This window comes from Budorcas taxicolor, chromosome 3 (genome assembly GCF_023091745.1).
Source record: "Budorcas taxicolor isolate Tak-1 chromosome 3, Takin1.1, whole genome shotgun sequence".
NCBI classification, from domain to species: domain Eukaryota; kingdom Metazoa; phylum Chordata; class Mammalia; order Artiodactyla; family Bovidae; genus Budorcas; species Budorcas taxicolor.
In genome coordinates this window covers 39,983,763-40,272,120 of record NC_068912.1, presented here as the reverse complement: position 1 = coordinate 40,272,120, position 288,358 = coordinate 39,983,763, and the positions used below count along the sequence as shown (strand labels likewise).

At 36.7% G+C, this 288,358-nt stretch overlaps 3 protein-coding genes across 3 annotated transcripts; all 3 read left to right on the top strand.

Annotated features, from left to right (window-relative positions):
* The first annotated feature begins 65,686 nt into the window (after positions 1-65,686).
* RNPC3 (RNA binding region (RNP1, RRM) containing 3) lies at positions 65,687-155,456 on the top strand. The gene is made up of 17 exons (XM_052636574.1): positions 65,687-65,892; positions 67,041-67,088; positions 72,195-72,313; positions 73,207-73,290; positions 73,719-73,830; positions 74,901-74,969; positions 76,760-76,902; positions 81,621-81,746; positions 84,387-84,538; positions 86,455-86,616; positions 87,664-87,758; positions 87,846-87,904; positions 89,966-90,098; positions 90,798-90,869; positions 91,413-91,459; positions 93,378-93,444; positions 155,429-155,456. Exons 1-14 carry the CDS (start codon positions 65,701-65,703, stop codon positions 90,855-90,857), a joined length of 1,554 nt encoding a protein of 517 aa, XP_052492534.1. The 5' UTR covers positions 65,687-65,700; the 3' UTR covers positions 90,858-90,869; positions 91,413-91,459; positions 93,378-93,444; positions 155,429-155,456.
* On the top strand, positions 141,354-166,575 carry LOC128045550 (alpha-amylase 1B-like). The gene is made up of 11 exons (XM_052638039.1): positions 141,354-141,442; positions 155,358-155,571; positions 155,906-156,052; positions 157,117-157,314; positions 157,704-157,934; positions 158,765-158,898; positions 161,703-161,825; positions 161,919-162,018; positions 164,724-164,842; positions 164,949-165,074; positions 166,386-166,575. Exons 3-11 carry the CDS (start codon positions 156,026-156,028, stop codon positions 166,573-166,575), a joined length of 1,248 nt encoding a protein of 415 aa, XP_052493999.1. The 5' UTR covers positions 141,354-141,442; positions 155,358-155,571; positions 155,906-156,025.
* Positions 166,576-190,721: 24,146 nt separating this feature from the next.
* Positions 190,722-203,526, top strand: LOC128044657 (alpha-amylase 2B). The gene is made up of 10 exons (XM_052637012.1): positions 190,722-190,910; positions 191,265-191,411; positions 196,060-196,257; positions 196,638-196,868; positions 197,685-197,818; positions 198,656-198,778; positions 198,869-198,968; positions 200,613-200,731; positions 201,174-201,299; positions 203,337-203,526. The coding sequence occupies exons 1-10, from the start codon at positions 190,743-190,745 to the stop codon at positions 203,524-203,526; spliced, it is 1,536 nt and encodes a 511-aa protein (XP_052492972.1). The 5' UTR covers positions 190,722-190,742.
* The last annotated feature ends 84,832 nt before the right edge of the window (positions 203,527-288,358 follow it).

The window sequence follows — 288,358 nt, the reverse complement described above, 5'->3', positions numbered from 1 at the left end:
TCTCAGCCACACTGGGCCTGTCCCCGCTTGCAGTGCACACAGCTAAGGCTCTAGGTTGCTCCACCGGGAACCTTCTGAGGCCGTCCCTGGGCTGCATGCACTTCCCAGGTCTAAGCCGCTCAGGTTCAGGCACTCAGGTAGTCCTCAGTGGTGCAGACTTGGTTGGGCCTGAGTTTTGTGCCCTTCCCAGGTTGGAGTAGCTCATGTGTTTGGCAAGCGCATTCACTGCAACTTATCACCTCTCCCGTCCCTGCTGCTCAGTTTTCTGGGTGTACAACTGGCGCACCATCTCAGGCAGATAATGACTGTCCAGAACCCCAAGAAGTCTTAGTTAGCAAAGAAGCCTGCTTGCAGTTTGGCAGATAATGTCTCTCTGGGGCTGCGATTGGCCCCTTCCGGCCCTTCTGGCTCTGGCTGCCTGTCACCGGAGGGGGATGGTCTGCAGCTGGCTAATTCTGTTGCGTCCTTTATTTTGTGTGCAGTCTTGGTGGTGTCTTATGTTAGAGCTTTTTGCGTGGTAGCTATTCCATAGACTGGTTTGCTAGCCCAAGTTATTTCACACTGATCACACTCAGAGCATTCGGACCCAATCCTTACTCTAAGCAATGCAGCCTGCACCTCCCTGCCCAACCCCTACTTGCTAGTGGTGGATGCAGGCGTCTGTGCTTCTTCTCCTCTGGGGGAGTTACTGTTGGGCTCGTAATCTGCGGGTTTTAATTATTTATTTATTTTTCCTCCCTGTTATGTTGCCCTCTGAGCTTCCAGGGCTCGCCACAGACTCGGCAGTGAGAGTGTTTCTTGGTGTTTGGAAACTTCTCTCTTTTTAAGACTCCTTTCCTGGGATGGAGCTCCATCCCTACCTCTTTTGTATCTTTTTTTATCTTTTATGTTATCTTTTATATATACCTCTTTTTGAAGACAGTGGGCTTTCTGGCTGCCTGATGTCCTCTGCCACCATTCAGAAGTTGTTTTGTGGCATTTACTCAGCATTTAAATGTTCTTTTGATGAATTTTTGGGGGAGAAAGTGGTCTCCCCATCCTATTCCTCCACCGTCTTAGGACCGCTTCTCTAAAATCTTTTAATTTTTTATATTTTTTTCACTTAAAAACTGGTATTACATGAGAGCTCAAGAGAATAATCTGCCCATATTATTTTACTTACTTGACTGTATAAAGAACTATTTCAGTTCAGTTCAGTTGCTCAGTCATGTCCAACTTTTTGCAACCCCATGGACTGCAGCACGCCAGGCTTCCCTGTCCATCACCAACTCCTGGAGGTTGCTCAAATTCATGTCCATAGAGTCAGCAATGCCATCCAACCATCTCATCTTCTGTCATCCCCTTCTCTTCCTGCCTTCAACCTTTCCCAGCATCAGAGTCTTTTCCAGTGAGTCTTTTCTTCACTTCAGGTGTCCAAAGTATTGGAGTTTCAGTTTCAGTATCAGTCCTTCCAATGAATATTCAGGACTGATTTTCTTTAGAATTGACTGGTTGGATCTCCTTGCAGTCCAAGGGACTCTCAAGAGTCTTCTCCAACACCACAGTTCAAAAGCATCAATTCTTTGGTGCTCAGCTTTGTTTATGGTCCAACTCTCACATCCATACATGACTACTGGAAAAAACATAGCTTTGACTAAATGGACCTTTGTCAGTAAATTAGTGTCTCTGCTTTTTGATATGCTGTCTAGGTTCATCATAGTTTTTCTTCCAAGGAGAAAGCATATTTTAATTCCATGGCTGTAGTCACCATCTACAGTGATTTTGGAGCCCAAGAGCTCCAAAAGAGTAGATAGTTTTTAGCTAATATTTGGAATAGATATGGCTAGATTTTCTTGAATTGTATAGGATAAGGTGAACCTTGTACCTTATGTTTCTTAAATTTCTGTATTTATTTAACTAAAAATGCTACCAAGCCAAATAAAATACCAGTCTGGTGAAACTGAGTTCCAACAGAAGAACAAGAACCCATTCAGTTCAGTTTAGTTCAGTTGCTCAGTCGTGTCCAACTCTTTGCGACCCCATGAATCACAGCACACCAGGCCTCCCTGTCCATCACTAACTCCCAGAGTTCACTCAGACTCACGTCCATCGAGTTGGTGATGCCATCCAGCCATCTCATCCTCTGTCATCCCCTTCTCCTCCTGCCCCCAATCCCTCCCAGCATCAGAGTCTTTTTCAATGAGTCAACTCTTCGCATGAGGTGGCCAAAGTACTGGAGTTTCAGCTTTAGCATCATTCCTTCCTAAGAACACCCAGGACTGATTTGTTTTACGATGGACTGGTTGAATCTCCTTGCAGTCCAAAGGACTCTCAAGAGTCTTCTCCAACACCACAGTTCAAAAGCATCAATGCTTCAGTGCTCAGCCTTCTTCACACTCTCACATCCGTAATGACCACTGGGAAAACCATGGCCTTGACTAGATGAACATTTGTTGGCAAAGTAATATCTCTGCTTTTCAATATGCTATCTAGGTTCATCATAACTTTCCTTCCAAGAACCCATTATACATGTACAAATGAACGGGGTCTGGTAGAGTCTAAGTCTTATTTATCTCTTTTCATAACTACTCATTAAGAACAGTGGCTATTAAACAAAACCTAAAACTATGCAATGGAGAAAGCTAATTAAGATTTCAACTCTATTCTTCTAGAATAAATGTGCTTGAAATATCTTATTTGGTTCTTTAAGTAGCATGAAAAATTTGATCTCCAAACTGACCCACTTCACAAATATAGTTGTAAATATCAAATATCCCCAGCTCATTTTATGGTACCATGTTAAAATATTGAGTAAGATCTAATCTCTTTTTAGATTAAAACTCATTGGAAGGCAAAGACATCTTAAACATGATGCATTTTTATATAATATCCAGGAACTACAATGAAAATATCTTCCTGAACTTCTCTGGAAGAGAACCTAATCAAATGACTAAGGTCAACTGCTATCTATTTCCTTCCAAAATAATTTGACTCAAGGCTACTCAATAATGGGATGGGAAAAGTCACAATATCAAGACTGTGCTATCACTCACAGAGAGAAGTTGAAGTCATTTCTTTTTCAGTTATCAATCGCTATTTCTCTAGACTCATTGCTATATCCAAAAAGAACAAGGAAATAATTTATAAGTGCATCAAATTTTCAAAAGTGTTTTACAAATATTAATTATCAGGTCTAACAGGACAGTAGGAGGAACCAAATAACCTGCAGGGATGGTCCACAGTGGGGTAGGGGTTTCTCAAGGCACTTCTAAGGCACATATAAATACAAAAGTCTTGCAAATATTTCTACCTGGACTATTCCCTCGCAACGTTTTTAACAGGGTCCAGACACATTTGAGACCACCTGTAAATTGTTTGTATAATGTTAAAAATATGTTTATTGTCACTTGAGGAAGGCATTGAAACAATGTAAATCCAACTTTGTGGTTAAGATTACATAGATCTACATCCGTCATTCTTCCCAAGGAAATGAATCTGTCAGATTTTCAAAGAAGCAACATATTGCACAGTACATTAAAGGACAATGGCCTCATAGTGAGAGATTCTTGGCTCCAGCCATAACTATTTTTTTCTTATTTATTTATTGTTTTTATTTACTTTACAATATTGTATTGGTTCTGCCACATATCAACATGAATCTGCCACAGGCGTACGTGTGTTCCCCATCCTGAACCTCCCTCCCACCTCCCTCCCCATACCATCCCTCTGGGTCATCCCAGTGCACCAGCCCCAAGCATCCTGTATTGAACATGGACTGGTGATTCATTTCTTATATGATATTATACATGTTTCAGTGCCATTCCCCCAAATCGTCCCACCTTCTCCCTCTCCCACAGAGTGCAAAAGTCTGTTCTATACATATGTGTCTCTTTTGCTGTCTCGCATACCGGGTTATCATTACCATCTTTCTAAATTCCATATATATGTGTTAGTATACTCTATTGGTGTTTTTCTTTCTGGCTTACTTCATTCTGTATAATAGGCTCCAGTTTCATCCACCTCATTAGAACCGATTCAAATGTATTCTTTTTAATGGCTGAGTAATACTCCATTGTGTATATGTACCACAGCTTTCTTATCCATTTGTCTGCTGGATATCTAGGTTGCTTCCGTGTCCTGGCTATTATAAACAGTGCTGCAATGAACATTGGGGTACACGTGTCTCTTTCAATTCTGGTTTCCTCAGTGTGTATGCCCAGAAGTGGGATTGGTGGGTCATCAGGCAGTTCTATTTCCAGTTTTTTAAGGAATCTCCACACTGTTCTCCATAGAGGTTGTACTAGTTTGCATTCCCACCAACAGTGTAAGAGAGTTCCCTTTTCTCCACACCCTCTCCAGCATTTATTGCTTGTAGACTTTTGGATAGCAGCCATTCTGACCAGCATGAAATGGTACCTCATTGTGGTTTTGATTTGCATTTCTCTGATAATGAGTGATGTTGAGCATCTTTTCATGTGTTTGTTAGCCAACATTTCTCCAGCCATGACTTTTTTTTTACTGGCTTTTGCAAATCACTAAATCTCTGATTTCTTCAGCTTACCTATGTTTAAAATATAGAGAAAAATCAATAAACAGAAAAGAATAAAACATGTTTTTTTTTTGTTTTCACAATAAAAATAACAAACTAGAATTTACTGAATCAAAGTGAAAATTTGCAATTATTTTTTTTTCCTGTATGAAACACTTATTATTAAAGCATTTTTCTAGGATAGAGTCCTATATTATATTTAGCCCTAAGCAGCTTTTGCCAGCTTTGTTGTTTAGATTTCTTAGATGTGAATCAGACATGGGAATGTCTCTATTCCAAGCTGCAAAGGGCACTTATTGAGTTCTATTTGTATTCTTCTTGATGTTCCTCTCACTTGGCATGACATAAGTGAGAAGTCATCTATCCTCATTTACAGGAGACTAATAGAACCCTGATAATTCTTATCAGTTTCCTACTTTCTGGCTGAATTATTAATCTTCACTTACATAAACACTGACCTTTCAAAAGCTAATTTTTAATTACTTGCCTTCTAATTCCTACATGAGTTGTATTGTACCTCTCTTTACATAGTGGGAATAAAATATATACTTACAGAGAACAAATTCTGGTGCTATTGTGTTGGGTATAACTCCTGGCTTTATCATTTACTGTGTGACCTTGACCAAGTTATTTAAACTTTATGTGTCTCAGGTTCCTTGATCTGTAGCATACAGAAAATAAAATCATATGGATTTCACAGGGTTATTATGAGAATTAAATTAACTATATACACATGCCTATATACAGTTTTGTGTATATATGCTGCTGCAATACACATACAAACACAATATACACACAACTAAGAATACATATGCTATATATTATATTGCTGTTGTTGTTCAGTCACTCAGTCACGTCCAACTCTTTGCCACCCTATGGACTGCAGCATGCCAGGCTTCCTTGTCCTTCACCATCTCCTTGAGTTGATGACATGCTCAAACTCATGTCCATTGAGTCAGTGATGCCATACAATCATCTCATCCCCTGCCATCCCCTTCTTCTCCTGCCTTCAACCTTTCCCAGTATCAAGGTCTTTTCCCATCAAGTGGCCAAAGTACCAGAGCTTCAGTTTCAGCATCAGTCCTTCCAACAAATATTCAGAGTTGATTTCCTTTGGGATTGACTGATATATACTCATATCAGTATATAATATATACCAGTATATGCTTGTGTATATACTTATATACATATATATATGTATTTGTGTGTATGTTTATACATGTACTCATGTCCATTAATAATTACTATATGTTCTTGAAACCTACTACTATGTTCTTAATTATTTTACAATTTAGACTTGAGATAAAAAGTCTTGTTTTAGGATGCCATCAAAAAGTATGAATAAACAAAATATGATAAATCATAAGTTAAGTATGTTTGTGCTGTGTGTTTAAAAAAATGTCTCAAATGCATATTAATACAAATTTTAAAAATAAAAAATGCAAGCCTTTTCTTTAACAAAGTAATTTGAGTTCATAATTTTCCCTGAGAGTGATCATTATTATTTTAACTATACAATACTACATATGTATTGTACTTAATATTGAAATGTATTCATTACATCATCACATTTGCTCTAAATGACCTCATTTACAAAAAAAAAAAGGCATTTCATACAGCATTATTACATTTTTACTCTTACATGTGAAGAAGTTGACATTAAGAAAAGCTGTGAAACATAATACATAAGGTGACCCAGTACAGAAAAGTAGATAGAGCTAAGACTAAAACAGTGCTTCAGCAAGTCCTTATCCAGTGATCTTTATACTATAAGAAATTGCTCCCTAACCCAGATATAGAAATAGTCTATCTACTATGTGACTGCACAGAATTTCATACATATTTTATAAGATATACAATTAGTATATAGAACACAAGACTTATAGGATAAGTCAAAAAATCACAATTCTGTTTTATCTTCAATGCCTTTTTTTATTTTTCAGGGAAATAATTTTCTGCTTATTAATTTTTTAAAACTTTATATTTTGTTATTGGTGGTTGTGTCAGTCCAATAATTATAACATATACATTCCAGGTTATTGATTAATGTTTCAGTAGGCATTCAAATTAGGATTTCTCTTCTTCCCAAGACCTATGAGAGTGGTCCTGTGCTCTTTTTCCTTCCGTGTCTCCCTGTTCACTAACAGCTTATCAGCTTTCTCATATTCTTCCAGGGTCAAAGTAAGCAGGAAAAGTTAGAGTAAAAGTATTTTCCTTTGATTGATTGTGCCATATCCTCTGCTGGACATTGGCCAAATGTCTCTCTTATGGAACAAAACTTCCTCTCTTCTGGGACGATTTTGTGGGTTTTGTAGGTTTTCATAGCTGTGGTTTTCATTCTTCTGGCTGGACATCAGTCTCTAACTTCCCTGGAGATTTCAGTTCCATGAAAGTGAAAAAGTGAAAGTGTTAGTCAGTCACTCACTAGTGTCCTACCCTTTGTGACCCTATGGACTATAGCCCAGCAGGCTTCACTGTCCATGGGATTTCCCAGGCAAGAATACTGGAGTGGATAGCCATTCCCTTCTCCAGGGAATCTTCCTGACCCAGGGATTGCAACTGTGTCTTTTGCATCTCCTGCACTGCAGGTGATTCTTTATGATCTGAGTCACCAGGGAAGTTCCCTTTCCTTACATAACCTCAAACTATCGAAGAACCTTCAACAATCCCTATTGATCTTGGACAGTTTTTGGATGGATTTTACCCAGCTGTTGCCCACATGGCCCATAGCTGATTTAGTCACACATCCTTTGCCTCAAGCTCTAGAACAGGCTAGTCTCAAAGCAACAGCAACAGTCTCCTGGCTCTACACCAAGCAGCTAATTGTTTGTTTGTTTGTTTGTTTTCATCCTTTAGATAGATCAGGTAAGCATCTGTCTCCAGGTTGCAAGGCCTTCTATTGTTAGGAAACACATATAAAGCTCTCTGAGTGGTCTTGTTGAATACCATTCGTTTCTACAGGAAGAGCCACATTACCTTTCTGAAAAGAGAAGGTGAGATTTACTGCATCACTTTCCTGAAAGAAATTTTTCTCAAAACATCTTCTTATATTCTCACAGTTTTTTATGTCCTTGAAGTACCTGAGGGTTTCAAAAATCGGAAAACTGAGTTTCTGGATTTTCCTTTTTATATTCAGCAAACAGTCAAAGGGTAAGGTCTGTCTCATATTCATTTCATATCTCTTGAATTATTACTTCAGTCAAAATTAGGTAAAAATATTCTCATTTCAATAATCTGTTCTGCATGTATCACATTCTGCTTTGTATTATATATATGTATATAAATATTATATTCTTATGTCCCCTAAAAAATAAATTATATTCTTTTTAAAAGCAGATACTGTCATTTATTTACTTACATAATCTTCATGACATACACATCTGTTCACTAATTAACTGTTGAGTTGAATTTTCACACAGATTAGCAGGGAAAACTGGCCAAGGACTAGGGAAAACTGGCCTCCCCGAGTCTGTTGATTTTCTATACCATATCTGTGCTGCTCTCAGTTCACTGGAAAACATTCTGCTGCTGTCTGGGCTACTGTATGTATATGGAGCAAGAGATACTATAGAGTCACCTTAATGCTGTATTTTGAACACCTCATCCACCTCCATTCTTTTATTTCTCTCCATGCCAGGGGGAAGAGGTTTGAATAAGGGTAAAGGAGTAGGACAGACTTAAAGTTAAATGTATCTATAAGCTCCATTTGGGAAATATCAAGTCTCTTAGTTCTAGAATCCCAAATTTAACAGTTGGTTCTATTGTTAACTCTCTATAACTGAGGAGATGGGGAAACAAATACCCAGAATTTTTTCTCAAGTGATGCACTCTTTACCCTTTATATCTTTACCCTTTACCCTAAACACTCTTTACCTTTTATTTCTTGTTCTCTTCCTCACTCCTCAAATTTTTCTTTGTAGGTTGGGAAAACTGGTTTTGATTGATGATGTGTTAATGTATTAATGCACCTTATTTTTTTAACATGCTTTTTGTTTTTGTGCTTATTTAATTTTTTTTTTTAATTTTTGCATTTGAAACTCAAGCACTGATACTTTGGTTGTATTGTTGTTGTTCTGCTCTTTCACCTTTTTTATAAGACATAAGCTTGAGATTTCCATGGCTGTCCAGTGGTTAAGACTTTGCCTTCCAATGCAAGAGGTACCGGTTTGATCCCTAGTCAGGGAGCTAAGATCCCATTTGCCTTGTGGCCAAAGAACCAAAACATAAAACAGCAGCAATATTATAATGAGCTCAATCCCGGATGGCTCAGTGGCAAAAGAATCTCCCTGCAATGCAGGAGCAACAGGAGATGTGGGTTTGATCCCTGAGTTGGGAAGATCCCCTGGAGGAGGACATGGCAACCACTCCAGTATTCTTGTCTGGAGAATCCCATGGACAAAGGAGCCAGGTGAGCTACAATCCATCGGGTCACAAAGAGTCGGACACAACTGGAGCAACTGAGGACAGGAAAAAAAAAAAAAAAAAGACACAAGCTCAAAATACTCTGGTTGCTGCTGGAATTGAGGCCAGTGAGGGTAGTTATTACCATGTAATAACTGCAACAACTTAAAAAAAAATTTAATATTAAAATGCTACATAATGACCAGATAATCAGATTTCTTAGAGAAAGTCTATATAGAGTGATAATATCATAAATAGTTCTATTATTTATTTTTTATAATTATTTTTAATATTAACAAATAATTATTTGTAATTATTTATTATTTGTCTTTACTTCCTGAGTCTTTGGTAATCCACGTTCAAAATAAGTCTTCAAGTTAGGTTACATACTGGGTGTGTCATCAGTCTTGGGGGAATTATCAGAATTGTCAAAAAAGAAGAAAAGACTCAGTCTCTTGCTGAACAGGTACATAGACTCCCAGTTTACTAATGATGAATCTGAACTTCCATTAGTTTTCTCATTTGTGAAACTGAGTACTAAAATCCTCAGTTTATCTCATTCAATTATTGAAACATCTGCTCAGATAAAAAGTTTTCATAAAATCTATGAAATGAATTGTACATCTAAGTATGGTGATCAGTGTGGTCAAATTCTTTCAAACTAATATTGTCTATACCATCAGTTCCCAACCTTTTTGGCATCAGGGACTGGTTTTGTGGAAGATAATTTCTCCATGGAATGGGGGAAGGGGTTGGTTTTGGGATGATTCAAGTGTATTACATTTACTGTGTACCTTATTTCTATTATTATTACATCAGCTCCACCTCAGATCATCAGGCATTAGATCCCAGTAGTTGGGGATTCCTAGTCTGTACTTTCATTTATGATTCATAAACTTACCTGAATATTTTTGAATTTTTTAAATTATTGAATTACAATGAGATCTTATTTAAAACCATTTTGGAAGCAACATAAAAGCATTATATATATTCATGTAAATATGTATGTATTTAATTATATAGGTGTATGTTTATACATCTATGGGATATTTTTACCTTGTATGTCTTCCAAAATCACACACACACACACACACACACACACACACACAGGTATCAGCAATTGAATTCTTTATTTTATAGTTCTAATGTCAATATCTAATTAAAGACAAGCCAGAATACTGCTTTTCTAAGACACGAAATAAAACCCTATTTTTGTGGTTTTGCAGACCGCTCTTAAGAAAATCTAGAAAAAGAGTTGTAATGTAAGTCAAAGACAGAACATTGAAATTTATTCATATTTCACAGAGATCTGCAGAACTATGGGGTCTAGATTGCAGTTCTTAGCCACTAGCCAGCTTTGCATGCATTTCCACGATAGGCTCTGTCTTCACTTTGTAAAATACTAACAGGCTTCTTGTGGGTGGGATCAAATGACTGCCCCTTTCCCTTCACCTGTGAAATTTCAGAGCCTATTTGAAAAGGGGCATTGTTTCCCAGGAATGCCAGGCCTAGTCCAGGAAAGAAAGTCTTCATTTCAACAGGAATTTAGAGCCTGCCTGAGAAGGCCAGCCAGTTACTTGGTGAAAACTGGCAATTCATTCAAGTTCTGAACTGTTACTATCCCAGCCTTACTCTCTTACTTTCAACTTCTGAGCTTTATGACTGATACTTTTTTTTTTTTTTCCCTTAAATCATAGGGAAGTGTGTGTGTGTGTGTGTGTGTGTGTGTGTGTGTGTGTGTGGTGTGTGTGTGGGTGTGGGTATGTGTGGGTGGGTGCATGCCTGTGTGTGTGAGTCACAGCAGCAAGAAGTATGTACATACTGCAGCATGTGCATTAGCAGTGACCTGATGAAGGAAACCTGTTGCCTCAAACAGTAAGCTGCAGCCATGAATATGAGACATTGGTTCCTCTGTTCCAACATCTGCCCCTACATTTACAGCACTTGAATGCATTCATGTGAATAAGGTCATATGTTTAACAAGCATTTTGAAATAGGTTCCCAATAAAATATATTTGTACAAGAATACAAAACAAAAATACAGTACTGGCATTCAAGATCTGGACAGAAGGCCCCTGTCTGAAGCACATTAAAAATAATTTCTGAAGTAAAATTAGGACTAGAAGCCAAAAGAGTACATTGCTTTAAAAAGGAAAAAAAAAAAAACCAACACTTGATATAAAGGTACAGAATTAAATCTTTCTTGTTGAAGTCTACAAGGGCTAACTCTATGAGCTTTACTGTCTAATGTTCCTATGTTTAGAGCTCTCTGTTATTTTCCACAAATGACCTGAAAATTTTCTGAGATTTGTTTATTCTAGTAATAAGATCTTTGTTAAAAAAAATCTACCTTTGCTTCTTAAAAATTTCAAAAGATCCCCCAAGCATTCAAATTAACTAAAACGTAAAAATTTTTTTAAAAAAGTTTAGTGAACTTGAAGGCAAAGCATTCACCTTTATGTGTGATTATTAGCAGAGAAGAAAGTAGTGATGCCAATACAGCTTCAGGATAGGATTTTAGAAATATGTTTTCAAGGTAAGTGCTAGCAGTTTTGAATGTGAACTAACCCTGACATGAACTGCTTTAATCAACATATAAAAATTCTGGAAACATTTTATTATCCTTAATATATCACAATTTAATCTTTCATCTAACAAATAGTTACCATTAATTTGTGGTAAATAACCACAAAATAATTTTCCAAAGAGAATGTTCTAAAATTGGAAAACAGTGAAGCAGAGGCTAACCAAGTCAAAAGATGACATTTTTTTTTTCTTTGCTTCTCCTTCATCAGACTTTTCTTGTGATCTTGTGAAAAACCTGATGTTTGTAACATTATTACTTGTTGGACTTTAGGAAAGATGGTGCACAAAAGGAAGCTTGTCCTTTTGAGACCCGGTTTTGAATCAGTTACAGGCGACAGAAAAATACTCTTTTGTGGCTGCTAAAGTTCAGGAATGAATTCTGGCAGTCTTGCCCAATTCCCTAAAGTAGAATCCACATTACCAATGTCTAATTGGCAGGCTTCACTTGTAACTCCCACTAGGGCCACTGTAATGAATGGATTTAGTGAAGGTGTAGTCCTGAGTCATCTGTAGAGTGGCTGTTCTGGACACTGAGGCTCTTCCTTATAACCTCCCCAGATTTATCACACAAGGAAAAGACGCTATGTGCTTGCATAACAGTGACAGACGTGGTAGTTTTATTAAATTGTAGTCCCAAGGAAAGCTGTTCCCTCCATTTGATCTAGAAAAGCAAAGGGATCTTAGGAAAGCAAACATTTCTGTTAGATCTCTCCGTTCCTTAATTTTCATCCCCAAATCTTTTACATTTGGTTTAACTATCCTGCTAAATATGGCTAAATGTGACTTTTCAGACCTATGCCAGAGTATTCTTTAGGCAATCAGGTGAGAAAGTTGCTCTATTTCTGTCCAGACAGCAAAGGATCAAAAGTGACCCAGAAGTTAGATTCCCACTCTGATAAGGTGAGGTCCTGACACTAACCTTATGACATTTCTTTCTTAGCCCTTAGGCTTGCCATATGAGAATTTAATATACTAAGTAACTTGTATTCCTAAATCTGAGGGTAATTTCTTTACTCCCTCTAGTTTAGTACATATCTATAGTATCAAATCATTTGTATTGAGACATTTTTTATCTTAATGCTTTAAATCACTTATGCTAAATTCTCTCTGAAATATTTTTACATCTATCTCTTTGAAGAAATTCCACCAGTCTCTCAAATCCAGCAACCAAAATTGGATATTGACCATTTTAGTACCAATAATACTTATTGGTACCAATAATAATACAATAATAATGTCCAGCTTAAATTAAGAGTATAAGGGAGAGGTTGAGAACAAAAATAAAATTCTGACTATGACAAAAATTAATGAAAGACTTATTAGTGTTGGAGAAAGCACTCTTACTTTCTACTAAAAGACTTATGATAAAGTAATATTATTTATCTTCATGAACATTTTCAGCACTGATGTCTCTTGAACTAACCTATGAGGCACTGCAATCTGAAAGTCACATGGAATTACATCATTAGATCATTTTCATTCTTTGCTACATTCTTAAGCCCCCTCCATTTCCTAGAATCAACAATCAACAAGTACTACACTCCAAAGTTTAAAATGAATAAAAAAGATAGAGAAGTCTCAATAACAAAATCCACATTGAAAAGTTAGGTGCTTTGAACTTTCTCATCACCTTACCAGGCTTTCCGCATGGGCAGTCTAAAAGACAACTCAGCAATGTCTGAATGGAACTGCAAACAATGACTCCTTCACAAGTGGGTCTTTAATTGATTACGGCTGTGTTTATGGAAGCAGAAGAGAATTTACACAAAATGACAGATTCCCTTCATTTTAAGGAGGTTTTACTGGCATTTGCATGGTAAGGGTGGTTTCTCTGTTAAGCAGTCCTCCTCTCTTTCCCTAGATATATCCACTTGATTACCATCCAACTATATAAACATTAAAAATGGTTACTTTATATAACTTTTTATTAGAATTTTCTCAGTTTTTTTTTTTAATGGGGTAAAATTTACACTTTCTAAAGATACAGCTCATGTTTGGTTTGAGTCCAAACAAAATCCAGTTTCCATCTCTGTCTTTACCATATATTCTGATACTAAATATTAGAGAAAATAAGTAAATAATAGGAAATCATTAGAACTCAATTTAGTGGGGTCACTTTTTGTTTTCAATTTAAGTAATTGCAGAAATGGAAAGTTTTAAATCATGAGATTGTGGCTAACTGATCCAAGTAATAACATTAATTTTTATTATATAATTATCTAAAACTATTATGATTTTAAAGTTATGTCATATTTCTATGATATCTTAATATAAAGTACTGCCATGGTCTTTCCAGTGATTTGGGACAAACAGATTTTAAGTTTTAACTACATTAACCTGTAATTCTAACAGGCTTTTCATTTGCCTGTTAATAGTGACCTCTACAGGTCAACTATAACAACAACGTAACACTCAAGTAGGTGCTCTAGAGTAAAACGTTTATTTAATGAAGAATGGTGGTATAATTGCAATAATAAATTTAAAATGTATTAGACTCTCAATGCCAATTTATACTTTAAAACTTTCAACCCCACAAAAACCAACTGGTCTCATAAATATCTGTGTACTGTAATTAAAAACAAAGTAATACTTGACAAAGTCTTTGATGATTTATTCAAAAGAAAATAAAATTTGATAGCTTAGAAGCAGAAAAATTGTTAATGTATGTTAATATAAATATTCTGTAATTGGAAATTAAGAAGAAAGCATTATATTCTGGCTCTTTTTTCCTAGAAGTATGTGAACATGAAAGCAATTATAAAAGAATAAATCTATCTTACCTCAGAATATTTGATATTATTTTTTTCCTTATTCACCATAAACTTTCCTCTTTAAATCAATAGTGACAATGAGTACTTTTGAAACTTTATTTCAGGAATATACTTTTATTTTATTAGCATTTTACTTGGTTATATTGGTTTTTAAATGACAATATACTCTAAGCTGGTAAAATAGAGAATATCCCTGTTTGCTGTATCAAATTTCACAAATGTATACAAATAAACTGGGAAGTATTTTAATATTACTTAATTTATATTCACCATCTTGAATTCTCAGGGAAAAATTCTTTCTAATTCAAGTCAGCCAAAAATTTAATCAATCCAGTAATTAGGCTGCTTGTTTTTGTTCAGTCATGTGCAGCTCTGCGATTCCATTGAATGCAGCACATCAGGTTTCCCTGTCTTTCCTCATCTCCTGGTGTTTGCTCAAACTCATGTCCATTGAGTAGGTGATGCCATCTAACCATCTCATCCTCTGTCATCCCCTATTCCTTCAATCTTTCCCCTATCAGGGTCTTTTCCAATGAGGCAGCTCTTCACATCAGGTGGCCAAAGTTCTGGAACTTCAGCTTCAGCATCAGTACTTCCAGTGAATATTCAGGGTTGATTTCCTCTAGGATTGACTGGCTTGATCTCCTTGCTGTCCAAGGGGCTTTTAAAAGTCTTCTTCAACACCACAGTTCAAAAGCATCAATTATTCAGCACTCAGCCTTCTTTATGGTCCAAATCTCACATCCGTACAGGACTACTGGAAAAACCATAGCTTTGACTCTATGGGTTTTAGTTACTTTTCTCTAGTTAAACTAGATGTTCTAGAGATTTCCCTGAAGTCCAGTGGTTAGGACTCCTTGCTTCTACTGCAGGGGGCACAGGTTTGATCCTTTGTTGGGAAACTAAAATCCAAGAAGCCACATGGCACGGTGAAAAAAAACCCAAAGCCAAACAAACAAAACTAAATGTTCTCATGAATACCTAAATACCATAATATAGTACAATTTTCTGACTCCAATCCCTTATCCTTCCATCTACTTCCATTATCTTTTACCTCACTGGGCCCTCAACTTTACTGACATCTGTTTATTTTCCCTAGCTATACATCCCAACACTTCAAACACTCTGTTGTCAATATCCTACACTCATTGTATCTATGCCATTTCAAGGTTAACAACCTTGAATGACACCTATATGTCTGTTTTCTTTAGGGCTACTCTCAAGCAGAGAAGCTTAGCAATTTAAGAATATTTTGTGATCTATAAATTGTTCCCAATAAATGAGGCAGAATATCTTGAAAATAATAAGATGTGGTTTGTAAAGAACTATTGCTTTGTAAGCTTCTGAAATCTAGGATAAAATAGAATTTATAAAAAGTAGATTTTAGGGTCCTAGTCAGAGAAATTAGTCAATAAAAATAAAGGCAAGGCTTGCAAACTGGAAAGGAAGAAGTAAAACTGTCACTATTTGCAGATGACATGATACCATACATGTGCTGTGCTGTGCTGGCTTGGTTGCTCAGTCACGTCCAACTCTTTGCAACCTCATGGACTGTGACCACCAGGCTCCTCTGTCCATGGGGATTCTCCAGGCAAGAATACTGGAGTGGGTTGCCATGCCCTCCTCCAGGGGATCTTCCCAACCCAGGGATCAAAATCAGGTCTCCCCCATTTAGGTAGATTCTTCACTGTCTGAGCCACCAGGGAAGCCCCAGAATACTGGAGTAGGTACCCTATCCTTTCTCCAGGGGGTCTTCCCAAACCAGTAATCAAACTGGGGTCTCCTGCAATGCAGGCAGATTCTTCACCAGCTGAGCTACCAGGGAAGCCTGTTATCATACACAAGAAACCCTAAAGACTCCACCAAATAAAGAAAAAAAATGTTGGAACTAATAAATTCTGTAAAGTTGCAGGATACAAAATCAACATATACAAATCAGCTGCATTTATATACAGTAATAATGTACTTTCAGAAAAAGAATGTAAGGAAACAATTCCACTTACACCATCAAAAAGAATAAATACCTAACAGATGAATTTAATCAAGGTTTAAATTGAAACCTATAAACACTGATGAAAGAAATTGAAGAAGACATAATAAATGGAAAGGCACAGCATGCTTCATGGATTAGAATTAATATTGTTAAAATGTCCATACCCAAAGCAATCCACAGATTCAGGACAATCTCTATCGAAATTCCAATGGTATTTTTCACAGAAATGGAACAAAAAAATCCTAAAATTTGTATAAAACTAAAACAGACTCCAAAGAACCAAAGAAAAATGGAGAAAGAAAAACAAAGCAGGAAGTATCACATTTCCTGATTTCAAAGTAGATTACAAAGCTATAGTAATCCAAACAGTATGGTATTGGTAAAAATTTAGACACATACCCCAGTGGAACCAAAAAAGAAAGCCCAGGAATAAACTCATGCATATATGGTCAATTAATGTATAACAAAGGAACCATGGGAAAGGACAGTCTCTTCAACAAATTGTGTTGAGAAAACTGGATGATCACATGCAAAATAATGAAACTATACCACTATCTACACCATGACCAAAAATTAACTGAAAATGGATTAAAGACTTAAATAAAACCTGGAACCAAAAAACCTACTAAATAAAGCATAGAAGATATGCTTCTCAACATGGGTTTTGGCAATGATTTTTTTGAATGTGACACCAAAGGGAAAAAAAAATGCAATGAAAGCAGAAATAAACAAGATTTTCAAAAAGATTCAATACCCATCCTTCTCAAATTATTCCCCAAAATTCAAGAAGATGATATACTCCCAAATTCATTCTATGAGGCCACCATTACCTTGAAACTAAAAAAAAAAGAAATGCAAACACTACAAAAAATAAAATTATAGGCCAAAGTTGTTGTTGTTGTTGTTTTTAATATTAGCAAACCAAAATCCAACAATATATAAGAAGGGTCATACATCATGATCAAGTTGGACTTATTCCAGGGATAAAAGGATGCCTTAATATTCATAAATCATTGTGTTACACAACATTAAGAAAAGGAAGGATAAACAGCTCAAATAACTCTACATCAAAAAACAAAAAACCCCAACAAAAAATAGGCAGAAGATCTACACAGACATTTCTCCAAAGAAGACATACAGATGGCCACAAGCATATGCTCAACATCAGTAGTTCCTAGAGAAATGCACATCAAAACTACAGTGAGCTATCACCTCACATCAGTATGAATCAGTTCAGTTCGGTTCAGTCACTTAGACATGTATGACTCTCCACAACCTCATGGACTGCAACACACCACACTTCCCTGTCCATCACCAACTCCTGGAGTTTGCTCAAACTCATGTCCATCAAGTCAGTAATGCCATCCAGCCATCTCATCCTGTTGTCTCCTTCTCTTCCTGCCTTCAATCTTTCCCAGCAACAGGTTTTTTCCCAATGATTCAGTTCTTTGAATCAGGCAGCCAAAGTATTGGAGTTTCAGCTTCAGCATTAGGCCTGCCAATGAATATTCAGGAGTGATTTCCTGTAGGATCGACTGGCTTGATATCTGGTTTGATGCTGTCCAAGGGACTCTCAAGAGTCTTCTCCAAAACCACAGTTCAAAAGCATCAGTTTTTCAGCTCTCAGCTTGATAGTCCAACTCTCACATCCATATATAACTACTGGAAAAACCACTGACTTGACTAGAGACCTTCATCAGCAAAGTAATGTCACTGCTTTTTAATATCCTGTCTAGGTTGGTCATAGCTTTTCTTCCAAGGAACAAGTGTCTTTTAATTTCATGGCTGCAGTCACCATCTGCAGTGATTTTGGAGCCCAAGAAAATAAAATCTCTCACTATTTCCCTTATTTCCCCATCTATTTGCATGAAGTGATGGGACCAGATGGCATGATCTTAGTTTTCTGAATGTTGAATTTTAAGCCAATTTTTTAACTCTCCTCTTTCACTTTCATCAAGAGGCTCTTTAGTTCTTATTCTCCGCTTTCTGCCATAAGGGTGGTGTCATCTGCAAATCTGAGGTTATTGATATTTCTCCCAGCAATCTTGATTCCAGCTTGTGCTTCAAACAGTCCAGCATTTCTCATGATGTACTCTGCATACACGTTAAATAAGCAAGGTGACAATAAACAACCTTGATGTACTCCTTTCCCAAATTTAAATTTAAAAAAAAATGTAAAATCAAATTGGAACCAGTCTGTTGTTTCATGTCCAGTTATAACTGTTTTCTCTTAACCTGCATAAAGATTTCTCAGGAGGCAGGTCAGGTGATCTGGTAGCCCCATCTCTTTCAGAATTTTCCACAGTTTGTTGTGATCCGCACAGTCAAAGGCTTTGGCATAGTCATTAAAGCAGAATTTGATGTTCTTCTGGAACTCTCTTACTTTTTCAAAGATCCAAAAGATGTTGGCAATTTGATCTCTGGTTCCTCTGCCTTTTCTAAATCCAGCTTGAACATCTGGAAGTTTGTGGTTCATGTACTGTTGAAGCATGGCTTGGAAAATTTTGAGCATTACTTTGTTAGCATGTGAGATGAGTGCAATTATGCGGTAGTTTGAACAATCTTTGGCAGTGGTCTTCTTTGGGATTGGAATGAAAACTGACCTTTTCGAGTCCTGTAGCCACTGCTGAGTTTTCCAAATTTGCTGATATATTGAGTGTAGCATTTTCACAGCATCATCTTTTAGGATTTGAAATAGCTCAAATGGAATTCCATTACCTCCACTAGCTTTGTTTGCACTGATGTTTCCTAAGGATCCACTTGACTTCACATTCCAGGATGTCTGGCTCTAGGTCAGTGACCACACCGCTGTGGTTATCTGAGTCATGAAGATCTTTCTTGTATAGCTCTTCTGTGTATTCTTGCCACCTCTTCTTAATATCTTCTGCTTCTATTAGGTCCATACCATTTCTGTCCTTTATTGTGTCCATCTTTGCATGAAATATTCCCTCGGTATCTCTAATTTTCTTGAAGAGATCTCTAGTCTTTCCTATTCTATTGTTTTCCTCTATTTCTTTGCATTGATCACTGAGGAAGGCTTTCTTATATCTCATTGCTATTTTTTGGAACTCTGGATTCAAATGCGTATATCTTTCCTTTTCTCCTCTGCCTTTAGTTTCTCTTCTTTTTTCATCTATTTGTAAGGCCACCTCAGACAACCATTTTGCCTTTTTGCACTTCTTTTTGTTGGGGATGGTCTTGATCACTGCCTCCTGTACAATGTCATGAACCTCCATCCGTAGTTCTTCAGGCACTGTCTATCAGATCTAATCCCTTGAATCTATTTGTCAGTTTCACTGTATAATCTTGAGGGATTTGATTTAGGTCATACCTGAATTGTCTAGTGGTTTTCCCTACTTTCTTCAATTTAAGCCTGAATTTTGCAATAAGGTGTTCATGATTTGAGCCATAGTCAGCTCCCAGTATGAATGGCCATGATCAAAAATTCTATAAGCAACAAACACTGGAGAGGGTGTGGAGAATTGGGAACCCTCCTAAACTGTTGGTGAGAATGTAAATTGGTACAACCACTGCAGAGAACATTGTGTATGCTCCTTTAAAAACTAAAAATAGAACTACCATATGATCCAGCAATCCTACTCCTGGGCATATATCTTGAGAAAACAATAATTCTAAAAGATACATGCACCCCAAAGTTCACTGAAGCACTATTTACAATAGCCAAGACAAGGAAACAACCTAAATGTCCACCAATAGTGGAACAGATAAAGAAGATAGAGTACATATGAATATTGCTCAGCCATAAAAAAATATTGAAAAAATGCAATTTGAAACAACATGGATGGATCTAGAGATTATCATCCTAAGTGAAGTAAATCAGAAAGACAAATACCATTTGATATCACTTATAATTGCAATCTAAAAAAACATGATACAAATGAACTTATTTAAAAAACAAAACAGAATGGATTCACAGCAGTTTTACTGATCCTAGAGGAGCCATTTGTAAAATACAAGAACACATATCTGAGTCGGGTCTTACAGGATGACTGAGTTTTTCCAAAGCAGTGGAAGTGGAGAAGGGTGTTGGGACCTAGGGATGGAATAAGCAAAGTCATGGAGCCCTGCAAAGGTATAATTTGTTGGAGAAAATTAAAATGATATAAAACAGCTGAATTTATGGATACTGTGGGAGAATGTAGGACCAAGATTATAATAATGAATTAGGGAGATGGAACAAGGAAGAGGGCAAAAGCAAACTGGGAGGCAACAAGAGGTCTGAAAAAGGAAAAACAGCTATTTAGAAAGATTTGAGTTATTAGGGAAGTAGGATCAATTGGCTTTGTGCTATGGAAATTAAATGAAAAAAAAGTTCTAAAATGAACTCAAAATGTATGTCTTGAGAAGCCATTTTCCCCAATAAAGATGCGAAAGAAAAATTTATCTTTAACATCTTCAGGTGGTATGCTTGTGTGTGGGTGTGTGCATTTATGTTTATGTATATGAGGGAGACAGAGATGAGTTTGACCCATGTTTTATATTATAAGCCAACAGGTATATAGATATTCAGGGGAAAAGATGAAGTGAAAGTGTCCCCAGATTCTTAACATTTATTCAGTTCAGTTCAGTTCAGTCACTCAGTAGTGTCCTACTCTTTGCAACCCCATGAACCGCAGCACTCCAGGCCTCCCTGTCCATCACCATCTTCTGGAACCTACCGAAACCTATGTCCATTGAGTCGGTGATACCATCCAACCATCTCATCCTCTGTTGTCCCCTTCTCCTCCTGCCCTCAATCTTTCCCAGTATCAGGGTCTTTTCAAATGACTCAGCTCTTCACATCAGGTGGTCAAAGTATTGGAGTTTCAGATTCAACATCAGTCCTTCCAATGAACACCCAGGAGTGATCTCCTTTAGGATGGACTGGTTGGATCTCCTTGCAGTCCAAAGGACTCTCAAGAGTCTTCTCCAACACCACAGTTCAAAAGCATCAATGCTTCAGCACTCAGCTTTCTTTATATTCCAACTCTCACATCCATACATGACCACTGGAAAAAACCATAGCCTTGACTAGACGGACCTTTGTTGACAAAGTAATGTCTCTGCTTTTTAATATGCTGTCTAGGTTGGTCATAACCTTCCTAGAGTAAGGAGTAAGCATCTTTTAATTTCATGGCTGCAGTCACCATCTGCAGCAATCTTGGAGCCCAGAATAATATAGTCAACCACTGTTTCCACTGTTTCCCCATTATTTGCCATGAAGTGATGGGACCAGATGCCATGATCTCAGTTTTCTGAATGTTGAGCTTTAAGCCAACTTTTTCACTCTCCTCTTTCACTTTCATCAAGAAGCTTTTTAGTTCTTCCTCACTTTCTGCCATAAGGGTGGTGTCATCTGCATATCTGAGGTTATCAATATTTCTCCCAGCAATCTTCATTCCAGCTTGTGCCTCTTTCAGCCCAGAATTTCTCATGATGTACTCTGCATATAGTTAAATAAGCAGGGTGACAATATACAGCTTTGCTATACTCCTTTTCCTATTTGGAACCAATCTGTTGTTTCATGTCCAGTTCTAACTGTTGCTTCCTGACCTGCATACAGGTTTCTAAAGAGGCAGGTCAGGTGGCCTAGTGTTCTCATCTCTTTCAGAATTTTCCACAGCTTATTGTGATCCACAGAGTCAAAGGCTTTGGCATAGTCAATAAAGCAGAAATAGATGTTTTTCTGGAACTCTCTCACTTTTTTGATGATCCAGTGGATGTTGGCAATTTGATCTCTGGTTCCTCTGCCTTTTCTAAAAAAAGCTTAAACATCTGGAAGTTCACAATTCACCTACTGTTGAAGCCTGGCTTGGAAAATTTTAAGCATTACTTTACTAGTGTGTGCGGAGACGGGAATGGCACCCCACTCCAGTACTCTTGCCTGGAAAATCCCATGGACAGAGGAGCCTGGTAGGCTACAATACACGGGGTCGTGAAGTCGAATAGGACTGAGCGATTTCACTTTCACTTTTTACTTTCATGCACTAGAGAAGGAAATGGCAACCCACTCCAGTATTCTTGCCTGGAGAATTCCACGGACGGGAGCCTGGTGGGCTGCTGTCTATGGGGTTGCACAGAGTTGGACATGACTGATGTGACTTAGCAGCAGCAGCAGTTACTAGCGTGTGAGATGAGTACAATTGTGTGGTAGTTTGAGCATTCTTTGGCATTACCTCTCTTTGGGACTGGAATGAATACAACTTTTCCAGTCCTATGGCCACTGCTGAGTTTCAAAATTTATTATTAGAAACAAAAATCATCAAAACTCTTTTTATTGACAATCTTCAGAATAAAAACAAAGTTGGTAAGAGGGGCAAACCTTTTAAAATGTGATACAAAGACACTGAAGTTTATTCTTTCTAGTTTAATATTGAACAAAAAACACTGGGCCTAAAATTGTAAAATATGAGCTTCATTCACTAAATGTTACTCACTAGTTTTACAACCCTGAATAAGTCCAAGACTCAGTTTTCATATATATAGTCTAAAGAAATCTCATCAATAACTATAAAAACGATATGATTTTAATCTCTTTCCTTGTCCGTTCCCTGAACTATAAAATTTTGTCCACCTACATTTTTATAACCTTACCTATATTTTCCTGGATGAATTTCTTTAAGTCCAGATGTGGAACTATACATCTTTGAATATAATCCCCCACTTTACTCCATTTTTCAATACCTCAGTAACTAGCAAAAAATGCATTATAATTTATTTTTGTACAATATTAATGTTCATAAAATTTAGAAAAATTGTCATCTATAGAGTATACTTTAATAGGTATTTTAAGAAATTATATACACTTGGATTTTGCAATGCTGACAAAAATATAAATAAGTTCAACATGGGCATTTCTAATAACATGCAAAGTTATATAAAATATATTCATTATGTTCTACCAGTAAACACATTTTTCTGAAAGTTATCATTCTTTAGAACTTCATTTATTAAGCATCTAATGTAGTGCTTGTAATAGGTTAAGGATTATAAACAGAGGATGATGTGAATAGCTACAATAGCTAAAGCTGTGAAAAACATTTAATTACCTGAATTAAGTTTCCAAGTTTTGCCTAAAATACCCGACGGATTAATCCATGTTTAGTTCATCAGGATTTCCATTTATTTCTTGATTTATGTAAAATTCTACTGAGATTAAACACTCAGGAATGATTGTAGAAGTCTTCATATTTGATAAAACACTATTGACTCAAGTTATCAAGTGTTCTTATCAATTCCAGTAGAGAACCTAGATTTTGCAATAATAAAGGTAGAGATAAAATGGATAAATAGAATCCAAACACAATCCAAAACCTGATTTCAACTGTTTTGTTCTCCATCATAGTATTTATGAGTATTAATAAGAAATATTAAAATTCCTACATTAATAATTTTTAAAAGTTTACATCCTCTAACAAAGACTGTGTGTTAGTTACTCAATCATGCCCAACTCTTTGTGACCCCATTGACTGTTGTCCTCCAGGCTCCTCTGTCCATGGAATTCTCCAGGCAAGAATACTGAATTCCCTTCTCCAGGGTATCTTCTTGATCCAGGGACTGAACTCCAGCCTTCAGCACTGCAGGCAGATTCTTTACCACTTGAGCCATCAGTGAAAGTGTTAATCACTCAGTCATGTCCAACTCTTTGTAACCTCATGGACTGTAACCCACCAGACTCCTCTGTTCATGGAATTCTCCAGGCAAGAATAATGGAGTAGGTTGCCATTTCCTCCTCCAGGGAATCTTCCCAACCCAGGGATCAAACTTGGGTCTCCTGCCTTGCAGGTGGACTCTTTACCATATGAGCCACCAGGGAAGACTTGAGTCATCAAGGAAGCCCACTAACAAAGACTGGAAGAATTATAATGTTCAATATTCAGGAAACTTTATGTAAGTTGGTGTACTTTATTTCCAGGTTTCCCAGGTGGCTCAGTGGTAAAGAGCCTGCCTGCCAATGCAGAAGATACAGGAGACACAGGTTCAATTCCTGGATTAGGAAGATCCCCTTGAGTAGGAAATGGCAACCCACTCCAGCATTCTTTCCTGGAAAATCCCATGGAGAGAGGAGTCTGGCAGGCTGAAGTCCATGAAGGTCACAAAGAGTCAGACATGACTGTGCAACTGAGCACACACACATACATTAGATATTTTATATTAATTTACTCTTTTAATCCTCAAAACCAGCCTATAAAACAAATATTTATTCAATGCTTACTAAGAAACAGAAACTCAGAAACGTTAAAACAATTTGTTCAAAGTCATACAACTAATAATTAATAGAACCAAGATTAAAATCTAGATCTGTGTCACTGTGTACTCTATCCTCTATGTTATGATTCCCTAGTACTCGTAAAGCATGGGTAACTTTTAGAGCCAAAACAAATAACTTAGTTCTATCAAGAAGGTTTTATGACAACACAATTCATGGAAAAAGAATACATTAAGCACATTTCAATAACAATCTCTATTCCGATATGACCTGTTATTGTGATTTTTCAGGTGTCCTTTTAAATTTTCTTGGTATTCTCACCTTTAGGAAAAAAATCATTTAACAAGTGAATAAAATAATGACTTTGATTTTGCTAAATATCAATGAGAAAATTAAAAGGTCCATGGAAGACCAATTTAAAGAGTAGGGTTAATATATTTGTAGGAGAACTCATTAAAGTAAATGCTGCCCTTTAATCCTAATTGTTCAATTAAACAGAACAACTGGAAAAGAGCTATCTCACTTGGTATTCTGCTAAAAAATGAATGCAGGTAGCAGAGAAATTTTGAAAATGCCTGATTGATTTTTCTAAGATGACCAGGTTGTTTCTTTCAGGGCAGACAATCCCTCTCCTGGCCAATTATAGTATGAAGTAGATTGTGTAGTATTAGCTAAGATTTAGATAATGCTAATCATATACCAGACACTGCTTTAAATGCTTTACATATCTTATTTATCCTTAAAAAATCCTAATGAGATACTTTTATTACTATTTTCATAAGCATTTTGCAGAAGAGATAATTGAGACAGAGAGGTTCATTCTTCAAAGTCACACAACTGGTTAGTGGCAGAGTATAATTTTTTTTTTCAACCCAACCAGTCTTCTGTGTCTGCTTTAAACAATATAATCTCCCTGCATAGAACAAAGGTAAAGAGCACAGACTCTGGAGCCAGACTGCCTGAACTCAAAGACTAACTCTACTGTATACTTAGTATGTGACAATGAGCATAATTTCTCTCAGCCTCAGTTTCCTCATTTGCACATTAGAATGATAAATGGAATTATGTCTTATTCAGATCTTTGTCAGGATTCTATGACATAGCCCACAAAGAGCCCTCAGCTTAGTGCTTATTAACTGAAATAATTTAATCACTGTAAGCCATGATAATGATAATGAAGTCACTCTTCCCTTTCCTCTATATTAGATAAACAGGTGTAACACCAGATGAGCCAAAGGGATCAACCAATTCTTGGGTATCAAGATTTAAATATCACATATCCTTAAACATGGGCTTAAGACTTTTTAAAAAAGTGTTTCAAAACATTTCATTATTAGATCATGGAAGATATGATAAATTATGATATTTTATCTAATCTGATATTGATTAGAAAAATCTCACTCTTTTATGATACGATATTTGCAAATACTCCTAGTTGTACATAGTTATGCATTCTTCTAATTTTTATTGAAAACATTTATTTAGATATAGATTTTTAACATATATCACAAAGAAAATATTACTTAAGGAAATTTTTTTATTCCTAAAAACTTTTTCATTAAATCTAAATCTATAAAATCTTGTTTTTAACTTGGAATCATTGTCTTCCATGTTTTTCAACATAATCTGTTTCATCAAATTTTGTTGGTGATACAACATTTCTTAAAAGACTTCTATTTTGTTGTCTACAAGATTTATCTTCAAGTTTTTAATATCCATTTTGAAAGTTGTGATGCTGGTATTTTTCTATTTGAAAGCTCATAGTATTGTTTTTTTTCCTTAGTTGAATTATATTTTGCTGAAAGTTAAGCAGTCTGTTCAAAAATAATGAGAAGTTTTAAAACAAATTGATGTCTCAATACTTTAACAATATATTGTGTGATGAAGGGATTTGGTCATTCTTTTGGCCTTAGTTTACAATTTGTTTCATTTATTTCAATGAACTTGGTAATCTCTCCTGCTTTGGTTGCATTGTTTCATGTGCAGGAACAACAGATGTAGTTCCAATAATACACATAACTCAATTAGATAAATGAAATATAATTTAGCTATGCCAAGTTTGCATAATGAGTATAGGCATTAGCTAGTACATCACAATTGACACAATTGACAGCAATTGTAAGATGCATTCTAATTTAAATATGTTAGTATTTAGGGAATTGGAGAAGGAAATGGCTACCCATTCCATTGTTCTTGCCTGGAGAATCCCAGGGACGAGGGAGCCTGGTGGGCTGCCGTCTCTGGGGTCGCACAGAGCAGGACATGACTGAAGTGACTTAGCAGCAGCAGCAGCAGCAGTATTTGGCGGGGGGGGGGGAATGGATCTTTGATTGGATGAAATGTGATAACTTACTACACTGCTCATCTAATAACATAAACATATCTGTCACACCCTCACTGTCACTAACTTCACTATTCATAGCTTTCTAAGCCTTTCTTTCTTTGCCTACCCAACAGGAACATTTTTAACTTCCCCTAAATTTCATAGTTTAGAATAGAGACACAGATAGCCCTTCAGGCACAGGGCTACCAAGAGAAACAGAGTCTAATAACTAGGCTGCAAAAACCAATCTACATTGCTTACCAAATTTAATCATCCTACATTTGAAGGACTATGGTGTACTACATGGGCTTCCCTGGTGGTTCAGAGGTTAAAGCGTCTGCCTGCAATGCGGGAGACCCGGGTTTGATCCCTGGGTCGGGAAGATCCCCTGGAGAAGGAAATAGCAACCCACTCCAGTACTCTTGCCTGGAGAATCCCATGGAGGGAGGAGACTGGTGTAGGCTACAGTCCATGGAGTCGCAAAGAGTCGGACACGACTGAGTGACAAAGTACTACTAGTGTACTACACAGAATGATCATTTCTTCATCAGCCCTTTGCTCTTTTGTGTAAAAGCTGATGAAAAGCCTTGGGCAAAGTTGAGACTTAGACTTCTATTGGACCCTTTTACCTCCAGTGTTAGAGTAATTAACTATACATTTTGGGGGAGTGACCATTAAAATGTTGACATTTAACCTTTTAAAATCTGTACCTTTGAATATTTTGCTCCAATTTTTAAAGTTCTACTATACTTTCTCTGAATAAACTACTGAGGAAGAACCAAAACTAAATATAATTTTTCAAAGTAGCCAAACAACTTACAGATATTAACAGAACCTAGAGATCAAATAACATAAAGAATATTCTGACTAAGACTTAAATCTCAAATTGAAATCTTTAACAATCTTCCTTAACAGACTAAGCTATCCTCCATTCTTAATAAACTAAAGGGGAAAAATATTCTCTAGGAATTTGGTCTATAATTACATTTTTAAGTACAAGTTTTTTCAGTGATTTTGTTATCTCTGGGATAATACTCTTCTAAGTAGTTTACATAGCAAAGATTCATGGTAAGTACTCAAAATATGTTCATTATTATTTTCAATTCATTTCCCACATACAAATTCTTGTCCTTTAACTCAGGATAATTAAGTCCTATTAAAAGCATCTTAAAGAAGTGTATTTATCCTGTTTGCTTATGCTTCCCCTGAATAGGGTCTAGTACTGCTGATTTACAGTGGTTAATTTAAAAGATCTAGTTGACCTAAATATAAATTTAGCTTTGTTTGAAATTTCTGCAATTCCATTGAACATATTATTGTCCATCTGGATAATTAATTACTATAAATATAAAAAATATGATCTCATATTGCCATTACATATACATTTTACGACAAAGTAGAGTTAAACATAATCTTTGATAAATAAAACATTTTATTTGTAAGGATACAAATAGAAACATTATTTGTTTACACTCTCTGACATTTTATAAGAATAGGGAAAAAAAGGACTAAACTGGCTTAAATGATTAGATTAGATAGAAAAAAATTATTCATAAGAAAGCATTCCCTATTGAATTGAATTTGCAATTGATTGCAGAGTGTTAAAAAGTTCCATTTACTTAAATATTTATTTTGCTAAATATTACTGTCCTTGGAACTAGTGATTAAACAATTCTTTTAGGCAGTAGTTCAATATAAATGTTAGTGAACTGATTATATCCTATTTTGTCCTACTGAAAAGTACAGCATTATAAAGGTTTCACATTGTAATTTACAATCACAAACCATTAACTGTCTCAGCATGCTACTAAATGGTGTATTCTAATTTAGACTGTGGCTCTAATTAGCTCTTAAATGAATTTACTTTAAAAACACTAAATGCTATACAACAGCATTTGGTAAACACAGTATTTGAGGGATATTATTAAATATAAAAAAAAAAAAAAAAAAAAAAAAAACCAGTATGGCAATCACCAAATGAAGAAACAGAATGAAATTTTACAAAAGTTGTATTGAGAAATTTGATATATAACATTCTCAGGTGTACAACTTAATGATGCAATATGTGTATATACTGCAAAATGATCACCACAATAAATTTAACAGCTATTACCTAATGCACTTTTTCTTGTGATGAGAACTTTTAATATCTATTCTCTTCAGTTCAGTTCAGTCACTCAGTCGTGTCCGACTCTTAGCGAACCCATGAATCGCAGCATGCCAGGCCTCCCTGTCCATCACCAACTCATACAGTTCACTCAGATTCACATCCATCTAGTCAGTGATGCCATCCAGCTATCTCATCCTCTGTTGTCCACTTCTCCTCCTGCTCCCAATCCCTGCTAGCATCAAAGTCTTTTCCAATGAGTCAACACTTTACATGAGGTGGCCAAAGTACTGGAGTTTCAGCTTTAGCATCATTCCTTCCAAAGAAATCCCAGAGCTGATCTCCTTCAGAATGGACTGGTTGGATATCCTTGTAGTCCAAGGGACTCTCAAGAGTCTTCTCTAACTCCACAGTTCAAAAGCATCAATTCTTCGGCGCTGAGCCTTCTTCACAGTCCAACTCTCACATCCATACATGACCATTGGAAAAACAATAGACTTGACTAGACGGACCTTAGTCTGCAAAGTAATGTCTCTGCTTTTGAATATGCTATCTAGGTTGATCATAACTTTTCTTCCAAGGAGTAAGCGTCTTTAATTTCATGGCTGCAGTCACCATCTGCAGTGATTTTTCAGCCCCCCAAAATAAAGTCTGCCACTGTTTCCACTGTTTCCCCATCTATTTCCCATGAAGTGATGGGACCAGATGCCATGATCTTCATTTTCTGAATGTTGAGCTTTCAGCCAACTTTTTCACTCTCCTCTTTCACTTTCATCAAGAGGCTTTTTGGTTCCTCTTCACTTTCTGCCATAAGGATGGTGTCATTGCATATCTGAGGTTATTGATGTTTCTCCCGGCAATCTTGATTTCAGCTTGTGCTTCTTCCAGCCCAGCATTTCTCAGGATGTACTCTACATATAAGTTAAATAAGCAGGATGACAATATACAGCCTTGACGTCCTCCTTTTCCTATTTGGAACCAGGCTGTTGTTCCATGTCCAGTTCTATCTGTTGCTTCCTGACCTGCATACAGATTTCTCAAGAGGCAGGTCAGGTGGTCTGGTATTCTCATCTCTCTCAGAATTTTCCACAGTTTATTATGATCCACACAGTCAAAGGCTTTGGCATAGTCAATAAAGCAGAAATAGATGTTTTCCTGGAACTCTCTTGCTTTTTCCATGATCCAGCGGATGTTGGCAATTTGATCTCTGGTTCCTTTGCCTTTTGTAAAACCAGCTTGAATATCTGGAAGTTCATGGTTCACGTATTGCTGAAGCCTGGCTTGGAGAATTTTGAGCATTACTTTCCTAGCATGTGAGATGAGTGCAACTGTGCGGCAATGCATTCTTTGGCATTGCCTTTCTTTGGGATTGAATGAAAACTGACCTTTTCCAGTCCTGTGGCCACTGCTGAGTCTTCCAAATTTGCTGGCATACTGAGTGCAGCACTTTTACAGCATCATCTTTTAGGATTTGAAATAGCTCAACTGGAATTCCATCACCTCCACTAGCTTTGTTCGTAGTGATGCTTTCTAAGGCCCACTTGACTTCACATTCCAGAATGTCTGGCTCTAGGTGAGTGATCACACCATCGTGATTATCCAGGTCATGAAGATCTTTTTTGTACAGTTCTTCTGTGTATTCTTGCCACCTCTTCTTAATATCTTCTGCTTCTGTTAGGTCCAGACCATTTCTGTCCTTTATCGAGCCCATCTTTGCATGAACTGTTCCTTTGGTATCTCTAATTTTCTTGAAGTGATCTCTGGTCTTTCCCATTCTGTTGTTTTCTTCTATTTCTTTGCATTGATGGCTGAAGAAGGCTTTCTTATCTCTCCTTACTATTCTTTGGAACTCTGCATTCAGATGCTTATATCTTTCCTTTTCTCCTTTGCTTTTCACTTCTCTTCTTTTCACAGCTATTTGTAAGGCCTCCCCAGACAGCCATTTTGCTTTTTTGCATTTCTTATCCATGCAGATGGTCTTGATCCCTGTCTCCTGTACAATGTCACGAACCTCATTCCATAGTTCATCAGGCACTCTATCTATCAGATCTAAGCCCTTAAATTTATTTCTCACTTCCACTGTATAATCATAAGGGATTTGATTGAGGTCATATCTGAATGGTCTATCGGTTTTCCCTACCTTCTTCAATTTAAGTCTGAATTTGGTAATAAGGAGTTCATGATCTGAGCCACAGTCAGCTCCTGGTCTTTTTTTGTTGGTGACTGTATACAGCGTCTCCATCTTTGGCTGCAAAGAATATAATCAGTCTGATTTCAGTGTTGACCATCTGGTGATGTCCATGTGTAGAGTCTTCTCTTGTGTTGTTGGAAGAAAGTGTTTGCTATGACCAGTGCATTTTCTTGGCAAAACTCTATTAGTCTTTGCCCTGCTTCATTCTGCATTCCAAGGCCAAATTTGCCTGTTACTCCAGGTGTTTCTTGACTTCCCACTTTTGCATTCCAGTCCCCTATAATGAAAAGGACATCTGTTTTAGGTGTTAGTTCTAAAAGGTCTTGTAGGTCTTCTAGAACCGTCAACTTCAGCTTCTTCAGCATTACTGGTTGGGGCATAGACTTGGATTACCGTGATATTGAATGGTTTGCCTATCATTCTGTCGTTTTCGAGATTGTATCCAAGTACTGCATTTCAGACTCTTTTGTTGACCATGATGGCTACTCCATTTCTTCTGAGGGATTCCTCACCGCAGTAGTAGATATAACAGTCATCTGAGTTAATCTCATCTATTCTCTTAGTAACTTTCAAATATACAATGCAATATTTTTATCTGGAGCGATCATGCTCTACATTACATCCCCAAGACTTGTGTTTTATAACTGGAAGTTTGTACCCATTTCTCTCACCATCATCCCTTGCCTCTGGCAACCACCAATCTGTACAACTGAAATTTTTGTAGCTATTAACATGAAAACTGTAAAAAAATTTTCACAGTTTACTGTTAAATAACCAACTATGAGACCTTAAAAGTGGCCCTACTATTCAACAGAATGGATAACAGTTGATGTTGGATAAAAGTAAAGAAAGTCTGAGTAGTTGTCAGCTTTTAGGTTTTGTCATGCCCTCTAGTCAAAGACCAAATAAGGAATACGTCTACAGTTGAACAAGTTAAGTTTGTTGCTTGCTGTTGTGAGAAAGAAGGCATGCTATGGAGAACTCTGGAAGTTTTCAGAGATCTAGACTCTGGCTACACGATTTGGGGGAGGGTGCAAGCAGCAATGCCCTGAAGTTGATTGTTAGAAAATGGGACAATTTTATGATTGGGTATCTCAATAAATCTTATTTATAAGGAAGGTACACTAGAGTGGGGCTAAAGCTATACTTGGTAAAGAAGCAATAGTCATTCATATTAGCTAGAAGACTGAAGTGTTTGCTTCTATCATTCCACAGTTATTTATGTTCTTTTGTGTTCAGACATGATTAAGTGAGCTTGTTTTTGTCTTGCTCCATTATGGTCACACAGTAGCCCTGTCTAATCTTGGCATTCTGTAAAATTATTCCATGAGCAACAAAAAGAACACCAACATTTAGCTTGGAATGGCAGAGAAACTGATAAGAACACTAAGCCTATGTTGATAGTATCAAGCCAGCCCCCAAATGTTGGCAGTGGCTTTTCTCTTTATCAGTATTCATTTATGTAGACATTTAGTTGACTTTTTTCCTCTTCTTTGACAATTAGTTTATTTAATTCAGTAAAATGTATACAGTGACTTTGTTTTCACTGAATTCTGTACTATTATCATGAATATTTTAAAAATGTTTTTATTCCAGTTTTAATGAGATAAAATTGACATTCAGGCCTGGATAAGTATAAGGTGTACAGCATAATGATCTGACTTACATTTATCACGAAATGATTACCATAATAAGTTTAGTGAACATCCATCATGTAATATAGATATAAAATAAATGGAAAAAAAAGTCCTTGTAATAAAAACACAGGATTTACTCTCTTAACAAGTTTCACATATAACATTAAGCAGTGGTAATTATATTATTCATTTTGTACTTTAGATCTTTAGTACTTATTTATCTTACAGTAAAAGATTGCAACTTTTGACCATTTGTCATCACGTGTAGATGCAAATGTGCTCCTGAATAAGCAATATGGGTAGAGTGTGTGCTAAATCACTTCAGTCATGTTTGAATCTTTGCAACCCTATGAATTGTAGCCCACCAGCCTCCTCTGTCCATGGGATTATCCTGGCAAGAATACTGGACTGGGTTGCCATTTCCTCCTCCAGATGGGGTAGAGTGACTCAATATTATCTTTACTAATTAATTTTTATTACAACTAATGATGTGATCTTTTAAAAATGTTTTAATGATATTTGGTGGACTTCCAATTTATATTAAGGACTTATGTAGGGGAAATTTTATCATTAAAACTAGTAATTCAAAAGATTTGAAATAAATATGGAGAAAATAAAGCTGAGGTAGGAACTAGATTTTTTGTTAACTTTGGAGAATCAAGGTTTACATAAAGTAAAGATAATAAAGAGAAAATAGGATAGAAATAGCTAATGGCTAACATTTATTAGAATTAAATCAATAATATTAACATTTTGAGTACTAACTATGGACCAAGTACTAGACTTGCAAAAATTCATTTCCTTGCAACAACATCATGAGTTCTAGTATTATTTCAATTTTACAGATGAGGAAAAAGAATATGACAAGTTGCATAACTTATCTTAGGTCATCCAGACTAATATATAACAAACAGATATGTGATATGAAACCATGTCTGTCTGCCTTCAGTGCCAAGACTTCAATCTTTATGCTATCACTTTATTTTCTAAAGAAGTTCCTCTAGGAAGATAATAAATCATAAGATTTAAGGTTATTAGACATCAGAGTGGCTATCTAGCATGAGGATACAGAGAATATGATGCCAGTCATTAATGAGGTCATTATTTTAGACTGCTAAATCACTTCAGTCATGTCCGACTCTGTGTGACCCCATGGACGGCAGCCCACCAGGCTCCCCCATCCCTGAGATTCTCCAGGCAAGAACACTGGAGTGCCATTTCCTTCTCCAATGCATGAAAGTGAAAAGTGAAAGTGAAGTCGCTCAGTCGTGTCCGACTCTTAGCAACCTCATGGACTGCAGCCTTCCAGGCTCCTCTGTCCGTGGGATTTTCCAGGCAAGAATACTGGAGTGGGTTGCCATTGCCTTCTCTAACTAGATTTTAGATTTATTTTAGACTAGATAATATAATTTAATATTAATATAAAGAGTGAGAAAGGTAATATATAATTTTCTATTTCTAAGATGTAGAGGAACCAGAGATCAAATTTTTAACTTTTGTTGGATCATGGAGAAAGCAAGGGAGTTCCAGGAAAATATCTAATTCACCTTCTTTGACTATGCTAAAGCTTAGTAGTGGCCACAGGACTGGAAAAGGTCAGTTTTCATTCCAATCCCAAAGAAAGCCAATGCCAAAGAGTGTTCAAACTACTGCACAATTGCATTCATTTCATATGCTAGAAAGCTAATGCTCAAAATCCTTCAAGATAGGCTTCAACAGTACATGAACTGAGAACTTCCAGATGTACAAGCTAGATTTAGAAAAGGCAGAAGAACTAGAGATAAATTGTCTACATCTGTTGGATCATAAAAAAAGCAAGGGAATTCCAGGAAAGCATCTACTTCTGTTTCATTGACTATGCGAAAGCCTTTGACTGTGTAGATCACAAATTGTGGAAAATTCTGAAAGAGATGGGAATATCAGACCACCTTACCTGCCTCCTAAGAAACCTATATACAGGTCAAGTAACAGAACCAGACATGAAACGACTGACTGGTTCAAATTGGGAAAGGAGTATGACAAGGCTGTATACTGTCACCCTGCTTATTTAACTTCTATGCAGAGTACACCATGAGATATGTTGGGCTGTGTGATTCACAAGCTGGAATCAAGACTGCCGGGAGAAATATTAACCACCTCAGATATGCAGATGATACCACTCTAATGGCAGAAATCAAAGAGGAATGAAAAAACCTCTTGATGAAGGTGAAAGAGGAGAGTGAAAAAGCTGGCTTGAAACTCAACAGTAAAAAAGTAAGTTCAGGGCATCTTGTCCCATCACTTCATGGCAAATAGATGGAGAAAAAGTGGAAGCAATGACAAATTATATTTTCATGGGCACCAAAATAACTGCAGATGGTGACTATAGCCATGAAATTAAAAGATGCTTGCTACTTAGACGGAAAGCTATTGCAAAGATAGACAGCATATTAAAAATCAAAGACATCTCTTTGCTGACATAAGTCCATAAAGTCAAAGCTATGGTTTTTTCATTAATCACATATTGATGTGAGAGGGGCACCACAAAGAAGGCTAAGTGTGGAAGAACTGATGCTTTCAAACAGTGTGTTGGAGAAGACTCTTGAGAGTCCTTGGACTGCAAAGAGATCAAATCAGTCAATCATAAAGGAAATCAATCCTGAATATTTATTGGAAGGACTTATGATAAAGCTGAAACTCCAATGCTTTGACCACCTGATGTGAAGAGCTGACTCACTGGAAAAGACTTGGGTGCTAGAAAAGACTGAAGGCAAAAGGAGAAGGGAGCAGCAGAGGATGTTATGGTTAGATAGTATCACTGCCTCAATGGACAAGAATTTAAGCAAACTTTTGGAGATAGTGGAGGGCAGAGGAGCCTGGTGTGCTGCAGACAATGTGGCCACAAAGAGTTGGACATGTCTTAGTGACTGAACAACAACAACATAAAAAGCACAAGAACATAAAAAGCGCCCTGGAGCCTATGTGCTACAACTAGAAAGTCAGTGTGTGGCACAGAAGATCCCACATGATGCAATTAAGACTCAATGAAGCCAAATTAATTAATTACTTACAAATAAATTATTGTTTTAATGAATGGATAATTCACAAAAAGGTAGCTAGTACTTTTCATGATTCTGCCACTATTTCCTAGAGCATATGTTTCTTAGTGGATAAAGTACAAACCTAGATCTCTCTCCTTGAGATTAGTATTAAATTTTAACAAGATCCACTCATACTGTCAAGGATTATTATATTTCTTTAGTGCATCACTAGATCATGAGTAAAAAGGATTAACAGAAGCCATGTTGTAAAATGACATAATCCTTTCAGAAAGTTGCCAATAACTTGACAAAACTCAAAAGCATTAAAAGTCTTCATACCCAGCTTCCTTATTACATATCAATAATCTAATAAAAAAAAGATTAAAACCTAAAATGCAAAAAAATAAATAAATAAAATGCAGGAAAAAATTGTGAGCAAAGAATTTCATCAAAATAGTTATAATGTTGGAAACATACAAAATTTGTAATATCAGAGGACTAGCTAGGTGAATCACATACCCAAATAATTTAATACAATGCAGTCATTTATAATTTATCTTTTAATGTTTTTAAGGATGTAGTGAAATATTTACACTATGTTAAGTATAACAGAAAAGCAAAAATAAAAGTCTATGCACAAACATAAGATCATAATTATGCAAATGTTTATACAGAAACTGGAGAGAAATATAGTATGTTCTTTATGAATATTTAAGAATAGTAATGACATATTGGGCTTCCCTGCTGGCTCAGTTGGTAAAGAATCCACCTGTAATGTGGGACACCTGCGTTTGATCCCTGGGTTGGGAAGATCCACCGGAGGAGGGCATGGCAACCCACTCCAATATTCTTGCCTGGAGAATCCCCATGGACAGAGGAGCCTGGCTGGCTAGAGTCCATGGGGTCACAAAGAGTCAGACACGACTGAGCAACTAAGCACAGCACAATGACATATTATTTAAATATTCCTTAAAATTCTACTTTCCAAATTTTTGACAAGTATAATAGACATGTCTGTTATTTCCTTTCTTAAATACTCATTTTCTAGAATCTACTGTAAACATAGACCCTTGAAAGGCAGACCTTACAGCCTTTTAACTCACCTCCTCATATCCAACCATGGATAATCATCTATCCCAAAGCCAGTCAAGGCACTGGAAGTCCAATGCTAAATATTTCAAGAAATAAACTAAGACAAAATGATCATATCAATTACTGAAAAAAATAACATTCTTAATTTCAACTTGTTGCTGATGGTCTAACGATCATTATACAAAAGGAATAAGAAGGTGATGAGAGAAAAAGAGAAGTGCAGCAGCAGATAGGAAGGTAGAAAGCTGATTTTAGATTTCATAGGCTTTCTGAAAATAACAGAGTGGTCTCAGTTCCTGACATCCCAAATCCAGATTCCATGAAGCCCAACATCAATTATTTTGATTCTTTGGAATCCTGAGACATCTGTGGCTTTATAATAAACAACTTTTTACTTGAATTAGTTTAAGTTGGTTTCTGTACCTTGAAGCCAAAAGAATTTGACAGGATAAATGAAAGAAAATGTAGCAGAACATCTTAACATACTTCAGTTCAGTTCAGTTCAGTCAGTTGCTGACTCTTTGTGACCCCATGAATCACAGCACGCCAGGCCTCCCTGTCCATCACCAACACCCTGGGATTACTCAAACTCATGTCCATCGAGTTGGTGATGCCATCCAACCATATCATCCTCTGTCGTCCCCTTCTCCTCCTGCCCCCAATCCCTCCCAGCATCAGAGTCTTTTCCAATGAGTCAAATCTTTGCATGAGGCGGTCAAAGTATTGGAGTTTCAGCTTTAGCATCAGTCCTTCTAATGAAGGCCCAGGACTGATCTCCTTTAGGATGGACTGGTTGGATCTCCTTGCAGTCCAAGGGACTCTCAAGAGTCTTTTCCAACACCACAGTTCAAAAGCATCAATTCTTCAGCACTCAGCTTTCTTCACAGTCCAACTCTCACATCCATACATGACTAACGGAAAAACCATAGCCTTGACTAGACAGACCTTTGTTGGCAAAGTAATGTCTCTGCTTTTTAATATGCTATCTATGTTGGTCATAACTTTCCTTCCAAGGAGTAAGCGTCTTTTAATTTCATGGCTGCAATCACCATCTGCAGTGATTTTGGAGCCCCAAACAATAAAGTCTGAAGTGTCAGACTTTTCCACTGTTTCCCCATCTATTTCCCATGAAGTGATGGGACCAAATGCCATGATCTTCGTTTTCTGAATGTTGAGCTCTAAGCCAAAATTTTCACTCTCCTCTTTCCCTCTTATGAAAAAGGGAATGGAAATATCAGCTGGAAAAGTACAAGTTTCAATTGTGTCCCTGTGAATATAAAATTCAGTTGTTATTTTGAGTTCCGGAGTTAACATGTTTTCTTTTATGACTAGCTGAAATTTCATTTAAAAGCAGAAGAATGAGTCACAGAGACTGGAAGAAGGGGAAGTACAAGAGATTCCAAGCATGAGAAGGATTCAGAACACTGATGCTGGTTCTGGTATGTACAAAAAAAAAAAAAAAAATTCCTCTATTAGCTAAGATCAACCTCCAGTTAACAGAAAATGAGGATCTCTGCCCTATAACCATGAGGAATTAGATTCTGCCAACAGCCCAAAAGAGCTTGGAAGTTGATTCTCCCTTGAGTCTTCTCATAAGAACTCAGCTAGCCAATACATTGGTTTTTGTTCCTTGTGAAATCCAGAGCAGAGAAACAAGCTGAGCCAATTTAGACTTCTGACTTATGGAACTGTGAAGCAATAAATTCGTGTGTTTTAAGCCTCTAAATCTGAAGTAGTTTATTTATGGTAGCAGTAGGAAGCTAATACAGTATCTTAGGCCATCTATCCACAGTTGAACATTCAGAAGACTACAGACATACATGAATCACAGTGTGAGCCTCGACCAATTTTGATCCACAGAAATGTATGATGTTTTAACCCATCGAATATTCATATGATTCATCAGGTACTAAATAAATGATACAGATGTAAGTACTGAGAATTGAGGTCTGCTGCATTAACAATGAAAGCAAAGGTCATTGGTTTAGACACTAGGTGAAGGGTGATGCCTCGGGAAGTGGAGAGTAAGTTGTTAGTGAAGGCTGAAAATATGGTGATGAAACTGTGATAGGAAGCTATAAGTAGAAACCTAGATAATATACAGAATAATATACACAGAACCCTTCTGCCAAATCAGGCAGCAGGAGAGGTAAGAGATGCGGGTTTGATCCCTGGATTGGGAAACTCCCAGGGAGAAGGACATGGCAACTCACTCCAATATTCTTGCCTGGAAAATCTCATGGACAGAGGAGCCTAGTGGGCTATAGTCAATAGGGAGGAGGAAATGGCAACCCATCCAGTATTCTTGTCTAGAAAATCTTGTGGACAGAAGAGCCTGATGGGCTGTATTCCACAGGGTCACAAAGAGTCAGATAGGACTGAAGCAATTTAGTGCATGCACACATTCATGCGTACGTGCACATGTGCACGCACACACACACACACATGAGAATGGATAGTGAGAAGGGCATAATTAGATCCCTGGGAATCAGAAACATTTAAGGGATTCAGAGAGAAAGAGGCTATTAGTAAAGGAGATTGATTGGTAGTGTCCTAGTAAATAGGCAGAGGACCAAGAAAGAATGATTCAAGCAAATTGATAATGATGGAGGGGCCAGAAAGTTGTTTGACTATGTTAATGTATGTGTGTATCAGAAAAAATAATTATAAGTATATACAGTGAAATAGTAATGGTGATAATCTTTAGTTACTAGGATTAATATTTATTTCTTCTCCTATTTGCTGATATTTTCTATTTTTTTCCTATTAAAAATATGTGTAAGCAAAGGGTTTTTCCTATTCTAACATTAATGAAGATATCTTTCTGTACAAAGAAACACTAAAATGCCACAGAGAAATAAATAAAAATGAAAAAGGTATTGACTTGATCTGAGAATCAATACATTATTTCCAATTTAAAAAGCCATTTCATTTATCAAAAGAGAAATGGACAAAGAAGATATGGTTGTTGTTGTGGTTTAGTCGCTAAGTTGTGTCTGACTCTTTTATAACTCCATAGACTGTAACCTGCCAGGCTCCTCTGTCCATGGGATTTCCCAGGCAAGAATACTGGCATGGATTGCCATTTCCTTCTCTAGGGACTCTTCCCCATCCAGGGATCGAATCTGTGTCTCCTACATTGGCAGGTGGATTCTTTACCAATGAGGCACCAGGGAAGCCCCAATAAAACATTACTCAGCCATTAAAGAGAATGAAATAATGCCATTTGCAGCTACATTGGATGGACCTAGAGACTGTCATACTGAATGAAGTCAAGCACAGAAACACAAAAATCATAATACATCATTTATACATCAAATCTTAAAATGGGTACAAATGAACTGATCTACAAAACAGAAATAGAGTTACAGATGTAGAAAGAAATCTTATGGTTATAAGGGTCAGGGACAAATTAGGAGGTTGGGATTAACATATACATATACTATATATAAAATAGATAACCAATAAGGACCTACTGTATAGCACAGGGAACTCCACTCAGTATTCTGTAATGGCCTATATGAGAAAATAATCTAAAAATGTGTATGTATATACATAACTGATTCACTTTGCTGTATATCTGAAACAAACACAACATTATAAATCAACTATACTCCAATAGAAATTTAAAAATAAAAAATAAAAATAAGTTATTTAGGAAGTAAAAAACATTTTTAATTAAAAATGATTTTATATGAATTTGGAAGATGAATGGAGGTTGAGAAATGAATAGGAGCATCCACATCACAGAGCTGTGGTAAGTAACAAACATGAAAAAGTGGGTAAAAAGCTTGGCCAGTGCCTTAAACATATTAATAGAGTAAGCACTCAAAGAGTGAACACCAGTTAAGAATTTTAGGAAAGGATGACAATATCTATATTATGGTGAACACGTTTTGGATATAAGTTATCTTCAGCAAATCCTTTGGATTCTTTGAATCTGTTTCCTCTTCTGTAAATTGAGACTAGGAATTTCTACATATGTTTGGCCACAAGGTTAAGAACTTGATACTATGTGCAAAGCCCAAGCTCTAAACTTTGGTTTTGAAATATTTCTGAATTACTGAAATAAAGAGGTGAAGAGAGCAAGCCTATGAAATTGCTTACAAAAAGTTTGGCAGTGAAATAAAGGAGTGAGTGTGATCAAGATACACAGAGCTAAGGGAGAGTGTTTCAAGACAGGAGAAATCAAGTATATATGTTTATTTTCAGAAGGGAAGGAAATAATGAGTGATAAGATAAAGCTATGAAAAAAGAACTGATTATTAACTTATGAAACAATATTATTGAAGGAATGGGAGTAGATGAGCTCTAAAGCATGGGAAAGGCCTTTATCTCAGTGACCTTTCCTGTGAGAGCAGAAATCTGGGAAAGTATTTTCATGGTGTGTCCCAGCTTGAGTGTGGAGACACCTTAAGCTTGGAGAATATTCACTGACCCTACAAGTTTGAAAGTGAAGAAGAACTAAAGAGCCTCTTAATGAAAGTGAAAGAGGAGAGTGAAAAAGCTGGCTTAAAGCTCAACATTCAGAAAACGAAGATCATGGCATCCAGTCCCATCATTTCATGGGAAATAGATGGGGAAACAGTGGCTGACTTTATTTTGGGGGGCTCCAAAATCATTGCTGATGGTGACTGCAGCCATGAAATTAAAAGACGCTTACTCCTTGGAAGGAGAGTTATGACCAATCTAGACAGCATATTCAAAAGCAGAGCCATTACTTTGTTAACAAACGTCTGTCTAGTAAAGGCTATAGTTTTTCCAGTAGTCATGTATGGATGTAAGAGTTGGGCTATAAAGAAAGAAATTGAGGCTTTTGAACTGTGGTGTTGGAGAAGACTCTTGAGAGTCCCTTGGACTGCAAGGAGATCCAACCAGTCCATCCTAAAGGAGATCAGTCCTGGGTGTTCATTGGAAGGACTGATGTTGAAGCTGAAACTCCAGTACTTTGGCCACCTGATGCAAAGAGCTGACTCATTTGAAAAGACCCTGATGCTGGGAAAGATTGACGCCAGGAGAAGAAGGGGACGACAGAGGATGAGATGGTTGGATGACATCACCAACTCAATGAATATGGGTTTGGGTAGATCCCAGCACTTGGTGATGATAAGGAGGCCTGGAGTGCTGTGGTTCATGTGGTCACAAAGAGTCAGACATGACTGAGCGACTGAACTGACTGAACCGAGAAGTTTGCATGTGATTATAATAATAATAATCACTTCCTTGCTTTTCTTGTTGTATAATAAAAATCATCCGTTCCCCCACACAAAAAAAAGAAATTTAGAAAGATATTTGATTGAATAAAAAAATGAAAGAAATATATTTACTTGAGTAATGCCTTATACAAATACCTTACCCCCAAATTATTGCTAGATTCCAGATATCCTTATACAATTAAGCCTCAGTAATTTGAATTCCCACTTCATATAAACACTGATTAGCACAAGGTATGTGCTTGTTCCTTCAGTACTCTGAATTAACATTTAAGCACTTTTAATTTTGGCGGTTGTGTAAAGGAATGATTTTAAGGTATTTTTGGCAGGTGCTTTGGCTAGCTTAACTGAATCTATTCATTAGTACAAGGGGACATTTTCCACTAGTTGCAGAAGAACCCAAAGGTAAAGCTTACTGAGTAAACATTTCTGTTTACTTGTCATGGTAAATTATTTTATTTACATTTGAACTAGTTTGCTATAGACAATAATTTTGCTTGATAAATTAATAAATAACACATAGGGGCCAAGATACATGGCTGGTAATATGTTAAGGACAACATAACATTGAAAGGTTTTAAATAAAGTGAATAATAATATAATTCAGTTCAGTTCAGTCGCTCAGTCGTGTCTGATTCTGTGTGACCTCATGAATTGCAGAATGCCAGGCCTCCCTGTCCATCACTAACTTCCAGAGTTCACTCAAACTCACGTCCATCGAGTTGGTGATGCCATCCAGCCATCTCATCCTCTGTTGTCCCCTTCCCCTCCTGCCCCCAATCCCTCCCAGCATCAGACTCTTTTCTAATAAGGCAACACTTTGCATGAGGTAGCCAAAGTACTGGAGTTTCAGCTTTAGCATCAGTCCTTCCAAAGAACAGCCAGGACTGATCTCCTTTAGGATGGACTGGTTGGATCTCCTTGCAGTCCAAGAGTCTCTCAAGAGTCTTCTCCAACACCACAGTTCAAAAATATCAATTCTTCGGTGCTCAGGTTTCTTCACAGTCCAACTCTCACATCCATACATGACTACTGGAAAAACTATAGCCTTGACTAGACAGACCTTTGTTGACAAAGTAATGTCTTTGCTTTTGAATATGCTATCTAGGTTAGTCGTAACTTTACTTCCAAGGAGTAAGCGTTCTTTAGTTTCATGGCTGCAATCATCTGCAGTGATTATGGAGCCAAAAAAAAAAAAAAAGTCAGCCACTGTTTTCACTGTTTCTCCATCTCTTTTCCATGAAGTGATGGGACTAGATGCCATGATCTCAGTTTTCTGAATGTTGAGCTTTCAGCCAACTTTTTCACTCTCCTCTTTCACTTTCATCAAGAGGCTTTTTAGTTTCTCTTCACTTTCTGCCATAAGGGTGGTGTCATCTGCAAATCTGAGGTTATTGATATTTCTCCTGAAAATCTTGATTCCAGCTTGTGCTTCGTTCAGCCCAGCGTTTTTCATAATGTACTCTGCATAGAAGTTAAATAAGCAGGGTGACAATATACAGCCTTGAGCTACTCCTTTTCCTATTTGGAACCAGTCTGTTGTTCCATGTCCAGTTCTAACTGTTGCTTCCTGACCTGCATACAGGTTTCTCAAGAGGCAGGTCAGATGGTCTGGTATTCCCATCTCTTTCAGAATTTTCCACAGCTTATTGTGATCTACACAGTCAAAGGCTTTGGCATAGAAAATAAAGCAGTAATAGATATTTTTATGGAACTCTCTTGCTTTTTCCATGATCCAGCAGATGTTGGCAATTTGATCTCTGGTTCCTCTGCCTTTTCTAAAACCAGCTTGAACATCTGAAAGTTCAAGGTTCAGGTATTGTTGAAGCCTGGCTTGGAGAATTTTGAGCATTATTTTATTAGCGTGTGAGATGAGTGCAATTGTGTGGTAGTTTAAGCATATTTTGGCATTGCCTTTCTTTGGGATTGGAATGAAAACCGACCTTTCCCAGTCCTGTAGCCACTGCTGAGTTTTCCAAATTTGCTGGCATATTGAGTGCAGCACGTTTACAGCATCCTCTTTCAGGATTTGAAATAGCTCAACTGGAATTCCATCACCTCCTCTAGCTTTGTTTGCAGTGATGTTTTCTAAGGCCCACTTGACTTCACATTCCAGGATGTCTGGCTCTAGGTGAGTGACCACAAAATCATCATTATCTTGGTTGTGAAGATCTTTTTTTTATACAGTTTTTCTGTGCATTCTTGCCACCTCTTCTTAATATCTTCTGCTTCTGTTAGGTCCAGACCATTTCTGTCCTTTATCTAGCCAATCTTTGCATGAAATGTTCCCTTGGTATCTCTAATTTTCTTGAAGAGATCTCTAGTCTTTCCCATTCTGTTCTTTTCCTCTATTTCTTTGCAATGTTTGCTGAGGAAGGTTTTCTTATCTCTCCTTTCTATTCTTTGGAACTCTGCATTCAGACGCTTATATCTATCCTTTTGTCCTTTGCTTTTCACTTCTCTTCCTCTCACGGTTATTTGTAAGGCCTCCCCAGACAGCCATTTTGCTTTTTTGCATTTCTTTTCCATGCAGATGGTCTTGATCCCTGTCTCCTGTACCATGTCATGAACCTCCATCCATAGTTCAACAGGCACTCTATCTATCAGATCTAGTTCCTTAAATCTGTTTCTCACTTCCACTGTATAATCATAAGGGATTTGATTTAGGTCATACCTGAATGGTCTAGTGGTTTTCCCTATTTTCTTCAATTTAAGTCCAAATTTGGCAGTAAGGAGTTCATGATCTGAGCCACTGTCTGATCCCTGTCTTGTTTTTGCTTACTGTATAGAGCTTCTCCATCTTTGGCTGCAAAGAATATAATCCATCTGATTTCGGTGTTGACCATCTGGTGATGTCCATGTGTAGAGCTTCCTCTTGTGTTGTTGGAAGGGGGTGTTTGCTATGACCAGTGTGTTCTCTTGGCAGAACTCTATTAGTCTTTGCCCTGCTTCATTCTGCATTCCAAGGCCAAATTGCCTGTTACTCCAGATATTTCTTGACTTCCTTCTTTTGCATTCCAGTCCCCTATAATGAAAAGGACATATTTTGGGGGTGTTAGTTCTAAAAGGTCTTGGAGGTCTTCATAGAACCATTTAACTTCATCTTCTTCAGTGTTACTGGTTGGGGCATAGACTTGGATTACTGTGATACTGAATGGTTTGCCTTGGAAATGAACAGAGATCATTCTGTCATTTTGAGATTGCATCCAAGTACTGCATTTTGGACTCTTTTGTTGACCATGATGGCTACTCCATTTCTTCTAAGGGATTCCTGTCTGCAGTAGTAGATATAGTGGTCATCTGAGTTAAATTCACCCATTCCAGTCCATTTTAGTTCACTGATTCCTAGAATGTCGACGTTCACTCTTGCTATCTACTGTTTGACCACTTCCAATTTGCCTTGATTCATAGATCTGACATTCCAGGTTCCTATGCAATATTGCTTTTTACAGCATCAGACCTTGCTTCTATCACAAGTCACATCCACAACTGGGTATTGTTTTTGCTTTGGCTCCATCCCTTCATTCTTTCTGGAGTTATTTCTCCACTGATCCTCAGCAGCATATTGGGCACCTACTGACCTGGGGAGTCCCTCTTTCAGTATCCTATCATTTTGCCTTTTCATACTGTTCATGGGGTTCTCAAGGCAAGAATACTGAAGTGGTTTGCCATTCTCTTCTCCAGTGGACCACATTCTGTCAGACCTCTCCACCATGACCCGCCCATCTTGGGTGGCCCCACATGGCATGGCTTAATTTCATTGAGTTAGACAAGGCTGTGGTCCTAGTATGATTAGACTGACTAGTTTTCTGTGATTATGGTTTCAGTGTGTCTTCCCTCTGATGCAGTCTCACAACACCTGCTGTGTTACTTGGGTTTCTCTTACCTTAGAAGTAGGGTATATTACATTATAATAATATAATTAGTATGGCTATATTGCAATTATCACCACCATCATCATTTTACCTTCATGTGGAGTTGAAATTTCTTATAGAAAATGAATATGAACATAATTCATATTTAGTAAGTATTTCAGTTATGCCTTTGTATTGGCCAGGGTTCTCTCTGAATATATGAAGATATTTGTTTTAAGAAACTGGCTTACCTGATTATGGAGGTTAACAAGTCCAAAATTGGCAGAGTTTTCAGGCAGAGAGGCTGGAGACTCAGGAAAGAATCAATGCTACAGTTCAACTCAAAAGCAGAATTCCCTTTTACTTGGGGGAGGTCTGTCTGTTTTTCTATCTAAACCTTAAACTGATTAGATGAACCCTATCCACTTTGAATCCATTCCATTCAAACTTCACCAATTTAAATATTAATCTCATCTGGAAAACACCCTCACAGAAATAACTAAAATAATGTTTGAATATGTATTTGGCACCATAGCCCAGCCAAACTGACACATAAAATTAGTCATCATGCCCATTTTTAATTGTAATCAGGTTTATTGCAACTTTTAAAACTGAGTTAGAAGGATACATATCTGTCAGAAATAGAGATGACTGTAGTAAATTACTACCAGTGAGAAAGTTGTCAGATGCTCATACTTAATCATTTCTGCTATTCTGGATAAGCAAGTTGTCTGCAAAACACTTCACCCTGACTTTTTTGATTTCCACTCCCACTCCCTAACCCTTAGACCTACATTGAAGATATTAATCCTATTGTTTCTGTTGCTTTAGTCACCAAGTCATCTTACTCTTTGCGACCTCATGGACTGTAGTCCACCAGGCTTCTCTGTCCATAGTATGACCCAGGCAAGAATACTGGAGCAGGTTGCCATTTCCTTCTCCAGGGGATCTTCCTGTCCAAGAATCAAACTCGCATCTCCAGCATTGGCAGGTGATTCTTTACCGCTGAGACACTAGGGAAGCCTCAAAGTTAATCTTATGTCAGCCTTAAAAAATGCAAGCAGGCAATAAGTGGCATGTCATGTGTTTCTCCCCTGCTCCCACTCCCCTTCTCTTCTCCTCTGCTTCTGTCCTCTCCCCTCTTCTCTTTGGCAGCCTCTAAGCCCAGGGACTTGTGAACACTGTTCTGGAGAGGTGTGTTTTACATTAATACCTTACACAGGAGGGAATGAAAACATTACAACTGGCTTTGTCAGGCAAGTGCAATAACAGCACCAAACTCTTAAGACCAGTACTAGACAAGAGAGTGCAGAGGGTAAGATTTCTGATTTCTTACTCAATGCATAAGCACACTAACACATATATTTTGTAATTTTTTAAAATATGTAAAACATTAAACCATCTAATTGGAATAACTCAGATGACTATGATATGCATTTTTATGATACACATTTCAAATATAGCGTTACCAATGGCACAAATAAAAAAGAAATTTATTCTCACACAAGTTAAGGGCCCATGCTGGTGTGGCAGTTGTGCTACACAAATTAATCACAGAGTCAGCCTATGTATGTGTCTATCTATGTGTCTATCTATGTATTCATAGAAGATTCACTACCACCTATACAAAAGTAAAAAGGAAAGAGGGAAGGAAAGATATTTCCTTTTTCTTTAAGGGTATTATTTACAGGAGGTAGAGAGTAGGTCTGTTTATATGCCACTGTCCAGTACATAAATATATTTAGCTTGGAGGGAGCTTGAAAACTTCTTTTCCAGTCTAGATGATGTATCATTATTATAAGGGGAAAGAAAATGGATGAGGGGAATTAATAAATAGCAGTGTTGACCACGTATCTAAATTTTAGCTTAGTAATTATTATATGCATATATAATATTATATATGTTGTTTATATTATTTATGTATAATTATTCTATTACATATATGTAAAAAATTAGGAACTTTAGCCTAATTTTCATTTTCACAGCGGTCAAAGTTTAAGTAATCCAAGTCTATGCCCCAAACACTAATGCCGAAAAGCTGAAGTTGAATGGTTCTATGATGACATACAAGACCTTCTAGGATTAACACCAAAACAAGATGTCCTTGTGATCATAGGGGACTGGAATGCAAGTGTTGGAAGTCAAGAGATACCTGGAATAATCAGGCAAGTTTGGTCTGGGAGTACAAAATGAAGCAGGGCAAAGGCTAACAGAATTTTGCCAAGAGAACACAATGGTCATAGCAAACACCCTCTTCCAACAACACAAGAGATGACTCTACATATGGACATCATCAGATGGTCAATGCCAAAATCAGATTTATTATATTCTTTGCAGCCAAAGTTGTAGAAATACTATGCAGTCAGCAAAATAAAGCCTGAGACCTGACTGTGGCTCAGATCATGAATTTCTTACTGCAAAATTCAGACTTAAACTGAAGAAAGTAGGGACAACCACTAGACCATTCAGCTATGACCTAAATCAAATCCCTTAAGATTATACACTGTAAGTGACAAATATATTAAAAGGATTAGATTTCATAGACAGTCACTGAAGAATTATGAACGAAGGTTGATAACATTGTACAGGAGGTAGTGATCAAGAACATCCTCCCCTCAGAAAATAAAAAAGGGAAAATGGTTGTCTGAAGAGGTCTTACAAATAGCTGAGAAACGAATAGAGGCTTAAGGCAAAGGAAAAGAGGAAAGATTTACCCATCTGAGTGCAGAGTTCCAGAGAACAGCAAGGAGAAACAAGAAAGCCTTCCTCAGTGATCAGTGCAAAGGAATAGAGGAAAACAACAGAATGGGAAAGAAAATTAGAGATAACAAGGGAAATTTTCATGCAAAGATGGGCACAATAAAGGACAGAAATGGTATGGACCTAACAGAAGCAGAAGATATTAAGAAAAGGTGGCAAGAATACATAGAACTATACAAAAAAGATTGTAATGACCCAGATAACAATGATGATGTGATCACTCACCTAGAGCCACACATCCTGGAATGGGAACTCAAGTGGGCCTTAGGAAGCACCACTACAAACAAAACTATTGGAGGTGATGGAATTCCAGTTGAGCTATTTCAAATCCTAAAAGATGAAGCTGTGAAAGTGCTGCACTCAATATGTCAGCAAATTTGAAAAACCATAGCAGTGGCTACAGGACTAGAAAAGGTCAGTTTTCATTCCAATCCCAAAGAAAGACAATGCCAAAGAATGTTCAAACTACCAGACAATTGCACTCATCTCACTCTAGCACAGTAATGCTCAAAATTCTCCAAGCAATGCTTCAACAATACATGAACCAAGAAATTCCAGATGTGGTGTTGGAGAAGAAAGGACATCTTTTTTAGGTGTTAGTTCTAAAAGGTCTTGGAGGTCTTCATAGAACCATTCAACTTCAGCTTCTTCAGCATTACTGGTCAGGGCATAGACTTGGATTACCGTGATATTGAATGGTTTGCCTTGGAAATGAACAGAGATCATTCTGTCGTTTTTGAGATTACATCCAAGTACTGCATTTTGGACTCTTTTGTTGACTATGATGGCTACTCCATTTCTTCTAAGGGATTCCTGCCCACAGCAGTAGATATAATGGTCATCTGAGTTAAATTCACCCATTTCAGTCCATTTTAGTTTGCTGACTTCTAGAATGTCGATGTTCACTTTTGCCATCTCCTGTTTGACCACTTCCAATTTGCCTTGATTTATGGACCTAACATTCCATTAACTTCCATTCCTAGTTAATATTGCTCTTTATAACATCAGACCTTTCTTCTATCACCAGTCACATCCACATCTGGGTGTTGTTTTGCTTTGGCACCATCCTTTCATTCTTTCTGGAGTTATTTCTCCACTGATCTCGAGTAGCATAGGAGAAAAGGAAAGATACACCCATTTGAATGCAGAGTTCCAAAGAATAGCAAGGAGAGATAAACACCCTTCCTCAGTGATCAATGAGGAAATAGAGGAAAACAATAGAATGGGAAATACTAGCTGCTGCTGCTGCTAAGTCGCTTCAGTCATGTCCGACTCTGTGCAACCCCATAGACGGCAGCCCACCAGGCTCTGCCGTCCCTGGGATTCTCCAGGCAAGAACACTGGAGTGGGTTGCCATTTCCTTCTCCATGGGAAATACTAGAGACCTCTCCAAAAAATTAGAGATACCAACAGAACATTTCACACAAAGATGTGCTCAATAAAGGACAGAAATAAAGGACAGAAATGGTATGGACCTAACAGAAGCAGAAGATTTTAAGAAGAGGTGCAAGAGTAAACAGAAGAACTGTACAAAAAAGATTTTCACAACCCAAATAATGATGATGGTGTGATCACTCACCTAGAGCCAGACATCCTGGAATGTGAAGTCAACTGGGCCTTAGAAAGCATCACTACAAACAAAGCGAGTGGAGGTGATGGAATTCCAGTTGAGCTATTTCAAATTCTGAAAGATGTTGCTGTGAAAGTACTGCACTCAATATGCCAGCAAATTGGAAAACTCAGCAGTGGCCACAGGACTGAAAAAGGTCAGTTTTCCTTCCAATCCCAAAGAAAGGCAATGCCAAAGAATGCTCAAACTACGGCACAATTGCACTCATCTCACATGCTAGTAAAGTAATGCTCAAAATTCTTCAAGCTAGGCTTCAGCAATATGTGAACTTCCAGATGTTCCAGCTGTATTTAGAAAAGGCAATGAACGAGAGATCAAATTGCCAACATCCACTGGATCATCAAAAAAGCAAGAGACTTCCAGAAAAACATCTATTTCCGCTTTATTGACTATGCCAAAACCTTTGACTGTGTGGATCACAATACGCTGTGGAAAATTCTGAAAGATGTGGGAATACCAGGCCACTTGACCTGCCTCTTGAGAAACCTGTATGCAGGTCAGGAAGCAACAGTTAGAACTGGACATGGAACAACAGGCTGGTTCCAAATAGGAAAAGAAGTATATAAAGGCTGTACATTATCACCCTGCTTATTTAACTTATATGCAGAGTACATCATGAGAAATGCTGGGCTGGAAGAAGCACAAGTTGGAATCAAGATTTCCAGGAGAAATATCAATAACCTCAGATATGCTGATGAGACCACCCTTATGGCAGAAAGTGAAGAAAAACTAAAGAGCCACTTGATGAAAGTGAAAGAGGAAAGTGAAAAAGCTGGCTTAAAGCTCAACATTCAGAAAAATAATATCATGGTAACCAGTCTCATCACTTTATGGCAAATAGATGTGGAAACAGTGGCTGACTTTATTTTTTTTTTGGCTCCAAAATCACTGCAGATGGTGACTGCAGGCATGAAATTAAAAGACGCTTAATCTTTGGAAGGACAGTTATGACCAACCTAGACAGCATATTAAAAAGCAGAGACATTACCTTGTCAACAAAGGTCCGTCTAGTCAAGGGTATGGTTTTTGCAGTAGTCATGTATGGATGTGAGAGTTGGACTATAAACAAAGCTGAGTGCCAAAGAATTGATGCTTTTGAACTGTGGTGTTGGAGAAGCCTCTTGAGAGTCTCCTGGACAGCAAGGAGATCAAACGAGTCCATCCTCAAGGAGATCAGTCCTGGGTGTCCATTGGAAGGACTGATGTTGAAGCTGAAACTCCAGTACTTTGACCACCTGATGCGAAGAACTAATTCATTTGAAAAGACCCTGATGCTGGGAAAGATTGAGGGCAGGAGAAGAATGGGACGACAGAGGATGAGATGGTTGAATGGCATCCTGGACTTAAGGGACATGAGTTTGGGTAAACTCCCCGAGTTGATGATGGACAGGGAGGCCTGGCATGCTGCAGTTCATGCGGTTGCAACGAGTCAGACATGACTGAACGACTGAACTGAACTGAGATTAACTAAGAGACCTTTTTAAACATTGTTTTTAACAGACAACTTTAACAAAAATTTTAAGAAAAATTATAAATATAATAATAAGTGATTGGTGGAATGATAGAAATGCTAAAATGCATTACTATATAAAAAGATGAGCTAGTCAGAGGGTAAAGTATACAATGAAATGAAGCTGAATAAAATATATGCAATTCTTATTTTATGCTTAAACTTTCAGATTCCTTTCATCTCACCAGCCTTACAAACACGTATATGACATTTGCCCCTATTTTGGGCCCTCATCCTTCTGTCTGAGGGCTTAATACCAGCACATTTGCCTTGTCTATGACAAGTCTGCCATCTAGTGACAATTATGTGTAACTACAGAATATGGGAATGTATTTAGTGCCTACAAACATGGATGTGCTTGTGCTTGTGTTTGTGCTTAGTCACTAGGTCCTGTCCAACTCTTTGCAGCCTGCCAGGCTACTCTGCCCTGGGGATTGTTCAGGCAAGAATATTCGAGTGGGTTGCCATGCTCTCCTCCAGGAGATCTTCCCAACCCAGGGATCAAACCCAGGTTTCCCACATTACAGGCAGATTCTTTACCAACTGAGCCACTAGGGAAGCCCACAAACATGCATGCTTTACCTCAAAACAAACAATTGTATCTGAGAACACATTATCTGACTCTTTACACTTGGGTAGGAAATTGAGGCTACTTCTCTGTATCAAAGTAGCCACACAGTTTATTCCTCAGGAAATATGAGGTGTTCCCATCTCACTAACGTGATTGCAAAAAAGCAAAGTTTCTTGTTGTCTATTATTTTAGGGAATAAAGTTTTTTCAGTGGTACATCACTGGAGTTAATTAACAAAGAGGTTTTTATTTATTTTACAGTTTTTCACCTTTGTGCATAGCTCTTAACATTATTATTTCATTTATTAGAGCACAATTTTAAAATGCTACTTTTGCCTAAAATGTTGAAGTTCAATTTAAGAAAGCTCTTGAGAGTCCCTTGGACTGCAAGGAGATCCAACCAGTCCATCCTAAAGGAGATCAGTCCTGGGTGTTCATTAGAAGGACTGATGCTAAAGCTGAAAGTCCAATACTTCGGCCACCTCACGTGAAGAGTTGACTCATTGGAAAAGACCCTGATGCTGCGAGGGATTGGGAGCAGGAGGAGCAGAGGATGATAGAGGATGAGATGGCTGGATGGCATCACTGACTCAATGGACATGAGTTTGAGTGAACTCCAGGAGTTGGTGATGGACAGGGAGGCCTGGCATGCTGTGATTCATGGGGTCGCAAAGAGTTGGACACGACTGAGCTACTGAACTGAACTGAACTGAGTTGATGAAGCAGTCACATGCCTGTCTTGGGAATGAATGAATGAGAAGAACAGCAGTTTAGAGGTGAGTGGAGACATCTGCCATTTGCTCAGACCACTTGTGAGCTAGTCATAAGAATGCTGAAACTTCCTAGAAAGTAACTGACATTTAAGCTGGCATTTAACTGTAGGAAATAGCTGGATTACTTGTGGATAGCGTCTATCCAACAGGGTCATTTGCTTGAATGAATGGCTGCAAGTGATTAGAAGCAGTAACTGAAGGGGAATCATAAGTAGTCAGCTAGAAGTGGAGTGGAGTGTTAGTTGCTCTTTGTAACTCAATGGACTGTAGCCCATCAGGCTCATCTATCCATGGATTTCTCCATGCAAGTGGGTTACCGTTCTCTTCTCAAGGGGATCTTCCCAACCCAGGGATTAAATCCAGGTCTCTAGCATTGCAGGCAGATTCTTTACCTTCTGAGTCATCAGGGAACCATCAATACCATGAAGTTGTATGGCAGAGATCTTGCCCTTTAAAGGTCCACCAGAATGACCCATATACTAGGATTATCTGCCACAAAGAGGAAACCAAGAGCCAAGAAAGAATGATGTCTTTTTCCAGGGGCTCTTAAAGCAGAAAGAGGAGGTGAAGGAACACTGAAAGAAAAGATTATCCTAGCTTCTTCACTACAGATTTCCACAGAGAAGGGTATATATAAGCTTAGAACTGAGATTACTATTTTAACTAGACTGAATGATAAATAATAGTTCGTTTTTAAAATCAAACTTTAGGAAATCTAAGGGACATGTCAGGGAATGCAGATACAATAAAACATGTTTGAAGATGTAAAATACATATATATTTATTGCCATGATTTATGTCTTGAAGAAATAGCAGATAAAGTTTATTTAGAACTTAGTTATGTCAACAAATTGGAATTACAGGAAATGTACATGTTGTGAACAGAGGTCAGTACCCACATATTCATAATACAAAGGTAGATGATTATACAAGGCAAAGGTTTTTCAAAAACAGATCACAAAATTATTTTTAAATAATATTTTTATTCCATATTTCTTCCAGAGACTTGAACTCATTTATCTCAAAAGAGAAACATTAAATCCATAAAGAGACTAGTAGAATTATATATGTGTAAGCGGATGAAAAAGGAAGAGATGGTTGGATGGCATCACCAACTCGATGAACATGAGTTTGGGCAACCTCTGGGATTTGGTGATGGACAGGGAAGCCTGGCATGCTGCTGTCTATGGGGTTGCAAAGAGTCAGACATGACTGAGCAACTGAACTGAACTGAACTGAAGGTTCGTGTGCAGAAAGCTAGTTTACTTATTACTGAGTAAACTAAGCTGTTAAGTGACAGGTGTAAGTTGTTAGGTCACAAAGAAAAGCTTGATTTGGGTCTCAGAAACATATATAATTAATTAAAATATATATATGTAATTAGGTTAAGATGAACTCATGAAGGTGGGGCCCTCATGATGGGATTATGCCCTTTTAAGAGTTATACCAGAACATTCACTCTATCTCCCTCTCCCTCTCTCTTCTACCATGTGAGAACACAGCTTGAAGGCCAGCCAGGAAAAGAGTTACCACAAAAACTTGACAATGCTGACACTGATCCTGGACTTTCAGCTTCCAAAACAGTAAGGAAATAAATTTCTTTAGGTAACCCACTCAGTTTATGGTATCTTTTTTTGTGGCAGCCCAAGCTATCTAATGTGAATTCTGAAAACAGAATTGCTAGATGAAAAGGTGCATTTATATTTTACTTAAGCAAAGGTTAAGGATTTACTCTTCTGAAAGCTATGACAAAATTTACCTTCATATGCATGCCAACATAAGATTTCACAGCTGGTTAAAAGGCTTATTTTACCCAGAAGTAAATCTACATAGGCTATCCATGAGATCCACACATCATCTGAAGCGACTTAGCAGCAGCAGCAGCAGCAGACAGAAATAGATTCAAGGGATTAGATGTGATAGACAAAGTGCCTGAAGAACTATGCGTGGAAGTTCATGACATTGTAAGGAGGCAGGGATCAAGACCATCCCCAGGAAAAAGAAATGCAAAAAGGTAAAACGGTCATCTGAGGAGGCCTTACAAATAGCTGAGAAAAGAAGAGAAGCAAAAGGCAAAGGAGAAAAGGAAAGATATACCCATCTGAATGCAGAATTCCAAAGAATAGCAAGGAGAGATAAGAAAGCCTTCCTCAGTGATCAATACAAAGAAATAGAGGAAAACAATAGAAAGGAAAGACTAGGGATCTCTTCAAGAAAATTAGAGATACCAAGGGAACTCTTCAAAGACGGGCACAATTAAGGACAGAAATGGTATGGACCTCACAGAAGCAGAAGATTTTAAGAAAAGGGGGCAAGAATACACAGTAGAACTATACACAAGATCTTCATGACCCAGATAATCACAATGGTATGATCACTGACCTAGAGCCAGACATCCTGGAATGTGAAGTCAAATGGGCCTTAGGAAGCATCAGTGAGAACAAAGCTAGTGGAGGTGATAGAATTCCAGCTGAGCTATTTCAAATCTTAAAAGACAAAGTTGTGAAAGTGTTGCACTCAATATGCCACCAAATTTGGAAAACTCAGCAGTAGCTACAGGACTAGAACTGCAAATTTCCAGATGTTCAAGCTGGATTTAGAAAAGGCAGAGGAACCATATATCAAATTGGCAACATCCGTTGGATCATCAAAAAAGTAATAGAGTTCCAGAAAAACATCCACTTCTTTTATTGACTACGCCAAAGTCTTTGTGCAGATCACAACAAACTGTGGAAAATTCTGAAAGAGATGGGAATACCAGACCACCTGACCTATTTCTTGAGAAATCTGTATGCAGGTCAGGAAGCAACAGTTAAAACTGGACATGGAACAACAGACTGGTTCTAAATTGGGAAAGGTGTACGTCAAGGCTGTATATTGTCACCCTGCTTAGTTAACTTATATGCAGAAACGCTGGGCTGGATGAAGCACAAGCTCTGGAATCAAGATTGCCGGGAGAAATATCAATAACCTCAGATATGCAGATAACACCACCTTATGGCAGAAAGAGAAAAGGAACTAAAAAGCCTCTTGATAAAAGTGAAAAAGGAGAATGAAAAAGCTGGTTTAAAACTCAACATTAAGAAAACTAAGATCATGGCATCCAGTCCCATCACTTCATTGCAAATAGATGGTGAAACAGTGGCAGACTTTATTTTGGGGGGCTCCAAAATCACTGCAAATGGTGACTACAGCCATGAAATTAAAAGATACTTGCTCCTTGAAGAAAAGTTCTGACCAACCTAGACAGGATATTAAAAAGCAGAAATGTTACTTTGCCAAAAGAGTCCATCTAGTCAAAGCTATGGCTTTTTCAGTAGTCATATATAGATGTGAAAGTTGGACTATAAAGAAAGCTGAGTACCAAAGAACTGATGCTTTTGAACTGTGGTGTTGGACAAGACTATTGAGAGTCCCTTGGACAACAAGGAGATCAAACCAGTCCATCCTAAAAGAAATCAGTTCTGAATATTCATTGGAAGGACTGATGTTGCAGCTGAAACTCCGATACTTTGGCCACCTGATGCAAAGAACTGACTCACTGGAAAAGACCCTGATGCTGGGAAAGATTGAAGGTGGACGGAGAAGGGGATAACAGAGGATGAGATGTTGGATGGCATCACCAACTTAATGGACATGAGTTTGAGTAAACTCCAAAAGTTGGTGAGGGACAGTGAGGCCTGGCTACTGCACTCCATGGGATCACAAAGAGTCGGACACAACTGAGCGACTAAACTGAAGGCATACGTTAATGCTTAGGGGATACAGAGAACAATATAGCAATTCCTATTTTCAAGTTTACTAGGAAGAGGGAAATCATACACACACTCAGTGAACTATAATAAAATGTATATATGATGATTTGAATTATAAAAATAAATTCTGCCTTAGGAAAAGGATAAGTCTTTGGTGGTGGTTGTATTAAACAAGAGTTTTGGCATGGTTTATTACACAGCAGTAAACAACAAAAGCATTGAAAAATTGCTGCTGCTGCTGCTAAGTCGCTTTAGTCATGTCCAACTCTGTGTGACCCCATGGACAACAGCCCACCAGGCTCCCCTGTCCCTAGAACTCTCCAGGCAAGAACACTGGAGTGGGTTGCCATTTCCTTTTCCAATGCATGAAAGTGAAAAGTGAAAATGAAGTCGCTCAGTCTTGTCCAACTCTTCGCGACCCCATGGACTGCAGCTTACCAGTCTCCTCCATCCATGGGATTTTCCAGGCAAGAGTACTGGAGTGGGGTGCCATTGCCTTCTCCGTTGAAAATTCTAGTTTTCTGTATTTCAGCAGCTGCAACACAAAGAACAGAAAGTGCAGAGATAGTGTTGATGGACAAGGAACAATATAGTGAAAATGTAACATTTGAACACATGAAGAAAATTAGGGAGCCAAAATGCAGATCTCTGTGGGAAAAACATTTTTCAAAGTTTTAGCTAGTATAAAGATCTTAGTCACAGGTCTGAAGAACTCAAGAACAGAGAGAAGGTTCATATGTCTATAGTATGGTGTGAAAGAGGAGGAAAAGAATAGATGAAATTTGAAAAGTATTAAATACTACCTTGAAGAAGCCAGATCACATAAGCTCTTACAAATCAAAGGAAGAACTTTACCTTTTAGTCTAAGTGAGAGGAAAGGCCACTGGAGAGTTCCAAGGGCATAACAGAATCACTGTGGCTTTTGTAACAAAAACATATTGAGGAATATATTATATATAATATTACACATATATAATAAATTTAAAAATATATAAAATTAAGTATATGATTTATGAATGTATTTTCATACTTGAATAAAAATAAAATTATATTTTATATTTATTATTGGGTTGGTCATAAAGTTTGGGTTTTTCTGTAACATGGAACATTTGAACAAACATTTTGGCCAACACAATATATATTTATATTTTATAAAAATATATATAGTATCATTTATTTATAAATTAAAATATGTATTTATTTATATTTTAAAAATAGAAATGTATATATTTATTATGAAGAATTCTGAGAAGGTAATGGCAACCCACTCCAGTACTCTTGCCTGGAAACTCCCATGGATGGAGGAGCCTGGTAGACTGCAGTCCATGGGGTGGCCAAGAGCAGGACACGACTGAGCGACTTCACTTTCACTTTTCACTTTCATGCATTGGAGAAGGAAATGGCAACCCACTCCAGTGTTCTTGCCTGGAGAATCCCAGGGATGGGGGAGCCTGGTGGGCTGCTGTCTATGGGGTCACACAGAATCGGACATGACTGAAGAGACAGCAGCAGCAGCAGCAGCATGAAAAATTGGCTTATGTGACTATGGAGGCTGAAAAGTCCCATGATGTGTCATCTGCAAACTGGAGATCCAGAAAAGCTGGTGGTGTAATTCAGCCTAAGTTTGAAAGCCTAAGAACCAAGGGGAGTTGATGCTGCAGAACCCAGTCTGATTGTTGAAGATGAGATGTCTCAGCATAATCAGTGAGGCATGAAAAAGGGGATGATTCTTCTTTTCTCCACCTTCTGTAGTATTCTGGCCCTCAGTGGATTATATGATGCCCATCCATATTAGGGAAAGCAATCTACTCTACTGAGTTCACCAAGGCAAATGTTAATCTCATCTAGAAACACCCTCAGCTACACACCCACAAATAATGTTTCATCTGGGTACCTTATGGTCAGTCAAACTGACACATAAAATGAGCTATCACAGAGTATATTTTTAATGGTAAAAGAATAGGCTTTACCATGGAAAAAAAATTAACTAGCCCTAAACTAACAGTGTATTTATTCAATAAAAGTTAATAAAAGCTATTTTTTACTTATGCAAAATTTGGAGAGAGTCAAGCACCTTTGATATGGTGACCAGGTAGGTATTCTATGCAGTGTTTACCTCACAGTTCTTTGACCTTAATATATAGCCCCCACAATCACTGCTTTCACATCTCTTCTATAATATAGTTTGGAATTGACACATGTTGCTTTCATTAGTAGCCCACTGACCAGAATGAATTGTACAGTCCCACCTAACAAGGGAGTTGGAAAATGTAGAGAAATAACATGGAATAATTGCTGAGCCTTACTGAGTCTTCCCAGGTGGCAGTGCTTCTTAAAAATCAAAAGGTGGGACTTCCCTGGTGGCCCAGTGGCTAAGACTCTGCTCTCTCAATCCAGGGGGGCATTTCCAGGTCAAGAAACTAGATCCAACATGCCACAACTAAGAACTTACCTGTTGCAACTAAGATCTTTAAAAAAAAAAGAGGGATAATAGGCAACAAGGAAGCACTGAGGGATGTTGTGAAAAAATTACTAAAACAATAAGGGTACCATAAGCTGAGAAAAGTTTGGGAACCTCTGGGATATATCAAGAAAAGGAAATGAGAAAAGCACAACTCAAAGCAGACCACAGCCACTTCCACTTAAACATGAAAGAAATGAAAGCAAATTACATCTTCCTCCTATCCCTCAGGTCAAGCCTTATAAGAGGGGAGAGTAAGAATTGTGAATATATTAGAGTTTGAAGTTGATATTTCAAACCAACTTGGACTGTTAGTAACCGAGGGTGACCAAGATATTATGAAATCCGCCTGAGTTATTGTCAAGGGAAGGATAAGGTGTATTTGATTGAGTACCACAAAAAGCAATTAAGTATAGAGAAAATAAAATTCTGTCATGTTCTTATCTCACTGAGTTGTGATAGCTCAATTATAGTAAAGACAATTAAACTCATCTTAATGATTCATGTAGTTATTACTGACTAGCAATGGCACCCCACTCCAGTACTCTTGCCTGGAAAATCCCATGGATGGAGGAGCCTGGTGGGCTGCAGTCCATGGGGTCGCTAGGAGTCAGACACGACTGAGCGACTTCACTTTCACTTTTCACTTTCATGCGTCGGAGAAGTAAATGGCTACTCACTCCAGTGTTCTTGTCTGGAGAATCCCAGGGATGGGGGAGCCTGGTGGGCTGCCGTCTATGGGGTCGCACAGAGTCGGACACGACTGAAGCGACTTAGCAGCAGCAGCAACAGCAGCAGCATAGGAGAAAGTGATAATATTAAAGTTCATTCATTCATGAATTCATTCATTGAACAAATATATACATATGCCTACCATATGCTGGGGCTTCCTTGGTGGCTCCCGACAGTAAAGAGACTGCCTACAATACAGGAGACCCAGGTTCAATCCCTAAGTTGGAAAGATCCCCTGGAAAAGGAAACGGCACTCCACTTCAGTATTCTTGCCTAGAAAATCCCATAGACTGAAGAGCCTGGCAGGCTACAGTCCATGGAGTCACAGAGAGTCAGACATGACTGAGTGACTAACACACACACACACACACACACACACACCTCATATGCTAATTATATATGATAACTGTAAGAGATGCTGGAGAAAGCATGCAAAGATAGAGTTTAAGGCAGCATGCTCCAATCAGTTTGGGGTTCCCAGGTGACTGAGTAAAGAATCGGCCTGCCAAGGCAAGAGACACAGGTGATGAAGGTTCAATCCCTGAGTTGGAAAGCTCCCTGAAGGAGGAACTGGCAACCCACTACAGTATTCTTGCCTGGAAATTCCCATAGACAGAGGAGCCCAGTGGGTTACAATCCACAGGGCTGCAAAGGGTCGGACATGACTTAGCAACTGAGCACACCAGTCCTTTTCTCTCTCAACCTTGGCTGGTTTTTTTTTTTTTTTTTTTTTTCCTTTCTCACTCAAGTTCAGTCAGTTCAGTCGTTCAGTCATGTCCGACTCATTGCGACCCCATGAATCGCAGCTGCCAGGCCTCCCTGTTCATCACCATCTCCCGGAGTTCACTCGGACTCATGTCCATCGAGTCCGTGATGCCATCCAGCCATCTCATTCTCAGTTGTCCTTTCTCCTGCTGCCCCCAATCCCTCCCAGCATCAGAGTCTTTCCAATGAGTCAACACTTCGCATGAGGTGGCCAAAGTATTGGAGATTCAGCTTCAGCATCATTCCCTCCAAAGAAATCCCAGAGTTGATCTCCTTCAGAATGGACTGGTTGGATCTCCTTGCAGTCCAAGGGACTCTCAAGAGTCTTCTCCAACACCACAGTTCAAAAGCATCAATTCTTCGGCGCTGAGCCTTCTTCACAGTCCAACTCTCACATCCATACATGACCACAGGAAAAACCATAGCCTTGGCTAGACGGACCTTAGTCGGCAAAGTAATGTCTCTGCTTTTGAATATGCTATCTAGGTTGGTCATAACTTTTCTTCCAAGGAGTAAGCGTCTTAATTTCATGGCTGCAGTCACCATTTGTGGTGATTTTGGAGCCCCCCCAAAATAAAGTCTGACACTGTTTCCACTGTTTCCCCATCTATTTCCCATGAAGTGATGGGACCAGATGCCATGATCTCAGTTTTCTGAATGTTGAGCTTTAAGATAACTTTTTCGCTCTCCTCTTTCACTTTCATCAAGAGGCTTTTTAGTTCCTCTTCACTTTCTGCCATAAGGGTGGTGTCATCTGCATATCTGAGGTTATTGATATTTCTCCTGAAAATCTTGATTCCAGCTTGTGTTTCTTCCAGCCCAGCGTTTCTCAGGATGTACTCTGCATAGAAGTTAAATAAGCAGGGTGACAATATACAGCCTTGACCTACTCCTTTTCCTATTTGGAACCAGTCTGTTGCTCCATGTCCAGCTCTAACTGTTGCTTCCTGACCTGCATACAGATTTCTCAAGAGGCAGGTCAGGTGGTCTGGTATCCCCATCTCTTTCAGAATTTTCCACAGTTTATTGTGATCCACATAGTCAAAGGCTTTGGCATAGTCAGTAAAGCAGAAATAGATGTTTTTCTAGAACTCTCTTGCTTTTTCCATGATCCAGCGTATGTTGGCAATTTGATCTCTGGTTCCTCTGCCTTTTCTAAAACCAGCTTGAATATCAGGGAGTTCACGGTTCACATATTGCTGAAGCCTGGCCTGGAGAATTTGGAGCATTACTTTACTAGCATGTGAGATGAGTACCACTGTGCGGTAGTTTGACCATTCTTTGGCAATGCCTTTCTTCACAATTGGAATGAAAACTGACCTTTTCCAGTCCTGTGGCCACTGCGGAGTTTTCCAAATTTGCTGGCATATTGAGTGCAGCACTTGCACAGCATTATCTTTCAGGATTTGAAATAGCTCAACTGGAATTCCATCACCTCCACTAGCTTTGTTCGTAGTGCTGCTTTCTAAGGCCCACTTGACTTCACATTCCAGGATGTCTGGTTCTAGATGACTGATCACACCATCATGATTATCTGGGTCGTGAAGATCTTTTTTGTACAGTTCTTCCATGTATTCTTGCCACTTCTTCTTAATATCTTCTGCTTCTGTTAGGTCCATACCATTTCTGTCCTTTATCGAGCCCATCTTTGCATGAAATATTCCCTTGGTATCTCTAATTTTCTTGAAGAGATCTCTAGTCTTTCCCATTCTGTTGTTTTCCTCGATTTCTTTGCTTTGATCACTGAAGAAGGCTTTCTTATCTCTTCTTGCTATTCTTTGGAACTCTGCGTTCAGATGCTTACATCTTTCCTTTTCTCCTTTGCTTTTTGCCTCTCTCCTTTTCACAGCTATTTGCAAGGCCTCCCCAGACAGCCATTTTTCTTTTTTGCATTTCTTTTCCATGGGGACGGTCTTGATCCCTGTCTCCTGTACAATTTCATGAACCTCATTCCATAGTTCATCAGGCACTCTATCTATCAGATCTAGGCCCTTAAATCTATTTCTCACCTCCACTGTATAATCATAAGGGATTTGATTTAGGTCATACCTGAATGGTCTAGCAGTTTTCCCTACTTTCTTCAATTTGAGTCTGAATTTGGTAATAAGGAGTTCATGATCTGAGCCACAGTCAGCTCCTGGTCTTGTTTTTGTTGACTGTATAGAGCTTCTCCATCTTTGGCTGCAAAGAATATAATCAATCTGATTTCAGTGTTGACCATCTGGTGATGTCCATGTGTAGAGTCTTCTCCACTTATTTATTATCCAAAAGGAACCCATTTACTTACTTATCCACATGTTTCAGTCCGTCTTTACTACTAGAACATCAGTGCCAAGAGAAAGGATTGCTTTGTTCTTCCTCCTCTCAATTCTCAACACTGGCATTCCCCATGGATCAATACTGGTCCCGTTTCTCTCTACCTACACTCTTACATCTTGGATATAAATATATGTCCTGATGCTACATATGTACCCAGTGTTGCTGTTTCTCCAGAATGCCATACTTACACATCTAACCGCTGCTGCTGCTGCTGCTAAGTCGCTTCAGTCATGTCCAACTCTGTGCAACCCCATAGACAGCAGCCCACCAGTCTCCCCCGTCCCTGGGATTCTCCAGGCAAGAACACTGGAGTGGGTTGCCATTTCCTTTTCCAATGCATGAAAGTGAAAAGTGAAAGTGAAGTCACTTAGTCGTGTCCTACTCTTACTGACCCTATGGATTGCAGTCCACCAGGCTCCTCCATCCATGGGATTTTCCAGGCAAGAGTGCTGGAGTAGGGTGCCATTGCCTTCTCCGACACATCCAACTACCTACTTTAAAAATGGATACTGAATCGGTTATTTAATGTTTTCCTTTCTCCCCTACAGTCCCTAAACTAGGTGCAATTTAGGAACTCTTCTTATCCTCATTCACCTAGATGGTTTGGGACTTAAGCCAAAACCCCAAACTTATGTGTAACTACCCTTTTTCATCTGCAAATCTATTAATTTTACTTCCAAAACATATCCCAATTTCTGTTTGTTTTCTCCATATCTACTGTTACTAAGGGCTTCCCTGTTGGCTCAGTGATAAAGAACCCATCTGCCAATGAAGGAGAGGAGGGTTTCATCCCTGGGTTAGAAGACCTCTGGAGAAGGAAATAGCAACCAACCCCAGTATTATTGCCTGGGAAATCCCATGGACAGAGGAGCCTGGTGGGCTATATCCATGGGGTTGCAAGAGTTGGACATGACTTAGAGACTAAACAACAACTGTTACCATACTATTTTTAACAGTGTCTTTTGCCCAGGCTGCTGCAGTAGCCCAATTAGTCTTCCTGCTTCTACTCCATTTTTCATATTGCAACCAGAGAAATGTTCATATCTAAAATGTAATCATTACATACATATTTACACAGGGCTCTACTAAAAAAATTGTGTCAGTTTCCAATTGCTTTTCAGATAATCAAGACTCCGAACTAACCCACAGGGCCCTCATGGTCTGGCTCTCCATACATGACATTTTGTGGATGGGTTCGTCATGGTTTCTCTAGTTTTTATTCGTTTTACCCTTCCCAGCTCCCCAATCCGTTTTCCATAGGAGCCAAACTTTGGTATACTGTTTATTGCTATATAGTTATCATCTGATCAAGTATCAAATTAAAAAGAGCAGTAAGAGGCACCTTAGACCTCCAGACTGTGGTAGCTTCACCTAAAATACCTCTACTTAGAATCCTCAAGGCCCTCACTGTATGGAATAAGTAAAACATCTCAGCTTCACTCCATTCAGAAACAGGGCAGAATAGGGTAAAGTCCAGTCTTACTAGCAGGGTCAAATTTCAGCTCTCTCATTTACTAGCTGTGTGATTTACACCTCCTTGTACACATCAGAGTCTTCAACTGTAAACTAGGGACTGATGTTAGGGTATCTCTTCCTGCATGCCAGTCCTGTCCAATTCTGTGCGACCCTAAGGACTGTAACCTGAGAGTATCCTCTGTCCTCACGGGAGAATCTAATGGAATACTGGAGAGGGTTGCCATTTCCTCCTCCAGGGGATCTTCCCAATCCAGGGGATCTTCCCAATCCAGGGATCCAACCTGTGTCTCCTGCACTGGCAGGCGGATTCTTTTCTCACTAAGCCCCAGAGGCCGCTAGTTTCATGAAAGGGAACAACGGCCTTATCTTATCAGGCTGCTGTGTCCCATGATTCAACAAAACAAAACACGGTTTGTCTCAATTTTTTTCCATCCTTAAAACTGAGTTAGCCTGGCTATGCGAAGGCTACCGAGCCGAAAAACAAACTTGCAACCTTCAGGTATTACCATTCCAACGCCGCGGACAAACACCCTATATTTGTCAGCCAATCACAAGCTCTTGGAAACCTGCCAGAATTACAAACCTAACAAGCGCCTTTCGGGACCGCCCCGGTGCCACGCCCAGACCGGCGCCCCGCTCGCACATGCGCAGCAGTAAGTCCTTCTGCCCTTGGGGTTACTTCCTCCTCGGAAGAGGCGGCTGAAGTCCGTCGTACTTTAACATATTTTAATCCTCACACCTCTCTCGGGGGAATTTTTGTTTAAAACATCATCAGCAGCTATCTGGAACTTGAATCATTTTGGTTTCCTATCACTGGAACTTCCCCTTTCAGTCTAAGGAACTTGTCTCCGAAAAGTTGTCATCTGTCTGTGGTGCAGATCTCGCGAGAAGGCGACCGTCTCTCGCGTTATTTCCTTGCTTCCAGAATCCTTAGCGCGGAGAGGAAAAAGACTCTTTTAGCTCCGCTTCTTTTGATTACTGCGGTTTCCTCAGCGGCTTCCCAGGTGCTGAGTCTGTGTGAGAAATGGCGGCCCCAGAACAGCCGCTTCCGATGTCTAGAGGATGCCAGAGTTCTGTTTCGCTTTCTCCCCCGCGGGGCGACCGAACCCTTCTAGTGAGGCACCTGCCAGCCGAGCTTACCGCTGAGGAGAAAGAGGACTTGCTGAAGTATTTCGGGGCGCAGTCCGTGCGCGTTCTATCCGATAAGGGGCGTCTGGTAAGAGCGCGGGAACCCCTAGTTTCCGGGGAAGGTCCTAGGCCGGTGACGTGGGGAAGGGACGTTCTGACAGAAGGAAAAAGGAGAGTGGGGAAGATGCGCTTGTGGAATGGAGGCTTCCTCTTCCCCTTCCCAGTCTGTCTTCTTTCATATCAAAATATCTTTCGTCCCAAATCAAGTTTTAATTGGTTTGTGCCTCGATTAGTCGCCGCGCTGCGGAGAAGGGCGATTGAGAAAGGCAAAGCAGAAAGAATGAAAAGTAACCTTTGTTACAGTCCTTTTCTCACCCACCCTGGGACTCTCGAAACTCCTCGGAATTTAAAAGTATTTCTCTTAAACTCAAGAGTGCTTTCAAAAATATGTAACAAAGGGAAACTTAAAAATCTTGGTTTGCTTATAAGCCAGCGTTAAGACGTTCATCAAAATAGAGGAGAAACTACAGAAGTCGGCAACTTGAGTAAGCTAGTTACAGGATTTCTGCTAGATTTTTGAGGAAGATGGTCTTCATAAATATTGTATAACGTAATCTTTCAGGGAGTGATAATTTAAAACTATCAAAAGTCCAACCCAGGAATGTACAAAATGACTTTATTTTCCATTATACCTGAAGATGTTTTACATGATTGCTCTTCATTAAAATAGTGACGGTGATGTTATTAAATTTCTGCCAGATGATCTATGACGGGACAGGACATCAATAGTTTGTCTCCCCAGGTGATTTTAATATGCAGCCAAGGTTGTGAATTGAGTTAAAAGAAAGACCCATTTAAACTTTGCATTTGGCTATATAGCGAAAAGTTTAGATCTTTGGATGTGTTATACATGGAACATATTTTATGATTTTGGATAGTTTAAGAGTGGACTTCCCTGGATAGTAGAGGTTTTTAAACTTAGGGACTGTTGAAGTACTTGAAAATATATTTAAAACATGCTGTGTGTGCGCAAGGCTTTCATTTCAAAGAAGTCTGATCCTAAACTGATTTAAAAACACTGTCCTGAAATTCACAGTCAGTTAAATGATCTTGATTTCCTGCCTTTTCTGTGATTTTATTAGTGTGTCAAATCACTGTCAGCTGGTAAAATATCAGACACCCTTATGAGAAATTGAAATTATATTTGAAATAATTTGTACCTTAATTGTTTTTCAGAAACATACAGCTTTTGCTACTTTCCCTAATGAAAAAACAGCTGTAAAGGTATGACTCCTTCTTTTCTGTTACTTATTACCAACTTTCAGGCATAGTTAAAAAATGAAACATTAGGCTAAACTACAGTTTTTAAAAGCAAGGTGAAGTAAGTGAAAGTCGCTCAGTCCTTTCCTGCTCTTTGGGACCGGTGGCCTATATAGTCCATGGAATTCTCCAGGTTAGAATACTGGAGTGGCCAGCCTTTTCCTTCTCTGGAGGATCTTTCCAAGCCAGGGATCGAACCCAGGGCCTCCTGCATTGCAGACGGATTCTTTACCAACTGAGCCACCAAGGAAGCCCTTTTAAAAGCAAAAAGGTTTGTATTTCCAGAATTTGCTTCATTGGCTGCGTGCAGCTTGTCAGTTGGCAGATTTTGCCCAAAGTGTAGATATTTGGGCATAACACTATTATGAGTTGACCAAAAAGTTCATTGGGGTTTTTCCTTATGATGTTATGGAATAGATTAACAGGAACATGAATAAAAATTGAACCGTAACTTTTTATATAATTAAAAATGACAAGCTTTGAAGGATGCAAACATCCTTTAGACATAAAAGTTGTAAGGCAAGATGCTTTAAGCATTAAATAGAGAATGTATAATCCTAGGGGATCATTTGCAAAGGAGGTGACCTTTGAGGTAGACCTTTAATGATTAGTTGGATCTTGAGACGAAAACAAAGGGAAATGGGCGTTCCATGTTCTGAGACTGCTAAAGAAAGCTGTGGACCATGGAAAGTTCTAAGTGGAGCAAAAGCTGAGGGTTGAAATTGAAATAGGACTTGGAAAGTAGGTTGAGTCTAAATTTGGGTTGAGGGGAGGGAGGGATTGAATTTTGTTTAGTAGTTATTCTTAAGGTACTTGATAAATGTAAGCTGACCAGTAATATAGTCAGCTTTATGAAAGATATCTTATAGAGTTCATGTAATGGATTAGATAGGGAAAAAGATTAGACATAGAAAAATCAAAAGGAAAGGCTAGACAAGAGAACTGTTACAATGGCCAAGGCAGGAGAAAAGATCTGAATAAGGAAGTAAGAAGACAAAAGAAGAAGTAGATATACATTGGGTAGAGATTGTGTTTGTAGGTCCTGTGATCCCTGTAGATATGGTTGAGAGGGAACACGTGAAGATTTTCAGACTGAGTTCTTGGGTTATTACATTAGCTGATATGAGGGGCAGGACTCAGAATGTTTTCAAAGGTATGTAATGAATTCATATGTTATCTGTTGACTTTGAGGAGTCAGTGGGCTACTTCTGTGGAAATATTTTAAAAAGCAATTAAAAATATGGGTCTAGAGTGGAGGTAGGCTTAAAAATGGAATTTCTTCAACAAAGTGAATAAATATGGTTGCCCAAAGGAAGAAGAATCAGCAAAGAAGACAGGGAGGGAAGGAGAAGTTAAAAAGGAAGTAAAACTAGAAAACAGATTCTCATGGATGCAAAGAGAAGAGAGTTTTAAGAAGATAAGATCCTCTGATGACACAAGGTGAAGAATTAAAAGTCTAATAGTAAAGTACTTTTTATTGGGAAACTGTAGAAATGACTAAATTCTTAATAAGGGGAAAGGACACTTTAAATTGTAGTGTATCCATACACTGGACTACAACCCTCAGAAAAATGAAGTCAAAAGAATATGTACTGATCAAGAATGTAACCCAGATAGATTCATAAACAAAGTTGGGAAATACATACTATGTAACCTTGGAGTTGAAAAGTACTACTATGTGTGTTAGTGTATGCCTAGAACAAAATGTAGCAGAGCTATATACCAGATAATAAATGTCTTTCTCCCAGGGTGGAATTACAGAAGACTTTCACATTGTATATATTAAAATATAGGAAAACATTTTTTTCAAAAAAGACCTTTTGAAATAAAGTTTTAAAATATTGTTGGTAAAATATGGTAATGAACCACATTGTTTTAGAGTCAAGATTAATTTGGAGGAGAGGACATGGAACCCATCATTATCTTTGGGAAATATTTGTATCGAAAGGAAGGAATGAGAAGATAGTAGCAGTGATAGAGTTTTTAGGTTATAGTGCACCTGATTGATAGTTTTTTAAAACAAAGGGAGAGAAATGTTTATAATAAGTAACTGAGAAAGCTATGAGGACTAGTTAACATTAAAAATTAAAAGCTATAACTTTGAAGACAATGTGTAACACATTTTGAGTGAAAGAAACTTGAAGTAATTCAGCTGTATTTCAGATAATCAAAGGTTCGTTGACAGTGAAGAGGTCTAGATTGAATTAAGGACTTGAAAATTATTAAAACATTTAGAAACTTGGTTTGTATAATGGAGTCAAATAAGAATGCATAAAAATGGTAAAATAAAATTACAGTCTCAGGTAAGCCCTAAAGTTCCATTTGTTCAAAAAATACACAGTACCTACTATGTGCTGGATGCTCCTTTAAATCTTGGGATCTATCAGTAAATAAAACACAGATTTATGCCCTCATTTGAACTCATGTTCTTGAATGGAGAGACAGACCATAAATAATAAACTTAGTAAGTTTTTTAGTATTTTAGAAAATGAGAAATGCTATTTGAAAAAAAAAAAAATAGGATCAGGAATGCTGGGTTGAGAGAGTTAAGCTACAGTTAAGGTAGTTAGGGTTGACCAACATTTGGAAAGAAGTGAAGGAAGTTAGCTAAGGAATGAATCTGGCGAAGTGAATTGCAGTAAGGGAAATAAGTAAAATGCACTAGCCTGTGACCAAGGCATAAAAAATGGGGGGAGAAATTGAATTTGAGGTCAGAGAAGTTAGAGAGGGCCATGACATGTGCCTTCTAAGTACATTAGATTTTGCTGAATAAAATTGGGTGCCATTGTAGTACTGTGAGCAAAAGAGCATCATAATTTGACTTATATTTAGAAAGCTATGAGGACTAGTTGGGAGAAGACAATGGCAGCACACTCCATTACTCTTGCCTGGAAAGTCCCATGGATGGGAGAGCCTGATAGGCTGCAGTCCATGGGGTCAATAAGAGTCGGACACGACTGAGCAACTTCACTTTCACTTTTCACTTTCATGCATTGGGGAAGGACATGGCAACCCACTCCAGTGTTCTTGCCTGGAGAATCCCAGGGACGGAGGAGCCTGGTGGGCTGCTGTCTATGGGGTCGCACAGAGTTGAACGTGACTGAAGCGACTTAGCAGCAGCAGCAGAGGACTAGTTAACATTAAAAATTAAAAGCTATAACTTTGAAGAGAATGTGTGACACATTTTGAGAGGAAGAAAGTTGAACTCAATACTTTGTGTTGAGAATAGATGGAAGGCAGGGAAGAGCAGAAACAGAAAAAATGTGTTTAAAGATTATACTGCTAGTTCAGTCCAGAGATTATGGTTGTTTGGACCATGGTGGTAGCAGTGGAGATGGTAAGGAGTAGTTAGATTCTAGGTTAATTTGGAAGCAGAAGCAAATACCAATTTTTGATGGCTTGGTTATGCAACATGGGAAAGAGGTGTTAAGGATTATTGAAAGATTTTTGACATGAGTAAATGAAAGAAGGGAGTTTCCATTGAAAGTTTCCAGATGGGAAACATTTGAGCTGAGGGTAGGGAGAGAAGATTCAATTCCTGGAGTGTTAATTTTAAAATGTTTAAAATTAAGAGAAGCTATCCAATAGTTTGGATATATGTTCCTTGACTTAAGGACAGAGATTTTGGCTGAAATTATAAATTGGGAAATTAGCAGCATAGAGACGGTCTTTAAATTTAGGGTACTGGATTAGATCCAAAAATAGATCTCTGGAGTATACCAACATTAAGAGTTCAAGACAGCATAAACCAAAGTGATTGAGGAGTAAAACACAATAAGTGTGGAAGAAAACTGTAGGGAAGTTATAATGTCTAGATTCCAAGTGAAGAACATGTATCAAGGAGGGAGTGATTGTGTTAAATACTATAAAATGAAGATTGAGAGTTGACCATTGGTGTGGTAGTACGGAATTTGTTTATGACAAGCAGTGTCAGTGGAGTGATTAAGCCATAAACCTGATTGGAGTGAGTTTGAAACTGGATGGGAGGAGAGGAATTTTAGATAGAGAGCATAGATGTTTTCTTGAGGAGCTTTACTGTAAAAGTAAGGGGAGGGAGGGGAAAGGGGGGAATAGTGATAAGTGGGATCAATAGATGAGGAAAAAATACTTTTAGGATGGGAGAAATCAGATTGTGTTTGTATACTGTTGTGGACAATCCCGTAGAGGACAGAAAATTGGCAATGTAGGTAGGAACACAGCCTGTACAGTTCCAGAAAGAAGAAGAGGGGCTAGGATTTAGTATACAAGTGAAGTGAAGTTGCTCAGTCGTGTCTGACTCTCTGATCCCATGGAATGTAGCCTACTAGGCTCCCCATCCATGGAATTTTCCAGGCAAGAGTACTGGAGTGGGTTGCCATTTCCTTCCCCAGAGAATCTTCCTGGCTCCGGGATTGAACCCAGGTCTCCCACATTGCAGACAGTCACTTTAGCGTCTGAGCTACAAGGAAAGCGTATACAAGTCAACTAGATTTAAATAAGAACATGGATCGTTGATATGTGATAACAGATAGAAGGTAGAATATGTGGATTCAGAAGATGGTAGATGAGAAATTATGGTTTGGAATCTGAAGTTCTCATTTTGTAGCTTCATTTTTCTTAAAGTAGGAAGCAATATCCAAGGCTAAAAGAATGGGACAGGACTATCATGAAGTTAAGGAAGAAGGAAATAGTGCAAAATATTATCTTAGAGATTGGTAGAAAAAAATGAACTGAGAATGTAGTATGTAACTGGTTGGCTTCATTAAGGTTGCCCTCAGATTTGTGGTTGTGATTGTGAATTTAAAGTGAGACCAGCCCAGTTCATTATGTTTGTTTTTCTAAACATTTTCTGCTGCATTAGCACAGGTAAAGTTGGATTTAACCAGATCTTAGTTTTGCTAAGTGATTGGAAGTGATTGCCTAATGAGTAATGAAGGCTTGGCAGCCTGACATTAGAAATGGGTGAAAAATAGCCAAGGAAATGTTATCAGCATTAACAAAAAAGTGTATAAATTACTTTGTATGTGGTCTCTAACAGATAACATAGGTACAGTTATTAATTATTTTACTCTTTTGTTCTTCCAACTGAAGGCATTGACAAGACTTCATCAACTGAAGATTTTGGGTCATACTTTAGTTGTTGAATTTGCAAAAGAGCAAGATCGAGTTCATTCACCATGTCCCTCTTTGGGAACTGAAAAAAAGAAAAGGTATGTAGATAGGTTTTCCTAGCCTTTTAAAAGTTTATTATTATTTTTTAAATTTATTTTAAAAAAATTTTAAATTAAAAAATTACTAATTTTTTTAAGGAGTTGTGTTGCTATTAGATTATTTTCAGACTAGCAAGTAAATAATCTGAAACAGTAAATGATTGTATCTTTCTACTAAATCTAGTGCTTGAAAGCAATACATTTGTTTGTTCCTAATTATGCATTAGTAACCTGAGTATTGATTTAATATTAGGACTTAACCAGTGTGAAGTGAAAAGAGAGTAGGGTAAAAGCGTTCAACTATAAGTGGAGGGAAGGTAACTAGTATAAAGTCCTAATATATAGCAAGGTATCATTAATAGGCACAGCCTTGATTCCTAGTTGTAATTCTTTGTAGCTATATAACCTTTATAAGTTGCTTTACACCAGTGGTTTTCATAGTACAATCCCTGCACCAGCTGCATTATCGAGAATCTTGACTGAAGGAAAGATTGTTCGTCCTTAACCTAGTCCTACTGAATCAGAAATTTGGGTTGTTGGGGCTGGGGAGGAGGATAGGCCCCAGTGGTCTGGTTTTTAAGAAACCCTTGCTAATGCACATTAAAGACATTTGTGTGCCACTATTTTATACCTGTGAACTTCGATTTTTGTGAGTGAGGGCTGTCAGTAAGATTAATCATACCATCTTTGTGTCGTTATGAAGAATAAATGAAAATGTGGCTTGCCTTATATAATATCTGGAATTAGTTTTCCTTTTCATTGGTATTTACTTAATAGCTGAAAATGGTACTTTTGCAGCTGTTTTTATAATGCTGTGTTTGAAAAGATAGTGTCATTTTAGTCATACTGTTTCTTCTATAGATAACATCCAATTTTGATTCCATATTTCTTAGGTCTGATGATCCTGTGGAAGATGATAAAGAAAAGAAAGAACTTGATTGTTTAACCATAGAAAATGGAATTGCACCAAACCATGGGTTAGCATTTTTGTTTGTATTTCATTGTGTCTTTTGGTTTTATTTTGGATAGGTAGGTTTGTGTGTATGTGGGGTATGTGTGTGTGTGTGTTGTCAAATAAGGTATTTTTAAAGGATATTTTAGTATATATAATGAAGATTTTTAGTGTGTTGATTAAACATATTGAGCATTAAGAGTTTGTCACTGAATTTGGTTCCATTAAAATGTTCAAAGTTGTAAGATAAGCTCTGAAAAGAAATGCTATATTCTATAATGCAGAGAGAAGCAACTTGCTCTTTATATATAATCATTTAGGTCTTTTAGGAACAGAGTACTCTTAGATTTACTGAATCATTTGAGCAATTTGTATGTTATTAGGTTACCTAAAATGAATTATTGGTATGAATCTTAACTAAAACACAATAAGCATTTTAAGTATTTTTTTTAGGCTGACTTTTCCTCTAAATTCATGCCTCAAGTATATGTACCCACCACCTTCAAGTACAATCCTAGCAAATATAGTAAATGCTTTGGCAAGTGTGCCTAAGTTCTATGTACAGGTAAGTAGAGTAAACATTTCTCAAAGTAAATACTTTCTCATACTTTTAAAAAAATAGTTGTATTAGTTGTATTAATCAGACTAATTCCTATAGGGGTGATTATATTTCAGAATTTTAAAGATGCCTTAGATTGGGCTGTTATAGCTAAGTACCATGATCTGGGCGTTTTTTAAATAATAGAAAATTATTTCTCACAGTCTGGAGGTTGGAAGTTGTATTCCAGTGTGCCAGTATAGTCAGGTTCTGGTGAGGGCCCTCTTCTGGGTGGAAGATGGCCATTTTCTCTTTGTAATCTCATGTAGCTGAAAGAGCGTGAGAGAGCTTTCAGTTTGCTTTTTATAAGGTACACTAATCCCATTTATGGGAGTTCTACCCTTATGACCTAATAACTTCACAAAAGCCTCATGTCTTAATACCATACCATTACAGGTTAGGATTTAACATGAATTTTTGAGAGGGACATAAACATTCGGTCTATTGCAGAAGGTAGTGAAAAAATTACTACATTCAATTAAGGGTTTTTATAAACTATAGTGTAAAAATACTATGCTTATTATTAATAATACTAATAAGCATAAGCTAATTTGGGAAATGTAATTTCTGGTAATTCTTCATTACTTTAGCATATGCTTTTTCCTTTCTTAGAGGAAAAGATACAGAGAATCCCTCAGTAAATGCTTAGAAATATTGACAATAAAAGATACTTTTAAGTACAAAATACAGATGATGATTTTCTTTATTATGCTTCTCTATGTTTCATAATTCACAATAATCAAGGGAAAAATACTTTAGTAAATTTCATATTGTAAGAATATAACATTTTTAATAATGAGAATAATGGTATTTTGTACAATTGATAAATATTTTAGGAAGGTTGGTCTTCTAAGATATACCAGTGCCTGAGAGATACCAGTTTAGCCCTTTCCTGGTATTATAAAGGCAGGAGGTGATCCTTCCTTTGCACTAAATTAATCACTAGTGTTATTGCAGAGTTTTTAAGTACACTATCAGATGTGAGTTGAATCATGATTTTTCTATTTGATTTCAAATGTTTTATCCCTTTTATTAAGGTGCTTCATCTTATGAATAAAATGAATTTGCCTACACCTTTTGGACCAATTACTACCCGGCCTCCCATGGTAAGAAAGCTCTTGGAATTTTCAACATTCAAAATTTCGCTGCTTGTGGTGGGATTATTGAGGCTAAATTTTACAAATGTTGTGCCAGTGACCTCTAACGTGTACTTAAAATGAAGAACAAATACAAAGTTAATGTAATAATAGTCCTGTGGAGAACTGAAAGTGGGAAAGAGCCAGAACTTTTTTTTTTTAAATTTTTTCTTTCTTGGCCATGCTATGCAGCATGTGGGATCTTAGTTCTGTGATCAGAAATTGAACACATGACCCCTGCAGTTGAAGCATGGAATCCTAACCACTAAATAGCCAGGGAATTCCCCAGAATATTAAAGTGATGTTTTTGGTAATAGAGGCCATCATTTCTCTTAGGGTTATTCAGTCCTTTGATCTAGAACATTGTGCTATCCTACAAGATAGTTAAATTTAGCAAGCTGAATTGTCTAAAATTTCCATTTTTCTGGTTTTATTGCTAGTAAGTTAAATTTGGAGAAGATAAAAAAGGTTGATAATTTTTTATTATAATTTACTGTGCAAATCTATCAATAATTTTGTTGGTAGGTTATGTCTGCTCTTCAGTAATTTTAGCAATTTTATTTTGCTGTAATACTCAGTACTTTGTTTTTTGTTTTTATTTTTTATTAATTGGAGTATAGTTTACAGTGCTGTATTTCAGGTGTGCAGTCATACCTACATCAGTTATATTAATATATATACGTATAGCTCTCTCGTTTAGATTCTTTTCTCTATATAGACCATTGTAGGTTATTGAGTGGTTTCCTGTGCTATACAGTAGGTTCTTATGTATATTATGTATAGTAGTGTGTATATGTCAATCCCAATCTCCCAATTTATCCCTCCCTCACTTCCCTCCTGGTAATCATAAGTTTGTTCAGATTCATGAGTGATTCTTAAGTCATGTTTGTAACTCTTTTATTTCTGTTTTCTAAATAAGTTCATTGTACCATTTTTTTAGATTCCATGTATAAACAATATCATGATATTTGTCTTTCTCTGACTTAACTTCATTCAGTAAGACAGTTTCTAGGTCCATCTGTGTCACTGCAAGTGACATTGCTTCATTCTCTTTAATGGCTGAGTAATATTCCATTGTATAAATGTCCCCTTAGTACTTTTTTAGATAACAGCAATGATAAATTATTTTAGAAGGCTAACAAATAGAAAATTTGCTTTTGTATTGTGCATTGATTGCTTTTCTAATGTCTATATTGGCTTCATAATTTTTCTTTGTAACTCTAAAACCTCAATGCCTGGCATGTTGCCAGGATAATAGTTAAAATTATACTAGCTGCTGTTAACAAAACTCAAATCTTAGTCACTTAACACAATTCAGATTATCTCTTGCTCATGCCAGGTTCATTCCAAAAGTAGGGCAGAATGGTGTTCTTTCCTGAATCACTAAAAAGATCCAAGTTAATCTGCACTATGTGCATTCCCTGGTTGGTGAGGACATTAACGTGCAGCCTGCAGATAAAGAAACGAGAGAGTTTTATGTGTGAGAGGTCTTTATGCTTACCTTTTCATTGACTAAAACTCGGGTGAAATCTAACTGCAAGGGAAGTTTGGAAATTTACTGCAGCTAGGTGCCAAGGCAGAAGAAACAAGTTTTGTGATCTACTAAAGTCTACTAAGGCAAGTGTTCCATCAATATATGTTAAATGTGTAAAAGAAAACCATGAGGAATAGAGAAATGTGAGAATCATGTATCTGAATGGAAATAGTTTTCTAACCTGTAAACATCATAGATTACCATATTATTTTTTGTTTTTACTTAGTATGAGGACTATATGCCATTACATGCACCTCTTCCAGCTACATCTCCTCAGCCACCAGAGGAACCTCCTTTGCCAGATGAGGATGAGGAATTATCTAGTAAAGAATCAGAATATGAAAGCAGTGATGATGAAGACCGTCAAAGGTATGTCATGTCAAATATTTGTGTAGATTCTAGTAAACATAGAATATATGAATGAGATTCTCTTACTCTTCGTAAATTTTGCATATAGTTCTTCCTAATTGAGGGTCCTTAGCATTTGTCCATTTCCAACTCCCCATCATACTGTATAGATTAAGGCCTGAGAGTAGAAATCAAGGCCTAAGGAAAATTTTTTGCATGACGAGTAATTTTTTTGACTGATCATGGTATAAAATTGATCATCATTTTTTATTGATTCTGTATTTGTGAACTTGCCCACTTGTTACAGTTTATTTATAACTTCAACATCAGTAATTGCAGTGCTTTTACAGTCTTCTAGCAGACATGGGCATGTACAGAATGGTGAAAAATTTGAGTCATTTAACTTGCACATCACTGATAAGGTAGAATAAAGTGGCATTCTGTCTTCTTGTTTCAGCTCTTACACTGTAAAAAAGGGTCTTTTTCACTGTTTATATGTATTATGTTTTTCACGTTTTTGTGCTGTTTGTTGTTGGTTTTGCTGTTTAAAATGCCCCCAAATGTAGTGTTGAAGTGCTATCTGCTACTGCTAAGTCACTTCAGTCGTGTCTGACTCTGTGTGTGCCCATAGATGGCAGCCCATTAGGCTCCCCCGTCCCTGGGATTCTCCAGGCAAGAACACTGAAGTGGGTTGCCATTTCCTTCTCCAATGCATGAAAGTGAAAAGTGAAAGGGAAGTTGCTCAGTCTAGGGTTTCCAAAATCAAGAAGGCTGTGATGTGTTTTCTGGAGAAAATTCTGTGTGTTAGATAAACTTTGTTCAGGCCTGAGTTATAGTGTGGTTGACTATGAGTTCAGTGTTATTGAATCAAAAATATATATTAAATAAGATGTTCTTAAAAGTAAACAAATGTAAAACGAGGTGTCTAATGATCAGTTGATGAAATGTGAGCATGTGCTTGCAGGAACCTAATCCTGAATTTCCTTTAGGGACAGTGATTCATTATTCACTAATTGAATGTTTGTGAAGACCTTAGAGAGCAAAGTTAGGTTGTATTTCTGTTTTGTCAGTTTACTTCCCTGGACTTTATTTACCTCAGCGTAATTTCTAGAGCAACTTCATAGAGTTTTATACAAGAATATACAGAATGGGAAAGACAAGAGATCTCTTCAAGAAAATGAGAGATACCAAGGAAACATTTCATGCAAAAATGGGTTCAATAAAGGACAGAAATGGTATGGACCTAACAGAAACAGAAGATATTAAGAAGAGGTGGCAAGAATACACGGAAGAACTGTACAAAAAAGATCTTCACGACCCAAAAAAGATCACTCATCTAGAGCCAGACATCCTGGAATGTGAAGTCAAGTGGGCCTTAGAAAGCAGCACTACGAACAAAGCCAGTGGAGGTGATGGTATTCCAGTTGAGCTATTTCAAATCCTGAAAGATGATGCTGTGAAAGTGCTGCACTCAGTATGCCAGCAAATTTGGAAAACTCAGCAGTGGCCACAGGACTGGAAAAGGTCAGTTTTCATTCCAATCCCAAAGAAAGGCAATGCCAAAGAATGCTCAAACTACCGCACAATTGCACTCATCTCACATGCTAGTAAAGTAATGCTCCAAATTCTCCAAGCCAGGCTTCAGCAATACGTGAACCGTGAACTTCCAGATGTTCAAGCTGGTTTTAGAAAAGTCAGAGGAACCAGAGATCAAATTGCCAACATACGCTGGATCATGGAAAAAGCAAGAGAGTTCCAGAAAAACACCTATTTCTGCTTTATTGACTATGCCATAGCCTTTGACTCTGTGGATCACAATAAACTGTGGAAAATTCTGAAAGAGCTGGGGATGCCAGGCCACCTGACCTGCCTCTTGAGAGATCTGTATGCAGGTCAGGAAGCAACAGTTAGAACTGGACATGGAACAACAGACTGGTTCCAAATAGGATAAGGAGTACGTCAAGGCTATATATTGTCACCCTGCTTATTCAACATATGCAGAGTATATCATGAGAAACGCTGGGCTGGAAGAAACACAAGCTGAAATCAAGATTTCCAGGAGAAACATCAATAACCTCAGATATGCAGATGACACCTCCGTTATGGCAGAAAGTGAAGAGGAACTAAAAAGCCTCTTGATGAAAGTGAAAGAGGAGGTTGAAAAAGTTGGCTTAAAGCTCAACATTCAGAAAACGAAGATCATGGCATCTGGTCCCATCACTTCATGGGAAATAGATGGGGAAACAGTGGAAACAGTGTCAGACTTTATTTTTGGGGGCTCCAAAATCACTGCAGATCGTGATTGCAGCCATGAAATTAAAAGACGTTTACTCCTTGGAAGAAAAATTATGACCAACCTAGATAGCATATTCAAAAGTAGACATTACTTTGCTGACTAAGGTCCGTCTAGTCAAGGCTATGGTTTTTCCTGTGGTCATGTATGGATGTGAGAGTTGGACTGTGAAGAAGGCTGAGCGCTGCAGAATTGATGCTTTTGAAGTGTGGTGTTGGAGAAGACTCTTGAGAGTCCCTTGGACTGCAAGGAGATCAGCCCTGGGATTTCTTTGGAAGGAATGATGCTAAAGCTGAAACTTCAGTGCTTTGCCCACCTCATGCGAAGAGTTGACTCATTGGAAATGACTCTGATGCTGGGAGGGATTGGGGGCAGGAGGAGAAGGGGACAATGACAGAGGATGAGATGGCTGGATGGCATCACTGACTCGATGGACGTGAGTCTGAGTGAACTCCGGGAGTTGGTGATGGACAGGGAGGCCTGGCATGCTGCAATTCATGGGGTCGCAAAGAGTCGGACACGACTGAGCAACTGAACTGAACTGAACTGAATACAAGAATATTCATAATAATTACTGCAAATGAATTATTCTTTTACTTGTTGTTCTTGATGATCTACATATATTTTATTTAAAGTTTCTGGCAAAGAGCAATAAGTTGTTAGTAATGTTCAGCAGAGCCTAAAATAGAAATTGCTAAACATTTTCTGAAGGGAGACAGAATTCTGTTGTCAGGGGAAAGCACCAGTGGATGATAACTAAATGAATTGATGTTGCTATCTTCCAGTAAAACTTTCTATTTAAAAATAGACAATGACTAGATTCGGTGTTTCGGCTGTAATTTGTCAACCCCTAGCCTAGAAGACCTGTATAGGCAAATGGTGGCAATCACAGATACACACAGAAGCCACCAGATACAGAGGAAGTGTTTTGACATGAATCAGAATCCAAGCAGAGAATCTAGGCACCATATACAAGTAATCACCAGCAATTTGAATGTTACTGAAGCAACATCCATCTGAGTAGTGTGGCTCCTTCTACATTCTCTTTCTAGTGAAAGAGTTAAAAGTCAAAGCATAGGTGGGGTTAAAATTACCAAAATCGGAGTTAATAGAACATCTGTCTTGAATAGAGATATTTATGAAGGCTGGCAGCTTTTGTTAGACTAATTTGTTGCTAAATAAAGAAAAAAAGTATTACAGTGGATTAATTAACCTCTGTAAATTTTATTTTCTATATGAAAACAATGATAGTAATGAGAAATGTTTTATAGGCTGGCCACAACTGTTTTTGTTTTTTTTGAATTTCCATTTAGGGATGTAGTGAGGAAGTCTGCAAGTAATTCATTTCAAGTCATGAGAACAAAGCCTTTGAATGAACTAAGCTAAGCTCTGGTTTCATGCTTCTTTGTTATCTTTAGGAAATTATAAAACATGCTGCTTCGTATTATTGATTACTTACATAAAATATGCCTTGCACTGTTGTAGAGGCTTAGTATACTTTTGGTGAGCAATTTATGAATATAGATATATAGTTCATATAACTGGATTTATTCATAAAATTGTTGTTAAACCATGGTTTGTAAGAGGCTTTAAAAATTTGTAGCATATGTTTTCATTTTTTTTCTTGCTTAAGGAAAAAGGGTTTAAAACTTATTTTAACTCTTCTTAACTACATTTTATTGTGCTTGTTTTCAAATTTCACAAATTTAACTCTGGAGAAGTAGAGCTGTGACTAATGGTTTTGAACTTGCTTTGTGGAAACATTGTATCTGATCCTGTGGAAGAGCCAAGAAAGACTACAGAAGATCTATCCTAAATATTCATAATCATAACAGAGATAAGTTATATACAAAGTATCAATTGTCACCCCTTGGTTGATTAAGCTACTTTAGAGTATAATACTTGAAAACTCTGTTTTCAGGAACAGTGTAAGTTATCTTGTTTATGTAAGGATGCTTTCCAACAATTATGCGCAAAATATTTTTAACTTAAGTATTTAAGCCTAGGTTTTCTTTAATAATTAGAATATGAATCAAAATAATTTTACTATGTTTATAAGATCTGTTGACTATGCGTCAAGGCAAGAGCAGTAAAGTTACATAGATTATATTTAGTGTATCTTGTTTAACTTTTTGACACAAAGTACAGTCATTTATTTGGGCAACTAATAATTTTCTTAATAAAACATATCTTTAAAACTTGACAAGTTGCAATTAGGTAAATTCCCAGTTCCTTCAAGCTAAGATGAGAATTGATCAAGGAGATTCATAACTTGAGCTTTTGTCAAATGAATTGTATCTTAAATTATGACTTAGAGATTCTACTTAAGCCATATAAATCATTTTATAATTTATAAGCTCAAATAAAAATTTAAGCTTAGCAAAAACAATGGTAAATAACTGGGCTTTTACATAAATCTTTTTTACTTTTCTTTCCGTTAATGTAGAATGACCAAACTAATGGAACTGGCAAATCTTCAGCCCAAAAGACCAAAACCAGTAAAGCAACGCCATGTGAGAAAAAAGAGAAAAATAAAGGATATGTTGAATATACCATCATCTGCTTCACACAGGTAGTTTTGTTTTAGATTATTGGATAAGGGTTCTTTATATAATTTCTTTAATTGCTTAACTGAAATCATTCCTCATTCTGACTTTTATCAGTCCATTTCATTTACCAATGATTTCTTATTTGCCAAATTCACAAGTATCCCTAATTTTCTCAAAGTTGACTAGCATTTGATGCTATTGACTACGCCAGGTTTTAAAATTGTCCACCTTTAATTTTTTTGTTTCTCATATTTAACTCCCTCACTTCCTCTTTTTCTTCCTACTTTTTTCTTTTATGACTTTCACTCACTCACTTACTTGCTTTTTAAGTATTGGATTCCATATATTCCTGTCTGTGGTCATTTTCCCTTCATATATTTTTACTACTTGTTAATATCATTAGTTTTTATGATTCACCTGTTGTAGCTGATAGATTCCAAATCTCTCTCTCTAGATTTAAATTCCTGAGTTTTATTTCCAGTTTCTTGTTTGTATACTCAATGTCTTGTATGCACTTAAGGTATTATTCAAAGCAAAATTAATTTACTTTCATTATGTCTTTCTCTTCCTATACTGACAGTTTTGATAATGGCATCACCAGTGTGCTTATATGAAAGTTTGTTAGTTTTTCCTAACTTCACTACCTGCTATCAAACATTTTTTTGCTTCAGAGTACCCTAGCAGTTAAAAGTTCACATGGCTTAGCACACAGGACCTACCTTTAAATATTTATTAAATGTGTGATAAGTTCCATGCTAAATGTTGTGGGGTTTAGAGCATGCTTCCAAAGCTCAGAGCTACCTTTTCAAACTGTGAGTTAGTAGTCTTATGGGCAGGTAAAACATACGCACAGATGACCATTGTATTAGCAATTATAATATTAAATGATATAACAAGATGTAACTGAGAATGAAAGATTGTGAGAAAGGAGAAATCACAGCCAGTTAAGAAATCTGGAAAGACTTTAAGACAGAGGAGACAGTTTGAGCTGGGCTTGAAGGAGGAGAGACAAAAATGAGTCAGGGAAGGGAGATGCAATTTGAATAAAAAAGTACATTTCTAGAGGTAAGGCATTTTGGTGCTTAGGAATAGAAATGATGAAAGGGAAAGCTAGAAGGATGTGGAGATAACTGCCTTAAATGTTATGTAACGATATTTGAGTACATTGAAGGAGCTGTTTTAATACATTAAAAAATTAAAAATTTCTCTCAGATTTTATCTTCTTACAGTAAGCTTTCAGGAAATATACTGATGTGGGGTGATGATCAGGGCAATGAATATGAAAGAATTTTATTAGATATAAATTAACTTCCCAGTATGTCTTAAACTTTGTGTTGGAATAGAGAAATTGCCAATGAAATAGTGTTTATTACTGTGTATTTTGTTTGAAATGTATTATCCCTTTTGACTGATTATCTGACATTTTGCATTAACAAATTTTTTTTGAAATTATGGTAGAAATTATTAGCCTGTTTGCCATGGATTTCTGTGTACTTAAATATCTTAATCAGTGAAAATTGCCATTAATTACAGTTTTAATTCTGTTCAGCTTTTCTACAAGGTAAATTTCCTTTGAACTTGTAAGTAACTTCATAAATGGAGAAAAGTTTGTTAAAATGATATTTTTAAATTTTTAAAGGAATGGGTCTTTAATCTTTGGATTTTTTAGAATTATTTTCTCATGTTAAGTGTACATATTATGATGCATATTTCCCACCTATGTATGTTTTGACAGCCCAGTCCCATGCTTTTAATCCCTATAACAGCATCAAACAATTAAAAACTAATATAGTTCACCCTTAAACAACATGGGTTTTAACTGTGTGGGTCCACTTGTATGCAGATTTTTTCAGTAAATACTACCGTACTACATGATCCGAGGTTGGTTAAGTCCACAGATATGGATCCATGAATACAGAGGAACCATGGATATGGAATGTTGACAAAGTTATATACATACAGGTTTTTGACTGCTGGGGTCAGGGCCCCTAACCTCTTGAGTTGTTCAAAGGTCAGCTGTAATATGAACCAATTAAATTTTCCAGTGACTACATTAAAAGATGAAATTTATTTTAGTAATGTATTTTATTTAACCAGTTATACCTGAACTGTTATTTCAAAATACAATTAATATAAAACACTATTGAAATGTTTTACATTTCTTTTTTTCCACACAAAGTTGTCAAACTCTGGTGTATATTTTGTACTTAGAACATAAATACGGATTAGAACATAAGCAAGATTTCAAGTGCTTATTAGCCACTTGTGGCCTATGGCTACTCCATTGGCCAGCATAGATTTATTATATGTAGTATATAGAATACAGTGCATAAAATGCTTACATTATACATAGAATGAACTTTTTTGCATATTGGCCAATATCCTGATGTTTAGAATCAGTAGTCCTAAAGTTCTGTCTCTTGTCTGACTGACTTTATGCAATTATTTAACATCCTTTAATCTCAAACTCCTTACCTGTCTAAACTAAGAATTTAATAATATCCATATGAGAAGTAGGATTTTTGAAGTATTAAATGTAATTTACTTTGTTCAGTGCCTCTAGTGTGTTTTATTAGCTTTTTAAATTTAAAGTTAATATGAAATAATGTTTTTCTCAAAATTGTTTGCAATTACAAAGTAATGCTATGATTGTTTATAAACAGCAGTTTACATCCAGTGTTGTTACCTTCGGATGTATTTGACCAACCACAACCTGTAGGTAATAAAAAAATTGAATTCCATATATCTACTGACATGCAAGCTGCATTTAAGAAAGATTTAGAAAAGCAACAGAATTGTGAAGAAGAAAATTGTGGTAAGCATATTCTAGTTCTTTAACATGCTATGTAAAAATTTTTCTCAATCAGTTTTTTGTATTAGAATTAAATTTTATATGCTTCTGTGTTTAGTATATGTGAGTATATTTAAAATGTGCAATTAGGTCTTCCTTAGTTAGTGTCATGGAATACTATTCATTTTAAACTTTTTAAGTAAAACTAAAATTGGTGCTAAATGTGTTACCTTTTACTAGTAATGAACTCTAGGGTGAAATTTAGTCTGGTTTTTGCTGATGTTTATTTACTTAAAAAATATAATAGTGATGTTTCTTGTATTGAATTATTTTTCATTGCTTACTAAATGTGTGATGCTCTGTGGTTTTATTAGTACAGTTGAATTACTGGTTAGGAAAACAAGCTGTGAAATCTTGTATGAAATTTTTTTTTAATCCAAAAGACACGGAAGGTTGTTAAACAAGATACCATTCTTAACTTTAAAGATAATATACTGATGATATAGATTTTTTCCTCCTTATTTTAAACATTATTTTGATATACTACAGTGGCATTTCTTTATTCTTTTAATTTTTAAATTTTAGAAATAATACCAGCCTATAGAAAATATAGTCAGAACAGAAGCCTGTGAAATTTTAAAAAGTTGACACCTCAAACCCCACTTTTCCCTGTTTGACTACTTAGAGATAAGCATTGTTAGTAATTTGATATGAAGATAGTCCTTCCAGATCATCCTATGCTTGTGTGTAAACATTTTATTTTCTCTCTTTTTTTTTTTAAATAATCATCATAGGTTACTTTTTGAGGCTGCATTACACTCCATGGTAGAGTTAAGTCAATATTTCATTAAATTCTAATGATAGAAGTTGAAGTTTTCATTTTTTTATTATTACAGAAATTCCGATATGTACATTTTTGTACATATATCTTTAAAAGCCCTTGTATGAATATAGGGTAGAGTTGTAGTAAGTGTTGCAGATGTACTGAATGAATAGGTGGTTTTAAGTCTTGTCTCTCTAATGGTAGTGAGAACACGTTGCCTTTACAGATAGCTCTTTTTTTTGGTTTCAGTGTCTGTATTTGATGGCTAGTGATGCTTTGACACAAATTTCTTAATTTTTTAAGCATAATTTACTCAGACTTAGACCTTATTGAGGGCGTGGCAGTCATCCCATTCTGCATCAATGTAGAATAATGGTGAATAAACAATGAAAACAGTTTTAAAGGTTCTTTTCTTCCTGATGCCTTCAGGCCACAGAAGATCTCTTGAAACAAAAGTTTTTCCACACTAGGAGACTTTTATGATCCTAAATGTGGCATGCAAATGTGGCATGTTTGCATCATTTTCATAGCTTTTTTAAGGTTTTGTTTGCCTTTTTAGGTAGTATAACTGGGAATTTTTCTACTACATGTTTAATCCTGTCCTTTTCAACCCTCTACCCCAAATCAGTTTAACTTTCACTGAATCTAAAATTGATGTTTTCTGAATGAAATTCATTATATTGCTATGTTGTGAATTAAAAATTTATAATTATTTTAATTTTCCCAATTGAGTAAGTGTGCAAATACATATTTTTCCTGACCTCTTGTAGGACCACCATTAGTATTGACCTTTGTTTTTTTGTTTTTTGGTGGGGAGAGGTATAATGGATGGATTTTTTTCTTTTTTTAAAGTATCCTCAAATGGAAATGTCTTTTTTTATGATTTTCATGTTATAGTGGCAGAGTTGAATAGTCATAATAAAAACCATATGGCCTGCAAAACCTACAATATTTACTGTTTGAACCTTTATAGAAAAAGTTTGCTCACCCGTTTCAAAGCATTGAGAAAAGCACTAAAGAGGTTTAGTGCTAGAAGATATCTTAAAAATTAAAAATGGAGAAGAAAAACTATTTTGAAGGGGAGATTTTTAATAGCTAATGTCAATGTTAACTCTAGACTTACCTGCTACTGAAGCTGATGCATCTAATATAGGATTTGGAAAAATCTTCCCCCAACCAAATTTGAACATCACAGAGGAGATTAAAGATGACTCTGATGAAATGCCATCGGAGTGTATTTCTAGAAGGGAGTTGGAAAAGGGCAGAATTTCTCGAGAAGGTAATTTCATCAAATAAACCAGAACTTACTTTCTATTTTACATTTCTTTGGCCCTTCAGAAGCAAAACAAATCTCTTCATGTTATTTATCATAACTAAAGCATGTACTTCAAGACATAACTTCAGTTAAATGTTTTTAATCATCACTTTTGGTTTTTAGTGCTCACACTTTATAGGGAAGAAAGTATCGCTCAATACAATGTTCCCAGAGTATATTTGTTTGGAAGAATGTTTTCATTTCTGAGACTTTTATATGACATCTTAAGTCAATGTGACCAACAGTCTGGAATTCTACATTTAAGATACAGTTGATAGACCATCACAATACTGTGTCTGAGATGTATGCAAAGCAGTTGTTTGTCTAAAAATATAGTTTTAACTCTTTGGTAATTAAAAGCCTGTGTTTATGAATTTTATATCCTAATATGGTAGTTTTTTTACTTCTAATGGATTTTTCCTATTTTAGCATATTTAAAAATATTTAGGGGCTTTAGATTGACATGTGACACATAATAATTTCATAATAATTGGAAACAGACTTCCAAATAGCATTTTTGCTTAAACATCTAGTTGTCAGGAACACATTTCAGAGACTGAATAGAAATAGCTACATAGGGATTCAGAACCCACAGTTTGTCTGAAATACTTGATAATTACATCTTGAGTAATTTATTTTACATTTGAATATATTGGTGTCTGGTACTTAGGGAGATTGACTTTAATCAGAAAATAACACAGATGTTTGATAGCATCTTTATTTGCTCAGTCTTTCAAATAAATTAAAATTAAGGTTTAATAAAAATATTTTATTGGATACATTTTAGTAATTCTAGATGCCTGAAATTTTTTTAACTTATCACTTTAGATTCTTAATGGGTATTTTTATACCGTTAGTAACATTGTCATTAATTTCTATGATTTTAACATTTTCTTAATGCTTATTTTGTCTATTTAGCAGTTATATTTGATTTCTGTTAAAGTTTTTCTTCAAAAAATTGATGAAGCTGTCTTAATTTTGTATCCTTGTCTTGCTTTGTTTTTATGTAAGAAATGGAAACACTCTCAGTTTTTAGAAGTTATGAACCTGGTGAACCAAACTGTAGAATTTATGTAAAGAATTTAGCTAAACATGTTCAGGAAAAGGTAAGTTGAAATTTATAAATTTGTTTTATTATTTTGCATATTTTCCCCTGGTTTTCCTTATTAGTCTTTTCTTTGTTGAAATTCTAGGACCTTAAATTTATTTTTGGAAGATATGTTGACTTTTCATCAGAAACACAACGGATAATGTAAGTGGCATGTATATTCTCAAATTTTGTTTTGTTTTTAATCTGTTAGAGATTAACCCTTTTTAAATATCATATTCCCTTTAGTGATTAAAATTATATGAAGAAATTGCTCATATCTGTTGCATAATTAATCTTTTAGACATCTAGATCAGGATTCAGCAAATTTCTTTTTAAATGAACAGAGAGTAAAAATTTAATATTTTTATATTAAAATATTACAGTGCCTGTTGCAACTACTCAGTTTTGTCTTTGTAGCATGAAAGCAGCTCTAAACAATACATAAATGAATATTAATGACTGAGTTCCAATAAAACATTTATAGAAACAGGCTTCATCATAAATTCTAGACTTCTTTCCTAACCCTAAAGCAGTGGTTCTCAAACTTTAACCTGCCTAAGAGTTTAGTAAAACCATTTCCTTGGTCCATCCCTAGAAAGTTTGGTTTTCTAAGCTGAGATAGGATGGATGAATTTGTGTTTCTGAAAAGCCTGTGGATAATGCCACAGCTGCTGGTCCAAAGATTAGATTTTGAAAACTAGTGTTTTAATGACTAAACCAGGAGTATATGATACTAAAGCCAAGTGTTTTAGATTCTTCCTGTAGTGGTAGCTTCCCTTCTTTCAGTTGGAAAGACTTACATTTTACGAGTGCAAAAGAAAAGGATATGATTGTAAATGATTTAAAAGGTAATGTTTGAAGTTAGAATTTCATTCTTTGAAATTTTATAATTAGTTAATTCTAAAATATGTATGACCTTGGCCATATAAATTAGAAGTAAAACTTAGAAAATGTAAGGAGGGAGACTCTTGAATGGAAGTTAGATAGAGAAGTGACTAATTAATGTAAAATTAATATTTTAAAATCTTAACCTGAGCAATGTACTTCTTTATATAGGCATGCACTGTGTTTTAAAAATGTCCATTTATACTCATTAGTGGCAGATACCTCTTTTTATTGGGATACCAAAAGTTTATTTTACTGGACGTGCAAAATGGTAACCGTTGTTCCTGTTGTTGCCTTTGTATAAGTGGAAAAAATTTAAAAATATGTACATTTGTGTGTGTGTGTATGTAAATGAATGTATGTCACACACAAATGTGTTGTTTTATTGTGTGTGCCTGTATATATATGCATGTGTGTGTGTATACATATGTGTGTGTGTGTATGTACACACCATGTGTATGCATCCTTTCTATTTCCAGTATTGCCTTCCATTAGCATTTGAGAGGAAAAATAATTCTGTATTGAGAAACTATACACATCAAAATGGTAAATTAATAATTCTTTCCTGTGGGACTAGTCTTGTGAATTTTTTAGAAAAAAATTTAACTGCACATTTTGATTCTTAAAATTTCTTTTTATGCTTTTGCTAGTCTCATAGGCTAAATGCTAGGCAGTATTTTAGTTGTAAATTATAGCCTGTTTTTTAAGTAGTTTAGAGTATAGTTTCCTCCCCTGAATTGTTGACAGGTGAATACACTAGGGAATAATAGACTAACTTGGAATGCAAAATCTGGTTTGTATTTTTGGCCCTAACTTTAGCTATCAGTGTAACACTGAAGAATTGACTCAGTCTCTGTATGCATTGTCTGTAAAATGGTGATTTTTGACTAGGTGATCAATAAGGTCCCTTTCTCCTCTGAAATTCCATGTTACTTTTCTATAGTTTCTGTCAACCCTTTTATTCTTGGTTGTATAGTTGTTTTTGTCACTTGAATAAACAGTATTAAATTGGCTGCATAAAACTTTTAAAAAAAGGGATGAGAGAAAAATTAATTTACTTTTATAGTTGCAAGTAATATGATTTTTTAAAATCATATATACTTTTATGATAGTTAAAAAATGATAAGAACATCATCAAACTTATATTACCTACTTATGAAAAAAATTTTAAAACAATATAAAATATAATTTTAGAAAGGCTAAAAAATGTGCTAATCAGATAGTAGAGTCATTTTTATTCTGAAATAGCAGAATTTTAACTTAACACATTCCCATTCACTTCATCAGAATTCTTTGACATTCTTCAAATCAAAACATTCTTTCTTCCTTGACTGCTAGGTTTGATATACGCTTGATGAAAGAAGGTCGCATGAAAGGACAAGCTTTCATTGGACTTCCAAATGAAAAAGCAGCGGCCAAAGCGTTAAAGGAAGCTAATGGATATGTTCTTTTTGGGAAACCTATGGTGGTTGTATCCTTCAAATTAGTTGGTTCCAGATTGAGTTTATAGCAGTAAGGGTATAGTTAAAACTAATTTTTATATTATGCTTTGGAAATCTCAACAGCTTGCATTCCAGCTGGAAAATATTCAGTTATAATATTTGTAATACAAACATTTGAGTCAGATGACAATGTTATTTAGATTTTTATTGGAAAATAAGCATAATGAGTCTATTAAAATCCATCCAAGTCTAAACATTTTATTTAATACTTAAAATATATATACTCATGCTAAACCAAAGATAATACAGTATCCAGAAGTACATCAGAATCCTTAAAAGGAAGATATGATTCATTGTAGTTCAATTTTATATTTTATTGTATTGTAATTCATATTTATGTTTAAGAATTTTAATAACAGTGTATCATTGATTAGCCATCATGCTTTCCACAGTTTATGCAATTTCAAACTAGAAATTAGTGGAATAAATGAAGGAGCAGAGGTATAGGTGTAAAAAATGACTATAAAATGAAAGCGAAAATTTTTTGCTTCTCCCCCAGATCATAGACAACTAGGAGGCAGTCAAGAAATACTGACGAATGACTGAGTAGGAAGACAAATAGAGAAATTAAAAACTCTGCTCCTATCCTACATTAGGATGTTCTTGATAATTCTTTAGAAAAGATTCCTTTCATGTTTGTGAAGGAAACCTTAATTTTTAAATATTAGCAATTTGCTCGATCTGCTAGACCAAAACAAGATTCTAAAGAAGGAAAAAAAAAGTGTTAAAAATTAGTAAAGGTAAGTGTGGTGATAACATACTAAAAGCACAAGACTTTCTTGAGAGAAAATTAAGAAGGGATAACAGCCTGAGTAATGTTTTTAAAGGATCCATCACTGTGACTGTCTAACTATGCTGTTAATTTTCATTAAACCGCACAATTTTGCAGTAAAGTTCATTTGTATGTAAAAAATTAAATTTGGAGAGAATGAATTTTATAAGGGCAATGTATCTTTATTATTCTTAATTTACTTTATTTTCTTAGAAAAAAACAGTATTTCTTAAATTTTAACGTGTATTATAATCACCTAGAGAGCTTGATAAAACACAGATTACTGGGTTTCCTCTAACCCCCACACAAAATTTCTGATTCAGTAGGTCTACAAGGGTGTTTGGCCTTGGGTAATCAGTTTTCCTAGTTTTCTTGTGAATAAGAGGTTTTCTAGGATACTGGACTTTTTACTGCTAACAGTGGGAAGATGTCTGCCAAGTCAGGACAAGTTGGTTACCCTTGGTGGGACCTGAGAATTCGCATTGCTAATTACTAATTGTCCTTCTCACAGAAATTTGTCCGTATATTTTGGAATGAAGTATTTCAGCTTTCAAATAAGTAAGTTTAATTCATAAGTAATTTGATAATTAAAAATGATAAAATGAAGCATTTTATGTCAACAATTTAAGAAAGATGAGTGGAACTATATTCATTTTGTTTTAAATCTTTCTGCTTTAGAATAATGGAAGAACATTGGCCAAAATTACTGATGGTTAAGCTGAAAAAATTATATAAAGAAAGTTACGCTAATGTTTATTCCTTTTGGGAGGCACCTTGAATATTTGAATTTTGTAGTAAAGTATACTGGTATAGTCAGACGTCTTACAAATACTTTCGAAGAACAGATGAAAATAAACCATTTTCTATGTGTGTTTAAAAAAAATTATTTGTAAATCTAACATGAAATATGAGGAAAAAATTAAACTGCATTCTGCTGTTCTTCTTTAGAAGCATCCCTGCGTAAATACTGCTGTAATACTGTCATACAAAGTGTATCCTTTCTTGTCGTATCCTTTTGGGGCAGTGTTTTTTTATTTTCCTAGAAGTGTTTTGTCTCTCCCCAACCCACTGATCCAGCTTATGCAATAATTTTTTTTTTTTTACAATGTACTGAAATTATTTCTAAAATTATCTCTGTTGCTTGAATACATCTTTTATGTGGTTTTTATATTTGTTGCTGAATTTTCTATGCTATCCTTTAGGTTATGTAGTTTTTCCAGAGAAAGTTAGTGAATCAGGTCAACTTATGTACGTGGAGAATGGATACATTTGCTTTAACACAGATTTTATTCTTGCTTCTTCTATTTATATATTTTCTAAGTCTAATTCAGTAACATAAATGCTTTCTCTTTCATGATGTATGTGGTTTAGGCATTCTGTATAACCTATTATAAAATTTGGGAAAAGGGTTTCCTCCCCCCACCCCCATAAAAAGTACATATGTTGAAATTTTAAATAACTGAATTTCAGTGTGAATTCCAAATAAGAGTAGCAGACATATGAGGTTTTATTATTGAAATCTCCCTTGAGATAGCAAGTAGAAGTATCTTTTTTCCCTTTCATTTTCTAAACAAAATAAAAAGATTAAGAAAAGAGTAACAGAGAGGAGAAGACATAAAGTTGACTCAGGGTAGCACAATAAGTGGAAAGAAACAGTTCTGGTAGGTATGTAAGAACAGTGGTTTCCAGACCTGCTGATAATCAGAACTGCCCAAACAGTGGTTCTCAATTTGGCTGCATGTTAGAATGACTTGCAGACCTTTAAAAAAAAAAGAAAAATAATAAAGTAAAAAGTATGTTGCTTGGGTTTCTTCCCAGAGTTTTGTTGTAATCGGCCTAGATTTCTGCATAGATATCAATATTTTCAAACCTCACCGAGTATTGGTTCTAATGTGCAACCAAGGTTGAGAACCACTGAGGAAAGGATTTTTATACGTTAAGATTCCTGGACTCTATCTTAGAACTGATAGATGAGAATATCTGGAATCAGGACCAAGAATCTAATTTTCCCTTATTAATTCTGAGGACTGACCAATTTAAATACTGCTTTGTTACATTAAACTGATTACATGGATCCAAGACATCACCCTAGCCATCTAAACTTTTATTAGTAGGAAAATACAGCATTGGAGTCTTTGCATCCCTTTTCTTACTAATCCTACTAATAGTAGGATTTTCTTACTAAATCCTACTAATAGTACTATGAAAACAATGCAAAATTCTGTTGTTAATCATTATCACTCAAAGATACAAAAAGCACGAGATATTGAAATTGTTGCTTTTTTCTATTGACACAGTTAAATATTTTATTTTTTAATTTTATAAATCAGTTTACATGCTGTTAGATAATTAAAATTTTGTTGAACTGACATGATTCACTAATTTTCCAAATATAAATGTTCTAGCTTTTAGTTATTTTAGAACTAGTAAACTGTTTAATAATCATTATTTTTAATGAATTTTTATGGTGTTTTAGGTTCCTTTATCTCTCAAGTACTTTCCACCTTTGTGGAGATGAAATTGACCACCTGGACTATGGAACTGTGCGTAATAGCTTTTAAAGTGTATTTAAAAATTAAATCTATATGCATTTAAATCAGTTTATTAGAGCTCTATCACATGTATTTTAATCATCTTCCTCGTATAATAAATTATTTTCTTTCCAATTAAAATAATGATCTTAATTTTTCTTTGTTATTTATATGTTGAAGAAAGTATAATTTGATAATTGCATAAATTTTTTATCAAGTAATTTTATAATACTAAATATAAATTTTCTTTTATGGTTACAAATATTGCCCTTTTTCATTCTTACTTGTATACTGATGCACTTATTTTTTTTTATAGTAATCTTATTTTTTTCTAATTATTCTCAGAGTAGTTTTATTTGGTTGAGTTTTGATGATTTTGATGTTGTTTGTTTTGACTTTGTTTTTTCTCTTAAGTGGTGGGGGATTTTTCACAGGTTAGGAAATTTGTATACGTGCCCTAACAGTTTTTCGTTGTTGTGTCTCCCAGTGTATCAGAATGTCACTCAGTGGTATAAATGTTTCCTATATAAAATTATTCTGTTCCCTTAGTAAAATTAATTTCAGCTGTATGTTAAGTAGGAAATATTGATATGTTTTAATGAATTTGTTCTGGTTGGTACTCTTCTGTGAGTATGTAGTAACAGTTTTACCTTAGAATCACTTAGATCTTTGTTGGAATGATCTTGTGTATCACAGCTTCTTCCCTTTTACTCATAGCTTTGTGAAATAAGGTAAGTGAAAAGTTTAAAGGTAGCAAATAGAAGAATGGAGATTTGAACCCTGAAACAATCTAATATTTAGATGTCAAGTGGTAAGAAAACATGACTAAGAGTAGATAAACCCAAGTGAAGAAAGAAGCCCAGCTAGGAAGGAGTGATTAAATATATTAGGTCTGTTGATGATGCAAGAAAGATGAGTTCCGAAGACAGCTGTTAAGGAGTCTTGCTTTCTGAGGGAATAGTGAAATGGGTTGTTAATACGGGGATAAAGATTGAAAATATTGCAGATTTGTATGGTCTAATGTAGTAGAGAAAAAACAGAGACATGATGCAGGAGTGAGAGGAATGTCACTGGAACCATAGATTCGGTGTATAAATAGAAGGGTTAGTTTTAAAGATGGTGTGTAAACAGTTCATTAATAGCAGTGGAAGGAAGGACAGATTATAAAAGATCTAGGTATTTGCAGTTTGGTATATCTAATGGGAGCATGTAAAATTTTTGTTGTATTTTCTCAGTAAATAGGAAGCAAGGTCATGAAGTAGAGGGAAGAACTCTTGGGGAAAAATGGATTGAGGAAAGAAAATATAGATATTTAGGGAAATGAGAAGACGACACTTAGAAAGATTGCTGGATATTACTTTAAAAGTGCCTACTTGAAGTCCATGGTTGTTAATTTAATTGAGATCAGTCAATGTGGTTTTGTGTTTTTCCCAATTTAGCCTTTGTACTGCTGTTGAGTAAACAGTCAGATTTTTAAAGTTGGTATTTTCTCACATGAATATAACAAAAAGGGAGAAGGGAGAAAGTGTTGACATAATCAAAAGAATGATTATGAAGGAGGGACATGGAAAGTAATTTGGTAATGAGCAAATTGAAAAAATGGCGTTTCAGGCACAATGGAGAAATGGTATGATCCATTGAGATTGCAGTGTGGTTGAAGATGTGTTGTTATTTCTTAGAGGTAGGAAATTTGGGAGGTTGAGGTAGAGTAAGGGACTGAGATTGAAAATATTAGGAGCACAGTAATTAGTGACTTCTGGAATGTGAGTATGGTAGTTAAGTGAACGTGAGGTTATGGAAAGAAATGAATTCAAGAAATTGAGAAACTTGGATATCAAAAGGATCATATGCGTTTTTTGAAATTATCATTAATTATGATAGGGGTAGTGAGCCAAAAGCTAAATTATTCCTTGGAATGTGTAAATTTGTCAGGTTTATGACAGTGCACTCCAGTATTTGTGCCTGGAGAATCCCATGGACAGAGGAGACTTGAGGGCTACAGTTGTATGTGGTTGCAAAGAGTTGGACACAACTGAGTGACTAATACAAACACTACCGAAAAAGAATGTTTCTTAAAATCAACCTTAATAAAACCCTGGAGTACTTATCCTGCTGTAGTGTTGAGAGTTTCACCCTTAATAGTTCACTGAAAAAATAGTGTATTAAAGTGGTTTTACAGGTATAGGTTCAAAATTCAAATGTGTCCATGCCTTAGTTGCTTTATGGCTTTTTTTTTTCTTTTTTTTTTTGCATTTTCCATGGGAGTAATAAAAATGCCTAACTTGGGATTGTTATAAAGTTCATTAGATGGATATAAAATACTTGCGTATGGTTGTGTGTGTGTGTGTGTGTGTATAGAGAGAGAGTGTCACATTTTCAATAAATATTAGCTCTCATAGTGGTGGTTGTGGTGATTCTCAACTCACCCTGATACTGAAGGTGATAAAAAATTCTGAGATTTTCAGTAATTCAGTCATCTTTGATTATCACTGAGATGCCCAGATTCTTCCTTGCCACACCTAGGGAGCAAGAGACTATTTGAAAAGTTGTCTAGAAATTACGGAGCTGGAGAAGTAACTTATATAGCAAGAGCCCAAATAGCTAGTCTGTCATTGGATTTTTCATTTACTTTAAACAATAAGTACCTTTTTCCTTTTGCCAGAGAGATTTGGCACACTGGCCAAGTATGGGTCAGACACATCACCTCTGAGGCGAGAAGTGAAGTTTCATATGAACCATGTGAAATGAGAGTTGGGAATAGGCTTGTTCACTAAAGGAAAAGCATAGCACTGTAAAATCAGAAAAGAAACATAGATATTAGGCAGCTAAAAACAAATGTTTTGCTACAATATGCAGTATATAAAACTTTTTGCCATGTGATTGTTTTCCATTTATGCCTTTTACAAGGCCCTGGACTAGTGTAAAGCAAAGGAGATTCCTAGGGTGTAAAATTTAAGGAGGCATATACTTTGAAGTAATGCAAGTGCTCCTCACTGTACCTTGGTCATTAACAGAATCAGCATAATCCTGATTAGGTAAATCACCAAATTAAAAAAAAAAAAATGGTAGCATACAAGTTGGGCTTTCCTGGTGGTTTGTGGTAAAGAATCTGCCTGGCAATACAGGAGATGTGGGTTCGATCCCTGGGTCAGGAATAGCCCCTAGAGAAGGAAATGGCAACTCACTCCAGTATTCTTGCCTGGAGAAATCCCATGGACAAAGGAGCCTGGCGGGCTACTGTCCAAGGGGTTGCGTCCAAGGGGTTGCAAAAGAGTTGGATACAACTTAGCAACTAGACAACAACAGTGAAGCATACAAGTTGCTGGTTTAGATGATTTGGAAAGTATTTGCTGTGCAAGTGAAACTCCTTCAAAAACCAATGTCTTGAGAGATTAAGTCTATGAAATTTGAAAGGAAGTAAGACAAAGGAATCAATACCTATGAAGTACCTAAAATTTTAAAGACATTGTACTGTTTATGTATAGTAATTTGATCTTTAACACCCTGTAAGAAGAGAACACTTCCCTTTGTGAGTAATGAAGTTTTTTGATAAACTTCAACTGTGAGTTAATAAGATACTTTATTACATTTAATTGTTTTTACTAATGCATGTAAAGCAAAAGATAGTGACTTCAGTAGGACTGTTCAGTAGAGATGACAGCTAAAGTACATGTGTTAGGCACATAAGAGGCAGAACTGATGATTCTCAGAAATAGAAATAGAATTCCCACTCCCATAACTTAAGCTACTATATATTGTACACTGGAATTTCCTAAAAGCAAACTATAGTAGAGATACAGCATTCACACAAAGGATAGTATAGGAGATTTAAAATAAACAACCAAGACTCACCAAATACTGAAAAAGTACCAGGAAAGAAGATTCTGTACCCACTGAGCTTAAGTTTTATTACCATGGGGAAAAACTGGGAGATCAATGAAGTATCTATGATTTAATATACAAAGATTTAAAGGAACAACAATATTTTAAAATATGTGTATATTTATATGTATATCAGAAATCAGTAAAAGGGTATTTGACTACATAGGACATTCCTTTTTTATTTACATTATGGTATGACATCAATATACCACTTCTCTAGTACTTATATTCCGGGATCTTTGAAAATTTAAGAATTCCAGAAGAAAATATGAACAGCTGATTAATTTCTTTATCATGAATCTTTTCAGAGCTTAATATGATGCATAAAATGTTACATATTATTTATGAAAACATTTAATATCTTTCTGTGGAAAAAAAAATGGAGGGGAAAGAGATTGAAATTTGAGTGGGTTGTTCTCTATATATATATTGGATTTTTCTTTAAAAAAAGATATTTGTATATTTTTCTAAACATTATTAAATGTGGGTCTTGGGATATGGGGTCTGTTACACTTTTTCACACTTTGCTGTATGACAAATATATCAGCTCTTAAATGAAAAATAAAATAGTGAAACACCTCTAATCCAGTGTTTCTTAGCCATTTTTTGCCCTTCTACTTCTGTGAATTTTTAGACTTTTTTTTTCCTAATCATCCTTATGAAATTTTAATACCACAGTATAATATTATGTCTCTTTTGGACTGTTTGTGTATCTGTTCTTATGTGTTAAAAAAGTAATGTTTTTCTTCCTGCACAACCCAGTGACCTAACCAGCAGTAGAATTTAGAAGATAATTATTATTAGCAAGCTAAGAATCTTAAATCATGCAATTCTCTGATCTTAGCTGAACAAAATCAGATATTGGTAACAAATATCTGAAAAAAAATTTAGGTTTATAGATATTAAGTAATGCATTTCCATGTTATATGTATGGATCAAGATAGACTTTTTATGAGAAATTACTTGAATGAAAATGAAAATTCAACATCAAAATTTGGGAACTGCATCTAAAAGGAGAGAATTTGGCATATTAGGAAAGAAAAATAACAAGATTTAAACTTCTACCATAAGGAACTAGAAAAAGAATAAACAGAATGCAGAACAAGGAAATAATAAAAATAATTATAAATCAGTGAACTTGTAGACAGAAAAGAGTTGAAAATACTGGAAGCAGAACTTGTTCCTGAGAAGATCAATCGAAAAAGTTCTAGCCTGACTGCAAAGGAAAACCCCTCTTCCCTCTCAGGTTGTAAGAAAATGATAGTGGAGTATTTTTAGTAAATTTATTTCCATAAATATGGCAACTTTGATGAAATGAGCCAACTTCCTGAAAGTATTAAACTAATTTGAGAAGCAGGTAACCTACTTCTCAACTCTGAAAACTGTGCATCTAATAAATTTACTTTGTAGTTAAAAGTTTCCCTGGAGGCCTGAAGAGCTTCACTTGTGAATTCTGAAAAACATTAAATGAAGAAACCAACAGTACTGTACAACAAAACACTTCCAAATTCATGTTGAGAGGCATGCATTACCTTGGTCATAAAAGAAAACTGTGTTTCTATTTCTCGTAGGTATAGATGCAAAAATCTGCAACAAAATATTAGCAGGTTGAATTAAGCCATATGTAAAAAGGATTTAAATCATGACCAAGAGAACTTTATATTGGAATAGGCAGTCTATCGAACCTTTTGAGATCAATAAATGTAAATCATCCTGTCAACAGACTAAAGAAGAAAACACATATGATCATCTTAATAAATGAAACAAAAGCATTTGACAAAGCTAAATATCCATTCTTAGTAAAAACTCAGTAAACTGGAAATGGAAAAGAGCTTCCTTAAGCTGAAAAGTGTTTACAAAGTCCCAATTGTTCTTCAAAGTGAAGTGAAGTCACTCAGTCGTGTCCCATTCTTTGTGACCCTATGAACTGTAGTCTACCAGGCTCCTCCATCCATGGGGCTTCCCAGGCAAGAGTACTGGAGTGGGTTGTGATCTCCTTCTCCAGAGGATCTTTGTGACCCAGGGATTGAACCTGGGTCTCTTGCATTGTAGGCGGATGCTTTGCTGTCTGAGCCACCAGAGAAGTCCAAAAGGCTAAATGTTTTTCCCAAAGGAAGGGGAAACAAGGAAGGCCACACTCACTACTATTCAACATCTCACTGACAGCCAGTTCATAAAATGAGAAAGAGAAGAGTATACAAATTGGAAATTAAAAAATAAAACTATTCCTATACAGAGGTGATATGATTGTTTATGTAGAAAATCCCCCAAACTTAACAGCTCCTACAATTGAGTTAAACAAGATTGTAAGATTAAAAGTAAATATGTAGAAATCAGTAAATAAACTGGCAATGAACTACTAGACCTTGAAATTTTTTTTCTACAGTTAACATTTGCAGTAGTACCAGAATTGAAATAATTAGGTATAAGTCTACCAAAATGTGTACCACACACTTATGCCAAAGACCCTTCCCCAAATTTTGATAAAAAATAAAGATCTAAGTAAACACCTAGATAGCATATTCAAAAGCAGAGACATTACTTTGTCAACTAAGGTCCATCTAGTCAAGACTATGGTTTTTCCAGTAGTCATGTATGGATGTGAGAGTTGGACTGTGAAGAAGGCTGAGTGCTGAAGAATTGATACTTTTGAACTGTGGTGTTGGAGAAGACTCTTGAGAGTCCCTTGGACTGCAGGGAGATCCAACCAGTCCATTCTGAAGGAGATAACCCTGGGATTTCTTTGGAAGGAATGATGCTAAAGCTGAAACTCCAGTACTTTGGCCACCTCATGTGAAGAGTTGACTCATTGGAAAAGACTTTGATGCTGGGAGGGATTGGGGGCAGGAGAAGAAGGGGATGACAGAGGATGAGATGGCTAGATAGCATCACCGACTCGATGGACGTGAGTCTGAGTGAACTCCGGGAGTTGGTGATGGACAGGGAGGCCTGGCGTGCTGCGATTAATGGGGTCGCAAAGAGTCAGACATGACTGAGCAACTGAACTGAAGTAAACAGAACTATACTGTATACATGACTTGAAAGAGTCTTGATTATTGTGATGTCACCTCAAATAGATTGATTTCAAATTGAAAATTGTAGCAGGATAATTTGTTGATATTACTAAACTGACTTTCAGAGCTCTTTGGAAAAACAGCAACCAGAATGTCCAGCACAATTAAAAAAAAAATTATATGAATTAAGTTACATACTTCTAAGTTTTATTATAAACCTAGAATAGCAGTGTGTTTGGTAGAAGGATACATGCATAGATCACTGAAATAGAAAAGTCCACAAATATACCCGCATATGTATGGCAGATTAATTTTTGACAAAAATAAGACAGTTCAGTGGAGAGGATTGCTATTTTAAGATGTTGGAATGATTGGACACCTGAATCCCCCCAAACACACACAAAAGGGAAACCTTTAAAAAATTTCTTTCACACAAAATTTATTTAAAATACAGACCAAAAGTTAAAGGAAAAAATATCTGTGTGACATTGCTTACACAAGGAATTCCTGTATACAACACCAAAAGTTTCCTTCATTGAAAATAAATTAGATGTTATCCAATAAAAATCTTATTCGGAATATGCTATGAAAAATTAAGAGGCAGTCACACTGGGGACAATCTTTGGGGAGCATATATTTGACAAAAGAATATCCAGGATATATATAAAGAACTGTAAAAATAAAAAATAAATTTGTAAACACCAAAGATTTACAGATGACAAATAAGCACATGCAATGATACTTAACATCATCATCCATTCAGTTCTGTTCAGTCATGTCCAACTCTGACCCCATGAACCGTGGCATGCCAGGCCTCCTTGACCATCACCAGCTCCCAGAGTTTACCCAAACTCATGTCCATTGAGTTGGTGATGCCATCCAGCCATCTCATCCTCAATCGTCCCCTTCTCCTGCCCTTAATCTTTCCCAGCATCAGGGTCTTTTCAGATGAGTCAGCTCTTTGCATCAGGTGGCCAAAGTATTGGAGTTTCAACTTCAACATCAGTCTTTCCAATGAACACACAGGACTGATGTCCTTTAGTATGGACTGGTTTGATCTCCTTGCAATCCGACGGACTCTCAAAAGGCTTTTCCAACACCACAGTTCAGAAGCATCAATTCTTCGGCCCTCAGCTTGCTTTATAGTCCTAACTCTCACGTCCATACATGACTACTGGAAAAACCATAGCCTTGACTAGACGGACGTTTGTTGACAAAGTAATGTCTCTGCTTTTTAACATGCTGTCTAGTTTGGTCATAGCTTTCCTTCCAAGGAGTAAGCGTCTTTTAATTTCATGGCTGCAATCACCATCTGCAGTGATTTTGGAATCCCCCAAAATAAAGTCTGCCACTGTTTCCACTGTTTCCCATCTATTTGCTATGAAGTGATGGGACCGAATGCCATTATCTTCGTTTTCTTAATGTTAAGCTTTAAGCCAACTTTTTCACTCAAAGAGGCTCTTTAGTTCTTCACTTTCTGCCAAGAAGAGTGGTGTCATCTGAATACCTGAGGTTATTGATATTTCTCCCAGCAATCTTGATTCCAGCTTGTGCTTCTTCCAGCCCAGCATTTCTCATGATATACTCTGCATATAAGTTAAATAAGCAGTGACAATATACAGCCTTGACATACTCCTTTTCCTATTCGGAACCAGTCTGTTCCATGTCCAGTTCTAACTGTTGCTTCCCGACCTGCATACAGGTTTCTCAAGAGGCAGGTCAGGTGGTCTGGTATTCCCATCTCTTTCAGAAGTTTCCACAGTTTATTGTCATCCACACAGTCAAAGGCTTTAACATAGTCAATAAAGCAGAAATAGATGTTTGCTGGAACTCTTACTTTTTCCATGATCCCATGGATGTTGGCAATTTGATCTCTTTAGACAAATACAAAACACAACCACAATAAGATGGCACCACACACCTATTAGAATGGCTTAAAATACACTCTGATAGTACCAAGATTAGTCAAGAATGTGGAGCAACTACAGCTCTCATACATTGCTGGTGAAATTACAAAATGGTACCACCTGTTTTACAAAACAGTTTCAGGAAGTTTGTAGTAATGTTAACATGTGACCTATCCACCACACTTCTGAGTATTTATCTAAGAACAACAAAAATTATGTTCACACAAAAATCTATACCTAAGAGTTTTCTGGGAAGATGATGGAGTAGGAAGTAACAGGAGTCCAACTTAGCACCTAATATAGTTGCACCATAGTCACTATTTTGGAATTCTGGAGTCTAGGGCTTGCAACTTCCAGATGAAGCCTTGGACAGTAAATTGTTAATTTAGGCCAGTTTCAGCTCTTAGCATAGTAATAGCAACCAGTCTTCCAACCCCAACCATGTGGCAGGCAGCCATATATGTATCCTGGAGCACCTTGCTGATAGGAGTCAAGGTGAGCAAAAAGAACACTGAACTCAAATATTGAGGAATCTATGCCATAATTATTTATGCCACTTTTGATCACAGAGGTGCATAGATTGGCAGCCATGGTTGTTACACCTCCCATGTTTGTAAGCCATGTCTCCTATCTCTACCACCCCCAGTGAAGTGACTTACAGGAGAATAATAAGCCAGATCCCCCCTTTTTCCTTTCCTCTTTAGTTTTCCCACTTTGGGGAGCCAGTGAACATAGGCTAAATGTCCTGTGGAAAACCATCAAACAGGCCAGCAGGCACACTGAATCACAGGAGAGAAAGACAATAATTGATTAATAGCTGAAAACAAATCTGATGAAAAGTTATGAATATGAAATGAAAGTTATAAATATCCAAGAAGTTCAATGAATTCCAAGTAAAACTGATGCAAAAATCCATATCAAGACATAATAAAATTGCATAAGACAGAGAAGTGAATACCCACCTAAAAGGGATTTTCAAAGATTATCAGAAGATTTTCCATCAGGAACTTAGGAGGCCAAAAGAAGTGGGCTGATATAAAGTGCTAAAAGAAGACAAATTCAACTAGGAATTCCCTATCTGGCAAGACCATTTTGTTTGTTTCTTCAAAAGTGAAGGAGATATTGACATTCCTACATAAAGCTCAGAGAGTTTACCACTCGACCTTCCTTGCAAGAAATGCTCGTGGAAATATTGCAAGGGTCAAATGAAAGGACACTAGATCATATCTAATGCCATATGGATAAATACAGATCATAATAAAGAGAAATATAGTAACAAATATAAAAGCTAATATTGTAAAAGTGGTCAATTACTACATTTGTTATCTACAGGATTTAATAGACATACATTGAATGGAAAATGTTTAGTCAATAAGCTTGTATTATTGTAATTGTGGTCTGTAAATCCACATGTTTTCTACTTCATTTAAGGGACTAATGCATTTAAAATAGTTGTCTATGTTTAGGGGCACACAGTGTATAAAGATGTAATTCAGGGAACCTCAACAACTGAAGATTGGAAACAGAAATGTAAAGACATTTTTTGTATGTTATTGAAGTTAAAAGTAAGTGAAGTTGCTCAGTTGTGTCCGACTCTTTGCGACCCCATGGACTGTAGACTACCTGGCTCCTCCATTTGTGGGATTCTCCAGGCAAGAGTACTGGAGTGGGTTGCCATTTCCTTCTCCAGATCTTCCCAACCCAGGGATCGAACCCGGGTCTCCCGCATTGCAGGCAGATGCTTTACCATCTGAACCACCAGGGAAGATAAGTTAGTATAAATTAAATTAGAATTTATAACTAGTATGTTAAGTTCGCAGCACGCCAGGGCTCCCTGTCCATCACCAACTCCCAGAGTTCACTCAGACTCACGTCCATCAAGTCCACCACAAGGAAAAGAGCTGTAGAATACACAAACAAAAAAAATGAAGTATTTAAACCTTACTACCAGAATATGTCAACATAAAAGACACTGCAGTGCTGGAGTGGTGGCAGTGTGGCACTGAGCAACTTTGAAGAGAAACCACACATCCAAGGGCAAAGGGGAAACCCCAGTAAGATGCTAGGAGGGGTGAAATCACATTTAGAATCTAACCCCATACCTGCCAAAGATGCTAAGAGGGATCAAACGTACTTTGTGTGCACCAGAACACAGAGACTGAGATAGAACTGTCTTGAGTATCTCCTGAGGAGACACAATCACAGAAAAATAACCAATCTGATCATATGGACCACAGCCTTGTCTAAATCAAACTATGAGCCATGCTGTTCAAGACCACCCAAAATGGATGGGACATGGTGGAGAGTTCTGATAAAACATGGTCCACTGGAGAAGGGAATGGCATACCACTTCAGTATTCTTGCCTTGAGAACCCCATGAACAGTATGAAAAGGGCAAAAAGCAAGGACACTGAAAGATGAACTCCCCAGGTCAGTAGGTGCACAGTATGCTACTGGGGATCAGTGGAGATATAACTCCAGAAAGAATGAAGAGACAGAGCCAAAGCAAAAACAACACCCAGTTGTTGATGTGAGTGGTGATGGAAGTAAAGTCTGATGCTATAAAGAGCAATATTGCATAGGAACCTGGAATGTTAGGTCCATGAATCAAAGCAAATTGGAAGTGATCAATCAGGAGATGGCAAGAGTGAACATTGGCATTTTAGGAATCAGCAAACTAAAATGGACTGGAATGGGTGAACTTAACTCAGATGACCATTATATCTACTACTGTGGGCAAGAATCCCTTAAAAGAAATGGAGTAGCCACAGTCAGCAAAAGAGTCCAAAATGCAGTACTTGGATGCAGTCTCATAAAATACAAAAGGATTTCTGTTCATTTCCAAGGCAAACCATTAAATGTCACAGTAATCCAAGTCTATGTCCTAACAAGTAATGCTGAAGAAACTGAAGTTGAATGTTTCTATGAAGACCTACAAGACCTTTTAGAACTAACACCCAAAAAAGATTTCCCCTTCATTAGAGGGGAATGGATGCAAAAGTAGGAAGTCCAGAATTCCCTGGATTAACAGGCAAATTTGGCCTTGGAGTACAGAATGAAGCAGGGCAAAGGCTAAGAGAGTTCTGCCAAGAGAATGCACTGGTCATAGCAAACACCGTGTTCCAACCACACAAGAGAAGACTCTACACATGGACATCACCAACTGGTCAATACTGAAATCAGATTGGTTATATTATTTGCAGCCAAATATGCAGAAGCTCTAGACAGTCAGCAAAAACAAGACCAGCAGCTGACTGTGCCTCAGATCATAAACTCTTATTACCAAATTCAGACTTAAATTGAGGACAGTAGGGAAAACTGCTAGATCATTCAGGTATGACCTAAATCAAATCGCTTGCAATTATACAGTTGAAGTGACAAGTAGATTCAAGGAATTAGATCTGATAGATAGATAGATAGATTCAAGGAATTAGATCTGATAAGAACTATGGATGGAGGTTTGTGACATTGTACAGGAGACAAGGATCAAGACCATCCCCAAGAAAAATACAAAAAAGCAAAAGGGCTCTCTGCGGAGGTCTTACAAATAGCTGTGAAAAGAAGAGAAGTGGAGAGCAAAGGAGAAAAGGAAACATACACCCATTTGAATGCAGATTTCCAAAGAATAGCAAGGAGAGATAAGAAAGCCTTCTTCAGTGATCAATGCAAAGAAATAGAGAAAGACAACAGAATGGGAAAGACTAGAGATCTCTTCAAGAAAATTAGAGATACCAAGGGAACTCTTCATTCAAATATGGACACAATAAAGGACAGAAATGGTATGGACCTAACAGAAGCAGGACATATTAAGAAGAGGTGACAAGAATACACGGAAGAACTGTACAGAAATGATCTTTATGAACCAGATAACCAAGATGGTGTGATCGCTCACCTAGAGCCAGACATCCTGGAATGCCAAGTCAAGTGGGCCTTAGGAAGCATCACTAGAAACAAAGCTCGTGGAGGTAATGGATTCCAATTGAGCTATTTCATATCCCAAAAGATGATGCTGTGGAAGTGCTATACTCAATATGTCAGCACATTTGGAAAACTGAGCAGTGGCCACAACTGGAAAAGGTCAGTTTTCATTCGAATCCCAGAGAGAGGCAATCAATGCCAAAGAATGCTCAAACTACTGCACAATTGCACTCATCTCACATGCTAGCAAAGTAATGCTCAAATTTCTCCAAGTCAGGCTTCAACAGTACATGAATGGTGAATTTGAAGATGGTCAAGCAAGATTTAAAAAAGGCAAAGGAACCTAGATCAAACTGCCAACATCCGTTGGATCATCAAAAAAGCAATAGAGTTCCAGAAAAGCATCTACTTCTGCTTTATTGACTATGCAAAAGCCTTTGATTGTGTGAATCACAATAAAATGTGGAATGTTCTTCCAGAGATTGGAATACCAGACCAACTGACCTGCCTCCTGAGAAATCAGTATGCAAGTCAGGAAGCAACCGTTAGAACTGGACATTGAACAACAGACTGGTTCAAATCAGGAAAGAAGTACGTCAAGGCTGTACATTGTCACCCTGCTCATTTAACTTAGATGCAGAGTACATCATGAATAATGCTGGGCTGGATGAAGCACAAGCTGGAATCAAGATTGCCAGAAAAAATATCAATAACCTCAGATATGCAGATGGCACCACCCTTATGGCAAGAAAGTGAATAACTAAAGAACCTCTTGCTGAAAGTAAAATAGGAGAGTGAAAAAGTTGGCTTAAAACTCAACATTCAGAAAACTAAGATCATGGCATCTGGTCCCATCATTTCATGGCAAATAGATGGAGAAACAATGGAAACAGTGACAGACTTTATTTTGGGGGGCTGCAAAATCACTGCAGATGATGACTACAGCCATGAAATTAAAAGGCGCTTGCTTCTTGAAAGAAATGTTATGACTAACCTCAACAGCAAATTAAAAAGTAGAGAGAGACATTAGTTTGCCAGTGAAGATCCATCTGGTCAAAGCTATGGTTTTTTTCAGGAGTCATGTATGGATGTGAAAGTTGGACTATAAAGAAAGCTGAGCACCAAAGAATTGATGCTTTTGAACTGTGGTGTTGGAGAAGACTCTTGAGAGTCCCTTGGACAGCATGGAGATCCAACCAGTCAATCCTAAAGCAAATCAGTCCTGGGTGTTCATTGGAAGGACTGATGCTGAAGATGAAACTCCAATTCTTTGGCCTCCTGATGTAAAGAACTGCTGCTGCTGCTGCTGCTGCTGCTGCTGCTGCTGCTGCTGCTGCTGCTGCTGCTGCTGCTGCTACAAAGTCACTTCAGTTGTGTCCGACTCTGTGCGACCCCATAGACGGCAGCCCACCAGGCCTCCCCCTTCCCTGGGATTCTCCAGGCAAGAACATGAGTGGGTTGCCATTTCCTTCTCCAGTGTATGAAAGTGAAAAGTGAAAGTGAAGTCGCTCAGTCATGTCCGACTCCTAGCGACCCCATGGACTGCAGCCTACCAGGCTCCTCCATCCATGGGATTTTCCAGGCAAGAGTACTGGAGTGGGTTGCCATTGCCTTCTCTGGATGTAAAGAACTGACTCATTGGAAAAGACCCTGATGCTGGAAAAGATTGAAGGTTGGAAGAGAAGGGGATAGCAAGGGATGAGATAGTTGGATGGTATCACCCACTCAATGGACATGAGTTTGAGCAAACTCCAGGAGTTGGTGATGGACAGGGAAGCCTGGTGTGCGGCAGTCCATGCAGTCGCAAAGAGTTGGACACAACTGAGTGACTGACCTGAACTGAAAAGTCACTAAAGGAATTAATGAGCTCCCCCCTGCCCTGCCACCTTAAAACAACAACTACAAGGCATATAGTAAACAAACCAAATAATAGTCTCTTTAAAGTATAAATGAATTAAACTCTCCCAGCAAAACACCAAGATTGAGAAAATGGATTTAAACACTGGAATCCACTGTGTATGCTAACTACAACACTCACTTTAGATCCAAAGGTGAAATAGTTTGAAAGTTTTGAAAATAACAGTCCATGCAAATAATAAGCAAAAAAGTGCAGGAGTGGCTATATTAAAATAGACTAATATACAAAATAGACTAAGTCTAAAAAGTTGGAAGAGACAAAACCATTAATACAAATTTCAAAAGAGAAAAGTGATATAATAATATAATATATAATATAATTAATATTTTAATATTAATATATAATATAACAGTTATACAATATTAATGTTGATATAATTAATATTAATACATTTAATATAATAATTATATTATAATAATTATAATTTCCAGACCTGCTGACAGATTATCAAAATATATGAATCAAAACCTGACAGTTGGAAGAGAATAACAGATAATTCTACAATAACAGTTGGAAACTGCTGGGCTCTGATAATGATAATGTGTAGTTCAGTCAAACAGAAGTAAGGAAATAAATGACTAAGTAACTCCCTGCCTAACAGCCATATACAGAACACCATAGCCAACAATAGCATACATATTTATCTCAAGTGTCCACGGAACATTTTCCAGAATAGACCATATGTCACACCACAGATTAAGTTTCAATAGATTTGTAAAAAGATGTACAAAGTATCTTCTCCAACCACAATGGGATAATGGTAGAAATAAAGAAGAAAAACTGGAAAATCGACACTATTGTTGAAATTAAACAGTACACTGTTGAACAACTAGTGGGCAAAGAAATTACATGGGAAATTAGGAAGTACTTAGAAACAAAAACAGAAACACAACATGCCAAAACTATTGTTCGTCGCTAAGCTGTGTCCAACTCTTTGTGACCCTATGAACTGCAGCACAATAGGCTTCCCTGTTCTTTATCTCCTGGAATTTGTGCAAACTCACGTCCATTGAGTCAGTGATGCCATCCAACCATTTCATCCTCTGTCACCCCCTTCTCTTGCCCTCAATCTTTCCCAGCATCAAAATCTTTTCCAGTGAATCAGCTCTTCTCATGAGGGAGCAAAAGTACTGGAGCTTCAGTTTCAGCATCAGTCCTTCCAATGAATATTCAAGGGTTGATTTCCTTAAAGACTGACTGGTTGCTTTGACCAAAACTATGGGATGTATCAAAAGTAGTGCTTAGAGGAGAATTTATAGTTACACTCACTAACATTAAAAAACAAAGATTTCAAATCAATGAGTTAGTTTTATAACTTTAAGGGACTAGAAAAATAAGAACAAACTAAACCCAAAGTAGGAAGTGTAGAACATAATAAAAATTAGAGTCGAGATAAGTGAAATAAAGAATTAAATCGAGAAAATCAATAAAACCAAAACCTGATTGCTCATAAAGACCAACAAAATTGACAAACCTATACCTATAGCAACAAAGGAAAAAAAATCACTAAAAAATGAAATTGGAGACATTCTACATTACAGAGTCTATAGATATAAAAAGGACTATAAAAGTACTATAACAATTCTCCACTAATCAAATATATAACTAGATAAAATGGACAAATTCCTAGAAACACAAACTTACTAAAGACTAAACTGCAAAGAAATGGAAATTCTGAATAGACCTGTAACTAGAACAGAGATAGAGTCAGTGATCACAAATCTCCCAACAAAGATAAGCCTTGAACCTTATGGCTTCACTATTGATTTCTGGCAAGCATTTAAGGAATAATTCAAACTAATTTTTCTTAAACTTTTCACAGAAATTGAAGAGGAGGGAAAGGTGCCTGATTAATTCCATGAGACCAGTTTTACTCTAATATCAAATAAAGAGAAAGACACTGCAAATAAAGAAGATTGCAGGCCAATATACGTTTGGTTCAACGCTGATGCAAAACTCCTTAAAAGGAGCATATTAAAAGGATTTTACCTCATGACCATAAGGAATCTATACTGCAATATAAGGATGGTTCAGCATTGAAAATCTATCAAACCTAACAGAATGAAGGACAAAAACTACACTATCACCTTAATTGACAGAAAATAATTTGATATAATTCAATATACTTTCATGATAAAAGCATTCCATGAACTGGGAACAGAGGAAACTACCTCAGTATAATAATATTCTTAAATGACAAACTCATAACATCATACTCTATAGCAATAGACTGAAAGCATTTCCACTAAGAACCAAAACAAGTCAAAGAAGTCCACTCTTGCCACTTCTGTTCAATGTATTGCTGAAAGTTGTACCCAGAGCAATCTGGCAAGAAAAGAATAAAAAGAATTCAAAGTGAAAAGGAAGAAGTAAAATTATTTCTGTTCACTGATCTTTTTTTTTTTTTTTTCCAGCTTTAGGGAGATATAGTTGATATATTAATTCAAAGTATATATTCTCAAAGTATACAACACAGTGATTTAACATATGTATACACTGGGAAAGAATATCCACATTTATTTTGCTGCTGCTGCTAAGTTGCTTAAGTCGTGTCCGACTCTGCAACCCCAGAGAGGGCAGCCCACCAGGCTCCCCCGTCCCTGGGATTCTCCAGGCAAGAACACTGGAGTGGGTTGCCATTTCCTTCTCCAACTACTCTCTTAGCAAATTTCAATTATAGATTACATTGTTACCAACTATAGTCATTATACATCATGTCCTTAGTCCTTATTCATTTTATAACAAAGTCTGTAACTTTTACCAACTTTCCCTATTTCCCACTACCCAGCCCCTGGCAGCCACTTTCCTACTCTCTGGATATGAGCTCAACTTTTTTTTTTTTTTTTTTAATAGAAATGATACCATGCAGTATTTGGTCGTCTTCTCTCTGGTTTCTTTAATGCCTCCAAGCTCATTCACACACAGTGAAATATTATGCATAAGTGTATGTATTTTTGTGTGTGTGTGCATACATATATACTTATATCATGTTTTCTTGATCCATTGATTTGTTGATAGCCCTGTAGGTTCTATTGCAATGAACATTGGGGTACAGATACCTCTTCTAAATATTTTTTTTTAACTTTGAATATATACCAAAAAGTGGAATTAGTGGATCATATAGTAGATAGATTTTAACTTTTTGAGGAATTCTCATGCTGTTCTTCATAGTGACTACCAGTTTACATTTCCACCTGCAGAGTATAAGCCTTCTCTTCTGTTCATATTCTTGCCAGCATTTCCTACCTCTTTCCTTTTTGATGATAGTCATACAAACAGGTGTGAGGTGGGTGATCTCATTGTGATTTTGGTTTGCATTTTTCTGTTGATTGGTTATGTTGAACATCTTTTCATGTACCTGTTGCACATTTTTTCATGTACCTGTTGCACATTATATGTCTCATTTGAAAAAAAAAAAATCTGTTCCAGTCTGTTGCCTATTTTGATATCGGGTTTTATGTTTTTTTTTCTATTTAATTGTAGATATGATATTTAGAAAATCCTGAAGATTCCCCCCACCCCACACACACACACACAAAATCAACATACAAAAATCAGTTGCATTTCTATACACGAATAATGAACAATCTGAAAAGGATGATCAATCTGTACATGGAAACAATTAAGTTTACAATAGCATGAAAGTAAGACCAGAAACTATAAAACTCCTAGAATAAACCATAGGCAAAACACTCTCCAACATAAACCACAGCAGGATCCTCTATGACTCACCTCCCAGAGTAATGGAAATAAAAGCAAAAATAAACAAATGGGACCTAATTAAACTTAAAAGCTTTTGCACAAGGAAGGAAGCTATAAAACAAGGTGAAAAGACAGCCTTCAGAATGGGAGAAAATAATAGCAAACAAAGCAACTGACAAAGAATTAATCTCAAAAATATAAAAGCAACTCCTGCAGCTCAATTCCAGAAAAATAAACGGCCCAATCAAAAAATGGGCCAAAGAACTAAACAGACACTTCTCCAAAGAAGACATACAGATGGCTAACAAACACATGAAAAGATGCTCAACATCACTCATTATCAAAGAAATACAAATCAAAACCACAATGAGGTACCATCTCACACAGGTCAGAATGGCTGCTACCCAAAAGTCTACAAATAATAAATGCTAGAGAGGATGTGGAGAAAAGGTAACCCTCTTACACTATTGGTGGAATGCAAACTAGTACAGCCACTATGGAGAACAGTGTGGAGATTCCTTAAAAAACCTGGAAATAGAACTGACCATGAGGTGAAGGTGAAGTCGCTCAGTCGTGTCCGACTCTTTGCGACCCCATAGATTGTAGCCTACCAGGCTCCACCATCCATGGGATTTTCCAGGCAAGACTACTGGAGTGGGTTGCCATTTCTTTCTCCAGAGGATCTTCCCAACCCAGGGATCAAACTTGGGTCTCCCACATTGTAGGCAGCTGCTTTACCGTCTGAGCCACCAGGGAAGCCTAGAACTGACCATATGACCCAGCAATCCCACTACTGGGCATACACACTGAGGAAACCAGAATTGTAAGAGACGTGTACCCCAGTATTCATCGCAGCACTGTTTATAATAGCCAGGACATGGAAGCAACCTAGATGTCTATTGGCGGACGAATGGATAAGAAAGCTGTGGTACATATACACAATGGAGTATTACTCATCCATTAAAAGAAATACATTTGAATCAGTTCTAATGAGGTGGATGGAACTAGAGCTTATTATACAGAGTGAAGTAAGCCAGAAAGAAAAACACCAATACAGTATACTAATGCATATGTATGGAATTTAGAAAGATGGTAATGATGACCCTGCATGCGAGACAGCAAAAGAGACACAGATGTATAGAACAGTCTTTTGGACTCTGTGGCAGAGGGAGAGGGTGGGATGATTTGAGAGAATAGCATTAAAACGTATATTATCATATGTGAAACAGATTGCCATTCCAGGTTTGATGCATGAGACAGGGTGCTCAGGGCTGGTGCACTGGGATGACCCAGAGGGATGGGATGGGGAGTGAGGTGGGTGGGGAGTTCAGGATGGAGAACACATGTACACCCATGGCTGATTCATGTCAATGTATGGCAAAACCACTACAATACTGTAAAGTAATTAGCTTTCAATTAAATAAATTTTTAAAAATAACATGAAAATGAATAAAATGTTTAGGAATTAATAAAGAAGATGAAGGCTTGTACAGTAATAACTACAAAACATTGCTGAAAGAAAGAAGATATAAATAAATGGAAACACATCCCATATTTATGGATTGGAAGATCTAATGGTGTTGAAATATAAATTCTATGGAAAGAGATCTACAGACTCAATGCAGTTCTTATCAAAATGCCCCATTTTTTTTTTAGCAATAGGAAATTTCATTATAAAATCTATATGGAATTTTAAGGGACCCTAAATGGCCAAAACAATCTTTTGAAGAACAAAGCTGGAATACTCACAGGTCTTGATATCAAAACCTACTACAAACCTAAAATGTGATAATATCATAAAAACAAACATATAAACCAATGAAATAAAATAGCCCAGAAATGAATGAATGTGTTACATGTATGGTGAAATGGTTTTTTACTAGGTTTCCAAGACCTGTTATTCTATTTAACAAATGGTGCTGAAACAACTGAATAGTCACATGTAAAAGAATGCACTTGGTCACTTACCTAACACTGTATACAAAAATTATCTCAAAATGGATCAAAGGTATATATTTAAGAGCTAAAACAATGAAACCTTAGAAGAAAATATGGGATAAAGACTTCACAAGTCTTGTTTTATTTGACAATGATTTCTTAGATATGCCACCAACAACACAAGTAACAAAAACCAGTCAAATTGGATTTCATGATAATATTTAAAACTTGAATGTCAAAAAAAAAAACCTATCAATAGAGAAAAAAAATCCACCCACAGAATGGGAGAAAATATTTGCTAGTCATGTATCTAATAATGGATTGATATCCAAAGAACAGTTAGACAGGTTCTGGGCCTCACCTCTCTTCCCTGAAGTTGCTTCTCTATCTTGTGGTTGTCAGTGAGATGGAGTTATGTTTCCACACTCAGAACAGAAAGCTTCCTGGGTATTTTTTGAAGTACTGTCATCTTCACATATCTTAGTAAGGGCCAAAATTCCATCCTCAGTGCTGAAATGGCATTAACAACAGAAAGATAAAGAAGGTAAGGTTCCCAGCCCAAAGGAAACACAGAGGTGAAAGCCTCAATGAAAATTTAATGGGAGCATATACATTTGGAGTCAGGAACTTCTGTGACAGACCTGTGACCTTGAAGCTACCATTTAGAGAGACTTTATGGAGAGGCTTATTGGAGAGGAGAAGCTGCTATTCAACAGTGACAAACGTAGGATAGATTTGGAAGAGATGAAATAATAATCTCACGTTAAACCCCAGAAAAGGAGGAGACTACTAGACAATTCATGGATTACAGCCTTGTGGTGGTGAAGGGGCTTGTGTAATTCACTGAAGCTATGAGCTATGCCATGCAGGGCCATCCAAGATGGACAGGTCATAGTGAAGATTTCTGACAAAATGTAGTTCTCTGGGGGAGGAAATGACAAACCCCTCCAGTATTCCTGCCCAGAGAACCCCATGGACAGTATGAAAGGGCAGAAAAATACAATGCCAGAAGATGAACCCCCCCCCCCCAACCCCAGATTGGAAGGTATCCAGTATGCTACTGGGGAAGAACAAAGGCCAATTACCAAAAGTTCCAGCAAGAATGAAGCAGCTGAGCTGAAGCAGCTGGGCCAATGCAGAAATGACATTTTGTTGTGGATGTGCCTGTCAGTGAAAGTAAACTCCAGTGCTGTAAAAAACAATATTGCATAGAAATCTGAAGTATTAGGTCTATGAATCAAGGTAAATTGGGATGAAGTCAAGCAGGAGATGGGCTTCCCAGGTGGTTCAGTGGTAACCTGCCTGCCAACCAGGAGATTCAGTTTCAATCCCTGAATCAGGAAGATCCCCTGGCAAAGGAAATGGCAACCCATCCTAGTATTCTGGGCTTCCTTGGTGGCACAGCAGTAAAGAATCTGCTTTCCAATGCAAGAGATGTAGGAGACCCAGATTCAATCCCTGGGTTGGAAAGATATCCTGGAGCAGGAAATGGAAACCCATTCCAGCATCCTTGCCCAGAAAATTCCATGGACAGAGGAGCCTGTTGGGCTACAGTCCATGGGGTAGCAAAGACTTGGTTACAGCTGAGTGAGAGAGCTCATAAGCAGGAGATGGCAAGATGGAACATTGACATCTTAAGAATCAGTGAACTAAAATGGATGGAAATGGGCGAATTTAATTCAGATGATCATTATATTTACTACTGTGGGCAAGAATCCCTTAGAAGAAATGGATTAGCCCTCATAGTCAACAGAAGAGTCCAAAATGCACTTGGGTGCAATCTCAAAAATGACAGAATGATCTCAGTTTGTTTTCAAGACACACCATTCAATATCACAGTAATCCAAATCTATGTCCAACCACTGATGCCGAAGAAGCTGAAGTTGACTGATTCTGTGAAGACTTACAACACGTTCTAGAACTAACACTAAAAAGCATTTCCTTTTTATCATAGGGGACTGGGATACAAAAGTAGGTAGTCAATAGATACCTGGAGTAACAAGCAAGTTTGGCCTAGAAGTACAAAATGAGTAGGGCAAAGGCTAACAGAGTTTTGTCAAGAGAACACACTGGTCATAGCAGGCACCCTCTCCCAACAACACAAGAGACAACTCTACAAATGGACATCACCAGAAGATCAATACTGGAATCAGATTGATCATATTATTTGCAGCCAAAGGTGGAGAAGCTCTGTACAGTCCACAAAAACAAGATATGTGCTGACTGTGGCTCAGATCAAGAGCTCTTTCTTGCAAAATTCAGACTTAAATTGAAGATAGTAGGGGAAACCACTAGGCCATTCAGGAATGACCTGACTCACATCCTTTATGATTATGAAGTGGAGGTGATACATAGATTCAAGGAATTAGATCTGACTGACAGTGTGTGATGAGCTAAGGTCAGAAGTTTGCAACATTGTATAGGAGGTAGTGATGAAAACTGTCCTAAAGAAAAACAAATGCAAGAAGGTAAACTGGTTGTCTGAGGAGACTTTACAAATAGCTGAGGAAAGAAGAGAAATGAAATGGAAGGGAGAAAGGGAAAGCTGTAGCCAACTGAATGCAAAGTTCTACAGAATAGCAAAGAGGTATAAGAACGCCTTCTTAAATGAACCATATAAAGAAATAGAGGAAAGCAATAGAATAGGAAATACTACAGATTTCTTCAAGAAATTGGACATATCAAGGGAACATTTCATACAAGAACAGGCACAATAAAGGACAGAAATTGTAAGGACCTAATTGCACTCATCTCACATGCTAGTAAAGTAATGCTCATAATTCTCCAAGCCAGGCTTCAGCCATACGTGAACCGTGAACTTCCTGATGTTCAAGCTGGTTTTAGGAAAGCCAGAGGAACCAGAGATCAAATTGCCAACATCTGCTGGATCATGGAAAAAGCAAGAGAGTTCCAGAAAAACATTTACTTCTGCTTTATTGACTATGCCAAAGCCTTTGACTGTGTGGATCACAATCAACTGTGGAAAATTCTGAAAGAGATGGGAATACCAGACCACCTGACCTGCCTCTTGAGAAATCTGTATACAGCTCAGGAAGCAACAGTTAGAACTGAACATGGAACAACAGACTGGTTCCAAATAGGAAAAGGAGTGCATCAAGGCTGTATATTGTCACCCTGCTTATTTAACTTATATGCAGAGTACATCATGAGAAACGCTGGACTGAAAGAAACAGAAGCTAGAATCAAGATTTCCGGGAGAAATATCAATAACCTCAGATATGCAGATGACACCACCCTTAAGGCAGAAAGTGAAGAGGAACTAAAAAGCCTCTTGATGAAAGTGAAAGAGGAGAGCGAAAAAGTTACCTTAAAGCTCAACATTCAGAAAACGAAGATCATGGCATCCGGTCCCATCACTTCATGGGAAATAGATGGGGAAATAGTGGAAACAGTGGCAGACTTTATTTTTTTGGGCTCCCAAATCACTGCATGGTGATTGCAGCCATGAAATTAAAAGACACTTACTCCTTGGAAGAAAAGTTATGAGCAACCTAGATAACATATTCAAAAACAGTGACATTACTTTGCCGACTAAGGTCCGTCTAGTCAAGACTATGGTTTTTCCAGTAGTCATGTATGGATGTGAGAGTTGGATTGTGAAGAAGGCTGAGCACTGAAGAATTGATGCTTTTGAACTGTGGTGTTGGAGAAGACTCTTGAGAGTCCCTTGGACTGCAAGGAGATCCAACCAGTCCATTCTGAAGGAGATCAGCCCTGGGATTTCTTTGGAAGGAATGATGCTAAAGCTGAAGCTCCAGTACTTTGCCCACCTCATGCGAAGAGTTGACTCACTGGAAAAGACTTTGATGCTGGGAGGGATTGGGGGCAGGAGGAGAAGGGGACAACAGAGGATGATATGGCTGGATGCCATCACTGACTTGATGGACATGAGTCTGAGTGAACTCTGGGAGTTGGTAATGGACAGGGAGGCCTGGCGTGCTGCGATTCATGGGGTCATAAAGAGTCAGACACGACTGAGAGACTGAACTGAACTGAACTGAAGCAGATGTGATTAACAAGAGATGGCAAAAATACACAGAAGAACTATACCAAAAAAGGTCTTAATGATCTGGAAAACCACAATGGTGCGGTCACTCACCTAGACATCCTGTAATGTGAAGTCAAGTGAACCTTAAGAATCATTACTAAAAACAAAGATAGTGAAGGTGACAAAACTCCAGCTGAGCTATTTCAAATCCTAAAACATGATGCTGTTAAAGTACTGCACTCAGTTCAGTTCAGTTCATTTGCTCAGTCGTGTCCAACTCTTTGCAACCCCATGAATCACAGCACGCCAGTCCTCCCTGTCCATCACCAACTCCCGGAGTTCACCCAAACTCAGGTGCATCCAGTTGGTGATGCCATCCAGCCTTCTCATTCTCTGTAATCCCCTTTTCCTCCTGCCCCTAATCGCTCCCAGCATCAGAGTCTTTTCCAATGAGTCAACTCTTCACATGAGGTGGCCAAAGTATTGGAGTTTCAGTCTCAACATCAGTCCTTCCAATGAACACCCAGGACTGGTCTCCTTTAGGATGGACTGGTTAGATCTCCTTGCAGTCCAAGGGACTCTCAAGAGTCTTCTCAAACACCACAGTTCGAAAGCATCAATTCTGTGGCACTCAATATGCCAGCAAATTTTGAAAACTCAGCCATAGTCACAGGACTGGAAAAGGGCAGTTTTTATCCCCATCCCTAAGAAGGGAAATGCCAAAGAATGTTCAAACAACCATACAGTTGTGCTCATTTCACATGCTTTCCCATTATAGCAAGGTTATAGACTTCCTTGGTGACTGAGTAGTAAAGACTCTGCCTGCAGTGCAGGAGATATGGGTTCAATCCCTAGGTCAAGAAAATCACCTGGAAAAGGAAATGGCAGCCTAATGCAGTATTCTTGCCTTGAAAATCCCATGGGCAGAGGAGCCTCCCAGGCTACAGTCCTTTGGGTCACAAGAGTCAGACATGATTTAGCAAGTAAACCACCAACCACAACCTCAGCACAGTTATGCTCAAAATCCTTCAAGCTAGGCTTTGACAGTGCATGAACTGGGAACTTCCAGATGAACAAGGCAGGGTGTGAAGAGGTAAAGGAACCAGAGAGCAAATTGCCAACATTCTTTGGATCCTGGAGAAAGCAAGGGAGTTAACAGAAAAATATCTATTTCAGTTTCATTGACTACCCTAAAGCCTTTGACTGTGTGGATTGCAACAAATTGGGAAAATTCTTCAAGAGATGGGAGTAGCAGACCACCTTACCTGTTTCCTGAAAAATCTGTATGCAGGTCAAGAAAAAACAGAACCCAGCATGGAACAACTGACTGGTTCAAAATTAGGAAAGAATTATGACAAGACTGTATAATGTTACCATGCTTATTTAACTTGTATGTGCAGTAAATCATGCAAAATGCTGGGCTGGATGAATCACAAGCTGGAATCAAGATTGCCAGGAGAAATGGCAACAACCTCAGATATGCAGATGATATCATTCTAATGGTAGACAGTGAAGATGAACTAAAGGCCTTCTTGATGAAGATGAAAGTGAAGAGTGAAAAAAGTTTGCTTGAAACTCAATAGTTAAAAAAATAATAAGAAAATTGCATCTGGCCACATCAGTTCATGGAAAGTAGAAGGGGAAAAAGTGGAAGCAGTGACAGATTTTATATTCTTGGTTTCCAAAATCACTGTGGACTATGACTGCAGCTATGAAATAAAAAGTCACTTCTTCCTTGGAAGGAAAGCTATGACAAACAGAGTATAGAAAAGCAGAGGCATCACTTTGCCAACAAGAGTCCATATAGTCATAACTATAGTTTTTTCCAATTATCATGTCCAGATGTAAAATTAGTCCATAAAGAAGGCTGAGAGCTGAAGAATTTATGCTTTTTATTTGTGGTATTGGAGAAGACTCTTAAGAGTCCCTTTGACTGCAAGGAGAGCAAACCAGTCAATCCTAAAGGAAATCACCCCTGAGTACTTATTGGAAGGATTATTGCTGAAGCTGAAGTCCCAATACTTTGGCTACCTGATGCAAAGAGCTGACTCATTGAAAAGTACTCTGATGCTGGGAAAGACTATAGACTAAAGGAGAAGGTGACTGTAGAGTATGTGATGGTTAGATAGCATCACCAACTCACTGCACATGAATCTGAGCAAACTACAGGAGACAGTGGAGGTGAGGAGCCTGACATGCTGCAGTCCATGGGGTCACAAAGAGTTGGACACAAGAATGGAGGAATGGGGAGTTGAATTGGTACAGAATTTCAATTTTACAAGATAAAAAGAGTTATGTAAATCAGTGGTGGCAATGGTTGTACAATGTTATGTTTGAATTTAATACCAATGAACTATGCTTAAAAATTAATGGTAAATTTTTATGTATGTGTTTATAACAATTAAAAAACCTGCCTATAAATAAATAGCCTGCTTTATTCATCATCCTCCAAATTGGAAACAACCCAAAAGTTTTTCAATTGTTTTTCGACATCTATATAAAATATTGACAACTGATCATGGAATTGTATGGATTTATCTCAAGTTCATCATGTTTGGTAAAATAAACCAGACTCAGAAAATCACGTACTATGTGGCTACATTTTTATATAATAATATAAAATTAAAATTATAGAACAGCTAGTGAATTGGATAACCTGGTGAATGGTTGCCAAGGGGCCAGGTCTGGGTAGATGAGTTGACTACGAAGAGAATTGTGAGGTGTGATAGAAATATCTATTGTAATCTTTTCAAAAGTTCCATAAATCTTTATTGAGCTCCCATGGGTTGCAACATAGAGATATAATTTTATTGTTCTCTGTGTGTTTATCCAGTTTTCCAATACCAGATGTTGCAGAGACTATCCTTTCTCCTTGGGTGTTCTTTGTTCTCTGAAATAATAGTCGACTGTATATTTAGAGGTTTAAATTTTGGGCTTTCTGATCTGCTCCACTAGTCTATTTTTGTGCCATTTTCTACTGTTTTTTGTTTTTATTACTATAGATTTATAGCTAATTTAAAATCAGGAAATGTGATACCTTCAGTTTTGTTCTTTTTCCTCAGTACTGTTTTTGTTATTTAGGGTTTCTTGGGGATCCATACTGGAGAAGGCAATGGCACCCCACTCCAGTACTCTTGCCTGGAAAATCCCATGGACAGAGGAGCCTTGTAGGCTGCAGTCCATGGGGTCGAGAAGAGTCGGATACGACTGGGTGACTTCACTTTGACTTTTCACTTTCATGCATTGGAGAAGGAAATGGCAACCCACTCCAGTGTTCTTGCCTGGACAATCCCAGGGACGAGAGGGCCTGGTGGGCTGCTGTCTATGGGGTCACACAGAGTCGGATACGACTGAAGCGACTTAGCAGCAGCAGGGGATCCATATAGATTTTAAGATTGCTTTCTTCTGTTTCTATACAGAAAGTTATTGACATTTGATGGGAATTGTGTTGAATCTATAGGTGGATTTGGGTAGTATGGGTATTTTAGTAACATTAATTCTTCCGATCCATGAACACAGGATGTTTTTTCATGTGTTTGTGTCTTCTTCGGTTTCTTTCAGCAAACTGATGATTTTTATTGTACCGATGTTTCACTTTCTTGGTTAAAATTATTCGTAAATATTTTGTTATTTTGAATGAGATAGATTTCTTTATTTTTTAGATGTTACTTGATTAAATCAATGTATAGAAATATAATTGATTTCTGTATGTTGATTTTATATGTTGCAACTTTACTGAAATTGCTGACTAGTTACAATACTTTCTTTGGCTGAGTCTTTGAGATTTTCAATGTACAAGCCCATATTATTTGCAAAAAACTACAGTTTTACTTATTCTTTTTGGATGTGAATACCTTTTGTTTCTTTGTCTCACCAAATTGCTCCAGTTAGAACTTCTGCTGTATTAAATAAGAGTGATAAAAGAGGACCTCTTTGTCTTGTTACTGATCTTAGATGAAAAGCTTTCAATTTTTTTCCATTGAGTATGTTAGTTGTGTGTTTCTTGTATAGGGCCTTTATTATGTTGAGGTATATTCCTTCTATGCCTAATCTGTGGAGTATTTTTATCATGAAAGGATGTTGTGTTTTGTCAAATGATTCTTCTATATCCAGTGAGATGATTGAGATATTTGTCTTTAATTTTCTTAAAAAGTTACATTTATTGTATATGTTGAACCATTCTTGCATCCCAGGGATAAATCTTACTTGATCATGATGTATATGCATTTTGACACATTCTTCAATTGAATTTGCTAATATTTTGTTAAGAATTTTTACATCTATATACAGAGATACTGTCCTCTAGTTTTCTTTTCTTGTGGTGTTCTTGGGTGACTTTGATATCAGGATAACATGGGCCTCGTGGGATAAGTTGAAGGTATTCCTTCTCAATTTTCTGGAAGAGTTTCAAGAAGGGATGGTGTTAATTCTTCTAAAAATGTTCAGTAGAATTTGCCAGTGAAATTGTCTGGTCCTGGGATTTGGGTTTTAGAAGGGCTTTGATTACTGATTTACTTTCTTTACTTGCTATTAGTCTGTTCAGATTTTCTATTTCTTCCTGATTCAGTCTTAATAGGTTGTGTGCTTCTAGAAATGTTTCTACTTCTTCTGCATGACTTAATTCGTTAGTATCTAACTGTTTTTAATAGTTTCTTATGACTTTCTGTGGACTTCCCTGGTGGCTCAGACGGTTAAGCGTCTGTCTACAATGCAGGAAACCTGGGTTCAATCTCTGCATCAGGAAGATCCCCTGGAGAAGGAAATGGCAATCCGCTCCAGGACTATTGCCTGGAAAATCCCATGGACAGAAGAGCCTGGTAGGCTACAGTCCATGGAGTCGCAAAGAGTTGGACACGACTGAGCGACTTCACTTCACTTCACTTCACTTCACTTCACTTCACTTCACTTCACTTATGACTTTCTGTATTTCTTCAGCACTGTCATCTTCTTTTTTTCTTTCTAATTTTATTTTTCTTTTCGTCATAGTTAGTCCAGCTAAAGATTTGTAATTTTAAAAAATCTTTATAAAGAACCAGCTTAATTTTGTTGAATCTTTCTATTTTTCTGATCTATATTTGTATATTTTCTCTCTAATCCTTACTATTTTTTCCTTATGCTAACGTTGGGCTTACTTTGTTCTTTTTTTCTAGTTCCTTGAGATATAAAATAAGACTTTTTTGGTCATTTTTCTAATTTCTTAATATCTATATTTAACACAATGAACATATCTCTCAAAATTGTTCTCGCTTTCTACCATGCATTTGGGTATGTTGTATTTTGATTTTCATTCAAGATAGTTTTTTTTTTTTTTAATTTACCTTTTTTTATTGATTTACACAATTTTGCGTTTTCTGTCAAACCTCAACATGAATCAACCATAGGTACATATATCCCCTCCCTTTCGAACCTCCCTCCTATGTCCCACCCCAGCCCACCCCTCTAGACTGATACAAAGCTCCTGTTTGACTTTCCTGAGCAACACAGCAGATTCCCATTGGCTATCTATTTTACATATGGTAATAAAGAAATGCAAAAAAAGCCAAATGGCTGTCTGAGGAGACCTTACAAATAGCTGTGAAAAGAAGAGAAGTGAAAAGCAAAGGAGAAAAGGAAAGATATAAGCATCTGAATGTAGAGTTCCAAAGAATAGCAAGAAGAGATAAGAAAGCCTTCCTCAGCGATCAATGCAAAGAAATAGAGGAAAACAACAGAATGGGAAGGACTAGAGATCTCTTCAAGAAAATTAGAGATACCAAGGGAACATTTCCTGTAAAGATAGGCTCAATAAAGGACAGAAATGGTATGGACCTAACAGAAGCAGAAGATATTAAGAAAAGGTGGCAAGAATACACAGAAGAACTGTACAGAAAAGATCTTCACGACCTGGATAATCATGATGGTGTGATCACTCACCTAGATACAGACATCCTGGAATGTGAAGTCAAGTGGGCCTTAGAAAACATCACTACAAACAAGGCTAGTGGAGGTGATGGAATTCCAGTGGAGCTATTTAAAATCGTGAAAGCTGATGCTGTGAAAGTGCTGCACTCAATATGCCAGCAAATTTGGAAAACTCAGCAGTGGCCCCAGGACTGGAAAAGGTCAGTTTTCATTCCAATCCCAAAGAAAGGCAATGCCAAAGAATGTTCAAACTACCACACAATTGCACTCATCTCACATGCTAGGAAAGTAATGCTCAAAATTCTCCAAGCCAGGCTTCAGCAATACGTGAACCGTGAACTTCCAGATGTTCAAGCTGGTTTTAGAAAAGGCAGGGGAACCAGATATCAAATTGCTAACATCCACTGGATCATGGAAAAAGCAAGAGAGTTCCAGAAAAACATCTATTTCTGCCTATTTATTGACTGTGTCAAAACCTTTGACTGTATGGATCACAATAAGCTGTGGAAAATTCCGAAAGAGATGGGAATACCAGACCACCTGACCTGCCTCTTGAGAAACTCATATGCAGGTCAGGAAGCAACAGTTAGAACTGAACATGGAACAACAGACTGGTTCCAAATAGGAAAATGAGTACGTCAAGGTGTATATTGTCACCCTGCTTATTTAACTTCTATGCAGAGAACATCATGAGAAATGCTGGGCTGGAAGAAACACAAGCTGAAATCAAGATTGCCAAGAGAAATATCAATCACCTCAGATATGTAGGTGATACCACCCTTAAGGCAGAAAGTGAAGAGGAACTAAAAAGCCTCTTGATGAAAGTGAAAGAGGAGAGTGAAATAGTTGTCTTAAAGCTCAACATTCAGAAAACGAACATCATGGCATCTGGTCCCATGATTGCATGTGAAATAGATGGGGAAACAGTGTCAGACTTTATTTTTGAGGGGGCTCCAAAATCACTGCAGATGGTGATTCCAGCCATGAAATTGAAAGACACTTACTCCTTGGAAGGAAAGTTATGACCTACCTAGAGAGCATATTAAAAAGAAGAGACAGTACTCTGCCAACAAAGTTCCGTCTAGTCAGGACTTTGGTTTTTCCAGTGGTCATGTATGGATTTGAGAGTTGGACTGTGAAGATAGCTGAGTGCTGAAGAATTGATGCTTTTGAACTGTGGTGTTGGAGAAGACTCTTGAGAGTCCCTTGGACCTCAAGGAGATCCAACCAGTCCATTCTAAAGAAGATCAGTCCTGGGTGGTCTTTGGAAGGACTGAGGCTAAAGCTGAAACTCCAGTACTTTGGCCACCTTATGTGAAGAGTTGACTCATTGGAAAAGACTCTAATGCTGGGAGGGAATGGGGGCAGGAGCAGAAGGGGACGACAGAGGATGATATGGCTGGATGGCATCACTGACTCGATGGACGTGAGTCTGAGTGAACTCTGGTAGTTGGTGATAGAGAGGGAGGCCTGGCGTGCTTCAATTCATGGAGTCACAAAGAGTCGGACACGACTGAGCGACTAAACTGAACTGAACTGATTGTAAGTTTCCATGTTACTTTTTCCATACATTTCCCCTTTCCTCCCCTCTCCCCATGTCCATAAGCCTAATCTCTATGTCTCTTTCTCCATTACTGCCCTAGAAATAAATTCTTCACCACTGAATTTCTAGATTCCTTATATATGCATTAAAATATGATATTTCTCTTCCTCTTTTTTGACTCACTTACTCTGTATAATAGGTTCTAGGTTCATCCACCTCATCAGAACTGACTCAAATGTGTTCATTTTTATGGCTGAGAAATATTCCATTGTGTATATGTACCACAATTTCTTTATCCATTTATCTGTCAATGAACATCTATTTTGCTTCCATGTTCTAGCTATTGTAAATAGTGCTGCAGTGAACAGTGGGATACATGTGTCTTTTTCAATTGGTTTCCTCAGGGTATATGCTTAGCAGTGGGATTGCTGGGTCTATGGTGGTTTTATTCCTACTTTTTTAAAGAAATGTCCTTACCATTTTCCATAGTGGCTGTATCAATTTACATTCCCACCAACAGTGAAAGAGCATTCCCTTTTCTCCACATCCTCTCCAGCATTCATTGTTTATAGACTTTTTGATGATGACCATTCTGACTGGTGTGAGGTGATATATCACTGTAGTTTTAATTTGCCTTTCTCTAATAATGAGCAGTGTTGAGCATCTTTTCATGTGTTTGTTAGCCATCTGTGTGTCTTCTTTGGAGAAATGTCTTTTTAAGTCTTTTTCCCACTTTTTGATTGAGTTGTTTGTTTTTCTGGCATTGAGTTGTGTGAGCTGCTTGTATATTTTGGAAATTGACCCTTTGTCAATTGTTTAATTTGCTATTATTTTCTCCCATTCTGAGGGTTGTCTGTTCACCTTGCTTATAGTTTCCTTTGCTGTGCAAAAGCTTTTAAGTTTAATCAGGTCCCACCTGTTTACTTTTGTTTTTATTTCCATTACTTTAGGAGGTGGGTCATAGAGCATCTTGCTTTGATTTATTCATTGAGTGTTCGGCATATGTTTTCCTCTAGAGTTTTATATTTTCTGGTATTATATTTAGGTCTTTAATCCATTTCGAGTTTATCTTTGTGTATGGTGTTAGGAAGTGTTCTACTTTCATTCTTTTACATGTAGCTGTCTGGTTTTCCCAGCACTATTTATTGAAAAGGCTGTCTTTTCCCCATTGTATAGTCTTGCCTTCTTTGTCAAAAATAACGTACCCATAGGTGCATGGGTTTATTTCTGACTTTCTCTCTTGTTCCATTGGTCTATATTTCTGTTTTTGTGCCAGTACCGTACTGTCTTGATGACTGTGGCTTTGTAGTATAATCTAAAGTCAGGAGGGTTGATTCCTCTGGCTCCATTCTTCTTTCTCAGGACTGCTTTGGCTATTCAGGGTCTTTTGTGTTTGCATATGAATTGTGAGATTTTTTTGTTCTAGTTCTGTAAAAAATACCATCAGTAATTCGATAGGGATTGCCTTGCATCTGTGGTTGCTAGTGTACTCATTTTCAGAATATTGATTCTTCCTACCCAGGAATATGGAATATCTCTCCATCTGTTTATGTCATCTTTGATTTCTTTCACTAGTGTCTTATAATTTTCTGTATACAGTTCTTTTGTCTCCTTCAGTTCAGTTCAGTCGCTCAGTCGTGTCCGACTCTTTGCGACCACATGAATCGCAGCACGCCAGGCCTCCCTGTCCATCACCAACTCCCGGAGTTCACCCAGACTCACGTCCATCGAGTCAGTGATGCCATCCAGCCATATCATCCACTGTCATCCCCTTCTCTTCCTGCTCCCAATCCCTCCCAGCATCAAGTCTTTTCCAGTGAGTCAACTCTTCGCATGAGGTGGCCAAAGTATTGGAGCTTCAGCTTTAGCATCATTCCTTCCAAAGAAATCCCAGGGTTGATCTCCTTCAGAATGGACTGGTTGGATCTCCTTGCAGTCCAAAGGACTCTCAAGAGTGTTCTCCAGCACCATAGTTCAAAAGCATCAATTCGTCGGTGCTCTGCCTTCTTCACAGTCCAACTCTCACATCCATACATGACCACAGGAATAACCATAGCCTTGACTAGCCGGACCTTAGTCGGCAAAGTAATGTCTCTGCTTTTGAATATGCTATCTAGGTTGGTCATAACTTTTCTTCCAAGGAGTAAGCGTCTTTTAATTTCATGGCTGCAGTCACCATCTGCAGTGATTTTTCAGCCCCCCAAAATAAAGTCTGTCCACTGTTTCCCCATCTATTTCCCATGAAGTGATGGGACCAGATGCCATGATGTTCGTTTTCTGAATATTGAGCTTAATGCCAACTTTTTCACTTTCCTCTTTCACCTTCATCAGGAGGCTTTTTAGTTCCTCTTCACTTTCTGCCATAAGGGTAGTGTCATCTGCATATCTGAGGTTATTGATATTTCTCCTGGCAATCTTGATTCCAGCTTGTGTTTCTTCCAGCCCAGCGTTTCTCATGATGTACTCTGCATAGAAGTTAAATAAGCAGGGTGACAATATACAGCCTTGACATACGCCTTTTCCTATTTGGAACCAGTCTGTTGCTCCATGTCCAGTTCTAACTATTGCTTCCTGACCTGCATACAGACTTCTCAAGAGGAAGGTCAGGTGGTCTGGTATTCCCATCTCTTTCAGAATTTTCCACAGTTGATTGTGATCCACACAGTCAAGGCTTTGACACACTCAATAAATAGGCAGAAATAGATGTTTTTCTGGAACTCTCTTGCTTTTTCCATGGTCCAGCGGATGTTGGCAACTTGATCTCTGTTTCCTCTGCCTTTTCTAAAACCAGCTTGAACATCAGGGAGTTCATGGTTCACATATTGCTGAAGCCTGGCTTGGAGAATTTTGAGCATTACTTTACTAGCGTGTGAGATGAGTGCAATTGTGCAGTAGTCTGAGCATTCTTTGGCATTGCCTTTCTTTGGGATTGGAATGAAAACTGACCTTTTCCAGTCCTGTGGCCACTGCTGTGTTTTCCAAATTTGCTGGCATACTGAGTGCAGCACTTTCACAGCATCATCTTTCAGGATTTGAAATAGCTCCACTGGAAATTCCATCACCTCCACTAGCTTTGTTCATAGTGATGCTTTCTAAGGCCCATCTGACTTCACATTCCAGGATGTCTGGCTCTAGATTAGTTATCACACCATCATGGTTATCCTGGTCATGAAAATCTTTTTTGTACAGTTCTTCTGTGTATTTGCCACCTCTTCTTAATATCTTCTGCTTCTGTTAGGTCCAGACCATTTCTGTCCTTTATTGAGCCCATCTTTGCATGAAATGTTCCCTTGGTATCTCTAATTTTCTTGAAGAGATCTCTAGTCTTTCCCATTCTGTTGTTTTCCTCTATTTCTTTGCATTGATCGCTAAAAAAGGCTTTCTTATCTCTTCTTGCTATTCTCTGGAACTCTGCATTCAGATGGTTATATCGTTACTTTTCTCCTTTGCTTTTTGCCTCTCTTCTTTTCACAACTATTTGTAAGGCCTCCCCAGATAGCCATTTTGCTTTTTTGCATTTCTTTTCCATGGGGATCGTCTTGATCCCTGTCTCCTGTACAATGTCATGAATCTCATTCCATAGTTCATCAGGCACTCTATCTATCAGATCTAGGCCCTTAAATCTATTTCTCACTTCCACTGTATAATCATAAGGGATTTGATTTAGGTCATACCTGAATGGTCTAGCAGTTTTCCCTACTTTCTTCAATTTGAGTCTGAATTTGGTAATAAGGAGTTCATTATCTGAGCCTCAGTCTGCTCCTGGTCTTGTTTTTGTTGACTGTATAGAGCTTCTCCATCTTTGGCTGCACAGAATATAATCAATCTGATTTCGGTGTTGACCATCTGGTGATGTCCATGTGTAGAGTCTTCTCTTGTGTTGTTGGAAGAGGGTATTTGCTATGACCAGTGCATTTTCTTGGCAAAACTCTATTAGTGTTTGCCCTGTTTCATTCTGCATTCCAAGGCCAAATTTGCCTGTTACTCCAGGTGTTTCTTGACTTCCTACTTCTGCATTCCAGTCCCCTATAATGAAAAGGACATATTTTTGCGGTGTTAGTTCTAAAAGGTCTTGTAGGTCTTCATAAAACCATTCAACTTCAGCTTCACAGCATTACTGGTTGGGGCATAGACTTGGATAACTGTGATATTGAATGGTTTGCCTTGGAGACAAACAGAGGTCATTCTGTCGTTTTTGAGATTGCATCCAAGTACTGCATTTAGGACTCTTTTGTTGACCATGATGGCTACTCCATTTCTTCTGAGGGATACCTGCCCACAGCAGTAGATATAATGGTCATCTGAATTAAATTCACCCATTCCAGTCCATTTTAGTTCACTGATTCCTAGAATGTGGACGTTTACTCTTGCCATCTCTTGTTTGACCACTTCCAATTTGCCTTGATTCATGGACCTGACATTCCAGGTTCCTATGCAATATTGCTCTTACAGCATCACACCTTGCTTCTATCACCAGTCACATCCACAGCCGGGTATTGTTTTTACTTTGGCTCCATCCCTTCATTCTTTTTGAAGTTATTTCTCCACTGATCTCCAGTAGCATATTGGGCACCTACTGACCTGGGGAGTTCCTCTTTCAGTATCCTATCATTTTGCCTTTTCATACTGTTCATGTCTCCTTAGGTAAGTTTATTCCTGAATATTTAATTCTTTTTATTGCATTGGTGAGTGGGATTGATTCCTTAGTTTCTGTTTCTGATTTTTTATTATTAGTGAAAATGCAAGTGATTTCTGGGTATTGATTTTGTATCCTGCAACCTTGCCAAATTCACTGATTAGCTCTAGTAATTTTCTAATACTATCTTTACTGTTTTCTGTGTACAGTATCATGTCATCTGCACACAGTGAGAGATTTACTTCTTCTTTTCTGATCTGAATTCCTTTTATTTCTTTTCCTTCCATGATTGATATAGCTAGGACTTTCAGAACTGTGTTGAATAATAGTGGTGAGAGTGGACACCCTTGTTTTGTTCCTGATTTTAGGGGGAATGCTTTCAGGTTTTCACCATTGAGAATAATGTTTGCTGTAGGCTTATCATATATGACCTTTACTATGTTGAGGTAGGTTCCTTCTATGCCCATTTTGTGAAGGTTTTAATCACAAATGGGTGCTGAATTTTGTCAAAAGCTTTTTCTGCATCTATTGAGATGATCATATGGTTTTTATCTTTCAATTTGTTAATATGGTGTATCACATTGATTAATTTGCATATATTGAAGAATCCTTGCATTCTTGGAATAAACCCAACTTGATCATGATGTATGAGCTTTTTGATATGTTGCTGACTTTTATTGCTAAAATTTTGTTGAGGATTTTTGCATCTATGTTCATCAGTGATATTGGCCTGTAGTTTTCTTTTTTGTGTTATCTGTGTCTGGTTTTGGTATCAGGGTGATGGTGGCCTCATAGAATGAGTTTGGAAGTGTCACTTCTCTGCAATTTTTTGAGTTTTAGAAGGATAGGCGTTAACTTTTCTCTAAATGTTTGTTAGAATTCTCCTGTGAAGCTATCTGCCTGGGCTTTTGTTTTTTGGGAGATTTTTGATCATAGCTTCAATTTCAGTGCTTGTAATTGTGTTGTTCATAATTTCTATTTCTTCTTGGTTCAGTCTTAGAAGATTGAACTTTTCTAAGAATCTGTCCATTTCTTCCAGGTTATCCATTTATTGTCATATAGTTGTTCATAATAGTCTCTTATAATTCATTGTATTTCTGCATTGTCGTTGTAACCTCTGCTTTCTTCATTTCTAATTTTGTTGATTTGATTCTTCTTTTTTTCTTGATGAGTCTGGCTAAAGGTTTGTCAATTTTGTTTGTCTTCTTGAAGAACCAGCTTTTAGTTTTATTAATCTTTGCTATTGTTTCTTTCATTTCTTTTTCATTTATTTCTGCTCTAATCTTTATGATTTCTTTCCTTCTAATAATTTTGGAGTATTGTTGCTCTTCATTTTCTAGTTGTTTTAGGTATGAAGTTAGGTTGTCTGTTTGATGTTTTTCTTATTTCTTGAGGTAGGATTGTATTGCTATAAACTTCCCCATTGGAACTGCTTTTGCTGCATCCCATAGGTTTTGAGCTGCTGTGTTTTCATTGTCATTTGTTTCTAGAAATTTTCTGATTTCTCTTTTGATTTCTTCAGTAACCTGTTGGTTATTTAGAAATGTGTTGTTTAGTCTCCATGTCTTTCTGCTTTTTGCAGTTTTTTCCTTGTAATTCATATCTAGTCTCATAGCATTCTTGTCAGAGAAGATACTTGATATAATTTCAGTTTTCTTAAATTTACTGAGGTTTGATTTGTGACCTAAGATGTGGTCTATCCTGGAGAATATTTCATGTGCACTTGAGAAGAAGATGTATTCTTCTGCATTTGGATGGAATTTCCTGAAAATATCAGTGAGATCCATCTCATCTAATGTATCATTTTAGACTTGTGTTTCCTTATTAATTTTCTGTTTTGATGATCTGTCCATTGGTGTGAGTGGGATGTTAACGTCTCCTATTATTATTCTGTTACTGTCAATTTTTCCTTTTATGTCTGTTATGTATTGAGGTGCTCCTCTGTTGGGTGCATAGATATTTACAATTGTTATGTTTTCCTCTTGGATTGACCCCTTGATCATTATGCAGTGTCTTTCCTTATTTCTTGTAATATTCTTTATTGTAAGGACTATTTTGTCTAATATGAGGATTGCTACTCCAGCTTTCTTTTGCTTCCCATTTTCATAGAAAATATTTTTCCTTCCTCACTTTCAGTCTATATGTGTCTTTAGGTCTGAAGTGGGTTTCCTGTAGACAGAATATATATGGGTCTTGTTTTTGTATCCATTCAGCCAGTCTGTGTCTTTTGGCTGGAGCATTTAATCCATTTATATTCATAGTAATTATTGATATATATGTTCCTACTGCCATTTTCTTAATTGTTTTGGGTTCATTATGTAGATCTTTTTTCTTCACTTGTATTTCTTAGCTATATAAGTCCCTTTTACATTTTTTGTAAAGCTGGTTTGGTAGTATTGATTTCTGTTTATTTTTGCTTGTCTGAAAATCTTCTTATTTCTCCATCAGTTTTGAACTGAGATCCTTGCTGGGTACAATAATCATGGTTATATATATTTTTTTCCCTTTCAATATTTTAAATATATCCTCCCATTCCCTTCTGGCCTGCAGAGTTTCTGCTGAAAATCAGCTGTTAAGCATATGAGTTTTCCTTTTACATTACTTGTTGCTTCTTCTTGCTGCTTTTAATATTCTTTCTTTGTGTTTAGTCTTTGTTAGTTTCATTAGTATGTGTCTTGGCATGTTTCTCCTTGGGTTTATCCTGCATGGGATGCTTTGTGCCTCTTGGACTTGATTGACTATTTCCTTTTCCATGTTGGGGAAATTTTAAACTATAATCTCATCAAAAATTGTCTCATAACCTTTCTTTTTCTCTTCTTCGGAGACCCCTGTAGTTCAAATGTTGGTGTGTTTGATATGGTCCAAGAGATCGTTGAGACTGTCCTCAGCTCTTTTCATTCTTTTTACTTTATTCTGCTCTTCAGAAATTATTTCCACCATTTTATCTTCCAGCTCACTGATTCATTCTTCTGCTTCAGATATTCTGCTAGTGATTCCTTATAGAGTATTGTAAATTTCAGTAATTGTTTTGTTTGATTCTATAAATTCATTCTTTAATTCTTCTAGGTCTTTGTTACTTGATTCTTGCATATTCTCCATTTTGTTTTCAAGGTTTTTGATCATAATAACTCATTATTTTGAATTATTTTTTAGGTAGTTTGCCTATTTCCTCTTCATTTATCTGGACTTCTGCATTTCTAATTTGTTCCTTCATTTATGTAGTATTTCTCTGCCTTTTCATTATTTTTTTTAACCTATTGTTTGAGGTCCCCTTTTTACAGGCTTCAAGGTTAAATTCTTTCTTCCTTTTGCTTTTTGCATGTGTAAGGTTGTCCCAGTGGTTTGTGTAAGCTTCCTATAGGGTGACATTTGTGCTGAGTTTTTGTTTGTTTGCTTGTTTTTCCTCTGATGAGCATGCCTGAGTGAGGTGGTGATCCTGTCTGCTAATGATTGGGTTTGTATTTTTGTTTTGTTTGTTGTTTAGATGAGGCATTCTTCACAGTGTGCTACTGGTGGTTGGGTGATGCCAGGTCTTGTATTCAAGTGGTTTCCTTTGTGTGAGTTCTTACTATTTGGTAGTCCCTAGGGTTAGTTCTCTGGCAGTCTTGGGTCTTGGAGTCAGTGCTCCCACTCCAAAGGCAGGGCTTGATCTTGGTCAGGAACAAAGATTCCACAAGTGGTTTGTTATGGCATTAAGTGAGATTAAAACAAATATCCAAAAATGAGAAATCAAAGATGAACCCAAGACAAATGGCAGTTACAAAATCAGGAAAATAATAATTAAAATAATGGAATATACACATATACACCCTTGAGCAAAGTGAATACAGTCCACCAAAAATACAGTAGATTTGTTGGTGAACAAATTAAATCAAAAATTATATTTTCTACTTAAGAACAAAATTAACTAAAGCACAAAAATTATATTTACTACTTAAGAACAAAGTTAACTAAAGCACAAAAATGGAAAACTAAACAAGGTGCCAAGTGAGGAATAAAGCAATCAAAACAAAACTAACAAATACATTGAGAAGAGAGGAAAGAAAGAAAAGAAAGGAAGAACAGATATGCAAATTAAATAGAGGTAGATGAAGAAGATTTATATATATTAAAGATTAACTGTAAGGGGAAAAGAACAGTAGGAAAGGCAAATGAAGGAATAAATGTAGAAAAAATAAAATAGTTTTTTTTTAAAAATATAAAAAAGAGAAAAGAAAAAAAATGGAAGAAGAAAGAAAAAAAGGGGGGGGGGGAGGAAAACTCTACAGAACTGCAAAAGCCCAGTGTAGACACAGAGGTTTATAACAACCATAAAATGTGTGACTGCATATTCACATATACATATACACCCATAAGCAAAATCAAAACTGTCCAACAAAAATAAAGTACAATAGATCAACCCAGTGAACAAAGGAAATCAAAAATTATACCTATCAGAACAAAACTAACTAAAACAGAAACTGGAAAACAAAACTACAGCAAGGTGCCAATTGGGGAATAAAGCAATGGAATAAAACTGACAAAATGTTGAGAGGAAAGGAAAGAAAGAACAGATATGCAAAGCTAAATAGAAGTAGAGGAAGATTTACATACATTAAAGATTAACTGCAAGGGGCAAAAAGAGTAGGAAAAGCAAACAAAGGAATAAATGTAGAAAAAATAATAATAGGTTTAAATAATTTAAAAAGAGAAAGAAATAAGGAAAACTCCACAGAACTACAAAACCCCAACATAGATGCAGAGGTTTATAACAACAATACAAAAAGAATGTGAATGAGGGGGAAAAAAAAAAAGCTCAAAAGCTTAATTAGATTTCATGATGCCAATAAAATCAACAACTACAACGTGGGGTGGGGGGAGAAAAAAATACAAAAGAATCTATCAAGCAAGTCAAAACATAAGAATAATAAATGTTTTTCTTGAGTCACTGCTGTCAGCTCAGATTCTAATCTGGCCCTACACCTATGTGATCTTGCCTCCAATGTCCACAGCTATCAGAACTAGTGCATTTTCTTTTGTGGGCACTGTCAATGATCTTTAATATATTCCATAGACACAGAATCTGCCTAGTTGATCGTGTGGATTTAATCTGCAGTTTGTACAGCTGGTGTGAAGGTTTTGGGTCTTATTCCTTAGCCACACTGCCCCTGGGTTTCAATTATGGTTTTATTTCCACCTCTGCATGTGGGTTGTCCACTGGGGTTTGCTCCTGAGGCTACCCTGGAGGACTTGGGCTTGCCCCTGTGAGGGCCAGATGTGGAGGTGGTACAGCTGCTTAAGTTGCAGGGGTTCTGGCATCACCATGTACTCAAGGGAGTTGGTGGCTAGGGCAGCAGGAAATATACTGCTCTAGAAGGGTATGGCAACCAGTATTGGCCAATATGCTCCAGTGTGCTTGCCTGGAGAATCCCCCTCCCTGATAGAGAAGCCTGGCAGGCCACAGTCTATAGGGTGGCAAAGAGTAGGACATGACTGAAGCAACCCTTCGTGCATAGACGCAAGACTGTTTTTTTGCCTATGACACCTCTGCCCCAGTAAGAGTTGAGCATGAAGGTGGCACAGCTGTTTGGGTTGCAGAGACCTAGCAGCACCAAGTGTGCAGGAACAGGGACTGCCTCCACCGCAGGAGTTATGGCCCTGTCAGAGTCTTTTTCTGAGACCCTTGTAGCTGGCGATCAGAAGGCCTCTTTGGCCAGTCTTTCTCCATAGCTCCGCCTGTTCAGGCACTTAGAGGGCTCCCTTGCCTGGGGTCCTTCTCTGTTGTTTGGAGCATCAGGCACATAGAGGGGGCCCACCTGACTGGGCTCCTACTCTGTGGATCAGCACATCAGGCACTTAAAGCAGCTCCCTGGGTGGGATCCTACTTTGTAGTTTGGCACATCAGTCACTTAAAGGAGCACCCTGGGTGGAGTCCTACTTTGTAGTTCAGTGCATCAGGTGTTTGATGGGCCAGATTCTCTATTGTTCAGCTGCTGATGCTGGTGTGTGGAGAGAGAGAGGCTATGGTGATGGCTCCACTCCCTATGCATGACTCAGCAGTATTGCCTTGTTTTCATGGCTGCCTGGCTTTCTTCCACAGGCATTTCCCTCCATGATCTCCTCTCTCCCATCTCCTCAGTCAACAGCAGCCTCACCCTGGGATTGCTCTACACTCCCCAAACTCCAACTCCCAGCCACTGCACCTTCCAGGGCCCCCTCATCCTTCTTTGTGGTATGTATGACTGTGGCAAGAACTGTCTGATTGTCATTCCATTTAGGCTGCCACAGATCAGCTGTTTCACTCTCAGCCTTAAATGTTTCTCCTCTGACTCAGACAGTTGCCCTGATGTGGGAATCAGACCTCTGCTTTAGTTCCCCCACCCACCAAGGACAGGTCCAGTGCTACTAACACTCCTGTTTTTCCCCCTAGTTCCTTTGTCCTACAGAGTTTTGGATGGTTCTGTATATTATTTTCCTCTGCTCAGGTACTACTGTCCACTTTCAGCTGCTGTTCTCCATGCACTTCTGTGTCTGAGGGTGTATTCCTGATGTATCCTTGGAGAGAGATGTACTCCAGGTCTACCTACTCTTCTGCCCTCTTGTTCTTCTCCCAAGATAATTTTTAATTTTCCTTTTGATTTCTTCTTCTGCTCATTGGTTATTCAGAAATGTGTTGTTCAGCTTCCACATATTTGTAGACTTTACAGCTTTTCTCTTGTAGATTTCAACTTCATACCACTCTGCTCATACAAGACAGTTGGTATGATATTTGCTAAAGTTTGTTTTACATCCTATCATATGATCTATCCTGGAGATTCTGTGTTAACCTGAGAAGAATGTATTCTGCTGCTATTGGGTGGAATGTTTTATAAATGTCTGTTTGGTCCATTTTTTCTAAAGTTTGGTTCAATCCATTGTTTTCCTTTTGATTTTCTGTCTGTATGACCTCTCCATTGCTTACAGTAGCATCTTAAAATACCCTACTATTGTACTGTTGTCATTTTCCATTTGCTTAATATATTTTAGTGCTCTGATGTTGGTTGCATGTATATTTACAATTGTTATATCTTCTTGAAGTATTGACTCCTTTGTCATTATATTATAAGCTTCTTTGTCACTTGTTCCTGTTTTTGTCTCTAAGTCTGTTTTGTCTTATATAAATATGGATAACTTACTTGGAATATTGTCTTCTGTCCCTTTGCTTTGAGCCTATGTATGTCTTTAGACCTGAAATAAGTCTCCTGTAGGCAGCATATAGTTAGGTCTTGTTTTCCCACTCTGCCTTTTGATCCATGAATCCAATATCTTCATATTTAGAGTGATTATTAATTTGAAAGGACTTACTACAGTCATCTTATTATTTGCCATCTGCTTGTATTTCATCTCTATTGTTTCTTTTCCGTCTGTTTCTACCTACTTTTGTAAATTGGTGGTTTTCCCTAGTGATTTTCTCAGTCCCCCTGTTTATGTTTTGTGTCTCTATTGTAGATTTTTCCTTTTTGGTTATCATGAAGCTTACATAAAACATCTCATGGGAATAAAACAGTCCTTTTTTTTATCCTGATAGGAACTTTTCTTTTCTCATATATAAATATTCCATCCGTTTACCCCTTTTATATTTTTGATGTCACAATTTTCCAATTTTCTTCTGTGCATTCATTACCAAATTATACTAGCTATAGTTATTTTTAATGCTTTTTCATTCAACCTTTATACTATAATTAAATGGTTAACACGCCCATATAATATAGTTTTCTAATTGTGATCTTCCATTTTTCATTTTTACTAAAGTATTGCATATTTTCAGATGTCTTTGTGTCACTAGTTGCATCTTTCCATCTCAGCTTGAAGAGCTTTTTTAGCATTTCTTGTAAGTCAGGTCTAGTGACGTCAGCTTTTGTTTGTATAGGAAAGCCTTTCAGTTCAGTTCAGTCACTCAGTTGTATCCAATGCTTTGTGACCCCATGGACTGAAGCACACCAGGCTTCCCTGTCCATCACCAACTCCCAGAGCTTGCTCAAACTCAGGTCCATTGAGCTGGTGATTTATTTCTCCTTTATATCTGAAGGATAACTTGCCTGATAAAGTATTATAGTGTCAATTTTTAATCTTTCAACATATTTAATGTAGCATGCCATTCCTTCCTGGCCTGTAGAGTTTCTTGTGGGAAATCCACTGATAGTCTAATAGAGTTCCTTTGTAGATCATGTTCCTTTTTTCTCTGGCTAAAGTTAGGATTCTTTCTTTATCATTGATTTTTTTAAAAACAGTTTTCATTGAAATGTGTATTGGAAAGATTTTGGTATTGAGATAATAGGCTGTTTATTAGCTTCATGAATTTCTATGTCTAATTCCTTTCCCCAGGTTGAAAAGTTCTCAGCTATTATTTTTCAAATAAATTCCCTGCCCCCTTTTACCTTTCTCCTCCATCTGGTACACCAATTATTCTTATATTTGTTTCTCTGATTAAATCCTTAGGGTTCATAGTATTTCTTTATTTAAAAAACGATCATAGTTCTTCTAACTAGATCATTTCTAAATTCTTATCTTCCCAGTCACCTATTCTTTCTTTCATCTAATCTGTTCTGTTACTTTTGCTGTCTAATGACTTCTTTATTTTACTTATGGATTTATTCAGCTTAGAATTTCTGTTTGGTTCCTAAAAATTCAACTTCTTTGGTAAACAATTCCTTCTAGTCATTAATTTTGTTCCTGAGTTCATTGACTTTCCTTTCTGAGTTTTCTTATAGTTTATTGAATTTATTCATAATAGCTACTTTGAATTCTTTACCAGATCTCAGTATTCTATGCCTTTGAGTTCAGTTCCTGGAGAATTATTATTTTCTCCTTGTGATACCATATTTCCTTGATTTTTTATGTTTGACAATATGTGCCTCTGCTTTCACAGTTGAAGCAGCAAATACTTTTCTCAGCTAAGAATTGTTTACTTGGGCTGTTACAGCTCAATAGGCTGACAATTAGAAAGCTTTCTTTTGTTTTCCAGAAGGAGGCACTGTAGCTCAAGTTTTGGATTTCTCCTGTAGACAATGGCTCTTGGGACTGAGCTAGGGAGTTTAAAAAGTGTTGGCATCAAAATGGTGGTAGGCTTGCTTAGGCTTAGCAACTGAGATTTTGGGGGTGCCAATGCTTGATAGGGGAATCCTAGAGTTAGGGAATCCAAGGATCCTAAAGCAGATAGTAGGAAACATGTTCCTTCAGTGCCTTTATCTTATCTGCCCCCTTTCCTTTCCTCCCCTCCTTCGCATCATAGAAGTAACTCCACAGAACTCCAGATCTACTAGGGAAAAATGAGACCTTGCATGTGGTCAATTTGTCACTCACCACTTTTGTTTTCCTCCCCCTCCTCTAACACAGAAGTAGCTACTTCCACTGCCAAAAGCCAAATGTCATTTAAGGGTCACCTTGGAAAGGAGACCTGCCTCAGCAAGTTCTTCCTTCTCCTCTACCTCCAACCATGTCTCAGTCCTGCTCCAGTGGCATGCTGGGTTCCCTCATCAAGCTGGCTGGACCTCCGCAAATTCTGTCTCTTGTGTGAGTGTCCACCCAATTGTATGTTCTCCAGGTTACGCTTCTCCCAATTGGAGCAAGTGAGAGTGGGGCAGACTCATCCATTCCCTTGGATCTGTAGCCCTCTTTGAGGCCCTATCTACCTATAGGAGGGTAGAAATCTTCTAAGTGTCCTGTATAAAAAATGCAGAGGACTTTTCTTTGGTAATGGATGTCCAATTAGTTATAAGTCAAATGGGAGAGGAAAAAAAGGAACAATTCATACCACCATGATGCTGATGTCATGTCAGTTTTGCTCCTTTTTAGAGTAGTTATTTGTCTAGTGTAAATGCTGCTTGTCTTGCTCTTAGGTCTTATTTTCTACATCAATAAAATTATTAGATAAGTATTTTCAAATGACCAAAAAGTAGGACAAGAGCAATATATTAATGGCAGATTTTTTATAAAGCTATAATTTCATGATTTTATATTAAATATATATATATATTTGAAATTTTGGTTATTACTGAAAATCTAGAAACCACTGGACTAGTTTTTTCCAATAGTCTCTCTCAATGTTAACATTCTCTGATCTTATGGTTTATCCTTCCCTTGACTTCTTACATTCCAAGAGAAAGAAAATGTCATTTAAGAATATTTTATAAATCAAAGATCTTAAGGGAACTTAGTGGTATCACTAAGTTGTATCACTCAGGAGAGAATAGGTTATGCTGTAGTAACAAAGAACTAAAAATTCTCAGTGACTTACAGTAACAAAGTTTATATCTCATGTTCATCTCAGATTAACAAGGGGATTCTTCATATTAGTCACTTTATAATCTATCACAGAAAATCATCTTGACACATGTTTTACAATCATAGAAGCCTCAAAGTAAAACATTACTTCTGTTTGCATTTCATTGCCAAAGCAAATTTCATGAGCACACCTGAATTCAGTAGGACAGGGGTGTATATTTCACCTGCAGGGAGGAGCACTTAATATTTATAAGCAACATATGATACCAGAAATAAAAACTAACAGAAGTATTAATTTTATTTAGAATGAAAGAAAAAATAGGAAATTTTGGAATAACTCTTACTATTTCTATAATCTTCTGAACATATTAATATTAACTAAACAGAAATTTCCATATTTTAAGATATTGTCACATATAATTTTCTGTTTGATTTTTGAGAACCACCCAGTGAGGGAGATTAAAAAGACTGAATTGTGATAAAAACTCACTGCAGTGTTATTAATAGATCACTTGGTTTTGAATTTCAGTGTCAACATTTACTAAAATATGTTCATGGACAAACAACATTATTCTATTTCTTAGTGTCTCAGGTTCCTTCTTTAAAGACAGTATAATCATAATTCTATCCTGAATTTATATATCTGTCAGGAGTCAAAGTGATAATACATGAAAAAGGCACATAGTAACACTTGATGCACATCAGTAGTTGTAATTTTTTGAAATTTTACCATATCTATCAACAGTACTAGTATTCTCATTTTTCAGATGAAGACCTAAATGCAATCTACAGATTTTAATATTTTCTCTTTCACATAGTAAATGCCAAAGCTTGAATTCAAAATTAGATTTCCAGTTTAGAGATTTTGTTTACAGTCTACTTACAATTAACTAATTGGACACAATTATACTCTAATCTGTGTCTTTAAGGTTATTTTAACCAAAAGTACCCACCCCCATAGACTGATATAAATGAATCAGGGAAAAAAAGACTGATTGAGATTGGGAGAGGATATTGAGAATGAGAAAGAAAAACAAATACAAAGTAAGCAACTGAAAAGGTGTGATGTCATTAGAAGAGGAGGTAGGGGAGAAAACTGAGCTGGGGGAGGAAAGTCAGCAGTTTGCTCAGGAAGCAGGAGGGAGAGTGGCCAAATCTGGTGTCATGTGGAGCTCAGAGTATACTTTTTGTACAAATTAGATTTGGAGAGTTTGAGCAGGATTGTAAGAGCACCTCTTGAAAAGAAGAGTATTTATAGGAAATCTATAAAATCCTGAATTCAGGGTTTTTTTTCCTAAGTGAAAAGAAAACTAAACCAGAACTGTGTGATTTTGTTGTTTTATAATTGGAAAGACTGAACTGTGGATTTGGGAGACCACTGACTTAGGGAAGTTGACATGGTAAGTTATTAAAATGGTTTTGAGGTTATATAGTTCGCTCTTCCGTTTTTTTCTCAAAATGAGTGATTTTTGTCATATGCTTTGATATGTTCAGAGTTCACAATCTATTTTAAACTTGTTGACAACTCAAGTTTCAGTATCCAGCAGCACAAAATGTACTCTGTGTTGAAATGCATCTGGGCTGTGGCTCAAAATGTTTTTCTCATTTCATAAGTATGGTATGTAAACTTGATTGTCTTCACCTTCATTTCTCTAATCTTTACATGTGACTTATCCTGAGAATAAACCTTGTAGATAAGTCTAAGTAAGCAGAACTTTTTTTCTTCTTAACATTAGATATGTTTTATTGAAACTTCAAATATAAATGCTCCCTAAAGAATATTGCTTTGTTAAAATATTATCAAACATCCTATTTAATGTTTTTTAGGAATTCCTAAGACATCTAATTTGGTAATTATAGTAACCATTAGAGTTTTAAAATAAAAATAAATTTCCACATTTTAGAACAATCCAGAAAATATGAGGTGTGGGCAACAGAGCACTGATACTAGTATTACTGTGAATAGCTTCTCTGAGTAGAACCACTTTAGAAAGACTATAATAGCAAGTGGACTATAATAACTAGAAGTAGATATAAAAACTATTTCAAGTTCTTATTTTTCTGTTTTATTATTAATGCCAAAGATGTCAAGAACTTGCAGTATTTACCTTTCAAGATATAAATATCTGTTTTAATGTCTGTGCTCTGAAGTTTATAACTGTTTAGATTAACTTAGATGAAAATTAAGATTACATGAGAAAACATATGACAATGGCTGATCCTTGGTAAAAGTTATTATATGTTTTCATATCTCCACCTATGCTCTGATACTAATAAAATCCCCCAAATTGTGTCTGCAGGTTATCCTTTATTCTAATAATATTTTTATATGCTTTGTGAAAAACACTCGTTATTTAAAGGACAGTTCAGAATAACTGATGAGGCAATGATGAGAAGTTTTTACAAAACTAATATGTATTCTGCCAGAACCTCTAAAGAAGTTTTAAAAAGAGAGAGCTGGAAAGAAAGAAAAAGAAAAGAAAATGGGGAAAAATTACAAGTGAAAGACATTCCTGGTTTCTTCTTATCACCATCTGTTCCTCTGGGGGGATATGAAAATACTTTGAGGTGTAGGAAATATTTGAGAATTTGGGAAGAGTGGAATGGAAAGACAATATTTAAGATGAAAAGTGAAAGTGGGATGAGAGCATGAGTTTCTAGCAGTTGAATAGCATCAGAAGTAAAAATAACAATATAAGAATAACATTACAGCAATGAAATATTGATACATTGAGCTTTTACTGTATCCATGCACTGGTATAACAGCTTTGCATGTGTTAATCAATTTAATCATCATAACAGCTCTATGCAGTATATATTGCTTTTTTTTAGTTTATAGATAAATTTTTCTAGTTTATAAATCACACAGCTGATAAATGTCAAGGTCAGGATTTAAACTATATTTTTTGTAACTCCTAAAGTCTCATTCTTAACCATTACATTTTAATATTTGAAACCTTAAGTTAAGTGTGAAGTTCAAATGATGCTTTTCACCATCAGTGCTATGTCATCCACTCTCTATTCAGTCTTTGCTATTCTGTTTCTAATATTCATCTATATTCAATTAGTTTCTGTCCTCTTTGCAAATTTTCCTTCCTGTCTTCTTATTGAAAACATTTATTTGGTAATTAAACTCTTCTCTCTACTTTGAAGGCAACTTTATATGTTCCCTCCTAGCTGCTCCATCATATAGACTGCAAAGCTGTAACATTGGATTCAACATCTGTATTGGTATCTTGTCAACTTTCAAGAGTCCACCTCTCCAGGTCTGATAATCCCACCAGAGTGCATTGACCTATACATGCTAGTTGCTTATAATGGCATTTGTTTTGATTGGTTGGTGTCTGTGCTAACTCAGTTGTTAAACATTTTGTGCGTCATTTCGGAAACTATAATTTCTTTGTTGAAAAATGCCAGATCTCTCTTTTTTCTTCATATCTAGTGTTTTTTAATACAGTAAACTCAATATATCCCATATTCACTCTTCAGGGTCCTTAAACCAAGTCTGCCTCTAGATTACACTATGAATAATAATAATATTGCCATTGTTCTACTCACTAACTTTTAAATCATAGAGTCACTAACATTTAAGTCATAGAGTCCTCTTTGATTCTTTCTTTTCTCTATTCCCCTACATTTGATTAGCTACCATTTTTGTAGAATTATCTCCACCCAATGTATTGTTGGGCTTCCCTGGTGGCCCCGACAGTAAAGAATCTCCCTGCAATGTGGGAGACCCAGGTTTGATCCCTGGGTTAGAAGATCCCCCAGAGAAGGAAATGCCAACCCACTCCAGTATTTTGCCTGGAAAATTCTATGGTCAGAAGAGCCTAGCAGGCTATAGTCCATGAGGTCAAAGAGTCAACACGACTGGGCAACTAATACACACAAATCTATTGCCTCTCTCCCCTTTATATCAATTCATTATTACTGAACAACAATAATAACTTACTATGTCTCAGATATCTCTTTGTCGACTAAGTAGATCTTCTACAGATTTAGGTATGGAACAATAGTTCAACTGCAGTTAGCTGGTAGGTCAGCTCACATGATTGGAAAGGCTCAGGCCACTTAAATCTCTCCACATGGTCTTCTATCCCAGTTATCACACCACAATAGTCTCAGATTTTCAAGAGATGTGCAGATGACAATCAAACTTCTGACTGTGTCTGTATCTGGTTTGCTGATATCCCTCTGGACAAAACAAGTTATAAACCAACTCCATAATCTATGTAGGAAGAGATTCCACAAAAATATGGATATTGCCAAATGTCATTCATTGGGTGGCACTTATTGGTACATAGTCTCCAATTTTTATTTTTACTGCTAAAATCCTAGTTCAGGTTTTTCATCACTAGTCTGTTTTACTACTGCATAAGTTTCTATCTTTGCCTGCCAGTTCTCTTTGCCTGCCAATCCATCTGCTATACTCCAGAAACTCTAATCATGTTACTTTCCATTTTAAAAACAAGCAAAACCTTCTGTAGCTTCTCATAATTTTCAGAAAAGTCTGCTTACTTCTCCCTGACTTTGCAAGACCCTCAATATAATTTTACTAAGTCCTATTGCTCCAACACTTCTAATTCAGTGTTCTATAAAACTATATTAATTTCTTGCTATTCTCCTTGCCAATTCCTACAGTTGATACACATTTTTTTTTTCTTATTTAAAAACCATTTCACTTTTTCTCTTTTCGTTAAAATAAAACTGATTCTTCAGGGCAGTTTTCAGTCAGTTCAGTTCAGTCGCTCAGTTGTGTCTGACTCTTTGTGATACCATGGACTGCAGCACACCAGGCCTCCCCTCCCACCAGCTCCTGGAGCTTGCTCAAACTCATGTCCATTAAGTGGGTTTTGTCATCCAACCATCTCATCCTCTGTCATCCCCTTCTCTACTGCCTTCAATCTTGCCTAGCATCAGGGTCTTTTCCAAAGAGTCAGTTTTTTGCATCAAGTGGCCAAGTATTGGAGTTTCAGCTTCAGTATCAGTCCTTCCAATGAATATTCACAACTGACTTCTTTCAGGATCGAGTGGTTTGATCTCCTTGCAACCCAAGGGACTTCAAGAGCCTTCTACAACAACACAGTTCAAAAGCATCAATTCTTAGGGCAAACCACTTCAGCATTCTTGTGTTAAGAATTCCATGAACAGTATGATAAGGCAAGGCAATTTTACATTCCTCTATTCCTGTCAGTCACAAAGCATTTTCCTATAAATAGAATCCCAGAACACTTTACTCACATGTCTCTTAAAATAATGATTATATCTTTCACTTTATTATTGTTATTTGTATTTGTGCATGGACTTGTCTTTTCTCAGGCTTAATATGATAAAGGTGCTACAACAGTGCTGTCCAATAGAAATATAATAAAAACCACATATGTAATGTAAAAATTTTAGTAGCCATATTAAAAGAGGTAAAAAGAAACTAGGGGATTTAATGTTAATGATAAATTTTGTCTAGCCTAATTGGGCTTCTCTGGTGGCTCAGAGGGTAAAGAATTCTGTAATGGGGGGACCTGGGTATGATCCCTGGGTTGGGAAGATCCTCTGGAGGAGGGCATGGCAACCCACTCCAATATTCTTGCCTGGAGAATCCTCATGGACAGAGGAGCCTGGCGGGCTATAGTCCATGAGGTCATGAAGAGTCAGGCACAACTGAGTGACTAAGCACAGCACAGTACAAGGTATCACAAAGTATCTCAACATACAAATTAACTTTTTACATTCTTTTTCATACTAACTCTTCAAAATCTGAAGTATATTTTCCATATATAACATGTTTCTGTCTCAGTTCAGTTCCATCACTCAGTCGTGTCCAATTCTTTGTTACCCCATTGACTGCAGCACACCAGGCCTCCCTATCCAACACCAACTCCTGGAGTTTACTCAAACTCATGTCCATTGAGTCAGTGATGGCATCCAACCCTCTCATCCTCTGTTGTCCCCTTCTCCTCTTGCCTTCAATCTTTCCCAGCATCAGGGTCTTCTCAAATGAGTCAGCTCCTTGCATCAGGTGGTCAAAATGTTGGAGTTTCAGCTTTGGCATCAGTCCTTCCAATGAACATTCAGGGCTGATTACCTTTAGGATGGACTGGTTGGATCTCCTTGCAGTTCAAGGAACTCTCAAGGGTCTTCTCCAACACCATAGATCAAAAGCATCAATTCTTCAGTGCTCAGCTCTTTTTGTAGTCTAACTCTCACATCCATACATGACTACTGGAAAAACAATAGCTTTGACTAAATGGAGCTTTGTTGGCAAAGTAATGTCTCTGCTTATTAATATGCTGTTTAGGTTGATCATAACATTCATTCCAAGAAGTAACTGCCCTTTAATTTCATGGCTTCAGTCACCATATGCAGTGTTTTGGGTAAAGTTGAGTTCAGTCGCTGTCGTGTCTGACTCTTTGTGACCCCATGAATCACAGTGTGCCGGGCCTCCCTGTTCATCACCATCTCCCACAGTTCACTCAGACTCATGTCCATCGAGTCCGTGATGCCGTCCAGCCAACTCATCCTCAATCGTCCCCTTCTCCTCCTGCCTCCATCACTCCCAGCATCAGAGTTTTTTCCAAATAGTCAACTCTTCTCATGAGGTGGCCAGAGTACTGAAGTTTCAGCTTTAGCATCATTCCTTCCAAAGATATCCCAGGGCTGATCTCCTTCAGAATGGACTGGTTGCAGTCCAAGGGACTCTCAAGAGTCTTCTCCAGCACCACAGTTCAAAAGCATCAATTCTTCAGCACTCAGCCTTCTTCACAGTCCAACTCTCACATCCATACATGACCACAGGAAAAACCATAGCCTTGACTAGCCAGACCTTAGTCGGCAAAGTAATGTCTCTGTTTTTGAATGTGCTTTCTAGGTTGGTCATAGCTTTTCTTCCAAGGAGTAAGCATCTTTTAATTTCATGGCTGCAGTCACCATCTGCAGTGATTCTGGAGCCCCAAAAGATAAAGTCTGATATTGTTGCCACTGTTTCCCCATCTATTTCCCATGAAGTGATGGGACCAGATGCCATGATCTTCGTTTGTGAATGTTGAGCTTTAGGCCAACTGTTTTACTCTCCTCTTTCACTTTTGTCAGGAGGCTTTTTAGTTCCTCTTCACTTTCTGCCATAAGGGTGGTGTCGTCTTCATATCTGAGGTTATTGATATTTCTCCAGGATATCTTGATTCCAGCTTGTGTTTCTTCCAACCCAGCATTTCTCATGATGTACTCTGCATATAAGTTAAGTAAGCAGGGTGACAATATACAGCCTTGACACACTCCTTTTCCTATTTGGAACCAGTCTGTTGTCCCATGTCCAGTTCTAACTGTTGCTTCGTGACCTGCATACAGATTTCTCAAGGGGCAGGTCAGGTGGTCTGGTATTCCAATCTCTTTCAGAATTTTCCACAGTTGATTGTGATCCACACAGTCAAAGGCTTTGACATAGTCAATAAAGCAGAAATAGATGTTTTTCTGGAATTTTCTTGCTTTTTCCATGATCCAGCGGATGTTGGCAATTTGATCTCTGGTTCTTCTGCCTTTTCTAAAACCAGCTTGAACATCAGGGAGTTCATGGTTCACGTATTGCTGAAGTCTGGCTTGGAGAATTTTGAGCAATACTTTACTAGCATGTGAGATGAGTGCAATTGTGCAGTAGTTTGAGCATTCTTTGGCATTGCCTTTCTTTGGAATTGGAATGAAAACTGACCTTTCCCAGTCCTGTGGCCACTGCTGAGTTTTCCAAATTTGCTGACATATTGAGTGCAGCACTTTCACAACATCATCTTTCAGGATTTGAAACAGCTCAACTGGAATTCCATCACCTCCACTAGCTTTGTTCATAGTGATGCTTTCTAAGGCCCACTTGACTTCACATTCCAAGATGTCTGGCTATAGATTAGTGATCACATCATCATAATTATCTAGGTCGTGAAGATCTTTTTTGTACAGTTCTTCCGTGTATTCTTGCACCTCTTCTTAATATCTTCTGCTTCTGTTAGGTCCAGACCATTTCTGTCCTTTATCGAGCCCATCTTTATAGGAAATGTTCCCTTGGTATCTCTAATTTTCTTGAAGAGATCTCTAGTCTTTCCCATTCTGTTGTTTTCCTCTATTTCTTTGCATTGATTGCTAAAAAAGGCTTTCTTATCTCTTCTTGCTATTCTCTGGAACTCTGCGTTCAGATGCTTATATCTTTCCTTTTCTCCTTTGCTTTTCACCTCTCTTCTTTTCACAACTATTTGTAAGGCCTCCCCAGATAGCCATTTTGCTTTTTTGCATTTCTTTTCCATGGGGATGGTCTTGATCCCTGTCTCCTGTACAATTTCACGAACCTCATCCCATAGTTCATCAGGCACTCTATCTGTCAGATCTAGACCCTAAAGTCTATTTCTCACTTCCACTGTATAATCATAAGGGATTTGATTTAGGTCATACCTGAATGGTCTAGCAGTTTTCCCTACTTTCTTCAATTTGAGTCTGAATTTGTCAATAAGAAGTTCATGATCTGAGCCTCAGTCTGCTCCTGGTCTTGTTTTTGTTGACTGTATAGAGCTTCTCCATCTTTGGCTGCACAGAATATAATCAATCTGATTTCAGTGTTGACCATCTGGTGATGTCCATGTGTAGAGTCTTCTCTTGTGTTGTTGGAAGAGGCTGTTTGCTATGACCAGTGCATTTTCTTGGCAAACTCTGTTAGTCTTTGCCCTGCTTCATTCCGCATTCCAAGGCCAAATTTGCCTGTTACTCCAGGTGTTTCTTGACTTCCTACTTCTGCATTCCAGTCCCCTGTAATGAAAAGGACATCTTTTTTGGGTGTTAGTTCTAAAAGATCTTGTAGGTCTTCATAAAACTGTTCAACTTCAGTTTCTTCAGTGTTACTGATTGGGGCATAGACTTGGATAACTATGACACCGGGTTGGAAGAAACACAAGCTGGAATCAAGATTGCTGGGAAAAATATCAATAACCTCAGATATGCAGATGACACCACCCTTATGGCAGAAAGTGAAGAGGAACTAAAAAGCCTCTTGATGAAAGTGAAAGAGGAGAGTGAAAAAGTTGGCTTAAAGCTCAACATTCAGAAAACGAAGATCATGGCATCTGGTTCCATCACTTCATGGGAAATAGATGGGGAAACAGTGGAAACAGTGTCAGACTTTATTTTGGGGGGGCTCCAAAATCACTGCAGATGGTGACTGCAACCATGAAATTAAAAGACGCTTACTCCTTGGAAGAAAAGTTATGACCAATCTAGATAGCATATTCAAAAGCAGAGACATTACTTTGCTGACTAAGGTCTGGCTTAGTCAAGGCTATGGTTTTTCCTGTGGTCATGTATGGATGTGAGAGTTGAACTGTGAAGAAGGCTGAGTGCCAAAGAATTGATGCTTTTGAACTGTGGTGCTGGAGAAGACTCTTGAGAGTCCCTTGGACTGCAAGGAGATCCATCCAGTCCGTTCTCAAGGAGATTAACCCTGGGATTTCTTTGGAAGGAATGATGCTAAAGCTGAAGCTCCAGTACTTTGGCCACCTCATGCGAAGAGCTGACTCATTGGAAAAGACTCTGATGCTGGGAGGGATTTGGGGCAGGAGGAGAAGGGGACGACCGAGGATGAGATGACTGGATGGCATCACGGACTCGATGGACATGAATCTGAGTGAACTCCGGGAGATGGCGATGAACAGGGAGGCCTGACGTGCTGCGATTCATAGGGTCGCAAATAGTCGGACACGGCTGAGCGACTGAACTGAACTGTACTGAACTGAAGAGGCTCTTTAGTTCTTCTTCACTTTCTGCCATAAGGGTGGTGTCATCCGTTTACCTGAGTTTATTGATACTTCTATGAGCAATCTTGATTTCAGCTTGTGCTTCTTCCAGCCCAGCATTTCTCATGATGTACTCTGCATATAAGTGAAATGAACAGGGTGACAATATACAGCCTTGACCTACTCCTTTTCCTATTTGGAACCAGTCTGTTGTTCCATGTCCAATTCTAACCTGATCTGCCTACAGATTTCTCAAGAGGCAGGTCAAGTGGTCTGGTATTCCCATCTCTTTCAGAATTTTCCACAGTTTGTTTTGATTCACACAGTCAAAGGCTTTGCCATAGTCAGTAAATCAGAAATAATTTTTTTCTGGAACTATCTTGCTTTCTCGTTGATCCAGCAGATGTTGTCAGTTTGATCTCCGGTTCCTCTGCCTTTTCTAAATCCAGCTTGAACATCTGGAAGTTCACGGTTCATGTATTGCTGAAACCAGGCTTAGAGAAATTTGAGCATTATTTTGCTAGCGTGTGAGATGAGTGCAATTGTGTGGTAGTTTGAGCATTCTTTGGCATTGTCTTTCTTAGGGATTGGAATGAAACTGACGTTTTCCAGTCCTGTGACCACTGCTGAGTTTTCCAAATTTGCTGGCATATTGAGTGCAGCACTTTCACAGCATCATCTTTTAGCAGTTGAAATAGCTCAACTGGAATTCCATCACCTCCACTAGCTTTGTTTGCACTTTGTTTGACGCTTTCTAAGGCCCACTTCATATTCCAGGATGTCTGGCTCTAGGTGAGTGATTACACCATCGTGATTATCTGGGTTGTTAACATCTTTTTTGTACAGTTTCTTCTGTATATTCTTGCCGCCTCTTCTTATATCTTCTGCTTCTGTTAGGTCCATACCATTTCTGTCCTTTATTGAGGCCATCTTCGCATGAAATGTTGCCTTGGTATCTCTTATATTCTTGAAAATATCTCTGGTCTTCCCCTTTCTATTGTTTTCCTCTATTCCTTTGCATTGATTGCTGAGAAAGCTTTCTTATCTCTCTGCATTGATTGCTGAAGAAGGCCTTCTTATCTCTCCTTGCTATTCTTTTGAACTCTGCATTCAAATGGGTATATCTTTCCTTTTCTCCTTTGCTTTTCACTTCTCTTTTCACAGCTATTTGTAAGGCCTCATCAGACATCCACTGTGCTTTTTTGCATTTCTTTTTCTTGGGGATAGTCTTGATCCCTGTCTCCTGTACAATGTCATGAACCTTTGTCCACAGTTCATCAGGCACACTCTGTCTATCAGGTCTAGTCCCTTAAATCTATTTCTCACTTCCACTGTATAATCATAAAGGATTTGATTTAGGTCATACCTGAGTGGTCTAGTGGTTTCCCCTGCTTTCTTCAATTTAAGTCTGAATTTGGCAATAAGGAATTCATGATCTGAGCCACAGTCAGCTCCTGGTCTTGTTTTTGTTGACTGTATAGAGCTTCTCCATCTTTGGCTGCAAAGAATATAATCAATCTGATATCTGTGTTGACCATTTGGTGCTGTCCTTGTGTAGAGTCTTGTTTTGTGTTGTTGGAAGAGGGTGTTTGCTATGACCAGTGCGTTCTCTTGGCAAAACTCTATTAGCCTTTGCCCAGCTTCATTCTGTACTCCAAGGCCAAATTTGCCTGTTACTCCAGGTGTTTTTGACTTCCTACTTTTGCTTTCCAGTCCCCTATAATGAAAAGGACATCTTTTTTTGGGTGTTAATTCTAGAAGGTGTTGTAGGTCCTCATAGAACCTTTCAAATTCAGCTTCTTCATCATTACTGGTCGGGGCATAGACTTGGATTACCGTTATATTGAATGGTTTGCCTTGGAAATGAACAGAGATCATTCTGTCATTTTTGAGATGGCATCAAGTACTGCATTTTGGACTCTTTTGTTGGCTATGAGGGCTGCTCCATTTCTTCTAAGGGATTCTTGTCCACAGTAGTAGATATAATGGTTATCTGAGTTGAATTTACCCATTCCACTCCATTTTAGTTTGCCGATTCCTAAAATGTTGACATTCACTCTTACCATTTCCTGATTGATCACTTCCAATTTGCCTTCATTCATGGACCTCACATTCCAGGTTCCTATGCAATATTGCTCTTTATAGCATGGGACTTTACTTCCATCACCACTCACATCAACAACTGGGTGTTGTTTTTGCTTTGGCTCTGTCTCTTCATTCTTTCTGGAGTTATATCTCCACTGATCTCCAGTAGCATATTGGGCACCTACCTACCTGGGGATTTCATCTTTCAGTGTCCTATCTTTTTGCACTTTCATACTGTTCACGGGGTTCTCAAGGCAAGAATATTGAAGTGGTTTGCCATTCTCTTCTCCAGTGGACCACATTTTGTCAGAACTCTCCACCATGACCTCTCTGTCTTGGGTGGCCCTACGCAGCATGGCTGTGTAGTTTCACAGCATGGCTCATAGTTTCATTGAGTTAGACAAGGCTGTGCTCCTTGTGACTAGATTGATTAGTTTTCTGTGATTTTGATTTTCAGTCTGTCTGCCCTCTGATGGAGAAGGTTAAGAGGCTTATGAAAGCTTCCTGATGGGATAGACTGACTGACAGGGATCATATTTCAAGGGTTTAATAGTGAACTGTTCCTTGTGGCTACCATATTGGACATTACAACTCAAAAATTCTATGAGAAACTTTGTTGTAGTACATAAAATGTTGACCTGTGCTAGGATGATTATCAAATTTCAACTTTGTAACTTATTATGTGAGCCTGAACAATTTATTCAGTCTCTCTAAGCCTTAGTTCCTTTATGTGTGCAAAATTTCTGCAATGATTAGAGTAGACTATATTATACAATTTCTGACATAATGTTCATTTGTTTAAAAAAAAAATCAGTGTGGACACAACCAAAGCTACACCAATGTCTTACACAGTACCTGAATTTTAGAGTCTGTATGTTGCAACCATTTATCAATCACATAAGCCATTATGCTAGTTGTTTTGCAAGGACCATTAACAATGAAGTCTACCCTTAAGAAAATTTGTTCCAGAATGATGGCCATATAAATACTTACTTTTTACAGAATTAATCAAATATCACTTATTAATATCATATAAGTTAAAAAACTATCATAGAGGATAGTCCTACCTTACTATCAAGAAAAACTTAATAAAGATGCTTTATGCATCTGAAAGGAAGAATAATTACTAGTTATTCAAGGGTGATAGAAGGGAACTTGAAAATTCTTGAAAGTCATGAAGGAATAAAGTTGCTTGTAAAATATAAAGGATTTTTAGTTTTGCAATGGATGGGTGTTAGGGACTGTGTTTGTGCTTCACTCCACAACAAAATTCAGATGTTGATACGCTACCTCTCAGTGGTATGATATTAGGCAGTGACACCTTTGGGAAGCAATTTTGTTAAGGTAAAGTCATGAGAGTAAAGCTCCCCTGATAGAATTAGTGTCCTTGTAAGAAGCAAAAAAGTGTAAAATTCTCAATGGTCTACACCATGTAAGGATACAAGAAGAAAATGTCCATCTGTGATCATGGGAGGGAGCTTTCACCGACACTGGATTTCTGATATTTTGATCTTGGGTTTCCCAGACTCCACGAATGTGAGAAATAAATGTTTACTTATAAGCCATCCAGTCTATGGTATTCTTGTTACAGCAGCTTGAACTAAATACTTTTTTTTTTTAATTTGAACATAGAGATTATTTACAAAGTGGGTTGAAGAAAGGACTGAAGCAAAACATTAGGATTCATAGAGTGCTCTTGGTATTTCCTCCACAAAGCTAGTACTTCATTTTTCCTCATCTTAGTAAATGGTGTCACCAAATACCCACTTCTTTAGTTTTTCTCTTTCCCTTATTCTTGAGCTCTAATATATCTATAAACCTATTGCCTTTTTACCTGTGAAATGTGTTCTGTTATTGCCCCAGTCCAAAACATTTATTTCTTTCCTAGACCACTGAAAAAGCCTACTGATCTGTTTGCCTCTATTATTGTCTTCCTATAAGCTACTTTCTTCACAGCAGAGCACGAATTATTTGTAAAAGTTAATCAGAATCTTTTAGGTCCCTTTTTTTGACCATCAGTGGCCTTCTCTTTCATTATATTCCATAGGGCCCTACATGATCTGGCCTGTTTCTCTTGACCTCATCTTGTTTTCCTCTCCACTTTGCCATCTGCCTTAGTTGTACTGACTTTTATTTATTTTATTTTATCTTTTTAGTGTCATTTGAGTATTCTTAGCTTTTTCCTACTTTGGGCTTTTACTATTGCACTTTCTTCTAACTAGATTACTCTTTTTCTGATCTTAAAATAACTGCTTTCTTCTAATCTTTCAAATTCTACTTGAAAATCACTTGGTCAAATGTACTTTCCCTGACTATTTAGTCTAAAATACACTGATGGTGAAGTCATTTTCTATTTTATTACACTCTTATGTAATACTAGTTCTTATTGCCATCTTAGATTGTTTTACTATTATTATTATCTACTCATGTATTTTATTTCTTTTCCCTTATAATGTAAGTTGCTCGTGAACAGTATCTTATCTGTCTTGTTCATCACTGTATCCTGAATATTATCCATGTTCTTAGCAAAAAAACAGATACTCTGTTAATGCTTGTTGAATGATTAACTTTTTTCCACCTGTACTATATTCTCTCTAGTAGAATTTCATGTATATTAAGATGGGAAATGGATTTAAATTTATTAACAGTGTTTTATCAGGTATAAGAGATACTTGGTTATAAGAAATAAGAGGGGGGAAAAAAGCCATACTCTACTGTCACAGCCAATGCATTAAGCACAGGATTTGATGAAGAGGGGAGGGAGGAAGGTCTGTTTCCTCAATTCATGGTCATTCATCTTCCAAGTAGTTTCTTAAATCTTGGTGCAGAAAATTAAATGATTAAAAATTTTGGTTGGGGGTAAAACCAGAATGGAATTGAATAGTCTGTTTTTGTTTTGTTGAAACTGAAATGTTACAAATATTTGCAATATTTTGACTGTGAATTCAGTTGACTCCAGTTGTTTTTTCCTTCTATTAATGAAGAACTTCAAAAATAAGGTCTAATCCTAGCTAAGTAATGCATGATTATGAACTTTATATATATTTTAATATTCTCTCAATAAGGAAAACATTGTTATAAAAGGTCATTTAGATCACGACTCTGCAAACTTCAGGCCATGGACCAGTACTGGACCCATTAGGAATTGGGTCTCATAGCAGGAGTTGTGTGCAGTTTATGAGCCAACAAGTCTTCATCTGCCACTCCCCATTGCTCCCAACACTCGAATTACCACCTGTACCATCCCCCACCCCTGGGTAGCCATGGAAAAAATTATCTTCCATGAAACAAGACCCTGGTACCAAAAATGTTGGTGACCGCTGATTTAGGTGGTATTCCTAGGAGATTTTATGGATGTTCTTCATCTGTTTAATGTTATTATTAATAGTTCTCTTCAGATTATGAATAAAGAGTTTGTGGTCCAAGTGTTTATTCATGTTAACATTTGCTTTGTAAAATATGCTTCTTACAGGAATATAGATAGTTGCTGGAAAGAACACTGACAACCTCAATCCAAAATGAAGTTCTTTCTGTTGCTTTCAGCGATTGGGTTCTGCTGGGCTCAGTATGCCCCACACACCAAAACTGGACGGACATCTATTGTCCATCTGTTTGAGTGGCGCTGGGTTGATATTGCTCTTGAATGTGAGTGATACTTAGCCCCCAAAGGATTTGGAGGGGTTCAGGTGAGTATTGTTCATTGTATAAGTTGCAGACTTTGCTGTGCTGAGAGTAAGTGGTAGTATCCTCTGTGTCTGAAAGCTGGGACAAAATTTTACTTCACAATTAAAGTACTCTAAGTAAAACAGTTTTGTGAGGGAAAAAAAATATGAAATTGTTGGTGACTTTGTTTAATTTCTAAGATAATTTTTTTCACCAGGATATTCAATAGTTGCAAAGAAATGTATCTTCAAATACAAAGATTCAGAAGTAATTTTAGACTATTGATTAGTTTCTAAAATATTCAATGATATAAAGTAAGCCATAATTTGATACTTATTAAGCTTCTTTTGTTTGTAGATCTCCCCACCCAATGAAAATGTTGTGATTACTGACCCTTCAAGACCTTGGTGGGAAAGATACCAACCAGTTAGCTACAAGTTATGTACAAGATCAGGAGATGAAAGTGAATTCAAAGACATGGTGACTAGATGTAACAATGTTGGTGTAAGTGAATTAAAGTTTTCTTTAAACATATTATATAGAAAAATAATTTATCTCTCTTGCCTCTTGTTCCTTTTAAGCAGAATAATTTTCATATATTTTGAAATTTTACTTCATACTTTAGCTATAAATACATTTTATATTTTTTTAATTTTATATTTAAAAAATATAAAATTTAGTTGTTACCTAATATTCAGCTTTTTAATTATTTGTATATATGCCATTTGTCCACTAGAGAAGATGAAGGAAAAGTTTAAGGCCACAAGCTTAAAGCAAAATAGCAACTTTTAACCCTTTTTCCTGTACACATTCCTGGGAAATAGTTTTCCAGTTTTGAATAGGAAATTCTACTTATAATATTTACTGATAGGTTCATGTGACTTGTTTCTCCACCCATAATCCCAGGTCTTCCTTCCCACAGGTTTTATGATGATATGTAATTATTTTCTCTTTGATAAGGAGGATAATGAAAGGCAATACCTAATTTTATTTCTTCTGATCCTAAATAGATAGTAGAGGCTGGCTTCTTTTTTTTAGGATGACCCATGTAATTTCAAAAATCAATAATCTCTCCTGCCTCAATTGATTCTGATCTCCTGCCAATAATAGTGTCTTTGCATTTTTTTTCATAGTTTTGATAGTTTGGAGTTCATTTAATTTATCATACTCAGAGCTTACTCAGTCATGTCTGACCCATTGCAAGCCTATGGACTATACCCCACCAGTCTCCTTGGTCCACGGAATTTTCCAGGCAAGAATACTGGAGTGGGTTACCATTTCCTTCTGCAGGGGATCTTCTCTGACCCAGGGATCGATCTCATGTCTGCTGCATCTCCTGCATTTCAGGCAGGTTCTTTACTTCTTGAGCCATTTGACCAAGTGGCTGGAATGCATGTAGGGTTTCAGTTCACAATGCTTTCTTTTTTACTTGACTGTTGCTCTTCTGAGATGGTAAGTTATAAAATAACAAATATTTTGGAGTGTCATCAACGTGCTATAAACTCTAAATAATAATATAAATTTCTACCTCTCTGTAAGCCAAACTGAAATAGAAATTTTTCTTTCAGGTCCGCATTTATGTGGATGCTGTAATTAATCATATGACTGGAAGTGGTGTGAGTGCAGGAACGAGCAGTACTTGTGGAAGTTACTTCAACCCTGGAACTAGGGATTTCCCAGCAGTCCCATACTCTGGATGGGATTTTAATGATGGAAAATGTAAAACTGGAAATGGAGAATTTAAGAGCTATAATGTTGCTTATCAGGTACTTAACAAAAATTAGCTATCTATGCTTTTTATTATCCATATGTAGCTTACTGATCTCCATTTTAAATGTTAGTTTAGATTGTTTATAAAACAAGATTCCAAGTCTGTGAAAAATAATAATTTCAAATCAATATTTAAAACATTTCCTCAAATCTAATTTTTCACAATGAAAAAGGTCATCCACTGTATTTTCTACATTCTCCACTTTTATAATGAAAAATGTTTCAAAGGTATGTCTATACTAGGATCTCAGTAACCTAAGAGACCAGTGCAAAGAAGGCACTACAGAAATATCTATTAATATTAATGAATAAATGAAAATAATTAAAGGGATTCTTAGGTGGAGGTGATGTTCCAAGGATCAATCACAAAGTTTTACCTCTGTAGGTCAGAGATTGTCGTCTGCTTGGTCTTCTTGATCTTGCATTGGAGAAAGATTATGTGTGCTCCACAATTGCTGAATATCTAAACCGACTCATTGACATTGGTGTAGCAGGGTTCCGAATTGATGCTTCTAAGCACATGTGGCCTGGAGACATAAAGGCAGTTTTGGATAAACTGCATAATCTAAACACAAGCTGGTTCCCTGAAGGAAGTAGACCTTTCATTTACCAAGAGGTATGTCAATACATGTGTATGCTAGGTCACTTCAGTCATATCTGACTCTTTGCAAATCTATGGATCATGTCCATATAAAATAATACCATTTATTTATTCATCAGAATATAATTCATCATCAGTATTCATCAATAATTTATCAGAAAATAAATGGCAGATTTCATTAAAAACACAGTTTCTGTAGATTAATGGATGAATCATTTATATAGAAGAGTGTTCCTTAACCTCCTTTTATTCAGAGACTGTATGTTTATCATAAGAGTTTTTTTATGCAAGTTCTGAGAATTTATATAGGTTGCAAAAATCTCTATGTCATATAATGTCCCCAGAGTTCATTATAGAAGACAGATAATAATATAGTAATGGTCTTAAGACAGGTTATCTACTTTAAATCTTGGCTAGAGCACTGTTTAGATGTATAGTAAATTGATCAACCTGAGAAATAATTTTTTTAAAATTTATCAAAAAGAATAATGATAATGGTTATATCTTTATATACTTTGGAGAATTAAAAAGGTAATATTAATCAAACACTGAGAAATATTGTCAGCCAGACATTAAGTGCTATGTAAATATGAGCTACTTTTATCATTTATGAATAAGACTAATTTGGACAGCATTCTCACAGGACAACAGGTTACTTTGTCATGCTCCTTTTAATATTGTAGTATATATTTTAGCAAAGAAAAATAAGAATTTTGATATAAGGAAAACTATTGGGGGCATTTCATATAAATAGTATAAAGCTATTTTCTATATAATTTTCACTTATTAGTTAAAATTCTTGAAATTCTTTCTTAAAATGATATTTTTTTCTTCATTTCTATGAGGTAATTGATCTGGGTGGTGAGACAATTACAAGCAGTGAGTACTTTGGAAATGGCCGTGTGACAGAATTTAAGTATGGTGTAAAACTAGGCACAGTTCTACGCAAGTGGAGTGGAGAGAAGATGGCTGACTTAAAGTAAATGAAATATGATTTATCCTTTGAATTATTTCACAGATTTATTTGTGATATTACCCCAGCATGAATTTTCTTCCTAATGCATTTTATTTATACAACTTACAAGGATTCATTTACTAATAAAAAGTGTTACACTTCCCTAACTGCTAAGAGATCATCATTATTATTTAGAATGTCAATCACAAGGAGGTGCTTTTTGAGATCCAAAGCATAATCTAGAGATTTTAATCTGTAATTTCGATCTAGAGATTTCAGTATGACTCTACTACACTTGACTAATGTTTGCATATAATTTTAAAGCCCAGGTTATTGTTAAAATGATTCTATAATTTATGAATGGCTTCCTACAATGAAACCGTGCTATAGAATTACATATGTTAATCAACAAATTGATTTCAAATATTGACATTATAATAATATAATATTGAAGGCTTACTTAAACCCAGTTTCTCATTCTGTATAGTATGATAGTGGATGTTGGTCCTTCTGAAGCCCATCTAAATTATAATATACTGAAAATTCTAAAATCCTTTTTATAACAAAAAATCTTATATGTGCAACATGAATGTAATTTAAGTAATTCCTACATGTATACATGCATGGAATATATTCCTAGATAAAATTGAGGTGGCCAAAAAGTTCTTTCAGTTTTTAAATATCAATAAAAGGCACATTTTCATTTTTACCAAGAATTTTATTGAACAACATATTCATCATTTAGTTCCACTATCTTCTGCCATTTTCCAGGCAACTTCATAATTCTATCTATTATACAGTATCCACTTTTCATTCTTTGTTGCAGTTTTGTTTTTAAAATGAAATGTTTTCTTTATGTTTAATGAGAGAATTGCATGCAGAAATATAGTCAAGAAGTTTTTTTTCCCCACTTAACTATGTGGAACCCAAATATCAAGGCAATTAACCTAACCACACTGGTGCAAATGATTTTCAATTCTTGATTTGGGTATCTTGAATGTGTTGGCTATACATGTGTGGTATCACATTGATTGTTCTCAAAAGTGTCTCACTTTAATTACTATCAACTTTAACTGGTCTACTAGACCACAGAACATTATCTAGTGTAGAATCTCAAACATGAAACTTTGTAAAACTTCACAAAAGTTTGCACTTTTGACACATTCAGTCAGTAACAATACCTTCTCCATACCCTGCTCAAATCGTTTTTTGCATTTCAGATCAGTTCAGTCGCTCAGTCTTGTCCGACTTTTTGTGACCCCATGAATCGCAGCACGCCAGGCCTCCCTGTCCATCCCCAACTCCCGGAGTTCACTCAGACTCACGTCCATCGAGTCAGTGATGCCATCCAGCCATATCATCCTCTGTCATCCCCTTCTCCTCCTGCCCCCAGTCCCTCCCAGCATCAGAGTCTTTTCCAATGAGTCAGCTCTTCGCATGAGGTGGTCAAAGTACTGGAGTTTCAGCTTCAGCATCATTCCCTCCAAAGAAATCCCAGGGCTGATTTCCTTCAGAATGGACTGGTTGGATCTCCTTGCAGTCCAAGGGACTCTCAAGAGTCTTCTCCAGCACCACAGTTCAAAAGCATCAATTCTTTGCGCTCAGCTTTCTTCACAGTCCAACTCTCACATCCATACATGACCACTGGGAAAACCATAGTCTTGATTAGATGGACCTTTGTTGGCAAAGTAATGTTTCTGCTTTTGAATATACTATCTAGGTTGCTCATAACTTTTCTTCCAAGGAGTAAGAGTCTTTTAATTTCATGGCTGCAGTCACCATCTGCAGTGATTTTGGAGCCCCCCAAAATAATGTCTGACACTGTTTCCACTGTTTCCCCATCTATTTGCCATGAAGTGATGGGACCAGATGCCATGATCTTCAATTTCTGAATTTTGAGCTTTAAGCCAACTTTTTCACTCTTCACTTTCACTTTCATCAAGAGGCTTTTTAGCTCCTCTTCACTTTCTGCCATAAGGGTGGTGTCATCTGCATATCTGAGGTTATTGATATTTCTCCTGGCAATCTTGATTCCAGCTTGTGCTTCTTCCAGCCCAGCATTTCTCATGATGTGCTCCGCATATAAGTTAAATAAGCAGGGTGACAATATATTTCAGTTGCATTTAAATGTTTCTTGAAATAGTGGGCTTCCCTGATAGCTCAGTTGATAAAGAATCCACCTGCAATGCAGGAGACCTCAGTTTGATTTCTGGATTGGGAAGATCTGCTGGAGAAGGGATAAGCTACCCACTCCAGTATTCTTGGGCTTCCCTTGTGACTCAGCTGGTAAAAAATCTACCTGCAATGCAGGAGACCTGGGTTCGATTCCTGTGTTGGGAAGATCCCCTGGAGAAGGGAATGGCTACCCACTCCAGTATTCTGGCCTAGAGAATTCCCTGGACTGTATAGTCCATGGGGTCTCTAAGAGTTGGATATGACTCTAATGAAGCATGGTATGCCAAAAATGCTGCTTTTTCTCTTCCATCATTAATATTAAAATGGCTAACAAAAATTCACCAATTTTGATAATTTTTTTTTAAAAATGCATACTGCTATGACAGCTGTCACAACACAATCTAACTAAGTTGTTTCAATTGGAAGATAATTAAGCACTACTAGAGCCATCTAATGGCAAAAACCAAATGCAACTTTTGGCCAACCCAACATATCTATATATATTATATTTTTTAAAGCCCTGAGGATAATCATTTAATTAGAGAGAGCATTTCATTACAGTGTGCTATAGTGAAAGGAATACATATTTAGGTTACTCTAAAGTCATTGTAAAAGAATACATATATGTGTTTTTAAGATTTTTTTTTCAATAGGAGCTGGGGAGAAGGCTGGGGTTTCATGCCTTCTGACAGGGCACTTGTCTTTGTTGATAACCATGACAATCAGCGAGGGCATGGAGCTGCGGGAGCATCTATTCTTACATTCTGGGATGCTAGGTAAGAAACAAAGTTCTCCATTTTTAAACCTACATTTTAATGATGTTAAAAATATTATTTTCTTCTATAATGTTATAATTTTATGCCTTTTAGACTATACAAAATGGGAGTTGGATTTATGCTCGCTCATCCCTATGGATTTACACGAGTAATGTCAAGCTACCATTGGCCAAGATATTTTGAGAATGGAAAAGTGAGTTTTGGTGCTGTCCAAAATATCTTTTTCTCAAAAAAAAAAAAAAAAGAGAGTTAATTTTGGTTTAATTTCTCATGATGCTATTACATTCACTAGTTTATCAAATATTTATTAAGTGTAAATCTGATGCAGTGCTCTTTTAACAATCCAGTGGATATTTAAAAATGAAAAATGAATGATCTCTGTTGACAGAGTATATAGGCTGTTTCAAATTATAACAAATATACACTCTCAGCCAACACCCCTATAAAAAAAATACCACTTAAAAATAAGGATACAGTGAGTAAAATGTATTTTAAGGTATTTGGAAATTTAGTGAAAAGTTTTCTTTTCAAACTGGAGATTTCAAATGTAGCATCATACAGCAACTTCATACCTCTAGGGGAAAATTCTCTTCAGATAGATATTTCTCTAATTTTTAGTAGGTTCTTTTCAAGTTGAAAAGTCCACTACTACTTTTAACAGCATCTCTTTCTATTCTTAGATAGCCTTAATATTTAGGTCTTCCTTTATATTGACCCAGCTTATAATTTCCACTATAGTCTTTTTTTATTTCTGATGTCAGGAGTCATGGCATATGTTCATTTCCCCTTTTCCATAACATTTGCAAGGCTTTTCCAAGATTTCTGCATGCTAACAACTCTTAGTTTTGTCTATCATTCATCATGCCATATGATTTAATACAGATATTGATAACCTTCCTTGACATAATCTGTCTTTTCCTATGATTATCTTTGAAAGTACCAGTCAGAAATTTGGTCAGTTTAGTAAAGGATACTGTTATATTCTGATTAATATATTTATTGAAAAAAGGAGAATGAAATAAAATAATATGTATTTAGCAATTATCATCTGTAAAGCATTTTTACTTATCTTATTAAATTTTTATAGAAACTAAGTCATATCTTCATTTTATAGAAGAGGAAAATGAGGCACAGAAGTTATGTGTATTAACTAAGTTTTCCTTGTTAGTAGTAACAGAACCTGTTACTTATTCTAACTAATAGAACCTAAGACTAAGTCTTTTAGTCTTGCTAACAATAAAGTCCTTGCCGTTTCAATGACATTATACTCCCAATAGTGATATTGAAAAGTCATTGTAATTCCTTGGAAAGATAATGAGAGGGTTAAAAAAAAAATCATTTCCTTGTTTGAAATACAGCACTAGAGAATGAGAAGTTAGGGATAAGAGAAATTCAGTAAAAATACTGACCAAGTTGGATAGTAAATGAAGACACTACAAAGACACAAATAGGACAGATTGGGTTTGGTGTACTAAATGAGTGGCTCAGATGGTAAAAATAAGGACACATGTAATGTTAAAAATGTAAGCTTTTATCAATAAATGGTGCTGGGAAAACTGGATAACTACTTGTAAAAGAATGAAATTAGACCACTTCCTAACACCATACAAAAATAAACTCAAAATGGATTAAAGACCTAAATGTAAGGCCAGAAACTGTAAAACTCTTGGAGGAAAACATAGGCAGAACACTCTGACATAAATCACAGCGAGATCCTCTTTGACCCACCTCCTAGAGTAATGGAAATAAAAATTTTAAAATGGCTCCTAATCAAACTTAAAAGCTTTTCAACAGCAAAGGAAACTATTAACAAGATGAAAAGACAGCCCTCAGAATGGGAGAAAATAATAGCAAATGAAGCAACTGACAGAGGATTAATGCTAAAATACACAAGCAGCTCATGAAGCTCAATATCAGAAGAACAAATAACTCAATAAAAAAAGGTGGGGGGAACAGAAGACCTAAACAGACATTTCTCTAGAGAACACATACAGATGGCCAGTAAACACATGAAAATATGCTCAACATCACGCATTATTAAAGAAATGCAAATCAAAACTACAAGAAGATATCACCTCACATCAGTCAGAATGGCCATCACCAAAAGATCTATAATTGAATGCAGGAGAGGATGTGGAGAAAAGGGAACCTGCTTTCACTGTTGGTAGCAATGTAAATTGATACAGTAACTATGAGAATAGTATAGAGATTTCTTTAAAAATTAGGAATAAAATTATCATATGACCCAGCAATCCCACTACTGGGCATATACCCTGAGAAAACCATATGTACCCCAATGTTCATAGCAGCCCTATTTACAATAGCCAGGAGATGGGAGCAACCTAGATGTCCAGTAACAGATGAATAGATAAAGTTGTGGTACATATACCCCAATAGAATATTGCTCAGACATAAAAAGGAATGAATCTGAGTGAGTTAAACTGAGATGGATGAACCTAAAGCCTGTTATATACAGTGAAGTAAGTCAGAGAAAAATAGATATATTAATGCATATATGTGGAATCTAGAAAAATGATATGTTTGAACCTATTTGCAGGGTAGGAAGAGACTTAGACATAGAGAAGAGACTTGTGGACACAGAAGGGGAAGGAGGCAGGAAAAATTGAGAGTAACATTGAAACATACATCACCATATGTAAAATAGATAGCTAGTGGGAATTTGCTGTATTACTCAGGGAGCTCAACCTACTGCTCTGTGACAATGTCGAAGGGTGGTATTGGAGGGTAGGGCATTCAGGAGGAGGAGGCATGTGTATACTTGTGGCTGATTCACATTTTTATGCAGCAGAAGCCAACACAACATTGTAAAGCAGTTTTCCTCCAATTAAAAAAAATTTGAGATTTTAAAATTGATTTTTTTTTTTTTTGCTAATTGAGGATGTTAATGATTGGATTGGGCCACCAAATAATAATGGAGTAATTAAAGAAGTTACTATTAATCCAGATACTACTTGTGGCAATGGCTGGGTCTGTGAACATCGATGGCGTCAAATAAGGTAGGAATATTTATTTAGACATATCCTCTAATAATAAACTTTCTTAACATTGTGTTTTAAACTATTGAAGCATTCATCATTATTTCACATGCTTTTTTGTTTTTAGGAACATGGTTATATTCCGTAATGTGGTTAATGGACAGCCTTTTACAAACTGGTGGGATAATGGTAGTAACCAAGTAGCTTTTGGAAGAGGAAACAAAGGATTCATTGTTTTCAACAATGATGACTGGTAAGTAAATATCAGTTAAAAATGATATTTTGTGCTAATATTCTTGGTTTATTCTTTTCCTGCTCATTTACTTTTTTCATCTCTGAAAAATTCTTTAGATGGCAGATTAAGAAAACATAATGATCAGAAAAGGCCAGAAGAAAATGATGATGATGACTCTTATTCTTTTGACCTCTGTTTATAAGTACTTTCTTTTCTAAGTGGAGTTATTTTTTGTGCACTCTTGCATATCTTTGGTAGATATGATGCACATATATATGCCCCTCATATAAAATACACAGCATAGTTAATAAAAACTTTGTGAAATTTCTAGAAGAATGTCTTATAGGAATTTTAAATCAATAATGGAAAAATGTTCCCTCTAGTCTGAAATATCTTTTTCTATAATTTTTTTTCACCTACTCTACTATCTGGTTTTTTGGTCTTCTTTTTCACTTTCCTGTCTCTTTGTGACAAATACTTTTTAAGCATATATATAATGAATACATATAATACATATAAAGGTCATTTAATCACCTCAGGAGATTTTTGGGTTTTAGTTCTGAGACATCTCATACTGATTTTCATTTATGATACTTATAATTCTCTACCTCCAGCATACTGTTTCCCTTATATATAGAACTATAGCTCAGAAGACCTCTTTGCAAGCAGTTGCAATGTCTTAATCCAAGGCCAACTTCCACTCTTCTTAGCCCACTCTAGGCCAACATATATTTCACTGACAAAAAAATAAATAAAGTATATACATATCTTCCCCAAGAATTCATTGCTAGTCCTTTGATGTCCGTCTTTTGTAGATGGGAGAAATAAGTTTATGAGACATCTTTATGTTTTGAAACTGTATACTTCTTCATAGAAATGTGAGATTATTTTTATCTGCAACCTCAATTTATTTTAACTTCTTGAAAAAATTTTTGAAGAAATAATCAAATTTAAATTCTTGGAAGTAATAAGTATCTTCTTAAGTTCAGACAAAGGCAAATTAAAAATATTTGTGTTTACCAAAGGTAGTAATTTTCTCTAAGGGACACAAGTCACTCAAATCTTCATTGATACTCTTCAACCTTATTTTTTTTTTCTATAAAATTTATTATTGACTAGGAAACTCTGAAGTCCTCTATAAGAATTTTGTTGGCTCTGATAAAACTAGTTATATCCACTGAAGAAATAAACACTTTGTGTTTGAATTGTATTTTAATTGAGATCTTGACAGCTTAGAGTTCTATAGCACACAGTTAAACTATTTTAGAGTCTCTAATCTTGTAGTTACTTGTGGAGAATTCAAGTTAAATCTTAAATTTCATTTTACAGGGCATTATCTGCAACTTTGCAAACTGGTCTTCCTGCTGGTACATATTGTGATGTTATTTCTGGAGATAAAATTGGTGACAATTGTACAGGAATTGAAATCAATGTTTCTTGTGATGGTAATGCTTATTTTTCAATTAGTGACTCTGCTGAGGATCCATTTATTGCAATTCATACCGAATCTAAATTATAAAATTTAAATTAAATATATATGTATATATACACACACACAGAAATAAAGTTTCTTTTATTATATATGTAATATATAACTTTTCATGATTCATTAATTTTGGTAAAAGCTATAATAAATAATCAACTTGAACAACTCAGAAAAGCATAAAAAATGATAATTATAAGTACAATCAACATTTTTTTTCATTTTAGAAGATTCTCATTATTTGTCAAACGAATTTCTAAGAACTCAGAAAGGCATGTTGAAAAATATGTTTGTTCCCATTAACACCATTTGCCCAGCTATGTATCTTTAATCCACATCTGTATTTCTTACATAAAATGCTTCTAACAGCAGCACAGCATAGCTGACTTAATGATGATTCCCATACAGTCATACAGGTATAACACTTGGGTATTTTTCACAATATAAAGACCCCTTTAATGGTTAAGAAAATAAAAAATAAAATAAACAATTTATGTGGTCTATAATTCTCAATTCTCTTGAGCTCATAGATATCTTCTCCTACTTTATATTCTTTCTTCTTTTTCTTTCCCTTTCATGTTAATAGCTTTAACATTGATGATGTTGTATGGCTTTTGTTCCATCTCTTAATCCCTAATATGGATGTATGTTTAGATAGGGCTTTCATGGCACCCTATACTCAGATTTTCTTCCTGATCTTTCAGCTATTTATTCTCCTTCACTTTGATTGTGAATTTGGAATTTGTTAAGTCTCTCATCTAGGTATTCTTATAACTCTCAGTTGTTTTATTTTCATAATTGAATAAGAAAATAGAAGCCATATCTTGGAAACCTTTTTTCACCCATAAATCTTGTATCTATACTTGTCCCTATCATTTTCTTCTTTCATCCTATCATAATGAGCATAGAGCACTTCATTTTACAAAAGTCCATTTTCAACTTTTTGAGGACTTTATTTCTTAGATTATCCCTTTTCTTATGACTTAACAATCTTTCTTTTTTTCTAACAGATCAGTCCCCTCTCTCAGCTAAATAAAATCCATGACTCTCAATTTTTCTCTTCCTTGTCAAACTCCTAAGTTTTCATGACACAGTCTCAATGTCCTCAACAACAGTCGTTTTTCATCTCCTTGCTATGTTATGCCCAGTGTCTGAGTCCCCAAAACTGAGAGAATAAGACGTCCACAGCAATGCAAAAGCATAAAGGGGTTTATTGCTAGCTCGAGCTAGGGCTCAAGTCTCATCCAGCACAGTGGAGTCTTGACGAGAGCCCCGAGCTCTGAATCACAGCTGCTTATATACAGGCGGTCTTTTGTCTCAGTAATAGTATAGTTGACGTGTGGTGATTGACTCAACCTTGGGTCATCGTGGTGACTGACTTAACCTTGGCGTCATCAGGGACCTTGGTGTCATCGGGGACCTTGGTGGGGCTTCCTAGAATTATGACTCATGCTTACAAGAACCTGAGGCTTAGGTCTAGTGTGGCCTGTTGAGCCTGTCATGGCTCAGGTCAGGTCCCAACAACTCCAGTTTCCATCATTACTTCATTTAATCTGCTGTTGTCAACATAATCAAAAATATTTCTATTACTAATACCATGTACTCCTTTATCCTCATCTTGCTCTGTTTCACTACAGTATTCAATATATAGAGACACTCTCACTTCCTCTCTTCCTTTGGTTTCTATGATTCTACTCTTTCTTTATTTTCCTTCTCTCTTGCTGATTGCTCTTTTTCAGATTTTTCTTTATTGGATTAGCTTCTGTTTCACCTAAGAACTCAGTTGGATCTAATTTTCTGTCTCTCTTAACCTCTCTCTAAGTGATTGCAATCATTTCCATGGATTTAAAACACATGCTTTGGCATAGAGACCTGAATCTGCCAACCAGAACTCTTCTTCACATTCACATTTATAACAAATGCTTCACATCTCTACTTCAGTATTTCACAGACATCTCATATGTGACATATCTAAAATGTGACCTTCAATTTTTGTCTTCAGCAAACCTTTTGATACTCTCTGCTGCTCTGTTTCACCACTTACTTAGATACCTGTGATATTTCCTTCATTTTCTTCCCATTCTCTTAACTTGCCCTATTCCCCCACATAAACCTTAAATCTACTAATTTTTATTCAAAATATTTCTTAACTCCTTGCACTTCCTTTCTTGTATCCTCTTCATTTTTCTTACCTGTGTTTCAAAACAACTTGTATCCTATTTGTACTGTTTTACTTCCTGATCTGATTTACTGGATTCCCTCAGTTGGTAAAGAATCCCCCTGCAATTCAGGAGACCCTGGTTCGATTTCTGGATTGGAAAGATCCACTGGAGAAGGGATAGGCTGCCCACTCCAGGATTCTTGGGCTTCCGTTGTGGCTAAGCTGGTAAAGAATCCACCTGCATTGCGGGAGATCCGGGTTCAATCCCTGGGTTGGGAAGATCACCTGGAGAAGGGAAAGGCTACCCACTCCAGTATTCTGGCCTGGAGAATTCTATGGACTGTGTAGTTGGGGGTTGCAAAGAATTGCACAGGACTGAGAGACTTTCACTTTCAGATTGAGTTCTTAAACAATATGTACCAGACTCTGTTCTGAGACTAAAGATTCAATAAAGACCAAAATAGAATACTATCTCATAGTATTATGGTGAGTGGTAAGAAGGAAAGTATAGAAAGTCATGACAATAAGAGGGAAATTTGACCTAATCTTTGATAAATATCTTTGTAGAAGTGGCCTTTGAACTGAGATTTGAATGATAAATTTGAGTTAGTCAGGGAAAGAGGTGAGAAAAGAACACTCCAAGTAGAAGAGACAGAATTTCCTAGCTGGGTGAAGGAGCTGGGTGAGTTTGAGTAGCTAAAGATTAGTATGGCTAGAGGAAAATAAAGTTAAAGGGGAGAGTCTGGGAGATGAAGCTTCAGATGCAGACAGGTGTAACTGTCCTGTAAAGAATTTTTGCCTTTTATCCTAAGGTAAGTGGTAATCCACTGCTGGATTTTGGAAAGGTGGTGGTGCTGGTGGTGGTTTTCTAATTTGAAAACATCATTCTGTATGTGTATAGAGAATATAATGATTAGAGAAAGGGCTAAAGTAGATGCTGATATTGCAATGAGCCCCTCCGTAATCAAAAGAATAGGCAGTTCTGTTAGTCAGGTATTCTAATAGTAACAATTTCAGTAGATATCCCTCATGTTTTATTTTCCTGGACAAGATCTTTAAACTCTAGACAAATATCTTTCCTGTCAAATACTGTTATCCAATAACAGAATGCTTTTCAAATATCCTTTTTGAAGTTTTCAGCCTTAAGTTCATAATATTCATCTTCCTTTCCCTTCTCTGGGTGGGCATAGACCTTATTATCATGGTTACTCGACTCCTCTCTTGAAAGGGTCCCTTGGATACAATTTTATATAAAATAAAGCAGGTGGTTCTGATATATTACAAAACTGCTGTGAGTTGTTCCCAGGCCCTGGCTTGTGATTATAGTTTCCTTGCATCCATTCTGCGATGCATTTGTTATAAACAATAAAGTCTGACTTTAAATTGTGAGTCTGTGGTGTTTTGTATATAATAACATTAGTAAAATAACAGACTTTGGTCATTTAAGAAAAGGATGGCTAGATAGTGGCAGTGGAGAGAAAAGAACACAGTCAAGAAATATTTAGATGGTAAATTAAGAATGTGATGCTGAATTAAACCCAAGTGACATAAAAGAACAGGGCTTCAATAGATGAAACCAGATTTCTGGTTTGCAGAACTGAATGACTGGTGATGCCAGTCACTGAGTTATGGTACTTCTTATAAAGAACAGGGCTTCCCTTGTGGCTCAGCTGGTAAAGAATTTGCCTGCAATGTGGGAGACCTGGGTTCAATCTCTGGGTTGGGTAGATCCCATGGAGAAGGGAAAGGGTACCCACTCCAATATTCTTGCCTGGAGAATTCCATGGACTATACAGACTCCAGTATTCTGGCCTAAAGAATTCCCTGGAGTGAACAGTCCATGGGTCGCCAAGAGTTGGACACGACTGAGTGACTTTCACTTCACTTCACTTCATAAAGAACAGGAGCCACCTGAGCTAAAACCTGGGTTAAGAGCATTTGAAGAAAAGTGGGAGCAAACATTCAAAAATGTCTCCAAAGTGAAAAATAACATGTCATATTCAAGAAAATGAAGAAAAGCCAGCATGACTGAAGGTGTGGTATTGGCAAAGAAAGAGTAAAACTGAGGCTGGAGAGCTGGGTTCATACTAGCTAATGTATAGTTCTATAGGTTATTGTAATGGGTTGGGAAATTATACAAAATGTTTTAAAATTGTAGTAGTTTTAAGCCTGGAAGTTTGTAGTTCGACTTAAATGCTATGACTAGTATTCTGTGAAAGTGAAAGTCGCTCAGTCATGTCCAGATCTTTGCAACCCATGGACTATACAGTCCATGGAATTCTCTAGGCCAGAATACTGGAGTCTTTGTCTTCTCCAGGGGATCCTCCCAACCTAGGGATCGGACCCAGGTCTCCCACATTGCAAGCGGATTCTTTACCAGCTGAGCCACAAAGGAAGCCCAAGAATCCTGGAGTGGGAAGCCTATCCCTTCTCCAGCAGATCTTCCCAACCCAGAAATCGAACTGGGGTCTCCTGCGTTGCAGGTGGATTCTTTACCAACTGAGCTAAGAGGGTAACTCTTTGTAAAATAAATTGAGATAATGAAAGAGGAAAGAAAAATATGTCAGTTTTTGAAAAGTAGAAATTTCTTAAGGATAAGGCCTTGGAATAGACATGTACCTCTCAACCTCTTTATGACTTTTCCCAAATTTAATTAATTTCCAATTACCCTGATTTCTCAGGTCATAAATGTCACAGGATCTCAATAAAAATATTATACGCTCAGTACCAGATCACCATAATGATGTGAATATCTTAAAGCAATTCATACAAATTCTTTGGTTTTCCTGTACTTATAAAAGTTATCTTTATACTGTAGTCTGTTAGGTATGCAATAGAATTATACCTTTAAAAGTATACTTACATTAATTAAAAATATTAATACCTTATTACTAAAAGAGGCTCTCATCTGAGCCATTAGTGAATTATAATCTTTTTGAAGTAATATCACCAAAGATCACTGATCACAGATCATTGTAATAAATATAATGAAAAAGTTTGAAATATGGTGAGAATTGCCAAAATGTATCAGAGAGACACAAAATGAGCACATGGTGTTGAAAAATTGATACTTATAAACTTGCTCATAGACCTTTAATTTTTAAGAAGTGCAGTATTTGCAAAAGAGCAAGGAATGAGATATGTGTGTATTTGACAAAATTCAATATCCTCTTAAGAAATGAAGCATAGAAGGGATGTAACTCAACATAGGGCTTCCTTGATGGCTTTTTGGTAAAGAATCCACCTACCAATGCTGGAGATGAAGGTTCAATCAATAGTATCCCTTCCAGAAGGAAATGGCAACCCACTCCAAAGTTTTGCTGACAGTGCTCATGGACAGAAGTGCCTGGTGGGCTACAGTCCAGGGTCATGAAAGAGTTGAACACGACAACTAAACAACAAGCTCAACATAATAAAAATCATACATGACAAGCCCACAGATAACATCATACTCAAATGTGAAAGTCTGAGAGTTTTTTCTTTAAAATCAGGAACCTTACAAGGATGTCCATTCTCACCATTTCTATTCAAAGCAGTATAGGAACACATTAGGCAAGACAGAGACATAAAAGGCATTCAAATTGGAAAGGAAGAATTAAAATTGTCTCTGTTTGTAGATGATAAGATATTATATATGGAAATTCTTAAATACTCCAGAAAGATATCTGTTAGAATTAATCAATGAATTCAGTAAATTTGCAGGATACCAGATCAACATGAAAAAAATCATTATAATAACAACAAGCTATCAGAGAAATTAAGAAAGCAATCTCGTTTTCAACAGCACCAAAAATAATAAAATACTTAAAAATAATTAGTCAAGGGAGTGAAAGATCTGTTGGCTGAAAACAGTAAAACATTGAGGAAAGACCCTGAAGACATTAACAAGTAGAAAGATATCCTATGTTCTTGGGTTGGAAAGAGTAACATTATTAAAATGTACATATCACCAAAAGTGATCTACAGGTTCAATGCAATCCCTGTCAAAATTCCAATAGCATTTTTTCACATAAATAAAAAGCAATCTAAAAACTCATATGATATCACCATATACCTTGAATATCTGAGGACAATCTTGAGAAAGACAAAAAAAAAATCTGAGGCATCACTTCCTTATTTCAGACTAGATTTCAAAACTATAGTAATCAAAATAATATAATATTGGCACAAAAATAAGGCACATAGGCCAATGGAACAGAGCCTAGATATAAACCCTCACACATATAGTCAAACGATCTTTGACAAGGGTGCCAACACCAGTCAGTATGGAAAGGATAGTCGCTTCAATAAATGATGCTGGAAAAATGATTTTCTACATGCAAAAGGATGAAAATAGACTCCTGTCTTACAGCACTGAAAAAAAATTATTTGAAATGACTTTAAAGACAAATGGTGGCTCAGATAGTAAAGAATCTGACTGCAGTGTGGGATATCTGAGTTCGATCCTTGGGTCAGGAAGACCCCTTGGAAAAGGGAATGGCAACCCACTCCAGTATTCTTGCCTGGAGAATTCCATGGACAGAGGGGCCTGGCGGACTATATAGTCTATGGAGTTGCAAAGAGATGGAAATGATTGAGCAACTAACTCTTTCACTTTTCACATGCAAAAGAATGAAACTCAAATAGAGTGCGTCTAGATGCGGGACCAATATATGATAAAGGCTTCATAAAGACACTTATGTTCAATACCAAAGAGATTATACATTCTGTGGTATCAAGCAATAAGTCACAAAGTTTTTTCAAAAATAGAAAAATCTTTATTTAAACCAAATTTTTTAGAACATTTGCCTTTTGTTCTTATGACTGTATCAAAACAAATTCCTTCGTTCCAGTTTGAAAGTAACTGGAAAAAATTCAGGGCCTTTATTTAGGGCTGGTTTAATTGATTTAATCTTTCTCTTCTTTTGTTTCCCTGTGCAAGCCTCTTTTTAAAAATCTAGAGATAAAGAGAAAACAAATCTAGATTTATCTAATGCAGCTTACAGTTTGTTGCAGAATATTATAAAATTTTAGAAGAAATTATTGAGTGCCAATAAAAATAATACTTTAAAAAACAGAAGGGAAAGTGATATATTAAAAAAAAAAACACAGAAACCTTCAAAGGTGTTTCACAAGAAATTGAACAGATGGGCAAATATGCAGCCTGTTTGCTCTTTTTGTCCTTGAACATGAACTCTGGGGAAAAAGTGAAGTATGGCTAAGAGCCACTCACATAATTTGTTTTTAATGTGTTGGAAGAGTTTAGGTACAAAAAGCACCATTTACACTAGAATGAAAGGTAATATTTATTATTTCTCTGTAATTGCAAAATGCAACCCATTGGGAGGGATATTTTTAAAGGACTTTTTTTTTTTTGTCATGAAATGCGTATAATTTCTTCAATTCAATTAATGGACATTTTGGAAACACTTTTTTGAACCTCAGTTTCCTCACCTCAGTTTAATTTTAATAAAATTAAAATAATATCTACTTTTTTAGCCTGGTGTATTAAATGAGAAATTGTATAATACACTGAAGCTGAAGCTCCAATACTTTGGCCACCTGATGTGAAAAACTGACTTCTTAGAAAAAAACCCTGATGCTGTGCCGGGGTCCAGCCCCGGTGGATCCAGGGTAATTCGAAAGTGGGGACGGAGTCGGCGTCCTGGAAAAAACTTATTTAATTACAGATATAGAGGGAGATTAGAAACAGATAGTATAGTAGGAGAATTAGTGGAGAAAAGAGGCTGAATAACTGGTTTACATGGAATACCAATCACCACCTATGTAGGCCACAGGCGTCTTTCCATTCTCCCAAAGGAGAGGAGGCACTGAGGCCTCCCCGGTCCAATCTCAGAAGCCCAGGCAGAATTAGCAGGCTTGGTGAGTACCCACATTTCAGATGGTAATTCAGCCAGGAAAGTGGGGAGCAAGAAAGAAACGACACGGGGGAATCAGTCTTTCCAGAAACTGATCCGATTTCTTTATTTTTCAGGTTTGTTTATATACCTTTTTGTTATACATAGGGATGAATACAGAGTCACACGGGGGTCAGCAGACCTGACCCTTGTCACAATCAGGTGCTTCATATAAAATTATACAAAGGTCTTATGAGTTTCATCATCTTTTGGCCATGAGGTCTGCTGACATTTTATGGCCCTTTCTGATACCGGTCAGTTAACCAGAAAACTTATTTTTCCAGGGGTGATTTTTTCTTAAATCAGGCGCCACCCTCCAAATAAAGTTGCATGCCTATAGGGTGAGGGTGTAGTGAGTTACAATCAAGAAAGGAATTTACTTAACCTAAGGTTTAACATGATTAATCTTAAAGGTTAATACATATTTTTCCTATGTGCTAGTTATATTCATTATAAGGGCAGGAATATGAAGTTTTAGCAGCAAATATTGGCTCAACAAATGTAAACCCTTCACCAATGTTCCCCTTAAGATCTATTTTGTTTTAAGATAGTGATAAAGTTATATAGCATAGTGATTTATAGTGATTTATAACAAAGTACAGTGATCTATAACAAAAGAGAAGATTCATTAACTCAAAAGTCTAGTATTGCTAACATCAAAAACTACTATATTTCCTTTTCTATATTCCAAATACATTGATTAATATATCCCCAGGTGCCTAAGGATATGGAGGCCTGATGGCAATCATTGACTCATCAATGAAAAAAGCCCTATGCTAATACTCCAAACTCTCTGTGCTGTTTATGGTTGAGAGGTTGTCACACAAGCTAGTCTGTCAGCAGAGAGGTTTGACCTGAGACATCCTTATCACACCCAGGGCAGGGAATTAGCAGTAATTATTGGCAGGACAAATGAAGAAACCCTTCACCAATATAATTCCTAATCAACCTACTAATACTATACTAATGATCTTCTAACTTCTCAAAAGAGTCTGTATTTAGAAAGTTTTAAAACATCCTGTGCCTCTCACAGTTGGGAGGCTGTAAACAATCACATGCGGCCGGACGAGCCTGATCAGGCAGGTCAGAGAACCTCCAGAGTTCATAAGTTGAAACATTCTTGTCACATCCAGGAATTTTTATTAACTGGAGCTGCAAGTTAACTCCTTCTCTGAGAGAAATGGTTATGGGGGAGAGCTCCCCGTAAAGTACTCTGGTTTTGGGGGTAGATGCTCGGGAACAGGGGGTTTCCTGAGGCTTGATCACGCCTTTGTGTATGCCAAGCTTCCTTCCTCATGGCCTTTGCCATGGGCGGAGTTCCTCACGCTGGCTCCCAACAATGCTGGGAAAGATTGAAGGCAGGAGGAGAAGGGGATGACAGAGGATGAGATGGTTGGATGGCATCACCATCTTGATGGACATGAGTTTGAGCAAGCTCTGGGTGTTCGTGATAGACAGTGAAGCCTGGCATGCTGCAGTCCATGGGGTCACAAAGAGTTGGACACAACTGAGTGAACTGAACTGAACTGAATTGATATAATATACTAACCATTATTCCTGGATAAATGTGTATTTCTTCAACTTCTCACTAAATATGTGGTTTTTATTCTTTTTAAAAATTGTTGTTATTTTGTGCTAAGGTATAGCTGATTAATAAACAATGTTGTGATAGTTTCAGGTGAACAGCAAAGGGACTCAATCATACATAAACATGTATCCATTCTCCCTGAACTCCCCGCCATCTAGGCTACCAGATAACACTGAGCAGAGTTCATGTGTTATACAGTAGGTCCTTTTTGGTTATCCATTTTAAATATAGCAGTGTCCGTATGTCCATTCCAAACTCCCTAACTATCTCTTCCCCCATTCTTTCCCCCAGCAACTACAAATTCATTCTCAAAGTCTGTGAGTCTGTTTTTAAATCCATTTGTATCATCTCATTTTAGATTCCACATGTATGGTATGTCACAATATTTCTCCTTCTCTGTCTGACTTAACTTCACTCAATATGACACTCTCTGTGTGTGTGCATGCTAAGTCGCTTCAGTCATGTCTGACTCTTTGTGACCCTATAAACTGTAGCCCACCAGGCTCTCTGTCCCTGGGATTCTCCAGGCAAGAATACTGGAGTGAGTTGCCATGCACTCCTTCAGGGGACCTTCCCAATCCAGGGATCAAACCCACATCTCCTGCAGCTCCTGCATTACAGGCAGATTCTTTACCACTGAGCCACCAGGAAAACCCATGACACTCTCTAGGTGTATCCATATTGCTGCAAGTGGCATCATTTCATTCTTTTTAATGGCTAAGAAGCTGTTATTTATTGTTAATGCTGATGTCAGGCAACATGAACTCTCCTAAAATTTAACTCAAATAAGAAAATCACAAAGCACTGAAATTGGAGCAGAAAGTAAAATGCAACTCTAATTTGAAATCTTGCCAGAGTCAGTCTGTGTCATTAGCTAAATGTTCATTGACAGAAAATCTCTGTCTTCATTTTAGTATTTCTAATTCAGTTCTAGATCATAGGTTGTGTAGGAATGCCACTATCAGAAATGTCAGACTTAGCTTTGTATATTTTCTTACATGTGCTGTAGGGCCACAAGTAAAGATTAAGTAAACTCTGTATGTTTTAATCCAAGTGCATATCAATTAATCCAATGTATATTTATTAAGTGCATAGAACACTTTAGGTACTTTAAAACTTGTTATCCATGTTTATGTACCAGTGTAGTTGGGAGAACAAAATAGAACTGCATCACACATTTATAAGAATAGAGGGAAATACTTAACATTGCATAATAAAATTTAGGTAATGTGTTGTTTGCTGCTCCATGGAACATACACAACCTTGTCATGGTGAGAGACTTGCATAACTCAATGAAGCTATGAGCCATGCCATGCAGGGCCACCCAAGATGGATGAGTCATCATGAAGAATTCTGATAAAACCTGGTCCACTGGCAGAGGGAATGACAAACCATTCCAGTATTCTTGTCTGGAGAATCCCATGAACGGTATGGAGAGGCAAAAGATACAAAACAGGAAACTGAGGCTCCCAGGTTGGAAGGTGTCCAACATGCTATTGGGGAAGAGTGGAGGGCAATTACTAATTGCTCCGGAAAGAATGAAGTGGCTGAGACAAAGGAGAAATGGCATTCTTTGTGGATGTATCTCCAGTGAAAGTAAATTCAATGCTATAAAGAACAATATTTCATAGGAACCTGGAATGTTAGGTTGATGAACCAGGATAAATTGGATGTGGTCAAGAAGGAGATGTCATGATTCAACATCAACATCAGGAATCAATGAACTGAAACGGACAGAAATAGAAGCATTTAATTCATATGGCCATTATATCTACTACTGTGGGCAAGAATCTCAGAAGCAATGGAGTAGCCCTCATAGGCAGCAAAAGAGTCCAAAATGTAGTGCAACCTCAAAAATGAAAGAATGATCTCATTTTATTTCCAAGGCAAACAATTCAACATCACAGTAATCCAAGTTTATACCCCAATTATTAATGCTGAAGAAGCTGAAGTTGACTGGTTCTACAAAGACATACCAGACCTTCTAGAACCAACACCAAAAATAAAAGATGTCCTTTTCAATATAGGGGATTAGAATGCAAAAGTAGGAAGTCAAGAGATACCTGAAATAACAAGCAAGTTTGGCCTTGAAGTACAAAATGAAACTGGGCAAAAGCTAACAGAGTTTCATCAAGAGAATACTGTGGTCATACCAAACAACCCTTTCCAACAACCCCAGAGATGATATGAATGTCAACAAATGATCAATACCAAAATCAAATTGATTGCATTCTTTGCATCCAAAGATGGAGAAGCTCTACAAATTCAGGAAAAACCAGACATAACTCAAATTTGTTGTGATTATACAAAGTAGGTAATGAACAAATTCAAGGGATTAGATCTGCTAGACAGAGTGCCTGAAGAATTATAGATAACGGTTCATAATGTTGCACTTCCTGGTGGCTCAGATGGTAAAGCATCTGTTAACAATGCGGGAGACCCAGGTTCGATCCCCGGGTTGGGAAGATCCCCTGGAGAAGGAAATGGCAATCCACTCCAGGACTATTCCCTGGAAAATCCCATGGACAGAGGAGCCTGGTCATCTACAGTCCATGGGGTCATAAAGAGTCGGACACGACTGAGCGACTTCACTACAGTCTATAAGGATAACAGTATAAAGTTGCACAGGAGGCAATGACCAAAACGATCCTTAAAAAAAAAAAAAAAAAAAAAAATTGCAAGAAAGCAAAGTGGTTGTCTGAGAAGGCTTTACAAATAGCTAAGGAAAGAAGAGAAGTGAAAGGCAAGGGAGAAAGGGAAAGATCAACTGAATGCAGAGTTCCAGAGAATAGCAAGGAGAGATAAGAAGTCCTTCTTAAAATAAACAATGCAAAAAAATAGAGGAAAACAATAGAATGTGAAAAATTAGATATCTCTTCAAGAAAACTGGAGTTATCAAGAGAGGATTTCATGCAAGTATAGGCATGTTAAAGGGCAGAAATGGTAAGGATGTAACAGAAGCAGAGGAGATTAAGAAGAGGTGGAAAGAATACACAGATGAATTATACAAAATCATTTTATTGAGCCACTCACATAATTTGTTTTTAGGTAGAATAGTGACTCAGATAAGCAAGATGGTGTGGTCACTCATCTAGAGTCAGACATCCTAAGAGAGTGAAGTTAAGTGTGTCTTGGGAAGTGTTACTATGAACAAAACTAGTGGAGTGGATATAATTCCAGCTAAGCTATTTAAAATCCTCAAAGATGATGCTGTTAAAGTGCTGCATTCAATATGTCAGCAAATTTGGAAAACCCAGCAGTGGCTACAGTACTGGAAAAAGTCATTCCAATCCCAGATGCAAAGCTAAAGCATGTTCAAATTATCATACAATTGCACTCACGTCATATGCTTGAAAGGTTATGCTAAAATCCTTCAAGATAGGCTTCAGCAGTATGCGAACTGAGAACTTCCAGATGTACAAGCTTGATTTAGAAGAGGCAGAGGAACCTGAGATCAAATTGCCAACATTTGTTGGATCATAGAAAAAGCAATGGAATTCTAGGAAAACTGCTTCATTGCCTACAGTAAACCTTTGACTGTGCTGATCACAACCAACTGGAAAATTCTTTAAGAGATGGGAATACCAGACCACCTTACAGGTTTTCTGAGAAACCTGGGTGTGGGTCATGAAGCAATAGTTAGAATGAAACATGGAACAACTAAATGGTTAAAAACTAGGAAAGGAGTATGAAAGGCTGTATATTGTCACCCTGTTTATTTATCTTATATGCAGAGTTCCGTTCAGTTCAATCATTCAGTCTTGTCCAGCTCTTTGTGACCCCATGGACTGCAGCACACCAGGCTTCCCTGTCCATCACCTACTCCTGGAGCTTACTCAAACTCATGTCCATCGAGCTCATGGTTCCACACCATGAGAAATGCCAGGTGGATGAATCAGAAGATAGAATCAAGATTGCTGAGAGAAATATCAACAACCTCAGATATGTAGATGATACCATTCTAGTGACAGAAAGTAAAGAAGAACTAAAGAGCCTCTTGATGAGGGTGAGTGAGGAGAGTGAAAAAAGTTGTTTTAAAATTCAAAATTCAAAAAACTAAGATCACGGCATCTGGTCTAATCACTTCCTGATGAAAAGAAGAGGAAAAAGTCAAAGTTAAGGCAGTGATAGATTTTTTCCTTGGGCTCAAAAAATCACTGCTTACTATGTCTGCTACCCTGAGATTAAAGATGCTTCCTCCTTGGAAGGAAAGCTGTCAAATCTAGACAGTGTATTAAAAGCAGAGACATCACTTTGTTGACAAAGCTCTGTATAGTCAAAGCTATGGGTTTTCCAATATGGATGCGAAAGTTGGACCATAAAGAAGGCTGAGTCCTGAAGAATTGATGCTTTCAAAATGTGGTGCTGGAGAAGGTTCTTCAGAGTCCCTTGGACAGCAAGGAGATCAAGCCAGTCAATCCTAAAGGAGATCAACCTTGAATATTCACTGGTAGGACTACACTGAAGCTGAAGCTCCAATAATTTGGCCACCAGATGTGAAGAGCCAATTCATTGCAAAAGATTCTGATGCTTGAAAAGATTGAAGGCAAAAGCAGAAGGGGCTGGCAGAGGATAGATGGTTAGATAGCATCACTGACTCAATAGATATGAATTTGAGTCAACTCTGGGAGATAGTGAAGGACAGGGGAGCCTGGAGTGCTGCAGTACTTAAGGTGGTAAAGAGTTAGGACTGAACAACAACAAATAGGCTGTTTGACTTCAAAGGAGGGAAATGATGCATGTTCTGAGATGGTCTGAGAAAGCTTTGTGGAGAAGGAAGGTCTTGATAATTAGATAAGGAGGTTTTAAAAGGAGGATAAAAGAGGAAGGAGTATTCCAAGAAGAAAGGTGTGAAAGAGGCACAAGAGAATGAAAGAGACTGTTTGATGATAAATAGATCGGTTGATTACTGAGGCTATAGAGGGAGATTTATAAGATACTATTGGAAAATATTTTGGATAAGTAGAAAGAGACTAATACATTTCCCCTCAAGTATTTCCTATTAAGTTTGATGTATTAATACCAACAATAGCATTTCCAAATATATAGAATATCTCTACCTATGCAAGATAATTATATGTTACCATGAGGAAATTCTAGGAACTATCGGTCCTTAATTGATATAATCAGAATTAGTTTATTAAGTTTTAGTTTACCTTACTTCTATGGTTTGCATGCTCCTATCAGCCCCCAGCTGTGCAGTTTAAATGAAATTAAATTATACTGTAGTCCACTAGCATATAGATCTGCCAATATATGAACCTTTCAAGTTTGTGTAAATCTGTATTTGTCAGTGCTCACTACAAGTTTCTATTGTCATGTGTTAAAATATTTGATTTTGAATGACATACTACTTCCTACTTACTATTTTTGTATCACTGGGGATGGAAATAATAAGACTACCCCTTGATCTAACTGTCAGCCAAGGGACACTTCAAGCTTAATATAAAATTTTGAAAAGCCCCTCAATCTGCCAGAAACTAATGGTTTTAGGAATGTTCCTGGCTTTGTAGAAGAGAGCTCAATTATAAAATGTGTTCCTGTATCATAATGAGTATTAATAAATTTTATCCAACAAAATCCTTCTTAACTGAAAATAATTTTTTTTTTCACTTGAGAAGGAAAATCATTATTTGTTACAGGGTATTTTCTGCCTTATATATTCTAAAGTTATCAAATCAATGAAGAAATTGGTATCCATTTTTGTTTAAAAAAAAAAAACAGCCAACAAAGGGAAGGAAAATAAAAATGACTAATATTTAAATAGAAAATTTTCTGAGAAAATCATAGTTTGGTAAATATAGTTTCATTTCATAGAGGTTTAGTTTTAAATTTACCAAATGGTCCCAGTTTCTGGGGTTGAATTTATTGAAAAACCAAAGAAAAGTGTAAGGAAGATAGAAACCAAAACATTGCCTTTATTTAAAAGCTAATAATATAAGAGAGAGCTTCCCTGGTGACTAGACAGTAAAGAATCTACCTGCAATGCAGGAGACCCTGAGTTGGGAAGATCCCCTGGAGAAAGAAAGGGCTATCCATTCCAGTATTCTTACTTGAAGAATTTCATGGACAGAAGACAGTTTTTTTATTTTTAAAATTTATTTATTTTTTATTTTAATTGGAGGCTAATTACTTTACAATATTGTGGTGGTTTTTGCCATACATTCACATGAATCAGCCATGGGTGTACATGTGTTCCCCATTCTGACCCTCCCTCCTACCTCCCTCCCCATCCCATCCTTCAGGGTCATCCCAGTGCACCAGCCCTGAGCACCCTGCCTCATGCATCAAACCTGGACTGACGATCTATTTCACATATGATAGTATACATGTTTCAATGCTATTCTCTCAAATTATCCCACCCTCACCTTCTCCCACAGAGTCCAACAGTCTGTTCTTTACATCTTTGCCTCTTTTGCTATCTCGCATATAGGGTCATAGTTATCATCTTTCTAAATTCCATATATATGCATTAATATACTGTATTGGTGTTTTTCTTTCTCATTTACTTTACTCGTTAGTTTTTATTAGTAGGCAAATGACAGCCTTAATAGTGAACTTAAGAATTAAATAGACATTTATACTTAACAGGCTGAACTGGAGCAGGGCCCCTAGAAAGGCAGAGTGACTCCAGAAGAAAAATGCAGAATATCTTTATCAACATATAAAAATCATTGCCAAGAGAAAGAGAAGGAACTAGGCTATATATGTCCAATATTTCCTTCCAAACTAATCAAAATACTACCCACTCCTCTAGTGAGTGAAGTGGCAGAAAGAAGCCAGAGCATTCTGTAAAGGTAGCTATTCCTTAAAAACTAAAAAATAATTCAGTAAGGAAAAATAAATCTCCTTCATGGTTCTTTGTGTTTTAAAGGTGTAATAAGCATTTTGTGTCAAAATAAAGAATTTTAGTAAAGAATATGAATAAAAAGGAACCTCAATTATGGTTTCTTTCTATACATTTTCTCTATTCTTTACTGCTGCTGCTGCTAAGTCTCTTCAGTTGTGTCCGACTCTGTGCGACCCCTGAGATGGCAGCCCACAGAGCTCTCCTGTCCCTGGGATTCTCCAGGCAAGAACACTGGAGTGGGTTGCCATGTCCTTCTCCAATGCATGAAAGTTAAAAGTGAAAGTGAAGTCGCTCAGTCGTGTCCAACTCTGAGAAACCCCATGGACTGCAGCCTACCAGACTCCTCCGTCCATGGAATTTTCCAGGCAAGAGTACTGGAATGGTGTACCAATGACTTCTCCATCTATTATTTACTACTGACATTTTAATAAATGTCAGCTCTAATAAATTAGAGCTCTCTCTAATACTTAATTTGCTTTGGAATTCCTGGAATTCCTATCTATGACCCATGATTGTCTTTGATTTTATCTCCCTTTTGAAACCTCCCTACCCTTATGCAACATTTGGTCATGCAGAACTCACAAGAATTAGTTAGGTTCAGTCGCTCAGTCATGTCTGACTCTTTGCAACCCCATGGACTGTAGCATGCCAGGCTTCCCTGTCCATCACCAACTCCCAGAGATTGCTCAAACTGTCCATCAAGTCAGTGATGCCATCGAACCATCTCATTCTTTGTCATCTGCTTCTCCTCCTGCCTTCAATCTTGCCCAGCATTAGGGGCTTTTCCAATGAGTCAGTTCTTTGCATCAGGTGGTCAAAGTTTTGGAGTTTCAGCTTCAGCATCAGTCCTGCCAATGAATATTCAGGAGTGATCTCCATTAGGATTGACTGGTTTGATCTCCTTGCTGTCCAAGGGATTCTCAAGAGTCTTCTCCAGCACCACAGTTCAAAAGCATCAATTCTTAGGTGTTCAGCTTTCTTTATAGTCCAACACACACATCCATACATGACTACTGGAAAAAGTATAGCTTTAAAGGCTTAATAATGTTTATATTAACTGAATTAAATTTTAATAATTATTTTAAGAGTCTCCTGGAAATAATCTTAACTCAGAGGTGTGACTGCATTGGTAGTAATATCATAATGGGGAAGATATGTAAGTAGACTCTGAGCAGTCTTCCAACCACTAAATATCAGTTTCTGCCTCCTCTATCATTTTTCACTTAAGACTGAAGAATGCTCTGAGTGACAAAACCTGTATTAATCATTTCTACTTACACATCAGCCAAAAAGTTGCTTGGAAGTATTTTTATTTCCTATTTAGTAGTAACATATATATTCCACAGATGGAGACTTATGAATCCAAATGATAGAATATCTCACTTCCTCTCTCAAGAGTACCCTTCAAACGTAGGTAGAATCTTTTATATTAACAATATTTAACATGGCACATATTCTAGTAAAGGCTTGGTTAAAGGGGTGATAGGGAAAATGCCTACTTTTTACAATGTGGTTATTTAGACTGCACAGGAAAGGAAAATTTCCTCTGTGATGAATCACTGGATCATCAAAAAAGCAAGAGCGTTCCAGAAAAACATCTATTTCTGCTTTATTGACTATGCCAAAGACTTTGACTGTGTGGATCACAATAAACTGTGGAAAATTCTTCAAGAGATGGGAATACCAGACCACCTGACCTACCTCTTGAGAAACCTATATGGAGGTCAGCAAGCAACAGTTTGAACTGGGCATGGAAAAACAACTGGTTCCAAATAGGAAAAGGAGTACATCAAGGCTGTATATTGTCACCCTGCTTATTTAACTTATATGCAGAGTACATCATGAGAAATGCTGGGCTGGAAGAAGCACAAGCTGGAATCAAGATTGCCAGGAGAAATATCAATAACCTCAGATATGCAGATGACACCACCCTTATGGCAGAAAGTGAAGAGGAACTAAAAAACCACTTGATGAAAGTGAAAGAGGAGAGTGAAAAAGTTGGCATAAAGCTCAACATTCAGAAAACGAAGATCATGGCATCTGGTCCCATCACTTCATGGGAAATAGATGGGAAAAAAGTAGAAACAGTGTCAGACTTTATTTTTGGGGGGCTCCCAAATCACTGCAGATGGTGACTGCAGCCATGAAATTAAAAGACACTTACTCTTTGGAAGAAAAGTTATGACCAACCTAGATAGCATATTCAAAAGTAGAGACATTACTTTGCCAACCACGGTCCATCTAATCAAGGCTATGGTTTTTCCAGTGGTCATGTATGGATGTGAAAGTTGGGCTGTGAAGAAAGCTGAGTGCTGAAGAATTGATGCTTTTGAACTGTGGTGTTGGAGAAGACTCTTGAGAGTCCCTTGGACTGCAAGGAGATCCAACCAGTCCATTCTAAAGGAGATCAGCCCTGGGTGTTCTTTGAAAGGACTGATACTAAAGTTGAAACTCCAGTACTTTGGCCACCTCATGCGAAGAGTTGACTCATTAGAAAAGACTCTGATGCTGGGAGAGATTAGGAGCAGGAGGAGAAGTGACGACAGAAGATGAGATGGCTGGATGGCATCACGGACTCAATGGACGTGAGTTTGAGTGAACTCTGGGAAATGGTGATGGACAGGGAGGCCTGGCGTGCTGTGATTCATAGGGTCTCAAAGAGTCGGACACGACTGAGTGACTGAACTGAAGTGAACTGAACTGATGAATCATTAGCATAGTTATTTTGTTATTTTTTAGCTATTTACATGTGGATTTAATTAGTGTACATATGAACAAATTACCTTTAGGAATAGGGGGAAAATTTTTAATTTTCTATTTAAGATGATTATGTAGTCAAGTAGGTTACAAATTTTTTTTTTAACTTACCAGAAGAATAGCCTGCCCTTTTTAAAATTAAAACATCATGTGAAATACCAAAAGAAAAATATGGTAATGAGGCTACTCTGTATGGAGTCACAAAGGGATGTTTAGGGGCTGGATTGCCTGTCCTCACATTCTCCCTCCTTTTCCTAGGCAGCTTGAAAACATCTATAGGAGCATGATATGTTTCTTTTAAACTTAAGTACAGGAAGAAACCTTTAAAATATTATATTTTTATATTTAATTTCAATACCTTACAAGGGAAATATTTTTGAGAGGGTGTGTGTTAGTCACTCAGTCATGCCCAACTCTCTGCAATCCCATGGACTGTAACCTGCCAGGCTCCTCTGTCCATGAAATTCTCCAAGCAAGAATACTGGAGTGGATTCCCATTTCCTTCTACAGGGGATCTTCCTGACCCAGGGATCAAACCTGGGTCTCCTGCATGCAGGCAGATGCTTTACCATCTGAGCTAATAGGGAAGCACAAAGTGAAAGTGACTCAGTTGTGTCTGACTGTTTGCGACCCCATGGACTGCATAGTCCATGGAATTTCCAGGCCAAAATACTGGACTGGGTAGCTGTTCCCTTCTCCAGGGGATCTTCCCAATCCAGGGATTGAAACCAGGTCTCCCGCATTGCAGACAGACTCTTTACCAACTGAGCCACAAGGGAAGACCATTTTTGAGAGTTTTAACCGTTAAATTTTTGTAAAGTCATTTATGAAATGTATGTATGTGTGCTCAGTCATGTCTAGGTCTTTGCAGCTCCATGGAGTCTGCCAGGCTCCTCTGTCCATGGGATTTCTCAAGCAAGAATATTGGAGCAATTGCCATTTCCTACTCCTGGGGATCTTCCAGACCCAAGGATCTAACCCTTGTCTCTTGCATTTCAGTATTTGCATGTGGATTCTTTACCACTAGCGCCACCTAGGAAGCCTGTATTATGAAATAATCTGTAATATGTCAAAATCTTCTTACTATTTTTTACAGCACTATTTTTATACAGCAACATATAATGTTGAAAATAAGTAGAATGTAACTCACAAATAGTGTAAAAAGTTGAATAGTTTTCAGTTTTAATAATGCTGCATAATCAATAAACTCAAAATCTCAGGCAGTTAAACAACAAATGCTTGTATTTCTTGCTCTGAGGTCTGCAGGTTGAGATATCTCTGCTTCATGCTGCAGTTAACCTGGACTTGACTTCAGGCTGTCAATTAAAGTCACATCTGATCCATTTTCTTCAGTCAGTGGCTACTCAAGGTATATTCTTTGTATGGTTCAAGGCAGAAATACAGGGACCAAGTCTAATCAGGAAAGGACACATAAAGCCTTTGCTTGCTTCAGTGAGAAAATATTCCATTGATTAAAGGAAGACATGTGGATCAGCCTAAGAGCTATATTTAGTGGCTTTGAGGATAATGTCATTTGAGTAAGAAAACATACTCTATATACTTTAATCTCAAAGTTATATGGAAAAAAAACCTTCAGAATTTGGAATAATAATATAGGACAAAAATAACAAAGGCAAGTATATGTATGAAATATCAAACAAAAACCAAACTCAGCTTTTGTCATTGACACTTCATGACAAATATTGTATACAAAATCATCAATGTATTAGTATACTTATATGTGCATGATACTTTCCATTACCATAATTCTGATATATAGCTTCCATAGTTAGCAATGACTTTTAGTGATAATATCTTCTAGGATATTATCCACATGAACCAGAAGATTTCAACATGTGCAATGTGATGTATATTTATCCCTGTCAAGCCTCTTCTCCTCCTTTATTGGTAACAGCACATAGCTTTCCTGTTAAAAAATCACACAGAGACCATATTTCACCCGTTCTGTTAAGAAGGCATGAAAGTGAAAGTGTTAGTCACTCAGTCATGTCTGACCCTTTGAGACCCCTTAGACTGTAGCCCACCAGACTCCTCTGTCCATGGAATTTTCCAGGCAAGAATCCTGGAGTGGGTTGCCATTCCCTTCTCCAGGGGATCTTCTAGACCCAGGAATCAAACCCAGGTCTCCTGCATCATAGGCAGATTCTTTATTGTCTGAGCCACCAGGGAAGCCCTGTCGTTAATGCATAGTTAGCCTTATTTCTCACCTGCAGTGGTAGGCATGTGATCTAGGATAGGACAGTCAAGACAATCCATTTCCTTGTCACAATATTCTGTTCAGGGATGGGTTTATAAACCAAGTCATAAACCAGTTAAGAATCAGTCTTGAGTCTTTGGCTTAAACTGTTGAGAAAGAAGTGCTTGTTTTTTTCTCTGAGTTTGCCAGACTGGTGGGAAGTAACTGCATTTGAACAGTTTTGCCACTATGCAGCAAAAGCTTGCCTGAGAATTAAGCCAAGACATAGGAATGCAGAGCCAAGAGAGAGAGACAAAAAATGTCTTGAGGTTTTTTTGAGTTTTTAATTCTAGTCCAAAGCTATCTGTATCCCTTACTTCCTAGTCACAAAACTAACATATTATACTTGATTTTTTTAATCACTTCAAATCCAAAGCATTCCTATGAATTCCTATGCTTCTTTTTGCTCTACAGTATCTCTCCAAAATTCTCTTTTCTGGACTCACTTGTCATATCACTTTGCTGCATACATAAAATCCCTCATTTTAAGGGTGATCTAGTCCATGTGATCTTAATTTTTCACTATATCCTAGATTCAAAATTAATTAATTTGTTATTTTCCCTGACTGCAAATTTGCTGAATAAAATAGATTCTTTAACCAATATCTTTCTTTCCTCAGTTAATTATTCATATCAACACTCTTGTGTCAGTGAAGATGTGTCAGAAGATTCACATGTTTCATGATATGTCTCAAATTCTATTTACTGTGGCACTGACAGCTTGCCCTCAAAGCCTTCCAGATTCTCTACCTGGAAGATGTGATACAACATCTCAAACATAATTGTTTTCTTCTGAACTATGTGGCAACCTGCCATTTTCCTTGTTTGCATTATGGCTTCCTTGATGCCTGTTAAGGTACCATGTGGAACTACCTCTTAACTGATATAGACCACCAGCCCCTTTCCTGCTGATGTTGTTTCCTTGTTAAAAGACTATGCTGTTGAAACCACACTTCCACACCAAAGCCAAAATAGGGCTTTTTAGTGCCAGTCTTGTTTAGTCTACTAGGAATCTCTTTCCTGCAACACTATATTGCCTAAGTATCCAATCATCACCTTTTAATTTGTTTATATTAGAAAGAATTTCACTTTACATGCATAGTTTCTTTCTCTAGACTTTACCACTCAATCTACGGGAACTTGACCACAATCCATCTTAGAGATAGAGCATTTATATTATTCAGAATTACTCCTTACCTTTAATCATTTGATCAAATTTTGCCTTTATTTTTTTCATGAGTCCTTTCTTCAGGATTTCCTAATTTCTTGGGAAAGAAAGAAGTCTTGACTCTCAGTTTTTGTTTTTGCTTTAATTAGTTGAATGTTATTGTTATTACAATCCCTGATCATGTTAATCCGACCACAAAATATTTCTGACTGGAAATGTTGAGTGTATGGATTTTATGGACGTTAAATTTTCCTGAATTCTGAGATAAAACTCCACTGTGTCCTCTTATTCTCAGAACAACAAACAACTGTATTACTGCAGATTAAGATCATAGAATCTTAACATTAAAATAGATGGAACATCCTGTGTAGCCAAGCAGAACACTTTAGAATTCCCAATGATTTTTATAATTTTCTGTTAGAAATTAGAGAGCTGTTAGAATTATTTCAAACATCAGATCTATTCTTTGTTTCTTTTTTGATTATCTAGAATCATCACTCCAGGCTCACTTTGATCCCTAATGTTGTTCAAAGCCCCCTGTTCAATCGACATATAAATAAATCTACTGAGAATTGACTTGTTTCCTCACTTGGTTACCCTAATGTATTTTTAAGATTAGAAATAGAATGTAAATGCATCAATGCTTATATTGTGAAATATGCTTACCTCAGTACTGTGATCATTAGCATTTAATTACTTACTTTATCTGAATCCAAAGTTTTTGACAGTTTTGACACTGCTTTTGATGGTGAAATCTATAGTTTTGAAAAAAATCCAGAACATCAGAATAGATGTTTTGATGCAATACTTTCACTAAGGGGTTTGCTCTGTGTGCACTCCTGGAGTAAATAAGCCTGAAGATCTTATACTTGGTCAAACCTGAGTCCTGTGATGATGTCCTAATGGAAAAGAAGCCACAGAATTAACTTCTGTTTATTTAGTCTCTTGATATATCTGATATTCTATGACTGTATATATAATTAATATCTATTGTTAACCTCAGAATAAAATGTCATATTGAAACTTAATTTCTTAATGCAGAAACTTCAATAATGAAAAATTTTGGTTAGGGGTAAAACCAAGACTGAACTAAATATTTTGTTCATTTTGAAATTGAAACACTGAAAATGTTTGCAATAGATAGTTAGGGAAATATTTTGACTGTGAGTTCAGGTGACTCTAATTGTTATTTTCCTTCTATTAGTGAAGGACTTTAGATATAAGATCTAATCCTAGTTAAATAATACATGATTGCACACTTTATAAATATTTAATGCCAGATGTTTAAAAGGTTAATATTCCCACGATAAGGAAAGCATTGTTATTAAAGCTCATTTAGATGGTATTCTTGGGAGATTTTATGGATGTTCTTCATCTGTTTAAATTATTATCAATATTTCTTTTCAGATTATGAATAAACAGTTTGTGCTCAAGTGTTTGCTCATCTAACATTTATTTTGTAATATATACTTCTTATAGGAATATAAATAGTTGCTGGAAAGAACACTGACAACTTCAAAGCAAAATGAAGTTTTTTCTGTTGCTTTCAGCAATTGGGTTCTGCTGGGCTCAGTATGACCCACACACCAAATCTGGACGGACATCCATTGTTCATCTGTTTGAATGGCGTTGGGTTGATGTTGCTCTTGAATGTGAGCGATACTTAGCCCCCAAAGGATTTGGAGGGGTTCAGGTGAGTATTGTTCATTGTATAAGTTGCAGACTTTGCTGTGCTGAAAGTAAGTGGTAGTATGCTCTGTGTCTGAAAGCTGGGACACCATTTTACTTCACAGTTAAGTACTCTAAGTAAAACAGTTTTCTGAGGAAGAAAAAAATTTGGAATTGTCAGTGACTCTATGTTTTATTTCTAAGATAATTTTTTTCAGCAGGATATTTCCAATGCAAGGTTAATATTTTCAAACAATTGTAAAGAAATGTAGTTGCCAAAGATTCAGAAATAATTTTAGACTATTGATTACTTTGTAGAATATTCAGTGATATAAAGTGAGTCATAAATTGATACTTATTAACATCGTTTTATTTGTAGGTCTCCCCACCCAATGAAAATGCTGTGATTACTGACCCTTCAAGACCTTGGTGGGAAAGATACCAACCAGTTAGCTACAAGTTATGTACAAGATCAGGAAATGAAAATGAATTCAAAGACATGGTGACTAGATGTAACAACGTTGGTGTAAGTGACTTAAAGTTTCCTTTAAACATATGATAAAGAAAAATAATTTATCTCTCTTGTCTCTTGTTCCTTTTAAGAAGAACAATTTTCATACATATAAAAGTTACCTCATGCTTTAGCTATAAATTAAAATGGAATTGTTACCTTATGTTTAATTATAACTATTTTTATATATACCACTTATCCACTAAAGAAGATGTAATTAAAAGTTTAAGGCCACAGACTTCAACTAATGTATGTTTAAGTTTTATTTTATAAAGCAGAACATCAACTTTCAACCCTTATGATTGTACACATTTTGGGGGAACTCTTTTCCTGTTAGGAATTAGAAGTTCCATTTACAACATTTGCTGTTTCTTTTTTGTGAATTGTATGGCCACCCATAATTCTTGGATATTCCTTCCCACAAGTACTATGATCATTTGTAATTATTTTCTCTTTGATGATGAGCATAATGAGAGACAATTGTTCAGTCCCTAAGTTGTGTCCAACTGTTTGTGACCCCATGAACTGCAGCACACCACGCTTCTCTGTCCTTCACTATCTCCTGTAATTTGCTCAGATTCATGTCCACTGAGTCAGTGGTGCTATCTAACCATCTCATCCTCTTCTGTCCTCTTCTCCTTTGGCTTTCAGTCTTCTCCACATCATGGTCTTTTCAAATGAGTCGGCTCTTCGTATCACATGACCAAAGTATTGGAGCTTCAGCTTCAGCATCACTCCTTCCAGTGAATATTCAGGGTTGATTTCCTTTAGGATTGACTGCTTTGATCTCTTTGCAGTCCAAGGGACTGTCAAGAATCTTTTCCAGCACCACAGATTGAAAGCATCAATGCTTTCGCGCTCAGCCTTCTTTATGGTCCAACTCTCACATCCATATATGACTACTGAAAAAAAACATAACTTTGACTATACTGACTTTTTTCAGCAAAGTGATGTCTTTGCTTTTTAATACACTGTCTAGATTTGTCACAGCTTTCCTTCCAAGCATTTTTTTTTGGTCATTGATGCCTTACTGACAGGTGTCACCATCTCTTTTACAAACTAGATTATGGTTTTAAATGGAATGCACAGGGCAATATCTACAAACACCAAGGAAAGTTAAGTATCGCATCTCTATTTCATTTGGAAAAGAGAAGATTCCCAAATCAAGCTGGTTTTGATTCTTGACAGGAAAGGCGGTAGAGATAATTCATGGCAACATATTGATAGACAAAATCCTCAGTAAGAATGCAGTATGGCTGTGTCTACTTTGAAAGAGAGGATTAGATGCTTCAAACCAAAGTGTCAGTTGCATGACTCTTAGGTGCTTGAATATGGCCGTGTACCACACTGAGTTCTAGTTTGCATGGGGTATGAGCAAGAAACTTAAATAGACAAGATAGTTTTACAGATTTTGTATACAAAATTTGTTTGTTTTATCCATTCATGAAACTTAAAAAAATAAGTTGAACGTGAAGCCAAAACATACATTTTTCTTTAATATTAACTGTCTTTCCTGGTCCTCCTTCAAATCTGTTTACATTTGCTGTGTACATAATGTTCTAGAACAAGTATTTTGAGAGAATATTGAATCCCAGGCAATGAGATTTTAGAGAAATAAGTAACCAGACACACAGTTTTTTCTTTCTTTTTTTTTTTTTTTTTTAAAGCAGCCACACTAATATTTCTGAAGTGTGGCAGGGACCTCAGAACCAATCATTCATCAAATAAGCATCTTTTAGTTTCATTGTTGCAGTTACCATCCACAGTGATTTTGGAGCCCAAGAAAATAAAATCTGTCACTGCTTCTACTTTTTCTCCTACTATTTGACATGAAGTGATAAGACCAGATACCATGATCTTAGTTTTTTGAATGTTGAGTTTTAAGCCAGCTTTTTCACTCTCCTCTTTCACTTTCATCAACAGGTTTTTTAGTTCCTTTTTACTTTCTGCCATTAGAGTGGTATCATCTGCATATCTGAGGTTATTGATATTTCTCTAGGCATGCTTGAATACAGCTTTTGACTCATCCAGCCCAGTATTTCACATGATATACTCTGCATTGAAGTTAAATAAACACAGTGACCATATACAGCCTTGTCTTACTCCTTTCCCCATTTTGAATCATTCATTGGTTCCATGTAAGATTCCAACTGTTGCTTCTTGACCTGCACTTAGTTTTCTCAGAAGACAGGCTAGGTGGTCTGTTAGTCCCATCTCTCTAAGCATTTTCCAGTTTGTTATGATACACACAGTCAAAGGCTTTGGCACAGTCAATGAAGCAGATGTTTTTCTGGAATTTCCTTGCTTTCTCTGTGATCTAATGAGGGTTGGCAACTTGATCTCTGGTTTCTCTGCCTTTGTTAAATCCAGGTTTTATGTCTGGAAGTTCTTGGTTCACATACTGCTGAAGCCTAGCTTGAAGGATTTGAACATAACCTTGTTAGCATGTAAAATGAGAGCAATTGTACTGTAGTTTGAACATTCTTTGGCACTGCTCTTCTTTAGGATTGGGATGAAGCTTGACCTTTTCCAGTCATGTGTCCACTGCTCAGTTTTCTAAATTTGCTGACATATTAAGTACAGCACTTTAATAGCATCATCTTTTAGGATTTTAAATAAATCAACTGCAATTCCAACACCTCCACTAACTTTCTTTGTAGTAATACTTCCTAAAGCCCACTTGATTTCACACTCAAGGATGTCTGGCTCTAGGTGAGTGACCACACCATCCTGGTTATCTGGGTCATTAAGACCTTTTTTTTTTTTTAATAGTTCTTCTGTGTATTACTGCCTCCTCTTCTTAATCTCTTCTGCCTCTGTTAAATTCTTACCATTTCTTTCCTTTGTCAAGCCCATCTTTGCATGAACTGTTTGCTTGGTATCTCCAGTTTTCTTGAAGAGTACTGTTTTCCTCTCCTTTTTGGCATTGTTCATTTTAGAAGGCCTTCTAATCTCCTTGCTGCTCTCTGGAACTCAGCATTCAGTTGAATATATCTTTCCCTTTCTCCCTTGCTTTTTGCTTCTTATCTTTCTTCAACTATTTCTAAAGCCTGCTCAGACAGCTATGCTGCCTTCTTGCATCTTTTTGTTTTTTTTCTGTTTTTCCCTTTTGGGATGGTTTTGGTCACTGCCTCCTAAACAATGATACAAACCTCTGTCCATAGTTCTTCAGGCATTCTGTCTATCAGATCTAATTCTTTGAATCTATTCATCACCTCTACTGTATAATCATAAGGAATTTGATTTAGGTCATACCTGAATGGCCAAGTGGTTTTTCCTACTTTTGTTAATTTAAGCATGAATTTTGCAATAAGGACCTCATGTCAGCCACAGTCAGCTCCAGGTCTTGTTTTTGCTGGCTATATGGAGCTTTTCCATCTTCAGCTACAAAGCATCTATAGCCATCTTGCCTGTTACTCAAGATATCTCTTGACTTCCTACTTTTGCATTACAATCCCAAATGAAAAGGATATCATTTTTTGGTGTTAGTTCTAGAAGGTCTTGTAGGTTTGTAGAACCTGTCAAGTTTAGGTCCTTCAGCTTCAGTGGCTGGGCCTTAGACTGGATTACTGTGATGTTGAATTTTTTGCCTTGGAAACAAACTGAGATTATTCTGTTGTTTCTCAGATTGCATCCAAGTAGTGCATTTCAGACTCTTTTCTTGAGTATGAGGGCTATTCCATTTCATCTAAGGGATTCCTGCCCACAGTAGTAGATGTAATGGTCATCTGAATTAAATTTGCACATCCCCATCCATTTTAATTCACTGATACCTTAGATGTTGGTGTTTACTCTTGCTATCTCCTGCTTGACCAAGTCCAGTTTACCTTGACTCATGGATCTAATTTAACAGGTTCCTATGCAATATTGTGCTTTACAACATCGGACCTTACTTTCACCACCAGACACATCCAAAACTGAGCATCATTCCACTTTGGTACAGCCGCTTCATCCTTTCGGAGCAATTAGTAATTGCCCTCCACTCTTCCCAGTGGCATATTGAACACTTTCTGACCTGGGGTCCTCATATTCCGGTGCTATATCTTTTTCCCTCTTTGTGTTCATGGAGTTCTTGCAGCAAGAACACTGGAGTGGTTTTCCATTCCATCCTCCAGTGGGCCACATTTTGTCAGAACTTCTCACTATGACCCATCCATCTTGAGGTGGCCATTCATGACAACACTCATAGATTCATTGAGTTGTAACTCAGTCAAGACCCTTTTTGCCACAACATGGCTGTGATCCATGAAGGAGATGAGAGACAATATCTACCTTTATTCTTCTGATCCTAAATAGATAGTAGAGTCTGGCTTCTTATTTCTTAGGATGACCTATGGAAACTTCAAAAACTAATAATCTCTCTTGCCTCAACTGATTCCAGATACTGCCAAAAAAAGTCTCTTTGCATTTTTTCACAGTTCTATTAGTTTGGGGTTTTCTTAGTTTATTACATGTATAAACATCTTCCAAGTGCCTAGAATGCTTATAGGGCTTCAATTCACAATGATTTCTTTTCACACTTGACTGTTTTCTTGTAAGATAAGTTATAAAATAATGAAGAAGTATTTTGGAATGTTATCAATGTGCTGTACAATCTAATTAATAATATTATAAATTTCTATCTCTCTGTAAGCCAAACTGAAATGGAAATTTTGCCTTTCAGGTCCGCATTTATGTGGATGCTGTAATTAATCATATGACTGGAAGTGGTGTGAGTGCGGGAACAAGAAGTACTTGTGGAAGTTACTTCAACCCTGGAAGTGAGGATTTTCCAGCAGTCCCATACTCTGGTTGGGATTTTAATGATGGAAAATGTAAAACTGGAAGTGGAGATATTGAGAGCTATAATGATGCTTATCAGGTAATTAGCAAAATATCTATCTACACCTTTTATCATCCATATGTAGTTCATTGATCTCCATTTTAAATGTTAGTTTAGAGTGTTTAGGAAAACAGCATTCCAAGTCTGACTTCAGAATCTCATATCAACATTCAAATCATTTTCCCCAATTTAATTTTTCAAAATGGAAAAACTCATTCACTTTTTCTCCATTTTTTCCATTTTTATAATAATAAATATTTCAAAAACATGTCAGTACTAGAATGTCAATATCCCCAGAGACTGGTGCAAAGAAATCACTGTTGAAATATCTATTAATAAATAAATGAATGAATAATTGAATGGATTCTCAAGTGAAGGCAATGTTTTATGTATCAATCACAAAATTTTTATCTCCATAGGTCAGAGATTGTCGTCTCGTTAGTCTTCTTGATCTTGCACTGGAGAAAGATTATGTGCGTTCCACGATTGCTAACTACCTGAATCATCTCATTGACATTGGTGTAGCAGGGTTCCGAATTGATGCTTCTAAGCACATGTGGCCTGGAGACATAAAGGCAGTTTTGGATAAACTGAATAATCTAAACACAAAGTGGTTTCCTTCAGGAAGTAAACCTTTCATTTACCAGGAGGTATGTCAACACATATATGTGTATATACATATATATATATATATATCCATATAAAATATGACCATTTATTATTCTTTAGAAAATCATTTATCATCAATAATTCATCAGAAAATAAATGGCAGATTTTATTTAAAATGCAGTTTCTTTAGCTTAATGGCTGAATCATTTACATAGAAGAATGTTCCTTAACCTACTTTTATTCAGGGACAGTACATCTAACTCTATCACAAGAGGTTTGTTATCCAAATGACAAAAATTTATTTAGGCTGCAAAAATCTCCATGTCATGTATCATTTCCCCAGAGGCCATTATAGAAGACAGATAGTAATATAGTTGTCTTAAGACAGGATATCGGACTCTAAATTTTGGCTAGATCACCATTAGGTGTGTTTCTTTAGGCTGGTTCATTAACTTCCCTGAGCAACAAGTTTTTTAGAAGTTATTGAAAGGAATAATGATAATGGTTATGTCTTTGTTTTCTTTGGAGATTTGAAGAGGTAATATTTATCAAGTAGCAAGAAATATTACCAGCCAGATATTAAGTGCTGTACAAGTATGAACTAGTCTTATCATTTATGTGCAAGTCTAAATTAGGTCAGCATTCTCACAGGACAAGTTAGTTTGTCACGTTACTTTTACTATTGTAAGATAGATTTACTTTAGGGAAGAAAAATGAGAATCTTGATATAAGGAAAACCATCTGGGGTATGTCATATAATATAAAATAGTATAAAGCTATTTTTTATATAATTATAATTTAGTTAAATTCTTTAAAATTCTTATTTAAATTGTTATTTTCTTCTTCATTTCTACAAGGTCATTGATCTGGGTGGTGAGGCAATTACAAGCAGTGAGTACTTTGGAAATGGCCGTGTGACAGAATTTAAATATGGTGCAAAACTAGGAACAGTTATTCGCAAGTGGAATGGAGAGAAGATGGCTTACTTAAAGTAAATAAAATATGCTTTATCCTTTGAATTATTTCACAGATTTTTTTGGTGATGTTACCCCAACATGAGTTTTCTTCATAATGCCTTCTTATTTAGAAAAATTTTAAAGATTCATTTACTAATAACAAGTGCTGTATATCCCCACATTCCAAGTGATCATCTTTATTATTTAGAATATCAATCACAAGGAAGCTTTTTTAGGGACCCAACACCAATCTAGAGATTGTAATTTATGCATTATATGACTGTACTATATTTAATTAATGTTTGCACATAATTTGTGAAAGCCAGGTTCTTGTTAAAGTGATTTTATAATTTATGAAGTTCCTACAATGTAGCCATTCTATAGCCTTTACATATATTAATTTAGTTTCAAATATTAAAATGTTTATAACAATATAATTTTGAAACTTATTTAATCTAATTTGCAATTCTGTATAAAATGGTATGTATGTTGGCCCTTCTGAAGTCTATTTAAATTATAATACATAAAACTTCTAATATAAATTTTATAGCAAAATTCCTATAACATGAATGTAATTCAAGTAATTTCTACATATATACATGCATGGAATGTATTTGTAGGTTATATATATATATATATATATATATATATGTATATAGTTTGATAGTTTGTAATTTTAAAAAGCTCAGTTTATTCTACAATTGAAATAATTTTAAAAATTAAAAAATTTAAAAACCCTACAGAATAATCATTTAACTAGAGAGAGAATATCATTAAAGAGTGCAATACTGAAAGAAATGCACATTTTGATTATTCAAATGTTATTGTAAAAGAATACATATATATGTTCTTAAGATTTTCTCTTTTAATAGGAACTGGGGAGAAGGCTGGGGTTTCATGCCTTCTGACAGGGCACTTGTCTTTGTTGATAACCATGACAATCAGCGAGGGCATGGAGCTGGGGGAGCATCTATTCTTACATTCTGGGATCCTAGGTAACAAACAAAGTTCCCCATTTTTAAACCTACCATTTTAATGTAAAAGTATTATTTTCTTTTATAATAAGATAATTTTGTGCCTTTTAGAATGTACAAAATGGGAGTTGGATTTATGCTTGCTCATCCCTATGGATTTACGCGAGTAATGTCAAGCTACCGTTGGACAAGACATTTTGTGGATGGAACAGTAAGTTTTGGTGTTGTACAAAATATCTTCTTCTCAAGAAAAAGAAGTTAATTTTGTTATAACTTCACATATTGCTATAACATTCACTATTTATTTTATCAAATATTTATTAACTGAAAACCTGAGGCAGGGTTCTTGTAACAATGCAGTGGATAAAAAAATTAAAATGAATGATCTCTGTTGATAAAGAGTATGTAAGCTTTTCAAAGTATGAGAAATTTGCCCACCCACTCTAAAAAATACCACTTAAAAATAAGGATACAATGAATAAAATATGTACTCGTAAGTACCTGCTTATAGAGTTGATATAAGGATTACAAATTAACACTTCCAAGAAATTTAAAACAGTACCTGCTCATGGTATGAGCAATATAAGTATTTGTTAAATACTTTTTTAAAGAAAGTTTTGTGGACTGCAAAGGCATTATCTAGTTGAGCCGAAGTTCAGTAGGGAAAGTATAGCAGGAAGGAAAATACCTTTATTAAAGAGAAATTTGCTAACTATTCTGAAAATGTTAAAAATCAGAAAAATTTAAGTGTATGGTAAAGACATTAATCTGAGTAAATATTTTTAAAAGAAACTGAGAAATAAGAATTTAAGTTATTTGGAAAGTTAGTGGGAAGTTTTCTTTTCAAACTGAAGATTTCAAATGCAGCATCATACAGCAACTTCATACCTGAAGTAGAAAATTCTCTTCACTCTGAACCAGATAGATATTCCTCTGGTTTCTAGTAGGCTCTTTACAAATTGAGAAGTCCACTACTACTTTGTATAACAACTCATTCTATTCTTAGATAGCCTTAGATATCCTAAATATTTAGGATATTTCCCTTTATATTAAATCAATTTCTTACAATTTCCACTAATTAGTTTTATTTCTGATGGCAAGAGTCATGGCATTTGTTCATTTCCCCTTTTCCCATAAAGTCTTCTCCATGACTTCTGCATGCTAACAACTCTTAGCTTGTCCATCATTTATCGTACCATATGATTTAAGACAGATATTGATAACCTTCCTAGACATAATCTATTTTTTCCTACAATTACCTTGAAAGTATCAATTAGAAAAGCACAGTAATAAAATATGGTCAATTTAGTAAAGAGTATTTTGATATTTTGATTAGAACTTTTATTGAAAAAAAGATGAAAGAAGCAGTTATTTATTAGTAATTATCATGTATAAAGATTTTTACACACGTTATTTAATTTTTATAGTAACTAATAATATCATCATTTTACAGAAGAGGAAAATGAGGAATAGATGTTATGTATATTAACTAAGTCTTTGAGCTAGTAGTAATGGAACCTATCTTTTAGTCCTGCATTTTCTAACACTAAAGTCCTTGCCATTTCAATAACATCACACTGCTTATAGTGATGTTGAAAAGTCATTACAATTCCTTGGAAAAAAATGAGAAACTAAAAAAATCATATTCTTGTTTGAAATATGGCACTAGGGAATGAGAAGTTAGGGAGAAGATATGCTTAGTAAAAATTCTGAAAAAGTTGAATTCTAAGTGAAGCCACACAAAAACACAAATAGGACAGATTGGGTTTGATGTCCTCAATAAGGACACATGTAATGTTAAAAATGTGAGCTTTTAAAATTGATTATTATTTTTTTTTTTTTTTTACTAATTGAGGATGTTAATGATTGGATGGGACCACCAAATAATAATGGAGTAATTAAAGAAGTTACTATTAATGCAGATACTACTTGTGGCAATGACTGGGTCTGTGAACATCGATGGCGTCAGATAAGGTAGGAATACTTATTTGGACACATTCTCTAATAATAAACTTTCTTAGCTCTTTTAAAATACCTTTATTTGTTTATTGGTTTTTGACTGAGCTGGGTCTTTGTTGCTATGCAGGCTTTTCTCTCCTTGTAGTGAGTGGGGCTACTCTTTGTTGTGGTATGGGAGTTTCTCACTGAGGTGGCTTCTCTTGTTGTGGAGCATGGGCTTTAGGGTATTTGCAAGCTCAGTAGTTGCAGTTCCCAAGGTCTAGAGCACAGGACCAACATTTGTGGCTCATGGGCTTAGTTGCTCCGTGGCATGTGGGATCTTCCTGGGTCAAGGATCAGACCCGTTTCTCCTGCTTTGGTAGGCAGATACTCCACTACTGAGCCACCAAGGAAGTCCACTGTTATGTTTTAAATTGTTGAAGTATCATCAGCATTTCACATGCTCTTTTGTTTTTAGGAACATGGTTATGTTCCGTAATGTAGTTGATGGTCAACCTTTTACAAACTGGTGGGATAATGGCAGCAACCAAGTAGCTTTTGGAAGAGGAAACAAAGGATTCATTGTCTTTAACAATGATGACCGGTAAGTAGATCAATTAGAAATAATATTTTATGCTAATATGTTCTTGGTTTATTCTTTTCCTGCTCATTTACTTTTTTCACATCTGAAAAATTCGTTAGATGGCAGATTAAGAAAACAGAACAATTAGAAAAGGGTCAGAAGAAAAATGATGATGACTGATTTTTTTTTATCTCTTCTGTTTCTAATGGCTTTCTTTTTTAAGTGGAGTCATTTTTTGTGCACTCTTCACATCATGGGCAGATGTGATGCATGTGTACTGCTTACATATACACTTCTCATAAAATATACATGTTAGTCACTCAGTCATGTCCAACTCTTTGCGACCCCATGGACTGTAGCCCACCAGGCTCCTCTGTCCGTTTAATTCTCCAGGCAAGAATACTGGAGTGGGTAGCCATTTCCTCCTCTAAGAGATCTTCCTGACCCAGGGGTTGGACCCAGGTCTCCTGCACTGCAGGGAGATTCTTTACTTTCTGAGGCACCAGAGAAGCCCCCAAAATATACAAAGTCATTAATATAAAAGGTCATGAAATCCATAGAAGAATGTCTTATAAACCTTTTAAAATCAATAATGGAAAAATACTGCCTCAGATCTGAAATGTCTTTTTTTCTCTCTTTTTTTCACCTACTTTAGTACGTAGTTTTTTAGTCTTGTTTTTCACATTCCCATCTCTCTGACAAATAATACTCTTTAAAGCGTATATATATTTATAATGAATATGTATATTATGGTCATTGATTCACCTCAGGAGATTTAATACTTTTAGTTCTGAGACATCTCATTACTGCCTTTTAATTTGTGAAACTTATACTCTCTGCCTGCATTATACTGTTTCCCTCACATATGAAATTATAGCTCAGAAGGCATCTTTGCAAGCATTTTCAATGTTTTAGTCCCAACTAGATTCCACCCATGTTTAGCTCACTCTTTGCCCAAATGATATTTTACTGACAAAAAAATAATAATAATAAATAAATAAAGTATATACTTATCTTCTCCAAGAATCCATTACTAGTCCTTTTATTTTCCTGTCTTTTGTCATATGTGCATGCGTGCTAGGTCCTGTCTGACTCCACGACCCTATGGATGGTAGCATGCCAAACTTCTCTGTCCATGAGACTTTACAGGCAAGAATACCAGAGTGGATTGCCATTTTCTTGTCCAGGCGATCTTCCTGATCCAGGCATCAAAACTGTGTCTCCCACATCTTCTGCACTGTGGGCAGATTCTTTATCAATTGAGCTATCAGGGAGAGGGAAGAAACATATTTATGAGACAGTGTTATATTTTAAAATTATATATTTCTTTATAGAAATGCAAGATTATTTTTATCTCCAGCCCAAATTTATTTTAACCCCTTGAAAAAAATGAGATTTTTGAGGAAATAACCAAATTTAAGTTTTTGAAAATAATCAGTATTTTCTTAAGTTCAGATGAGGATACATTTAAAGTAATTTAAAATTATTTTCTCTAAGTGAAGCAGGTCATTCAAATCTTCACTGATACTCTTCAACTTTATTTTTTGTATAATATTTACTATTGACTAGGAAATTTCTCAGAGAAGGCAATGGCACCCCACTCCAGTACTCTTGCCTGGAAAATCCCATGGATGGAGGAGCCTGGTAGGCTGCAGTCCATGGGATTGCTCAGAGTTGGATATGACTGAGCAACTTCACTTTCACTTTTCACTTTCATGCATTGGAGAAGGAAATGGCAACCCATTCCAGTGTTCCTGCCTGGAGAATCCCAGGGACGGGGGAGCCTGGTGGGCTGCCATCTATGGGGTCACACAGAGCTGGACACGACTGAAGTGACTTAGCAGTAGCAGTAGCAGGAAATTTCCATATCTTCTATAAGAATTTTGTTGACCCTGAGAAAACCAACCACTGGAGAAATCTTTATGTTTAAATTTTATTTTCATTGAGACCTTGACTGCTTCAGGTTCTATAGCATACAGTTAAACTATTTTAGAGAGTCTGTATTCTTGCTTTTAATTGTACTGAATTCATATTAAATCTTAAATTTTATTTTTACAGTACACTATCTGCAACTTTGCAAACCGGTCTTCCTGCTGGTACATATTGTGATGTTATTTCTGGAGATAAAAGTGGCAACAGTTGTACAGGAATTCAAATCAGTGTTTCCAGTGATGGCAAAGCTCATTTTTCTATTAGTAACTCTGCTGAAGATCCATTTATTGCAATTCATGCTGATTCTAAATTATAAAATTTGAATTGAATTAAATACATACACCCAGAGAAATAAAATGTGTTTTGTTTCTTCTATGTATGTAATAACTTCTCATAATTAATTAATTTTTGGTAAAAGCTATAAAAAGTATTCAAACTGTAAAACTCAAAAAAGCATAAAAACACATATACTTAATAATTGTAATTACAATCAACATTTTGTTACATTTTAGAAGATTCTCTTTAAGCTATTTGTCAAAGAAATTTCTAAGAACTCAGAAAAGCATGATGAAAAATTTGTTACCATTAATACCACTTGCCCAGCTACATATCTCTAATCCAGGTTTATATTTCTTAATAGGGTATTTCTAACAATTAGTTAAGGGTAGCTATTTTAATGATGGTTTGCATACAAAGTCATAACATTTGTATATTTTTTACAATATAAAAGGCCCTTTCATAGTTAATAAGTTAAAAAATAAAAGAAAATTAAATTATGTAGTATATAATTCTTAATTATCTTGAGCTCACAGGAATCTTCTCCTACTTTCTCTGTATTCATTTCTTTCTTTCTCTTTCCAATAGCTTTAGCATGATGGTGTTGTATGACTTTTGTTCCATCTCTTAATCCCTAATATTAATTTTCACAGGGCTCTCATGACTCCCTATATTCAGTTTTTTTCTTTTCTCCTGATCCTTTAGCTGTTTATTCTTCTTCTCCTTGACTCTCAATGTGGGATTTATTAACGCTCTCAGCTAGGTAGTCTTATAACTCTCAGGTGTTTTATTTTCATAGTTGGATAAGAAAATGAAGCCATAACTTGGAAATTCTCTCCTTTTTACTCACAAATCTACCTATACTTGGCCCTATCTTTCTCTTCTTTCCTCCTGTCATAATGAACAAAGTGCATTTTACCAAAGTCCGCTCCCTCCATTTTTACCTTTTTGAGGACTTTACTGCTTAGATTATCTTTCTCTTCTGATTTAACAGTCTTTCTTTTATTGACATAATAGTCCCCTCAGATCCTTTCAACTAAAAAAAAATTCATAACCTCAATTTTTCTCTTTCTGGTCAAACTTTGGAATTTTCATCACACAGTCTCAACATCCTCAACACTAGTCATTTTTCATCTCCTTACTCTTCAGTTTCCATTGCCACTTCATTGCTCATCAACATAATAAAAAATACTTATGTTATTCATACAACATACTTCACTGTCCTCATCTTTTTCTATTTCACAACACTACTCAATATGGAGAGACAATCTCACATCCTCTCTTCCTTTGGTCTCTGTGATTCTAGTCTTTCTTTTCCTTCTCTCACTAATTACTCTTTTTCAGATTGTGTTTTATTGACTTGGCTTCTGTTTGACCTAAAATCTCATTTGGATTGAATTTTCTTCTTACTGTATCCTCTTTCTAAGTGACTGAAATTGTTTCCATGGGTTTAAAACACATACTTTAGCATGGAGGCCTATATCTGCAAACCAGATCTTTTCTTGGGACTCAACTTCATATTAAAACAGATGCTTCACATCTCTACTTCAGTATTTCACAGACATCTCATACCTGACATATCCAAAATGTGACCTTCAAGTTTTGTCTTCAGCAAGGCTTTTGGTACTGCTGTGTTTCACCACTCACTTAAAAAGCTGAAGTATTTCCTTGATTCCCCCCTGCCCTTTCTCTTAATTACTTGCCCTATCTCCTCACATAAAACTTAGCATCATCTGTAAATTTTTATCTTCAAAATAGTGAAGCTAAAGAGAGAGATCCATGGGATACTAGTAGGAAATAGTTTGAATGGGTAGAAAGAGACTAACTACATACAAATACATTTCCTGTCAAAGCTTCCCTATTAGATTTGATATATTGATACCAGCAATGGCATTTCTAATGATATAATCTATCACTATGAAAAATAATCATATGTTACCATAAGGGAAATTCTAGAAATTATCATTTCTTATACTGATAGTAATACAGAATTCGTTCATTTAGTTTTAGTTTGCATTACATTTATGGTTTACTTCTCTCCTCCTACCTGACCCCATCTGTGTAGTTTAAATAAACTAAATTCTACTGTAGAGCAGTATCACAGAAGTCTACAAATCTGTGAATTATTTCAGATTTGCATTAGCTCAGTTCAGTTCAGTCACTCAGTCGTGTCCGATTCTTTGCGACCCCATGAATCGCAGCACACCAGGCCTCCCTGTCCATCACCATCTCCCGGAGTTCACTCAGACTCATGTCCGTCGAGTCTGTGATGCCATCCAGCCATCTCATCCTCGGTCGTCCCCTTCTCCTCCTGCCCCCAATCCCTCCCAGCATCAGAGTCTTTGCCAATGAGTCAACTCTTCTCATGAGGTGGCCAAAGTACTGGAGTTTCAGCTTTAGCATCATTCCTTCCAAAGAAATCCCAGGGTTGATCTCCTTCAGAATGGACTGGTTGGATCTCCTTGCAGTCCAAGGGACTCTCAAGAGTCTTCTCCAACACCACAGTTCAAAAGCATCAATTCTTTGGCGCTCAGCCTTCTTCACAGTCCAACTCTCTCATCCATACATGACCACAGGAAAAACGATAGCCTTGGCTAGACAGACCTTAGTCGGCAAAGTAATGTCTCCTCTTTTGAATATACTATCTAGGTTGGTCATAGCTTTCCTTCCAAGGAGTAAGCGTCTTTTAATTTCATGGCTGCAGTCACCATCTGCAGTGATTTGGGAGCCCCAAAAAATAAAGTCTGACACTGTTTCCACTGTTTCCCCATCTATTTCCCGTGAAATGATGGGACCGGATGCATAAACATATATTTATCAGTCCTTATTCCAGGCTTCTATTGTCATGTGTTGAAATAACTGATTTTAAATGACAGGCAGCATCCTGCTTACTATTTTTATATCAGTGGGGATGGAAATAATAGAACTATCTCTTGATAACTGTCATTTAAATAACGCCTCAAGCATACTATAAATTTTTAAACATTTTAAACCCTAACCCTAACCCTCAATCTCCCAGAAGCTAATGGTTATAATAATATTGATGGCTTTGTAGAAGAAACTTCAGCTATAAAAATCACTGCAGATGGTGACTGCAGCCATGAAATTAAAAGACGCTTACTCCTTGGAAGAAAAGCTATGACCAACCTAGATAGTATATTCAAAAGCAGAGACATTACTTTGCCGACTAAGGTCTGTCTAGTCAAGGCTATCGTTTTTCCTGTGGTCATGTATGGATGTGAGAGTTGAACTGTGAAGAAGGCTGAGCGCCGAAGAATTGATGCTTTTGAACTGTGGTGTTGGAGAAGACTCTTGAGAGTCCCTTGGACTGCAAGGAGATCCAACCAGTCCATTCTGAAGGAGATCAACCCTGGGATTTCTTTGGAAGGAATGATGCTAAAGCTGAAACTCCAGTACTTTGGCCACCTCATGAGAAGAGTTGACTCATTGGCAAAGACTCTGATGCTGGGAGGGATTGGGGGCAGGAGAAGAAGGGGACGACCGAGGATGAGATGGCTGGATGGCATCACGGACTCTGGACATGAGTCTGAGTGAACTCCGGGAGATGGTGATGGACAGGGAGGCCTGGCGTGCTGCGATTCATGGGGTTGCAAAGATTCGGACAGGACTGAACGACTGAACTGAACTCAACTGATATCATAATGAGCATGAACACATTAAAAAAATTAAAATAAAGGCTTACATCCAGCAAAATTCTGCCTCAAAGAGAACAAATTTAATAAAATTTTTCACTTGAGGAGAAACAGCCTTATTTGGTATAAAATATTTTCTGCCTTTTATTCTAAAATTACCAAATCAATGAAAAAATTTGTGTCTATTTTTTTTTTTAGTCAAAAAAAACAGCCAAAAAGTAGAAGAAAAATAAAAAGGACTAACATCTAACTAGATTTTTTTCTTATATAGAGACTATTTTCTGTAAAATATAGCTTTTTTTTATAGAGGTTTAACTTTAGAGTTACTATATGGGAACGTTTTTAGTGTGCAAGCTTAAAGGTGTCCAATAAATAGTACATTTTCTCAGGTCGTAGGGTGAAGTTTACTGAAAAAACAAACAGAAGTGTAAGGAAGATAGAAATCAAAATATTATTTTTATTTAAAAGCTAGTAATGTAAGAGAAGGCTTCCCTGATGACTAGGCAGTAAAGAATCTACCTGCAATGCATGAGACTGAGGTTTGATACTGGGGTCGGGAAGATCTCCTAGAGAAGGAAATGGTGGCTATACCACTGCAGTATTCCTGCCTGAAGAGTTCCCTGGACCTCTGGTAGCTTTTATGATAGGGCAATTGGCAGTCTTAACAGTGAACCGAAGAATTAGATAGACATTTATACTCAACAGCCCAAACTGGAGCAGGCAGAGCTTCTCCAGAAGAAAAATGCAGAGTATCTTTATCAACATATAAATCACTGCCAAGAGAAAGACAAGGAGCTAGGCTACATGTGTTCAATATTTCCTTTCAAATTAATTAAAAACACTATCCACTCCTTTAGAGAGTGAAGTGGCAGAGAAGTCAAAGCATTCTGTAAATGTAGTTATTCCTTAAAAAAAAAAAAAAAGAATGAGTATGGAAAAATATCTCTTTCGTGGTCCTTGGTGTTTTAGGAGGGTAATAAATATTTTGTGCTAAAATCAATAATTTTAAAGAAGAAAAAGAATATGAAAAAATAAAGACCCTCAATTACAGTTTCTTTCTATATATTTTGTCTATTCCTTGTTAGTGACATTTTAATAAATACTCAGAGCTCTCTCTAATAGTTCATTTACTTTGGAACCCCTGGAATTCCTATCCATGGCCCATGGCCCATGTCTTTGCTTTTCTCTCCCTTTCGGAACCTTCCTGTTGCTTCTGCTGCTGCTAAGCCGCTTCAGTCATGTCTGACTCTGTGCGACCCCATAGATGGCAGCCCAGCAGGCTCCCCCATCCCTGGGATTCTCCAGGCAAGAGTACTGGAGTGGGTTGCCATTTCCTTCTCCAATGCATGAAAGTGAAAAGTCAAAGTGAAGTCACTCAGTCGTGTCCGACTCTTACCGACCTCATGGACTACAGCCTACCAGGCTCCTCTGTCTATGGGATTTTCCAGGCACGAGTACTGGAGTGGGGTGCCGTTTCCTTCTCCGTCGGAACCTTCCCACCCATATGCAATATTTGGTCAGGGAGATCTCACAAGGATAGCATCCCAAGATTCTACAATTTTACTCTCCCAAGTTCACTGGCACCCCGCTCCAGTACTCTTGCCTGGAAAATGCCATGGACGGAGGAGCCTGGTGGGCTGCATTCCATGAGGTGGCTGAGAGTCGGACACGACTGAGCGACTTCACTTTCACTTTTCACTTTCATGCATTGGAGAAGGAAATGGCGACCCACTCCGGTGTTCTTGCCTGGAGAATCCCAGGGACGGAGGAGCCTGGTGGGCTGCCGTCTCTGGGGTCGCACAGAGGCGGACACGACTGAAGTGACTTAGCTGCTGCCAAGTTCTTCCATTAAAACTCTTTTATTCCCTTTTTGTTAATTGATCTCAAAAAGTAACATATCTGTCATTCCAAGGAGATATAATTTCATTTTCCCTTTGTGTGTGCTAAATCATTTCAGTCATGTCCAACTCTTTACAACCCTGTGGACTGTAGTCTACCAGGCTCCTCTGTCCATGGGATTCTATAGGCAAGAATACTGAAGTGGGTTGCCATACCATTCTCCAGAGGACCTTCCCAACCCAGGGATCCAACCCATGTCTCATGTCTCCTGCACTGGCAGTTGCTTTACTACTAGTGCCACCTGGGAAACCCACAACTTCATTATAGTAAATGTAAAAGAGGATTTACTAGGAAATGTTACAAACAGATATAATGCCTCAGAGTTTTCATTATTCCACAGAGAATGGTGCTTTAGCTAGCACATGTGGACTGGGTGCCCACTGAAAGTGCTTCAGTAGACAGAGACTGCCATTCCCACAAATGACACAAATATGAGGAGGGAACAACAAATAAATGGCTTTCTTAGAAAAGATGGCTTATGACTTCAGCCTCTGGTATTATCTGTTCTTCCACTGAGCTCACTCAGACCTGTGGAGTCAATCTTAGTAACCTACCAAAAGACAAGATGAAATGAGTCTTCAAAGAGGATCAAATTTATCCCTTTTATTGCCTCAAAACTCTTATCGATGTTAATGGCTTACTATCATTTATATTTATATTAACTGAATTATTTTAATAGTTGTTTTAAAATTTCCCAGAAATAATGTGTTAACTCAGAGGTGTGACTGTACTGGTAGTAATGTCATATTGGGGAAGACAAGTAAGTAGACTCTGAGCAGTCTTCCAATCACTGAATATCAGTCACTGCCTATTCTATGATTTTCTACTTAAGACTACAGAATTCTCTGAGTGACAAAATCTGTACTAATAATTTCTACTTACACATCTGCTGAAAAGTTGCATGGGAGTATGTTTATTTTCTATTTAGCAGTAATATTCCACAGGTGTAAACTCATAAGTGCAAAATTATAGAATATCTCATTTCCTCTTTCAAGAGTACCCTTTACATGAAGCTTGGATCTTTTAAGTTGACAACATTTAACATGGGACATATTCTATCTATCTTTCTAACATAGAACATATTCTGGTAATGGGCTTCCATTGTGGCTCAGATAGTAAAGAATCTGCCTGCAATGTGGGAGACCTGTGTTTGATCCCTGGGTTGGGAAGATCCCCTGGAGAAGAGAAAGGCTACCCACTCCAGTATTCTGGCCTAGAGAATTTCATGGACTATATAGTCCATGGGGTTGCAAAGAGATAGACACGGCTGAGTGACTTTTATCTATCTATCTAACATGGAACATATTCTGGTAATGGCATGGTCAAAGGGTGATAGGAAAGACACTTTTTATAATGTGATTACTTGGGCTGAAGAGAAAAAGGATATTTCCTTTATAATGTGTAATTTGGCATAATATTTATTTTTAAGCTATTTATATGTGGGTTTAATTTATGTATACATAAATTACTCTTAGGAGTAAAGAGGAAATTTGTAATTTTCTTGGGAAGATGACTATGTGGGCAAAAGTTACAAATTTGTTTTTTTAACTTATCAGAAGAAACTCCTTTCCTTGCCACTCTTAAAATTGCAATCTTATGTGGAGTATCAATGTGTAAAAATATTATAATGAGGCTTCTCTCTTGGAATTACAGTGGGATTTTTGGGGGCTGGATTGCCTGTCCTCACATTCTCCCTCCTTGGCCAGCATATCTTGAAAAGATCCATAGGAGCATAATATGTTGCTTTTAAACAAGTACAGGAAAAAAATCTTAAAATGCTATATTTTTGTGTTTAATTTCAATGCCTTATTTGAGAAATGTTTTTGAGATGTTTAATAAAAATTAAATTTCTTTAATGAATATTATGAAATAATCTATAATATGTCAAAATTTCTTACTAGTTTTAACAGCATGATTTTATGATATATTATGCTGAAAATTAGTGAAATGTAACTCACAAGTAGTTATAAACATTGCATATTTATTCTTTTAGCTGCAAAAATGCTGCATAATCAGGGACCTCAAAATCTCAGGAATTTAGAACAACAAATGCTTATTTTTCTTGCAGGTTACTTGACAGCTCTGATTTATGCTACAGTTTACCTGGGCTTGACTTCAGGCTATGAGTTGAAGTGATATCTGATCCATTTTCTTCAATCAGTGGTTACTCAGTTCAGTTCAGTTCAGTCGCTCAGTCGTGTCTGACTCCTTGCGACCCCATGAATCGCAGCACACCAGGCCTCCCTGTCCATCACCATCTCCCAGAGTTCACTCAGACTCACGTCCACCGAGTCCGTGATGCCATCCAGCCATCTCATCCTCTGTTGTCCCCTTCTCCTCCTTCCCCCAATCCCTCCCAGCATCAGAGTCTTTGCCAATGAGTCAACTCTTCTCATGAGGTGACCAAAGTACTGGAGTTTCAGCTTTAGCATCATTCCTTCCAAAGATATCCCAGGGTTGATCTCCTTCAGAATGGACTGGTTGGATCTCCTTGCAATCCAAGGGACTCTCAAGAGTCTTCTCCAACACCACAGTTCAAAAGCATCAATTCTTTGGCGCTCAGCCTTCTTCACAGTCCAACTCTCACATCCATACATGACCACAGGAAAAAGCATAGCCTTGACTAGACGGACCTTAGTTGGCAAAGTAATGTCTCTACTTTGAATATACTATCTAGGTTGGTCATAGCTTTCCTTCCAAGGAGTAAGCATCTTTTAATTTCATGGCTGCAGTCACCATCTGCAGTGGTTTTGGAGCCCAAGGCATGTTATTTTCATGGTGCAAGGCAGAAATACAGGGACCAAGTCTAATCACGAAAGAACACGTAAAGCCTTTGCTTGCTTCAGTCTGAAAATATTCCATTGGTTAAAGCAAAACGTATGTATAAGCCCAAGAGTTCTGTCAGTGGCTTTGAGTAAGAAGTATTACCAACTGAGAAAGAAACTACACTCTATGTACTTTATCAGGAGGCATCGCAAAGTCATATGACAAAAGATATGGGTGTATATTTCTAAACATTGAAAAACTACAGAATTTAAAATATTAACCCAAATAAAAAATATTAAAGGCAAGTACAAGCAAAAACCAAACTCAGATTTTATTCTGGATATTTCAGGACAAATATGGTATACTAAATTAGCAAGTATTGGACAACATACATGTACATGAACATTTTCTACTACCATAATTCTCAGATTATATAGTTTTCTTTGTAATTAATTATTACAATTAGCAATAACTTCTAGTGAAAATATCTTCTAAGATATTATCCACATGAATTAGGAGATTTTAACATGTGCATGTGATGAATATTTATTGTTTATCCCTGTAAAGCATTTCCTCCTTTACTGATAACAGTACATAGCTTTCCTGTTAATGAACCACAGAGAGATCATGTTTCACCCATCCTGTAAGGCACAGTTAGCCTTATTTCCCACCTGCAGGGGTAGCATGTGATCTGTGCTGAAACAATCAGGGCTTTCCATTCTCTTGTCGTAATGTTTGGTTCAGGGCTGGGTTTATAACCAAATCAGACCAATCGAGGGTTCAGTCTTGAGTCTTTGGCTTAACCTGTTGGGAAAGAGATGCTTACTTTTTTCTCTGAGTTTGCCAGTCAGGTGGAAAGTAAGTTTTGAACACACTGCGTTCAAAATCTTTGCCACTGGGTGGGGTAAACCTGTCTGAGAATTAAGCCAAGACATTGGAATGCAGAGCCAAGAGACAGAGACAGGAAACATCTTGAGGTTTTTTGAGCTTTTAATTCCAGTCCAAAGCTATCTGTATCCCTTACTTCTCAGTCATCAAGGTAACAAATTTCTCTTGATCATTTTTGTCACTCAAAATCCAAGCATTCATACTAATACCTATGCTTCTTTTTGCTCTTGCAGTCTCTCCAAAATTCTCTTTTCTGGACTCGCCATATCACTTTGCTGGCACACATATGACCCCTCATTTCAAGGGTCATCAACTTCCATGATATTTTAATATATTACCATATCATAAACTCATAACTCATTTGTTATTTTTCCTGAAAGTGCAGATTTGGTGAATATAATGGGTTCTTTAACCTGTATCTTTGTTTCCTCAGTTAACTCCCCGGGCTCAGTGGAGATGTCTCCCAAGACTCATGTGTTTCATGGTATGTCTGAAACTCTGACTAAACTTATTTACTGTGACACTGACAGCTTGCCCTCGAATTCTTATAGATTCTGTAGCTGGAAGCTGTGATGCCATATCTCAAACATGATTATATTCTTCTGAACTGTGTGGGAACTTGCCACTTTCCTCCTTTACATTATGGCTTCCTAGAGGCCTTTTAAGCTATCATGTGAAATTACCTTCTGACTAATATAGACCACCAGTCCTTTCTCTGCTGCTACTAATTCTCCTTGTGAAAAGACCATGTTGCTGAAGCTACACTTCCAGGTCAAAGCCATTAATAGAGTTCTTGATATGCCAAAGTCTTGTTTTATTTGGGAAGAATCTCTTTCCTGCAACACTATGTTGTCTTAAGTCTCAAATCAGTGCTGCCTCTAAATTCAAGTATATCTCAAAGAATTTCAGTTTATATGCATATTTTCCTTACCCAGGCTTTAGCAATCAAACTGTGGGAACTTGACCAAAAACCAGCTGAGAGACAGAAGCATTATATTACTCAGACTCACTCCTTTCCTTTAAGGAGCCTTAACTCTCCTTATGAGTTAGTTTTTCAATATTTCCTAATTTGGGGGGAAAGAGAGAGGTCTTATCTCTCTCAGTTCTTTTTTATGGTTGACTTTTATCTGTATTACAGCTTCTGATAATGTTGGATATCCTACCACAAGACATTTCTGATTGGGCATACTGGACTCATGGATTTTTATGGACATTAAATTTATAGGCTGAATTCCAAGATACAATTCCATAATCTTCTCTTATTCTTAGAACAATGAATATATACTGCAGATTGAAATCATAGAAACTTAACAGCAAAATAGAATGGAACATACCCTGTAGCCAAGCAGAATCACTTTAGTATTCTCAATGGTTCCATTATTCAGTGTTAGAAATTATATAGGAGAAGGCAATGGCAAGCCACTCCAGTACTCTTGCCTGGAAAATCCGATGGACAGAGGAGCCTGGTAGGCTGCAGTCCATGGGGTCGCTAGGAGTCGGACACAACTGAGCAACTTCACTTTCACGTTTCACCTTCATGCATTGGAGAAGGAAATGGCAACCCACTCCAGTGTTCTTGCCTGGAGAATCCCGAGGATGGGGGAGCCTGGTGGGCTGCCGTCTGGGTCACACAGAGTAAGACACGACTGAAGTGACTTGGCAGCAGCAGCAGCAGAATTATTTCAATCATCCCATCTATTCTTTGTCTCCTTATTTTACTGTCTGGAATTGCCACTTTGGACTTACTCTGGCACCTAACACTGCTCCAAGCCTCCTACCCTGCCTACATATGAATAATTCTACTGAGAATTGACTTGTTCCTTCACTCAGTTACCCTTATGTATTTACAAGGTTAGCAGTACAATTTAGATGCATCAATGCTTATATTTTGAAATATGCTTTACTTCAGTACTATGATTATTATTAGCATTTAGTAACTGTTCTTATCTGAACCCAAAGTCTTTCACAGTGACACTGCTTTGTATTGATAGAACCTATTAGTTTCCAACGTTTTATTGCTGTGAAATCCTGTGAAAGAGGAAATAAGTCTGGAAGAATATTCAGGTACAACACTGTCACTGAGAGGCTTGCTCGGATAATCTGTGGTGTAGTAGGAGGCTGAATGACTCTAAAGATCTTATATCTGGTCAGATTTGGGGCCTAGGATGGTGTCCTAATGGAATAGAAGCCAAAGAATTACCTCCATATATTTAGTGCCTTGATATAGTTGATTTTCTATGATTGTACATATTATTAATATGTATTAACCTGAGAATAAAATGTCATATTGAAATTGAAGAGGGATGTTGGGACTTTGTTAAAGGTAATTGCTTGGTGAAGATGCAATGAAATGTAAAATGGAACCTCTGTTTCCTGATAGTACATTTTATAAGAACCAGGTGTTACTTTAGGAATTCTGTACCATTTATCATAGGAAGTTATATTCTATCAGTGTTAATACTCTCTGTAATTTAATTTGACTGAGATATATCTTTTTATTGCCAATTGTTATTTTGCTGAAGATTTGCTATTCCTCTTTTAATAGAGAATAACTTGTTGTCTTTTAATTCATTTAAAAGAATCTTTAGACTTCTTAGAAATAAATGAGATGGTACTTATGAAGAAAGTGCCAATATTTTAATTGACATATACTAATTAATTGGAAAATGTGTCAATAAAATATATTGTTTAAATATTTTCATCACATTACTGACATGAGTACAGTGCACACCCACTTGAAGACTTAACTACCACCAGCAAGGCAGGATGATAATTATGAGGGATAAAGAGATAAGGTATGGCTTTTGCTCTGGAAGACCTATCATTTAGTAGAACTGTTAATTCTCTATACCCTCAGAAAGTTTTGTGTCTGATTCTCTTGTTTCAAAGTATAAAAGGCTAATCTAAAATATGGAAAAAAGAAGAACCATATAGTAGAATACAATTTTTTCATTATGTCCTTGAAATTAATTAAGTTCCTTATTACTACACATATAATTTAAAATTATAGCTACTGATTTAAAATAGCTGAAAATAAATCTTAGTTTTATTTTTCCTTTATTAACTGTTATGTTTACAAGTATGAATTATATACTTTCAGAATCTAAAACAATTATCACAAAATTTAACAACTTGGTTTTCAAAAACTTTTTGCGTATTTTCTAAGTTCATATAGGGTCTTTGTTAATTCTAAAATTTTTAAAATTGATACTTTCAAAGAACATGAAAACCATGAGTTTGAAGCAAATTTTGTTTTAAAAACCTCAAATCATAGAAGTTTTAGTTATAGCAGTATAAGTTCTTTAAAAATTTTTCTTTTTCTTACATTTGAAGATCACAAAGTTATTTCTACTCCAAACCCCTCCTTAATGAAATGAGAAAGTAATAAGAGCAAAAGCTATAGGGAATAATCCCCGTCATCTCTAATAAAACTGAAATTTCCAGCCCAAATAATAAACTATAATGTCTAGCATAAAAATTTCAGTAGAGTGGAATTTGGACTCATCTATGGAGGAAATAGTATCAACAGACTTTGTGCATGGCCAAACTGCTTAGAAATAAGGAAGTCTCTGACCTTAAAGTTCTAATCAAATACTACTTTATTTGAACAGTGAGATATCATGATGTGGTGAACCTTGAAACTATACAAAAACCCTATCCTATACTTTGAGAGCAGAAAAGCCACAAAGAAAACCTGTATTTTCCAGAAGTTAGTAACAGCTGCAAGTATTACCAAGTAACATATTTGATGATCAGCTTGATAGTTGTTTAAAATCCTATCAGGAGAATAAAGAAGTAATTAAAGCCATTAAACTACAGTCTATTCATTCTCTTTACTGTCAGATGTCCTGGGAGAAAGAATAGAAGACAAGTGACCTGATCTACTCTCATTGACATGTGTACTTCTGGGAAAAGGTACTATTGGTATTGGCTGGGGGAAGAAAACTTATCTCTGAAATGCCCTTTATATATATATATATAGAGAGAGAGAGAGTGCTCCTGGCTAATGGTTATAATAAATAGAACCTAGAATCTATAAGGTATGGTGTGTATCTTGTAAGTTATACAGGTCTCTGAGATATAAATGGAAAATTTTTATACCTTAAGTGCTCCTATTGTCTGAGGTAAACCCCATGAAACAGTTACAAAATCTGATCTACTGTTCTCAGCTAGACACTAATTCCTAGTGTAGAAATATGGAGACTAAAGAGCTACTGTTAGTATCTCAGGCCTTTCTCTGTTTTGTCTGAACATCTTGATTGACTGTATCTTTGAAATTATTGTAAATGGATGTTGCTGGAATATTAGGAATTTCAACCTCTAATTATAATAAAAGATTTTTTTTAAGAGACTATACAGTAAACAGGAAGGAGGCAATTATGAGCTCAAGAATATGAATATGTAGAATAAAAATAAAATGCTGGAAGCAATGCATATTGTAATATTTCAGAAAATTAAAGGGGAAAAGATGATTCTAAAAACTTCCAGAGAAAGAGAATGACTAGTTTGCATATGGTGGATTAGAATAAGTTTAGTACCCAAGGGTCAGTACAAGACAGTTAATAGAGTGTGGATTCAGATTTTAACTAAACAATTTATTTGATAAGTAACCTGAGACAGTCTTCTTTATTTCTTTAGACCTCAATTTCCTCATCTGTCCTTAGGGATAATAATACTTTTCCATAAATTTGCTTTGAAAAATAAACAGGCTAATACAGAAGTTGGTATATAGAAAGAGATAAATTAATATTAGCTACGTGCTATGCTTAGTCACTCAGCCATGTCCACCTCTGAGACCCCATGGACTGCAGCCTGCCAGGTTACTCTGTCCATGGGGATTCTGTAGGCAAGAATACTGGAGTGGGTTGCCATGCTCCCCTCCAGGGGATCTTCCTAACCCAGTGATTGAACCCAGGTCTCCCAAATTGCAGTCAGATTCTTTCCAGTCTAAGCTATCAGGGAAGCCCAATATTAGGTATATAGAAAACTTAGATGTTCGACTTGGTTTTAGAAAAGGTAGAGGAACCAGAGATCAAATTGCCAACATCCGATGAATCATCAAAAAAGGCAAGAGAGTTCCAGAAAAAACATCTATTTCTGTTTTATTGACTATGCCAAAGCCTCTGACTGTGTGGATCACAATAAACTGTGGAAAATTCTAAAAGAGATGGGAATACCAGACCATCTGCCCTGCCTCTGGAGAAACCTGTATGCAGGTCAGGAAGCAACAGTTAGAACTGGACATGGAACAACAGACTGGTTCCAAATAGGAAAAGGAGTATTTTCACCCTGCTTATTTAACTTCTATGCAGAGTACATCATGAGAAACGCTGGGCGGGAGGAAGCACAAGCTGGCATCAAGATTGCTGGGAGAAATATCAATAACCTCAGATATGCAGATGACACCACCCTTATGGCAGAAGTGAAGAAGAACTAAAGAGCCTCTTGATGAAAGTGAAAAAGGAGAGTGAAAAAGTTGGCTTAAATCTCTTTTTCTCTTCAGAAAACGAAGATCATGGCATCTGGTCCCATCATTTCATGGCAAATAGATGGGGAAACAGTGGCTGACTTTATTTTTCTGGGCACCAAAATCACTGCAGATGGTGATTGCAGCCATGAAATTAAAAGACACTTACTTCTTCGAAGGAAAGTTATGACCAACCTAGATAGCATATTGAAAAGGAGAGACATTGCTTTGTCAACAAAGGTCCATTTAGTCAAGGCTATGGTTTTTCCAGTGGTCATGTATGGATGTGAGAGTTGAACTATAAAGAAAGCTAAGTGCCAAAGAATTGATGCTTTTGAACTGTGGTGTTGGAGAAGACTCTTGAGAGTCCCTTGGACTGCAAGGAGATCCAACCAGTCCATCCTAAAGGAGATCAGTCCTGGGCGTTCATTGGTGGGACTGATGTTGAAGCTGAAACTCCAATAATTTGGACGCCTGATGCAAAGAGCTGACTCATTTGAAAAGACTCTGATGCTGGAAAAGATTGAGGGCAGGAGGAGAAGGGGACGACAGAGGATGAGATGGTTGGATGGCATCACCTACTCAATGGACATGGGTTTGGGTGAACTCTGGAAATTGGTGATGGACAGGGAGGCCTTGGGTGCTGTGATTCATGGGGTCACAAATAGTCAGACACGACTGAGTGACTGAACTGAAATGATTAACAATAACTCTGATAGCTTGAACACAGTAGAAAAATCTGTTTAAAATCCTTAGGAAAATGATTTACAACTTAGAATTTTGTGGCTATCCATACCATCAGCTATGTTTTGTGGGAGAGAATAGATATTTGGGCTTTTCTGGTGGCTCAGACAGTAAAGAATCTGCCTGCAATACAGGACACACAGGCTTGACCCCTGGGTAGAAAATCCTCTGAGGAAGGAAATGGCAACCCACTTTAATATTCTTGCCTGGAGAATTCCAGGAACAGAGGAGCCTGGTGGGCTATAGTCCATGGACCACAAAGAGCTGACACGACTGAGTGACTAACACTTCCACTTTCATTGATATTTATCATATTTTAAAAAATCTAAAAATATCTAATTGCCATATGCTTTCTTTTTTTTCATAGAAATGAGAAGTTAAACCCAGAAGGAGGAAAATAAGTTCTCTGAAATAGAGAGAATCCAATATAGAAGAGAGACTAAGGGAATTCTTAATATAATAACAAGAAATTTCCAAGAGTGTAGGGCTCAAGCAGACTCCAGAAAATATGATATAAGTTCATTAGTGGGATTTTTGTGAGGAAAGTATTTTTAGAAAAATAAAATAAAGTAAAAGTGTTTGACCTTGTGAATAATTTGAAAAGCACTGATTGATCAGCATTTTAGACAACTGTAAGAAATTTTGGAAGACATAATCAGGTATTTGAAGAATGCCACAGAAATGAATCAAAACCAGAAAGAATAAAATAAGATAGGTGTTTGAAGAATACCAGGCAGATAAAATAAATTAAAAATAACTTTTGGAAAAGTAAAAACTCTTATCTAAGAAAGGTAATGGAATGTTGTCATAGTACTTGACTCAGAATGAAAAATGTTTACATAGACATAATATTAATAACAGTAAATTGGGGTTTTATTAATGAAACCATATTGGGAAGATGGGAAACACAAAATGTGCATATGAGAGGGATGTATCATAGTGCTACATTTGGAAATCAATACGATGTATACAACACAGAGAAGGAGAAAGACAAGACAGACCAAAACTTTTTTCCTAGAAAAAAATAAATCTTACTTTTCATTTCACATGCATTTCTAAACATCAATGGTCACTTGAATTAGAGTGCCAAGCCAAAATCAGTGCTAGATTCAAACTTAGTAGTCACTAATTACTGAAACCATTTACAACCAACACTCCTTTTTAATAATAGTTTTTAAAAAGAAACAGAAAAAATACTAATTTTTCTTCTAAGGCAAGGAATTCTAACAAAGTTCTGAGTTTTGTATTATGATAATTCAATGTGACTTCTCTGGTGGCTCAGAGGGTAAAGCATCTGCTTGCAATGTGGGAGACCTGGGTTCAATCCCTGGGTCGGGAAGATCCCCTGGAGAAGACAATGGCAACCCACTCCAGTATTCTTGCCTGGAAAATCCCTTGTACAGAGAAGCCTGGTAGGCTACAGTCCACAGGGTTCACAGAGAGTCAGACACGACTGAGCAACTACACTTTGACTTTCAATTCAATACTTTTCTTTTTGAAAATATAAATACAAGTTTTCTCCTTTTTTTTTTTTTTCTATTTTCTGTTCCTGAAGCCACAAACACATATGTAATTTGCCTGATCCATCTCAGGTTAAAACTTAGGCAGTTCTGCTTTGGTCTACATGAGAAAACACTTTATACAGCTTGACCAGCATGGCAGACAGTTGGATAATGAGTGTTAGAGATTTGCACTATGGCACTTTGAAGAAATAGGCACTCCTAGAAAAAGCAGGCTAGATGGGCTTAATCTTTAGGAATGAGCTGTGTCCAGGCAGAAATTCTGTGTTAGGGTTTATCTGTTCCGTGTTTTTTATTTCCTTTGGACTATGGGGAAAATCAGGTTCATTGTCTTGAATTTCTGCTTTTGTATGTTCGGCTCTAATCTCTCCCAACCTTCAGAAATGACTGACATATACTCAGGAGAGTAAAACTTCAGGACTTCTAGAACTATCTTTATAAGGATTTTGTATTCTCTCTCTCACACATGTCTCAGATAATATCTTACATCATCTTGTATTTGAAGCAGAAGTAGGTGCATGAGCCAATATGGAGATATTCATGTAGGACCTAGACCATTCTACAAGCCTAGGATTACTCTGAAATCTAGTTTAGGTGCAAATTAAAGTATGTCTGATATTATCACACATAGCTTTTATTATGTTGAGGTATGTTCCTTCCATTCTTACTTTCTGGAGAGTTTTTATCATAAATGGAAACCTCCAATTAAAATAAATAAATTTATATTAAAAAAAAAAGTATGCCCGAGAAGGTGCTGTTGTTGTGTATCTTTTATCTTCCACCAAATTAATTGAAGTCATATTACATTTTGGAATGGGTTTGTATCATTTAGTTCATCCTTGTTAGATTATTAAAGTCAAAGCTGTATTTTAATACATGTTTTAAACTTTAAAAATGATGTTTATTTTGAGAAAAAAAAGATTTATGCTGAGTATTGGTTGGTCACAGAGTTAAATCATCTGTGCTGTGTGACTGCTTTACATGCTACTAGGTCAGGTACGTTTGTGTTCTTATTGGCATCCAGTTCAATCATTGCTTGTTGCCTAGAGAAATGCTGACATATTGCCAATTAAGGTGAATCTTCCTATCATCCTTGTCCTAGATTTTGTTGCTTAAAGATGAATACTATGCAAGTATGAACCAGTATGTTAGGGACAGTTAACAAAGCTAAGAAAATGTGTTCAATATATTGGGAAAGTGAGCCCATTTACAAGTCAGGCAAAGCTGCACTCTCTATTCCAGAGATTTTGGAGGAAAAAGTTCAAATGAGGCACTGGCAAGGATTCTAAGGGGGGAGGGGAAATATCTTGGGCATTTAGAAAAATGTTTTCAAAATTTATTACTGCATTAGTAGTATTTTATCTATTTTAATAAATAAGTATTTAATAAAATAAATATTCATCTATTTTATAAATATATGTAAAATATTTATAACTATTTTAATAAAATAAGTGCTTTATTTATTTTAATTAATATGTAATTTGACAAAAGCTCATAGAATTTTAGGAGGAAAAATCTCAATTATTCAAGTACTTATTTACATCTAAGCATACATTAAGTCTTTAGCACCAAATGTGCTGACACAAAATAGGGTTTAATGAATTATATGATGAGTAATTGAAAAAATGTAGTTCTTCATCAGATACTAACATTCAATCTCTGGCAAATAATCTACATAGAAATAGATAGAGAAAGTAAAAAAATATTGATCACTGTGAATAAAGAATCAATTTTCACATCCCTAAGAGTGTGAAAGGTTTTAGGTGAGAGATTTAGGTCTGAATTCAATAACTGCTACTTTGTTGCGTGTCTGTGGGCAATTTACTTAACCTTTCTGCATGCACCTTTGTGTTCCTAGGCAGTAGTGATAAATAACACCTAACACCTAACTCACAGGGAAGTTACAGAAACAGCATGTATATAAATAGGGCACAGTGCCTGACACATTAAATATGCAATAAATTATAGTTATCATCCAATAAACCTTATATTGACTAAAAAGAGTAAGTGAATAATGCATTTGCATAAATTGAGTAGATACAAGCAATTTAATTTAATTGCTTCAATGCAGTCTCTACTTAAACATTTCCAAGTGCTTTATTTTATAAAATTAAATTTGCCTATAATCTGAATTAAAAATTCAAATACTATAAATAAAAGTTGACTTTACAACACTGATTAATTTACTAATTGTATTACTGTGGCATTTTGAACTACACTTTGAAAGAGCAGTAAATTACAAGCATAAATAATTGGTTTTCTAATGTAAAGTCACAAAGAATATCTGCTCCATGAGTGGTTACTATCAATTTCAATAGTCAAAGTAAAATAAAAATTTAAGATCTTCTTGTTAAGTAATTTGGATATTTATCATTTGAATAAATGTGAAAATTCTTTTAGTGGTTTACCTAAATAATGATTGCATTTGTTTGGAATATTAGTGCAGCATGAAGTGATGGAAAGAACACTGGCATGAGAATTCAGAGGCTCTGATACCATCAGTATGATCCTGGGAAAGACATTTTCCTCTACATGTCTCGGGATACTGGACAAGATGATATTTAAGGTACTTGAAAGGGACTGCCATCCATGGAGCCACTTTAAGCTAAGAAATAAATTACTAAATTATAGAAGTTGAGTTCAGTTCAATTCAGTCACTCAGTCGTGTCTGACTCTTTGCGACCTCATGAATCACAGCACGCCAGGCCTCTGTGTCCATCACCAACTCCTGGAGTTCACCCAAACCCATGTCCACTGAGTTGGTGATACCATCCAACCATCTCATCCTCTGTCGTCCCCTTCTCCTCCTGCCTTCAATCTTTCCCAGCATAAGGGTCTTCTCAAATGAGTCAGCTCTTTGCATCATGTGGCCAAAGTATTGGAGTTCAGCTTCAACATCAGTCCTTCCAATGAATGCCCAGGACTGATCACCTTTAGGATAGACTGGTTGGATCTCCTTGCAGTCCAAGGGACTCTCAAGAGTCTTCTCCAACACCACAGTTCAAAAGCATCAATTCTTCAGTGCTCAGCTTTCTTCACAGTCCAACTCTCATCCATACATGACCACTGGAAAAACCATAGCCTTGACTAGATGGACCTTTGTTGGCAAAGTAATGTCTCTGCTTTTTGATATGCTCTCTAGGTTGGTCATAAGTTTCCTTCCAAGGAGTAAGCGTCTTTTAATTTCATGGCTGCAATCACCATCTGCAGTGATTTTGGAGCCCAGAAAAATAAAGTCAGCCACTGTTTCCATTGTTTCCCCATCTATTTGCCATGAAGTGATGCCATGATCTTAGTTTTCTGAACAATGAGTTTTAAGCCAACTTTTTCACTCTCCTCTTTCACTTTCATCAAGAAGCTCTTTAGTTCTTCTTCACTTCTGCCATGAGGGTGGTGTCATCTGCATATCTGAGGTTATTGATATTTCTCCTGGCAATCTTGATTCCAGCTTGTGCTTCCTCCAGCCCAGCGTTTCTCATGATGTTCTCTGCATATAAGTTAAATAAGCAGGGTGATAATATACAGCCTTGACATACTCCTTTTCCTATTTGGAACCAGTCTGTTTTTCCATGTCCAGTTCTAACTGTTGTGGACAATTATTAGAAAGTGAAAATATATTATTTTAGTATCTGGCATCTGAAGTATCACATAGATAAAAATCTTCGTCTTTAATAAGATATGAAAAGCCATTGGCAGATAGAGTGAGACTCTGAGACAAGACCTCAAGAGGATAAACATGGTTTTCTAGGTCTTTACTAGAATGAATGGGATCTTTTTTTCCCAGGAAAAGATATAAAATCAGGGATTGAAGATGGAAAAGAGTTAGAAGCCAGTAAAGCCATATGAGATGACCATGAGGACATAAACTCATTCTCTCCCTACCATACATCAACAGAAATCTTGACAGCAGAAAACATCAGGATTCCAAAGTGAGTGAGCATGGGTAATTTATAAAGTCTTAGGTAGCTCTCAAAGGGAAAGAAAACCCTAGATGATATCTGGCCCATATTTTGAGAACCTAACCAGGATCATGTAAACTAAGGCTTTGAAACCCCACTGTGTCTTAAATTAAGTCACCACTCTCAAACTGAGCCAGCAATAACAAAGTATTTGGTACATGAATAGAGTAGAATTATGTTGATCCTTAAACAATTAAATAATTACCCCATTTAAGTAAAATAATACCTCTCTCACCTAATATAATTCATTTTTTCTTTCTTGAGTGTGGTAAAATATTTGATTTACTGTTTTTTAGCAAATTTTAAGTATACAATACAGTATTATTAACCATAGCCACAGAATATACATTACAGCTCCAGAATTTATTCATCTTATAATCAGAAAATATACCAACACCTTTTCATTTGCCCCAACCCTACCACCAGCTAGCACCCGGGAACCATATTCTCTTTGTTTCTATGAGTTCCACCTTAAAAAAAAACAAAAACAAAAAACAAATTCCACATACAGGTGAGATCACACAGGTTTGTTTCTGTTTGTATGGTTTATTTCAATTAGTATAATGTCCTCTCCGTTTCATTCATGTTATCACAAATGGCCTTATTTCAATATTTATTGCTGAATGGTAGTTCATTATGTACAGATAATTCATCTTTTCTTATATATTCATCCACGAGGTACGCTTAAGTTATTTCTATGTCTTGGCTATAGTAAGTATGCTGCAATGAACATAAAAGTGCAGACATCAATTCAAGATACTGACTTTATTTCTTTCAGACATATTCACAGCAGGATACCTAGATCATATGCGTGTGCTTAGTTTCTCAGTTGTGTCCAACTCTTTGTGGCATCATGGACTGTAGCCCTCCAGGCTTCTCTGTCCATGGGGATTCTCCAGGCAAGAATACTGGATTGGGTTTCCAGGCCCTCCTTCAGGGTACTTCCCAACCCAGGGATTGAGCCCAGGTCTCCTGCATTTCAGGTACATTCTTTACTGTCTGAGTCACTGGGGAAGCCCAGATCATATGGTAATTCTATTTTTAATTTTTTGAGGAACTTCATACTGTTTTCCATAAAGCTTATACCAATTTACATTTTTAACAGCAATGTACAGGGTTTCCTTTTCTCCACATCCTTGTGAATATTTGCTATTTCTTGTCTTTTTGATAGCAGACATTATGAAAGGTCTGATGTGATATCTCATTATAATTTTGTTTGGCACTTCCCTGAGGATGAGTGATGGTAAACAACTCTCATATACGTACGCATCATTTATATGCTTTTTTTTTTTGAAAATCTTTATTCAGGTTCCTTCCTCATCTTAAACTGTTGTGTGTGTGTGTGTGTGTGTGTATCATATATCTACATATCAAATATGTATGGATATGAACACATATATGGTCAATGATCATTGACAATCCTTTCACTGTCCATCTGAAACTATCACAACTTTGTAAATTGGTTAAATTCAAATATAAAGTAAAAAGCTAAAAAAAAAAAAATACTGCAAGGCATGAGAGGAAGCTCCTAGGCAGTGGTTCTGTGGAGAATCTTCAAGAAGTCAAAGGGAAAACCTGGGAAAATTAAGTTAAGATTTGTTCAGCTTTGGTAACTCAGTCAGGTGTTATATAAAAACATAATGACTTGACTAGAAATCTAGTTTTTAATGAAGTGTCAGTCTTTATTGTAAGAGATAATCTTTACTATCTTCAGTACACAAGTGAAGTCCACACAGTCCCAATTTATGTTGCATAAAGATATTTGTGTGTATACACTGGGGAACTGATGATCAGAATTATTTAATGCATGATGAGTTCAGTTCAGTAGCTCAGTCGTGTCCGATACTCTGTGACCCCATGGACTGCGGTATTCCAGGCTTCCCTATCTATCACAAACTCCCAGAGTTTACTCAAACTCATGTCCATTGCGTCAGTGATGCCATCCAACCATCTCATCCTCTGTTGTCCCCTTCTCCTCCTGCCTTCAATCTTTCTAGCACAAGAGGCTTTTCAAATGAGTCAGTTCTTCACATCAGGTGGCCAAAGTAGTGAATTTTCAGCTTCAACATCAGTCCTTCGAATGAATATTCAGGACTGATTTCCTTTAGGATTGACTTGTTTGATTTCCTTGCAGTCCAAGAGACTCTCAAGAGTCTATTCCAACACCAAAGTTCAAAAGCATCAGTTCATTGGCGCTCAACTTTCTTTATGGTCCAACTCTCATAGCCATACATGATTACTAGAAAAACCAGAGCTTTGACTAGACAGACCTTTGCTGGCAAAGTAATGTCTCTGCTTTTTAATATACTGTCTAGGTTGGTCATAACTTTTCTTCCAAGGAGCAAGTATCTTTTAATTTCATGACTGAAGTCACCATCTGCAGTGATTTTGGAGCCCCCCAAAATAAAGTCTGTCACTGCTTTCATTGTTTCCCCATCTATTTGCCATGAAGTGATGTGACCAGATGCCATGATCTTTGTTTTTTGAATGTTGAGATTTAAGCCAACTTTTTTACTCTCCACTTTCACTTTCATTAAAAGGCCCTTTAGTTCTTCTTCACTGTCTGCCATAAGGGTGGTGTCATCTGCATATCTGAGGTAATTGATGTTTCTCCTGGCAATCTTGATTCCAGCTTGTGCTTCATCCAGCCCAGCATTTTGCTTCATAAAGGTTAAATAAGCAGGATGACAATATACAGCCTTGATGTACTCTTTTCCCAATTTGGAACCAGTGTGTTGTTCTATGTCCAGTTTCAGCTGTTGCTTCTTGACCTGCATACAGATTTCTCAGGAGGTAGGGAAAGTGGTCTAGTATTCCCATCTCTTTAAGAATTTTCCAGAGTTTGTTGTAATCTACACATCAAAGGTTTTTGTTTAGTCAATGAAGCAGAAATAGGTGTTTTTCTGGAACTCTCTTGCTTTTTCTATGATCCAATGGACGTCTGCAATTTGATCTCTGGTTCCTCTGCCTTTTCTAAAACCAGCTTGAGTATCTGGAATTTTATAGTTCACACACTGTTGAAGCCTGGCTTGGAGAATTTTGAGCATTACTTTACTAGCATGTGAGATGAGTGCAATTGTGTAGTAGTTTGAGCATTCTTTGGTATTGCCTTTCTTTGGGATTGGAATGAAAACTGACTTTTTCCAGTCCTGTGGCCACTGTTGAGTTTTCCAAATTTGCTGGCATATTGAGTGCAGCACTTTCACAGCATCATCTTTCAGGATTTGAAACAGCTCAACTGGAATTCCATCACCTCCACTACCTTTGTTTGTAGTGATGCTTTCGAAGGCCCACTTGACTTCACATTCCAGGATGTCTGGCTCTAGGTGAGTGATCACACCATCGTGATTATCTGGGTCATGGAGATCTTTTTTGTACAATTCTTCTGTGTATTGTTGCCACCTTTTCTTAATATCTTCTGCTTCCGTTAGGGCCATACCATTTCTGTGCTTTACTGAACCCATCTTTGCATGAAATGTTCCCTTGGTATCTCTAATTTTCTTGAAGATAGGTCTAGTCTTTCCCAGTCAGCTCCCAGTCTTGTTTTCACTGATGGTAGAGAGCTTCTCCATTTTTGTCTAAATTGTCTTAAAAACTCTGTTAATTTTTTATCCCCTCTACAATAAAAAAGAAACAATGGTGATATAGAGCAACCAAAATACAAAAGAAAAAATGACAACATTAAGTCCTCACCTGTCAATAATCACCTTAAAGGTAAATGGATCATATTTGGAAATCAAAAGACCCAAAGTAGCTGGATAGATTGAAAAACACAACCCAACATATGCTTCCTCTATGAGATACAATTTATCACTAAAGACAAACATAGGCTAAAAGTGAAGGGATGGAAGATAATATTCCAAACAAATAGCAGCTGAAAGAAAGTTAGTGTAGCTATACTCATATCAGACAAAATATACTTCTAATCAAATAAAGGTAATTAGAGACAATATGAACAGTATAAAAAAAAAACAAAGGGGATGATTCACCAAGAGATATATAACAATAATTAATATATGTACCTAACACAGGAGTTCAAATATATAAAAAAAGTATTAACAGACCTAAGAGAGAAATTGATGGTAATACAATGACAGTAGAGGACTTTAACACCCTACTTACATCTTTGAACAGATCATCCAGACAGAGCTTAACAATCAAACAGTTTTAAATGAAACATTAGACTAGATGGATTTGATAGATTTATACAGAACATTCCATTCAAATACAGCAGAGTACACATTTTCTGGAGTTCACATGGAACTTTCTCAAGGACAGAGTATATGTTGGGACACAAAACAAGTCTCAATAAATTTAACAAAACTGAAATCATATCCAACATCATTTCCTCTGAAAATGGAATGAAACTAGAAATTAACTATAAGAAGAAAACTAGAAAACTCATAAATATGTGGAAACTGAACAGGATACTGAATAAACTTGGGATCAATGAAAATAAAATCAAGGGGGAAATCGGAAATTACCTGAAGACAAATGAAAATATGACATACCAAAATTAATGGAATACAGAAAAAGTAGTATTGAGAGGGGAGTTTTATAGCAATACAGGCCTTCTTCAAGAAGTAAGAAAAATCTCAAATAAACAATCTAACCCTACACCTAAAGGAACTAGAAAAAGAACAATGAAGCCCAGAGTTAATAGAAGGAAGGAAGTAACAAAGATCAAATAATAAGTAATTGATATTGAGACTAAAAAACAGAAATCAAAGAAGTGAAGAGCTGGTTCTTTGAAGATAAAAAAACCAACACACTGTTAGCTAGACTCAATAAGAAAAAAAGAGAGAAGGCTCTGATAAATAAAATCAGCAAGTAGACAATCTAGAAGAAGTGGACATATTCTTAGAACCATACAATCTTCCAAGACTGAAATGGGAAGAAATAGAGGCTCAGTGATGAAAAATCTGCCTACCATGCAGGAGACTCAAGTTTGATCCCTGGTTCAGAAAGATTCCCTGGAGAAGGGAATAGCTAGTCACTCTAGCATTCTTTCCTGGAGAATTCCGTGGGCAGAGGGGCCTGGCAGGCTACAGTCCAAGGGGTTGCAAAGAGCCAGGCACAACTGAGTGACAAACTAAGTCACACCAAGCTACAAGAGACTCTGAATAGACAAAGCACTAGTTCAGAGATTGAAATAATAATCAAAAAGCTTCCTCAAAACAAAATTCTGGGGCCAGATGACTTCAGAATTGAATTCTACCAAATACTCAAAGAAGATCTAATGCTTATTTTTCTCAAACCACTGCAAAAATTAAGAGAAGGGAACACCTCCTAACTTGTTTTGCAAGGCCAACAGTACCCAGACAATACAAAAAAGAGAAAACTACAGGCCAATATCTCTGATGAAAATGGATGTAAAAATTTTCAACAAAATATTAAAATGAATTTGACAATATGTTAAAATAATCAAACTCCATGGTAAACTGGGATTCATTCCAGGGATGCAAATATAGTTACACCACGTTGACAAAATGAAGGATGAAAATAATATGATCAGATAAAAAGTAGATATGTATAAAACATTCGACAGATTCAACACCTATTTCTCATTTAAAAAAAAAAACAATTAATAATGTGGGTAGAGAAGGGATACTTCAAAATAATAAAGGACATGTATGAGAAACCCAGAGCCAGCATCATAGTCAATGGTGAAAAATGGAAAACTACCCCTCTAAGATTAGAAACAAGACAAGGATGCCTGCTATCACCACTGCTATTCAACATAGTATTGGAAATCCTAATCAGAATGATTAACCAAGAAAAAGAAATAAAACACTTGCAAGCTGAACAGAAAGAAGCAAAATTGTCACTATTTGCAGATGAAATGATTTAATATGTAGAAAACCCTAAGGACTTCACCAAAAAGTATTGGAAATGATAAATGAATACAGTAAAGTAGCAGGATATAAAACCAATATACACAATCTGTTGTATTTATATATGATGAAAATGATATAGTAGAAAGAGAAATCTAGAGACAATCCCATTTACAACCACAACAAAAATGTCTAGGAATCAATTTAACCAAGGAAATGAAAGACTTAAACACTGAAAATTAAAGACAATGTTGAAATAAATTGAAAAAGACACAAATACATGGAAAGATATTCTGTGGTCATGGATTAAAAAAGAAAATATATGAACAAAGAAATCAACAACAATCATGTAAATACAGAGAGAGTTAGAGTGGAGGGTGAAATGCGTGGGACCAACTGTATGGTAATGGATGGAAAATCAATTTTTGGTGGTGACCATATTGGAGGATATATATATATATGTAGAAACATAATGTTATGCATATGAAACTTTATATATAAACCAATGTTACCTCAATGAAAATGGCATATACCATACTAAAACACAAGATACAGCAAAGCAATTATCAGGGAAAAGTATAGTAATAATTGCCTACATTAAGAAAGAATAATATAGCAAATAAACAATTTAGCCTCATGCCTCAAGGAACTGGAAAAGGAGGAAAAACTCAACTCAAAGTAGGAAGAAGGAATAAAATAATAAAGATTAGAACAAAAATAAATGACACATAGACTAGAAAAAGAATAGAAAGATCAATGAAACTAAGTTGGGTTTTCGAAAAGATAAAATTCACAAGCTTTTATCTAAAATAACTAAGAAAAAGGAGAGAATACAAATAAAAGCAGAAATAAAAGAAGATTTTAAAACTGATACCATAAAATAAAAAGGATCACAAAAGACTGCTAGGAACAATTATATGCCAAGATATTAGATAACCTAGAAGAAAGTAATACATTTCTAGAAATGTACAATCTATCAATACTCAATAAAAAATAAATAGAAAATCTAAGCTCAGGATCAGACAACTTAACTGGTGAATTCCACTAAACACTAAAAGAAGTACACCAGTCTTTCTCAAACTCTTTCCAAAAAAATAAAAGAAGGAATACTTTTGAGCTCATTTTATGAGGCAAGTGTTACTCTGATAGGAATGTTTGTAAGATGCAAAAGAGTGGAATGCTTACAGTATGAAAGTGAAGGATAAATATAGAAGAATTATAGGGCACAGCATTAGAAATTAGACATGCTCCCAGAGAAACTAGTGTTTGTGTTTCTGTCACCAATTATATGACCTCTGATTAGGTAAACACTCACTGTTAGATGCTTGGTAATATATGAGCAAGAAAAATAGAATATCACTTTATTAGTGTTGGTTCTGGAGACTCTATTATGTTTTCTATGTATTTACTATATCTATAACAGGTACTATTTTGAAAAAGAAAAGAGAAGAAAGTGTATGTTTTTAGTGAGGGAGATAATTTTGATGAGGTTGGAAAACTAGTCAGGATGTTGCTGGTGAAAGATGGGGAGAAACTGAATACAGGCAGTATTGTGAATATAGAAATTAAGAAAATAGTCCTTGTAGTGTTCAGGAAGTAGAATTAAGAATGTATTCTGATTAAGATAATACAGATGATGAAGAAGAATGATTTAAGAATAGTCTCTAAAATTTCTTATTTACTTTAGAAGATAGATGGTGCTATCACTAAAACAGAGAACATGGTGAATATGAATGGAGAACTGGAGAAGAGTTGAAAAAAGAAAAAGAATAAAGAACTGGAGGTGAATGAAATGGGATAAAGATGATAATTCAGATTTGAACACATGAGTTTCTAGGTAGTTTTTTTCAGTGCACAACTGAACATACAGATTCAGGCTTTATTAGAAAAATATTTGCTATATGTATTGGAGTCTTCAATATACAAATGGTAGTTGAGGCCTCATGTGGAGTTCTTATATTTATAAAGTGAAAAGCGATGAAGTGAAGGTAAGAAAAAGAAGAAAATAGCAATGGAAAAGATGGGAATGGAAACAGTCAAAGTCTGGAAGAAGAAATTTTAAGAAGGATGAGAAATCAGTATGGAGAACTAGGTCTTAGTGTAATAAAACAAAAGAACTAAAATAAGGAAAAGAGTCACAGGAAACATACGGGGCAGAAGTGTTGGATAGACAATTGGTTACCTTGCCATTGATGACTTTTGTAGTATCCTTAAAGTGAAGTCGCTCAGTCGTGTCCGACTCTTTGCGACCCCATGGACTGTAGCCTACCAGGCTCCTCCCTCCATGGGATTCTCCAGGCAAGAGTACTGGAGTGGGTTGCCATTTCCTTCTCCAGAGGATCTTCCCAACCCAGGGATCGAAACTGGATCTCCATCATTCCAGGCAGACGCTTTAACCTCTGAGCCACCAGGGAAGCCAGTAGTTTCCTTAGAGTGGTGCAACTGGAAACCTCCCCTCTGAGAATCATATGGGGAGGATAAGCAATTTCAAATAACCATTTTTAGAAATCTAAAGCTTAAATTGAATCAGAATATAAAAGCATTTTGAAGAAAATACACATAATGTGGTCATTATACAGTGTACGTGATTTTGTAAAAGAAATGTATGTTTACAAGGAGATTAGTGTTTGAAGGTAAGGTAATTTTTATATATTTTAATTTAATTGGGAAAATGTTTGATGGTACTGTAGCATTTAGATTTTTTAAAATTCATTTTTATTGGAATATATTTGGTTTACAATGTTGTGGCTTTTAGATCTTAAGCTTCACAGAATTGTTAGCTGGATTGAAATAGAAAGCTTAGGTTCTCTGATTTCCCTTTAAATGTTCAACAAACTATCACAAGGAAGTGGTTCTGCATGGTTTATAACAACTTTAAGAGATTTGCTGCTGTGCCATGAATACATCCAATTACAATAAATATGACTTTCAAAATTTCTGCCAAGAGAATTCACTAGTCATAGTAAATACTCTTTTTCAGCAACACAAGAGATGATTTTACATGTGAACATCACCAAATGGTCAATACAGAAATCAAACTAATTACATTCTTTGTAGCCAAATATGGAGAAGCTGTATGCAGTCAGCAAAAATGAGACCTGGAGCTGACTGTGACTCAAATCATCAGCTTCTCATAGCAAAATTCAGGCTTAAAATAAAGAAAACCAGGAAAAACATGAAGCTGGTCAGGTCTGACTTGAATCAAATTCCATGTGAATTTACGGTAGAGATAGCGAACAGATTCAAGGGAGTAGATCTAGATTACAGCATGCCTGAAGAACTATGGATGCATGTCCATAATGTTGTAAAGGAGATAGTGAACAAAACCATATCAAAGAAAAAGAAAAGCAAGAAGTCAAAGTGGCTATCTGTGGAGGCTTTATGAATAGCAGAAGAACAAAGAAGCAAAAAGCAAGGGAGAGAGGAAAAAGTACATCCAGTTAAATATAGAGTTTCAAAGAATAGCTAGAAGAGACAAGAAGGCCTTCTTCAGTGAACAGTGTTTAATAATAGAAGAAAACAACAAAAGGGGAAAGACTAGAGATTTCTTCAGGAAAATTGGAAATGTCAAGGGAGCATTCCACCCAAAGATGGGCACATAAAGGGTAAAAATGGTAGAGATATAAGAGAGGCTGATGAGATCAAGAAGAGATGGAAAGAATACACAGAAAAACTGTATAAAAAATATCTTAATGAACCAGATTACTACAATGGTGTATAGTCACCCAGAGCCAGACATTCTGGAGTGTGAAGTCAAGTGAGTGTTAAGAAGCACTGCTGTTAATAAAGCTAGTGGATGTAATGAAATTCCAGCAGAACTATTCAAATCCCTAAAGGATGATGCCATCAAGGTTTTGCATTCATTATGTCAGCAAATCTAGAAGACCCGGCAGTGGCTACAGGATCAGAAAAGATCAATCCTAGTCCCAGTTCCCAAGAATGGTAGTATCAAAGAATGTGCTAACCATCAGATAGTTGCACTCATCTCCCATGCTAGTAAGGTCATGCTTAAAATCTGGCATGCTAGGCTTCAGCATTATGTGAACCAAGAACTTCCAGATGTCCAAACTGGGTTTAGAAAAGAGGAACTAGAGATCAAATTGCCAGCATTCACTGGATTATAGAGAAAGCAAGGGGATTTCAGAAAAACATCTCTTTGTTTCATCAGCTATGCTAAAGTCTTTGACTGTGTGGATCATGGCAAACTGTGGAAAGCTCTTAAAGAGATGGAAATACCAAACCATCTTATCTGTCTCCTGAAAAATCTGTGTGGGGGTCAAGAAGCAACAGTTAGAACTCTGTATAGAGCAACTTAGTGGTTCAAGAACGAGAAAGGAGTATGACAAGGCTGTCTGCTGTCACTCTGTTTAACCTATACACTGAGTACATCATGAGAAATGCTGGGCTGGATGAGTTACAAGCTGGAGTCAAGATAGGTCGGAGAAACATCAACAACCTCAGATATGCAGATGATACCACTCATGGCAGAAAGTGGAGAGGAACTAAAGAGCCTTTTGATGAGGGTGAAGAAGGAAAGTGAAAGAGCCAGCTTAAGACTAAATATTAAGAAAACTAAGATCATGGCATCTGGCTCCATTACTGCATGACATATAGAAGGAGAAAAGGTGGAAGTAGTGACAGATTTCCTCTTCTTGGACTCCAAAATCACTGCAGATGGCGACTGCAGCCATGAAATCAGAAGACAATTGCTTCTTCACAGGAAAGCTATGGCAAATCCAGACAATGTGTTGAAAAGCAGAGACATTACTCTGCTGACAAAGGTCCATATAGTTAAGGTTATGGTCTTCCCAGTGGTCACATACAGTTGTGAGAGCTGGGCCGTAAAGAAAGCAGAACACCAAAGAACTGATGCCTTCGAACTGTGGTGCTAGAGAAGACTTCTGAAAGTCCCTTGGACAGCAAGATCAAACCAGTTAATCTTAAGGGATATCAATCCTGAATATTCACTGGTAGGACTGATGCTGAAGTTGAAGTTCCACTATTTTGGTAATCTATTACAGCCGACTCATTGGAAAAGTCCTTGATGCTGGGAAACATCGAGGGCAGAAGGAAGAGAGGGCATCAGCAGATGAGACAGCTGGATAGTATCACTGATGCAATGAACCTGAACTTGGGCAAACTCTGGAAGATGGTGAGGGACAAGGAGGCTTGGCTTGCTGTACTCCCTGGGGTCACAAAGAGTCGGACATGACTGGGTGACTGAACAACAACAATGACTTTCAAAATTTCTTGTTTGCTATTACCTGGACACATTAGTGGTTAGTGTAGATGGAAGCAGTTTGCCTAGATATAGATGGCTAATATGGGCTTCCCTGGTGGTTCAGCAGTAAAGAATCTGCCTGCAATGCAGAAGACTCTGCAATGCAGACTTGGGTTCAATCCCTGTGTTAGGATGATCCCCTGGAGAAGGAAATGGCAACTCAATCTATTCTTGCCTGAGAACTCCCATGGACAGTGGAGCCTCGCAGGCTGCAGTCCATGTGATTGTAAAAGAGTCAGAATCAACTTAGAAACTAAACCAGATGGCTAATATAGATTTGAACATTTGATATATTCAAATAAACTGTCTGAACACACACAGAAAGAAAATAAATTGTACCTATTTGTTACAAATAGAACTGAATTAAAAAGAGAGTTGAGTCTTCAGGGTTGAATTTATTTCACAGTGAGATATTTTTATTAAAGGGCAGAGTGGTCAGTTAGAGTTCTCAATATTGTCTATTGAATTTTAGATAATTTCAGTACAGTGAAGACTGTGGCTAGTTTTTGTCTTCCTAACACCAGTCAACAGTATTGTGATTTAATCTTTATCTATATTTATCTAATTTGGTAATCAAAAAAAGCAGTCAGCAAGAATAAAGGATAGGAAAATTGATCAAAAAACTTTTTAAAATATCAAACTTCTTAGAAATCAAACATATTGTTCTCTACGATTCCATGGAGGCTTAACAATAATAAATATTCATTAAATTAATTTAAAATTTTTAAAATCAATTCTTTTAATCCTAATATATTTCAAAATTCTAGGAGTCCTTTTATTACCCTGGTGGTGGTTTAGTCACTAAATCATGTCTGACTCTTGCGACCCCATGGACTGTAGCCAGCCAGGCTCCTCTGTTCATGGGGATTCTCTAGGCAAGAATACTGGAGTGGGTTGCCATTTCCTTCTCCAGGGGATCTTCCCAACCCAGAAATCAAACCTGGGTCTGCTGCATTGCAGGCAGATTCTGTACCAACTGAGCTATGAGGGAAGCTCGTAGTATGAAATTTAGCATTAACCCAGAGGATAACTGGGACTTTTCCTCTAAATAATTCTTTTATAGCAAATAGATATTTTTAAGATGTTCAGCTGCTTTGTAATTCATGTCTAATTGTAATTTTAAAATAATTTAAGAGGATATTTCCTCCCTAAAGACTGCTAAATATAACCCCTTCTCTAAATCCACTGGTATTTTAACACAAACAATTAAAGAGTAATTGTGTTTTTCCCTTAGGCTAGATTAAGTAGAAATGAGAAAGATTAAAAAAGAAATTTCTCACTACATAGCTTGTAAGAAAAATAGAAAAAATTTCCCCTGAGAATTTGAACATTGATGAACCACTTTCCCTCTTGACCATAAAAGACAATTATGAGCCAAAAGCAGGAAATATATAGAGAAAAAAACTGGGGAGAGAGGAAGAGTGAGTATGAAGGATGAAAAATTAGGGCTCTTCAAAATCATTTCAATGTAGACTTCCCCATAATTTGTCAGTTTTTTAAAATTTGTCTTCATTTATAACAGAAAATATATTTATTTAATATCTAGTTCTATTTCTGTCAATATAAAACTTCAAATGTGAATGGACAATGTATAAAATTTTAAAAATTAAGGTTAAAATAAAACTACAGCTTATTTTTAATGTGTTTTAAAGGAAGAATTGGAGAAATATTTACTTAGCACTTCAAAATTAACAAAGATTTTACATTTCTATTTCAAAATTTAACCATGAGCAATCAGATGTGTCACATGTAATCCTCATACATTTTTTTAGGGTAAAAATCATACCAAATGTAGCAACAGAAAGAGAAAAAACTGAACAAAAACAATACAACTGTATTCTTTACTCTTGAATATTATTTTTTGCATGACCAGTTACATAAAAGAATATGGTGTCATATATATTACTTATGATTGAGTCAAATAAACATATCCAATGTAAGATTAAAGTAAATGAAATTAAAATGAATAATTCTGAGCATATTTGTAATGCTAATAACATTGGTATATAAAATGGTATGTAGTAATGATCATAGCATAAATAAACTTTTAATTATTAGTTACTTTTCTATGAAAACTATTATGAATCAGGGAATGGGAGGAATTGACATAGGCAGAGTTAAATGATGAGAGTGAGTCTCAAATGCATCTGAGTTATACCAATGCTTGAATCTATCTGGTTAAATCAGTGGTCTATTTACACATTGCTGACCATCTGCTTTGTCACCTAAAGTGATCCTGTTATGAAATGGAACCCAAAGAGATCTTATCTTCTGTTACCTCTGCATGTCAACGCAATTTTAACCAGCTAAAAAAGGTAAATATTCATCACCAACAACCAGCTTAACTTTTAGAATATGTTAATGAAATTATTTTAGATCCATGGCAGCATATTAAACACCTTTTATAATTAAAAGTAGTGATTCATAAACTTGCTTCAACCTCTGCCAGAAAATGAAAACTACTTTCTAAGTAACATAGTAAATATGTTGTTAAATAATGACTAATAAGTAAGCTCTAAAAGTGAGGATTTGGTGGGAAAGCATGTGAATCTGTGCATGTATTTATATTTATATAAATATAATATATGTATACTGAATATATATACAAATTACAGAGAGAGATGGTAAGGTTAAAGTATTCAGATAAAATACTTATTTTGTAAGGTAGCAATGACATGTGGAAGAGAACCCAAAAAATCAAGGGAAGAGAACAAATATTCAATATGGGCAAAAAGTCTGCACCTTTTCAGTAGATTAGCCTAAGGGAAAAACATACTTCTCTTTAATTTTCTGTATTAAAATATCAGTGGATTCAGAGATGATGTCATATTTATAGCAGTCTTTAGGGGGGAAGTATCCTCTTAGATTATTTTAAAATTATAATTGAATATGAATTACAAAACTACTGAATGTCTAAAACATATCCATTTGCTGTAAAAGAACTATTTAGTGAATAAGACCCAGTTATCTGGGGGTGGGGGGAGAGGAAGGAGACTCATGAGAGAGGGGATAAATACATAATTATGACTGATTCTTTTTGTATATTAAAAAAACAATACAACATGTAAAGCTATTTTCCTCCAATTAAAAAACACATAGTTATCTTTCAGATTAATGCTAAATTTCATTTGCCAGTCCATAAAATGACTCCAAGAATTTTGAAATATATTAAGAGTGTTGATGAAAGAATTAAAAACATAATTGAATGGCTATTTATCATTGTAACAACCTAGCTAGCATATTCAAAAGCAGAGAGATTACTTTGCCGACTAAGGTCTGTCTAGTCAAAGCTATGGTTTTTCCTGTGGTCATGTATGGATGTGAGAGTTGGACTGTGAAGAAGGCTGAGCACTGAAGAATTGATGCTTTTGAACTGTGGTGTTGGGGAAGACTCCTGAGAGTCCCTTGGACTGCAAGGAGATCCAACCAATCCATTCTGAAGGAGATCAGCGCTGGGATTTCTTTGGAAGGAACGATGGTGAAGCTGAAACTCCAGTACTTTGGCCACCTCATGCGAAGAGTTGACTCATTGGCAAAGACTCTGATGCTGGGAGGGATTGGGGGCAGGAGGAGAAGGGAACGACCGAGGATGAGATGGCTGGATGGCATCACGGACTCGGTGGACATGAGTCTGAGTGAACTCCGGGAGTTAGTGATGGACAGGGAGGCCTGGCATGCTGCGATTCATGGGGTCGCAGAGTCAGACACGACTGAGTGACTGAACTGACCTGAATTGAAGCCTTACAGGATCACAGAGAACAAGAAAATGTTCACTGTTCAAAGAGCTTAGAATTAAAAAAAAAAAAAAAAAAAAAACGCGTTTGACCAATTTTCCTATCCTTTTACTGATTTGCTTTTTTTGTTACCAAATTAGATATTGTAGAAAAAGATTAAATTACAATACTTTTGACTGGGGTTGGAAGATAAGAACTAGCAGTGAAGTGAAGTGAAGTGTAGTCGCTCAGTAGTGTCCGACTCCTTGCGACCCCATGGACTGTAGCTTACAAGGCTCCTCCCTCCATGGGATTCTCCAGGCAAGAGTACTGGAGTGGGTTGCCATTTGTGGGTTGCTGTTTCCTTCTCCAGGGGATCTTCCCCACCCGGGGATAGAACCCGGGTCTCCCGCATTGCAAGCAGATGCTTTACCGTCTGAGCCACCAGGGAAGAACTAGCAGTAGTTTTCACTATATTGCTTTCTTTTTATTTCTCTTTAGTGTTCCAAAATTAAGATTAGTCCAGCCCCAGAGTAGTCTAGCCTAGCCCCACAATAGGAGGGTAATGAAGTTGGATTTTAGGGCAGAGAAATTGGCAGTTTTTCTTGCTATTAACTCTAACTTGCACACCAGGAAGATAAATGTACTTGCTATCCCTTTTATTGTCAGTAGACCTTCAATACGAATGGTTGGTTTGGACTAAGCCATATGCACTAAACCTCATTGTAGTTGGTAGACCCATATGGATCATGTTTGGCTTCCCTTGTGGCACATATGGTGAAGAATCTGCCTGCAATGCAGGAGACCAGATTCAACCCCTGGGTTCAGGAAGATCCTCTGGAGAAAGGAATGACAACCCCTTCAAGTATTTTTGCCTGGAGAATCCCATGGACAGAGGAGCCTGGCAGGTTATACTCCATCATATTTCAAAAAGTCAGATACGAATGAACAACTAGGCCCAATTAGGAACATAGATCATGTTATATAATAATTTAATTATTCAGTAGATTTAAAAATCTCCCTTTAAATATAGCAATTTCATCAGGAGGAAAAAAAAAACAACATTGGAAAACATTAAAAAGTTTCTAAAGTGTCTGTTAGTGTAGGCCATCAGCACAAAAGGAATTTCATTCTATTGATCCTTTTCATCTTTTTACTTTAAATTTTAAAAATTAGCCTAGAAAAATGTTTTAGTATAGGACTGCTTAAAACTGTTAATGACTGTTAGTCTGATGATTACTTATAAAGGAAAATTGACACTTTCCTTAATTGAATGACTTTATAGTGTCCTAAGGAATTTGCATAAAGGCTAAATGGTTGTCTGAGGAGGCCTTACAAACAGCTATGAAAAGAAGAGAAGCGAAAGGTAAAGGAGAAAAGGAAAGATATACCCATTTGAATGCAGTGTTCCAAAGAATAGCAAGGAGAGATAAGAAAGTGTTCCTCCGTAATCAATGCAAAGAAATAGAGGGGAAAAATAGAATGGGAAACATTAGAGATCTCTTCAAGAAAATTAGAGATACCAAACGAACTTTTCATGCAAAGATGGGCACAATATAGGACAGGAACCTAAAAGAGGCAGAAGATATGAAGAAGAGGTGGCAAGAATACACAGAAGAACTGTACAAAAAGATCTTTATAACCCAGATAACCATGATGGTGTGGTCACTCACCTAGAGCCAGACATCCTGGAATGCAAAGTGAAGTGGGCCTTAGGAAGCATCACTACGAACAAAGCTAGTGGAGGTGATGGAATTAGAGTTGAGCTATTTCAAATCCTAAAAGATGATGCTGCAATGTGCTGCACTCAGTATGCCAGCAAATTTGAAACCTCAACAGTGGCCACAGGACTGGGAAAGGTCAGTTTTCATTCCAATCCCAAGGAAAGGCAATGCCAAAGAATGTTAAACTACCACATCATTGCACTCATCTCACATGTTAGCAAAGTAATGCTCAAAATTCTCCAAGCCAGGCTTCAGCAGTACATGAACTGTGAACTTCAGATGTTCAAGCTGGTTTTAGAAAAGGCAGAGGAACCAGAGATCAAATTGCCAACATCTGTTGGATCATCAAAAAAGCAAGAGAGTTCCAGGAAAATATCTACTTCTGCTTCATTGACTATGTCAAGCCTTTGACTGTGTGGATCACAACAAACTGTGGAGAGTTCTTCAAGAGAAGGGAATACCAGACCACTTGACCTGCCTCCTGAGAAATCTGTAGGCCGGTCAAGAAGCAACAGTTAGAACCAGGCATGGAACAACAGACTGGTTTCAAATCGGGAAAGGAGTACATCAAGGCTATATATTGTCACCCTGCTTATTTAACTTCTATGCAGAGTACATCATGACAAATGCTGGACTGGTTGAAACACAAGCTGGAATCAAGATTTCTGGGAGAACTATCAATAACCTCAGATATGCAGATGACACCACCTTTATGGCAGAAAGTGAAGAACTAAAGAGCCTCTTGATGAAAGTGAAAGAGGAGAGTGAAAATGTTGGCTTAAAACTCAACATTCTAAAAACAAGATAATGACATCTGGTCCCATCACTTCATGGCAAATAGATGGGTAAACAATGGAAACAGTGACAGACTTTATTGTTTGGGGCTCCAAAATCATTTCAGATGATGACTGCAGCCATGAAATTAAAAAATGCTTGCTCCTTGAAAGAAAAGTTATGACCAACCTAGGCAGCATATTAAATAGCAGAGATCTTACTTTGCCAACAAAGGTTCATCTAATCAAAGCTATGGTTTTTTCAGTAGTCATATATGAATGTGAGTGTTGGACTATAAAGAAAGCTGAGCACCGAAGAACTGATGCTTTCGAACTGTGGTGTTGGAGAAGACTCTTGAGAGTCCCTTGGGCTGCAAGCAGATCAAAGCAGTCCATCCGAAAGGTCAGTCCTGAGTGTTCATTGGAAGGACTGATACTGAAGCTGAAATTCCAATAATTGGCCACCTGATGCAAAGAACTGACTCATTTGAAAAGACCCTGACGCTGGGAAAGATTGAATGTGGGAGGAGAAGGGGAGGACAGAGGATGAGATGGTTGGATGGCATCACCGATTCAATGGACGTGAATTTGAGTAAACTCCGGGAGTTGGTGATGGACAGGGAGACCTGGCATGCTGAAGTCCATGGGGTGACAAAGAATCAGATATGACTGAGCAACTGAACTGACTGAAGGAAATCAAAGTGCATTATTTTTCTCATATATCTTTATATGGCATAAGTAGACAGAATTGGCTAGGAATAAGGAAACAAGGAACAGAATTATGTTGAAGTATTTTGTCACAAGGTGGCACTGCTGTTTCAAATATGAAGCTATACCTATGCTTTCTCTTTTTTGGGGTGATCTTTTAAAATATTTAAAATGTTTTGAAAATACTTCATACTACCTTAAGGAGCTTAGATCTAGATAAAATTTTAGAGTAACATCCACAATTAGTGTTGCCTATTGGCTATAATTTTCCCATTTTTTATTTTTTTCCATCTTGGTTTGTGAAGTTCCCAGTCTCTGACTTTGAATTTAGACATACCAATTTAATCTAATGCCCCTAGGGTACAAAAGCAAGCAGACAGACATACTTCAGGCCATAATACTTCTGTGTTTGACTTTCATGTCTTTTTAACTTGTTAAGAAAATAATCAGTTTCATTAATGTCATTATTAGGGTGTGACAATCAACTTTTTTCCATAAAGTTAGTAATTACATTATTTCTACGAAAGAGAAAAATTCAAATTTCTAAATTGTTATTTTGAAAAGAAGCCAGTATAATAGAGCTTACTAGCAAAGTACATCTCATATGCACAAAGTCGAAATAAAAACAGAATAAAATACCATTATGCACTCCTACAGTCTCTGTGAAAAATACTCATTTAGACTTATTTTCACTGTACATATCATTTCTATAGTTATAGTTACAGCTACAGAGTATCATTTTTCACATGAAAGCAGCACTTTCAGAATAAAGTATTTGAGCTACAGAAGCCAAACGGCGAGAGGTGACGCTCATTAAGCAGGCTGGAAAGACTAATAAGAATAAACGTTTGCTAAAGGCAAACAGTCACCTTCACAAGTTTAAAGAGAAAGGAATAATGTTAAAAACAACCTTTCTGACTGAAGTTACTAAAAGAGATAGAAGTTGTTTAAAAGTACAGTTTTAGAAAGAATAGCACAACAGCTTTAAACTCAGCAAATTTTACGTTCTTAAGGAATAATTAATTTACATCTCAAACTTTGAGTGAACCTGTTTGCCATAGATAAATATATTGTGTGTTTGTCTCTGGATTTAATACTTGGTTTGGTCTTGCTAGCATGCATAGACAGGATGCCAGTCTTTAGGTATATTCTCTGAAGTTAGTTTGCAATAAGTCAATCCTCTGAATTTTCTCATTTTCACTTACTTGGAAATAAGAAGTAGAAAGAGGAAGAAGAAAAGAAGACCAAACAACATAAATCACTCCAGTAAGAGATTCCTCTATTAATGTCATTTTATCAGAGGGCACCTTCCTTGACTCTTCACTCCTCCTTCCTCTTTACTCCCAGTGTCCTGACATGGCAGATTTAGACTTGTGTGTTGTCTGTCTCCCTCACGAGACTATCAATTCCATGGGAGCAGATAACCGATTTGTTCACTCTTGCTTCCTCAGCATTTGAGACACTTAACACATAATAGGCCTCTGATTAAATATTTGTTCAATAAATGAATAACTTTTCATACATCATGGATTTAGATATACAATTACTTTTTTCATCATAATAAACCTGTAGTAAATATTTGTTAAACATGAATTTGGGATGCTATTGCTAGACAGAGCCTGAAACCTGGCTTTACCTAACTGATTAAAATTTTTGGATGTTTGGTATCATTTTCTGTAATGAATATGTAACATAAAACATATAAGAGAATATGTCAAAGTTTGAGGAGTTGGAATATTTCGAATGTGGTCACCAGGCGGACTTGCTGAGGGGCATTTACTTGGTAAAGTCATCATATTTTAGGTCTGACTTTAGTCTTCGACAAACATTGTCTTCTCATTCAGTCTTCTTACTGGTGACAATGTTATTTTCAGAATGATAATTTAACCAATTTAAACTTCTCAGATTGAGGCATGTCTGCCTCCTGAGAATCGCTGGCTGAGTGCCACATTCATAGTTCTCCATGGGGCTGAGAGCAGAAAGGTACAAATGAAGTGAGGCAGAGAGTTTGTTAAATGGCAGTTTTTTTCTTTAGTTATGTTAATACTTTAGTCTTGCTGGCTAGGAGTTATTTAGAATTTTCTCTATTTATTGTAAGGCTTTTAATCAATATATTAACTGCTCTTTTTTTTTTTTTTCTGAAAAGACATAATTTACTTTAAATGTTTCCATCAATTGTAAGATGATCCAGATTTGAGATGTTAAAATGTTTAAAGAGTTTCAAATAATGAAGGGAAAAACGATGTTCCTATCTTCGTTTATTTTAAAAGAATATATATCTGCTCTGATTATGCAATATTTAAATTTCAGAGGGTAAAATTATTTTTTCAAGCCCTGTGTGGCATTTTACTTTCACTTCTATATACTAGGCTTATATTTGTCATTGTTAATATATATTTATCTTTTGAAATTGCCCCTCTTCATCTGCATCTTTTTTTGTGGAAGAAGTGAGAAAGGGAAGGAAGAACATATAGAAGTAAAATTATATTGAAATATGGAAAATTGCTGTTTCTTGAGATTATTATTGGAACTTGAGCACCACATTATGTAGTCTTAAATGATGATAATGTAATCCAACATATAAGGAAGGCATACAACTAAGCTTAGATAGAAGTAACTACCCTTTCTCCCACATTATCTCTTATACTAAACTGACATAATCAATGTAACCAAGGGTACTCTCAAAAGACTATCATTAGGCTAATCAAACCAAACTTTACTAAAATGGTGTAGATCCCACCAAAAATATTACTAGAATAGACAATCTGAATATCTGACTTTGAAATAAGTAAAATAGTCTAAGATAATGAAACATCCTTGTGTTACGTAAAATTCTAACACAACCCCTCAAGCTCATCTTTCTCTGAACAAGGATTTTGTAAACATGATGGAATAGTTACTTTCATGATTAGGTTATGTTATATGTCACTTCAGTCCTGTCCAACTCTGTGTGACTCCCTAGGCTATATCCTGCCAAGCTCCTCTGTCCTTGGGATTCTACAAGCAAGAATACTGAAACGGGTTGCCATTTCCTCTTTCAAGGGATCTTTCAGACCCAGGGATCAAACCCACATCTTTTAAGTCTCCTGCATTGGCAGATGGATTCTTTACCACTAGCATCACCTGGGAAGCCCTTATGGCACAAAAGCAAAGTTATCTGAGATTTGATTTATCAAGTGAGCCTTTAAGAGGAACTGAGTTCTTCCTGAAGAAAGATTTTGATGTTAGGAAGGTTCTCTATTGCTGGGTTTGAAGATGAAAGGAGCTGTGTGCAAAGATTGTGAGAACCATCTAGGAGCTTACAGGGGTCATTTGCTGATCCAGCAAGGAAACGGGGACCTCTGTCCCAGTCCTGCAAGAAACTGAATCCAGCCACAGCCACATAAGCTTAGAAGAGAACCCTAAGCTCCAGGTGAACATGACGGTTGACTAAAACCTGAATTTTGGCTTTGATTTGAAATGCTGAGCAGAGAGCCCAACCCCACTGTTTTGAAATCTTCACATACCTAACTGTGGTGAACAGAATGGGCAATGTGTTAAGCCCTAGGTTGGGTAATTTATTATGCAGCAACAGAAAACTAATACAATCATGAAGACCAGTCTGAATAACTAACTAAACTCTACCTTAATACCTGACACATATTAGCACATCACCACATGCAGCCACCTCTACTGGGCTTTTCTCACTTAACAAAAATTCTTTTCCATCTTAAAATAATGATAATCGTTAATGTTTACTGATTACTTTCAGCATGAGTATTGATATATATGTGAATTATACCATTCAGTTTTCTCAATGACCCTATGTTGATAATACTATTTACTATTTCTTAAACTACTGCACAACTGCACTCATCTCAAATGCTAGTATAGTAATGCTCAAAATTCTCCAAGCCAGGCTTCAGCAGTACGTGAACTGTGAACTTCCAGACGTTCAAGCTGGTTTTAGAAAAGGCAAAGGAACCAGAGGTCAAATTGCCAACATCCGCTGGATCGTCGAAAAAACAAGAGAGTTCCAGAAAAACATCTACTTCTGCTTCATTGACTATGCCAAAGCCTTTGACTTTGTGGATCAAAACAAACTGTTGAAAATTCTGAAAGAAATGGGAATACCAGACCACCTGACCTGCCTCTTGAGAAACATATATGCAGGTCAGGAAGCAACAGTTAAAACTAGACATGGAACAACAGACTGGTTCCAAATTGGAAAAGGAGTACGTCAAGGCTGTATACTGTCACCCTGCTTATTTAACTTATATGCAGAGTACATCATGAGAAATGCTGGTCTGGAAGAAGCACAAGCTGGAGTCAAGATTGTCGGGAGAAATATCAATAACCTCAGATTTGCAGATGATACCACCCTTACGGCAGAAAGTGAAGAAGAACTAAAAAGCCTCTTGAGAAAAGTAAAGAGGAGAGTGAAATAGTTGGCTTAAAGCTCAACATTCAGAAAACGAAGATCATGGCATCTGGTCCCATCACTACATCACAAATAGATGGGGAAACAGTGGAAACAGTATCAGACTTTATTGTTTGGGGCTCCAAAATCACTGCAGATGGTGACTGCAGCCATGAAATTAAAAGACACTTACTCCTTGGGAGGAAAGTTATGACCAACCTAGATAGCATATTCAAAAGCAGAGACATTAGTTTTCTAACAAAAGTCCATCTAGTCAAAGCTATGGTTTTTCCTGTGGTCATGTATGGATGTGAGAGTTGGACTGTGAAGAAGGCTGAGTGCCGAAGAATTGATGCTTTTGAACTGTGGTGTTGGAGAAGACTCTTGAGAGTCCCTTGGACTGCAAGGAGATCCAACCAGCCCATCCTAAAGGAGATTAGTCCTGGGTATTCATTGGAAGGACTGATGCTGAAGCTGAAACTCTAATACTTTGGCCACCTCATGCAAAGAGTTGACTCATTGGAAAAGACCCGAATGCTGGGAGGGATTGGGGGCAGGAGGAGAAGGGGACAACAGAGGATGAGATGGCTGGATGGCATCACGGACTCGATGGACATGAGTTTGAGTAAACTCCAGGAGTTCGTGATGGACAGGGAGGCCTGGCGTGCTATGATTCATGGGGTCGCAAAGAGTCGGACACGACTGAGTGACTGAACTGAACTGAAGAGAAAACTCGAAGAGTTAGATTCAATACTCAGCCTGATTTGCCAGTTTGTCTAATACACACAATGAACTGGGATAAGGACCCAGATATTCTGATTTCAGACTCCATGTGCTTTGTTTTTAGAAAATGAAAATAATATAATTTTTATTATATACGTGTGAAATATTAACTTTGAAAACAAAACAAAAAGGCAATAAAAATTAGTGAAGTTCCACAAACAAACACCACCACTGTTAAAGATGGAGTGATCATTCTTTAGCAAGATTCTCTCAACATATACACAAATGTGTAAATTTGCATAAGTGGAGTCATATAAATGTTGTTTTATAAAAACTGCTTATTTTGTTCTTATTTCTTTTCTCTATTTCTGTCCTTCCCTTTTCAACCAACTCTTTACTTTTATTTACGTTCTCTTGTTCCTATCCTAAGTAACAAATAGCCTTGCACAACTTTCATTATGCTTGTGTTATACAGATACATAAAAAATAATTTCCTCATTATAAATATATGTATATACATACTTATACATGTATGTATGCATACTAGTGTAATTTTTAAAGAGTTTTGTAAAGAAAGGTCTTTTTATATAAAGTTATCTGTTTCTTTTATCATGGACATTTGAGGAATTCTTTAATTGGCCTTAGGTGGTCATTCTTGTGGGCTTCCTTTGAATTTTGCCTTCTCTCTCCTTGAAGGAAGGTGAATTTCTGTTCTTTCTATAATGAATTCATTTCATCTCAGCTCTGTTTAGATTATTTTCTATCCCAATGAAAATGATCTTGCTACCCAGATTAGAATACACTGCAGAAATCTTAAATTTTTATATATTTTTTCTAATTATAAAAGCAATACATATTTACTTAACATGTATACAGAATAAAAATAATATAAGAATAAATAAAATCAATATAGTCTGCTATTCAGTCAGATGATCTGAATGGTGGATCTTTAAATTATATCCCAGATTGAAACCTACAATTAGCATTTGGGATTTTATTTCCATTTTTTAAAAAGCAAAAGAAAACACTGAAGAATACAGAAAATATACTGTATGTGCATTTGTACATATTTTCCTCCAGTGAATACAATATGAGAACTTCCCTAGTTTCATTTAAATTTAGCTACAACAAAGAAGCTGAGAAAACCTGTAAACTTAAAAGATACCAAAGTAAAAATAATAACCCCATTTTTACAAATAAAATGTTTTCATTTTCTATGGCTATAAAAGTGAGCCAAAAGTGAAACTGAAATAAAATGCAATAAAAATATGCCATAGAAACTGCCAAATGGTGAAATTGTCAAATGGTGAAAGATATGAGAAAATTGGATAGAATTTGGAACTAGCTATTCAGAGATTTGAACTTTAAAATTTCTTCTATCACTCATAATTCAGAAAGCAGATGTACCAGAGTTAGAAAGTATGACCGCTACCTTTCTTGATTATTCTCATTTCCTCCTATTTTTTCCCCAAAATGAGCTATGAGTGTGTAGGAGGGGGTCTTGGGGGTGGGGCTAGAGATTGCCAGTATTTAATGAGAACTTATAATTATAATATACTTTTTCTTATAATTTTGCATAATGAAATTTTTCCAGCATGCACAAAAAAGAGCAAATTGTATAATGAAGTTCATTTAGTCATGTCTCAGCTTTAACAGTCGTTGTTTTTTTTTTTATATATTGCCAACCCCCATTTTTTGTGCCAAAGTATTTTAAAGCAAATCCGAGACATACTGTTATTTCCACTGTAAGAAATGACCAGTTTTATTAGAAGTTACAAATATAGCTTCCCTGATAGCTCAGTTAGTAAAGAATCTGTCTTCTATGCAGGAGACCCTGGTTTGACTCCTAAGTTGGGAAGATCCACCAGAGAAGGGAAAAGCTACCCAATCCAGTATTTTTGGGCTTCCCTTGTGGCTCAGCTGGTAAAGAATCTGTTTGCAATGAGGGAGATCTGGGTTTAACCCTTGGGTTGAGAAGATCCCCTGGAGAAGAGAAAGGCTACCCACTCCAGTGTTCTGGCCTGAAGAATTCCATGGACTGTATCATCCACGGGGTAGCAAAGTGTCAGACGTGACTGAGCGACTTTCAGTTCACTTCGCAAATATAGCATATAGCATATTTTATTACTTGAGGCAAAATTCTACTAAAAAAAGTGCAACATAATGGTCATAAATATATATGAAATGTGTAACAAATTAAAAAAAAAAAAACGATATATTGCAGTCTGATTCCAACTACTACTAGACTGAGAGAATATTGGGTTCCAAAGCAAATTTGAACTGGTTTTTAAGCTTTGGATAAGTTGTTTAATCTTCATAGCACTGTTAATTGGGGTTCTTTATGTTGCAGTGACATTTACTTATTAATAAATTAGCCAAAGGAAAAGAAATATATTTGGAGGATGTTAGGGTATTTATTTGAATAAACAAGGATTGGGCAGAGGTTCAGGGGTTGGAGACTTGAGTTCTGAGCAGTCTCTCATCTCTGTTTCTTCCTATCAGTTTCAGCTTTTTCTTTTGTTGCCAATGAGTTTTTTCCTAAATGACAGAAGGCATAGCTGCTAACAATTTTATAACTTAGACCTTATCAAACTCTAACAATCTTTGTAAAGATACCAACTTCTAGAACAATCAACTGTGGTCAGGGGTAAACTGAAAATAAATGAAGAAGATCAAAATAGAAATCATGTGGATGAAACAGGTGAAATGTAGTTCCCAGGAAATCTGAGGGAGAGGATGTCATGCAGACAATCACATACACATCCTCTATGGGAACTAAATGCTTTTATCTGTAAAATGAGAGGTTTAAATAACATGATTCATCAGGTTCTAGTTTCTAATATATAATTCTTTCAAAATCCCTAAATATCCCTGAGGGAAGTTTGTCGCTTTGGAAGGGCAGGAAAAACTATAAATAAATAATAAAATCTCCTATAATATTAGTTTAGCCAAAGTTCAAATCTTTAGTGTGTCATTTTAAAGTATATATCTTAGGATGACAGGCCATTAATATGAAAATTTAACAAGAGAAGAAACCAAAAGCAGACAATTTCATTTTGTATTAAATATATCTTAACTGTGTTGTCATACTGACATTTCCCACCCTTAAAAATTATGGGAGTGTAAATTAAATTGCGCTGCAAACTTCCAGATGTTAAAGCTGGTTTTAGAAAAGGCAAAGGAACCAGAGATCAAATTGCCAACATCCACTGGATCATCAAAAAAGCAAGAGAGTTCCAGAAAAACCTTATTTCTGCTTTATTGACTATGCCAAAGCCTTGACTGTGTGGATTGCAATAAACTGTGGAAAATTCTGAAAGAAATGGGAATACCAGACCACCTGACATGCCTCTTGAGAAACCTATATGCAGGTCAGGAAGCAACAGTTAGAACTAGACATGGAACAACAGACTGGTTCCAAATAGGAAAAGGAGTACATCAAGGCTGTATATTGTCACCCTGCTTATTTAACTTATATGCAGAGTACATCATGAGAAACGCTGGTCTGGAAGAAGCACAAGCTGGAGTCAAGATTGTTGGGAGAAATATCAATAACCTGAGATATGCAGATGACACCACCCTTATGGAAGAAAGTGAAGAGGAGCTAAGTAGCCTGTTGATGAAAGTGAAAGAGGAGAGTGAAAATTTTGGCTTAAAGCTCAACATTCAGAAAACGAAGATCATGGCATCTGGTCCCATCACTTCATGGGAAACAGATGGGGAAACAGTGGAAACAGTGTCAGACTTTATTGTTTGGGGCTCCAAAATCAGTGCAGATGGTGATTGCAGCCATGAAATTAAAAGACACTTACTCCTTGGAAGAAAAGTTATGACCAACCTAGATAGCATATTGAAAAGCAGAGACATTACTTTGCCAACAAAAGTCTGTCTAGTCAAGGCTCTGGTTTTTCCTGTGGTCATGTATGGATGTGAGAGTTGGACTGTGAAGACGGCTGAGCGCCGAAGACTGATGCTTTTGAAATGTGGTGTTGAAGAAGACTCTTGAGTCCTTTGGATTGCAAGGAGATCCAACCAGTCCATCCTAAAGGAGATCAGTCCTGGGTGTTCATTGGAAGGACTGATGCTGAAGCTGAAACTCTAATACTTTGGCCACCTCATGTGAAGAGTTGACTCATTGGAAAAGACTCTGATGCTGGGAGGGATTGGGGGCAGGAAGAGAAGGGGATGACAGAGGATGAGATGGCTGGATGGCATCACCGACTCGATGGACAAGAGTCTGAGTGAACTCTGGGAGTTGGTGATGGACAGGGAGGCCTGGCGTGCTGTGATTCATGGGGTTGCAGAGTCGGACATGACTGAGCGACTGAATTGAACTGAAATTAAACTAAGGAACAGGAGAATTTTTTATGTAAAAGCAGAGTTTGTTTCTCATTGCTGATATTTCGAGTTCCAGCTTTATCATATAGGCTTAATGATCTCAACATAGCCCCCCCACCCAATTTATAAAGTTTAATCTTAAAATACCAAAAGAAATATTTTGAGCATATAGATATTTTTTGTTATTTTATTTGCTTATTATTCATCAAATGTATAGGCTCTGATAAACAAAATATGTCTTCAATGTAGATATTATATTTTTCCTCTTTATTGCTTTAATTTTAGTAAAAAAAAGTTTCCAAATGTATACAAAAATAGAAAAAATAATATAATAGACTGATCAAAAAGTCAGAGGTTGCTGGGGTTTGGGGTAGTGAGTGAAGCTTAGGGAGAGCATAGATTGATAGAATAGATTAAAGAGCACTCTGTTTTGCCTATAAGAAAATCATTTCAAATTTACAGGGTGTTTTAAAAAATAGATAAAGACATTTTATGCAAACATTTAATTAAAGGAGAGTAGGAGTGGTTATATTTATATCAAATAAAGTAAACATAAGAGCAAGGTAAGTTTCTAGAGACAGAGAAGATCATTATGTAATAAGAATGTCAAACAAGAAGACCTGTAATTTTAATGGTGTATGCATCAAGCAACAAATCCGAAAAAGTATGTGAAGCAAAAACTGATAGCTGAAGGAGAAATAGACAAATTATGACTATGTTTGTAGACTGGACCAATAGAATAAATAGAATGTCAGAAAGAATATAGAAAAAATCAATACCACCACCACACAACACATACAAATCATTTGTAGAGCACCCAAACAACAACAAAATGCACATTCTTTGTGTCTATGGAAAGTTGATCATATCCTCATCCACAAAATAAACCTCAACAAATTTAAAAATATTGAAATTATAGAGTGTATTCTCTGAACTCAATGGAATCAAACTAGAATAACGGAGAGATAACGGAGAATGTACAATTATTTGAAAACAAAACATATTTAATTATTCATGATTGAAATGAAAGTCTCAAGGAAAATTTAAAAATACATTGAACTGAATGAAAATTAAAATAAAATTCATCAAAAATTGTGGGACAAAACTGAGTGCTGAGAGATAAAATTCTCAATTCAATAATGTAAATATCCACTTCAAGAATCTAGAAAAAAAGAAGAGCTAAATAAACTGAAAGCTAGCAACAGGAAGAAAATAATAAATATAAAAGAAGTCAAAGTCATTGAAGAATATAAATTTACTAAAGAGCTAGTTTATGAAAATATCAATAAAATTGAGAAATTATAACAATGCTAACAATGAAACAAAAGACACAAATTACTAATATCAGGAATGATGAATGAAACAGATCCTGCAGGCAACCAAAGGATAGGATAAGGGAGTACTATAAACTGTGCCACTCTAACAGCAGATAGTGAAGAGGAACAAAAGAGAGTCTTGATGAGGTGAAAGGAGAGTGAAAACGCTGGCTTAAAACTCACCATTCAAAAACTAAGATTGTGGCATCCAGTTTTATCACTTCATAGCATAGATCCATATAGTCAATGCTATGGTTTATCCAGTAGTCATGTACGAAGGTGACAGTTAGACCATAAAGAAGGTTGAGCCTGAAGAATTGATGATTTTGAATTGTGATATTCGTGAAGACCTTTGAGAGTCCCTTAGACAGCAAGGACATTAAAGTAGTCAATCTTAAAGGAAATCAAACTTGAATATTTATTACATGAACTGATGCTGAAGTTGAAGCTCCAATACTTTGGCCACTTGATGTGATGAGAAGACTCATTGGAAAAGACCCTGATGCTGGGAAAGACTGAAGGCAAAGGGAGGAGGGGGTGGCACTTCTGAGATGATCAAATGGCATCAGCAAATCAATGGACCTGAGTTTGAGCAAAATCTGGGAGGTAGTGAAGTACAGGGGAGCCTGACAAGTTGCAGTCCTTGGAGTCAAAGAATCTGACAAGACTCAGCGACTGAACAGCACCATTAACAACTCTGTTTGACAACTTAGGCAACATAGATTTGTTTTTTAAAAACACAGTTTACAACTCACCAAATATGAAATAGATAATTTCAATAGCCTGAGAGCTATTAATGAAATTGAATTTATAATTATAAAATTCCCTAAAAAAATATCCAGGGCCAGATTATTTCACTGGAGAACTCCTATCTAGATCCTGTCATACAATGTGAACAAATCAGAAAGAGAGAGGAAAAAAAAGATGTTTATTAACACATATATATGGAACCTAGAACAATGGTACTGATGAACCTATTTTCAGGGCAGGAATAGAGATGCAGAAATAGAGAATGGACTTGTGGACACAGTGGAAGAAGAAAAGGATGGGACAAATTGAGAGAGTAGCACTGACAGATATACACTACCATGTATAAAATAGTTGAGAAACTGCTATATAACACAGGGAGCTCAGCTGGTGCTCTATGATGACTTAGAGAGAGAGGAGGGGAGGGTAGAGGGGAGACTCAAGAGGGAAAGGATATATGTATGCTTATAACGTTCACATTGTAGTACAGCAGAAACCAACACGACATTGTAAAGTGATTATCCTCCAATTAAAAATAAATTAGGGTGACGGTCACCTTTTAGAATGAATTTGGGAGTTTTCCTTCTGCAATTTTTTGAAAGAGTTCAACCATGACAGATGTTACTCTTCTTTAAATGTTTGGTAGAAATTGCCTGTGAAGCCATCTGGCCCTAGACTTTAGTTGTTGGAAGATTTTTGATCATACTTTTAATTTCAGTGCTTGTGATTGATCTGTTCACATTTTCCATTTCTTTCTGGTTTAGTCTTGGAAGGTTGTACTTTTCTAAGAATTTGTCCATTTCTTCCAGTTGTCCACTTTTTTGGCATATAGTTGCTCATTGTATCTCTTAATCCTTTGTATTACGTTTCTCCAGTGTCTGTTGTAGTTCTCCTTCTTCTCCTTTTTCATTTCCACTTTTATTGATTTGAGTCCTCTCCTTTTTTTTTTCTTGATGAGTCTGACTAATGGTTTGTCAATTTTGTTTATCTTCTCAAAGAACTAACTTTTAGTTTTATTGATTTTTACTATTGTCTTCTTCATTTCTTTTTCATTTATTTCTGCTCTGACCTTTGAGAAAGTAAAAACCAACTACATGCTATTTACAGGGAAGCAATTTTAAATGTAAAGATGAAAACAGGTTAAGAATAAAAAGGTAGAAAATAATATATGATGGAACAATAGTCATAAGAAAGTTGGAGTTGGTATATTAATATCAGGAATGTTACCAATGATACAGGGAGACATTACAATAACTGAACTATCAATTCATTAGAAGACATAACCTGAAACCAGTAATAGAAATTTTAAATACATGAAGCATAAATAAATAAATGACCTAAAAGGACAAACATGCAAATGCACAATTATAGACATTTCAGTGGGTGGGTGGCTGGGTGTGTGCTCAGTCATGTCTGACTCTTTGAAACCCCCTGGACTGTAGCCCTCCAGGATCCTCTGTCCACGGGACTTTCCTGACAAGAATACCGGAGTGGGCTGTCATTTCCTCCTCTAAGACATGTCAGTACTTTTCTCTAATTGATAGAACAAGAAAAACAGCAAGATCAGTAAAACTATAGAACCCTGAGAACTACACAATCAACCCACTTCAACTAACTGACATTTTTATCATACTCTACCAAATAGCAGCATATACATATAGCAGAATAATTACTCTTTTATCAAGTGTGCAACAATGCATCAACACATTATTAACCAACACGATGCCAAACAAAGCAGGGGCCAAATAAATGAACTCCAAGCAAAAACGTATGGATAATTTCTGCTTATAATCTTACTGACATCAGGAGTATTGAACAGGATTCTAGAATTAAAATCTTGATCTAGCTGTACCAATAACAAGCAAATAATTTAACATGAAGGAGCCTCAGCACATTGCGTAATATTAAGGTACCTCAGCTTTCATTCATTTTTACCTCCTTCAGGATTGCTCTAAGGAGTCCATAAAGAAAATATGAGTGTTCTGTCCAAATGCACAAAATCATTGTCAGCACAATTTTAAATCTTGACAGGCACTAAGCTAAGAATCAAGTTCAGTTCAGTTCAGTTGTCACTCAGATGTGTCTGACTCTCTGTGACCCCATGAATTGCAGCACACCAGGCCTCTCTGTCCATCACCAACTCCTGGAGTTTACCCAAACTCATGTCCATTGAATTGGTGATTCCATCCAGCCATCTCATCCTCCATTTTCCCCTTTTCTTCCCGCCCCCAATCTCTCCCAGCATCAGAGTCTTTTCCAATGAGTCAACTCTTTGCATGAGGTGGCCAAAGTATTGGAGTTTCAGCTTTAACATCAGTCCTTCCAATGAACACCCAGGACTAATCTCCTTTAGGATGGACTGGTTGGATCTTCTTACAGTCCACGGGACTCTCAAGAGTCTTCTCCAACACCACAGTTCAAAAGCATCAATTCTTCGGCGCTCAGCTTTCTTCACAATCCAACTCTAACATCCATACATGACCACTGGAAAAAACCATAGCCTTGACTAGACAGACCTTTGTTGGCAAAGTAATGTCTCTGCATTTTAATATGCTGTCTGGGTTGGTCATAACTTTCCTTTCAAGCAGTAAGTGTCTAGAATCAAGTTAAGTATATCCTAATATAAAAACTACTAAAGTGTGTAGAGAAGTATATATCTAGGGAGATAACATTTGGTCAATCTCATAATTTTCTAATTTAGGCTTTATATATATATATATATATATATATATATGTAAGCTAATGAATAGCATTTTTATTTTAAAAAGTAAATTAACTAAAAGTATGGATGGATAAAAATCTATGCAGAAAAATAGAAAATAAACACATCTTGTGTATACAAAAATTTTTATTGTAGTATAGTTGATTTGCAATGTTGTATTAGTTTCAGGTGTACAGCAAAGTGAATCAGTAATACATATGCATATATCCACTGTTTTTTAAAGATTTTTTCATATATAACTTATATATGAAATTATATATACATTACAGAGTATTGAGTTCCCTGTGCTCAGTAGGTCCTTACTAGTTATCTATTTTATATATCATAGAGTGTATATGTCAGTCCTCAAATTTCCAATTTATTCCTCCCATTCCCTTATCCCCTGGCAACCATAAGTTTGTTTTATGCATATGTGACTCTACTTCTGTTTTGTAAATAAATTTATTTGTACCCTTTTTTGGACTCTACGTATAATACTCAACCATAAAGAAGAACAAAACAACACCATTTGCAGTGAAATAGATGGACCTAGAGACCATCATTCTGTGTGAAGTCAAACACAAAAAGACAAACATCATTTTACATTGCTTATATGTAGAACCTAAAAAGAAAAAAAGCTAACAAATATTTAAAGTAAAACTAACATTGTTTCTACACAATCTCTTCCCCCCAAAAGTGAATAGTTCCCAATTCATTTTTTGGACATCATATTACCCTATCAAAATCAAACAAAAAGAATACAAAAAATAGAACCACAAACCTGTATTTCTCATAAGTATATATGCAAAAACTCTTAATAGTGTATTAGCAAATAGTGTTTAGTAATATATAAAAGTCATTATCTATGGTGACCAATGGGATTTTTTTTAGAGGTAATATGCTTTTATTTGACTATTCTTTTTCTTTTCATTTAAATTTCTATTTTCCATTGAAGTATAGCTGATTCACAGTACTGTGTTAGTTTCAGGTGAACAGTGAAGGGACTCAACCATACATGTACATCATAAAGATGTATTCATTTTCCCCAAACTCCGCTCCCATCCAGGCTGCCACATAACATTGAACAGAGTTCCACATGCTATACAGTAAATCCTTGTTGGTTATCTGTTTTAAATATAGCCATGGGGGATGAAGAGGGCAAAAAGATAGCTAGAGAGTTTGGGATGGCAGAGAGGGATTCATTTCAAGGTTGCAAGGCTGACTCGACATTTAAAAATCAAGCACTGTAATACAACATAATAAAGGGGCTAAAAAAGAAAAAGCAAATATAAATCAGTGCAGAAAAGCCAGCTGACAAAACTCAAAACCCGCTCAGGATAAAAAATATTTTAGAAAATATGAATGAAAGGAAAAGTCTTTGACTTGAGTTAATGACAGTTCACAACTAATATGCTGAATGGTGAAAGACAGAAAATTTTACACTTAAAATCAGAAACAAGGCAAGGATGCCCACTCTCACTACTCTCATCCAACGTGGTGCTAAAGGTCATAGCCACTTCAATAAAGCCAGAGAAGAAAAGGCATTATAGATCACAAAAGAAGAAATAAAATTGTTCTTATTTGCAGATGACTATGTTTATTTACATAGAAGATTCCAAGGAATCTATCAAAACAGCTTCTATAAATGATGAATTCAGCAAGGCCACCAAAATTAAGATAAACATACAAAAATCAGTTATATTTCTATCTACTAACAGTGATGGCTAGAAGGCGTCACTGACTCAATGAACATGAGTTTGAGTAAACTCCAGGAAACAGTGAAGGACAAGGAAGCCTGACATGCTGCAGTTCATGGGGTCACAAACAGTCAGACATGACTTATGACTGAACAACAACTAATAATGAATAAATGGTCAACAAAATTAAGAATACAATATTATTTACAGTTCTTTAACTTGCATAAATGTTTAGAACATATATGGTGAAAGCTATACAAGGCTAATAAAATAAATAGAAAAAATCTAAATAAATGTACAAACTATTCAAAAGTTTCAAGACTGAAAATAATAAGCATATCAGTCTCTCCAGATTGATAAATGGGTTCAATTCAATATCTATTAAAACTCCAGCAATACATTTTGTAGATATAATTGATATGATTCAAAAATTTATATAGAAAAGCTAAGGAACTAGAATTGTTCAACTTTCTTGATAAAGAATAAAATAGTACTCTTTAAAACTATCTGGCTTTAAGACTTATTGTGTAGTACATTAATCAAGATTCTATGTACTGGTGGAAAGATAAACTCATCTAGTATCAATTCAGTGCAGCAAAATAGAGAATTTAGAAATATGCCACACAAATATGCACAAATGATTTTTGACTAAAGTACAAAGATAATTGAATTAAGGAAAGAGAAACTTTTCCACAAATGGTGCTAAAGCAATTAAAAAAACACAGATGAAAGAAAAAAAAAGAAAGGAAGGGAAGAAGGGAGAAAGAAGGAAAGAAAAAGCAAGGGAAGAAGAAAGAAAGGAATGTAGGTCGAAAAGAAGGAAGTGGGGAAGAAAGAAAGGGAAGGCAGGAAAGGGAAGGAAGGGAGGAAGAAAACAAAGAAAGATGTCTCAAGATGCATCAAGTTCAGTTCAGTTCAGTTCAGTCACTCAGTCGTGTCCGACTGTTTGCGACCCCATGAATGGCAGCACGCCAGGCCTCCCTGTCCATCACCAACTCCTGGAGTTCACTCAGATTCACGTCCATTGAGTCAGTGATGCCATCCAGCCATTTCATCCAAGATCGAAGCAAAAAACTATAAAACTTTTAGAAAAATATTAGGAGCATGTTTTCAGGCTCAGGGTTAGACATAGAGACTTTAAACATAATATCAAAAACACATTTTGTGAAAACAAAATTTGATAAATTGGGCTTCATTTTAATCAGAGTTTTGCTCTGGAAAGACCTTGTTAAGAGAATAGAAAAGGAACTACAGAATGAGAGAAAATATTTACAAACTACATATCCAATGAATGACTATTATGTAGACTAAATACACGTAAAACTCAAGAGTACAAAAAAGAAAAAAAAAAATCTCCAGTTGAAAAATGGGCAAAAGGCATGAAGAGAAATTTCACAAAAGAGGTTACACAGAAGGCAAATAAGCACATGGAGAGTTCAACATCATTATCCATTATGGAAATGCATATTAAAAGCACAAGTAGATATGTCCATATGTCTACAAAATGGTAAAAAAATTAAAAATAGTGACAGCACCAAATGCTGGTGATGATACAGGAAAACTGGATTAGTCATGTATTGCTGATGAGAACATAAAATAGTACCACCATTCTTGAGAAAGTTTTCTTGTTAGTTTATTAGAAAACAACAACAACAAAAAATGCAGCTACCGTATAATCCAGCAATAGCACTCCTAGGCATTATCCTAGAGAAATGACATGTTCACACAAAAGCTGTACACAAATGTTTATATCAATTTTACTCCTAATGGCCAAAAACTAGAAACAACTCAGATTTTCCAACTAGTGAATAGTTAAATGAATTGTTATACATCCATGCTATGGAATATTACTCACCCATAAGAAGGAATAATCTGTTGATATAGGTGATAGCCTGGATAAACTTTCACAGAATTATGCCAAATGAAAAAAGCTGTTTATGAGACATTCTTTTTTAATTTTTTAATTGAAGGATAATTGTTTTGCAGAATTTTGCTGTTTTCTGTCAAACCTCAACGTGAATCAGCCATAGGTATATGTATATCCCCTCCCTTTTGAAACTCCCTCCCATTCCCTCCCCATCCCACTCCTCTAGGTTGATACAGAGCCCCAGTTAGAGTTTCCTGAGACATACAGCAAATTCCCATTGGCGTATCTATTTTACATATGGAGACCCCTATAATTAGAATGTTGGTGCATTTGATATTGTCCTAGAAGTCTCTGAGACTATCATCAGTTCTTTTCATTCTTTTTACTTTATTCAGCTCTTGAGAAGTTATTTCCACCATTGTATCCTCCAGCTCATTGATTTGTTCTTCTGCTTCATATATTCTGCTATTGATTCCTTCTAAAATATTTTTAACTTCAGTAATTGTGTTTTTTGTCTCTGCATATTTATTCTTTAATTCTTCTAGGTCTTTGTTAATTGATTCTTGCATTTTCTCCATTCTGTTTTCAAGATTTTGATCATCTTTACTTTCATTATTCTGAATTCTTTTTCAGGTAGTTTGCCTATTTCCTCATCATGTATTTGGACTTCTGGATTTCTAGTTTGTTGCTTCATTTGTGCAGTATTTCTCTGCCTTTTCATTAATCTTAAAATAAAAATTTCAGTAATGTAAAAATCTCTGACAATAAGAAATTCCTCTGTTTGAAAATGAAACATAATTTCTTTGTTCTACTTTTAGGGAGAAGCAATACAGAACTGGCAATCTCTTTGAATTCTGTAACACTCATTTGTTCTTGTCCTTGGCGGGCTAAAAATGTCAAAACTAGTTTTATGTCTATTAAGGAATAACATTATTACTAAAGAGATTTGAATTTTTGTTTTTCCCTGTTGAATAAAGGTGAGGAAAAGGTGACGCAAATGAATTAGAAATGAAGGACATTTTCTGTATGTTTATAGTATTCTGTGTAATACGGAGAACATCACAGTGGAAGAGTTTTATTTAGTAAATAGGTCACTGGGAATATTGTATACTTCCAGAATAAAACTGTAAGTCATCTGCATTTTTTCTATTAAATTTTATATGTACAGCATATTACAAAATTCTATTTGTGTCACTAACATAATGTAGTTTGATAATTAGTCATTTTTTGAATAGCAAAGCTCAGGAAAAGTCCTTTTATAAAATCTATTGGAAATTTATTATTTAAAATAGTTAGAGCCTTAAAAATATAAATTAGAATGAAACTATTGTATTTTTCAGAAGTTTAAGTCTCTTCAAATTGCATTTGCCAATGAATCAAAGTATTAAATCTGTGTCCACTTATTTATTTAATGTTTGAATTTCAAATGATTTGTTTACTATCACAAGGCTAGTGAAGGTCAGAAATGGTCTTCAGACACTGCTTTTACTATTTCTTCAAAACTCTTTCAGATACTGTTTTTTGTATTATTTAACTTAGAATCAGTTCTGGACATTCTTGTTGTTTTATTAAAATTTAATGTATGTCCAACCAGTCCATTCTGAAGGAGATCAACCCTGGTATTTCTTTGGAAGGAATGATGCTAAAGTTGAAACTCCAGTACTTTGGCCACCTAATGAGAAGAGTTGACTCATTGGAAAAAACTCTGATGATGGGAGGGATTGGGGGCAGGAGGAGAAGGGGATGACCAAGGATGAGATGGCTGGATGGCCTCATGGACTCGATGGACGTGAGTCTGAGTGAACTCCGGGAGATGGTGATGAACAGGGAGGCCTGGCGTGCTGCGATTTATGGGGTCGCAAAGAGTCGGACACGACTGAGCAACTGAACTGAACTGAACTGAACTGAATGTATGTCCAAATTTTTCATAAGTTTCTATTGTCTTAATACTGCAAACTGAGAAGCATTTTGAGGAAAATAATTTAATAACAAAAAGTGAATTATTCTCAAAGGAGCTCAGAAAAGATTGTCATTGGTTTAAAATTATAGGGCGTTTATAAAAGGCTTAGTGGAGTTATGTTGGTAACTATATTCGCTTATTAATTTATTTTCTATTTCCAGATGCAAGTTTATTCTATGGTGATGGAATCATATTGAAAAAAGATTGTTTTGAAGATAAAGTTAAAATAACTGGATATTTGGTTCAGAGTTTATAAAAGCTCTGCAAGAAAGGACTTTATAGAGGTAAAATAGTTCCAGAATTGCAAAATCTAAAAGTAAGCAAAAGAGAGTCTCCCAAGAGTGCTTACACATTCATTCCGTGCCCCATAAACCTTTTCAAAAGATGTGAAAGGCTTTAGAGAAGCCCTGCAAAGCACAGGTGGCAACACTAAGGAAGTGAGGATAGCTGTGGAGCTCACTATTTACCTTGGAAACAGCTCCTCATGTTTGAACTGATGGACTAATCAAAAAGCAAAATTCAGTAGGATTTTCTGTCATTTTTTTAGCTCAAACAAAAAGCATTTTAAGATCAACTTTTTTTTTAACCTTTGGATATGATCAGACAAGAATAGAGCTAAGGACGTTGCAGGAGCTTAAAGCAAAGTGAGTGGCTCTATTACTTTTCAAATATTTAAATATCATTAGATGCTTCCTGTCCATCCAAAGATGGCTCCTCTCCTAGCCCAAAGAAGGAATTACCAGCACTTTTCCAAGGCTTACCTTGGATTCAACTTATGTGTTTTAAAAGTTTTTTAATGTGAAATAATTTGTGACTTAGAGAAGAGATGCAGAAATAGAACAAAGAATTCAACCATGAACAATGTGTTATTTTCAACAACTTACCTTATTTGCCTGATCATTCTTGATTCTGTCTCTGTATACATGCATCAGTTCAGTTCAGTCGCTCGGTCGTGTCCGACTCCTTGCGACCCCATGAATTGAAGCACGCCAGACCTCCCTGTCCATCACCAACTCCCGGAGTTCACTTAGACTCACGTCCATCGTGTCAGTGATGCCATCCAGCCGTTTCATTCTCTGTCATTCCCTTCTCCTCCTGCCCCCAATCTTTCCCAGCATCAGTCTTTTCCAATGAGTCAACTCTTCGCATGAGGTGGCCAAAGTACTGGAGTTTCAGCTTTAGCATCATTCCTTCCAAAGAACACCCAGGGCTGATCTCCTTGAGAACGGACTGGTTGGACCTCCTTGCAGTCCAAGGTACTTTCAAGAGTCTTCTCCAACACCACAGTTCAAAAGCATCAATTCTTCAGCACTCAGCTTTCTTCATAGTATAACTCTCACATCCGTACATGACTACTGGAAAAACCATAGCCTTGACTAGACGGACTTTTGTTGGCAAAGTAATGTCTCTGCTTTTGAATATGCTATCTAGGTTGGTCATAACTTTCCTTCCAAGGAGTAAGCGTCTTTTAATTTCATGGCTGGAATCAACATCTGCAGTGATTTTGGAGCCCCAAATAATTAAGTCTGACACTGTTTCCCCATCTATTTCCCATGAAGTGATGGGACCAGATGCCATGATCTTCATTTTCTGAATGTTGAGCTTTAAGCCAAACTTTTCACTCTCCTCTTTCACTTTCATCAAGAGGCTTTTTAGTTCATGCCTATATATAATTTTGTATGTGTGTATGGTATGTGTATTTTTTTCATCTGAACCAATTGAGAGGAAATTGCCATTTTAGCCATTATTCTTGCATGCTACAGTATTTCTTGATCACATATACCATTGTATGTAATCACAGTTCATTAAAACCTGAAAATCAACACAGATACAATACTATCCACAAGTTCACATACTTCACATTTCAACAGTTATCTCAATAGCACACTTAATAGCCAAATAAAAGAGAGAAATATTAAGGTTTTTTTCCCATATTCAGGATCTACTCCAGGATCACATACTGCATATAGCAGAGATGTCTCTTGGGTTTTTTCAATAGTTCCTCAGTCTTCTCTTGTCTTTGCTGTCTTCTAAGATATTGAAGAGTACAAGCCAGTTCTTTTGTAGTGTTTCTAATTTGGGGTTAGCTGATATTTTCTCATGATTAAATTCAATTTTTGCATTTTGGCAAAGAGATGATTGTGTGTTTTTTTTACATCATAACAATATGATATTGATCCCTTGCATTACTGATGATTACTGGGTAAGGTGATGTTTGCTGGGATTCTCCATTGTAAAATTACTAGTTTTCCCTTCATAAGGAGGAAGTATTTTGCCACGTTTATACTAATTTAAATATCTTTGATCTCGGTAAGATTTTACCCAATCATTTTTAGTATTCATTAATGATTCGTTCTTGCCTGAATAAATTCTCATTATAAAGATTTACCAGTTGTAATTTTTCTAACTCTTCTACAATTTTTAGCTGTAATAATTATGTAAGGAAGAGCTTTTCTTTTCCCTTCATTTTATATATATGTACTGCAGTCCATGGAGTTGCAAAGAGTCGGACACAACTGAATGACTGAACTGAACTGAACTATTTACTGATATCAGCTTGGGCTAGAATTTAGGGGAAAAATTCAGAGTAAAACTCTGAGAAATGTCTACTAGGCTGGACAGTATAATTGTAAAAATATCTTGGTTGGACAGCTTTCTCTTTTAGACTTAGTACAGAACATAATTACTTAATTCTTTTGTCAAACATTAGATTTAGAAATAAATACAGTATTTCATATTGTATTTATACTAACAAGGTAAAATGGATAACTAAAGAGTTTTCTCTCTCTCAACCAATAAAATTAAAAAATAAACTATTTTCATTTACTCTAGCCAGATCAGTGATATCCAATAGAATTATAATATGAACTATATACATATTTCCAAATATTAGTAGTAGTCATGTTAACAAATATATAAAAATTAAAATTAATTTTAATAATATACTTGTTTAACATAATATATTGAAATGTTTTCATATCTGATCACTATAAAATTTATTAGCAATATACTTTACTTTTTTTTATTATTGTCTTTAAAATTCTATTTACCTTACTCTTACAGCACATCTCAACTCATACCAGCCACATCTTATTTTAACTTTTCAAATAGTTGCATGTGCCTTGTGGCTACTGCATGGGAAAGCAGATCTAGAGAACTGAAACCAAAGAATTTTTAAAAATCTAGAATGTATAGATACTGGCTTCGGTTATCCACTTTACTTTTCATGTACAGAAGGTGTTATTTAAAAATAAAAAAATAGAAAGCATAGTAACAAAACTATTTAAAACAGAACTATGTTTTAAATCAGTTTCTTAGAGCTCTTCTATGACTATTGCCTTGCAACCATGAAATACTAGTTTCCAACATGCCTACACAGGACTTCCCAGGTGGTGCTAGTGGTAAAGAATTTGCCTGCCAATGCAGGAGACAAAATGAAACATGGGTTTGACCCCTGGGTCAGGAAGATCCCCTGGAAGAGGGCATGCAACCCCCTTCAGTATTCTTGCCTGGAGAATCCCATGGACAGAGGAGGCTGGAGGGCTACAGCCCATAGGATCTCAAAGAGTTGGACATAACTGAAGCAACGTAGCATGAAAGCATATATACTATTTCCCACATCCTTGAGTAAAACATAGAAACATGTACATATATACAGATACATAGACACATACATATATACATAAGAAAAGCTGAAAACATTGAATCTCTTGCCAAAATATATCTATTGTCATTACTTTAGGATTAAATGATTTATAAATAAAAGTAATTCATTTATTTTAAAACGGTCCCACTTATATTTAATTTAGAGTAAGATCAGTGACATTGAAAGAGCATGTGGGAATAGATTTAGCCAACTTATTTAGGAGCAGGCAGCATTCTAAGTGTACTAGCTCATTTATGGATGTAACTCATTTTTTTAACTTTTTACTTTGTATTGGGGTATAGCTAATTAACAATGTTTGTGATAGTTTCAGGTAAGCAATGAAGGGACTCAGTTATACATATACATGTATCCATTCTCTCATAACTGATTTAATTTTTATAGAAGCCTTATGACTAGTCATTATAACTATAGTCTTTTTACATAGGAGGAAAGTAACACACAAATAAGTTAGGTACCTCCCCCAAATATACACAGCTAGTGATTGTTATATCAAAATTCAAACAAAAGTTGTCTAAAATTAGTCCAAAGAAGCCCTAAACACCTCAGGTAGGAAGGAATGAGGTTGAATAAATTTACCTTGCACAGACTGCAACTGGTTGCAAATAGAAGGGATGTTGGACTTCATGCAGAGATGCAAACAACCCTGATAAAGCATTTTAACCAGTCCATGCATTTAACAAACATGTATTTCTCTTTTTTAGACACTAGAGTACAGTGATGCATAAAATGTATGAGTTTATAGTTAAAGAGAAATAGGGAAAGAAAAAAGTAGTTTGCTCTCCATATCCTTGTGGATTGCATCTGTGAATTCAGCCAATTGCAAATCAAAAATACTTGAAAACAAATTTCAGAAAGTTCCAAAAAGCAAAACTTGAACTTGCCACAAACTGGCCATTATTTGCATAGTATTTACAATATATTTACAACTCTTTACATAAAATTTGCATTGTATTCGGTATTATAAGTAGTCTAGAGGTGATTTGAAGCATACAGATAATGTACACAGGTTATACTTAAATAATATGCCATTTTATATAAGGGGCTTGAGCACCCTTGTCTGGGAAAATCGCACAGGCAGAGGAGCCTCGCGGGCTACAGTCCTTGGCAGAGCAAAGAGTAGGGCATGACTGAGCAGCTAAGCATGAGATGAGCACCCTTGTATTTTGATATCTGCCGGGGATTGATTCCAGGACCAGGATACTGCAGGATGACAGAATTACAGTGCAGCGTAAAAAGTGTTCTTAGAAGAATAAACCCAGAATTATATGAGGATTATATGAGAATATTTAAAAAGATACTTAACATAACCTTAGGCATTAGGGAAAGCTAAAAGGAAATTTGTTAAGGCTGAGTGCCAAAGAATTGATGCTTTTGAGCTGTGGTGTTGGAGAAGACTCTTGAGAGTCCCTTGGACTGCAAGGAGACCCAACCAGTCCATTCTGAAGGAGATCAGCCCTGGGATTTCTTTGGAAGGACTGATGCTAAAGCTGAAACTCCAGTACTTTGGCCACCTCATGAGAAGAGTTGACTCATTGGAAAAGACTCTGATGCTGGGAGGGATTGTGGGCAGGAGGAGAAGGGGACGACCGAGCATCAGATGGCTGGATGGCATCACGGACTCAATGGATGTGAGTCTGAGTGAACTCCAGGAGATGGTGATGGACAGGGAGGCCTGGCGTGCTGCGATTCATGGGGTCGCAAAGAGTCGGACACGACTGAGCGACTGAAATGAACTGAACTGAACTGAAGAATTGCTAGGAGTTGAATTGATGATCTGCAAATATATTAAAATATTTAAAGAAATCTACAATGTTACTTTCTTGAGGCTAACATCTCCACCTGAATAAGATACACACATCTTTTAACCTCAAAATACAATTAAAGACAACTATAGTGAAATTGAACCTCAAAAATCTCATGCAGAAGGGCAAATGAACAAGTGTTTACAACTATTGAGTGAGTACCTACTCTGTAGCAGGTGCTGGATATGCTTTATATTTATGACTTCTGCGTTTCTTTCCTATGTATGTGAAATGAAGTTTCCAAAGTGTTATAAACTTCCCCAGGATTAATGCATCAGAGCTCTTTGACATCAACAGGTCTGATTCTTCTTTTTCCATTGAATATTGCCTCCCTCTTTTCTAAAAATAAGGTAAACTGCCACATGAGAGAAAATAATTTGCTTACTACTTTGAGGTATTCAGAGATAGATAAGAAGCCTATAAAATATTCAAACAAGTCACATTTCTTAAATAGTCACTAGGGAGTTTCATCATATATAATGGTAATAATATTTTAATTTTGAAGAACAATGAACTTTTGTGTTATACAAAGCTCTTTCATTTCTCCTTTCACATTAGCTAGCATAAGTAATTACAGACAAGGTAATGTTATTTTCAATTTAGAGATGAGAATTCAGACATCTGTATGTATCACAAATTTAAAGCACTCAGATATATAGTCAGCATATCCATTGATATGTTTTTTTTTCTGATTCAGATTGTCCAGATTCAGATTTTGCAAGAAATTCCATTCTTGTTTAACTGTCTCGTGATTTTTATTTACATATTATTTTAAAAAAATTATTTGTAATTAAAAGCAAATTTAAGGTCAACTAAATATTTTGGAAAGTAACAATAGGCAACTCAAGTGTTTATATCAATGGCAGCCACCATAATATTTTATTAATAATTTAAAATGCTTGTTTTCATAAAGACTAACTTTAAAAATGTAAAATCTTGAATATGTTTTTATTTAAGCAAGTTTTCATCAGAAACCATAGAGTTTTACACTTCAGTATGTGTACTAAACATTCTCTGAATCACCTATTTGGATGGTCACATTATTTTACAGATTTTTGAAATGAAATTCTCCAAGGATTTTTTACTGAACTGATATGTTTTTCTGACAGAGTCTTATATTTTTCTGGGAGGTATTATTCAGCTAGACTGACCAATAAACTAGAACAGTTCAAATAACTCTTTTGTTACAACTGAATTTATATAAAATAAAGTGTCCATCTGATAATATAAGATCAAAGTAAATAGCTTTTAATATTTTTAATGTCCTTAGAATGAAATTGATATAAATTATAAAACATGCAATTGTTTTGGCCTTTTAGAATCATTTTCAACATTGAGTTATGTTACACTTAGAATTTTCAGACAAAAAGATTATAATAAATTTCTAATGAGATTTCATAAGTTGATACAATTTAAACTGAAAATGATTAAAGTTATTAGTTAGGCACTGGTTTTTTGGCAGGATTGCCAACACATTTTGTTAATTCACTAGCATTGTCTCACAACTGTTAGTATTGTGATGATCACCTATATTATGTAAATAGGTTTAAATTCAATTGTGAATCTAGTAGAAAAAAATTGCATGTCAAATATTCCATTTATCAATTAATTTCTTTATGTAGAAAAATTCTGCTTAGAGCATTAGGAATTACATTTGTACTCTCTTAAACCTTAGCAGAAAAAAACAAAAAGAACTTGCCTAATTTTATTTCTTTTTTTAAAAAAGTTTTTATTTATTTCTTTTATTTGGCTGCATCAGGTCGTAATTGTGGTGTGTGATGTCTTTGTTGTGTCATACAGGATCCTTCCTTGAAATATACGAGCTCAGTAGCTATGGCCCCCGAGATTAGTTGCCGTGTGACATGTGGGATCTCTGTTCCCCAACTAGGGATCAAACCCATGTCTCCTACACTGCAAGACAGATTCTTAACCACTGGATCACCAGGGAAGTTCCGTTTTTCTTCTTTAATTATTAATAGTTTAGAGTAATATATTGGAAAATAACAAGACTTCCATTTTAAGATTCTTTCTGTTTCAGTTATCTATTGCGCAGTTATGAGCCACTCCAAAATCATAAGACCAAACACAGATTAATCATTTCTGACCACCTGTGTGTTGCCTGGACTCATCTGGGTAGTTTTACTGCTCCATCAGGAGCACAGGAGCTCCATGTGCTCCCGATATAATTCATGTGGCTATGTTTAGCCAGTGTATATCTGGGCTGGAAGGTCCAAGTTGGTTTCTCATCCTTTAGGGCTTATCTCCATGTGATCTCTAATGATTCATCAGTCTGCTCTGTACTACCTTTGTAGCTGAGTGACTAAATTCCTAGTAGGAGCATTCCAAAAGGACAAGCAACAATACACAAATGCTTTTGCAAATGTCCCATTAAACAAAGCAAGTCACAGAACCAAGCCTAGGTTCAGTGTGGGAGAGGACCACACAAGGTCTGGGACATTTGAGAGCTGAGGTTCACTTAACATTTTACCACAATTTCTCTGATCCCTGATGATCTGTTCCTCTCACATGCAAAATAAATTCAAGCTCTTCCCAATGCTCAAACATCTTATCCCATTATGTCATCAGATCTAACCCTGGAGTTCAAGGATATGCTGCCTCTGCTGCTGCTACTCAATCAAGTTCAACTCTGCGACCACATGGACTGTAGCCCAGCAGGTTTCTCTGTCCATAGAATTTTCCAGGTAAGAATACTGGAGTGGGTAGCTATTTCCTTCTTCATGAGGTTTTCCTGACCCAGGAACTGAACCCAGGTCTCCTGCATTGCAGGCAGATTTTTTACCATCTGAGCCACAAGGGAAGTTCAAGAGCCCACATCTAAATAATGCTCAGTGTGATCCTTTAAGTGCAGTTACTTGGGTTCAGTTGTTGGGTGCAGAGACCTATAAACTGGAAAGGTAAATTACCAGCCAGCCTTCTATACACCTTCATAAAATGGTGAGATAGAAAGAAGACAGTCATGGTAGACACAGGAAGTAGAAACACATAGAAATTCTGGAATCCAGTCAGGTACATGCCACAGGTTTCCCTGCTCCAGGGGCAGGGAAAGTTTCTGGATTAGGCCCACTTCTTCTGTTTGGAAATGGCTCCCTCTCCCCCACCCACTTTTTAGTAAACAATTACCTTTGCTTGTAGCTTAGTATGTTTCTCAGCTAGTTTCCTGCTGTAGAAAGTTGATAGCCCAAACTATTGAACTGTTTCTGTCCCTTTTAGTCTAAGCTGATATGTTTTCTATACTAAAAATTTATGTGAAAATTGTGAGGACTGTCTATATAGTAATTAAAGTACATTCCATTAAACAAAAGACTCAGGGACATATTTTTCAAGACAGATCTCTTTCTACTTTGAAATATGGGTTGGTGTGCATTGAGGAAACATTCTTAAAATTCTTAGGAGCCTTTGGTCTGGCTAAGAAAGTCTGAGAAGAGATACACTCAGTATTTCTTAGGTTCTAGCAAAGGGTCTTACAGTCATAGCCTTGATTTGATCTTTACTCTGAAGCCACATTTTACTATTAGTACCCTGGATTTCATTTTCACTCTGGTCATTTCTTAATTGAAAACTTTTTATCCACTGGAGAAGCTGGGCATGAAAATCAATTTTATATTCTAACTCAGCCAGTTTTTTGTTAGAAATCATTTCATTAAGCTCTGCTTGAAACCAGTTTCTTCTTTCATTCATCTCTTTCCTATAAAACCATATCTTAGGCAGATGCATTGTGCTGTGGTTAGTTGCTCAGTCAAGTCTAACTCTTTGTGACCCCATGGACTGCAGTCCACTAGGTTCCTCTGACCATGGGGATTCTCCAGCGAAGAATATTGCAGGGGGTTGCCATGCCCTCCTCCAGGGTATTGTCCCAAGCCAGGTATCAAACCCAGGTTTCCTACATTACAGGTGGATTCTTTACCATCTGAGCCACCAGGGAAGCCAAAAATGCTCAAGGGGGTAGCTTGCCCCTTTTCCAGGGGTTTTTCCAAATGCAGGAATTGAACCAGGGTCTCCTGCATTGCTGGCAGATTCTTTACCAGCTGAGCTACCAGGGAAGTCTATCTTAGGCAACTATAGAAGCCAATTGGCACTTTCAACATCATGTCTGAAAATCTCCTAAGCCAGAATTGCAAGGTCACTAGGAAGATGTTTTATCTTAGAAGTTACCAAGGTCACTATTGTTATATTATGTTGTTGTTCAATTGCTAAGTCATGCCCAACTCTTTGTGATGTCATGAACTGCATGATGCCAGGCTTCCTGTTCTTCATTATCTAACTGAGTTTGCCCAGACTCATGTCCGTTGAGTCAATGATGCCATCCAACCATTTCAGCCTCTGGTGCTCCCTTCTTCTTTTTCCCTCAATCTTTCCCAGCATCAAGGTCTTTTCCAATGAGCCAGCTCTTTGAATCAGGTGGCTAGAGTATTGAAGCTTCAGCATCAGCACCAGTCTTCCAGTGAACAGTCAGGGTTGATTTCCTTTAGGATTGACTGCTTTGAACTCCTTGCTGTCCAAGAAACTCTCAAGAGGCTTCTCCAGTAGCACAGTTCAAAGCCAGCATTTCAGCACTCAGCCTTCTTTATGGTTCAGCTCTCACATCCATACATGATTACTGGAAAAAACATAGCTTTGACTATATGGATCTTTGTTAGCAAAGTGATGTCTCTGTTTTTTACTACAAAGCCTAGGTTTGTCATAGAGAATTCCAAAAAAAAAAAAAAAGAAATCTACTTCTACTTCTTTGCCTATGCCAAACTTTTGTACCTGTGGATCACAACAAACTGTGGAAAATTCTCAAAGAGATGGAAATACCAGAACACCTTACCTGCTTCCTCAGAAATCTGTATGAAAATCAGGAAGCAACAGTTAGAACCAGACATGAAACAGTAGACTGGTTCCAAATTGGGAAAGGAGAATGTTAAGGCTGTATATTGTCACCCTGCTTATTTAACTTCTATGCAGAACATCAGGTGAAATGCCAGGCTGGATGAAGTACAAGCTGAAATCAAGATTGCTGGGAGAAATATCAATAGGAAGAAAAGCTATGACCAACCTAGACAGCGTATTAAAAAGTAGAGACATTACTTTGCCAACAAAGTCTGTCTAGTCAAGGCTATGATTTTTTCAGTGGTCATGTATGGATGTGAGAGTTGGACTGTGAAGAAAGCTGAGCACCGAAGAATTGATGCTTTTGAACTGTGGTGTTGGAGAAGATTCTTGAGAGTCCCTTGGACAGCAAGGTAATTAAACCAGAAGATTCTTGAGAGTCCCTTGGTCAGCAAGGAGATTAAACCAGTCCTAAAGGAAATCAATGATGAATATTCATTGTAAGGACTGACACTGAAGCTGAAGCTCCAATACTTTGGTCACCATATGGGAAGAACTGACTTATTAGAAAAGACCCTGATGCTGGGAAAGATTGAAGGCATGAGGAGAAGGGGACAACAGAGGATTAGATGGTTGATGGCATCACCGACTCAATAGAAATGAGTTTGAGCAAGCTCTGGAAGTTGGTGATGGACAGGGATGCCTGGTGTGCTGCGGTTTAGTTCAGTTGCTCAGTTGTGTCTGACTCTTTGTGACCCCCATGAATAACAATGCACTAGGCCTCCCTGTCCATCACCAGCTCCTGGAGCTCACTCAAACTCATGTCCATCTAGTTGGTGATGACATCCAGCCATTTCATCCTCTGTCTTCCCCTTCTCTTCCTGCCCCCAATCCCTCCCAGCACCAGGGTCTTTTCCAGTGAGTCAACTCTTTGCATGAGGTGGCCAAAGTATTGGAGTTTCAGCCTCAGCATCAGTCCTTCCAATGAACACCCAGGACTGGTCTCCTTTAGGATGTACTGGTTGGATCTCCTTGCAGTCCAAGGGACTCACAAGAGTCTTCTCCAGCACCATAGTTCAAAAGCATCAATTGTCCCATGCTCAACTTTCTTCACAGTCCAACTCTCACATCCATACATGACCACTGGAAAAACCATAGCCTTGACTAGATGGACCTTTGTTAGCAAAGTAATATCTCTGCTTTTCAATATGCTGTCTAGGTTGGTCATAACTTTCCTTCCAAGGAGTAAGCATCTTTTAATTTCATGGCTGCAATCACCATCTGCAGTGATTTTGGAGCCCCCCAAAATAAAGTCTGACACTGTTTCCACTGTTTCCCCATCAATTTCCCATGAAATGATGGGTACTGCAGTTCATGGGGTCACAAAGTGTCGGACATGACTGAGCAACTAAATTGAACTGAACTAGGTTTGTCATAGCAATTCTTCTAAGGAGCAAAATAAATGTCGCTTAGTCGTGTCCAACTCTTTGCAACTCCCCCTTGAAATTCTCCAGGCCAGAATACTGGAGTGGGTAGCCTTTCCCTTTTCTTCCCAACCCAGGGATTGAACCCAGGTCTCCCATATCGCAGGTGGGTTCTTTACCAGCTGAACCCTAAGGGAAACCCTAAGGAGCTCTAAAAGCAACTGTCTTTTATTTTGTGGCTGCAGTCACTGTCTGCATTGATTTTGGAGCCCAAGGAAATGAAATCTGACACTATTTCCACATTTTTCCCATCTATTTCTCATGAAGTGATGGGACTGGATGCCATGATCTTAGTTTTTTGACTGTTGACTTTTAAGCCAGCTTTTTCACTCTCCTCTTTCACATTCATAAAGAGGCTCTTTTGTGCCCCTTCACTTCCTGCCGTTAAAGTGGTAGCATCTGCATATCTGAAGTTATTGATATTTCTCCCAGCAATCTTGATTCCAGCTTGTGATTCATCCAGCCTAGAATTTTGCATGACATTCTCTGCCTAGATGTTAAATAAACAGGGTGACAATATACAGTCTCGATGTACTCTTTTCCCAATTTGGAACCAGTCAGTTGTTCCATGTCTAGTTCTGGGTGTTGCTTCTTGTCCTGCATACTGGATTCTCAGGAGGCAAGTAAGGTGGTCTGATATTTCCATCTCTTTAAGAATATTCCACAGTTGGTTGTAATCCATGCTGTCAAAAGCTTTAGTGTAGTCAATGAAGCAGAAGTAGATGTTTTTGGAATTCCCTTGCTTTTTCTCTGGTCCAGAGTATGTTGGCAATTTATTCTCTGCTTCCTCTGCCTTTTCTAAATCCAGCTTGTACACTAGGAAATTCTCAGTTCACATAGTGCTGAAGCCTAGCTTGAAGGATTTTGAGCATAATCTTGCTAGCATGAGAAATGAGTGCAGTTGTATGGTAATTTGAACATTCTTTGGCTTTGCCTTCTTGGGACTGGAATGAAAACTGAACTTTTCCAGTCCTGTGCCCACTGCTGAGTCTACCAAATTTGCTGGCATAATGAGTGCAGCACTTTCACAGCATCATCTTTTAGGATTTGAGATAGCTCAACTGGAATTCCATCACCTCCACTAGCTTTGTTCTTAGTAATACTTCCTAAGGCACAATTGACTACACACTCCAGGATGTCTGACTCTAGGTGAGTGATCACACCATTGTGATTATCTGGGTCATTAAGAACTTTTTTGTACAGTTCTTCTGTGTATTCTTGCCTCTTTTTCTTAATATCTTCTGCTTCTGTTAGGTCCTTGCTGTTTTTGTCCTTTATTGCGCCTATCTTTTCATGAAAATTTCCCTTGGTATCTCCAATTTTCTTAAGGAGATTTCAAGTCTTACCCAATCTACTGTTTTCCTCTATTTCTTTGCCTTGTTCACTTAATAAGGTTTTCTTATCTCCCTTGCTCTTCCTGGAGCTCTGCATTCCGTTACATATATCTTTCCCTTTCCCCTTTGCCTTTCACTTCTCTTCTTTTCTCAACTGTTTATGAGGCCTTAGCAGACAACCACTTTGCTCTCTTGCATTTATTTTTCTTAAAGATGGTTTTGGTCACCACCTCTTGTACTTCACTCCACAGTTGACAATGACTCCTGGGTGGCTGATCAGCTGTGTTGCGGACAGTGACTCCTAGGCCCTTTAGGTTCACTGTTTTTGAGTTTCCAACAACAGTTTTTCACTACTGTTCTAGCCAGGCCTTTGCTGCTTAGTCCCAAAGCCAGTGCCACATACTTTATGTTTGTTAATGCCAGCACCCTGCTTTTACACATTACCCATATCTGTTTCAGTTATGTATTGCTGTGATAAAAACACTTCAAAAAAACATACTGACTTCTACTAGCAAGTATTTATTATTTCTTATGATTTTGTAGGTTGATTGAGATCAGTTGATTGGTTGTTCTGCTCCAGTGGCAAATGGATTTGCTTATGTGGCTTTATTAAAGTTGGAGCTTCAGTTCAGTTCAGTTCAATCACTCAGTCGTGTCCGACTCTTTGCGACCCCATGAATCGCAGCATGCCAGGCCTCCCTGTCCATCACCAACTCCTGGAGTTCACTCAGACTCATGTCCATCGAGTCCATGATGCCATCCAGCCATCTCATCCTCGGTGGTCCCTTCTCCTCCTGCCCACAATCCCTCCCAGCATCAGAGTCTTTTCCAATGAGTCAACTCTTCGCATGAGGTGGCCAAAGTACTGGAGTTTCAGCTTTAGCATCATTCCCTCCAAAGAAATCCCAGGGCTGATCTCCTTCAGAACGGACTGGTTGGATCTCCTTGCAGTCCAAGGGACTCTCAAGAGTCTTCTCCAACACCACAGTTCAAAAGCATCAATTCTTCGGTGCTCAGCCTTCTTCACAGTCCAACTCTCACATCCATACATGACCACAGGAAAAACATAGCCTTGACTAGACGGACCTTAGTCGGCAAAGTAATGTCTCTGCTTTTGAATATACTATCTAGGTTGGTCATAGCTTTTCTTCCAAGGAGTAAGCGTCTTTAATTTCATGGCTGCAGTCACCATCTGCAGTGATTTTAGAGCCCCCCAAAAATAAAGTCTGACACTGTTTCCACTGTTTCCCCATCTATTTCCCATGGAGTGATGGGACCAGATGCCATGATCTTCATTTTCTGAATGTTGAGCTTTAAGCCAACTTTTTCACCTTCCTCTTTCACTTTCATCATGAGGCTTTTTAGTTCTTCTTCACTTTCTGCCATAAGGGTGGTGTCATCTGCGTATCTGAGGTTGTTGATATTTCTCCTGGCAACCTTGATTCCAGCTTGTGCTTCTTCCAGTCCAGCATTTCTCATGATGTACTCTGCATAGAAGTTAAATAAGCAGGGTGACAATATACAGCCTTGACATACTCCTTTTCCTATTCGGAACCAGTCTGTTGTTCCATGTCCAGTTCTAACTGTTGCTTCCTGACCTGCATACAGATTTCTCCAGAGGCAGGTTAGGTGGTCTGGTATTCCCATCTCTTTCAGAATTTTCCACAGTTTATTGTGATCCACACAGTCAAAGGCGTTGGCATAGTCAATAAAGCAGAAATGTCACTTTAGAAACACATTATAAGACACTCTGACTTCCTTCTTGGGCACCTCCCCCTCATGCCGACATGTCTCTCATCATACTACAGGGCTATGTGGTGAATGACTGAAGCCTCTTGTCAACATCTGTGCGAGTGATCTTTGAAGCAGATCCTTAAGCCCTAAATGATAACAATCTTGGCCAACAGCTTGACTACAGCCAATGAGAAACTTGAGCCAGAACTACCCAGCATTTTGACCCTCAGAAACTGTGAGGTAATATATGTTTGTCCATTTAAGCTTCAAGTTTTGAGTAATTCACTTTATACCAATAGCTAATTAGTATACAAACACAAAATACCTTTCCTTACATTTTATGAAAAAAATTTCATATAAACTCTGAATTTTCTAATATATCCAATTTTAATATAAAATAAATCTTATAGATTACTCTTGATAAGATAAACTGATGCTTTAGGAAGATTTGCCCTCTTTATTTTTTTCTTGGATCCCCTGGTAAAAATATCTAATTTCCAACAACTTTATATTAAAATCTGCTAATATAAAGTACAAGATGCTTAGGATTATTCTTAATGAGAAATGCTCCACCTCTGTGGAAAGAAAAACTAGGGTTTTTTTTTTCCTGAAAAAAACAAAAATAAGGCCACAAATAATTGGAAAGATAGACTTTCTCAAAACACTGAGTGTAATTAGAAAATATTGTCAGAACTTTTAATATCTAAGAGGTAATTTCTAATAACTTTTGTATCTTTCACTGTGGCTAAGGAGGTAATAAAATTTAGGAGTTGAGGGGGCCAAGATAGTCACAAATTAACCAAATAGGAAAAAATGCTAGGTAGTTATTTTGACAATTCATTTGCTGCTTTCTATAGTAAAGTAGCTTTTAATGAATTACCTACCTGTTTCCTACAATAGACACAGCTCTACTACAACTAATCTAGAGTTATGGTGAATTAAAACTAGATTTCTCAACTCTTTGGAGACTATAGAATGCCAATTAATACTATCATTATGTGACATGCAAATGAAAGAAAACATTTTTTAAGTAATGAAACCTTCTTTCCTAGTAAAACCAACAATGACATACATAACAAAAATAAAATGGATTTAATCAGGTTTACCTTCATAGAACAGTCTTTTATATCAAGAAAATAAAGATTACCTATTTACCCATGATGAAGATTTGCTTGATTTTGAAATAATAAGAAATGGAAAAATCTGATGCTTTCAAGTTAACATTTCTAGTTCTTGTTTTGTCTGAGAATAGTATAAAGGGAAAATATACTTTAAGAAAGACTCTATAAATAAAATTCCAAATAATGCTTTAAAGTCTAGTGCTTGGTGAGTGTGGAAGACACAGTCATCTTTTTGCAGGGATATCAATGCATAGAAGTCCAACCAGAAGCCCAAAAATACTTGGTAAGAATAGATTAAATTGTTATTATGTTCTGCATTGAGCTTTTTTTCCACTAATACTCTGTTAATAGTGTTTCACAAACACAACATTTCCAAATAAGAAAATATCTCCACCAGGGAGTTTTCTCCTTGTAAGGGAAATCCTGGAATGTAAGACCACATTTTACATTATTCTCACTGCTCATCACTTTCTTCTCCACAGAGCTCTTCTATCAGAAATTCCGGTTGAACCTAAACCTTCCATCCTGACCTGCCTGACATGCTCTACTCTGTGCTTCATAAAATCCTGAGACTGAACCGTAACTCTATCACTGGACTACTAGATAGATCTAGAATAATATTTCTGTCCGTGAGCCTATGAAGTGAGTGCTGCTGACTTTGGAATGGTAGGATTTTTTTTTTTTTTTAATGAGAGTATCAAGAATAAATGTTAAAGTAGAGACTTTTAAAAGTAAAATATTTTTCCAAAATGCATGGATATTTTGTAGTTGGAGAGGTTGGGCGGTGAAAACTATATTTCACAGACTTGCCCAAGAGGGTCTAAAATATGACTTAGAGAAAGACAAGGAAAAGCCATTTTCTTGCTTGCATAGTAAACAAAGTCATGAAGACTGAAGAGCATAAAGGCAGTTGAAAAAACCACATTCAGCTTCCCATCCATTCAGTTCAGTTCAGTTGAGCCACTCAGTCATCTCCAACTCTTTGTGATCCCACAGACTGCAGCATGCTCCTTGTCCATCACCAAATCACAGAGTTAACCCAACTCATGTGCATTGAATCTGTGATACTAAACAACCATCTCATCCTCTGTTGGCCCCTTCTCCTGCCTTCAATTTTTCCAGGTATCAGGGTCTTTTCCACTGAGTCATTTCTTTGCATCAGATAGCCAAAGTATTGGAGTTTCACCATCAACATCAGTCCTTCCAATGAACACTCAGGACTCACCTCCTTTTGGATGGACTGGTTTGATCTCCTTTCAGTCCAAGGGACTCTCAAGAGTCTTCTTCAACACCACAGTTCAGAAAAATCAACTCTTCAGTGCTCAGCTTTCTTTATAGTCCAACTCTCATATCCATACATGACTGCTGGAAAAACCATAGCCTTGACTAGATGGACCTTTGTTGGCAAAGTAATGTCTCTGATTTTAACATGCTGTCCATGTTGGTCATAATTTTTCTTGCACGGTGTAAGCGTCTTTTAATTTCATGGCTGCAATCATCATCTGCAGTGATTTTGGAGCCCCCCAAAATAAAGTCTGCCTCTGCTTCCACTGTCTCCCCATCTATTTGCCAGGAAGTGGTGGGGCCAGGTGCCATTATCTTAGTCTTCTGAATGTTGAGTTTTAAGCCAACTTTTTCACTCTCCTCTTTCACTTTCATCAAGAGGCTCTTTAGTTCCTCTTCATTTTCTGCCATAAGGGTGGTGTCATCTGCATATCTGAGGTTATTGATATTTCTCCCAGCAATCTTGATTCCATCTTGTGCTTCTTCCAGCCCAGCGTTTCTCATGATGTACTCTGCATACAAGTTAAATAAGCAGGGTGACAATATACAGCCTTAATGTACTCCCTTTTCTATTTGGAACCAGTCTGTTGTTCCATGTCCAGTTCTAACTGTTTCTTCCTTACCTGCATATAGGTTTCTCAAGAGGAAGGTCAGGTGGTTTGGTATTCCCATCTCTTTCAGAATTTTCCACAGTTTATTGTGATCCACACAGTTAAAGGCTTTGGCATATTCAATAAAGCATAAATAGATGTTTTTCTGGAACTCTTACTTTTTCAATGATCCATTGGATATTGGCAGTTTGATGTCTGGTTCCTCTGCCTTTTCTAAAACCACCTTAAACATCTGGAAGTTCACAGTTCACGTATTGTTGAAGCCTGACTTGGAGAATTTTGAGCATTGCTCTTCTAGCCTGTGAGATGAATGCAATTGTGTGAGTCACCAATATTATGTGAATGAGAGATAGTCTGACAGCCAGGAGCAGCAGAATTGCCCTTGGATAACAACTTTGGTGATATGCCCTTAAATTCAGGAATGAAGTGGCTGATTCTGGCTCCATTACTAGCTTGTTCAACAATTTTTTAAGCTATAGATTCCCTGAATTAAGATTCCTTTCTGCTTGACATACTTTGAAAAGATTTAACTTCTTGAACTGAACCAGAACTGATACATACTCTCTGTTATATTTTTCACTTGCATGGTTTTCCCTCTGAAAGTGAAAGTGAAGTCACTCAGTCGTGTCCAACTTTTTCGACCCCGTGGACTGTAGCCTACCAGGCTCCTCCCTCCATGGGATTATCCAGGCAAGAGTACTGGAGTGGGTTGCCATTTCCTTCTCCAGGGGATCTTCCCAACCCATTGATTGAACCCAGGTCTCCCGCATTGGAGGCAGAGGCTTTAACCTCTGAGCCACCCCTCTACTAGGTAGCAAACACTTTATATGAATGAGGATAGAATTTGTCTTTGTTCGTTCTTTCATTGATTCCTTCATTCATTTATCTTACATACTTCTTATATGTGTATGTCCTGCAATTACATAATACTTGACACAGAGATGCACAGTAAATATCTGCTTAATTAATATATTAGTAAATGTGTTATGTCAGGTAATGTGTAACCAGAGATATGTCATGTAATGTGTACCAGAGATACAAAGATGAGATGACCTTAGCAATTATAAAATGATAAATTACATTTATTAAGCACTTATGATGTGTCGGGCTTCCCTGATAGCTCAGTTGATAAAGAATCTGCTAGCAATGCAGGGGATCCTGGTTCAATTCCTGGGTCAAGAAGATCCCCTGGAGAAGGGAAAGACTACCCACTCCAGTATTCTGGCCTAGAGAATTCCATGAACTACAGTCTATGGGCTGTAAAGAGTCAGACACAACTGAGAGACTTTCACTTCACTTATAATATGCCAGGTTTTGGGTGTAACATTTTACATGCCTTGGTTTGATTTTAATTTTTCTGTAGTTAGGTTTGCTTTCTATCCCTCATAACATTTCCAAGAGCTAGGTACTAATAATCAATTCTCATTTGACACAAAAAACAACTGAAGTTGGAGGAGGTTAAATAACTTGCCTAATATTACAAAGTACTGTGATTGTTGAATTTGAAACCAGACAATCTGATTCAATAATTCACATTCAATCAATACTTTAGTGTAGTTGATGAGCAGAGTCATAAATAGATTTAAAATATCACATGATAAATTCCACAATGTATCAGTGGGATCAGAAGAGGCTTTTGTCTGAAGGAAGAGAGGCTTAAGTACTGAAGCACAGAGGATTAACAGAAGTTAGAAATAAGCAGAAGAGATCAAAGATGCTGATTTAGGTCGAAAGAAGTACACATACTACAAAAAGAACAAAACAGAAAATAGAGGAAGTATTTCTGAGCAGAAGAAATTGGTGAGATTTAGTGAGAAGGAATTTAAAAATGGGTACAGAGAAACAAAGAAAGACCCACCATAAAAATGGTATACATTTCTAGGGAACTGAAAGTGTTTTTATGAGAGTGACATGGTGTTACTGAAACATTTTAAAAAATTGAGAAGATTTATAATATAAAGAGATCACTTTGGAGCAATGTGGATAATCAATAAATAAATTATTGAGTGGTTTAAGATTGGCATTGGGAATTGCAGTAACTCAAGCAGAAGCAATTTTCATCTTTGGGCTATCAGTGTTGAACACAAGGACTGACACCTAAAATGAAAGCAATTCATATTCACCAAGTTGAATTGAACCTGAGTAACCTGAGAGTCAGAGAGGTTCAATTACTTGTCAAGACTTACATAGGCATATGGTGGTAGAACTGGGACAAGTATCTAAGCCAGCGCTTTATTTTAGCTTAAATACAACCAGGGGAAAATGGATTGCATATATGCCATCTTAAATATTTGAAATGCTGCTGTATGTTTAGAAATATACTTGAAAATATACACAAGTGTACAGTTACGGCTACATCTCATTTCTTGTCTTCTATTTTTGTGTGCTTATTTTGAGCCCATGGCCTCAAATATTCAAGTTCCTACTTTCTCAATGACCACTGAAGTCACTTTCCATGCTAAATACTCCTCCTATTCTCAAGTTTCTGTCTTCTGATGCCTAAAGGGAAAAGCAGTGAAATAGAAAAATAAATCTAGACTGGAGGAAAAATTACTACCACTGCCATTAGCTGTTAAAACATGCTATTAGAAACTAATGTAAAATATACGTACGTATATAATTTTCCTCTTCAAAAGACTAAGACGCAACCATTTTTATTGTGCTGTGGTATGTTTTCTTTTCTTTTTGAAGTTATTGGTTCACCCTGAAATACAGTATTTTCTCATGAGGTCCAAGGATTGACATTTCTGTGGACTTAATCTATATGTCCAAGGACACCTCAAAGGTTAAGTAAATTCTATTTCTAATACCATGATCACCAAATTGCAAATGCTAGAAGCTTTAAGTTTTGACAACTTTGGGCCATTGATTTTGAATAAAAATTCTACCACCAAGGGTGAAATATCAGATGCTATATAGTAGCAGTGGGCTATAAAAATGTATATTACAGGATTTGCTAAAACAAATTTTATGAGAATTTGACTGTTCAGGAGGTAAAATTAGCCTAAATATACTATGGCATATAAATATATATACATATTTCATAGTGACTTAGCATGCACATACTTATATTTGCTCTTGTTTGAAATTAAATGTACAGTAAATTTTTATCCAATCACCTTGTTTTCAAAGACACCAATGTATCTTGGAAAGAAAATTTTATAATTTGCCTAAAAATAATAAAGCCTACTATGTAACTCTTTTGATCTTCAGGAAGTCAAGGGATTATCTTTACTTAGATAAGTTGTAATCACTTTATCTTTTATTGACTAGTTTGGAAAAGACAAAACAAAATTAAAAAGGAGTCAAAACAGCTGTTATAACTGATCATCAGAGACACAAGCCTAGGGTACACCTGAATAATAGTAGATGTTCTTTTGTAGTTAACAACTGAGTTTTCTTCTATTTATAGAAAGATATCACAAGTTTAAACACAGAGGAAAATGGCTTACAAATCTAATAAAATTTGGATTGCTCAGCTACCAGCAATATCAGGGGATTTTCATCCAATATATTTGCCAACAAATCGATAATAAGAATAAATCCTTCTGCATTGTGGGCAATCATATGCTCACTAAAAGGTACTACTGCTTAAATTAATATAATCCCAGAAGTGATATGCCTGTGTCAAACCGAATGCCACTGAGGCTTAAAATTCACATGTGATAAGCTCGCAGATATTTCTTAATAATGGTTTAAACAAAAGGAAATTATGTGAAGATTCTGAATTAAATGTTTCCAGATTGAGTGGGCTCAGTTTGAATTGTTTAAATTGTTCAAATTGTTCTCGTCTCTAGATGGCATGTTTCCTGCTATTCGTATTCTTTACACCATACACTCAAATAAAGTAGGGAGTATTTTTTAATATATTACTTGTTTCACTAAAACTTATGACTTTGTCTTAGAACTGTTTGTTATAAGGATTGTGCTAAGTATCAGGACTCACTGAAATGACTCTCACCACTCACACTTTTCGACTCAAAGTCACCACTTCTCTGAAACTACTGAAGACTCCACCAGAAAATTTAGTGGCTTTCTTCTTTGTTTCTTGTAGCACTTATCACACTATTTTATAACCACTTTTTCTAGCCCTTGAGTGTAACATAAGGATCTATCACATATTTTTACTAAGTAAATGTGACTGCTCTATCAAGTATACAATGGAGCATAAGAACAACATATACCATATAGCTTAATGGTGGTATTTTTTTAAATATAAATTTATTTTGAAGATAAAATTTGGACATAGAAGATAGTCAAATGCAAATAAAAATAATGTTATAATTGTTTAAATTAACACATCCAGAGTTTGTCAGTGTGCTAGCGCTCTGCTCTGCTCACACTCACTAGGAAGATTATGAAAACAATTATATAAAACTTTTGAGTAGCTGATACCTACCAGAAACAATATTCATTACTGCAGTAATAGATGAATAAGGCAGAGTAGTTGACCTTAAGGAAACACTTATTAAGTAAAATAGGTCTCTTATTCTCAGAAATCTTTAAGCTAATTAGAAATATATTCTATTTGTATCATTTATTTATTATTTCTATCAAATAATACTGATGGTGAAGAAAACCAAATAACATTAATGTGACGTTCAAAAAACCCAGTTTTTCCTCTTTAGAAAGAAAACTATAATTGTTTCGCTAACGTGACTCAAATATAAAAATCCCCCCTGAAAATCTTTTTTAAAGAAGTGCAACATATATAGTGTTTTAATACTTTGTTTGGCCATATCTGAGAGAGAGCAAGAGCAGAGAGATAGGACATAGAAAGAAGAAGAATGAAGAAGATAAAAAGGAAATGGAGAAGGAAAAGAAAGTAAGGGAGTGAAGTAAAGTGCAGTAAGAGTCTCTCAGTCGTGTCCAACTCTTTGTGACCCCAAGGACTACAGTCCATGGAATTTTCCAGGCCAGAATACAGGAGTGAGTAGCCATCCTCCTTCTCTAAGTGATCTTCCCAACCCAGGGATCAAACCCAGGTCTTCCACATTGCAGGCGGATTTATTACCAGATGAGCCACAAGGGAAGCCTGAGAATACTGGAGTGGGTAGCCTCTCTGCTCTCCAGCAGCTCTTCCTGACTCAGGAATGGAACTGGGGTCTCCTGCATTGCAGGAAGAATCTCTACCAACTGAGCTACCCGGGAAGTTCTCCCTTGGGCTTAGTTTGTTTTTAAAAAGGAAAATAGTAAGATTAAAGAGACATGAGAGGAGAGATAAAAGGAAAGAAAAGAGGAATAAGGAAAATAATGAAGAGAGATAACCCAAGGTAGACAAAGGAGGCAAATGGAAACACAAGTCAAGAGGAAACCAAAAAAATAATCAACTAAAATAATTGATTCTAGGGTTTCTGAATGTTGAAAATGGAGGGGTGATATATATTCAGGGACAACTGCATTTATGTGAAAGCTTTGGAATTATTTAGCTGTTTGAATTATGTGAATGTATAAGTTGACCTAAAATAAAGCCTACAGTTAAAAATCTCTCTTAACCCTTTAACTTTTCCATTCATTAACCCTTTCTCTGTTTAAAAGATTAATTGTAGTCCCCAGGGAAACCAATAAGAGCATAACTAATGAAAAGGAAACAAAAACAGAATAAAAATTTTACACTACAAAGAATCAAATAAACACAAATAAGGTACTAATGGAGGAAATGGAAAACAATGACAAAGACACATCCAAAACAAAGAAAAACAGGGCAGAAATTCTTCCTTATGTCTAATTACTTTAAATGGATTAAATGGTCCAATTAAAAGGTAGAAATTTGCAGAATACATTTTTTAAAAGTATGATCCAACTATATGCTTTCTACTAGAGATTCACTTAAAGTAAGTTGTGGCATATACTCTACAATAATGAGATCTAAGAGACACAATAAAACAAAAAGCCATGTAAGAAACTTATTTAGATCTTGATTTCAAGAGAGAAACTATATAAATCTATTTTAAAACAATGAATAAGCTTGATTTTAGAAACCTGATTATGATATTAGAGGATTCTAAGGAATATCATCACTTTTGCTAGTCCTGATAACTCTGTAGCTTTGGGAATTCATATTAAATCACTTGGTGGGGGGTAGAATTACGAGATATTTAGAAATTGCTCTAAAATACTTTTCAAGGAAGAAATTGATAGAGATAAAGAAAATATGACTAAATTTTGATAATTCTTTTTTAACATTTATGGATATATGAGGTTCATTATACTACTCTTTTTACTTTTTACTGTATTTGAATTATTTTAGAACACTTAGACCATGGTTACTTCTGACCCTCCTCTCTACTGGTTTTATCCTACTATAAGTCACCACCCTCTATCTTTAGAATTATTGCAATGGGCTGTAATATTGTGCTCCTATATCTACCTTTAGCCACCTAAATTTGTTTTCAGGCAGAGTAATCCTTTGCAGTAGAAATAAAAATGAATCTAGTCAGTGAAGTTGCTCAGTCGTGTCTGACTCTTTGCAATCCCATGGACTGTAGCCTACCAGGCTCCTCCATCCATAGAATTTTCCAGGTAAGAGTACTGGAATGGGTTGCCATTTCCTTCTCCAAAAAATGAATCTATCCTTTGTTTATAACTATTCCTTGATGATTCCTCATACCCCTCAGAGTAAAAGCCAAAGTTCTTGCAATGTTCTAAAAGGACTTCTGTGACTTTGCTCCCCAGGCAAGTCTCTAACCCCACCTCTACTGACCCCCACTCCCACTGCACTTTAGTCATACTAGTCTCTCTCCTCAAGCAAAAGATGCCCCTGCCTTAGGGCCTCTGCTCTAGCTGCTTCCTAACATCCATGTTGCTAACTGTCTCACTTTCTTTAAGGTTTTGCTCAAATGTCACTTTCTTAATGAGGTCAGTGGTGATCTTCCTTTATCCTGTCACAACTAAAATTACAACCTGCTCCTTCCCACTTTACACGCTCTCTACCTCCTCAACTTGCTCTATTTTTCTTTACAGAATTGATCACTTTTGAATATATATATATTTCTAATTAATTTTGTTAATTTATGATTATCTGTGTCTCTCTGATGGAATGTAAGCTCCATCAGGGCAGGGAGTTTTGTTTATTTGCTTTCTAGTTTGTTTTATGCTATATTCCTAAATGCCTAAAACAGTATGTGGCGCATTGTAGGCCATCAGTAAATATTTAGGAGGTGAATGAGTGAATGAATTTTTAAACTAGTGGTAAAATTACATGTGAAGCATTAAATATAATTGTGTGTATACACATACAAGCCACACTACAATAAAGATTCACCAAATGTCAATTTACATAAAATATGGAATTTGGAATTTGTTGTTAGTTTACAAAGTTTTGACTGTTTCATTTACTTATCTAGAGTAATTTAATACTCTCCAACTAAAAGAGCTTCCCTGGCTTTTCAGACAGTATAGAACTCACCTGCCAATGTAGGAGACACTTGTTTGCTCCTGGAGAAGGGAATAGAAACCCATTCCAGTATTCTTCCCTGGAGAATACCATGGACAGAGGAGCCTGGAGGGCTATAATTCATGGGTGGCAAAGAGTCAGACATGACTGAGCAGCTAACATTTTCACTTTCACAGCTAAAAGAGCACAAACATTCTAGTTAATGCTATAGTTTTAGTTTTGAGTGAGACAATGACAACAGAACTTTGACATTTGTCAAAATACATGTTAGTTTCTTTTGTATTTGTTGCATCTCCAAGGGATGATCATTAGCAAAGAATGTCAATTTTTTGAGTTAGTTGTTATTGTAGGTGCTATAGGATAAATATAGGAACTCCCTGGTGGCTCAGACGGTAAAGCCTCTGTCTACAATGTGGGAGACCCGGGTTCGAGCCCTGGGTTGGAAAGATCCCCTGGAGAAGGAAATGGCAATCCTCTCCAGTAATATTGCCTAGAAAATACCATGGACAGAGAAGCCTGGCAAGCTGCAGTCTTTGGGGTCGCAAAGAGTCGCACACGACTTCACTTCATAGGATAAATCAGAAATAAATTTTTATTAAAAATTGATAAAATCAACTTATGTAACTTACCTTTTCCAGGAGAAAAAACTAGACAGATAAAAGTTTATTTAATAGCTGTGTTTAATCCTCATATCTTCTCAGTGTGATACCATACCTCTTGCTCTTTAAGAAAAATTCACCTGCAGTCACTATTAAGTGAAGATAAAAAAAATTATCTTTGAAATTGAAAACAAAATTCAAAAGTCTAAGAGAAGAAATGTGTTCTGTGCTCATCTATTTGCATAAAAAAATTTAAAAACATTAAAGTACACAAAATTTAAAAGAGAAAGTGGAGTAATTTAAAAGTTGGCAGGCATTTTTCCCATTGAT

Bases quoted from the DNA above. Each gene is read 5' to 3' on its own strand.
- RNPC3 (XM_052636574.1), top strand. From the start codon at position 65,701: ATGGCGGCCCCAGAACAGCCGCTTCCGATGTCTAGAGGATGCCAGAGT. The intron at 72,314-73,206 runs GTATGTAGATAG...CATATTTCTTAG, and splicing joins GGAACTGAAAAAAAGAAAAG to GTCTGATGATCCTGTGGAAG. The intron at 87,759-87,845 runs GTAAGTTGAAAT...TTGAAATTCTAG, and splicing joins CTAAACATGTTCAGGAAAAG to GACCTTAAATTTATTTTTGG.
- LOC128045550 (XM_052638039.1), top strand. From the start codon at position 156,026: ATGGTGACTAGATGTAACAATGTTGGT. The intron at 157,315-157,703 runs GTACTTAACAAA...TTACCTCTGTAG, and splicing joins GCTATAATGTTGCTTATCAG to GTCAGAGATTGTCGTCTGCT. The intron at 157,935-158,764 runs GTATGTCAATAC...CATTTCTATGAG, and splicing joins GACCTTTCATTTACCAAGAG to GTAATTGATCTGGGTGGTGA.
- LOC128044657 (XM_052637012.1), top strand. From the start codon at position 190,743: ATGAAGTTTTTTCTGTTGCTTTCAGCAATTGGGTTCTGCTGGGCTCAG. The intron at 190,911-191,264 runs GTGAGTATTGTT...TTTTATTTGTAG, and splicing joins AAGGATTTGGAGGGGTTCAG to GTCTCCCCACCCAATGAAAA. The intron at 198,969-200,612 runs GTAAGTTTTGGT...TTACTAATTGAG, and splicing joins GACATTTTGTGGATGGAACA to GATGTTAATGATTGGATGGG.